This window comes from Macrosteles quadrilineatus, unplaced genomic scaffold (assembly GCF_028750875.1).
Source record: "Macrosteles quadrilineatus isolate MER2022 unplaced genomic scaffold, UCM_ALF_1.0 Scaffold_2__2_contigs__length_208266976, whole genome shotgun sequence".
Taxonomy (NCBI): domain Eukaryota; kingdom Metazoa; phylum Arthropoda; class Insecta; order Hemiptera; family Cicadellidae; genus Macrosteles; species Macrosteles quadrilineatus.
The window spans coordinates 148,837,354-149,125,711 of NW_026542595.1; the positions used below are offsets into that span (position 1 = coordinate 148,837,354).

The window sequence follows — 288,358 nt, forward strand, 5'->3', positions numbered from 1 at the left end:
AGAAATCCTTACTCACGAGCCGTAGGTGAGTGAGGAATGGTTTCTCGAGTGAGGCAATTGTACTTTGAACTCGAGTTGCACATTATACTTTTCCTACAGTTACCATAAAACAAATAAATTGGTGAAGAAACATAACCTATTTTTACACAGAAGTGAACTTTTAATATAAAATTTAATGTGAAGTGACAAATACAACAGTACAACAGCTGACCAGCTGATTTACAGCCAGTGCTGCCAACATATTTTGTGCGCATACGTTACCTGCATGTTACACGCTCACTATTTCGTGCCTTCACGCTGCAAATCTGGAGTGAGACAAAGTAATTAGAGTGAGACAATGTTAACATTGTATCACTGATGAGCGAATTGGCCACTTTGCTTTCTCAAATAAGTGAGAGAACATGGGACGCGTTGCAGAAAGTCAACAGTCCCGGAAGATCAAATAATTTATACCTGTGCCGCTAGGTCAAAAACTACAATGTTTGCAGTGTCTGTAGATCAAAAATCCCAGTAAGTCAATTGCTTTAACATAGACCACGTTTAGTTTCGCTGAGTGAACAGTGCCGGAAGGTCAAAAGTATAATCTGTTAAAAACAACGATAGTCCTCTCGACGCATGACTTCAATAATTTCGTGTTTTGGTGTACTTAAAGTTGTGCTAAAATTTTGAAAATTGGCACAGAGCTTCTTGGTTAGTCCTACTCGATGACTATTTTGTTGGAACTTTAAACTTATTACCGATCAAATTAATAAAAATTGATATGTATGGTGAAATAGTTTTAAATCGTGATTTCTAACATGAAAAAGTTAGCATGCGAGATTTTTTTTTGTTTTTGGGTTAGAGAGGTTTCGTCTGTGGCAAAGTTGTAGCCAAAAGTGTGATGCGTAAAATATATTTTTTTGATTTTTTTACAATCAGTGGTTCAATAGATAACTTGGGTTGAAGAGGACGGCAAATTTAGCATTTCGCAACGCATGGAAAGAACTACATCGTACGATGCGACTGCTGAGTGGACTTTTAATTTACAGTTCTAAGAACAAGAAAAAGATGAATATACAGATCACCAGTACATTCATATTATTTATAAAACATCTTTCTGTATTACCAGCTTACATTTTTCACTTATAAGAATACATCATAAACAGGGTGTTAAAAATAAGCGGGGAGATACTTTACCTAGTAATTCCTTGGGTCAAAATAAACAGAAAATCAAGGATAACATTTTTTCCTAAATCGTTTCGTTAACCAGATATCCACCATTTTGTATTTTTTACATACAAATATTTATCTTTGCACTTTTCCAACCGATGTTTATGAAACTTGGTATGTATGTTAAGGTAGGAGAGACCCATGTTATAAAAAAAGATTCATCTCGATTCACCCTAAAATTTCAAAATTTAACACTTAACTACAATATAATATACTTTACTACATCACAATATTTATGTATCACCATAAATCTTTAACAAAATAAAACGTTAACATTTTTAAAATCCAAAGTAAATCAATATAATCTTTCTTTTTTGAAAAATATATTTGAAAAAAAGGCGATGGTAAAATAACGACAGGCGAGTTTCGATCTGGGTGTTTCAGGTTTGAATCTACGAGGATTTAACATTAATTAGGTAACATTAATGTTTAATCCTCCTAGGTTTGAACTGATTGAGAGGAATACATGAAACCGAAGGGGGGATGTAGCAACAAGTGCACTAGTATTTACTAGTGTCCAATTACAATTTGATGGATTTAACCAAAACCTTTTCTATTTCACTTATTTTCAGCTGTTAAATTTCAAACGATACGTTTTAGCGACATCATTAACGTTATTATCATCATCATCGTTTGAGTTTGGGTTTGCGGCAATGTATTTTTATGAATAAAACCTTTAATTTGATACCAAACTTGACCTCTGCTTCTATTAATTGACTGTATGCACTATTAATTAACAGCTGTGTCTAAGGATTATGTCGGCCTTAGTCACAAACAGGACAACAAGATCGCTCCACTCATCCCACACTCATCTCCATTCATACTTGGCTTAAAATGCATACATTTGTATGGTCGCCATTTCAAAGCAACATGGCTACATTATCAATGACAAACGTGGAAAACCTTATACGAGTGTGAGTAAGTCCGAAAACAGAGTAAGTCCGAAAACAGCTCTAAAAAACAATAAGCAATAAATTGCAAGAACCGTTGCTTATATCATTGGGTATACACGTATGTACTGACGTGTATACTCAATGCTTATATCGAACGAATGTACATCATGAGAATTTCCATTAGTTGTTCCATTTAGTTGTGTGTATAATAGTTTAGTTGACTCTTTTAAAGTCAGCGGAAATTGTGACTGTTATTACCCTTGAAATAATGTTTGTGTAGTACTTTGCAATCCTACCAATGCTTATAGAATCATACGATTACAATTTTCTGGTTAGAATATGTCGCATAGAGTGGTGACTACTGTATCTTTTTGGTTTGCTTGTAAAACAGGATCAACAGAGATTTTCCATCGACTTAAACAATACGATACTCTCAAATGTTCATTGCTATAACAAACTATCACACAGTTTGATGAATATTTGTGTGTAAACCACATACAGTACACCTGTATTCTATCTATTTTTCCAAGACTTTATAGAAAATCACGCATTACGTGATCAGTGAAGAAAGGCTGTATCCCATGTGTTTTATAGGTAAAGAAGTAAAGAAGAACACTGCTTCAGGTCAGAGCATTCAGTTATCATCAGCAATTGTAATTCCCGAATCAGTAACTGAATCAATAGTCAATTATGTTAGGGTTTGTTGATTATTTATAATGCACTTTACATGCTCCATTTGATAGTTTATAATAATTTACTCGGAATCTATAAGACACCTTTGGCTTGTATTAAATATTGGGTTGGGCCGTTTAGTATTTTGAATACAATAGGGGTACTCGTCAAACAGTTAAATATTATTATTTCTATGAAATTAATGGGTAACTTTAAAGATTAGGTGGAATTTATAACAATACTTCACCGTAATCAGCAGCAAACATACATAAGGAATTCCAGTTATTACAACAGACGCTCTGACAGCCCGTCAACATAAGACCTGCAGACGGGTCAACGAATATGCTGAAAAAAATAACGAGATAAGTGAGTGTAAAGTGACTATTTATATCCGGTCGTCATACGCCACGAGACATTCCGTCAGTGAATGGGAGGCCCACACAAGGGTGAAGATCGATAACGCGCTGCATTTGGAATGGAATAATTTGCACAGGTCCTCGAAAAGTACTAAATTCTTGAGTCCCGAAAAAGTCAAGTGCCCAGAATGTCTTATACACATACGGAAATTCAAGTCCTCAAAATATTGCAATAGTGTATTTTCGTATAAATTCTTGAGACCCGAAAAAGTCAAGTCCCCAAAATGTCTTATACACTTACATATATATGAATTTGAACGGATGGTGTTTTTGGCCTCTAGGGACTCAAAACGAAAAAATACATCGGTCCCGGGTCCAGGTGTTGCCATGAGTACTACGGTAATAGCTTATTCCCTATATGCGAAATTCGCTAAAAAAAACCTAATAATTCTATAGAATAACTAGCTGTACCCGCTGGCTTTGCCCCGTTTAACTAATTAATTTTCAAGATGAGCTCGTTCGCATGGTTCAATCACGTCCTGGTTGAAGTTCGTTCGCTACGCTCACTCACCTTTAGGTTGGAGCTCGTTCGCTGAGCTCACTTGCCTTGGGGTTAACTCGCCTCCAGGTTGAAGTTCGTTCGAAACGCTCACTCAGCTTTTGGTTGCAAATTAGCTGTTGTCATAAATTGTTTAATTGACACAGCTGTCAAGATTCATTAATTCCTTTTAAATATGAAAAATCATAAGGTTAACATGGGAAACTCCAGAGCCACTGGGGCGAAGCTCGAATGCCCTATCATAATAAAAATTACTCAGTTTTCCTATTTAATGTCCAAAGAATCGGTGTATCGAATTTCAGCCTCCTAGGTAAATGGGAAGTGGAAGAATTAGTGATGATGAGTGAGAGTGAGTGTGTCAGTGAGGGCTTTGCCTTTTATAAGTATACATAGCACATTCAACCAGCTGTTAGTTAAAACAAATTATATTGGACTAAAACAAATCGATGATTACAAAAAATACTTAAAAAAAATAATTTGAACATCCTACTACTGTATTTTACTATGCATATTTAATTAATCTGCCATCCTCGTACCGAATAATTAAATGTATCAATAGTCAGCATTACACATAGTATAAATAAGCCAACCATAAGTATGTATTTGCATTTTCTTCCAAATGCTGAATTTGTGTCACAAATGCTGAATGTTACAGCTGTTATGTTAAGCAAATTATATTGTACTAAAAGCTAGTTAGAAAACATTGACTTATTGGAGAAAGTTAGCATCGGCTGCTAGACTTTTTAAAAACTAAAACTTAATTTATAAAAAACTGGGACACTAATTTTAAATTATGGCTTTGAAATTCCCTAGTTCTCAAAATTGTCTTTCTTTCAAAACAAAACTAATGAAAATCCATCGTCTGGTTGTTTCAGAATCGTGAAAAAACCCCATTTACGTTTTAATAATATATATGATAGTTTGGACAGGTTTCAACCCTTCCGAGGCGTAATACATTTACACAGTTTATATGTAGACTACATTATAACTCATGAAATAGTTCTACAATTAAATGGATCTCCTTTTACAAACGTATATAATAACCAGAAATTTTCAGATCATCCTTGCGGGTATTTTATGCCACACATTTTGACAAAAGGCTATACCTATTTACAGTGTTGACCAAACAGTTGGCAAGAAGCATTAATAGATAAGCTATGTACCAAATATGATAATTTTAGCTCTATTCTAATTATGACAAAACACGAAGTAACTAAAAGCGAGTTTTGTTGGTGTAGTAAGCGTTGCAGGAGGTCTACTTTACACTGAATCGACGTTAACTTTTATTGCTTTTGATCTTCCGGCACTGTTGACTCAGCGAAACTGAACTTGTATTTTACCGTATTTTGTTATATTAAAACTGCTGTTGCATTAGGTCAAATTCCCAATAAGTCAATTGCTTTAACATAGACCACGTTTTTAGCTCGGACTGTATTATTTGACTTACTGGGACTTTTGATCTACAGACACTGCAAACATTGTAGTTTTTGACCTAGCGGCACAGGTATAAATTATTTGATCTTCCGGGACTGTTGACTTCCAGCAACATTCCCAGAACATGTACATTGTTAGGTAACTGTAGGAAAAAAATCTTTCCAAATAGGTAATGAGTTTCTTCTGATAAAGATTTCTGGAGAGTTATTCTTCCCAAATTTTAAAATAAATTTAAAAAAAAATCATTGAAACCTTTTTCAGTTTGTAAGTTTTTGTAGAATAGTAAAACTAGTTTAACTCCATTAAAAATTGTACAAGAACATTAAACATATTTTATCCTAAAATATATTGTCTATTTTGGGAAAATGAAAGGAATCAATATACACACACATTAAAATTTGAACATTCTATATTTAATTTATAAACACATTCACACATGACATTATAAAGATTGAGGGGGTTTTATATAAATTTAAGATAAAGGTCGGTTTATACATACAGTGTGCTACAACGATGTCTTATCGACTCATTAAAAACATCTCTCAAAAACATTGTAATGGAACATCGAAAACAGTTCGTTGCAAAATGAACGGAACAGTTACCAAGCCAAGCTGCCGTTGCCGTTGCCTCTCCGACTCCCTACGACTACAAGTAAAAACAGTTTATATGAAAATATTTCCCCCTCCGCCTGTGATGCTCCAAGCTACACGACTGCTCTAATAATACAAAAAAGCGTTACAATAAATTTATTTAAAATTATTTTACAAAATTGTATATAACCTCTGACAAACAAAACTCCACCGGACATTTGTTTCTTTCATACAAGACTATCGTAATAATAATATAATAATAAAACCGTCTAAACTATGTAACCTAATCTATACCGGTTCGGTGAGGTTTTGTTTGGAGCTCCACTCCATCGGTTGTGCGGCCGCAGTGTTGGTCTAGGCCTGATATTTGCAGATCTTGGGCAGTGATATTTTTCCCAAGGCACAAACTCCGAAATAATATTAATATAAAACAAACAGTCTTTTTTGTTGTAATGAAATGCTTGAATCACTGCGAAAGTCATCACAAGAGCTTACTCCGCGGCCGATGCCGTTTGTTCTTTGTCATCAGACGTCTCGTTCACCACCTAAACATACATCACAATTATAAACACATAACAAATTTTAAAATACTCTGAGTAAATCGGAGTTATGTCACAAGCATTTTATTAGATTGATGGAGGTATAACCTTTTTTTTATAAATTCTAACTTAGAATTACATCACAATTATAAACACATAACAAATTTTAAAATAGTCTGAGTAAATCGGAGTTATGTCACAAGCATTTTATTAGATTGATGGAGGTATAACCTTTTTTTTATAAATTCTAACTTAGAATTACATCACAATTATAAACACATAACAAATTTTAAAATACTCTGAGTAAATCGGAGTTATGTCACAAGCATTTTATTAGATTGATGGAGGTATAACCTTTTTTTTATAAATTCTAACTTAGAATTGAAATAAATAATAAATGCCTTAATATTATTCTAAAAATTTATCCTATACAGTAGAGTCCTGCGAACTCGGCACCGCCGGCAGTCTGGATAGCTCACCAGACCCTCACCTCAGAACCTGGCTCAGAAAATTAGTGATTTTTTGAGTCCGAGTTAAACATGGACTCAAGCCAGCTTAAGTTAAATTATTCGCTACTGGTAGGGTACTAAGGATTTGTTGTACTACATCTGTTGACTTAATGCAGACTTTTAATATAAATATTAATACAAAAATGCGGTTACAAAGCTTAAAAACTGTATTGTTTTTATTTTTAACCCTAGTTCCCGATAAACCAGCATTTCAAAAACTCGGCATCCTTCCAGACCACATCACGCCAAATTTGCGGGACTCTACTGTAGGCCTACTCTAATTCTTTAAAAAACTTGGATCATCCAAATGACGTCCCCTTTAATAAAATACTTATCTGAGTAACTAGTGTGCAATGGTACTTTGCACTTGCGTTACACATTATATTTTTCCTACAGTTACTATAAAGCGTAAAATTATTAGTCATTCAAACACTAAACTACACGTTTTAGGTTAGGGTTAAATGGGCAAATAAAACAAAACGGGAAACGCTACATCAGCTGATTGTAGACTTAGTGTCTTTAAGTGTTGCCAACCTATTTTAAGGTGTACACATAATATTATTACGTGTCTAAAAAACACACTGTTTTGTGTTGTTTGGTTGGAATACTAGAGTGCGGTAAAAGTAAGTAAATGCAGCAATTAGCTAATTTGTGTTCTATAATCTGTACCAGAAAGCCAGCTTTGTCTGAGAACTGTAGGAAAAGTTATTTGTACTCCCGAGATTGTGTTTGACAATAATAATCACCTGGGTTGAGATAATAGTGTCCGTAACGATGCTCTTGAAGCTATCCGTTACAATATCAACCTTTTCAGAGATCTCCTCAACAAACTGGAAACAAAACAATAAATTATTTAGTATTTATAACAAGCAATTGAGATCGCCTGGAAAAACACACACTTTTGCTTTACTGTATGGTATATGACTATACAACTTTAAACATGCTTTTAAAATCAGAATAGGCAGTAGAAAATACATAATTATTCTTAAAGGTAATAATAAATGTACACAATGCCTGGCATTTTGATTCCTGCATAGAACCTAAGAAGAAATAAAGAATAAAGTTCATAGATCAAATCTTAAATTGACCACCAAACGCCTAACAATGTTACAATCTACTTAATAAAGTTTTAAGAACGGTACATCTTTTGGAACTAATCTAGAGTTATATATTTTTTTTACCTGTTGCAATTTAACATTTATATAAAGGACATGCCATCTGTTACATGAGCTAAGCTCAAATTTGTAATGTTTTTATAGCAAATAAAGAGTTTGAGTTTAATGAGGTAGTTTTCAATAGAGTACTACCCTAACCATCACCCATAGAGTTCCTACATGAGCTAACCCCTCGCGCGCTCCAGCGCAAAAGAAACGAGCGCGCGCAAGGGTTAAGATAGTTAAATTGCGTCACCACGGTTACTAATTTCTATTGAACACCAACTAACCAATCTAAACTGAAAGGACAACCTTTTGAAAACCAATTTTTAGTTCAAACCAACCATATCAGCTAAAAATATTAGGAAGAAAATACAGTTATTTACTATTTTCAATTTGAATAAAAATTGGCTATAGCTAGTCTATATAGATGGAATGGCCTAAGCCTACCTCGTGGCTGTGGTCGCTGATGCCGTTGACCAGCTTCTCCACCTTCTCAGTGACAATTTCAGTGACTGCCGGAACGTCGATCTCTTCGGGCTCTGCCATACTCTCACCTCCACCTCCGATCTGCAACAACCACAATAAGTTACTACCAAGCAATACCTTGTCTGAAATCATTTTGGTAAAGCTATGGCCTACTTCGGTAATGTCCAATACAATTGATTACGGTTTACTCTACATTAGTGTGTAAGTGAAGTACTTTGTTGTATAAACATTCCCAGACGGGTGATGGATATATTCGCTTAGCTTGTAGGACAGGAAGCAGATATGTTAGCCAATTCTGTAGAATGACTAGAGTTTGTACAGTAACCAGCTAGTTTACGGCACTATGGCAATGTATTCACGTTCTCTACAGAATCATTGTTACGTTGTATGTTGCATAAAACCTTTTCCACACTGAACACAGAATTTTTTTCATGTGAAAATAAGATTGCTCAAATTGAACATAAATAAAATCTCGTCCAGTAAATGCTTCTAAACACTTTTCATTCTTGATTAAAAATTATTGTTATATTTTTCCAGACAAGTTGCGGACATATCTGAATTTTCTTTTTTTTCAAAAACAATTAGTGGATATATCTGTACCATTTTTTCCCTAGGCCTTAAGACCCACCCGTCTGGTAAGGATTCAGATATCAAATATTGTATCAGTACAATACAGGTTTGACAGGATGGATATGTTGGCGTACCACATACCTCATTGTCAGTCTCCGTCTCAGTGTCGTCTGCAGGCGGGGCAGGTGCAGGTGCAGGGGTTGTGGTGACGGGGGTAGGTGGTGGAGCCTCTGTAGGTGGAGGACTGGCTGGCAGAGGTGGAGGCAACTCCTCTGTCTTTACCTCAGTCTGCACCTCTACCTCGGGCTCTGAGACTGGGACTGGTGCTGGCACCTCCTCAACCTGTCACAACAAATCTCTTGCTTAAAAACAGCCCAAAGATTGGATCAAGTATATGCTTATGCAAAGAGTTAATACAATATTGGTTCAGCTAGAGTTTAAGATTTTAAGCTTTATTTAATTGGGTGTGGTTGTTTAATAACATTTGTTTTCATGAAGCATTACTTGATTGATGCATGTGAATGTTTGTAAGTTTTTTCTTCTTTTTTTCTGAGAAATGTAGGTATTTGAATTGTTAAATATTTTTATTTTTAATTAAATTAAGTTATCCCAATGTAACATTATTTTTCTTATATTTTTTTAATGTCAGGTTAAGTGTAAGAAAGGGCCATGTGGCCTTAACTTTGACTGAAAAAATAAATTAAATGGTTTTCATTTCATTTCATGTGAAAACCTTTTTTAAAAGAAGGGAACGTTTTGCACAGTTAAAGGGTTTACGGAAACAAGGCCAAATTAAACTGTAGCAGAAAGATGAGATTAAAAAAGTATCCATTTACTAAATACCTTCAACAACAAACTGGTCAAGAAAGTGATGGAAAACTCATCTTAAGAGCTTAAGTATGTGAGACTACTGTATGTTTCATTTTAGTTCTGAACAAAATGCATCCAATTCAAAATGTACCAAGACCAAGTAAGTAAATGACAACTATTTGAATTTAAATTGTAACCTCTTACTAAATCACACACAAAAAAATAAATAGTGTGCATATGAAATGTCTGCTGGAGATTGGGGTAAAGCCTTCCTTGTTCACCCACGTCCAAAGCATTTTGCCAGTATTTGAGCTGCTAGATCCTAAATCATCCAAAATCGTTGACCAATTGTTTATCCTGTACCATTCTTCTTATAACTCCAGACATACACAATTGAGAAATAGTGAAAATGCAAGAACGAAATTTACAGACTTTTTAAAATATGTACTTAAAAATAAAAAAACTTGTCCTTAGAGAAGGAGGTCCTGAAAAACCATTTCTGTGTTCTCCTCCAATTGAGCCCTGACCCTATCGATACAAATCAAAGCTGTTTACAAGAAACACAAACCTCTTCGACAGGGGCAGGTGCGGATTCTACTGTTGGTGGTGCGGGGGTGGCTTCTACCTCTGGTTCAGGTGCAGGGGTAGGAGAAGCTGGGGCAGGGGTAGGAGATGCTGGGGCAGGGGTTGTGACAGGTTCAGGAGCAGGGGTTGGAACTGGGGCAGGAGCAGCGACTTCTTGTGTGCTTGTTTCTTCTTTTTTCTCCTCCTTCTTCTCTTCTGTCTTCTCAGCGGATTCTTCCTTCTGGAAAAAATGCTTTTTTAGCACCAAATCTGAATGGGGCAAAGTTAATTGGTTCCCTACACTTAAATAGGGAAATTAAATTCCTCTGTCCGAAAATGATTTTTTTGTCTTGATCTGGTGAAAGGTTTAAGCATTTGTTGTTCTCCCTGAAGGTGTCCAGAAAGCTTTTTGGGAAAACAACAAGTTACTTTTGCTTTTTGGTGTAGTCACTTGTTAGTAGCTTACATTGTATCCGGTTATGTATCCGCTCTTCTTGACGTACGATGATAAATCATTTACAAAGAAAACACCTCAATATAATATTCTTATTTCTTTGCCAAAAGACTGTTTTCTTATATAGATAAAATATTATATAGTCAGATGTTTTTAAATTGTTTTTGGTTAAAAACAAATAAGAGTTTTAGTTGTTGTTTTAATGGAATAAAGAAGATGGTTTTTGTTAACACTTATTTTGTCATTTTTTTTAATGTTTAATCGTCCGTGATATCAAATCAATTGAATCACGTATATTGACGATATCAATTGGCGACCGTGACATGACTTTTAATTAAGAAATGACAAAATTAGGAGTTGAAGATTTGACAACTGAAATGCTGGAGAAAGGCCTGGAAGAAAGTGAGGAGAAGGAGACAGGAAGCAAAGCCTACGAGCTTCGACCACGGGTAGGACGAAATACCCAGTTGGTAGAACAAATATCACAACCTGACCCGGTGAGTACTCTACTGTCCAAAATTTCAGAGAAACTAGATATCCAATCTGAGAAACTTGACACACAGTCGGCAGATATTACTGAGAAACTTGACACACAGTCGGCAGATATTAATAGTAAAATGTCATCATTTATGGAACAAATTTCTCACAACTATTCAAAATTAGACAAAAGAATTGAATCATTGGAGTCAGATGTTGTCGTGACCATTGATAAAATTACAAAATTAGAAACAAATTTCGATGGTAACTCTGATAAATTAAATGAATTGGAAACTAAAATTGATTACATGGAAACTAAATTTCACAATAAAATTCAAGCTATCGGAACACAGATATCCTCACAGGAAAAGACAATTACTTGGAATAATCCAGAGTACCAACCATCATTCATGCCTGCTGTGGATCCCAAAATTATAAAAGACAGCTTACCGGAATTTCACGGCAGGTTAGAGGAATGTCCCACAGCGTTTTTAGCTACAGTACTAGCGAGTCTTTGTTAAAACGGACGTGTATACCGTCAGAAATATATCTGCAGATTGTGAGCAAACAGTTGAGAGGTTCGGCAGGTACTTGGTGGCAAAACATTAAGGGTCTAAGTCTAGAATGGGACACATTCAAACATGAGTTTATGCAGAGATTTAATTCAGAGGCTGTCAAAGCATTAATCACTAAGAAATTCTTGACGGATGTTCAACCTAGTGGCATGAGAGCTGGGGCATTTGTTATTCAAAAGTTACAGTTGTTTAAGAGAATGAATGATGGTGGGAGTATTGACGAGAGTGTTACTTATATTATGGAACTTTTACATGATAAGATTAGGTCTCTAGTTAAGGTAGCTCAACCAAAATCATTTGACGAACTCAGGAGTATAGTAGCAAAGCTAGACGAAGAGGTAAGCTTTTATCCCTCAAAAACCAGAACTTCGAACCCTGATAACTCCTTTAAATGTTATCAATGTAGGCAAACTGGGCATGCGAAGGCCCGTTGTCCGGAAAACTAGACCAGAACCGTTCTAATAGGGGCGAGAATGGTTCTAGAAGAGTTTCTAAGTCCCAAAACTACCAGTCAGAAAAAACTTATATTGGTCAAATTTCTAGTGAGAGTGTGGGTAATCCCCGTCCGGCAATTTGTATACAGATTGGTGACAAATATTATACTGCAGCCCTTGATACTCAGGCATCACATTCGTTTATTGGCATGACGGTGGCTAAATTGTTAAAACCTGTTTGTCCAGACGGTGTAACTGCTGTCAAAGGTGCAGTACAAGATATAAATTACAAAATCGAAGGATTTACTTTTCTTGAAGCCAAATGTTCTCAAGAATCTATTCACATTCCGGTAAAAGTGATTAAGGATTTAATCCCGGAAATCATACTAGGGCATGATTTCCTTGTTAAATACGGTGTGTTGATAGATTACACAGCAAATGAAATATTTGTTGGCATTAAAAATAGAGTTAGATTGGGATGGTTAGAGGACAAACACTTTGATTTGGGAACAGAATTAGAAAACAACGTTTTGGATGAACTGAAAACGGGAATTTTGGATCTTAATCAAAGAACAGACTTGATTAATTTACTCAGTATCTTTCCAGAGGTAATTACAGACAGAATTGAGTTCACTACTATGGTAAAACATATGATCTCTTGTAAAGATAACACACCTGTCAAACAGAAACCTTACCCTCTTAACCCGGACAAACGGAAGTTTGTCATAGAAAAAGTAAAGGAAATGGAAAATCAAGGACTAATTGAACCGTCATCATCAGGATGGGCTTCACCAATAGTATTACCCAAAAAGAAGAACGGAGACTACAGACTTTGTGTGGATTTACGTCAAGTCAACAATAAAACTATTGCTGATGCTTACCCAATGCCTGATCTACGACATCTGATTAAGCAAGTTAGTGGGGCCAAAGTATTTAGCACTTTAGATTTGAATTCTGGCTATTGGCAAGTAGAAGTAGAAGAATCATCTCGGCCTATGACAGCTTTTTCAACACCAAGGGGACTATATCAATTCCGTGTTATGCCCTTTGGATTGAAAAATGCCCCAGCAACATTCATGCGTCTGATGGACAAGGTTTTGTCAGGTTATGTTGGTGAATTTTGTCAAGTTTATTTGGACGATATACTAGTTTACAGCAAAACATTTTTTGATCATTTGGAACATTTGGCAAGAGTATTAGAAAGATTGAAAATTCATGGACTTACCTGTCAGGTGAAGAAATGTCACTTTACGTCCAACTCAGTAGAATATTTGGGTCATGTGTTAACAGACAAAGGATTAGAGAGGCAAACTGAGAAAAACAAGGCTATTGAAGAGTACGAAAGACCTGGTACGAAGCGTAAAGTTCGACAGTTTTTGGGCCTTTGCGGTTGGTACAGTTGTTTTGTACCTCATTTTGAATCCAAGGTTTCACCTCTAACTGACCTTCTTCATCAAAATAAACCTTTTAAATGGACCGAGACGGAAGAGAAAGCCTTCAGGGAGATAAAGAGATCCATCTGTGACTCTCCGGGATTAGCTTATTTGGACCCCAGTCGGGAAATATGCTTACAGACAGATGCCAGTAATGTAGGTCTTGGGGCTGTTCTCTTTCAAGAGCGGATAGAAGGAGGCAAGGATATCATTGAATATGCAAGCAGGAAACTTTCCCTTTCTGAGAAAAACTATTGTACAGCTGAAAAGGAGGCTCTAGCGGTAGTGTGGGCAGTAGGAAAATTCAGGGGGTATCTCGAGGGAAGAAAATTTAAATTATTCACTGATAATTCATCGCTACAGTGGTTAAACAAAGTATCTGGGACCAAGTCAAAACTGATGCGATGGTCTTTAATGTTGGCTGATTTTGACTTTGAAATAAATCACGTCCCAGGAGAGTTAAATCAAGCCGCTGATAGCTTGTCAAGAAACCTGGTAGACAGTGGTGAGATATCCAAAGAATTCATGGAGAGGGAAGTTCCAGTCCCAATGAAGTTAAGACATATTGAGCCTGTTCTTATGGTGGCACAACGGGAAAATTGTGACATTGACTTGGAACTGGTAAAGAAATGGCAGAATGAAGATGCAGCTTGTAGTAGAATGAAATCCTGGATAACCAAACGTTACACTAATTCTGAAGCTGTCCCATTCCAGTTCAAGACATGCTATAAGAACCTTCGCTTGGAAGACAGTTTACTTATATACAAATCTCATCTATCAGAATCTTCTCCTGTGATTGTAGTTCCGAAGTCTCAGGCTATAAGGATTCTAGAGAAGTACCACGACAGCCCTGAAGCTGGCCATCCAGGACAAGACGAGACCTACACTTCGATTCGGCGTCGTTTCTTCTGGGTAAATATGCATCGGGACATCAAGAACTACGTCCAATCCTGCACTATCTGTGCCTGTACCAAGGCTAACAACCAAAAAGCTAGTACAAGCATGAGAGGACGTCGGCCACACCAGCCGTGGGAGGTTGTTGCTCTAGATCTTATGGGACCATATCCCAGAACATCTCGAGGGAAGACTGGAATTTTGGTGGTGACAGACCTTTTTACCAGGTGGCATTTGCATTCGAAGCATTTGCCGTTCCTGAAGCTACGTCGGGAAGAATTCTACAGATCCTACGAACAGAGGTCTTTAGTCGTTATGGTTATCCACGATGTCTTCTCACAGATAATGGCAGTCCGTTCACGTCAAAACAATGGTTACGGAATCTAAATGAATGGGCTATTGAACACTGGACAACGCCAATCTACCACCCTCAGGCAAATCCTACTGAACGGAGAAATCAGGAGCTTAAGAAGCTGTTTAGGATTCATTTGTTTGACAAAGAACATACCAAATGGGATCAACACTTGCATGAGTCTCTCCTTGCCATCAGACAGCGAGTGAATCGCGTCACAGGCTTCTCCCCAGCAGAACTTTTTCTTGGTCGGGAAATAAAAAGAACTGGGGATTGGAACTTCATGCATGAAAACTCTCCTGAAACTATGAATTTGACTGCATGGCATGAAGAAAACGTGAAACAAATCAAACATAAGAATCGACAAGCTGAAGAGAGTTCGATGAGGGAAGCTGAGAGAAACGATGTACCTGAAGAGCAGGACCTGAAACCGGGTACGTTGGTTCTTCGGCGAAACCATCCCTTGAGTAGTAAGCTTAAAAATGTGCATGCAGGGATGGCACGGAAATGGCTTGGACCTTTTGAAGTGGAACACAAGCTAGGGAAGGGAGTGTACCTCTTGAGGTCTGATCCACCAATTAAGGTACACATGTCGGAGTTGAAATTACTTCCGCAAACTCTCCGTGAAGCAACTCAAGCCGAAGATGATGAACAAGAAGCAGAAGACCATAACAAAGCATCACCTGTGTATAACATATGGTCTAGAAAGAGGAAGATTTAAAATATATTGAGGGTTTTGGGGGGGATGATTGACGTACGATGATAAATCATTTACAAAGAAAACAACTCAATATAATATTCTTATTTCTTTGCCAAAAGACTGTTTTCTTATATAGATAAAATATTATATAGTCAGATGTTTTTAAATTGTTTTTGGTTAAAAACAAATAAGAGTTTTAGTTGTTGTTTTAATGGAATAAAGAAGATGGTTTTTGTTAACACTTATTTTGTCATTTTTTTAAATGTTTAATCGTCCGTGATATCAAATCAATTGAATCACGTATATTGACGATATCATTCTTCAAATCTGTATACCTCTAGCAAAACGGGAGTGCCGATGAAGAACTGTGGGGGTTCATGCATTTGAAGGGACTTGACCTGGTCTCCATAGGCACTCTCGTTTTGCTAACACTGTAGACTAACCTGATCCCAGAAAAAAGTGTGAAACTGGACAACACTTAGGCCTGAATTATCAGCAAGATTGAATTAGTTGTATTATGACTGTAAAAGAATACACTACTAGTTCAGGTAACAGGCTGTTAACCTGGCCATGTATAGCTTAGATACATCAGATAAACAGTACCTTTGTGGTGTACTTTTTCTACATAACAATATCCAAGCTTTCCATATTGGAAAGCTTAGAAACATGACGACTGTTACTTTTTCAACAGACATGGTTTAGCCCCTGAGCTGAATTGATGACTAATATAAATACCTCGTCACAGCTCTGAAGTTTCTGGTTATACAGAAACTTAAGAGCTGTGACGAGGTATTTATATTATATTAATGTTACTTTTTACCTGTTCATCTCATTCTTTTCTTAATGTACTTAGATTGAATCTCTATGAATATAAATAGATGACAATCCTGACCAATAATGATGACTTTTGAGTTCAAATCAACTTTTTTAATGATTTTTTTTACTACTATTTAATTATTTCCACATATTTACCTTGGGCTCGTCATCCTTGATGGGAAGAGCTTCTGTGTTTGCCGCTGCTTCAGCTTCCACAACCTGCAACAAAACAAATTATTGTTGAATTATTTTCTCAAACAATTTTCTTGAACAGTAAAACTATCTTAATTTACAAAGCTTTCTAAAACCAATCTGGTAGTTCAAAAATAAATTAGAACCTCTGTGCATTGACACCAGGGATTTTATTATAAATACTTCGCACAGCTCTCACAAACAATCCATACCCTTATCTAAATTTTATCGATACCAATTTCTACCCTCTTATTACCTTTTAAACACACAAAACAACAAAGTGAACAATCCACCAAACAAGATTCCCCAGTGAAAGACACTCAGTAAATGAGACAAATTGCGACTAAATGGTGACATTTATTTTGATCAGTCGGTGGCCAAGTGGGCAAGAAGCATTCACATTGTCTGCCACAATTGGGCTCCGGATCAAAATAGACCAATTGTACACCATTGATCTCCCTCCGCCTGGTATTGTGACCTCATCAGAACCAGCTCAATAGTTGTGGGATCTCACATTCCTGACCCATCCGCAGCCACTGTTTCCACAATTGACCCACCAATCTCTGCTGATTGAAGGGGTACCGTTGAAATTTTAAATCTTGACCTGGGCATTCGTTTGGAATAATTCAATAACAAAGAACTGTTTCATGTTCAAGGAAATGATTTAGCAATTAACCAAAGTAATATGTACTGTTTGACAAGATTTGTTAATAATTCTCATGGCGTTGGCAGTTAATGAAAAAAGAAACGTTGAAGCAAATACTTTGACAAATCATTTACAAAACAAATAAGTCCTTTACCAATACGAACAAACAGATTCCATGTTGAGACTTTGAAACATAAAACTGGGTGTGAGTTTAGCATCATAGTTCAAAGCAAATTTATTTTACAAATATTTCGTGATCGAGGATATTCGTTGGAGATTACTTCGAGAATTTGTATTTTTTTGAGGAAGCCCCAAACAGAATGCAATTTGATGGTAAAATTTACCAATTTAGGCTATACCGTAGCCAACAATTTGGTATTCAACAAAAATTGCTTTGACAATTTTTCTATTGATGTAAATCTGTTTGAGAAACTCAAATGTAAACTTAACAAAATTAATCTAAACACAAATTGACTAATTTGATTCCTCTTACACAAAAGGGTTCCCATGGCAACACTTCGCCCTATTAAAAATTAATCCTACTTAATTTAACTCCAGTTTTGCATCTGTATAATATTAAGACATTTTATGAAATAACTTTGTTAATTTAAAATTAGTTAGCATTGAAATTTAAAAAAAATAAAGTAAGAATGTATGTAATACCCTTTGAATACATCAAAGGGTTTTCAAATTTAATTAAAACAACCTTAAGCCTAAAGGAACCTTTCTACGGTATATAACTTTAGCATATGGGCCTAGCAAATATAAAGTCCAAGTTATAAATCCACAGAAGAGAATAAAACGTGAAAGGAGGGTCGGCTGTATTTGAGTAATGTCTCCTATATAAAAGACAGATGAGGAATACGCTGGCCCTAACACATGGATACTATACGTTCACCAAAATATCTTTCCAAGTGGTATTTTTGTGGCTCAGTTTGCTTTATGTTGACATCACTATCTTTGTTAATTCTCTCAGGTCAATGTTCTTAGTTTTTGGTAGAGTACAAGTTAAAGTTTTGAGATGAAAACTCACTTTGTTTGTACGTACAATATATCATACAACAGCTTAGTCATTCATGTTTAAGTTGCATTTTGGGTTTCTTAAAGCAATGCCACAATACCAACCCCACAACGGTTCCAAAGAATTTAATGAAAAATTATTAAGAAAGTCACCTCTTTATTATTCATAACAGAAGATCTTTTATTTATATACACTAAGTCGCAGATGCTACACTCGCAAGTATTTATATCCTCGGATTATCCTCAACATAACTGATATTTGTTTCCACGTGGGGATCAGATCAGTTACACTGGATTCGCTCCCACAATCTCTGGGGAAGTTTTTGCATCAATGAGTCATGCATTTTTTACCCAGTAATCTTATACTTTGTCTGCCATCTCTGTTTACTCGACCTTGAGTTGCTTACCCACAGCTCCAAGCTGAACTCCCAGTGCAGCAAACCTAGGTACTCTTATCAGCATTTTGTTTGCTTTTTATAGTATCATTTAATCTTGTATGGAAAAAGCATATGGATCTACTGAATAAATCGTCTAGATAGCTGAGTGACTACAATGTTTTCCTTAAGTTCTGATACTGAATATTGCTCTTTTGAACATAAATAGGGTCAGTTCTAGAACCAGATACTATTTTTCATTTGTTGTTGGGCTATTGATTAGTGATTCTCTCTAAATAAAGGTATAGTATAGAAAAAAGAAAAGGTTTTGCGGGTTTGGATTGTTCTCTGGCAAAACATGTTAAAATGCTAATGGGGTAAAAACATACGAAATAAAAGTATATGGGTTCTGCAGCAATTATTGATTTTACTCATATTATGTATAGTCTAACGTGCTGCATATGGTGTAGAATCGTGCTGCATATGGTGTAGAATCGAAGTACTTGTTAAAAGATAAAAATAAACAATTTAGCGTTAACTAGAAGATATAAAAACAATTATTTTGTACCCACTCGCACAAATTTCTATATCCCTTTTATGGTAACGTTCTTTCTGAACAACATAATTTAATTTATTCCATCCACCTAATTGACCAAACCAAACCAAAAGAAATTGTTCCGTTAACTATTAATAAATAAGAGAAACAATTTTTATGTTGACATGCGTACAGTGGGTAGCTTTAATTTAACCATGTTATTTTTCAATAGTAGACTGGATACATCTGGTCCATATAAATGAGACGTCTTCTTCAGTCTCCAAACATTCCAACAGTGTAGCCCACTGATATCGCCCCAGCCAGGAATGTTCAGTGTCCAGATGACCTTGGGTTATCGTGAGAGGCAGAGAGAGACACCGTGAAGGTCGTCGCGCTCCTCGTCTTACACCCTCTACGAGTGTAAACACAACACCAACACTCGGTCTCAATAACCTACTTCTGGTCTACGTCTTCCGATAAGGAAATATCATAACAGTGAACATACTCTCTCTTGTTTGTTTCAAACATCTTATTCAGAAAGGTTTAAACAGCAGTTACTTCTGGTGTGTTTATTTTCCATCAGCCTGTCTAAATAATCAAGAACCGAGTATAAGTGAATCTATCAATACAAAAATATACAATTTGTATGGCTTTGGTACTCATTGACCTCATAATGAAAAACCACGTTGTTTACTTTGGTCACGTTTGCCAAATATAGTTTTACTTTATGAAACGGGTGATTTAAATAAGAAAAGACTGGGTTAATTGTAAAACTAAGTACGGTTATTTTTCTGGAGTTTCTAATCTACGCAATGTTTTGCAGTCAGAGTAGAAAATAGAACTGTTTCTCTAAAGTCACTTCAAAATAAGGCATGTTTACTTTTTTAGTGAGATAATACGTGTTGTTCTACATAATCAACGTTTAACCAAAACCCTCCGAATCTACTAAAATGACATGCACGTCAAACTAACGCAGAGAAGACTAAATATTCTAGTTATCTATACTATTATAAAGAAGAGGTGGTGTCTGTGTGTGTGTGTGTGTGTTTGTATGAGCTAATCTCAAAAACTACTGAACCTATTGGGCTCAAATTGCACACACATGAAGCTACAGTTCCGAGGATACATATAGAACTATTCCCGCTTCAATATTGTCCTAGGGCTATGCCCCGTGGGCTTTCAAAAATCGGAGGTGAGAGATTTCAAAGTAAATTTTGATTGATGGTATCCATGACAACAAAGAACAAACCTACAAAGTTTAAAAATGTAAACAAGCAGTACTAACTGTCAAATTAATTTTGATTTCACAATTCCATACAGCTGGTTCAAACATTCATTTAAATACTGCATGAATATTAGAACAGATCATATTTAAAATAATGATGTCACTATCCTGAATGTAAACATTATTTAACATTACTTAAATGGAGCTGTCAAACCATACGCTAATGTCACTTTATACTTACTTACATGCCAACCCCGTACGAAGGACGGGTACTCTGCTAGTTTGAAATAAAATTTGCACACTTAAATTAATTCTTATTTACACAATTTGAAAGTCCAACAATATCTGTTATTAGGTGTAAAGCCGGGTAAGTTTACTTGACTATACCCAGCGAGGATATTAAATGATCAATTATTTATTTATCTAATTTCCTTCTCACAGCACTTAAAACCTGTTGGAACTAGAGTGCTATGACACATATTCGACACCTGCACTACCACGATATAGTAAGCAACCCTCTTAGTGACAAAAACTGTACATTCCAACCCTGATTAGCCCAACAGGGTGTGGGACCGACTAAAACCTGGTTATAAAAGGTCCAAGGATTACGTATTATATAAGGATTCCCGAGTTATGTTATGGTTTTGATTTAAACCCCGACAGTTTGTAAACTATGAGTCGTATTATCATAGATCAAGGACTTAGAATTGACTGTGGTCGTAAAAAATAAAGCACAGGCTAATATTATAGCTAAGCGTATGTTAAATGGTTGGATTAATTATTTACAATTTCTGGCGTTTTCATTGTGAAGTTAAACCGACTAGGCAAATATTACAAATAAATGTAAATGTTTACATATGTTTACACTGTTAGACTGTAAAAACATAAAGTGTGTTTTAGCTATTGAAAAAATACGATTTGATACACGTTATGTTAAGTGTTATGATAACAACACCATAAAGTAAGGAAAACTGAGCTGTATAAATGTGATTCGTTGAGCACGCAGGCTGCTGCGGCGGGAGCCTTCTCTATTCAATCCTCAACCTCTCTAATTTGACGTTGTTGTTGTCTTAATCAACCATTTACTGAGCATTGTTGCCGGTACAGTCTGTGCCCAACCCAACTGGTACAATCAGTACACTCGTTACCGTCACAATAGACTTGTGGCTGGTGGGTACACCAACAGCATCGATAATGACAAACACAAGTAATTGAAAAAACTATGTTCTGACAAATTTGGTTGATTAGTATTATACAATAAATCAGCAATATTTTTAATAATTTATTGCAGTTACCTTACGAATTTAAAACTATTTGCAAAATCATTATTTTTCATTTGTTTGTTTCACCGTGCCAATGGCCGTAATGTGCCAAGTATCAAAACAAAAATCGTATTCCGTTAATCTATTTCCATATAATTTAGAAGTACTCATCAAAATGCTAACTAAAGATGTTGCATAAAACCGCCAACACAACAGAACATGTAATATAAACTTCGTAAAGAAACAATATTATTTTTGTGAGACCAAGTTAAACATCTAGGCAAAACATGAAATTAAGAGTCAACTGTAATAAAACTAGTTTACAGCTCTGTTAAAATAATCTGCTATGCATCCACATTAATAGCTCCCAACAAATCGTTATTTGACGAAATAAAAATAACTTTTTACGCACGTCTCTGAATTATTGTGATATTTTTCAATTTCACGTTCATCCAACCCAATCGTTCATTACAACCAACAAATTGTCCAATCGTCGAACAATCCTCATACAAACAATAACATCTTTATCACCATGATACGTGTTTTTTCCACGGATTAAACAGGAAAAACCGAAAAACACTATTAATCAATTATGCACGATCCTTGCAATACTATAAATGCAAATTAAATAGGTTGCATGGTGATAGATTCAGATTAAACAGTCCAATCATAGCGCAGTACTTCATTCAGGGGATATAGGTCCTGCTAGTAACCAATAGGGTAGTAACCTATAGGGAATATATAGGTCCTGCTAAAGACCTCAACAATCGAATCGGAGTGTCCGATCGGAATTGATCACTACTGAAAAATGTTGTACACATCTAGTTGATTTGATTTTAACCCAGACAAAATGAGAATACATCTTCGTAGTGCACCGATAAATGTTTTTAATTTCCCTAAAAAGTCCCGATATCAAAATAGGACTAGCAAGTTTAAAGTACTTCGCATTCGGACGTAAAAAGTGTAAATACATTTTTCGAGTGTCGTCAAACGTTTCTCGTGTACACCCCCTTATCAATATCCTAAAATAAAAAGGACCAGCAACTAAAACTTCCCTCGTACATCTTCAACAGCAACTGCTTATGACTACACAACTGACAGTAGGTCTACCTTAGGGTAAACGTATATACCCTAAAAGTGTTTATACATATTCGGAGCGCAATTACACGTTTATCATTAAACCCACAATATGCAAACATAAGCAGCAATTACAAAGTAGGCTAACTGTCACCGGTTTACCTGAGGGTCCATGTTGTAGGTAAGGAGTGTAGAAGTGTAGAAGGTACGTTGCAGAACGCCGTCACTGACAGACTATCGGCGCTGGCGATATGTTATAGTTTATATATGGGATAAACACAGACCGCGGGGGCTCGGATAACCGGGGTGTCGGATGACACGGAGGCCTGTTTACCTTCTGACTCTGTTTGTCCGGGTGTCGGGTGACCGACGCGTGCAGGAAGTGCATTTGTAGTTGCGCTGGTCAAGAAAACATATGTCATAGTTTTAAGGTTTTTTTTTTTTTGGGGGGGGGGGGGGGGTTTAAAAACTTCGCTGCATCACAAACTGTATGTACAGTAGTGACAACAACTATCATTCGTGAGTCAAAATATATTATTTCGACCTGTCAATCTTCCTACAAAGTTTCGGACGTTGGGCAATTGGAAGTGATGTTTTATATTGTGGGGATGTCAATTGTCGGTTTAAGAAAAAAAAAACGTGTGGAACGCCTAATTCTACGTAGTAAACGAATTTAACATTTCAAAAATATCGTTAAAGAATAACGAGTAAAAAATCCCTACTCTTCATTATGTGATATAACAAGCTCTAACAACTTCATCGCGACAAGAAATTTGCAACTAATCTACACAAAGTGCGAACAGTCCCACAACTCTAGGGATGGCTTATTGTTATGATCTTTGCCAACTAGTGCTTGAGAGAGATTAGTTGCCGTCTAAGTGTAAAGTTAAGTTACTGTCTACCTAGAAGGCACTGGCAAGTTTAATGACAAACTTCCACAACTCTGGAATGGCCACCCAACTAATTTAAACTCCTCTACAATGTCAACTACTAACTATAGGATTGATGCTGATTAAATGCGCACCACCAAATTTGTCGGTGTTAACAACACCACAAACAATTTGACGAAATTATCTACTTCTAGTTTGGAATTTTAAGTTTTGGTGTACACGTAAACAGATGTGGTGTAAATAATATAGGCAATAATGCTATTTTGTGAATAATAAATGTATATTGTGTGGGTTTTGTGCCATGTAAAACATTTTTAATTTGCATAGTGGTATAAAAACTATATTTTGTTTAACTTGTTTTAGCTGTTAGGGCATCGATCAATGCACAACTCAAGAGCCTAACCAGTTACATCTACTAAGAAGTTTAGAAATAAATTCAAACCATTGTTTAAAGATAATGTTTGGTAAAGGTACTATTAGACCAGATGACACCTTGATGATAGGATGATAGTTGTTCTGAAAATCTAGTATCTAAAACGCTTGCAAATGAAGATATTCATTTAGTCATAAAAAGAAAACTGATTGAAACCAAGAAGCATAGAACTACCCTCATCAATCGACCAATAGCCGATCACTCTGGTGTCTGTTGGATTCAATAATCAGCGTGCGAGTGGGTGGGAGGCACACAATGGGCTGTGATGGGGTCGGACTGTCGGATTATGAGGGTTAAGCCCCGACAGTCGGACAATCCTGTTTACAGCCCGATGATAGATGAAGAACCTAAACCCTGCGACCATGGCCATGGCCCGTGATTCCAACTCTCCCGACAGCAATAACCTAGTGACTTGAATGCTCGCTTGTCGTAATCGAGCGTTCAATCGCAATAAACGATTGTGGTAAGTAAAATAAACGTGTACCGGTATCGACGTCTAAAGAGAAAAAAAAATAAATATTTGACACAATTGTTAATGTATTTGTAGTTAGTGAGCGATAAGTTGTAAATAAAAATGTCGATTTCCTGCTTGATGATCCCAATTCCTCAATCAAAATGAAACAACACACATTTTCATCTAAGCCTATATATCTTCTGTTCACCTTTACTATAACCGTACAAAAACCCTGTTCAATAGCAGGAAGAAATAGTTTTACTATCACACAACTGATTTCTAAATCTAATATCCACTTCACACCAGTAACCGCAGATGGACTTAAACTACTCAAACCACACAAACTCCAAGTACCATCAGCCATTACTGGCACAAAAAGTAAACAACTGGAGATTAATTAACCATTGGAGCTGTACGATTCACGGCTCAAGGCTCGACAATCAAAACGTCAGAGCGTATGAGGCGCGGTCCGTGAAGAAGCAGCGAGCAACAATAAGAAACGTCGGGAACCAACATGGCGGCTGGACCATCTGCACCCGGTTGGAGGTCAAAAGATAATCATCTCTTTATCAAACCAAACTGTGGCCACTCGCCGAGTTTTTAACAACACAACCAGACAATCTATACATTTTTTATTGCAAGCAGCCCAAAGGAGTTTGAAGCACCCGATTTAAAGTATATCTAACGTCTTCTACAATCTTGCAATCCAAAAAGTAAGTTTTTCTATTACATTTTTATTCCATACCCACCCATAACATTGACATGTGAATGAATCGTCTAGTTCCATCCATAGTCAAACGATAGGATTGGTTGAACTTCCCTGCATTCATTCGTCGTCTCCCATCCATGGTATAAAGTTATAAAATCAATCTCTCTCCGATCAAAACCACTTTCCAAAGTGACACATTCACGAGTGCTCGGACAATCGGCCCGCATGCCCTTGGTCCAAGCCACAACAGAAGCTCATCTCTGGCGGAAACGTGACAATCGTCCATCCATTGTCCACTTCCGGTCACCACGACTGGTGTCAAGTGCCAAGGGTGTTCCGGAACTTGTCACTCCGGCGACGACGACGTGTCCACGGATATAATTTAATTGTTATTGCGTCACACGTTCCCACCCGACGTGTCTCACATTTCTAAAGTGTTTCATGCTGGAGGCGATGTTTTATGCTGCACGCTGTAAAAATAAAGAGCTTGAATTTATTGGCTCTGATCTGGTGTTTATAAACTATTGGTTTACACACCAAGTTTGATATCATTTAGTACATAGATTGATAGAAAGTTTGCAGCAAGTACAACCATAGATCAAGGGAGTATGTTTAATCTATGGTACAGCCTTAATCACTTTATTTTACAACCTGTTTTTTTTTTTTTTTTGCCACGTCACGAAATATATGATATTTTATAGGATTTGTTTATATAATATTAACCCAGTTGTCTTAGTTTACACTTAAATTATTTTAGGGATGAAAAATATATATTTAGAGTGGTTAGCTAACATATTATTACCATCCCATTACATTATAATACAAGTTTCAATCGAGATTTTTGTTTTCTATCTGTAACTTTTTAACTATTAGAAACCTTTAAACAAAAGTATTATGCCTAGTGGTGCCGGACCGAGACTTTAACACGAAATTCTCGGCGATAACAGGTTCCATAATTCACTAGTATATTCTATAAGCCAAATGTAAACTAATAATAATTAAAACATCACGAAGAGATTTTAATATCAATATTATCAATATACAACCAACGCACATCTACAGCAGGGATCGCAAATAGACCCTGATGCGCCTGTTAATATTCACGATGACACAACATTTTCAGCTATCTCTGGGGCAAATGGAAATAAAGCAAACAATCTCCCTCATTCTCAGTCGAAATGGAGCAATTTGCCCGGGAATGTTGGAGTCAGTTGGTGTGAACTGTGAAGGCGCGAACTACGCTTCACGCGGTACACGGCTGTACTTGTATTGCCTACCCGGCGCCTTATCACTTTGCAAACTGCTGCACTTCGATACAGCACAACGAACAACAGTATTGTGTTTTTATACTTACATAATTGAAACGGTCAACCAAAATAAATCATTGTTAATTGAATGCAAAGAAGCATAGGAAGAAATACTAGATATGTTAAACTCCAAGCGAGAACGAGAAAAATAAAAATTCTCATGTTACTAGTGAATGAAATTAAACGTTTCCTTTTTCATTAAGTTAACGCTAAATTTGTAAATAAAATAAATAGGAAAGATTTTGATGAAGAGGTGAAGTTAGACACTCGTGGTCCATTCTCACTTTCAGATACTCATACCAATTATCATAATCATGGTTTCATTATCATAACCATAAATATCAATCATGATATTTATACATTACGACTTTGTTTAAAAACATCCATGCAGTCACTTTAAATAGTTAAGTTACAGGGGTCCTATGTATAAATATTTTAATTTGAAAATACAATAAATGCTTTAAATAGACATTTTATTAAAAATATACCCTTTAACAGTTACTCCTTCTTTAAGCTAGCTAAATGTAGAATTTCAACGTTACTTTTTACGATAACCAACATTGATCAAAATATTGTTCGTATTTGTAACACTCCAATGAATATATAGGCCCTCATCGTAACTTATACAGGGCAAAAATGCAAACACCATAAAGAAGCTATTCCCAACACGGGCAAACAGGGGGTCACGATAAGAGTTTTCAGGATGTACAGGGTGTCCAGGCGTACGTTTTGTACGGGGGACAAAGTTTTACACTGAACATAAAACGTAAAGCGATGTTTTACCACCCCTCAGGTGCATGCCTTATCTGAGTCCATCGTCTGCGTGTAGTCCTTATGTCTTGCTCGGACTTTATGTGCTCAATATGTCCTCGTGTAGGGGGAGATTAAACTAGGCGATGTTAACGTTTGATTACCTCGCTTATAGTTTGTGGCGAGGTAATGGAAATATACAGACAAGTATGTACATTGTTAATCCTGTCTTTTTGGTGATTGGGAAACCCATACCACCCTCATCAACTTTTTTAACTAGACGTGCACAGATAGCGTTAAGATGGACATTACTTATCTTGATTTGAACGTCTTACTCGTTTAATATACCTTGAGCGTAAACCAGTAAGCTACACAATTGATGGAAAACAGTTTCCAATAAATTTTTAATAGGGCCTACTGGCCTACTCAGCGAGAAAAGTATTGACCTCAAATTAATTTCTCCACCGAAAAAAAATGAGTGACGAATATTGGAAACAAGTACAGATGATAAGCCTACAATAGCAAAAAGAACATAAAATAAAGAAGAGTCCAGCTATAAATAATGTCCGAGCATCACAAAGAAGACTACTCACACTTCCTGAAAATTGTGATAAAAATGTTAACTTATTAGTTGTTTAAACAATAATATTTTTTCATTATAGTGGTAGGAATAAAGTCAACTGCCGCAGCAATATTATTGCGGAGAGGGACCAACATCGGAATTTCAATTACAGACTGGGAATTCATAAGGATCCTTGTCCATCGAAATGAGCAGTCGAAGTTTGGAGCTGGACCCTTGATGGACTAATCCTTTGGTTAGGTAAGTCAAATATCAGAATATGGTCATTGAGTTCAGACTCTCTTAAAAGTCCATTTCGTAATTAACTCGAAACATGTCGATCGAAATCCATAGGGTCGCTATCTAGTACGACTACTAAATAAATCGTTAACACAAATCTTTGAAAAAAAAAACAACTTCACGCCAAGACTTAAAGAAGCGTTCAACAGTTACCGTCAAAACAAAGTTCGCGGTCTTGGATGCAAATGAAACGAGCACAAGTAGCAGAAATAAAAGCCGCCCTTAACGAAGTTGTACAACAAAAAGCACTTAGTCAAGTGGAATTCTTTGAAGGCGCTTCACCGAGACAAAGAGGCAACAATTGGTCGCATCAACACTTTTGTTTCTTATTTCCCTAATGGACCCGCATCTGTTTTATCATCTCTATGATGTTTTTTAATGAATAAATATCATAAAAGTACGCTAAAACAATCAACGAGCCTTGTTAGTTTTCAAGATTAATTGAAACGTATTTACTGGAGTGTTTCGCGGTGTAAGTTTATAAGGCTATTATTTTTACCCTTGTTAAAATCAAAACACAAGGAATCATTTTCTATACTAAACATAAATAACGCAAGTGAGAGCTAAGGACACGTATTGAAATAAGTTTGTAAAAAGATTTAGACTTAAAATCACAATTGTGAATATTATGTTCAGTAAATTTATCTGAGCCCTCGTATTTAAAAGACGACTGCCTCAAATTTAATTCCCTAAAACCTCCAGTTTTAGACAATTTAGTCTTCTTTGGTTGGATAAAAACTATACTCCATCACAATAATACCACTTTTCGTCAATCAATTGTCCGAACCGTACAAACAGACGAAAGTTGCGCTGAAACGCTCAGCGCTACAAAAGGCAATAATTGATCAAATTACCAAGGTCCATTTCACGAAAACCACATCAAACTAGCCGGCCGGCGAGAGACAATGTCTGTAGCCCAGCTAGTACAGAGGTCAATGTTTTCAGCTCAGGATAGATCGATGCGTCCCCCAGACAGTTACCATAGCAACCGTCCTCCCCTCGCGGCTACCCTGTTGCTGCTTCACCCACACACACGCACACAGACAAACACAGACACAACACAGACGCACAATTAATGCCAATAGTCTCAATTCTCCTTAACTAAATACTCGATATTGGAACCAAGTATTGGATTTGTGACAAATTTAGAGACATGACGACGATGGTTTGGTAATTTATGTAGGGTTTATTGCCTTGTGATACTAATACTACTATATTTAATGTGTTTGCAAGATTTTAAATGGTACCTACAATAAAGTGACATTTTGTTAGCATGGTTAGTTTAGGTGATTTATTCGTTTTTACTGAATGTTTCACTAAATAGTAGTGGTAGTAGCCTATGAGGAAATAGTAACTAAAAAAGTCACTCCAAAAAGTCTGGTAATTTTATGACGAGTAAAATTCTAACACAATCTTAATCACTAGCATCAGTAAATGAAAGAATAATGAGTAGACATTCTGTATGGTACCGTCAAAGATAAAGTTATGTCCAAAGAAACAACAGCTTTTACTAACTAAAAAATATATATATACATACTGTGAGAAAAGCTGGTATACAAATGCTGTTGAATGACCGAAGCAAAAATTTTAATAAAGCTTGCCGTTGGATTACAGTCTTGTTCGCAGAATTTAATTTTAAACTGCTCATATGAAATTCCTACCTAGTAAACAAACATTATGAATTCTACGGCACAACATACTGTCGTGAAAGTGAGCTAACATTTAAGCGATCACACATACAATGGTATAAACAGCTCACTTTAAATATGACTAAGAAAGGAATCGCTAAGAGGAAGATCCCACATGGGATTTATATCTGATTCAAAGGGAATCCAATCCAGTTACTGCTCAAACGTGGAGGTATAAAGGATGTGAGTCAACCTCATTTATCTTAAATCAGGGTATACTCATGAGTCATGATAAACTATAGAATTTCATTCGAAATATACGGATAAATAAGATATGATGAGACTTAAAAATAGTGTAATTCAGACAGAGAATTAGAGGATTTTGAAAATGTGATGTAGAGTCCCCCTTACAAACTCAGGTTAATTGATTGTATTAAACAAACTCAATATCATGCAACTCAGTAAAAAACTCTCTTTGATGTAAATTCAATCTGCCTTGTTACAACTTACATATACAAAGTCAATGTAATTATTGTAGTTTTTTATATGGTTGTCATGGAAATTCCACTTTAAAACTTTTCACACCTGTGGGTCATTTTAAGGTTAAGAAATAGAAACGTGCGTTGGCCTGAATAATTACCAACATTTTTGTAAAATGTCATCCCTGTCCAATCTAATAGTTTTTGTTCGCACGAAACATACTCTCAGATACACGGAGGAAACCGCTTCGTTTTTTTATACAATTGTAATTTAATATTTCTGAACGCCCACGACATTTAGTCTAATTACCCCCAGTTGTAACAGTAGCAGCAGCGGTTGGGCCTTGTTAGCGGTTGTAGATGATGTAAATCGAGCTCTCGCAGCCTCTATAATGTTGCTTGTAATCAGCGTAAATGGGCTCTGAAGATAGGACGGTTCTCGTCTTGACAAGCAAATTACACTGAATGTCGCCCCACAGCCCTGTCAACTGTTTGTTGATCAAAACCTCTCTCAGGCAAATAATCACTTGAATATAAGTCACTGAATAGCAAAAAACAACGTTATGGGAGATTCATACACTACATGTCGACTAATCCACAATAGAACAATAACATTGTGTGTATCGTGCGTGTATATAAAAATATATAAGGAAGTAAAGTGAAAAATTAGAACAATTATGTTCGCAAACATGGTTTAATTCATGTTTTTTTTTTCTATGTAACTTAACATTTTGTTCGTAACAATACAATTTTATTTCCCACCAAGACGAACCATAGAACACTATGGTAAAAGGTTACAACCGACACTATAAAAACAGCTGTAATTAATAAACATCTTTAGAAAACACCATGTCTCTCACATTTCGTTTATAAATGTGTGGTAAAAACGCTTTAACTTATAACTTTCGTAATTTTTGTAGTTTTTTTTAGCCAATAACCAACCATCTCTAAGTTTTAAAATCACCGATCGCTTGATTTTATCACACAAATAGCCTCTTTCGGACAGAATTCTCCAACATATATCACTGAATGATATGATTCTCGCCCACACAACGCTTTGGGCTTGTGATTCATCTTCCGCCGGTTTAATCTCAATTTCCGTCCACTCATCGGCCTCAATCTCAGGATCATTGTCCGTTAATCTCAAGAGAATACGTCGAGTTTTAGTGGCAAATCTTGCAATTACAAGATTCTAATTAGGATTGAAACTGTAATATAATCACAGCAGTTAACACTAACCAATGAATTATAAATAAATTATAATATAAGCATTATTTTCACGAACGCCTAGTGGAAAACTTTATCAGGAAGATTAACTGTGGCTGTGAAAAAGAAAGTTAACAAATCGTCAGCAAGCGTGACCGGCTCCAGAGACCTATCAACACAGAGGCTATTTAGATACCGAGGGGCCGATTTAGATAATACGTGTTTTAGCTGGCTAAGAAGCGTTAGACTTATAGAAATTAGAACAACATTTCTTTGGTAACAAAGTATAAATCGTAAGGAATACATACTTTTTACACTGTTTAACCTAAAAATGGATACATGTCAGACAAATCTATCATCTTTCCACAATGATCGACGTTGATGTTTCTGTTGGTTCTGGAGGTCGAAGCTGTACGACGTAACACAGACAACATTGAGACATGCGGTTGTAACACTAGACTACGAGTGTGGAGAATGTGATAGTGTAAAATACGTAGTTGTCGCCGTAGGTGTGGTCTGGTGCTACTGCGCAGCTACTAGTGTTACCAAGCAACATGCGCGTCATATAGGACTACTACGCAGCGCAGTGGACGTAAACTTTGACCATCTGTAGAAGTTGACATCTCATTTCATGATTAAGTTGTAACCAGGTTTGAAATTAAAAATTATATTGTTGAGTTGACCATTGACTCAAGTTTGAGCAAAACTTTGATTCGGGGGACAAAATATTAAGTCGTGGAAAACTAAGGTCTAGTGTAAAAAATGTTTACATAGGTAACGAATAAAAAAACACACGATATTGTCAAAATTATTGAAAAATGGGAAATTGCGTGAAGCGTGAGTCCAAGTTTACTTCAGACTCGGTTTACGGCCTCTAATACATTTTTATATCGCCGTAAGCGAACTTCTAACATAACTGGCTGCCATAACCAACTTTTACGACCTGGGTCGGTAAATTGTGTTTGGTGACTTTCGGACTAGAAACTTTATAAAAAAAAACATTTCTTAAGGGTGAAACTTAAAACAGATTGATTTTAGACTATAAACATTAAACACCTTCCAAAAAAACATTTCTGAAGACACGAGGTTCTGGACGTTTCGTGAGTTTATGATAATCTTCGCTTACAATATACAAGCGATATATACAAATTATCAAAAATTGCTGTGTTCCGAAATATTTTGGAATATTTTGGAAATATTTACCGTTACCTTAACATAATATAACCTCAAAAATACCATTCCACAAATAATGAGGTAAATGTAAAAACTTGTAAAATGTAGATAATGAACCAAACAACGCAGAAGGTAAATTTTTAAGATAGCAGAGGTGGATTAAGGAGTAAGGTTGAAGGTGAGATTACAATGGATAGGCTCAAAGTTGATGTAATTGAGAGGAGTTGCGCCTTCTACTTAGCTTAGACTGTCCGGCGCACACCTGTGTTTTCTCTGTTGCTCTCGGCTCCAGTCTTCATCCATACCTTTTTATAATGTTAATCGCACTTATATATTGAACTAAACAGATTAAAAAGTCGAAAAGTAACTTTTTGACGACAAAAAGAGATACTACACACAGATAATAGTGGGTAAATATTATTTTCTGACATTTAACGATGGATAGTAAAGAGAGGAGGTATTTTAAACTGTAGAACTCGTTGGGTAAAGATTTGCTTGATAAGCCGTCAAAAAAATTGCCGCAACTTTGCGACGGGGAACAAATACGGAGAGTATTAATAAATTTACGTGAAATAATTCGTAAGATGACCCGTAGGCTACGGACAAGTGGGCTGCTGAAATTTTTTCATTAGTTAATTAATGTAAAAAATGAAGAACATAAAATACATTGATGAAGAAAAATACATGTACAAATTTCTATCAATGCGTGTACAAAGCGAGCAGGCTCGTCAAAATCAATACACAGTCCACGTACAGGGTCGGGTGGTGGAAAACTTTATTGAAGAATTTCCATAAAACGGCCTGAGTGAGTAAATGGAGGAAGCGGGAGAAGTGGTACATATTGACATCACCGGGGTAAACGTGTTAAGGCTGCTAATTTGTATACTTTAGGGGTAGAGGAATTTAAATTACCATTCACTCATTATGTAGCACTAATTTATAGGCTGGAGGTAGGGTTGAAAACTGATGGACCTACACTTCATTGTGCGAATAATATGCGGACTTGTGAATCTCGTATTTTTTACAATCGATTTCATTCGTGTGGGTATTGTTTTGTTTTGTTTTTCTATCTCGAGTTTGGAAAACTGGTAGGAAGGTTTTGTAAGATTATGCTCCCAATCACAAAGCCACTTTAAGATAGTGGTAAGTGAGAGAAGGGACAATAAATGTAACACTCCAGGAAAGAAAACAACAAAACAAAGGGCGTTAACAATTTTGTGTTAATGGTGTTAGGTAATTTGTAAAACGAGAAGATTGGGTTTTAAGTTGGTTTAGAATCAATAAACTAAATCTGAACAGATTAATCCATCTGTAACTTTGAGGGTTATTGGCTTATTTTCATCACGAAAAATAAAAATCAGTTTTAACCAAATGGTGTTTCACTTACAGTGGAAAATTAAAACCACTCTTTACACTATGTATAAATACAAATCGAGGTCACTTCAGTCGAGATGTACGATACGAAAGTACCCCTCAATATAAAAAATCTTTCAAAGACATCTTTCTAACATTTTCACCTTAAGCACTTAACATTTAGAACTGTTGTAGGCGAACACAATGCAGAGCTAATCAAACTGCCCCGTCCTGCCGAGGGAGTGGCAGGATGGACTGCAGACGCCAGACGACTCCAGGACTCCTGGTCGTCACGGGAATGAAGAGTTTGAGGAGGAAACGTCACACGGTGGACACAGATAAGTCATTAGCTGTACAACAGTCAACAACGTCTTGGGCGAGTACTTCGTGGAAGCTACAAGGAGTGGCGCATGCGGGATTGTTTCTCCACATAAAGACTCCAGAAAAGACTATAACGATATTGAGAAACATACTTTGTGTATATAATGGACTCGAAACGAAACATTTCTTTTATTAAGTTCTTTCTAAACTCTGATGACGTAGATCTACCGGCGAGTATTAGTACTGAGGTCAAAATTTCCGTAGTAATTGCTTCAACACTCTTTCGTTTCTAATCGATTATCATGATATAGGTACGTAACTAAGACGTATTTTGGCCCAAATATGAATAAATTGTTGCTGAAATGATTTTTAAAATGTTTTACCTACTCAAGATAAAATGTTTCTTTCGACAGGACTGAAATAAAAAGCCCAATGATCAATGACCACTGGGCACAGTTCAGAACCATCAAAACATGGTGTATTCTTATTTACAGGAAATATATGTTAACCACATGCTAAGATTGGCACAATCTGAACTATGCATGTCCTATATATTCTTTAAATAGCTTTAAACACTCTAGTGTGACTTGATAAATCCAGCAAATGTCCGACAGCACCGCCATGATGTTTGTCCCTTTGTCGTAAGGTATGGATGTAATATGGCAAGTGAAGGCGGGAACGGAGCCAAGATTCAACCCAATTTCAGCGTAATTACGCCATTGTGATGTTGGAATAACGCAATTTCAGTTAACCTCCCCACGAGGGTCCCACCGCGTCAAAAAGCTTTGTTTTAATTGCGTGTAATTTTGTTGCCCACGCTGATGACCCTGGCTTGCAAATTCAGAGGCAATGTTATCGTTGCTCGTCTATAAACATTTTTAGATGAATTAAACAGTATATTAACAGTTTTGCTTCGTCTATGTTTTGTAAATATATTATTTAGCCAGTATAAAATCTTTTAAATTCAGCCTAATCACGTTCAATGTCAAGGAAAAGAATGATGTAAAAACTTTCTAAGTACACTTTAAACTGCAGGATATGTTAAGACTATAACTTGATAATTTAGGAATATTTCCAAAAAGTAACTGTTAATAAAACGTGTTAAGTAGGCATAGGTAGGAGTAGTATTTTCAGTGAGTTTTTCTTCAATGTTAAAAGTTAGCTGTTAAAATTGTTATTTTGCTTAAGATTTTGAGTAGTACAGATACTGTAAACTAGTTTCTAACTTCGTGTTGTGAATTTAAGTTCTTGAAACCTGTTGGTGGACAACAACACACCGTCCACACCCAGCTAATATAAATATTTAAAAGATGTGCAATGACCACAGACAGCCTGGTCCAGCTGTTGCTAGACTGTGGCAGTGGGCGGGTCTAGTGTCTAGTGTCTAGTGTCGGCTGCTTGACCTTGGATGACCTCAGTGTTAGGGTGACCGCAGGCTGACCACAACTCGGGCTCATCTGTCACTCCATCACAACAACACGGCGCTAAGGTGTCGTAATAGTGAGATCCGGGGTACTTTAACATCATGAGGTAAAGTATTATTGCTTATTAAGCATTGGTTATGTTTTGTTACAACTGATAATGTCTTCTACAAAGTGGACGAGAAATTACATTACTGTCTAACAGCAGTATGGAAATTGAATTCAGAAAGATCAGCATGTGTTTGAGGTGTATGTGAGATAATGAGAATCATCTCTTATAGAGATGGATTGAGCAATATTTGGGCGAATCTAGTTTGTCTTTACAACAATTATCCAATCTTCCAAATTCAAAACACCCTGGTGCGAAACCATCTCCAAAAACTCCCAAATCTAGAGTTCGCTTTCACGTGCCAAAAGGCTGCTAGGCGGCGCTTCCAGTCATAAAACCGAGGTCGTAAATCGTCAAGTCGCGGCTTCAAGACGTGTTTATAGCGCGGTTGAAAGCCGCGGATGGACAGTATTTAGCACTTAGCGAGGTTTTGGCGGCAAACTGCCGGGGGGCTTCCGGTGCGGCGATGATGGCGGGAGACCTTGACATTCCTCTGGAGCTGAGTCAACGACTGAGAGTCTAGACACGCAGTACAAGCTAATAGGCTAATTATCACTACTGTCACTGTCTACGAGAATTACTGAGCATTCAACATGACCTTCGATGACTCGTGCATCCAGTCGTCACTGTCGTCAGATACATTATGAAAATCAGCCTTTTGCTATCAATGACGCTCAGTGACACAAAACCGCTCAAAACATATCTCTGTGATTGCTAATATTCAGGTCGGCTAGTCTCCTTATATATTATTCTCCGACCACTTTTCACCCTACTAAACTGCTCTCATTCATTGCCTATGAGCCATCGTACGACGAACAACCGTCAAAGTGACGAGAACTTCTCAGTGAGAGTGCTGGCATTCAACATGACCTTCGATGACTCAGGCAGGATATTTAGTGCACACGCTGAAGGATTGAAGGTTGGTTACTCATGCATCCACTAACTCCTTCTTTCACAAATCAGGTTTACCAGAGTTATGGGTAGGGTCAAATGCCAGCCGTTTTATTTGACATAGGTTACCTTACGACTAACAACCCTGGGTGACTAAAGAGTAAACACATCTCTGCAGTGTGTTGGCTCATTGACTTTGAGTCTAAATATAATTCAAACCGTTTACATTCAAACAAAAAACACATAACCAACACAACACATCCACGTGTTTAATCATACACAATAACAAACACCGAGGGCAAAAACCTCAAGTTGGAAAGTAGTAGCAGAGCCGAGAGCCGAATAGAGGAGATAATGATAGACGGTAGACAAGGGGCCAGCGGGGCCGGTGATTTGGGGGGCAGAGACGTGACTGGGCATTTCGGGGCTTGAGCCACGCGCTGGGCAACACAACACGGGCATCAGCATTGTCAGTGGCCTACAATTGTGTGTTCGGGCGCCTTTGTTGGACGTTCCCAGAACACGTGGGAGTGGGAATGCCACCTAGATCGTATCGTACTTTCTACATAGTTCGCGAGTTTACTAAATTTGCGAATTAGTGGGTGTGTTATTTTACAGTTGGCTATGTGACACTGCATTGAGTTCAGTATTGTGACAGATAAATCGTGGCAAGCTCCATTGAATTCGATAACAATCAAATACACATCGATCGGTTATTTCGGAGTGTAGAGGGAAAAAACACCACTGTATGGTCTATTCTAATTCTGAATAATAAACTGATTGCTACTAGCTCTGCATCAGATCCAGTTTCGCCACATGACAGTCTGGCAGATTGTACCAAACTTCAGATTGCACGTCATTGTCATCATTGCATCATTTTTATGCATATATAGATAGAAAGGTTTCTAAAAACAAATAACTACAGCTTACCTCTGCTACTGGTTCCTCTTTGGTCACATTTCCGTTCTTCGCCTCGTCCTTGTTCACGTTCGGTTTGCTCTTGTCTTTCCTCGAGAAGCTGATCGACCTGAAGCTCCACTTCTTCTTTTCCTTCTTCTTTTTCTTCTCTTTGCCTTCCGGCGTCGCTGCTTCGTCTGTGGATTTGTCCTTGTCTTCTGGACTTTCTGGAGCACCGTTTACTAGGCTTTCATCTTTCTTCTCGTCCGTTTCACTCTTTGCCTCCGTTTCTTCTTTTTCCTTCTTCTCCTCTACGACTTCCTCTTTCGCGGCGTCGCCGTTTATTGTTGGTTGTAACTCCTGAAAATAAACAGTCGGGTAAATATATGAATGTTTACGTGTTAAAAGAGGCTAACACCATACTTGTACATGATTTACCAGTAGACGAAAATAATACTTCAGTCATGCATTTGTGAACTGTGACATGAAATAATTACAATCCATACATATTTCTAAAAGTTGTTAGGGAACATCAGATTATTCACAGATAATCAAATACGCTAGTGTAACATATTAATACACTGTATAATTAGGGTATCAGAAGTGCCCCTCCCAACTTATTTACGTACGCAGTACAATATTGTTGGTTGAAAAATAACTCTCAAACAACACGTCATTCATAACCCGGCAATTGCCCTCTCAAAAGCCCAAACAAACTGGCACACAATGAATCTTCTGTTGTTGGACAAGACAAATGCTGAGAGGAGGGCATTCATCGCTGTAACTGGTAACACTGCTGACTGCTGACTAACAAACAACCACCAGTCATCTTCTGCTGATAGCGTCGAATCATTTTCCTTGCATGCCACGAGCCCACAAATAAATAACAAGAGCAATGGATATATCGTGATAGGCAAAGTTTATTATATGTAACTTAGACGATGCACAAATGTTGACAGTAGTTTACCTTCATTTTTACTCAGAAAGACATCGAATCCTATTCTATTGATGGGTTAAAAACCTTCCACTTCTTGCTTGGAATCTGCATTACATAAGACTTCTGAACATGTTATGTAGGTAGGCCTACATTTAACTACGAATGCGATTCCCACGTAAACAAAACTAAACCGCATCTAGCCACACCCAGCGGCCAACTTGACCACACTGCAGTGTAACCGCATTGCGTTGCCACACTGTACACTGTACATGATGCAAACACTGCGGTTAAGAATACCAACCTGTGTACACGGGAGAATTCAACTTATCAAATGTATGCTGGATTTTTATTACACATAAGACCTCTCATCTGCAAGGGAATTTTCATGTGTTGGGTGAAGCTATAACCGTAAACTTCATGGCAAGACATAGCAGTCGGCGACTCAAATAGTACATTGTCTTTTAGCCCCTTCAAAACTATAAGTTTAAATTGTGTTTATATAGTTTATACTTAGTCATTGGTAAAACGCAGTACTGTATTCCATGTATATTGTATGGCAAATAAATTGATTGCAGTCGATTGCTTAAATGGATTTATCTTATTTAACATTTTGCAAGCTTTTAACACATTCACTATCAAGTGTTAGATAACTGTCCAAGCAGAGGAGTGTGACGACTGTAGTGAACCTGTTAAATGGGCTTTTAAAATTTAACCAAAAACAGCAATTTTCTCTTGTTTGTTGGAACAGAACACCTCACTAATAGTACTTACTAGGAAATACAGCACGGATCTAGATCTAAGCGTGTGTTGAGGAAAGAAACGTAGAAAATATGAATTCGTTTAGTATGCAAGTCTGTTGTCCCAGGAGTATTTTTGAGTAATTTAGATCAATTTCCCCGTGTTTAGAGCTACTAGCGTCGTGTTTTGGGAAAACACTTAATATTTCATCCACAAACTGTGTTTACCAATCATATTTACTATCTATTGTGACAACTTCATAGTGAGACAAACAACTCTCTTATTTTGAATAGAAAATAGTAGTATGGATTACAAATAAGTGGTATCATCTTTTGTTTTCTTCTCTACATTACGCACGCGTAGCTCACAACCAGTGGCTGAATGAACAAGCGTTTCCCACCGAATTAGATCTTGACATTGACAGTGCGAGCGTGAGTGTGGAATTCGTCCAGTGAATTGAATTGAATAATTGATAGAGTAAATTAGGTTGGCGCCGAGCCCGGGGGTAATTAATTGTCTGAGTCAGCACAGATGGGAGATGTGCGAGTGAGACAGTAGTATATACTACTACTGCAGTATCATTGCATATGCTACAGGCATGCAACCTGCAACTCTACTTATCAGACATTGTATTCCATGTGAACACGTTTGGTTTGTGAGCTTTATTGTTTTTAACTACACCATTGCCTTTTTAAAAGTTTTTTTGTGAACGGCCCAAACCTTGGTCTTTTCACCACCATTCAACGTCGACTTTTTAGATAGCATATTTTTACTAGACATTCCATTTCCATGTTAGAGTTGTAGCAAGTTTTATGAAAAAATATATACTTGTATTAATTAAACGACTGCTAAATTGCGCTGATTAGTTGCTTTTTCTGTTTTACGCAGACTTTTTACTGGCAAAAACTGAAATTACAGCATTTTTAGAGGCCTCATAAATTATCTAGTAATAAAAGATAAGGATGAAAATATAATTTTAGACAGTATCACACTCTCTGAGCTGTTAATTCAACTACTGTACGTTAATTTTAATCAAATGTTGGCTGCAAGTGGATCATATAAATTGGCTTCTGCATTCAATAGTCAATTATGTAATCATTAATTAATTGACTGTTCATCAATGAATAATTACATCGAGGTCCAGAATCAATTTCTTTGGAATCGAACCAGTCTTTAGATTAGAAGGCGAGCACTTTGACCACTCGCACTTGTACATTACGGTTGAACAAAAAACAAACTCTAGCACAGGTAACTTTTTTTAAATTTATTGTATATGATACTTAAATTCTTTACAATCACAGGAACAATACAAACCGTTAAACGACTGATCGCGATGTTAATTTTTAACGAGTTTATGTTTCATGAAACTCTAGCCATCTTTTGTGAAAATATGTAATTTAAACTTGTTGAGTGTTGTTCGTCAATCTTACTTTAGTCGACTTATACTAAAAACAAAGCAAAATACATTTAGGATGAATTATACAAAATGTACTACACGAAACATGTGTTTGTAAAACATTGTAGGGATATAAATACTGCATGAAATAAAACTCGCGTTGTAATGAAAACAGATTCCGTGTATAACTGAATAACACTGAAGCAGTCTGATGTAGCCTATAAACGAATTGCGCCACTGATTGCTGGGCACGAGTCGCATGCATTATACCGTCTAATATGGAGCACTGATAACTGATATGACTACTTCCGGTCTGATAGCCTAGCTTGATAGCCCGCCTCAGTTGATATTTATGACTATTTAAATTATTGCCGGAGCATCTCCTTAACAGTACAATGCAATCCATTCATCGATCGTCAAAACTGCCATGATCAACTTTACAAGAATCTGTCACATTCAGATTTTCCTTAAATAAATATTTGCGCTTTTCAAAAAACCAAGGCAAATAAAATTAAGTTAACTCTACGATCGGTAACTGTATGGTCTGTGAGCAAGTAGTGATTGTACTGATTTCGCAAATTAGAGCAAATTTCAAGGAGCAACAACCCAGTTAAATTATTTTTACTTGGTGACGTTTCTTATGATACCTTGTTACATTACTCCGGCCCCAAGTAAGTAGAGAGCGAGTGTAGGAGATTGCACTGATTACATGAAGTAAAGTATGACGGTCAATTATCGTACGGTCCGACCGACTGGAACTATCCGAGCAGCTGCAATTACTACTAACAACACGTTTACCGTTAAGTTTAATCGATGTACCGAGGCTATTGTAGAACAAGACCTCATACTAGAGCAGGCCTACGTCTGGTAAGTTGAAAAGGGTTACAATATTTCAGTTATGCTAGTTAAAAACGTAAAATAAAGTTGCAGTGTTAATTGCATTTGACCTGGATGTTACAATGACGAGACATGCATCTCTTATCCTCATTTACAATCTGAACCTTATTGCATCAATAAAAATGACTCTTGCAAATTTCACAACCTTGTAGAGTTTCCTTGTTTCTATAATATAGGTCAATACGAGTATGTTCTAGTTATTTATCGTCGCAAACAAACCTATCAGGTGAGACATGTTATCAAGTAATCTACCACAACAACACTGGTGACTCAGAATGTACACACATGCATACATCTGTGCAATACACATACAGTACTGTATATATCATTTACTTGACTTAAAGTAAAATAATACAAATCAACTGAAGAAAGAGGTTGTTGTTTCTGTCCTTGGACACTGGACAGTGGACAGGGCTACACAAATCATGGGGACACCGAAACTGCCACGACGTTTTACGATCATGCTCCATACTGAAACTGCCACGGCAATTAGTGAGGATTATAAGGGTGTTTTTGAGAGGGCTAGAAACACTGAAACTGCCACGGCGGATTCCCCAGATAGACGGGGAGAAACGGGAGACTCAAAATTCCCATTTCTGTCTTAACCTTTTCTTTCACAATAATACGTTGATTGGAAAAATAAGTGATTGATTTGCCCTTTCGTATTTATATTTTAGGAGTTATTTTATGTTAATTTAAGTTTTTAGTGTTGCGACTGTTAGAGTATTTACTTTATATGTATTTATTCCGTCTCTTGAGAATATATTTGCATAAATGAATAATTATTTACCACTAAGAAACAAGTTTTATGTTTCATTTACCACTTTTATAACACTGCATTTTATATGATCTGTTCGACGCTTTTAATTACACGAGAGGTGATCAAATACTAATATAATACTGTAAAACTGTAATATTCAAAAATAGTTTTATTCGCCCAAGAAAATACTGTACCCAACCATGGTCTGCAGAGGGGCGTTCACGTGGAATCTCAGTGGAATGCCCTCCTATAAGCTTGACTCATGTAATATTTTTCAAATTCCGTATTTCTCAACAGTTTTGTGCCATCCTTCAGAGAGTTAGTAGTAAGGGTGTTGGTGTGTTAGTTATACTTAGTTGATAGTCTTTCGATGGAGGATAAGATATTTGAAACGAAGAGAAAGGGCGCGGCGTTGTTAGTAGACGGCTACCGTTTTGTTATACAAAGTGTGGTGTTAATAAGTGGTTTTGCTAGAGAAAAATCGGGGAGGATGTCGAGCAAAATGCTTCACATATTATATATAACAACGAGTAACAGTAACTGAAACGATATTAACGCGTACCATTCTTCAGTCACTGTAGTGGGTTGAGTTTAGATAGAGACATCTAGTTTTTGTCGATATTTTTTCTTCGATATATATTTCTTCGACTAATGGCCTATTAATATGAGGTGTCACTCGATGGGGCCACCAAAATAACCCATTTTTGGTTTAAGAACAAAATTTGAATACAACAAAAAGTTCACTTGCGTGATATAGAGACGTGTACAGACTTTTGTTTTCTTGGCGTAACCCATTAAAAAGTTAACTGGTGATGTCCATACGTTTGCACAGCCCTGTATATGTGAATAAATGAAATTTATAATTGAGGTATATTACTAAATAAATATGCAAAAACATACACCGAGTCTCATTTCATTCTAATTAAACATGAGAAAATGTGATCATTTACATTATGTACTAGGTAAACTGATTCCCAATTTTCATTTTCTATCAATATCTTAAAGTATTCTTTAGCCTGCTGCTAAAGAATACTTTAAGATATTGATAGAAAATGAAAATTGGGAATCAGTTTACCTAGTACATAATGTAAATGATAAATACTCAGTTTTTGAGAACACGATAAATCACCTTTTTAACATCGCTTTTCCAAAGATGATAATGAATAACAAAAAAGCAAGGGAAAGGAGGAAAATAATTCTTGGACCTGACACTATTGAGTTAGGAAGAACTGTTCGGGAATTACATATAAAAACTAAGGACCTACACTCGAGCCACTTCATGAGACAGTATTACTTAAGAATGAAACAGAAATATAGATACCAAATTCGTCAACTAAAATCGGCCCAGATATTAAAAGACATCAATAACTCTGACAACAAATCCAAAGCAATATGGCAAATAATAAAGAAAAACAAAAATTGTACGGACAGTAGAAATAAACCTATTAAGATTACAAATGATAGTGGTAAAGAAGTAGAAAATCCTACTGATGTTGCTGAGATTTTCAACAAATTTTTTTTGAAAGTTGGCGGCACATCCCAAGGAGTCCACAGTTTAAATGCCAATACTTCAGTAAGAGATTCATTCTTCCTTTATAAAACAAACGAGAACGAGATTTTAAAAATAATTAAAGAAATGAAAAACAAAAAATCTTCTGGAGCTGATGAAATTTCACCTAATGTTATTAAAGAAATTGGTCACTTAATTTCTAAACCCCTAGCAAATATAATCAACAGTTCATTTATAACAGGAATATTCCCTGACTCACTAAAGACCTCCGTTGTGAAACCATTGTTTAAAAAAGGCAAACCAACGATGTGTGATAACTACAGACCCATAACTCTAGTCTCAACCATATCTAAAATATTTGAAAAGGTAGTAATTATAAGATTAACACAATTTTTAGAAAAAAATAATGTCATGTTTAAGAATCAATTTGGATTTGTAAAAGGAAAATCAACAACTAATGCAATGTTTACCCTAATAAATAAAGTAGTACGGGCTCTAGACTCAGGAGAAAAGGCTTTAGGGCTTTTCTTTGATCTGAGCAAGGCCTTTGATACCGTAAACCACGAATTACTTCTCATTAAACTGGATTCAATTGGGGTGAGAGGGCTGGCACAGGATTGGTTCTCCTCATATCTCCACAAGAGGGAGCAGTTTGTTGAGGTCAGAGGAGTTGACAGTTCTGGGTGTGCTCGACCCTTTGTCTCCTCTCGGGACATCGTCACTTGTGGGGTTCCCCAGGGATCTGTCCTTGGTCCTGTGCTGTTCTTGATTTATGTAAATGAACTGCCTTCAAGTGTTGAGGCTGGGGAGGTCTGCCTTTTTGCGGATGATACGTCTGTAGCCCTGTCTAGCTCAACTGCCGAGGAATTGGAAATAAAATCTTTTACTGATGCAAATAATATTAAGCAGTGGTTTGACTCCAGTTTACTGAACCTCAATCCCCAAAAAACTGAATTGCTCCGTTTTTCAATCCAAGGCAATCCTTCTACAAACATCCTTCTAGACGATGTAGAAATTGAGTCTTCGGACAGCGTAAAATTCCTTGGTCTAATATTAGACAAAAACCTCAGATTTCATGACCATGTCAACAATGTATGCATGAGAGTGGGGTCTGGCATTTTCCTTTTAAGGCAACTATCACATTTCTCCGATCAGAATGTCCTTCTGACAGCCTATTATGGTGTCATCTTCCCTCATTTGGTCTACGCAGTACCGACATGGGGATGCGAGAATGATAGAACTAGATTTTTATTTCGACTCCAAAAGAGAGCAATTCGAACTATCTTTAAAATCAGTCCAAGAACTTCTTGTAAAGATTTCTTTTTGTGTTCAAGTATTTTAACTTTTCCTTGCTTGTACATTCTTGAAACACTCTCTTTTTTGAAAAACAACTTCTCTATCTTTGCAACTCCCAGATCTTGCCCATATTCTCTGCGAAACAGCCTCAATCTCCAGATACCTAAGCATTCTACAACTTTTTTCAAGAAACATCAATATTATAACGGAATCCTGCTCTTCAATGCTTTGCCGAAACATCTAAAAATTGAGTCAGACCCTGTCATTTTTAAGAAAAATCTTCGGAAATTACTAATATCTAAATGCTACTACCGTGTCCGTGAGTTTATTGCTGACGGGCAGTCATGGGCATAATGAATGAATAAAAAAATAAAAAATTAAAATTAAAATGTAAACCAAATGTAAATAGCTATGGCATGTAGTATAAGGAATTTTTGATATATTTTATGTATTAACTTAATATAATTGACATAACCAATGCATGTAAACTATGTAAATCTGGTTGAATAAATGACTTATGACTTATGACTTATGACTTATGTGAAACAAATTCGTGTTGATTTCCCACCAGGCGTAACAACCGTGACAATTTTCTGTGATCATAGAAACGACCGAGATTATTACTTAAACGCCTAAAAATGAAGAATCGGCGTAAGATCGTATGTTACGATCGTGGCCAAATCCGTGATAATTTCTAGCGATCATACGTAGAAATAACTGTGATGGTAAACTACGACAGCAATGATGATGACCGGTGATGATTTCACAATTGCGGCAACATTCGTATTCATCTCCAGCGATCATTTTAACACCCGTAACTATTTTTCGAAAAATTAATGATCATCTTGCACTTGCGGCTTAGTGTGTGATGATATATCGATATTGCGCCAATATTCGTGGTCATTTCTACAGTAGTCTCTCGCAATGGCGTTTTTCGATTACGCAAAACGTGTAAGCTCTGTGTTTTCGGGTGGATTTTACGGCAAATATTTGACCATTTTTATTTCCCGGTGTCTTACTACATTCAATACAGACAAAACAATACAGACAATTAAATTCAGTACAACTCATGGACTTTTTCCTGATACTTAAAATTCACGTGCTATTCCCGGTTGCTAGGTTGGCAGAATTAGGTGACCCTGAATTATCACTACAAGTAGCCTAGGCTAATTAGGATTTATTTTTTATCAACCTTATCTAAAATGTATACTTATCAATTTTGAAGTTTTTATCTGGTATTATTAATGTAAACCTGCACATTATTCACCTTATGTATACAAGTATAATTGTATCTGTATATTTCTTGGCCTAGTCTTGTATTTTATTTGTATTTCGTACTAAACAAAATCTGGACAGACTCGAACTCAATTCTGTGTATTCTAGTCATCACAAAGGATCTCATACTTCGACGCCAATTCCTAAGACAATTGGAACGCAGTGCGCGCAGTATTTCCAACTCATTGCTGAAAAGCATGTTTTCATGGTATTCCCAGCTCATTTCTAAATACATTACCTCCACCGCAGCCCGCAGCAAACCTGCACACAAAGTGAATTTCAATTTGTTTGATTGGAGACTTACAAAAAATTGTCCATAAACAAGACATATTTATTCCCCATTTAAATAACATTAGATTTAACAAATACCTAGGGTTTACTGCTACGGCGAGGTTAAAAGTGTTTTTTTTTTGCAAAATATTAATAGTATAGGATGAAATCAATAAATTCGCCAAATATGATCAACATCTTTATCACAATTGTGTTTTATTTATACTTCAGGTCACGTATCCTGCTGTGCTATTATTTGCATTAGATTATGTTTCTTCTTGTGTAATTTTGACGATGCCTACCTACACCTTGGTATATTTATAAACTGAAAACTTCAAATCTAATGATAAAATATGTGTTTATCGTGTTCTTTAACCCCATTAATTCACTATAACGGGTTAAGAGCATTCATATAATACATTTGGGTAGTAAGAAACATTTTACATTCAATTGCAATCTTAATCCTTTAGAACATATTATTTAATTATTTCTGACTTCATCGGTAGTTAAATGGATTTTCTATTGATACTTGATTTAAATAAGTACAAAGTTAGTATGGCGTCTTTTAAGTAGTGACATGAAAAGCATTTAACTAAGTTATGAGCAAAGTAAAGTGTTGTGTTTCAAAATCGTCACTGTGATGAGTGAGGGATATTCTCATTCCCGTTTCTCCCTGCACGTTGCCAAACCAACCTCCCCTTCCTGAGGAATCCGACGTGGCAGTTTCAGTGTTTCTAGCATTCTCAAAAACACCCTTATAATCCTCACTAATTGGCGTGGCAGTTTCGGTATGGATTATGATCATAAAACGTCGTGGCAGTTTCGGTACAGCCCAAATCATCTAACACCATCCTACCCACACCATCCTTCACTCATATTTGGGTTAAAATACGCACCAACTGGGTAGACCTCCTCATCTCAATTATTGATAATGATAAAATTATTCTACTAAAAACAATTAATTGAAAATAATAAAAAAACACGTTGAACACTTGAATCTAAATACCACTGGGATTTGACAATACCTTCATTCTCAATATACAACCCTCTCCATGAACACGAGGATCGTAAAATAGCTTCCTGACTTATTAGGTAAGTTCAATTTTAGGTCACTGGGAGTAATATGAATCAATCGTTGCCAAACCGACGTCAAGCAGACAGCACAAAATCGGCCTTGGAAACATGTTGCTGCCACAAGTGTAGCATGTTACACTGAATCATACGTTCGATAAGGCTTATGTAAACAGACAATACTGTAGAACCCGGACCTGCTGCTGTCATATGGTATTTACATAGAGTAATTTAATAAAAATTAACAAAACATGTATACAGTTTGAACTTCTCTAGTTCATATACAAAATCTCGGGAAGTTTCACTAACTTAATTTAAAAATGTATTAACCTTCCTATCGTCAATGGAAAATATAAATAAATAAATGAAATCACTCTGCATAATGTATAGCTGTAATTATAACAAATGCACACTAACAATCAAGATAAAGAACTTTGAAATAAACAATGTGAAAATAAGTACCTAAATCTTTAGAGATGATGATGATGGCCTGATCTTTAGTTCTATATCATTTTTATAGAAACATCCTGTAAGTCAATAGATTTGAAAAGGAGGCACTATCTATTAGCATTCATTCAACCACGCAATACCAGTGTCATAAGGCTTGAAATTGTTGGTTTAGGCCCTACACGCAGAGGTAAAACATTGCGAAGAATTCGATTTAACAAGCTCATGTATGCATGTGCATGTTGCACAAATGAGGGGAGGTTTTTCAGTGCCCTACTGCCACAAATTCTTTCATTTGAGGCCGGGGAGTATTTTTTTCTAAAAAGAATTTATGGGTCACACGCATTAAGAGTGAATACATGCAAATCATGTGATGGTGACACAATTTCTAAAGGGTGAATGTATTGTTAACATGCGATGACATTATTAGGACACTGAAATGGCCAAATTAATGTATTCGTACAGATTTCTATAAAGGTGTCTACGACGTGTCTATTGTTTGTGTGAAGAGTATAAAACAGTTAACGAAATTTATTTGTGAAAACTACATGTTCCATTGTTAATTGTAGTTAGGAAGCGTCATATACCTAAATCAAACGAGTACAAGAATTAATTCAAATCAGCAATTTGCCGCCTACTAGTGCCAATCTTTTAAAACATTGCATTTTGCATGATCAGAGTGAAACAAGTATACCGAACTGCTTTTATAAAGCGTTCACAAGTTTTTTCACCACCTCGACGATTTAAATTTTCCACAAAAAAAAGTAATTATCATACAACGCCTGGTAAGCGAGTCCACCAACGGTTACCGATGACCTTGAAACCGCAACAACACAATGGTGACCCGGCGTTATCAGCACCAAGGTCACCGGGGTCAACTCGGCGTGGCTTATCAGTGATCAGCGCGACATTGGCCTTATCATTAGAGCGTGCGGCGGCAGCAACCACCGTGCTGATAGCAAGTTACATCATGATGCTGATAGGCACGTCAATGGAATAATAAATCCCCGTCTACGAACATGTAAACTATATTTTTAGCTTTCCCAAATTACGAATAACAGCTAACATTTTAAAGTCTGGTATTAAAAGCCCACAAACATAACTGGATTCCAAAATCAGCCAGAAGAATTGTAATTTCCCATCGACACAACGGAACTACCGCATCAATCACTAAATCAATGACGTTTGAATTGAATTAAAGTCTTATCCGAGGTAGATCTGCGCCTTACACCTCACAACCCCTTGTAAGGGTAGGATGGGTGGGTGCGGGAGGAGGGACCACGCCTTTTAGGCTCTCGTCTGTTATCAGATAAGCAAAGTATCGTGTACAAGCACTTTGCACACTTTCAACCCTCGCCGACACCCAGGGTGACGTGCTCTATCCAACTACAGTACTTGTGTCTAGTGCGTAGTGCGTATCTAAAATGTATTTTATCTAGCCTTTACTTTGCGTAAAAAAATAAATACTGTGTTTCATAAGCTAGATTTGCCTTTCATTAAGGATTAAAAATATTTTTTTAATCACTATACCATTCATTGCTTCTTTTAGCACAATCGTGTAGGTAGGTAATACAAAACAATAGCCTATATTTAAAGGCCAATTACTCAATCAACAGAAAATACGTGGAAATTCCGAAAATACGCAACAAGACGACGTCAAGATAGAAAAACCTAGAATCGTTTTACTGTCCCCCCTCTATGTAAATATCTAAAAAAAAGAATTCCCTAGTTTTGTAGTTTTTAACAGGAATGGTTTAGTATATTGTCACACATAGATCTATAGTATGAAATTTTATAGACGATACAGTACCAACAAAGTCTATAAAAAGGTTAATTTCCTAAGTCAAAGTCCTATTTAACTCACTTTGTAAAATCCAAATAAACTATATAAATTAAAGAATTTTAATAAAAATTCCTTTATTTTCAAATGAGTTAATTTATCTGAGTATTCGCGGTTTATACTAAATTCAAGCATTAATTTCGTTCACTTCATTAGCGTCTAGACGAAATGAAAAGATTTAGAATTCCAGTTGGCAGCTTCAATTCATCACGATCTTTAGTCATTGTGATTCAGAAACGCATTCATTTAATCGATGGAAAGCCGGAGACGGAGATCATAATAGACTTTTGTCGATAATTCACCAACAAGCTAAGTGAAGCGGGATGTTAGCAGGGCTAAACCAATCGAGTCTGTGATAGGGGATGAAAGGATTTGTAATTGGCTTTAAGTTGATACTCTTTGTGAAAAGTCTTTGAAATTAGGTAGGGTAAAATTTTGCTTAGAAGGTAAATAAATAATTAATTCAAATATTGCTAGATTCTCGCTCATCGCTAGTATACAACTTTGAGCTCTTAATGGGAAAATTAACGGTAGTATCGGTAAATAAGAAAGTGTAGCCTACTTATGAGAAAGCGATAACTTGCCGACAAGCCGAATATCCTACATGAGTGAATAATAGAGAATGGTGTACAGTAATTGACTTCAGTTTTGGTTGGTGCGGTGGAAATCTGTCAAAAATATACACAATCAAGTCAAAAATAGTTTTAAAGATAAACGTTTCAGTTTCGTACATTAACAACATAATTTGTCCTCTATCCATGGCTAAGCTACGATAAGCACATGGTAATCAATTATCCGAGTAAACTATGTCATGGGTCTCTAGCTGTAAATATTATCTGGACCAAAGTGTCAACCCACACAAGGGTCTGTTTGTTTGGCTATAATCGTGTTGATATATGATAGTACGTCTTGGAATCGTCAAGTCTGTTTTCCGTTCCTTATCGTCGGAATGGGATATTAATTACAGTTTATGTCATGGCTCAAATATTCCAATTAGAAATACTGGAGAAATCAATATAGCATTGTGAAAACAATAAAATCGTTCTACATAGTTTCTAAGGAATGTGAAGACTAAGACAAATGTATCGACCACTCCATGATACAGCAGTTTTTGTTACATAACCAAACAAGAAAAAAACTTTAAAACCGATACAATTAATAAATATGATTTATTCACAATGAACCTACACAATATGATTCCGCTACAACATAAACAAAATGTTGTCCTTTTTCAAGAGCACTTTGAGTACCATTATGAAATAGTATCTCTTAATCGTATTAGTACAGGTACTGTAGATTCAAAAGGGACTTTTACAATTATTCAAATTGTATCCTCAAAAATATCATGACACTGTAGAATTCTTAGCTTAAATACATTCATAGAAAGATCTGCAAAAAGTTTTTGACACTGCAACATCCACAAACAACATTTCTCACATCAAAATGTTTTCCCTTATAGGGGATTATCGAAAACCCATTATCCTTAACCATATTTCTTGTGAAGATCAATGATGTGATTTTAGGGCTAAGCCTCATATATACTATACAATAAATAAAACTTTGAACTTTTAACAAGAATGTGAATCTTTAAGCATTATTAGTACAATCTTTTAACAATACAATAGACTCGTATAATGGGAGGTTTGATGGCAAATTCATTCAGTTCAGTATAAAGTGTAGGTATGCGTAGTATATGTTCGAGAGAGCCATAGGAGCTGCAACAGTGGCAATACGATATCTGACTTCTGAGAGAGATGGAGAGCGGTTCCTGGCTGAGGTGGTCGACCGGCTCTCTACGAGTCAACCCACTTTGGGGCTGAATTGATTGGACTAAATTTATATGAATACACGTCACTAAAACATCATGGTGCGTAATTTAATGGGAATGGTAAAATATCCAGGACCATTTTATCACTAGCTTAATAATCAAGAAATGCTGGGTCCAAATTACCAAAAAAGCAACTAATTTTTAACATTATCGTACTCGGTTCCTACTGATTAGGAGGCGAACATTTACACTTCGCTATCCAGCTAAAATCAACTGACTAGAAAAATCTTTATCTAGCGATTCATCCATCATAAGATAGTTACGCATTGACACATCTATTGACACAATTTTGAATTTCCACTATAGCCCAGGCAAATTAGACATATGCTCCCCAAAAAATCGTCTAAAGCTGGAAAGTGTTTTAACACCTTTTGGGGGTCCCAAATAAGACTCCTGTGAGTTTGCGACGGATTCTGACGTCTGCTTAAGTTTTGGGAGTCGAAAAACTATGAAAATTTTGCACTTTTTTCAGTTTTTCGCTTATAACTCCTAAATAACGAATCCTAAGGAAAATGTTGTTCAAAGATGTCTTTTAGTGCATTAAATTCCGCGTCGATTGATGTTAAATACGTCAAAATCGGCCGAGCCGTTTAGCCGCTGTAGCTTTTCAAAGTTGGGATATTTTCATCAACATGGCCAAAAGGTTGATTATTTGACCAGTTTTCGACTTACAACTCCTAAACGACGCATGCTATACAAAAATGCGCCTGTAGTTAGTTTGGACAAAAGAAAATTCGGCGTAGAATTATGATTATGAATGACTAGATAGTGGTTTATTTCATGGTTATCATCCAGAGGTTTATCCAAGAATGTGTGAAAGGAAGGGTAGCAAGACCCCCTATGCAATTTTAAATCTAATATTGTTGAGGGGGTTACAAAAATTCTAGGATTCGTCCTAAGCTCCCATTTATACGATCCCATCTCTGGACACTCCGGAATGATGTTAAGCGATTCTAATATATAATAAGATATTACAACGAGAAAGATTTTATTAAATATAGCAAAAATTTTATTTTTTAGCTTAATAAACGAAAGATGATAACAGGACGGATGTACATAGTTTTACTATGTATTTAGCCTATTTAAAAAAACAATTGGGATTTTTCGTAGATTTTACCATATAACTTTTCTACTTCTCACCATTGGAATTTTAAGAATAAGGATTCATTCTTTGCTCTTATTGGTCTAGCCACAAATGGTGACATTCAGTACCATCTTTTTCGTCAGATATCGAATTGAGATAATCGTGTCCCTTGCAAGTCTTTCAGACAGTGGTGCATTATATCCCTGCATTTCATATGGAGCGAGAAAATGTAAACCTTTTTAACATGTACACGATGGTCGAGATAGGTAGACGGAGTTGAAAAGTTCTTGTCGAACCGGTGGATTAGCCGTAGTGATGGGAGTTAACCCATTGACGTTAATTTTCCATACCTATCTCTCTGAATTAAGTACAATTTTAAATGAGCTCTAAAGGATTGGTGGATGAGCAGCCCCTTTTGTTAGAATAAAAGTCAAAATTAGTTGAAAGTGTCCTCTAGAAGAGACCAACCCTCACTTGATTTGGATATGTTCTGTTCCCAACCATGTATAGGGCCAACCTGCTTCTGCAACTTCGCCAAGCGTTGTAACCCGTCAGAACACAGTGAGATCCACATTGATTGGAGTAAACAGCATGAGTAGTTTTAGGCTACATGAATAGTTAGATTTTCGACTCTTCTACATCACGCTTTCTTCATCAAACTGCGCTAGTAGGTACGAACCGATTTTTAATCCAAAGTATGATTCAAATTGAGGCTTGGATTAATGTGGAATATCACGTGTTGACTGAGGGGGCAGATTCTTCTTTAACCTTTGCTGTTGCCATCACAGCTCGCGATTAATGTCACCACTTCTGCACAGTTTATGGTCATTATAGTCTTGCCTATTTACGATTTTCTTGCAAGCTGTGCCTTTCCATTATGCTTTATACATATCTCGCGTTGATGCTATTATATGGGATAACTGCTGAGCTGATTGACATGAGCGAACTATTTTCAGTAAATGGGTCGTGACACTGGAACCATTTGATGAATTTCTTTTTGATCCCACCGTATCAGTGGAGTTTATATTGTCAACTTGCTGATAATATGTTGAAGAGGTGATCCCACAATATACCTTAACTTGATGGGTAGCATTCACTGCGATGGGCCTGCCAGCGAACCATCGGGCTAGGTCCACATCATTGATTCCCCTATCTCGGAAAAAGCTCTCCACAGTAAGATGTTGTCCTCATGAGCACTTACTTGTTCATAGACCATGCTGTACGATCCATGACGTCACACTAGTGGATAGATTCACTGCCATATCCCCTATGTTTTTGGTAATTAGGCTGGTTGTTTGCCAGATTTCAATGGTAAGATTTTAAACTTGACAAGCATCTGATCTAGTGTTAACAATCAATAGCGGTTAAATGGTGAAGCCGATCTTAATGAATTGGAAAACATTCTACGCAGACGTTTATGCTCTTTAAGCTAACTACAGGAACATTTTTTTCTATAGCATGCGTTAGAAGATGTAAGCCAAAAACTGAAAGATGAATACAGGGATAGATCGTATATAATGGGTGGTTGGGATGAATCCTAGAATTTTCGGAAACTCAGACAACAATATTAGACTTAAAATTACATAGGGGGTCTTACTCTCATCACACCTTATTAGATAAACCTCTAGATGACCATCATGGAATAAACCACTATAATAACATAACACAATAATTCATAATCCATTCAAGGACAGGATCTATGTTGTTACCAATTTTATTAAAATTTCCCAACTTTAACTTTAATACTTTTTTTCAATGAAATGGCGTCCATACAAAGTACGTAACAATCAATTGCCGTTATTGATTAATAAAAAAAAAAACATTATACGCAGAATTTTGTGTTTTCCAAACTAACTACAGGTGCATTTTTGTATAGCATGCGTCGTTTAGGAGTTTGGGAGTTTTAAGCCGAAAACTGGTCAAATAATCAACCTTTTGGCCATGTTGATGAAAATATTCCAACTTTGAAAAGCTACAGCGGCTAAACGGCTCGGCCGATTTTGACGTATTTAACATCAATCGACGCGGAATTCAATGCACTAAAAGACACCTTTGAACAACATTTTCCTTAGGATTCGTTATTTAGGAGTTATAAGCGAAAAACTGAAAAACGTGCAAAATTTTCATAGTTTTTCGACTCCCAAAACTTAAGCAGACGTCAGAATCCGTCGCAAACTCACAGGAGTCTTATTTGGGACCCCCGAAAGGTATTAAAACACTTTCCAGCTTTAGACGATTTTTTGGGGAGCACACCCTATATTTGATCTAATTTGCCTGGACTACTAGTTGGATAAGAGTATTAAACTTGCTACTCACCACTTTAGTTGTAAACATTTACTATTTAGCTGTGTAAATTCGATTACCCAACATCACTACTACCATAGCAGTCTCCTACTACTGAACGACAACTGACTGATGAAGTTTTGTTAAAACCCCAATTTTATACCCAAGTGTTATAAATATTCAAACAATTAATAAAAAAAAATGATAACAATATAACAAAATACACAGTGCAAATTAAACAGCTCCAAATTGATTATCACAGAAACCTGGTTGAGGATGTATAGGAAGAGATTTTACCCTGATAAAATACACAGTTTTCTAGTCTACGCAGATTTCTCTGACAGCTACATACTTACAACGGTTTGTGCCTGCAAAACTTTTCAAATATTCATTGTATTTTACAGACCGGAAGTCGGTAATGTCACCGGAAGTATTTACAAGTTGCAAGTAGTGGGTGGTGCAGCGCATTTGTTTACTGAGCGGAACTCGACCAAACTTTTTATTGCCCAACTTGAATCATAACTGCTGTACAAATGGGGGCAGAAGTTCCCCTTTTCGCCCACCGCTCCTCAAACATGGTGTTATTAGACGCAATTCACGCTGGGATCTTGGCACGAGTGAACTACATTTACTGACTAGTTCCTTTGATTGTCAAGTGTATTCACGTGTTAGTTTCTGCTTTTTAATAAACAATTAATTCAAGGTTTTACGACCAAGGCACCGCCAAGCTTCGACAGTACTAAAAACACATTTAAAAATAAAAAAAACAATAGGTCTACTTGAAAATATAAGAGATATTATTATCTTTGAAGTATTCAGTTCTTAACACCGAGCGTGGTTTGTGTAGTTTGAAATGAAGGAACTAGAATACCAAATTAATACTCGTGTATAATATACATTAGCTGCATACATAATCACAAATGTTCTAGAAACTCATGTTAAGTGCAACACGAATACAGTCAAATAAATTGATTCTGCTCGTAACTATTTTACAGATCTTTACGATAACACGTATAAAATCAAACTAGTACTAAAATGTGCTCGAAACCTTCAAAGTTAGCTGTTGACATTTAAATTGATTTATGCTTATTGCAGTCAATCGAAGGATATTTTAAAAACATAAAATAAGGATACATATAGTATACCGTAAGATAAATGGGACTTGAATTACGAAAGTATGCCGGCTCTACCTTAATAACTTGTAGTAGGAGCAAACATGTGCAACCCAAACTTACGTAAGAACATAGTTATGCTAGATCAAACAAAAACTTTGTTGTATTTATAAGTTTACTACAAAAATACATAATAATTTTGTTTCTTAAAATGTGAAGTGCAGAAGCAATTTCAAGTTAAAGCACAAATTAAACTCTTAACGAACAAAATTCTTGGTGCGGAACCAAATATTCCCGGCTGATAAATCATAAACTTAAACGTGAAAAGCCAAGTAAAGCCGACTCCAAAGTAACTTCCCCCTTCCCACAAGGGAGGCGAGGATTACCTGGGAATTTACACGTCAAGTTTGTATTTTTACAATCAGCGGACACGAAGGTACAGTTAAGACAGTAACTGGCGCCTGGTATAGTGGATGCGGCCAATTTACATGCTAAACAAATATACTATAGCTTCATCATTATATTTATTTTTATAACTGGAATAGAACCACAAAGAATATTCATGGGATGAATCACTTGATGTATGATAATAATGGTGAGTTGTATCAACAACCAGAATCATTATTTCTGGTTAGTTTCACTCATTGAGTTTGATAAACAATATCTCTGGTAACTTAAAATCGGATTATTCAAACAGCACAAAATAAAGATTACTCTCAAATATCACGGACATGAAAATCCCGGTTTCTATTTTTTGTTCTACAGTTTTATGTACTTTTAAACCTCATTTTGAAAAATCGCCAAAAGTGTTAAGTCTTTCACAAAAAAATACAAACTCAAGGTAGTAGTATTTTTACCAGTTGACTGTATATCCGGATTTACAGTCAACGTTGGTACAATATCCAAGGTAGTACAGGGATGATGTTATGAAACTGTAACGATTATGATAATATAGTTTATCTCTAGTTGTGTGTAGATTTGAAAACAACCCCATATCACCACCTTTCTCCCACCTAGCGAAGGCTCGATTACACAGGGTAATTTGACAAACTACTAGCCGGTTTTTGATTGATCTAGATAGTAAATTATGATGAAATCAAATAAAGTTGTAACGAAAGTGATACTATAGTTTATCACCAGTTTTGACAACAACCCCTTATCACCACCTCTCTCACACGTGGAGAGGGCTCGATTACACAGGGTAAGTTCGACTTTTGAGTATACTATTCAAGTGTTGTAACAGTTGTAGATTAGCCTTGACGACGAAAGCAGAAGAAGAGCAAGCTGATAAGTTTTATATGGGTACGTCCACAATGCACGCTGGTATAAGCAGGAAGTCAGATTCAGATTTTCGGCGCCGAGTGTCTGACTCCGATGGGGTGGCCATAATGCAAGCAGGTTGTAAGCCGTACCTGTCTGTGTTGAGACCTATTTAAGGGATACTTACATATTTTCCCGCAACTTCTTACAGACGACAACAGGCTTTTTTAATGTTCAGAATGAGCTTGAACACCTTTTATTGAATCCTCTTCAATTGAGCACAAGCTCGGAAAAAACGGGGGAAAATATCACAAAACTTGAATTAGCGTGTCCCACTAAGCTAAATAAATTTATTTCCGTGAGTTAAATTGTTTATTTTGTAAAAATGTAATATTATAAACAATTTAATTAAATCAGCAGATAAATTTAAGGTAAAATGTTACTATATATATATTTTTTAAATTATGCACTTTGATGCGCTTATTAATTAATTATTAATTTGCTGGAACGTGTTGAACTTTTGATGGCAATTGGTCGATATCCATGGTTAATGTAATGAACTATTTATACACTCAATAAAAAAACTAAAATTAACAGTCCGATATAGGCAGGTTGTCTGAAACCAGAATGAACAATTCATTCCGGTAAAAATCTGAGTCAGACTACCTGCGCGCAGAAAATCGGCGCGCAGGTGCACTATGGACGCTTACGTTTACTAGCATGGGATGATAAGCGCGCCGAGTCTGACTCTATCGGCGCCGACAGTCTGACTCAGAAAACCAGCGTGCATTGTGGACGTACCCATGGCTAGTTGGCCAGTTGCTTACCTCTGTGACAGGCGAGGACGGCTCTTTCTCCGCGTGCGGCGCGGTGCCGTTCTGTGTAGCTTTGACCACATCACCTTCCTCTAGCCTCTCCAGCTTGCCGTCCTCCACTCCGCCCTCCACCTCACCCTTCTTGGTGGCCGCCGAGATGTCCACCGACCTCTTACTCTGTCTGGCGCCCATCACTTCACTGTCACTGTCCTGTAACAACAAATACCACAGTCAAAACACCGGAGCTACTTTGTGTGCGGTGCTCGGCATTGTGCCGAAAAAATGTGTAGGGTCAGGCACTGCTTAGAAAACAGAAACATATAAAATATATTTCGGAGCTGTGCCGTTCGGAGTTATGCCTTGGTTCCGCTGTGTCGACGTTTAAAGGTACGGCCACATCTGACAAACTGGTGTAGGTTAAAACTGCACATCTGGGGTTAACCACGGATATTGGAACAGAAAACAGCATGGATCATAAACATAACTAGATTGTATCACTGGCTCTAATGTAAATATGTTTTGTGTCATTATTTAAATACAGTTGTTGTTAAAAAGCGATCAAACCAAAGATTAGGGTTATTTGTACAAGATTCGGGCCGGCGGTGACGTCATTTGTTTATGTGTATGCAAACCGTTTTCTGTTCCAATATTCGAGGTCGAACCCCAGCTGTGTGTTTTTCACCTACACCTACAGGACCAAGGTATTTCTTTTACTTTTGAGTACCCATATGTCATATTTTAAAATTGAAGCATATATACACTAACCCCGCGCCAAATTATTTTTACGTCTAAACAGTGCAATGCAGATTAAAGGTCTTAAGTGAGACAACCCCAATGTATCATATTTTTGGTATATTTGATTGCATTTCCAAACTATTCAGATCGCCCACCTTTCATGGCAGCCCTATTATGCAGCGCTGATTGTATGTATTCAGCAGCGTGTTTGTCAATCACCAGGGCATATAGGGATCTCCCGCTTACACGATTTGGAACATTTCAAGTGGGAAGGGTTGAAACCCTTGTTTACATTGCTCCGTCTCATTTCGTCCCGTACCTACCCTAGCCCAGCGCGGTTGTTGTGCAAGGTTTCTATTAATACTTATGATTGAGGTTATGATTTGTTTCGACCGTATAACTCGATATGTATTGAGTCATTTTAAAATAAAAACTAATGTATGTATTGTTTTTTAACTATTAGATTAATTGGTTAAAGTTTTATTGGCATATTTTACACAAAGAAATGCACTGACTTTAGTAAGCTGCGTTGACGTGTGGTATATTTATTCCTACCTCTGAACAGCATTCGCCGAGCAATATGACACTCGGGTGAACATTATAATGGTTGTATAAGTTAGTCGAATACTTTCCCAGATACGGTACAAGGAATCTACAGTATAGCTGAAATAGCAAAAAATTAAGTACTGTATAATGAACGATACTTTGGTAATAATTGGGTGTTTCTCGGAGTTGATGAATTATTTGAGCATTGCCTACTTGAAATCTTGCATTAAAATCTCTATGCTGATCTACCAGCATTGATTATATGCACACGACTACGTTATGCTACTAAGTCAGATAACCGCTAAGAAACACCGCCACGACATTTTTGGCGGGTAATAGTCTGCCCCTGACTCGGGTTTATCGGCGCACTGAACCAAAACAAACAAATTCCTCGGCTATAATTAAATAACCGATAAGTTAGAAAAGCGTGTCACAAACAATGGTTCAAGGAAGAGTGATTACAGGTCACTGAATCACTTCTTAGATAACACTACTGTGTAAATAATACTGAGTAAATACTACATCTGGTCTTACAATGTTTTCCACGACTGATAGCGCAGTTTAGAAGATATTTTAGAAAATTATATAATCATTTCTATTGCAATTATTGTTTCGCTTTAGTATGCACCATATAGAGGGTTTACACAAAGAGTCTGTATGAAAAATTTCACAGGGTTAAATTATTTTTTTGAACTTTAAAACGCTCATTTGAATTCAGAGCATACTGAATAATCTAGAATATTATACTATCTGCCGAGTTATTTTCTGTTTTCCCATCTTGCACGCCATAGAACCATTGATCACATAAATTGACAGCCCCCATAATTTTCTTATGTGTAGTTTTGCAATTGCATATATTACTTTAGGCCTACCCTTTAAACCATGAAACTGCAGTCGACGAATTAACTCGGTGCTGTATTACTAATGACAACTAGTCACTACGATTCTACTACAACATTACACTTGTGTTGTTCAACCTACACTTGCACTTCCTAGAATGCACACTACTACAAAAACCATCACTGATACCGATGTGCTGACTATGCTGACGAGTAATACTACTCAGCATTGTATGATTCGTCCGCCTCGTCAGTGACTTCTGACGTCATATGACTCATAAGTACTTGAACCTAAATATATGCACTGGAAATATCTGACGGTTATGATTCTAGCTAGAAGCACAGAAAACGTACTAGAAGGTTCCATTTAGTGCTTTACACACGTCTGCATTTCTTACAGTACTTGGAAATTTAACACTATTGTAAAATCTCACAATAATTGAAGAAGGGACAGCCATATCCCCTGAAAAAGATGCACTTGGGACTAGCACCCAGCTAATTAACTTCACTGATCAATAGTTTTCCCCATACCAGCCACCATACATAATTTGACTACCAAAAATTGCTTGAACTTCAGTAAAGATAAAACCGTAGATTTAACTTACTGACTTATAAGATTTAAACCTCCGTATAAATTCTTAATGTTGGGATTTTCAATGAGCAGTTTTCTAATGAAAAGTGCCATACATTACAAAACCGACGTGTAAACCTTGCAGTGGCATATTTTCCAAGCGCACGCCGTGCCTGGGACTTGTTGTTGAACAAGCCAAAAAATGAAACAATACTTAAGATACAATCCTTAGAATATTTCCAACAGGTTTCTCCTCAGAACGCCATGAAAATCCTAAATTCTAAAATAATACAATAAACACTCACACAACTCACTAGTATACTGTCCAACTGTCGCTAGCACTACTTCTCTACTGTCCAACTGAGCGTCGTACACTGGACACTGGTCAGATGTCTCATCATGATGATTCACAGAGATAACATTCCGTCCACTGATAACGCGGGTTGTTTCCATACTAAATTACCCCCAACCATCACCATCTCAACATTCCAACCAAGGGCGAACAAGGTTAATGTTAACATTTGCAATTTTTAATTCCCTTTTCTCGCACATCTCTTTTATTTACTGTTTACATTATTGCTATCTTACGATTCTATAATTAATAGACTTCGTATGAGTGACACAGCATCGTAAATTGTCACGTCGTAGCTAGCTATTCAATGAGTTCAATTATTTATAGAACTAAAAATAATAATTTGTAGGAACATTGCAAATAAGCATAATTACAAATTCATTCTTGGGTCTTGAATGGGGATTTGAATTTGGTACAGTACTTTCTTATTGAAGATAGACGATTTGAGCTATTGACTAAGATTAATGAATATGTAGCCTTAATCAAGCAAACTACAACAATTAATGTATTCTCCCTAAGGTTAACGTGGATGCAATGTCCGTCGTTTAGCAATTACAATCTCGGAACCAGTAATATCTTCTTTGTAAGATTCGATTGTTAAAAAAATTGCCTGGATTGTTTTCAATTGAAGCGTGATAATAGGAAATGAACCATTACAACCTCAACCTTTAAAACCACTTTTCCACGGTCATGTGAGTAAACACGTTTATCATACATTTCTTCTAAATCTGTCATTACATTATTTCATTAATTGATTTAACCTGTTTGTTTAAATTATAATGGATTACTATTACTTACAATCGGTGCAATAAACAACGATGTAACACAGCACGGTGGTAACAACCACTAACTAGCCAGCCACTCATTAATTTGCATAATTGCCTTGAGAATAATAATAGTGATGTCAGAACCGTCTTGATGTGAAACTTCACGCCGACGCCCTCTACAAAACACTATCATTCCGGCAGCTAAAAACACACAGGGAGCGGGGACCGAGCTCATTTACTAAGGAGGCATTTAGTCAGAAACACGTAGAGTTTGAATGGAAGAAATTAAAATAATACGAGTTCCTGGGGGTCAAAAATGTCTGTCACAAACACTTCTGTTGATCTACGTTTCTAAAGTGGACTCTCACAACCATCAGTATCAAAGACGACGAGTGACATAAATACAAGGGTAGCTCTAGGCGATCATCATTGCTTTGTAGATATCAAGTCAATCTCTTGGACTGACTGATAAACTAATAGAACACCTGTTGCTCGACATTACTACACTCTCAAATACCAATACTATGAGTGGCACAAGCATTGCTTTGGCAAGATCAATTCCTTGGCGTGACTGATCAACAAATACAACACCTGTTGATCGACGTTACTACAAAGCTCTTTTCTAAATACCAACTGATGACTGACAGGAATAACAAGAGGATTGGCGTGCAGCGGCTAGTTTTGTCTGAGGAATAACAATACACCATACTCATCAAAACGTTTACTAGTACATTTGACTAAAATTCCTGAAACTATTGTTATGTACAAGTATAACACTCATGGCAATTTCATTGTCACATAGAATAAGGAAATTATGAAAATAATTACGTCTATGATATGTATCATCACTGACTCTCCGACTTCTCAAAACTCACAAATCTAATCTAATCTTGCAAAATATTTGCCGAGCTATAAAATCGACTCAAAAACATTTGCTTTCTCTGAGCAATCAATTAGCACCAAGTTTGACCCACTTTGGCTGTACTGCGATCTTGTAAACAGGTTATAGGGTCAACAGAGTACAGCGGACCCCATACAACCTTATCATGTGGAAACATTGATAGCTGATAACAAAGTCCCAAGAAATAGCTGTGACTTAGTTTCGATTTTTTTCCCCAAAGTAAAATGAGGAAACAAGTTCGCTTTTGCTTGAAATCGAAAACACGATTATAGTGATTTTACTACATGATTCATAAGCCAATGTTTGGAGATATTTCGTACAGGAGTCATTTTGAATAGTCTTTTCGGAAATGTCATAAGTTAAAAAATTAATTTTGTAATCTATAAGCTACTTCTTGATGAGACATCGTAGAGTTATTTGATGTTTTCCTCAGAATCAAGTTCGTTAGAAGTGTGGACGCTACTGTTCTTATCAAGCCCATCATTTCGTAGAATACCGGATGCTGAGTCATCGATGACTTATCAACGCAGCAACTGTTGGATACAAGATGTAAACATGAGACATCACACTGTAGTTAATTATTACTTTATGTCGTCATCATAAAAACGTTTGCCGTGACCTACAGATGTGGCTTTTTAGAACAAGGAGGCTATTCAGGGATCAGTCAAACTTTTACCATAAGGAGTTTCTGTATGAGAATTCCTCTAAAACTACCTTACATATTTTTCAATTCAGTGTTGTTGGATAGAGTAGACACTAATGAGCCAAAATTTCCACAAGGTTGACCTGAGATCAGACCTAAAAACTTCTGAAAATATTACATACCTCTACAGTATAATGTTAACATTGAAACTGTAAATGTTGAATATTTTGTAATTTTAAAGAGCTGATTACAGAATGCATATCTTATCGAACAAAATTTAACAATGAGTATACGATTTTTGTGTTTATTTATGATAATAATATTCATAATATCAGTGCTACAATTGGCTTATTTTTAATCAAAAAGTAATTAGTATTGAAAATAGGATCCACATTTTATATTTTCGAAAAGTAGATTCAAACTCAATTTACACCAGGATTGATAAAACAACTCAAGCAGCGGCAACGCATGCATAATCCCCAATGTGTGTTGGTTGCTCATGACCTTGGGACATGACCTTTAAATACTTAATGGTTCACCAATTAATTAAACCCAATTAGACTCATTAGTGCGATACGAGCAGTAACACGGCAGCGCTATACAGAGCTATAATGTATGTATGATGTAACTACTCTTTGCAGAGATGCAATATTGTATTTTTTGTTTAACGTGGAATTGGTCAGATGTAATAGAGTGCCCATATTAGCTGGAAAAATTTTAATATTCACAATCTTTACACCTTTAGATACGTTAAATTTGTTTTACTACGCCACTTAACCTGTATAAACTGGTTTTAAACAGCTGAACCAAACCATGCCATCGTCAAAAATAGTGACGAAATTTTAGAGATGGTAAATCACAAATAATCATACTATTCATTTCCACGCCTCATAAAAACAACACATCAACTGATTAAAAACGCTGTATCGAACCATGCCAATGTCCAAAACGAATGGATCGTGTCACGTACTTGTGATTGCAAGTTATCATACTTTAATGCCATCCTCTCAGTTTACGGTGCAAAATGTATGACAGATTTGCCAACAGCTTCGCCAGCTGCACACCATGGCACAATGCGCTCTATGCTCTATAGTCTGTGCAATGTGAGATGCGAAGGTGACCGGACGTACAGTGTGACAGTAGGATGCATCCAGCTGCGACTGCAGGGTCAACATAGCGACCTCGGGCTGAGGCCATGTCAAGTCACTGGTCACATCCACCACACATAGTAGCATTGGTTGTTGTTCTAGCATTACATTTGTTAAACTATGTGTGTATGTTAAACTAAGCTTATCTAGTTAAAAAGGATCAAAAGTATTTTGTGCAATCGACTTTTAGATGCTAATAATGGATTAATATTTAACTGTTTTTGTTTTACTTCCTTGCGTTGTTTACAAACATACTGTCCGATACTTAGTGGGGACATTTTTTCTTCAAAAAGACATGCGGAACAGAAAGTCTGCACGAAATAGTCGAAGTGGTAAATAGTCCAGGACCTGGCTAGGGTTCTGTGTGCATGTCGTGTATAGAGAATTTTGCTTTTGCATTTCAATATAGGTGTCTTAGGAAGTGTTTTCCACTCGGGTGTCAAGTTCGCACCTGGTACGTTTTCGAGCTATGACGTCATCAAAATGGCGGCCATTGATTTTTTTAAATCGTATATTTCGCAAACTATTTGTCGGATCGGAATGAACTTTTTTTTGTTTGAAAGATAATTTTAAATGCTACCTGTTTTAAATTTAACACATTTGTTGTATGTTTAATACATTCTTCGTAATTTTGCAAAAACCTGTATTTTTAAATATTTTTGTGTTATTTTTGTTTGTAACGTTTTATTGATACAATTTATCAAAAACCACCAATGAAAAAAGTTGTAGAACGTTTAAAAATCTTTACAAAAATACCAAATTCGATATGTTTTACTCAAAAGATTACGTCAAGAAACTAGATAAATCTCATAAAAACACCAATTTTGGCGCAAAAACGCCTATTAGTCCGGCATCTAGGGCAGTTCGCAAGTCTTATAAAGACAGTTTTACCATTCAATGTTGATGTATGTGTCTAAATAAGTGTTTTCAACTCGGGTGTCACGTCTGCACCCACTCCAGTTTCCGGTTATGACGTCATTAAAATGGCGGAAAGGGCTATATTAAAAATAACTATATTTTACATACCATGTATCGGATCGGAATGAACATTTTTTTGTTTAAAAGATAAGTTTACATGCTATATTTCTTACATTTACACTTTTGTTGTATGTTTAGTACATTTTTCGTAATTTTGCAAAAACCTATACTTTTAAACATTTTTGTGTTATTTTTGTCGATAACGTTTTATTGATACAACATATCAGAAATAACTTAAAAACAAAGTTGTAGCACGTTAAAAGGGCTTTACAAAAATACCAAATTCGATGTGCTTTACTCAAAGGATCACGTCAAGAAACTAGAAAAATCGTACAAGACAACCTAATTCGGCGCAAAAACGCATATAAATCCGACATCGATGGCTGTGTTTGAGTCATATATAGACAGTTTTACCATTCAATGTTGATGTATGTGTCTAAAGAAGTGTTTTTAACTCGGGTGTCACGTCTGGACCCACTGCGGTTTCCGGTTATGATGTCTTTAAAATTGCTACATGTTACGATTTCACCAACTATTTTACTTAAAATAAGACCATTACCTTATTTTATGCAAATAAAAGCACAACAAATCAATGTAATTAGTCCATAAGAATGTTTCCACTATATAAATACCCCCGGTGCAGCAATCCTGTCGACTAAGCGAATTTCCATTTGCCTGGATTGATTTTCAATTAATCTATTAAATTAACATTGTTTAAGAATACCTAGGTTTGCTGCTTAAGGGAAACTAATAAAGTGGATTTTTTATTAACATATTAATAGCTTAGTACTGGATAAATAAATCTGCTAAGTTTGATCAAAATATATCCATAAACAAGCCAACTACTACAGTTACAATATTGCCCATAAGAATAACATTGGAGTTTTAAATGAAAAATGTTTTTATTTTCTCAGTAACCAATAACCGTTCAAAAACACTTTTACCGTTCAAAAAACATAGGTACTCTTAAACAATGTTAATTTAAAATAGATTAATTGAAAATCAATCCGGGCACTTAAAAACACTTCTTTAGACACATACATCAACATTGAATGGTAAAACTGTCTATATATGACTCGTACACAGCCATCGATGTCGGATTTATATGCGTTTTTGCGCCGAATTAGGTTGTTTTGTACGACTTTCTAGTTTCTTGTCGTGATCCTTTGAGTAAAGCATATCGAATTTGGTATTTTTGTAAAGCCCTTTTAACGTGCTACAACTTTGTCTTTAAGTTATTTCTGATATATTGTATCAATAAAACGTTATCGACAAAAATAACACAAAAATGTTTACAAATATAGGTTTTTGCAAAATTACGAAAAATGTACTAAACATACAACAAAAGTGTAAACGTAAGAAAGATAGCATGTAAACTTATCTTTCAGACAAAAAAATGTTCATTCCGATCCGATACATGGTATGTAAAATATAGTTATTTTTAATATAGCCCTTTCCGCCATATTAATGACGTCATAACCGGAAACTGGAGTGGGTGCAGACGTGACACCCGAGTTGAAAACACTTATTTAGACACATACATAAACATTGAATGGTAAAACTGTCTTTATAAGACTTGCGAACTGCCCTAGATGCCGGACTAATAGGCGTTTTTGCGCCAAAATTGGTGTTTTTATGAGATTTATCTAGTTTCTTGACGTAATCTTTTGAGTAAAACATATCGAATTTGGTATTTTTGTAAAGATTTTTAAACGTTCTACAACTTTTTTCATTGGTGGTTTTTGATAAATTGTATCAATAAAACGTTACAAACAAAAATAACACAAAAATATTTAAAAATACAGGTTTTTGCAAAATTACGAAGAATGTATTAAACATACAACAAATGTGTAAATTTAAAACAGGTAGCATTTAAAATTATCTTTCAAACAAAAAAAAGTTCATTCCGATCCGACAAATAGTTTGCGAAATATACGATTTAAAAAAATCAATGGCCGCCATTTTGATGACGTCATAGCTCGAAAACGTACCAGGTGCGAACTTGACACCCGAGTGGAAAACACTTCCTAAGACACCTATATTGAAATGCAAAAGCAAAATTCTCTATACACGACATGCACACAGAACCCTAGCCAGGTCCTGGACTAAAAGGTCGATAGTTAATTTCAGAACCCAGAATGAAACGTAAGCTCGACCTCTATGGACTTTCTGGAAAAGCGAACAAATCATTCCGAAATCTTTTCGGGGTAAAGTCTCATATCGATTACTACTAAAGTAAACGAAAGTTATCGATAGTCAGATTACACAAATATAGAATGATGATCAAATATGTATTTTTTTATTTTTAAGCCCTTGACACTACAGGCACTTTATCAACCACATGACACTTTAATCATTGTTTCGATTTATCAGTAACATATACACATACAGTTACAGGTGTGTGTATGCGATTTCTTGTTACAGTATTTTAAATTCAGTATACGATTTTTTTTTACGAGGCCAAACGTATTGGAGAGGCTCTGTGAACCTTGATGTAGCGAAACGTTAATGTACCTGCAATGTAACGATCGTTATTGTTACCAAAATATTATGACAAATTCTTGGTTTGGTCCCTCGAGGTTACACATTTAACAACTGTATCGCTGGGTAGTTCAGTGGTTAAAGTGTTTACCTGGTAATCAAAAGGTCACCGGCTCGATCCTCAAAAAGTGTGAAGATATTTTATGGTACGAAACTGGACCAGATGTTCTTGATCATTTGGATTTTAATATGGAAACATCTTATCATAAGCAGTAACAAAAATGCATCACACTCCATTCTACACTCATATTTGGGATAAATGCGCAAGTGGCGTCCCCATCTCAAATGATAAATGAAGAAGAAAAATAAATAAATAATTCCCTACAATTCCTGTAACGACCATGACAGTCGGCAGCCCAGATGGACCACATCACGTAGTCACAGAGAAGTCCCGTTGTACTGGGGTTGAACGCACCGAGGCGTTGTGCTGCGTCACCGACACTGCGTGTGTGTGTTGTGTGCGTTTGCATCTCTCATTGTCTCGGTCACGCTGCTGACGCCATCAACAGCTGACCACTAAGACGGTTTACAACGCACTGTTGACGTGGTCTGTCAATATATCGTAAGATAGGGTATCGTGGCCATAATTTACAGTGGTGTTTGTACAATAAACCACCACTCTGTAAATCTTTAAGATATCCAACAATGCAATGTTAGGTTTATGACGGGTTTATAAACAATAACATTGATCTTGATGGGCTAATTGACCACAATTAAAAGGTTATTGTGGCCAAGGTAGGTTAAGTATTGACATTTGGTACAAGTACAAATCTCGTTCCCAAGTTAAAGCCGTAGCAGTTTGAGAATGAAAATAGAGATTGTTGATTTGAGCTATTGCTCGAATTTCCCCTGGAGGCTATCTATCTTCAAGCATTATAGCCTATATTATCTGTACAAAGGAGCGTGATGATTCTAAGAAGTGTCAAGGGTAGATAAGTTTAACTACAGCTTAACTTATGACAAATCAACTTTCTTAGTGCCAAAAACTAAAGGAGGAAGTCGAGTTTTGACAGCAACTAGCTATTTGAGTGTCTCATCCAAGTAGGCTATGTTCTATTATGAAAACAGTTTTTAACAAGAATATGTTGTATCATGTACGTATTCCTACTTGGACTTTGAGCACCTGGAAAACCTAAGACATTAAATCTGCATAGTATAGCTTCATTACATGTATTAAATCCCAGATACTTCGTGCCTGTCTAGACTAGACACCAGACAAACCCCTGACCCGCAGACATACAGGGGAGCATCAGCGTCAGCAGGGAGAGAGTCACCGGGGCGTGTAGAGCACAGCTGTTATGCGGGTGGTTTAAAATTGAACATCCGACTGCAAAACTATAACTTTACTAGTTAATACACTTCGGCTTTTTAGACTCATAGCAAATATCTTTATCCCATGCACATACGTTTTTTGTGTTTAATTGATGGAAAAATGCAAGTTTGCGAATAATTGATCGAATACGCTTAAACGTGCGTTCAGAAGTGAGTTGTATCAATAATGAAAGGTAAAATGGTACCAAAGTTTTATTTAATTCGATACAACGCTATCTTGGCTCACGCCCAACTTTAAGACATATGGAACAGTCTAAACAGTGTATAACTAAAATTGAATATAAACATATATACTAAATATATATATATATATATATATATATATATATATTAAATATAAACTGTTAGTAGTTCATTAAAGGCTGAAATATACAGGAAATAATGTACGAGGATATATTGAAAAAAATATCATTCATGAGCACAGCAAAAAAGCTTTATTTTTAACAGTAATACTTTGTCCACAATAAGTAACGTTGAACATAAAAAATATAAGTTGTAAAGAAGACCGTTGAAGATTTAACTTCAAATAAACTTGGATGGTTTTTTATTCTAGTAAATTTTGTTGTTAGACAATGTACTAACCATGGCGTTTCACGCGACAAGTTGAGTATGCAATCCCACGCTAACAACACTGGTTCCTCCTGAAATACTCAGGATTCATTTTTGTCTACAAATGAAAACATAAATCTCGCCGCACCGCCAAAGGTTGTAGGTTCTAGGAAGTCCTTTGTAGGGACGAGTCGTAAATAACAGGGTTAGTTTGCAGCTATTTCGACGTTTGTCGCCTTCTTTGGTACAATATCCGCCGCAGGAGTCGCGGCTCACGACGAAATCCTCCCGGAGAATCATTAGCGGGTTGGTAGACATTTACAACAGATGGAACACTTTTCTCCCTTTTAAAGGACTCTTTTCTGCCTTTAAAAAAACTTCACATTTTACTACCTAGCAAGAAAAAATACACGAGTCAAATCAAGTCAACTCAGATCAAAAAACTTGTGTTACGATGTTAAAATTTACGAGAGTTTTGTTAACAATCAACTATGGGGCAAGTTTGTTTACAATTAAAAAAGAAAAAATCTAATTAAAATCCCTACATGAATGTTTAGTAAATAATGTAAATAAACTGAAATACTGCGTTAGTAGATGACTTAACTGTAGCAATTATAAAAGGCTTAGTTAGGCATAGGTTTTGACCATTGACATTGCTTCAAGCTTAACGTATCACAAGGTTAAAGCACTTTTGTAAAGACAAAATAAAACAACTGCAGCATTTCTGTAGTATGTTCAATACTTCGTTACGTATCGCCAATTCGTGTATGCGTAAGCTCCAACATATGGTAAAGTAATGAAGGTAAAAAATTACGTAAAGCGATGAGTGAAACTGAATAAAAAAATATAGAAATAGATTTCACCAACATTGTAACCCCATAGCCTGCCTTACCTAACCTAAGGCCAGGGACACACTTACCGGCGAAACCGCCGAGCGCCGGAGGTTGAGGGTCAGAACACACTTGTTCCGGCGAAAACTATTTTGCCGGAGCCGGCGACAATAAATAGAGTCCAATAAACTCTGAATCAGTTTTGTCTTAGACTAGTACAGTTCTAGGACAGTTAAGACTTAGAAATGGTGCTGTCGAGACCTCATAAGTTGGCCTTGCTGTGTTTGATCCACCACAGAAGGAAGAGAAAACACCCCCGAACTGTTTGGGTGCATCCTATTCTAGAGAACAGACAGCTACATGGAGCTTTTTACTCTATTTTTACAGTTGAGAAATGAAGAAAATTAGTTTTTTTAATTATTTTTGAATGTCTGTCCCCTTATTCGACGAGCTACTATCGAAGATTACAGTGCAAATACAAGGACAAAACATATACATGAGACGCTGGAAAGGCTGGATTCAGTGCGGCACAAATTGGTCGCCAGCTGCTGCTGTCCCTTGTTTTCTTTTTACAAAGTTCTGGTTTCTAATGAACCAAACTAATAAGTAAATCCATATCAACATCTACCATGATGATATACAGATAAACAGTCTAAAATGATAAACAGACTAAATATAAAAACTAAATTAACTAAATAGCAAAACAAAACTAAATACACCACTTGGACACTGCATAAAAATCATAAACAATCACCACCCTCAAGGGTTGAACCACGACTGAGGAGTGGGGGCAGTCGCAGTCCGGCTGTTTCGCCGGTAAGTGTGTTCATCTCCATAAGGCACAATGCCCCGCTACCCACTGCTCCGGCGAAACCGCCGATCCCGCGGTCCGGCGAGGTAGAGAATATCCGGCGGTTTCGCCGGAGCATTTTCCCGCCGGATCGGCAGATTCGCCGAACCGGAGAAGTGTGGCCTGCCCCATGCCTTCCTGTGTATCTCAACTTGCTCCGGCGCCGCCGGATCCGGCGTCCGGCGGTTTCGCCGGTAAGTGTGTCCCTGGCCTAAACAGACATTTTATTCAATATTTACCAAGATTAAACTCAGATTTGTATATTACCAAAAGTTGTAAAACACACTGGATTCGTCACGGAGTGAGATAATTTGCTCACAAATACTACGGAATTGCAATTTAAGCTCAAAGTAACAGTAGGAATCCAACTGTTTTTCACGAGTCATGTCTTGTAGCGGTTTTGCAAGGGAGGAATGCAGGAACTTGTTATTTGATCCTGAACCCGACACCAACACCGAAACAACATCAAAGTGAAGGGTGGGGGAGGAGGGGGGGGGTGTAAACAGATCACGTGTTAGATGAGATCACCGTGTCTGATGTGGGGTAACTTTTTACTCTTCCTGGATCTGTAACAGGAACAAGCCAAAAACAGACAGACGGCTCCGCATGATACAACATCGGACTGCTCTGCTGTTTGCAGCATCAATGGAAATTGTAATCGACGCTAGTGGTCATAGTATGTATATCAATATTTCATAAGGCCTGTAACGCTTTTCAATACGAGCAATAGTACTTTTTCGGGAAATGAGCAAGGGGTATATTGATAAAGGGATTTTTTATCATAGTGAAATATTAGATGTACCACTACGATAGGAGCAAATAAATGTGAATCATGATTTGACGATATATTATTCGTCAGAAGTATTGTTTCGTCTTTTAAGTGAACGAAGGAAGTTAACTAAGAGAAAAATGTCCTTGGTTTTTCACCCTATGAAATATAAATTCTTTTGCCCAGAAACTCGACACATTACAAACTGCTGTTTTTCTGCAGTATGAAAAATATTATCCCAAAGTACTCAAAAAAAGTATTCTATGTTTTTGTCTCTTCTACATGTATTTTGATAAAACACCACTGTGGTGTTATCTTAAACTAAACAGAGAGTTTATCGACCTGCGTTTGAACCTGAAGAAGCCCCGAAGAACAATATCGAAACGTCGCGACCTACAGTTGGCTATCCGCGGGCTTCATTACCGCTACTTTATACTTCCGGTGACGCTCCAGTCGCTTCCGGCCGGCCAAGTTATGGCGGAAACGTCCGAGGCGTACGCCCTAGAAACAGCGCGAGCGGAGCGGGTGGTCGCGAATTGCATCGCCGCAAAACCAACACCTGGGATGGACAACAGTTCTGGTTCTGGCGTCATAAATGTTTTACGACCAGGGTCAACGGCATTGTGGAGGCTGTTCGAATCTGTGGAGGTAATAATATCTGTAGCAATCGGCGCATATCGTATCGACTTCAAACTCATCACCAAATCGTCTGAATACTCTCTTGTAGCCTATAAAGCAAATATTGCATCTATGCTGTGATAAATAGCCTATACTGTATTTTATTTTTCGAACAGGTAGCCTCCGGATTACCAAGATACAATAAAGTGGTTTGAGTATTATCAATATTATCAACATTACAGGTATTTAAACCGCATTAAATATACTTCTTTTAATTGCAGGTACTGTATGTATGACCTTGGCTGGTACGATAGAATTGAGAATACAAATTATACTGTGAACTCATTGTTCAGCGAAAGACTGTTGAACTAGTCAAATATCTACTACAACACTTGAATCAATAGGCATAGTAAACAAATTGATAGTTTAGAAACGTTGTGATATGATAGACGAAAGATAAATACGTTATTACCAAAAGCACATGTGATTGGAAACTAAGCATTTATAAAAAACGCATGCGTGTACACTGTGGTTTACTTCTTGGATGCATTTTAAGAACCTCCTTAAAATAGAGTAGACGCAGAAGCCGAAATTTGTCGTATGTTAAACATGTTTAAATTACAAGCTAATTGATAAAGACTTAACTTTAAATTTTTCAATGGCATTAATGAAAACATCATTATCATTACTAATGAAACAGCTGGCAAGACGCCCAGGATCAAGGCGTGATTTTTCCATGCTAATGCAAAAGAAATCCAAATTAGCAATTCTGATTACTTCTTGCTTCTCCATCAGGCCCCCTCGTTGAAATCACTGAATTGCTTGTTTCAAACAAACCCTTTCACTGATTGCATTTTGTTTTTACCTGACTTTATTCGAAGTTTGTAGACTCCTGTCTATGAAGAATACATTTTGGCGATATTTTTTATTGTTAATTATTGGATTTGATGGATTTAGTAATTAACTAAATAAAATGAGATTACAAACTCAGGCAATAAGTAAATTATTTTTAATTTTCGACATTCCAGTTTCATTACTAAATGGAGAAAAAGGATTGTGGTTTTTTATTTTTCAAACGAAAAAGTAGGGGTTTTTAAGGGATTTTTATTGTTTAATCTAAAACTTTAGAACTAACTGTTGACCACATTATAATGTTAAACCGTTGTCGGTTTTGGCTGGCTTTGGCACAGAATTCCACACACACTATCAATTTCAACGGTACTTCAAGAACATAATCGACAATAAGAAATCCAACCAGTGTTCGCAGATTAACAAAATACACAAAGATACTCAATACTACAATGATACTATAAACCCTTTATTGTGTTTGGAATCCCACTATTTTCATAACATTAGTAAACCACACGAAGAATAGGTCTGACAACGTAGAACGCCTGGGATCAAAGACATAATATAGTCATAAGTCGCACGTGGCAGCCATATATAACATGTCATAAGATAAGGATCAGTACAAATCCCACCAAATGCAAGATATCGCCATCCCTTCGCGGGGTGAATCCTTTTACTGTGCACAACACTAACAATATCTATTCGATTTCCACGCCGCTCTCCATAGACTTCCAAGAGCTTGTGAACCAATTGACTTTTCTCAAAACAAATCCGTGAATCGCCTAAACACCGTAATTCAAGACTAAAACGATTAAAACTACTGTAGTGGTGAACTAACGGAAAATGGCGTAATTGACAAACCAAACGAACACATTCCACGTATAGTGATAAAATCATAAAACGCAACATTGGCTCACACATGTTACATCAAACGTCGTTGTTCTGCTGACCTCGTACTACGTGACTGAAGACTTCCATATGGTGAATCATATACAGAGCGACGTTAACGTCAGTGCTGCTGACTATTCAGCTTGGTCAGTAACTTGTAGAATGTGGACAGGATGTGTGGTTGATAACATACATACATTCCTCAAACTGACTACTGTGGTACTGTACAATCTACACCTACACGTGGTAGGCCTACTCTAGACTCTAGAGGACCTTAACGATGACTCGTATAGAAGAAGCTAGTCCTGTATGTGTCATCGTTTCGAGTATACGCACAAATTACTGAAACGACTATGCCAAAATTGAACACAAAAGATCGAACACGAATTAAACCTGAACACTGGTCCGTTCTTAAACATATTTGCGTGTTACGATTCGTAGACATCTAGAGTTTCCAAGAGGAACTTCTGGAAGTAAACACTGATTGGTCTCCATCACAACAACAAGATAAGCCGTATTGTTTACTTTTGCACTGTAATATTTACTTTGTTTGAATCTTGACCAAATTCATTAGTTTCACTCTTTTATCTTTTGTTTCTACATTAATCAGTGAGTGAATGATTGTGTTTTCACGTTAAATTAAAAATGTCATGCAATACAATACGGCACCCTTCGATAAATTAGGGTAAAAAGATATACCTTATTTTGAGTTATTTCAACGTCTTACAATAGAATCAAATTTAGCAGTGTACTAATGTTCACGTAAAGTATCTTATTTTGCCACTTATTATATGAACTGACAACTTCGGTGTGGGAGTTCCATCACGCGTGCAGCGGACGCAGTCATAAATCGTTCACGTAATATTGGTCCTCCGGGCCGGATCCACGGTGACCGGAACTATGACCAGCGTTTATCTCAAGATCGACCGGAACCGCACTGTTTGACTTTGGTATTGCAGGTGAACGTTGTGAATGGCGCGATTGTACAATGAATGACACACACGCCACATGCGGAGGAAGCGGATGCGCTGCTGCTCCAAATATGGAAACTGGTTGTTAAACAATTGACGGGGTTTATGTGGTGGTTATGGACGAAAAACTCCGGAACATTACACGTGTTATGTGACTTTGATTAAACAAGTGGCGAGTGATAGGGGTCGGTTGTACGTGGGATCTTGAGGCGAGAATACACAGGGCGAGTTTACAAGCCTTAAAGTACGAAAAAATAAATTAAGCCAGTGTTGATCGATTCACCGACATCAAGACTTAATCCTACTTTACGGTTGAGCACAAGTAACTAAGTATACTTGATTAGTATTACTATTTAGTTCCATCAAAATCCAGCGTGTGAAGTCGCCACCAGAGTAGACTTGTTTTTAATTGCAGTTGCAAGACAGATAGCGGTAAATATATAAACTTCAAAAACACTCCACACAGTAAAATATCAAAAGTAATTTCCAACTAAATAGAAATAGACATTTTCCGGGAAGAAAAAAAAAACATAACTACATTTACACTGACGATGCTCCGTTCTCCAACGTACTGAGGGAAATTTCACCTGATCCCCAACAAACATAGATTCTACGAGGGAAAGTTCCAATAAGTTTCGTCCAACATGGCCACTGACAGGTGCAGTGTACAGTGTACTACGATACTGCATCTGCAGTTGCACACTGCAGTATCAACCACGCACGTATTGATCGTTTACGTCAGTCCCTGACACGCACAACACGGCCGACACGCCCCCTCCCTCTCTCCCTCACACCCCTGTGGTGCCGTGTGGTTCGTGTCTCGCAGTCGCAGTCGGGATCCGGTTAATTTACTCCGCTTCGTACACAGTCTAATTATAATCGGCACTTCCAGGAACAGTCTTCTAGACATTCGAAGGGAGACGGGCATTCGGTATCAGGGTTGAAATTGACCTGAGTTTTCCTTACCTGCTTTGCCGAATCTGGACAGTAAGTCCCAGGCTAATAGTAGGACTGATTGTCCAGCGTTATCTGGGCTGGTTGTCAAACTCTTGAAAAACAGGTAAAACTTCGTAGAGCGTTAAATAACTTAGTTGCGTTGTAATTTCGCTTGATTTGTTATTTTAAGATGGATAAGGCAAAAGTGTACGAGACGTAATGAGACCATCTCTAAATCACAAAAAATTCTTAAAATATGTTTTAAATCTAAGTTGAGGTTGTGATATCAACGTAAAGCATGCTGATTTTTGGTACTGGCCTCACAACCCGGTTTCAACTGTAGGACAATCTGTCCCCAGTATTAGTGTCTGATTGTCCTAGAACCACGTCCGAGTTTTCTACCCTCTGATGTGTGAACACCCAGGTGGTGCCTGTCCTCGGTCACCTGATTGACATGCGGACATCGTGACACCGTGGCAATGGCCGATGGTTACATAAACTGACACTGGCCACCCGCCATCTATATAGCCACGCGTCCTCCCATCCATGCTGAAGTATAATAAAACATCATTTATTGTGTGGTAGTAAACCCTAACTACATAGCTTACACATTGACTGCATTAGTATCAACTGTAAATAATCAATTTCTTCACATAGATTCAAGTGCAATAGATTTGCCCATCTGTGACACGGATGTTCTACAAAACGGAGAGAATAATTATAAGTGTTCTATGATAACAAACAAGAGTCTGGTTATGATTTTACTTACAAAATCAAACCGTCATGAAATAAAAGCGTACAAGTGTGCACGATTCAAGAGAACAATGTACAGCTCGATTAGTCGAGCTTAAGACTAGACATTCCAAACCCTGTGAAAATAAGAAACATGTTAAGCAAAGCATTTCAGTTTTACCTTAATTAACTTTGCTCCTACCCTAGACAAGCCATTGATGTACTTAATGCATACTGTAACATATATTTAGCCAAAAGCCATAACCCTATTTGCTGATCTCCTGATTCCAAGCCAGATTAATGTGATGGTATTCCCATTGCGGATCACAATATGTTTGACATAACAAACCGGTGGGCTTCCCTCGTACTAGAAACCAAGTCGTCGTAGTTTGTACCAACATAACTAAGAGGCGACAATTTAAGGTAACATTCCAAACACCAAAGGAAGAGAGTAAGGTTTGATGAATCCACAACTGAACTTAGTTATATTTCAGTATACAGTACAGTGTAGCCTAACAATGCTGAAGGGTCTGAAGGCTTCACGATTGAAAGACAGAAAAGACGAATTGGTCTCAACTCACGACGATGTACCGTTACAGATTGCCTAACGTCACTAGACAATGCATTCTAGCGGCTAGCGGTGCATAGACAGTGAGTGAAGCGCATTATGCAAATGTCTGCTATAGACACTAGACACTATAGCGACGCGCTTGCGAGCCAGTTGGTGCTCAAAACTAAAAAAATTAAAAATCTACCGACTTATTATTTTAAATAAGTTCAACACTAGATTGAAAGTAATATCGCTCCTACTCCATTTCATCTAATAACAGCTATTGTCTTCCTTAAATATGTTCTTTTTTAAGAGAAGGTATTAGTCAAAATGCTGAAAGAAATTAATCTTTACTTGAAGAATAGTTTAACTTACTCTTGTTTTACTCACAGACACGTTCAACAAACTTCTTCTATCTCACCTGGAACAAATTAACACAGGTTAGTATAAATGGCAGATTTTAAAATTTAAAATGTATATACAGTGCCAATACCGATAGTAATGTAATCACAGTTTTTCTCCAAGTACTTCGTAATATCCACTCACAAATCTTTTAAAAGATAACCTCCAAAGAGGAGAAATTCTCACGTAGCTATTCTTAACTCTTAATAAGACACGTACAACTAATCGACTTGTACGCCAACCATTACGAAACACTCAAAAGCAAAGTAAAACACACATTTCACATCTTACAACACTTAGCACATATTTCCTCAGCTGATTGAGATGCTACGAAGGTGTAGCCGAAACAACAGACCCATTGAGCTTGTCGGCAAAGTGGCCACACAGGTATTTAGCTCAAGGTGTAGGTTTGATTCGTGCGACAAGTGCGTACACGTACAGGGTGCGCTTGTTGCCAAACAGACTTAAAATAACATTGGCACGTACGCACACACACACATGTTGTAAAGGTCTGTTTACCACCACGACCATCTTGTGGTGTATTAATTAACGGTGTGTGTTCAGTTAAGTACGAAGGTAAACTACCAAGTTATAAGAACTACACTATAGAAATCAGTGTAAAGTATCATGTAGGATAAGCCAACGTCAGGAGTCTAATATTAGATTGCAATGTAAAGGGGACGCTTTAACTTCATTCTTACTGTTTGGATAAATCGAAAATGGTACTCGTAACGTACCACATAAGTACATACCACACGTTAACCTTGTTACTGATACAATCAGTTGGTTCATCATCAAAGAAAATTTTACAAGTTAAATGGTCAAGTACAACTGCTTCCTGTTCCAATCTATCTAAAAAACTACTAAAAGTTTCAACACCAAACCGACAACAATTTATGTGTCAGCAGAATATAATTTGACTGATAATTCGTAAACCATCATATTGAACCATCATTGAAGCCAAACATCATGTTTTTTTCCCGATGATACGTCGGTAAAAAAAATGTAATGGATAATTCTTTATTGACAATTATATACAATCAACCTTGACACGGTTAAGCACACCATGTACCGGAAACGATGAGCGTCTACATCGTACACATTCATCTTGGAAATCCTTAAGAGACTTTGGTATACGAGTTTTTCTTTTAAATATTTTTTTCTGTATTTTAACTTGTTTTATTGATTGTGACCCCAATATTTATTGAAACCCTGAATACTATAATGACTAGAATGTAATGTATAGGTTCTAAATTACACAAAAACCTTCTACCTTAAAATTTATTAAGGAGTTTTATTTGTAACCAGATAGAGTACACTCCATTGCAATTTCTGTATATTTACACCTATCATTCGGGGTTGGAGTTGGATACATCTAAACCTAAGAAACCAATGTTGAAGGCCTCTTGAGGTAAGGTATTTTTTTCTCTGAGAGGGAGGAGCGAGCTGGTCTAGAGGTAGAGCATGGGACTTAGGTCCTTGAGGTCCCGGGTTCAAATCCCACCAATCATCAATACCTTTTAAATTAAGTGATGAAACACCTTACTTAGACTGAAGTAATGTTAAAATAATCCCGGGCTATATCCTACCATCCTAGGATAAAAAAGAAAGTTTGTCTTCTACTTTATTAGCAACCTTTGCACGATTCCCCTAATCCAACAGCGAATGTATAACGAATCACGAGTTATAAATCCATTATAAACTTAGCCAAAAAGTAAAATTTCTTTGCTGTCTTTTACTTTCTTTAAATTGCAAAAAAAAAAAAAAACATATTATACTGACTGTTGATATATGTATATAGTGAAGTCCATGTTTAGAGGTATTACTCTTTGGTCTTTGTGTATTCTCTTTTAAGTGTATTTGATTTCCGATTCAGAATAAAAGATGTCGGCTCATTAACTGCAGCCTAAATGTATTTCTGTCGATGTTAATTACAATTTATAATAAATAGTATTGGAACTTCAATTGTGTTTTTATTTAAAACATGAAACATGGTGTCTTATAAGTGGGATACAAATAAATTCAAGTGCGTGAGTAATAAATTAACATAAAAATGTGTTATAACAATGAGTGAGTCGGAAGATGAAAACGTGCTTCAACAAAGTGAACAAAGGACTGTGTCTATAAAAACTGAAAATTTCACAATGGTTCCATGCAATCTTCAGAATTTTAATTTCGAGGGCAATTTATCCGAAAATTGGAAGCACTGGTATCAGAAATTTGAGATTTATCTCTTGGCTTCTAACCTAAATTCTGAAAATGACGCTAGGAAGGTTGCTCTACTACTACATAATTTGGGTGACAAATGCATAGACATTTTCAATTCGTTCAACCTCTCATCCGAAGATGCAAAAAAGTATGACGTGGTGGTAAGTAAATTTGAAAACCATTTCTCGCCTAAGAAAAACCTCACGGTTCTGAGACATAAATTTCTAAATAGGAAACAGCTGCCATCTGAATCCATCGATAGTTTCTATACAGACTTAGTTAACTTGAGCCTCGCTTGTGAATTTGACTCTGTCCGCGAAAGTCTTGTTTGCGATGTCTTAATATCAGGGCTTAACTCTCAAAACCAGAATGTCAGGGAACGATTATTGAGAGAGCCGGAGATTAACTTGGAGAAGACTTTAGCAATCTGTAAAGCTGCTGAACTGTCTAAACAACACATCAGAGAACTTGAAGCAGAACATAATGTCCATACAGTAAACGTCCATAAGCAACGAGAGAGGGGTTACCAACAACCACAAACGTTCAGACAGAAACAGGTTCATCAGGACCAACGGAACAAATTTCATCCACCGTCACAGCAGAAATCAACTGGGACAGGTAGGCCTAACAAAAGTACAAGTGCTAAGAAGTTTATTTCAAACTGCCGTAATTGTGGGAAAAATCACGGTATTAACAAGTGCTCTGCGTATGGCTTAGTGTGCTATAAGTGCGGTAAAAACAACCACTTTGCCAGTGTATGCAAATCAGCCAAAAAGGTTTGTGAAGTAGGCCTAAGTTTAGATTCTAATTCGAGAGATGTAAGGCAAGGTAGGCAAGACAGTTCTTCTAAAAGTACTTGTGCACAAGAATATTTTTCAATTGATACGGTATCGCTCACGTCTGAATCTATATCTAATTACGTGATTGACAAAAACTTTTTATTCAGTAATATATGTTCAGTTAATGATTCTGTTCCTAAAAATTACATGTGTAAATCCAGGGCTAATGAATGGCTAGAGAATTTGAACATAAGGGAACACACAATATCATTTAAAATAGATACAGGTGCTCAGACAAATATCATCCCAATTGATTTGTTTAATAGGCTAGGCCTATCAAAGGCATTAATACGCACCTCAAATATAAATCTTAGTACACTAACTGGTGAAAAAATACCGGTACTAGGTATTGTAGATTTAGATTGCTCTTTCAACAGGAAAATGTTCTGTATTACTTTTGTAATAGTTGATGTGAAATGTTCGCCAATTTTAGGCTTAAATTCTTGTCGCGTGTTAGGTCTTATAGCAGCCTACAATGGTCAGGTATTGTCTGATGTTAAGAACCAAAGTGTAAATAATATTGCTCTAGGTCAAAATATGCATAGGCCTAATGAAAGTGTACATTCTGTTAGTAGCATTTTGAATGAATACAGCTCACTTTTTGATGGTAGTATTGGTAACATTCCTACAACAGTTCATTTATCATTAAGTGAAGATGCTAAGCCTATTATTGAACCATGTCGTAGAGTACCATTCGCTTTGTTAAATCCTTTGAAAAATGAACTTGAATTAATGGAAGCTAATGGAATTATTGTAAAAGAAAATGAACCTACAGAATGGGTTCACAGTTTAGTTTTGATAAACAAAAAAAATTCTGGACTAAAGGTAGTATTAGATCCAAGAAACCTGAATAAGTATATACAAAGAACACACTGTCAAATGCCAACTATAGATGAAGTGTCATCAAAGTTTAATAATTGTAAGATATTTTCAACTCTTGATGCAAGCAGTGCATTTTGGATGCTTAAGTTGGATAATATTAGTAGCAAGTTGTGTACGTTTAATACACCTTTTGGTAGATATAGATACCTTCGTTTGCCATATGGTATCTCAAGTGCACCGGATATATTTCATTCTACTGTATCTCAAATATTTGAAGGTATTGATGGTGTAGTCACCTACATAGATGACATTTGCATAGGTGCTCCTGATAAACAAACACATGATTTAAGATTAAAGGAAGTATTAAAAAGAGCTAAGGATTTTAATATTAAGTTTAACTCTAGGAAATGTAAATTTGCTGAGAGTGAAGTTTTGTTTTTGGGTCATCGGTTTACTGAGTATGGTTTGACTCCGGATCCTTCTAAGCTTAAAGCTGTACAGGAGATGCCAATACCTAAAGATCGTAAAGACTTGGAAAGATTTTTAGGAGTTACCAATTACTTATCAAAGTTTATTCCAAATTATTCGACTGTAACATCTCCTTTGCGAGTTCTTTCACATAAAGATGTTTTATTTCAATGGAATGCCGAACAACAAAATGCATTTTTGACTTTAAAGTCTTTGTTAGTATCTCCTCCTGTTTTATCATATTATGACCCAAGTAAGCCAATAACATTGTCTGTAGATTGTTCCTCAACTGGTTTAGGTGCTGTATTGTTATGTGGTGATAATCCAATTGCGTATGCGTCTAGAGCGCTCACTAAGACTCAGTCAAATTATTGTCAGATAGAACGAGAAATGCTAGCCATAGTTTTTGGTTGCACTAGATTTCACCAATTTATTTTCTCTAGGAAAGTAACTGTTGAAACTGATCACAAACCCTTAGAATGTTTGTTTAGGAAGCCCATTACTGCTGCTCCTTTAAGATTACAGCGAATGATGCTAAAAGTTCAACGCTATGACTTAATTGTTGTATACAAGCCAGGTAAATTGATGTATATAGCTGATACACTGTCACGTGCAGCACTTCCAGTAGAAGGTAAAGAAGATATTGATGTTTTAGATGAGGACATCATTTGTGAGGTAAATATGTTAAAATCTTATCTTCCCGTGTCTGAAAGTAAACTAAACCTGCTAAGAGAAAAAACCAGTTCAGATGAATGTCTAGGTATTTTAAAGATGTATATATCTAAAGGTTGGCCTCAAAAGCCTGAAGTCAGTAATATGGTTTTACCATTTTGGAGTATTAAACATGATCTTCATGTTGTAGATGATCTTGTTTTCAAAAATCAATCTATTGTTGTACCTAGTTCACTTCATAAAATGATGCTTGAAAGTTTGCATTGTGGCCATGTAGGAAAACAAACATGTGAGATTAGGGCACGCAATTTATTGTATTGGCCCACCTTACATAAAGACATTGAAAGTTTTGTAAATAAATGTAGTGTTTGTGCTAAGTTTAAGCCTATGAATGCAAAAGAACCGTTGTTGTTTCATGATGTACCAGATTTGCCTTGGCATAAAGTGTCAGGTGACATTTTTGAGTTTGATAACCAATATTTTCTTGTACTAATGGACTATTATTCTAAATATATTGAGTTAGTATCTTTGTCAGACATTACTTCAAAAACTGTAATCGAGAAATGCAAATCAATATTTGCTCGCCATGGAATTCCTGTTACTTTAGTAGTTGATTCAGGAAGTCAATTCACTTCTAACGCTTTTCACGAGTTTTCTGTGTTGTACGATTTTAAGCTAGTGGTAGTTAGTCCAAAACACTCTCAATCTAATGGTCAAGCTGAGTCAGGTGTCAAAATAGCGAAAAACTTACTGAAGAAAACAAAAGAATCTAAGTCTGATGTGTATCTTGCATTGTTAAGTTATCGTAACACTAGTAAACAATATCAACCTTCACCAGCAGAGTTAATGTTTAGTAGAAAACTCAATGGCCTATTGCCACTGTCTAAAAGTAGTTTGCAGCCTAAAGTAACAAAACCTAACAAAATTTTGTCAGACAAGAGAAAAGATTGTATTAAAAAGTACTATGATAGAAATAGCAAAGAGTTACCCTCTTTAAATGTAGGAGACAAAGTGTATTTTAAGAAAACTGTTGATTCACCTTGGACATCAGGAAAAGTAGTAGAAAAAAATAGAATCCCCAGATCCTATGTTTTGTCTGATGAGAAAGATAAAATGTTTGTAAGAAATAGGAAGATGATTAGGCCAGATTTGTCTAATGATACAGGTAATGAAACCATAATGCCTGAAACAAGTCCTAAGTCAGATTCACAAATCAGTTTGTCAGGTACTAATGGTAATAGCATTATTTCTCCGCAAAGTAGTCCAGTGTTGTTTCAAAGACCAGTAGGCCTAACTCCTAGAATTTCATCAGAAGAACAAATTGTTAAAAGTTTCGATGGTTGTGTAAGCCGAAATGGTAGATTGATAAGAAATCCAAAGCGGTTGTCTTATGATTAGGTTTTGGTGTATATTTTGTTAGACTTGAAAGGAAAATGTAAAAGTTGTATTTTGGAAAGTTAAAATTTTCAATTTTGTAAAAGAGAGGGGATGTTGATATATGTATATAGTGAAGTCCATGTTTAGAGGTATTACTCTTTGGTCTTTGTGTATTCTCTTTTAAGTGTATTTGATTTCCGATTCAGAATAAAAGATGTCGGCTCATTAACTGCAGCCTAAATGTATTTCTGTCGATGTTAATTACAATTTATAATAAATAGTATTGGAACTTCAATTGTGTTTTTATTTAAAACATGAAACACTGACTACATTGTATTTATTTTTGTTAATTGCAGGTTTCAAGTTTCACATATTTTTCTTCCAGTATTATCCGTTTACTTAGAGTTGCAGGTTTTTTCCCCTTCGAAGATTCTCTTTTCAGTCACTCTTTCAGGGTTTAACAGTTAGCTCTTATATGATGTTTCCTTGCTTGCTCCTTGAGAGGTGTAGGTATTCCTTAATAAAATTCTTGTTTCATTTACTAGTTGAAGTTTATAAAGATAGCCTTTAAATGAGTATTCTTTGCTGTGTCTTCAGGAGTACAAATTTTCCTTACGAGTATCCTTTTTGTCACTCTTTGAGATTGAAAACTTTAAGTTGTTTATCGAAGTAGATTCTTCTTTGCCTTTTAAAGCTATTCAAGCTGTGGTATTCTTGTTCTGTACGCAAGTTTGAAAAAACACTTACCCAAGAGTTGACGGTGTCTTTTCCAACGAATCAAAAACAGGTAGTTTAAGGCAGGGTAAAAGTGATGCACAACTTCAAGGGAAAGGCGGCTACGTCCATAACTAGAGAACCATAATAGTGAAAAAACGCAAAAGCTCTAAATAACATGTACGTTAGGTTCATGATTAATACAAATTGAAGTACAATTTTAATCACCATGGTTATTTATATTATTGTTGTATGAGTTACAGATAATATAATATGACTACAAAAGTAAAATACTGATCTTTCTTTCTTGAAATGTGATGAGGAAAATAGTTATTATTATTCATTATTAGGATAATAAAGCAGGGAAAAATTACGTTCGAATTAAACACTGAAACTAAATGTTTAATATTGATGATGATTACATAGTAGAACTAATTTCCCACCAACAACAGATACATTGTTTAGAGCTTCATAAAAGAGTTAAAATCCACAAGACATATCAACAGCAGGTCTTACTGAAGTTTGAATACGTAATTGAAAAATATCGTGTTGGAGAAAGAAAATCCTAGAAATTACTTTTGGTTCTTACTGACATAAACTGTGAAAGAATTAAGTAACATTATTCGTGCAGCAATTATTAATTTTTGTTCCACAAAATCTTGCAAAGATATGTTACAACTCACACATTGTGCAGGTAAGTTAAACTCAGTGCTGAGGAACCGTAAGTTAAATAATTCATGCAATGCGGGTAAACATCCCTTAATGTTACAGATTAAGCGTTGTTTGTAAACAACTACTGAACTTGTAAACTACGAATTTCTATGTTGATACAGAAGGAACAGAAACCGTTAAATCAAATCGAAACAGATGTGATTAACACCGTTGTGGACAAAACAAAGATCATTCTCGAATATGAACATCTTTGACATCCAACGAGCTTATGTCCTCCCACTATCCTACCAGAGACAACGAAGCTCGGAGCCAACGGGGCAATTAGCCGGCACCGGCACCAGGTATGCGACTTGTTCTCGATAAATAAAACTGCATCCGGAGCGAAAAACCGCATAACTCTGTGAGCGTGCGTTGGCGTTACGGCCTCAGATCAAGTGATACAGCGGGATGCGGGCTGTGTACATACTGATCGTAGCCGAGGCTTGGCGTTTGTATACGACAGCGACACTTCCTCCATTGGAACAACTTAAGATTTTAATCGTCGGGATTGAATTTACTGTTTTGTAGATTTTCCAACACTGTGAATCAGCTGAGGGAGTTTAAAATACAGTACATGTCAACTGTCCTTTATATGGAGGAAGCTAGTTAAAATTTAGCCTACTATGAAATAAAAGACAGTTATTTCACAAACGAAAGCCTACAAGGTCGCGGCATTTTAATATAAACAACACCATTGGCGAATGGCCGGATCGAAAACTTCAAAAACCAGTCCCTCGCTCTATACTTGACCAAAGTGCTAATACGTGTCTTATTAGTATTGCAACGAAAAAGAAAAGCGCAAGAGAACCCCCTAAAAACGACATTAGAGCTCTAAAACGTAACCAAACAAGAACGACAAGTAACAAGCAACAGATTGTTTAGTAGGAAGATAAGTTTACCTATAGCATCCAGGGTGAAAGGTAAAGAGTATAGTTATCGAATTATAATTTTTAGGTCCAATGTAACGACAATGATAAATACGGAAAATGTTATTACATTCAAAAGAACTGTACTGTACTTAGTCTCCGTTTCCTTTCCAAACATGCATTATTTTATTTCGTGTTATTTATGGGATGTCAGAGAAATTCGGCTCAATCACTGAACAATGCATCAGAACAATATTATTGTTGCAAAAAGATCAAGGTTACAAAAATATATCAAGGATATACTGTACTAAACCTATTATTTGAGAGTATGAACGCAGTCATAGGGAAGCTGTCCAAAATATTAAAATGTACCCCAATAGTTCATTTAGACAAAGCTTCAATCAGTGGGAGTAGTTGTAAGATTGCAACTAGTTTGTTTAACTCAACACCAGAATTTCGGACAACCGATTCGTCAAGTGCAGTTGAATTCCTAGAATCATCGAACGGAAATAGCGAAACTGGTTCGGGTTGAAAGGACGGAAAGGTACACCCTCGCCATTGAAGATGCCTGCTGAGCCACCGCGCCACCGTTCCACAGCCCGGGGCCATGGACTGCGTTATCCACTGGTCTACTTAGTTCTGCGCTAATTGCCTACGAGACATTTCTATGGCAAACAATACAGAGGTGAAACCAACTTTTCGCCTAACTCATTCCCAACTTCACGCCCACGACTGTCACGAACTTCGCTGAGTAAGCATTAGTACACCCTCGTACACCTAAATAATTATCTAATGTCAAATACCATGATGAGTATCAAAAGCTACAAAAATTGTATGATGCATGGATACGAAATAATAAATCAGAAAAAAAACATTTTGAAGTATTTCAAAGGTATATACAGGTATAATAATTTTATCGCTATCAGTTTTTTATAGGTAGCTTTTTTAAGCTTGATAGATATTAAAATTGTTTAACGGTTTTGTTCGAAAAAATTAATTAACAGATTGACAACATTTAAACACAAGGCAATATTCTGAAGTTGTCTACAAGTTATGGTTTAAACATTTTGATTAAAATATTTAAATCGTATGTGTTACAGACCGTATTACACGTGAGGTTGAATTAATGTGAGTTAATACCCAGTAAATAATTAATTGAAATAAATTCAAATGTTAAATATTAATTAACATGCAATAATACCTTCTTATAAATTAACATAACACCTGATTTATTATTCAAATTATCAGAGAACCCCTAATTCTAAAACCATACAAAATCACGTAAAAACAATACCTTTCAATATTTACAAACCTTATAAAATCCAACAGGAATATTTCACAATGCACACCACAAACGCGATCACGATTCACAATTTCAAACTGACCGCTCGGCTCACACTACAGTGCAACAATCAACTACCGACTGGCTAGTTTCCGGTCTAGCGAGTGTTCGTTATCAGTGGCGAAGACGACCGAACACATCCGAAGTTAACCGAACACTAACAGCTCGGTAAATGTTAGTTCTGGCTCTTATCACCGTGTACATGTAGAGATATCTGGATGTCCACTGGAATGACAGCAGCGTATCTAAATAAATCTGTCAATCTGAGATATATTTGTCCCCGAGGTAGGTTACAAAAACTAGGGGCTATTTAAAGTGCTTTGTTGTGTGGGGCGATACGACTTATCGCGTTTTTTTAATACTAATAATACTGTAAAGCGATTTTTTTTATACCAGTACAGTTTTAATCCTTATTCTAAATCTTTAGATCCTTTGATAAACAAAAACAATTGCTTTTTAACAACACAAAATTGAAACCCAGTTTGGAAAAGTTTGTTTTATAATCTTTTTGTTCCTTATAATTCCTCACATTTGACACAAAAAAAACCTCAATTGTTGGCTTCAGTGGTGATACGACTATAGTCTTCAGCTTGCTAAATATATTAATGAGTGTCGATAACAGAGTGGTTCTTATATGTTCCTGATGTTTGATTCACACCACAGAATAAAAAGTAAATATTATTTTGTCTACTCTTTATTCTGTGTTCACAAAAAAATACACGGAGTCAAAGACAAGTCGAGAAGAATGTTTGTAACTAGTTTTTCTAAGGTAAATTCCTAGAGATTGATTCATTTAATTCACACAAAACGATTTCAAGTACCTAGAATAGAAAAAATGCTTAGACGAGTGTGGTGATTAATGTTATACAATGTCGAGGCTAGGCTGTAATAATATGGCGAAGATATATATTTTACAATGCACAATCTTAGCATACAATAATTCACTAAGTTAATTCAGGGGTATCCAGCGTCTCAAAAATCAAATTAGAGGACAATTCAAGATGTTCCAGGACAAAACTTAACGCTTAAAAACAAGCACAACTTACTTATTAATGCCATCTGTCACGGGTTTTTATTTTAAAAGTCAATATTGAGGCTGTAAATTAAAGTCTGTGTTTTGTAAGATTAAAAGGATTATTTAAACACCTATCTGTGATATTTATGCTTCGACGGAGCATAAGAGTTAAGACGTGAAAGATGATTTTAAGGTGAATTAGAACAATGAGTCAAACTCCTAACTATTGTAAAGATTATACTAGGAGATGCTAATGCCAAAGTTTGTAGAGAATATGGAAGGACTAAATGAGCGTGTTCTGACTTTTTGTACGACTGTTCTTGACAAGCTATAGAACCTAATAATCGTAGCTGCTAAACTCCACAACCCTTGTGAACAGTGGAAAAAGGCAAAACGATGTTCTGCAAGGTTAAAGTTTTATCAGATGTCAACAGTTGACTCATACAACAGGTATTTCAGATTACATATGGTAGCTAACTGGCACCATGAGCTCGATATGGAATTAAAATACTAATCAGTATATCAGCAGTGACATGACGTGTCCAATGTGATGAGTTGTAGTGTAACACAAACAGTAGTTATCGCTGAGTCTAGTAGTCTGACAATGACTCATCTACTTAAGTCACGTGGAACATGAGTAATCTATCATCCGCTGACACTGTCAAACCTCACTACTCACAACTCGCTACGGAGAACAATTGCACTTGTTAGCAACCACTACGTCTACAAATTAGCAGATCCTGCTTTTGTATACAGTCGGGTTAAAGAAAGAACAATAACTTCAGCAACACGTGTTGAAATTTCATGTAAAGAAATGATAGAGGCATGGCAACACAGATAAATTGAATGGAAACTAAATCATGTTCAGTCTGTTCTTAGTTCTTTATTTTTTCCAATCCTCTACCGATGCCCCTAATGTTATAAGAAAAAAATTATCTAGATTGGAAATGAACAATTTTGCGTACCGTATAAAAGTGTGGAAATGTGATCATTTCGATGCAATGGTAGGAAACTTTATTTGTGATCCTTATTCGCAATAATGTCACTCGTTACTTTTCACAGGGTTCAAGTTCTAATAGGATTATCACACGAGTGATTAATGTTGAATAAATTAAGAAAATAAGCATAATAATATTGCACGATATTATCATTATGAATATGCTCATTTATTTAAACTAGTGAACCTGTGCGGCTCAATGCCCCGCAAAAAACATATGAATTTAGAAAACAAATTCATCGCGTTAAATATATTGACTCGAAGTCGAAAATTAAATACAGTAATAATAGAAGGGAAGCAGTCCAGTCATTTTTAGCTGTATTCTTGTGCTGCAAATGCCAAAGATAACCGAAATTAGCATCTTTCCATTTTAAAAGGTAAGTTTGTTTCAGACGGGCAAATTTTTATCCTCGAAATCAAAATATGTCCCCACTCACTTGTTCCAGTTAGGACTTTACATTCTACTTTACATTGTTGTTAACCGTTCTGATCACATGAAGCCTTGTGAGGCCCTTTTTGATGTATTAATATCAATAAAACCACTGCCCCCTTTTATTAGTATAATCTGTGTCTTGGCAATCCACTGACCTCTATATTTAAAAACTCAGTTGGAATTTCTAGATGGGTGTCTCCGCCTTCGTCTGTTTTCGAGGACTCACTCTTCTTCCCCTTGGCATACTGACAATTAATTACCTAACTTGTCAAGTTCATGTAGTAATTCATTAATACTGTTAGTTTATATAGAAAATTAGATAGAAGTTACTTGGCTTGGTGCTTTCAAAACTGCTACAGTAACTCAAAATACACCCAAGTAAAAAAGAATCAAGTTATTGGTTAAAAAAAACTATGTTTGTGTAAAAACATTATTTACATGAAGTAGATGATTTATTTGATTTCACGATCAGCTGTTTCGTTTCTAATGAATTAGTAATGTCAAAGATTTGTGATTTTAAATACATCAATTATTATAATAAGGTTTTCTAAATCATGGTAACTTATTCTCAACTAAATTTTACTATTCCCAGCATTAAAATAAAGTAGTGAGATCCATTATGAGTAAACTTTAAGGTACACAATCCTTGATTGAAATGTAGTATACATTAACAGTCATAATACACAGCAATTATTATGTAGTAAACTTTGACTATTTTCAAGTAACAAACATATGTTTGTGTAAATAAAAATTATCTCCCATGTTATCCTTATGGAGAAATACGAAACTTTAAAGGGCCCCAGGGCCTCACTCTCTAATTATTTCCCTAAAAAGAAAGTTTCCTGCACAACTTCACGTTACGCTCTTTCCAATGACACCAAAAACTTGTCAATCGGTTCAATAGTTTCGGAGGAGTAATTGTCACAAAAAACCTGCTTGCGTATTAAATAAGTATAGATACTCGTACTTAAAACAATAAGTAAACTTACCTAGTGTTATGTACCTAGTATTAAATATAGTTTACTCCAAAACATTAGTCTCTATTGTCTTTGGGTTTGAAGTGTTAGAGTGTTATTTGTTGTTCGTGTCCGTTGTAGCTGTAAACAGTAACATCGCGCCAAGTGAGGGTGACGACTGTTTACAGTGTGGAGTAAACGCATTCCTCTAAGGTAAACTCAGGAAGTTCATGGAGCATTGTCTCTTCAACATGCGCTCAATTGAATACCAGCAACAAGTTAAGCGTTGGGTCTTATCCATGTCTATTAAACAAACAGGCTTCAGCACTTTTCAATTGTTTCTATAACCACAAACTTTTCATTTTCGTTCATTAATAATGAAGGAGTTAATGACTCTGAATAAATTTGCATACATAGAAAATATCCTCTTTTACCGAAGATACATGTACGGCCAATCAAACCGTTATCTATCTATATATTAATAGGCAAGCATGTTTCTTTAAAACCTTTTTTCTCAGCTCGTGTGCATCGTAGGGAAAATCTACGCATACCGTTAGAAAGCAATTTTCCTGTAGGTGTGCAGAATCCCTTTATAAATTTAAATAGGCTCAAAGATAAGCACAAAAAAATAAGTTTAAAAGTTGTAAAAAATTAACATGGATCTTATGCGTTGCTATGCTGGTTACGAAATAACAACGAAATATAAACAGAAAATCAAAACAAATGGAGGAAACTCCAATCACATGTTTTATTTACAGTGTGGGGTGAAAATAGTTAAGTGAGTACATTACATATTTTTGGTCGAGTTTCGACCACTGGACGACCTCTCGTATGATTTAATATGCGATCAATCGATACTGGTGTGCTGTGTTACTTGCAGCAGATTACGACCCACAACGTCAAGAATGTACTCGTATATAACAACAACCCTGACTGTCAGGTCAAGGCAAAGTGGTGAGCATACTGTTCCTGTTTCGTATAATATCTATACATGGGTAGCTGAGTGGTTATAGTGCTCGCCAAATAAACATAATGTCAATCCTGAGAAAACTGTGTGGCTTTGTGGTCGTTCGAAACTGGGCCCGGCTGCCCTTCATCATTCTGACTATAAAACAGCTGGTATTACAAAGCTACACACATAACCTCGCACTATTCTACACTCACCTTGGATTCGTATTCAGCTTAAAATACGCACCCATGTGTGCGTCACTATATCATATCTCTTCACTAAATGTTCAATTTTCTCAGCAAATAACTCAAGATTGAAAAGTCGTGGACGGCCTACAGTGCTGATTGCTGACGCCGCTGGACTCTCAGCCTAGGTGGACAGCAAATATTTGCAAGAAGACTGACTTGCCAATTTGATCTCTAACCAGCCAAATTACGCCGTATATGGAATTGAAATTCGTACAGCGGCAGCGATGGAGCCGCTGTATCTTCCAGACTTCGGCGTCTTCGGTCATCGACCAGTCACCGGTCGCTCTGAGACCAATCGCTATTATCTCACATAACGGCCTCCCCCCTCCACACCCCTCACCGTGTCATGTTGGTTTACCGAGTGCACGTGACACGAGTCACGCGCGTGTCGGTCAAGCAATGACTTGTACAAGGAAGAAACCTAAAATGATTGCTTACAAAAATAATTTGAACTGACTGATTATATACTCAAAGAGTAGAGAGACCTAACCCAAAAATCATTTTCCTACAAACGAATGTCTTTCAGTAGCAACTCATCAACAAATATGTACAAACCCTTACGCAAGAAATAATTTACTCAGTCAACCTAGTAGAAAATATAATGCAACTTAACTCAATAGTACTAAAACTTTTTTTATTATTTGACCGTGTATTTTCGTCATGAATAAACGACAATACGTAAGCCCGTGTGATGCAGAGTCGACGATGTTCAATGTTGTGATCAACAGCTGTTTGATCATCACCAACACACGTCATGTGGGCCGCACATGTCGTAGAGCTGGCAACAGCGCACAGCACATTGTGTGTTTAACAACTACTGTCTATTCGCTATTGATACTGGTAACTTCAATTGTTAACATAAACTTTTAATCTCAGTCAGTGTCTGTTGTTTGTAAGTATCCAGCCATAGACTGTAGACCGGTAGATAGACACTGCGCGGCGCCTAGTGACCGCCGTGTCCAAGTGACATTTTGTGTGCTCACTGAGGCGTCACTCTGTGGCTTCTAGGTATACACTCCGTGACCACATCTAGAGCAGGCAAGTATTGTAGTAGGTATTAACAACGTTGGGTTTTCTCATAAAAAAGGCACGACGATAATATTTGCCAATCCTCTCTCATCGTCGTATCCTAACTCAGGACTATCGACGTCATGCACCATTCAACCAAAAACTTGTGTAAGATAGATACAAATTAAGGAAGTCTTGCTAAGATTATAACATACCCATGTAGCGATACTTTAACATAATCTGGTCAATTTTCAGTTGATTCAGCCATGTCGAAACGATGGTAAGCCCACTACAACCGACACGGCACAAAACACTAACTACATCAATGAAAAACATGTTTTCAGGTGATAATCTTATTACACGAAGAATCGCTGTTTGCTCACTAGTTACAACTAAATGATACAGTACTGTACTAACATTTACCTCACACATCTACGCCAGATTAACACCGCTGGCCAGTGAGTGGTCCATCTCATCATTATAATGTGGCCGTGGGCTGGCGGCGATCATCATCACAGACAAAGCCTGTACCGTTACTGGTGACTGTGTGACCAGAGCTAGGGTCAGTGGGTCACTCATTGTCACTACCTCCCTCAACTTCAACTATCGCCATGGGCGGTGACCACCTACACTTAGTGGGTCCTAGGTCTGTGACGCACAAGTCTTTCCAGAATCGCCTTTTTAGCTAGACTTGGTTAATACTGAACATTCACAAAGGCGGGTAGATACCTCCGCCATCCGACAGAATATAGAGTTATAAATTCCATGCCCATATTAAAGTTGTAGCCAGTTATGCTATTGTAGAGATAAATCCAGCCAAATTAATTGATCTGCTGTCAGAGTTCGACGCTTTATGATTTCTGACGAATACCAAACCTCTTCAACCAATGCAAACTGAAAGAACAACCAACAACTAATGCTGCAACATATATATTTTTTTTAATTGCTATAGTTTGTCCGTATGGAAAAGAATGTCTACTTCAGTATCCAATAGTCAATGTATCTCACAAAAAGGGTGAGTCATAAGATATTTCTTAGGCACATCTGTTACTGTACACCAAAGCCTTGCTTGTTCTGCTGACCTGGTACTACGTGACTGCTGGAATCTTGTAGCGTAAGTGGTGACTGTACAGCTTGGTCAGTAACTCAGTACAGGATGTGTGATTGATAAGTGACAACATACAGACGTTCCTCAAAGTGACTAGCATATTTCCTGTTACTAAACTAAGGGTAAAAATAGCATTTTTCGACTCTAGTGCACTCTGAACACAATGTTCATACAAGATTTTGTAAGGAGTGGTGCACTCGTTTAGTGGCAATTCGCTTTATTTCTTCTTTTTCCTCACGGTCTGAAACGCTTACATTCATTTTATGCAGTGTCACTAACGCATCGATACGCTGCATGTTTGATAACCTCAGTGTTTTGTTCACGTGCTTTACGGAACACTATGCGGAGCACAGGCAGTGCATTCGGACAACCTGAATGCTTTAGCAAATGCGCATGTTAGTACAGTAGGCCTACCGTTCGTTCTTCGTGACGTTCCAGTCCAGAGAGCTGAAACCCTACTGGACTGAGTCTGTTTTAGGGCTTAGTCCTCTCCAGCCAGGGAAAGGATAGCAGCAGTAGGAGAGACGTGTAAATAACGAGAAAGTGTGCAATAACGAAGCACTATTCTGCCACTACTGCCGGTTGTGGTTGGGTTGAGTGGTATTTGTTTTATTGAGGATAGTTTTACGGTTGGATTGTGGTTTTCGGAAAGGGAGGTTTGGTTTTGGTTGGGTCGGGTGTTGCGGGTTTACCTATTACCATGAGTTGTGGGGGGAAAGGGTTCCGTAGCTTTTCGACGAGGCATATGTAGATGTATCAAGTGCGTACATACTAGCAAGGGTATGACAATAGAATAACTCAATTAACTTCAGCCACTGAAGCTTAAACAAACATTGTATTAAACAGATACCACATATTATACGATAAAAGTCTCCCTCTTTATTCCGTAGTTCAGACGTCCAAGCGTCAGAGACGAGACACGGGCTGCGGTGCGTGTAAACGACAACGGAGATACGCAACAATTACACGCAATACGCGATACGTCAATCAATTCCTGCTGAGATGCTCGTGTTAAAGGAACTATTCTTTTAGCTAGTGGTTCTAATGCCCAAATTCATCGTTTCTAATATTGATCCATTAGAACAGGTATGCCTACTCGTGAATACTGTTTAACTGTTAAAAAAGATATAACTACGGTTCCAATTTTAACACATCTTGCTGTACATGTACGCTAAATTAACACAAACTTATATATGCTACAAAGAGGCCTATAGGTGTAATTAAATCCAAATGTACACAATAAAAAAAAATATCGAATTTGGTACTTACAAACTACGCAACACACACAAATATGAGTTTGAATCGTACCTGAAACAAATTAAAACACCATTAGAGCAAATTCAACTGATAGCCGATACCATAACACGTAACGACATGGTTGTACAATTAATTAGATAGCCCACAATAAATTATAATAGGCTAAATTATTTTAAGTACTTATGTTAATACTATTGTGTATAATCTATACTATTACATAAAAATGAGACGTCTTTGGAACTTTCATAAATTATTTGACGCTTTTCACAACGATGAGGACCAATTTATCGATGTTTGGGAACGACTGGCGCTTGTTTCTAGGTTCTAAAGGTGAGCATTTGGAAAGTGAACATGTTTTTGTCAACACAGCAAATCAAAAGCTCTTTAAAATTTAACTTCATAATTATTATATTCATTATGCAATTCATAAAACACAAACCGATAAGATAATTATGAAATAAAGTTAGCACTTTTATTCTCTATTAAAACTACCGATTACGAAATCCTCTATATGTTTGAAATAATAAATGATGATACATTGCCCAATAAGTACGTTTCTACAGTAAATGCAAAGGATGATCGTTTTCGGCTTTGTGGCTAAATTATGGATCGAAGCGGGCTATGAGTTTCCCTTTCTCTTAACGTACTAAGTTGTTACTGTATAATTATATGAAACACTATTGTATATGCTGACATTAGACTAGACACACATTGCTGTAGCCATTGCGAGATCACACAGTTTTGCCTCGCTCGGTCACGCCGCTAGCTGGCCATTACGCCCCCTTTTATTTATGTTCGGACAGTTCAAACCTCGAATCGTGGAATCGTTGGCGATTAATAAAATTACACTGCAAAATCCCACGTATTCAGTTGTTGATACGCGGTTCTAGCATGAAGCAATTTTCAGCTTGGCAAACATTATTGTATGATGAAAACCAATATAATGGTCTCCAGTATTGTTGTTATTAAGTTTTAAAACATACTTTTCCTGAGAGCGAACTACTATGTTTTAGTCAACATTTGTTCAATATCAATCAATCAATTACACATCAATTATTTAAGATGGGGACGCCACTATGTGCGTATTTTAACCCAAATATGAGTGGCGCGATCTTGTCTTGTTAGTTACTAAGGCGCTAATGCCGACATATTCCTTAGACACAGCTGTTAATTAATAGCCCATACAGCTAATGGCAACTAACGGGCCTACAGTTTATAGTGGAATCTGAACCACACTTTTGCCTTGGTATTAACGAGTTGGTCTAATTATCAGGATGGTATTGCGGATTGTTATCAGGGAAACTAGTATTTTCCCATTAGGTCATGTAAAAAAGTGTCCCACTTTGTTTGTTAGTTCGAATAAAATAAGTCTACAAAAAATTCACATTCATAAAATTCTATAACACAAAGCGTTAACTACAAGTCCATGTTTTATGACATATTAGCACCGCATTATTGCCTATTCCTAAACGTCTTGTTTTTGCCTAATAACAAAGGCACCTTTCCTAACAAAAGGGGCACACGAGGTGTGTTTTTTTTTAGCTACACACGGCACGAGTAGTGTTACAGTTCCACCAAAGGAAACACCCAATATAATTTCAACTAGCCAACTAAACACGGAACGACTAGTGTTGTAACCAAAGGCCTCCAGAGGTGCATTAGTTGCATACAGCTGCAGCGCGCCGCCGCGGGAACTGCACTTTCACTTTTAGTGCTCTTTGTCTCTTGGATAAACAAGCAGATCAGTAACGGTATTGAGTCATGAGGCCAACTAATGAGAAGGCAGCTCACACTGAACAGCCAAGCAGGCAAAAAGTCTAAACGTTTATTGTTTACTGTTCTTAAGATACTTCCTGGTCAATACGAGAACAGTTTGAGTGACCTGGCTTGTTTTAAGTCTTTCTGTGTACACAAATCAACGATTTTTTTTGCAACAAAAAAAACTAACAAGCCTACTTTAAAGGATGTTATTTCCAAAGCGATGTCTGCAAAGTTTCCTTAATAAAAAACGTGTTTGTCATAGGATTGTCCCTTAAAATAAAACGGATCACTACACGGTATCACCCCTATAAAAAACCACCACGAGTTGACTTGACTTGCAACTAAGGCTACAGGATGATTTAAAAAGCTATATTTAGCAAAATTCAACTTGGGTACGGTAAAGTAAAAGTTGAAAAGTGTATTTTAAAAGTCCCTGAACATTAGCATTTAGACCAAAGAAAATTAGGGAAAACTTCCAAACCAAATGGCAAATTAATGTAAAGTCAAACAACTACAAGAATTATCTGGACAACTATTAAAATACCTGGAGTACTAAACTCATGATCCCGGATTTGGTTGGACTAAAATAGTTGAGAACCTAAATGTTCATCTTCAAGTTAAATACAAGGTAATAAACAATTTTAGTTCGAATTAAATATCGTCCTCCAGGTTTCAAACAAAACTGGACGCCCAACTAAATCCGGAGACACCCAACAGTACACATTTAAACTTTTGATTCCTTATCAAAAGTACCAGACAAGGAAATCAAACCTCTCTAACCCACGAAGTATCAGTGAAAATCACTAAAATGCACAACTCACAAACATTTCCATTAAGTTTACTTATTAGGTTTCGCATTCGTGGATGTACGTGTAAAACGAACCCTGGACAAAAACTAAACATAATTTTCACGCTGTAAGCCTCCTGACAATGGTTTTTACCTCCCACAACATTCATGGTCTGGTGCGTCTGCCAGTCGTGTTGTTACTTCACCGCTCAAGATTTTAGATTGACTCATTCTGTTGGTAGTTGGAAATTGGAAGGATAAAATAGCTACAGATATTATTTTAGTACTTTAATTGCAGATGGGATATAAACACTCAAAATGTATTGATGTAAATTTCAAACAAAAATTGCACACAATACTGTACGGAGTTTAGAATATCGACGTAACATTTAAGTTACTACGTATTGCGAAAATCCGTATTACGGCTGAAAAATCAATAACTAACAGAAAAGCAGATACAAAGATATTCTACATATTTAAACTGAATCCAAATCTGACGCTTTGGTCGCTAAGTAAGACTAGAGACAATGGATTTACAATTTATAGGAAGGCTGGTTTAAGAGACTTCAACGGCCGGACAGTACTGAAGTGGCGTGGTTGCATTCTTCGTGAACGTATGCTCACTCAAGTATGCATATCCATAAAAGATATTTTTGTAGATTGTACAGAATAGCGTTTCAGTTATAATAACATAATTTTTTAATCAGGGATATTTATATGATATTCATATTATCCGTATCATATAAATGTCTCGTTGATATAATAAATTAATCAGTATTATCTATTAGCAATTTATAGTTAGAGTTTTTTGACTGCGAGGTTGTGAATGACGTTAAAGGAATCTAATCTTAATTTAAGTGTTCCTCCTTGTTTACATTATGTAATTTGTCTGTTCTAAACATATTAGTATGTTTCTACCATTCTGTGGTTCGGTAATGCCTGATTCGTATACACATATTGATTAATCATCTCATTCATTATGAGATCATTAATGATCAATGATTAATGATGATTCGTTGATTATTCATCTAGATTAATTCCCATCTGAAAACTGAGTTAGGATTCAAATTAAGTAACGTGGTAAATTTTCGTTGTTATCTGTTGTAGAAAATACCTACGACCAATATTTGACCAACGTTATAATAATCGTTGTTACAATGGTGTCATACCACTCGTAGGACAGAGCTGAAAATTGAAATAGCCAATAATTTTAAGTCTCAAAAAGATTTAATTTGGTCAGTTCCACCATCACACACCCTCATCTTAAAATCGGCTAAACCACCTGCCTGAACACTACCACATTCTCTATGAAGACATTCGGTTACGTTTAACGGTTCTACGCTTGGACGCTTCGTAGCCAAATTTTCCCTTCCCCTCCTAGGGAGAGTATAACTAGTCAGCATCAAAATACCTAGCATCAAACTGCCCAGCCACCAGAACAGATGTGCGCCAAGTAGCTGAGAGCATCGCGCGTGAAACTGCATTCTCGTCCGTGTTCGTGAGTCAGCCTTATCATCAGATCTGGTCTTGTCGGATTAACGCAAGGGTTGGGCGATTTACACGTCCTTTTTAAATTGCAGAATTTGTGCTAAACACGCAGGAAAAACTGCGTTAAGTTATATTATTTCAGATAGTTTTATAAGTAAGCGTAATTCCCAAAGGTAAGGGTTGTTCTGAAGTACAGCACATCAAATTGTCAACGCTTTGCAGACAGGTACTTAAATATTATAGAAAACTGTGTATATGGTACTATATATAAGTAGACACTATTCATGTGCCGAAATTAAAAAGTGCAGATTGAATTAGGCACCGACGGGGGCGCTGCTGATGCTAATCACCGATTTATGTTGAACGCTAACGATTTTTGCGTACATCTGGTCTATATACTGTAGATGGGATTCAACTTCAGTATCCTACAACCAAGTCAGTAGTTTAACAAAGTAGATGTGGTATCACTATTAGCTCGAAAAAGAGTAAAACTACATATTATGATTTGGAGCATACTACAACCATATTTTGTCAAACAATAAAATGGATCTCTATCTCTAAATGCAAAATTATTATTAGTGGTTTTAAATATATAATATATAATAGTTAGTAGAATCTTCTTAAAACTCAAAACCAAGTGAAATCCAACTGCGTGAGAGTATAAATACAAACTCCGTCGCACGAGTCTACTCCTTAACAAGACGGACAGTTCATTTCAATTTCGCGCGGTTATTAACACTGCTATTTTTATCCACAGACCAGCTGGAGGCTGCGGATATGGCGGGAAGCTCAAGGTCACGTGTGCAGCTGTTCCCGCCACGCCGCCAATCATGCCTCCTAGATCGCAGCGATGATAGCGCCCTTGGCAAGCCGATATCATCGGCGCGGCGAGGCCTTTGATTGGCTAAGTTGCTAGGGTGGAACAACAAGGCTCCTACTGAACTAGTTAAGGGTACATTAATAAACCATTAGTGTTTGGATACCTATTGGGGAAATTTCTGCAAACCAACAAACCTCACCAAATTAATTTCAATCTCTCCTAGAACAAACCTACCTCTACCTCACTCTAATAACAATGTTATGGGAGAGGGAACAATCAGCTACCTACTTTACATTCAAACTGGTTAAATTGTTTATCCCTAATTAGCAGAGTATCTTCCTATGTGTTTATCTACACCACTGAAACGCTTTACGTTTCGTGTAAAGGAACTATCAAAACCTCTTTAACCATATAACTCCGGTCTTTTTTACATATAACACCATTGACAGAGAGCCTACGGCATCATGCTTTGAATCGAACCAGATTTAAACACATTCAAATTTGAAGGCGTGCACTTTAAACTCTCGACTTGACACACAATTGAGATGCTGCTGTATTGATTGAAGACACTATCCAGACAATTTAGATGCCATAATGGTATAGGTATACATTATTGTTTAGTGTTAAAAATCTCTGCCTACCCTTCCACTTTTTGAAGCGACAGTGTGTTTTGTGTGTACCTTAAGATTTCCGTTCGATAACCTGCAACTCCGATGATTTTACATAATTTGTATTAAAAACTACCCATTTCATTGAATATCTCTCTTTGTTATCTTCCCGGAAACTGGAATTTTAGATCGTCTTTCAAAAAGCAGCACTTTGACTTTGTTTACACTTTAGATCATCTGCAACACTATTATATTGAGGTCCTCCCAGTCTATCGGCGGGAGTTTCAGTATCGAGGGGGGAGGGTCCGGTGGGCAACGACAGTGGACGACCTTGGACCATGAACTGGCCGTGCATCTGCTCACTGGCACTGCTCTACCTACAGCCGAGGCATCGCCACCCGCCATCACCTACAACGACACTGTACACTACGCAGCAAACATTTAACTACAGTATATCACACCTCATCTCATAATAATAAACGGAACTTATGCCTGAATGGTTTAGTAGCGCTCACCAGGCAGGTTGTAAAAATGTTGGCGGTTCGATCCTGATAAACGTCAATAACTTTGAGACGGCTCTGACCTTGATCAGCCCAACAGGCCAGAGAGTGTTTTTGTATAAATGGACTTTTTGCCAAAGAAACAACTGGCCTTGGTATCAAAAAGCTACACGCTGTATCTTAATTTAACACTTCCATTCTCCCATAGTTTGGATAAAAATACGCCCAGTTAAGTCCCCGTGGCAATGATCCCTTTATTAAGATAATCTCTGAATGTCTTTGACTTTAGAAGCCCAACGGTTAAATTGCGTAGAATAAATAACTAGGGCTAGTTAAAATCCCTTTTATTCGCTCCCTGCTATGCCCAAAGTTCAGGAAGAAATCTCAAGCGTTCCATTTGATCCGATAAATAGCAAGAAATTCTGCAGTAAAATAGACAGTATCAGGCTTGACACAAAAACGAATACAACAATAGTTTATTGCGGTTCAATCACGCAACAATTCAATTATGAACAAAAAGACTAGATTTCTACAAAACTTTGTGTAGATGAATGCATTGTTACCTTGCCACACTGGGACATGTTCAAAGTTCCCACAGTGTGTGACGTCATGGCACACAAAAGGAATCAAATTCATCAGAAACCATTGCAAGGCAAAAGCCTCAATTAGGAGATACCGCACACAGCGACTAGCGATAGTTTGTGTTTCTATTTGAGGCAGAGTACAAGTACGTCCTCACTTCAGGACGAATGACAAACAGGCAAGCATCCTTGCCCTAGTGCAGCAGAGGCCGATAAGGAGTTGCAAGGCTCGGACCAGAACAACATTCTACACTGTGATCCTTGCCTTGGCACTGCTTACAGAACTGGACAACTAGGAATGGTAAACAACGCATTTTGAGAGTCTACAAACCTTACCACAGACGCAACAGATATCTAAAAAAAATCTATATAGGCTAGGTTCCGTTTCTTTATATATCGCTATCGAAAGGACACGGGTTTTAAATGACTACTTTTCGGCTTAAAGTTGAACACAGTAATAGTAAAACTCAATATTGGACACCTAAAATGACTCACTTTATGAAATGTTGTAATTTTACAAACTCTGGGTGAGGGTGAGGGTGAGGGTGAGGTACCACTACCATTCACATAACCCCGCAAAGCACTGAATAGTGGAATGCAACTCATCTTACGAGCACGGACATAAAATATTAAGGAATTTGCTTGATCTTCATTGAATCCATGTTGGCTTGATTCTCCGAAACTATTGTCGGCGCCATGTGGAAGGTAGCAACACCGGATGCAAGCCCAGCTACAAACACGTAGGCCTACAGCACTGTTGGTCATAAAACTTGTACACGTTCTACACGGGAGTCGCACGTTTATAATGTCGTGCATTGACTCTTTGAATATATATCGTTATGGTGGTTATGTCAAACTAACAAGTATACAATACAAAATATTCTTAACACGTCAATTTTAATACGAACTAAAGGTCAATTGTGTTTATTGATTTTTAAACATTAGTAATAGATTTATTTGCAAACAACCCCAATGCTGCTTCAGTAACATAAAATTCAATTTACATAGGCTAACAAATTTGAACTAGCCTAGATTTAATGTAATTTTCAGTTACAATTTCTGGAAACCGTCAAACCTCGACATACAGCGAGGAGATTTGGTAAAGATGTTATGAAAATTATGTCTCAAAAGCCACAACCGCTTTATGCCACACACAGAAACACGATGGATTATTAACGGAATAGTGTCACAATACAAGAAAAATATATCAATATACGAAACATTATACTTCTACAATAAATACTTGTCACAAAAGGTTCCGATTGGTAAACTTGCTTGGGACAATATCGCGTATGATTTCTACCAAATACTAAGTATCTGCCACAAAAAATAAAATATTTACACAAAACTATTTCGAACTTAGTTTCTCATAATTCAACAGGTAACCCACACAGTAGCCGCTCATCACAAAAGTTGAGAGAGTAAAAATGACTCGTCACCCAATAAGATATTCAGCCTGACAAGAACACATGTAGACAAGGGCTATAAAACAGAGTGGAGGGCAGTGGGCAGACAATAGCCCATATCTGCCCACGACTCCGGCAGGAAGCGAGCATCGTGCAGACATGTCAATGTGTGATGCATGTACGAGTACCGGCCACTTTCTCTGTGTCAACATTGTAACTGTCAGAAACTCCATCCACATCTACATACAAGGGATGAACAAATAACAATGAACATGTTGAGATCCATGAGAGTTGGTAAATACACCCAGTCCTCCCCAGAATCGAAGAGGGAAAATCACGTCAAAAATCCAAATCGTACACCGCACAGCAGGTTAATGATTATTTATCGCCACCCCATTCTATCAAATCCCGGAACGTAAGGAACACCCATGTCCCACCCTTGCTCGGCAGCCACTCCCAGACTATTTATGGGACAAGTATTTGTAAACGGAGGGAATTTTTGCGGCGGGGGTGTGGAGGGAGGATAGGGACATCTGTCCACCGAACGACTCCATCCTGCAAACGTCGAGTGATCTGCCCCCAGGAGCAAGGCTGTCCTGAAAACATCGACTCAAGGTCGCCTGGCCTCGACTACTCCGCCAGCTGCAACGCATTAGGAAAGATAGTAAAGGGTAAACTAGAAAACTGGGGTATGCTGGTAGATATCCAGGTACCTTCACCAAGTGAATTATAGTCTTGGAAATAGTTGTCTTCTTCGGCCAAATTAATCTAATTACAAAACAACACAAATTAACGTAAATTTAGCTGAGCGTAGTTAAACCCGAACGTGAACGGAAAAATGTGCTAAATAAATGGAGTCGTGTGACTTTGGAGTCGTGTAACTTTGTAGTCACCACTTTGTTTAGCCAAGGACTATCGATTTAAAACTCAATGAGGTCAGATAAACCCAGGTACGAACCAAAAGGGGCACGAACAACCAAGGAGCTACTGATTTGTTTAGAATCGAACCTGTAACGTTTTGGTTACCAGACAAACACTGCAACCTCCCCAATCCAGATTCATCATTCATCAACATTGGTAAAACTAAAAGTCGCTAAGTGCAACAGAGTTTGGCAAGTACATATGAGATAAATCCAAAAGCAAGGGGCTAAGCTTAAAACTATTGTCACAATCAAAAATTATTTTGAAGAAGCCAAGAGAACCACGTGGTTCTTGGGGTATCCGAAATCGATCAACATCCTGAGAATTGTTATCAGCATTTTATACGGGTCAGTTACGGCACGATACTGGAATTCACCCTTGCAATGTTAGTAGGTTTTGTGAACTGCAGTAGATGGTGTGAACTGAACTGACAGTCGTGGTGACCCTCTGTCGCCCGCTGTGACGGACCAGACACAATACAATGCCACCCCCTACATTCTCCCACACCACCACTGTCACATCAACTGTTGGAGGCTGAAGATAACGTAATTAAAATGATCGATGAAACAAAACTAACTCAAAATAATGAAAACGTTTCCCTATTTAATACAACCGGCATCAGTTTTCCTCAAAGTCCGTAGTTGTGTGAACAACAAGAACTGTATCAACTGGGGACGATTAAAAGAAAATTGTTTTAAGAAATTCCCCATTATCGATTTAACAGAGCGAAATCTCCACAGAGCCTCTCCCGGTCCAATACAAACAGCAATCAGTTTCCCTCGCGCCGAGGAGGTGCTTCATCAGTATGCAGAGTGGACGTTTTGTTTTATCACTTCACTACAGAATGAGACCAGTCGTCGCGTCGTCACCTGTCTCTCCGTGGCCACAATTCCGACCAAAACTACATTCAGAGTACTATTCAGTTGCAAACGCATGCATACTTTGCTAGTGATGAATTGTGAGTGTAGAGAATCGTTGAGAATTGTGTGTGTAGAGATGTGTGCTATTTTGCTAATTTTATAGCTTATCAATTTAGGGATTTTCCCCCTAGGACGCTAGGTACAATCCCGGGAATGTCACATTAATTCAGGCTAGACCAAGGGGTTGCAGCAATATCACTTGGATAAAATCTATTGGTTATTTGGTGGGATTTGAATCCGGGCCCTCAGGGACCGAAGTCCCGCGGGCACTATAACCACTAGACCAGCTCGCTCCTCTAATCAATTTCACTAGGAATGAGTAGGTTACGTTCAATTGAAAGTCAAATGATTGCTGGCTACTGCCATTGTTATATTATTTACGACATTATAAACATACCGGACCGTCCGGACCAGTAAATAATATGATCAGTGTACAGCTCTAGAGGTTGCAGAAAAGTTTGTACGCGTGTCAGACAAGAAACATTTCCGACGATGCCGGCGGCGAAAGAAATTATCTGTTTGTAAAGTGAAATTATTGTACATTTGTAGAGCGAGGGGGAGACTAGGGAATCGATCGTGGCGAGACAGTTGTTGGGGGAGAGAATGAGTCACGGGGACTTCCGGTGCGTGGACATGCGATGACTCGGACCCTGGGCTGGGGGCGGTAAGTCAAAACTGGGAAACTAGCTAGGAGGATGAGGATATAGAGTATGACGAGAATAGATGGGAACTAAGGAGGTAACTATTACTGGGAGGAAATAGTATGATGAGTAGGCTAGATGAGATCTAAAGAGGTTGGGAGGAAAGAGTAACTATGAGATGCGAACTGAAGAGGTAACAATAATTACTGGTAGGATACCTATTATAGAATGACGAGTAGATGAGAACTAAAGAGGTAGGCTAACTATTACTGGGAGGAAAATAAATGACTGGAAGGATATAGTATAATAAATAGATAAATATATGAGAACTAAGAAGGTAACAATTACTGGGAGGATAGAGTATGATACATAGATGAGAACTATATAAGGAGGTAAAATATTACTGGGAGGATAGAGGAAAGAGTGTGATGAGTAGATGATAACTGAGGAGGACCCTATTACTGGGAGGAAAGAGTATGATGAGTAGATGAGATCTAAAGAGGTAACTATTACATAGGCCTACTAGGATGAAAGAGTGTGCTAGATAGATGAGAACTGAGGAGGAACAATTACTGGAAGGATAGAATATGACGAGTAGATGAGAACTAAGGAGGTAACTATAACTGAGAGGGAAGATTATATTAAATAGATGAGAACTAAAGAGTAATTAATGGGGAGATATAGAATGACGAGTAGATGTGAACTAAATTACTGGGAGGAAAAGTGATGAATATATGAGAAATAAGGAGGTACCAGTATTAGGTTATTGAGTTATTTAAGGCATAACTGGGAGTAAATAGCGAATAAATTAGTACTAAGAAGGTACCTTAACTATTAATGGAATGATTTAAGTTATTGAGTTATTTAAGGCATATTTAGGTTTTATGGGCCCCAAATGAGAAATATTGAGTTACCTAACTGGTAGGCTATTCAAACAGTTGATTATAAAGAGTACATGTGAGAACTTGGATGTAACAATGACTGGGAGGGTAGAGTAATCAATGATTTGCAGATGACACATATTGAGACTTTATGGGCTTCCAATGGAAAAAAATTGAGTTTATCAGCACTCAAACCATGTACGTATCACGATTATGTTACAAGTTATATAGACATATTATTGAGATTTGACGAGCCTCCAATGAGAAATATTGACTCAACAGGCTCTCAAACCACAAACTGTAGTATTGAGGTGTATGTTACTGAAGACCGTTTGATTAGGAATTCAAAACTGTTACAAGTGAACTGGTGAGAGTAGGCCTACCTATCATTATTAAACAGATAAGTGATTCTGAATCTTTATAAGGGCAATACAGCATTTAATGGCGGAGTTGAACAAGTATACCCAAGTCCTTTGAAATGGTGCCTACCGGTTGGTCAAACTAAATTTCAGTGACTTTTCAATTACTTTTTGACGGGGGGGGGCAGACGATGTTAAAAATCACGATGGATAAGATACACTTTTCAGTCATTTGGGACATGAGATAGTCAGGCATACAATCATTTGTGGTGAAATAATTTGAGCTGGTTGCCTGCTCCCAAAATATATGTTTGTACACTCAAGGTACAAAACAAAAGACAAGATCGGGGAACTATATTTTCGTTAAGCCCAATTTTTTCTGTGACTTTGGGGATCTTGAAATGAAAATCCGTTTCTTTTCAGTGACTTCAGTGACCCCCTAGTAAAATCAGTGACTTTTCTGTGACTGTTTCATTTCAAAGAGCTTCTAAGTTTAATTATTTAAATTCTTTGCACAGCACACACTTAGCCAAATATCAAACATTACCCTTCAGGCCTCTACAGTGCCAGATCATGCATCACGGACGTGAAGGCTTTGTACAGACAGTAACAATACGAGGCCATGTTGACGACCTTGTGGCTACACAGCAGCTGTGCTTGTCTTTGTCATGTGCCAATCTCCAGGTCATCCGGTGATAAAGCTATGGCAATAGAGCTTGGTTCTTTCGGCAAAGTTAAGGTCTTTTAGAAATGGATATGAGTGCTTTAGACAGTACCTATTTTAAACAAATAGATTTGAATAAATGTGTAGGCCTACACTGCACTATCTATTTTACAATCACAGATCTATGTGGCTCCAAAAACTTATGTCTATGAGTTCAAGATAAGTTGAGTAGGTAGCTTGGGTCCAATTTTGATGAAATTTTGCATGAATGTTTTGTATAAGTTAGGTTAATAGCATTGTTGTACAATTTGACTCTTGCAAGATGAAGGGGTGTTACAAAAATGATAGTAGGCCCTAAAAGCCTGATACGGTATGTAGGCCTACTTAAGTTCCTTTGTCTTGCAAGCCACAAATTAAACGTTCCGGTAATGGGTAATGAAGAGATTCCCAAAAACTGTAGGCCACCGGTAGCCTACATATAAAATTCCCAAGTTAAAATAGGCCTACCTACTTAAGTTTTGGAGAAAAAGAAAACAGCTGTAGGTAACTTAACTTAGTTTGCATCTTCATGGATAGTCCTATAACTGATAGGAACACAAGTTACCAATAGTTTATAGTTACACACAAGTTGCCAATCTGTATCTATAAAAGAGGAACTATGTATGTGTGTGTATATATATATATATATACTAGCTGACCCGGCGAACTTCGTATCGCCTAAGTTATAGGTTTCCCCTAAGACAGACCGATGGAAAGAAAGTACCGTTATGTTTAATTTTCAAGATGATCTCGTTCGCATCGCTCAATCACGTCCTGGTTGAAGTTCGTTCGCTACGCTCACTCACCTTTGGGTTGGAGCTCGTTCGCTACGCTCACTCACCTTTAGGTTGGAGCTCGTTCGCTGCGCTCACTTGCCTTCAGGTTAGCTCGTTCGCTACGCTAACTCGCCTCCAGGTTGAAGTTCGTTCGCTACGCTCACTCACCTTTGGGTTGGAGCTCGTTCGCTGCGCTCACTTGCCTTCAGGTTAGCTCGTTCGCTACGCTAACTCGCCTCCAGGTTGAAGTTCGTTCGCTACGCTCACTCACCTTTTGGTTGCAAATTAGCTGTTGTCATAAATGTAAAAGAAATAATAGTGCTGCACCCTGTTGGTAATCCTTGTAACTTTAATGCTATTGAACATCATAGAACAGAACCAACTTGTTTAATTGAAACAGCTGTTAAGATTCATTAATTCCATTTCTCATAAGGTTAACATGGGAAACTCCAGAGCCACTGGGGCGGAGCCCTTTTAAGAATTTCGAAACGGGAAATAGTTTACGTCCGATTCGCATACCTACAGAATTTACACACCAAATTTCATAACGATCGGTGAAGTCGTTCCGGAGGAGTTTGCAGACAAACACTGTGACACGAGAATTTTATATATTAGATATATGTATGTATATACGTTATGGACTCCAAAACCGCTCGACAGATTGTAATGAAACTTTCAGGCATTATTAAGCATCTTTCAAGGATGGTTCGAGTGAAGTTTGGTGCAGATCTGTCAAAAGGGCTCTGCCCCAGAGGGTTTTAAGTGGGCCAATGTCAGACTTTTTGATCTACAATGTTTACAAATAAATATAATTTAAAAGCAGATGTTTACTTTCACCAACTGTTTTGTAGGTTTGAATAATTACAACATTCTGTATTAGCATTAGTCATGATTTGAAATAGTGCCACAGTGTTTCTACAGAGTGCAGCACAGAAAACTATTTTACTTTTGAATAAGTCCAAATGTATTAAACCCCAATCGCAGCACACCTGTGCACTTAACAACATTTAAATTCTCCAATGTTAAATATTAAAACATAAAAACCTTTTTTCAAAGTATTATAAACAATAAAAGGGATGACTTTTAAGATTTAAGACAACAGTTAATTTGCAACCAAAAGGTGAGTGAGCGTAGCGAACGAACATCAACCTGGAGGCGAGTTAGCGTAGCGAACGAGCTAACCTGAAAACAAGTGAGCGCAGCGAACTAGCTCCAACCTAAAGGTGAGTGAAGGTAGCGAACGAACTTCAACCGGGACGTGATTGAGCCATGCAAATACTTAAGTATGAAGTTAAACGGGGCAAAGCCCGTGGGTACAGCTGGTAGTCTATAAAGATAAAAATGTTTATCCTTTTTCTGATAAGTGTCAATGATATTACAGGTAATGTTGATGCAGGGATTGTCAGCTATGCTGACGATACCTCGCTGGTACTTACGGAACAAAATTTGTCACAGCTGGAAACTGCCATGGGGCAATCATTGGATCAGGCTGCTGACTGGTTTAGGGCTAATTTCTTTCTTTTAAATGAAGACAAAACTGAGACAGTAATTTTTTCATTGAGAAATAACGAGGTAAATAGTGTTAAGGTCCTAGGTGTGTTGGATAGTTGGCTAACTTGGGCTAGTCATATAGATCTAGTTTGTTGATGGTTTGTTGTAGGCTGTCTAGAATCCTATATCTCAAATTATTAACCAGTGTTTGATACATGGAATTTTTCCGGATAAACTAAAACTTTCCCAAATCTCACCAATATTTAAAAAGGGCCTAAAATCGGATATTAACAATAATTGTAATAATAATAATAATAAATAATAATAACAATAATTATTAGGCCTACCGTCCAATTTCTGTATTGAGTAATTTTTCTAAAATATTTGAGAAGGTCATGAATTTGAGATTGGTTCTAGTTATTTATTTTGAAAGCAATCATCTATTTTATAACAAACAATTTGGATTCAGGAAAAATTTAAGCACAGGTTCTGCACTAACACAGTTTATAAAAGAGGTTACCCAGGCTTTGAACGGATCTCAGGCTACAGCTGGTGTTTTCTGTGACCTGTCCAAAGCTTTTGACTGTGTTGATCACTCAGTCCTTCAGCTCAAGCTGAGTGATTATGGTATTAGGGGAAGTTGTCACTCTCTATTGAGTTCTTACCTTTCTAATAGAAAACAAAGAACTGTAATAACACTGGATAAGATCAAGTACTATTCGCCATGGGAAAACCTATCGGCAGGTGTGCCCCAAGGTTCAATCTTAGGTCCTCTATTCTTTCTAATTTACATTAATGACCTCCCTAAAGCTATTGATCAGGAACTAATTCTTTTTGCAGATGATACAACAGCCTTGATAAAAAATAATAGTACTTCTGAAATGCTATCTTCTCTTGAAAATGTGGTTCATGACATGGAGGGTTGGTTCTTGAACAATGGATTAAAACTTAATCTTGAAAAAACGCAAACAATAAAATTTTCCGTCAGAAACAATGGTAATAAAATTGAATCCCTTAAATTGGCAACTTCTCATAAATTTCTAGGTGTTTACATAGATGAATCACTTAAATGTGATGTACATCTGAATCAATTAAAAAGTAAACTTAGATCCATGTCAATTGTATTTCTGCACTTAAGGGACTGTGTTCCTAAAGAAACTCTGAAAATGGTTTATCATGCTTATGTAGAATCGGTATTGAGGTATGGTATAATCTTATGGGGTCAGGCTACCGGAGTCAAATCAATATTCAGGCTACAAAAACGCATTATCCGTATTATGACCGGCTCTCATACACGTAGTTCATCATGCAAAAACCTTTTTCGAAATTTAAAAATCCACACCCTAACAGGACTGTACATTTTGGAATCACTATACTACATTCATTCAGCTAAAAACGACCTCCCAGAATCAATTCAAATCAACCATAGATTAATACTCAAAATTAAAACATTTTTAGATTTCCAAGGCACCATTTGACCCTTTATGAAAAAAGTCCACTATATATGCTGGGCTGAGGCTGTACAATGTGCTGCCTGCAAACTATAAATTGTTAAATGGAAATAATTTTAAAGATAAAATAGGTGAAATCTTAATTGACAGAGCCTTTTATTTAATTGCAGATTTTCACAATGTCCCTTTAGTTTAGAATAGTTTTATCATTCAATTTTGTTAATTTATATTATCATCTTGATTACTATTTTATTTGTTATATCCTGATAATTTTAACTCTGACAATGCACCTATTCTGTATGTAACACATGTAAAGAATGTTATGTGCAAATAAAATATGTCTATGTCTATACTTGCTGAGAAACCTGAAAATGTGTGTGCCTAAAGATTATGTCAAAACTGCTTACAAATCCCTTTTTGAAAAGTGTAATTTTAGGCCTATATGGTTTGAGGCTATGGGGCAGTGCACCAGATGTAAAATGTGTATTGCTAAGTACTGCAAAAGAAAGCAGTACGTCTGCTGGCTGATGCAACGTCCACAGATCATTGTAAGCCCATTTTTGTATCTGAGGGCTTGATGACATGTTTTAGCTTATATGTAGGCCTATTTGTGTGCCTATTAAATTTAAGAAGTAAGATAGACAATGAGAGAGGATTTTCATGAGCATGATACTAGATCTAAGAACCTTTTTGATGTGCCATTTGTTAGATTAAGAAAAAATCAAGTTCAACACAGCTTATTAAGTTTAAGATTTTTTAACAGACTCCCATGTGAAGCCCGAATCAGAATTTTTCAAAATTCAAAACCAACCTCAGAAACCTTTTATTGGCCAACCCACTGTATTCCTGGAATGATTTTTTTAATATACACCAGCAGCATCCATAAGTACCTATTTTTAAGTTTTTTTACCTATTTTTAACTTTTGACTCTTGATATGTGATATTTATTAGACCTTGCATCCTTTAGTTTTTTAGTTGTGAGCATAAAGTTATTATTTATTATTATAGCCTATATCTATTTAGGCCTATTTATTGTAGAAATTTTGAGAGTTTTGTAAAAGCATGTTGATTGATATTGAATTTGCCTTGTGAATGCCTTGTGATCATTATGCCTTGTCTAACTGACGATTCCAAATGCATGTAATTTTTCAAAAGGAAAATAAATATTCTTATTCTTATATTTGGATCGAATTTGATGAATTCATTTAAGCTATGTCATTTCATCCAATAATTTATGAAATTATTAACATTTAATTAAAAGCACTTTTAAGTTAGCGCCCTGTAACTTGGCAGCAAACCTAAGTAGCCTACGCATTAAAGAATAATAGTTAACTTAATTTAAGTTTAAATGAGGATAAATACTTATTGACTTGTTACCTTGGAGTTTAATGGGGAACTAAGAATTGGAAGTGTAAACTTACACTCCTGCTTTTTAAGGTACCGTACCAGTAAGTTTGTTCAAAATGTACAATGGCAGGTTTGTTTACAAGCTAGAGATATACAGTAGACTCCCTCTTAACTTATCCGGACACCTTTTAACCGGACATCGGTTTGACCGGACTACACTCGGTAGAAGTGAAATCTCTTTATCCGGATAATTTTTATCAGCACATCAGTTTAACCGGACTAGATTGGCAGGAAGTGGGCGGTGGGCCTACTGAAACGACTGTTCTCCTAAGAAAGATTTGAGACCAGTGATTACGTGTCTAAATACGAAGCTCTCCTAATTTTAAGTCAAATACTGTATAGAGTTTGCATTTAAACGGTCCGTTTTAACGAGATTTTGGGGACGTTGGTTTAACCGGAAAAACTGTTAGGGTATCCGGACTGGCCTCGGTCTCGAGGAGTCCGGATAAGAGGGAGTCTACTGTATGTTAAATACCCAAGAAAAATACTGTACAGAGATACATTAGGTACACTTTTTAAGTACCGGTAACCTGCCTGGCTAGTGGCCAGAGCAAATTCTATTTGTCATCCCCTTCCACTCTCCTTTACCCCCTTGCCTTAATATCTTAATCTTAAGTTACACCCTCGCGCTGTAAAGACCCTGTACCTACGTTACAACCATTGATTTATATGTTAGACCTAACTTAGTCTAGACTGTAAAGCTTAAATAGCCTAGGCCTAATTTACTTTGCGATGATTACAACTGCTGTACAAAAATGCTATGCGACCATCCCTGGTCGGACTCTTCTTCGCTTGGCACAAGTACTATTTAGGCCCCACCATAAAAACAAGAGCTAAAAGCACACCGTTTTCCCATAAGCTTATATCCTCTGCATCTTACTTCTCTGTAGTATTTTTATTAAACTGAAGTTACACATATACTATTTTATTTAAGTTAGCTTAAGATTATTCCAGCAACACACTAACTTACAAACAAGTTTTAATTAAACTTAAGTTGGTATAAAATCACGTTAATCAGCATTGAAGTAAGCAGGCTATAAATAACTTAGGTACCTATAGAATATTTTTAGGGTACTTTGATATTATGAGGAGGCCACTCTATTTACACTCTGCGGCGGTCAAGTTTATGTTAGGGTTGGGTAAGCAAGGCTAACTTATAATTTTTAAATAACAGTTTTAAATATATGTTTTACTAAAGAAAGTTTTTATTTATAAAAGTTTGACGCTGTCTATCTGGCCCTGGCTGTTCAAAGACGAAGAGGAGGTAATAGGTAATAGGTTATCATTTAACTTACCGGTAAAAAATGTTTGTAGGACTTTCTTCGTTTCATTACGAATCGAATGATACCAGACGAGTCACACTTTCTATTTATGATAACCCAACCTAAAATAACCGCCGCAGCATGCTGTATAAGGTCGCTCTTCATATAATACCAAAGTAAGTTAAGATAGGGTAAGTACCTAACTTGCAATTTTTAGAAACTCAACAGGAAGTTACCGTTGTAACTAAATGCAATATATGGTACAAATATACAAATCCCAACTCAGAACTCACCAAAAACATACTTCCTGAAGTGTGAAACTGTGCTGACAAAAAGTTTAAGGAGGAAAGTTAGTACCATAACTTAAGTTAAAGGTACCTAATTATTCCGTATAGGTGCCTCCATACGAATTTTTAATTTTGATATCTTACTTTATAGTTTTTTACCTCCTGAATCCAAATATACCATTATTTTAGCCTACCTAACTAATAAATCGTGGTTCGAAAATCTTCTCCTACGATTTAGGCTACAATAATCAGGCCTGAGCTTAGGACAAGGTAAAGAAAACTGCCATTCTTGGCAAGATTTGAACCATAGATAGAAAAAGATGAATGAAAAAGTATTCAAAATACATCTAGGCTGTTTTATTGAGAAACTAAAATATTCCCCGTATATGTGTAATATATTTTTTGCAAGCAAAATTAAATAGATATACAAGTAACAACACGTTGTGCAGAAAACGCGGGCACAAATAACGGATTATTTTCAAAGACAGTAAAACAGGAACTTAGAATATCATCACAAAGAACGAGGAAAACCACACTAAGTACTTACAAGATACATAAAATATTTTCGTGTTAAATTAACGTACCTTTTTAATTTAGAATATCCTGAATCAGGCAACGAATTACGAAAACACGGCACACCACAAACACAAAACAACACTCAAAGTACTATGCCGGCCCGGCTTTCCGTTGTATGAAGTTGTTGTAATGTTCAACCCCACCCAATAACGTCACGTGACTGTTTCAACCAATCAAACAAACTATTCAGTTGTATACCCAGATGCTTCTCGCAGAACTGCCAACCACAAACAATAACTGTTAGAAGCATCGGTGCTGTACGTAATAAAATACCGATAGTGTCATATACATTAAAAACCGTTGGTATCACACGGATGAAGATGAATAACGTTTACTCAATATTCAGCGCAGTTGGAAATACCTGATCCTTGAACGATCTAAGTCATTGCTTTTAGTCAATTGGAGAAACAGTAAAGCGAAAACAGAAATATATGACCACATAATAAAAAAAGATCAGACACATTCTCATATTTTTTTCATTAAGAGGCATTTTACCATCATGTTTCCGAAAGATGTACCCGAGATTAAAAACAAAATTGATTTAAATATAGGCCTGGCCGTGATATAGCCAATTCGGTTACCACAGCATCCACCATCATAATATGTCGTCCTGTAATCCAGCTACTAAGAGGTCACGAATTGTGGATATTTATAGGCATGCACTGTGGATGCCATACTCCCCAGTGTGGATTAACGGGTCCGCACGGGTGAGTACTACGACTATCCGCAGTACTGTCCTAATACCCAGACAGCACACTTTCTCCTCGGGACATCCCACGGATATTGCGACAGGATATGCAAGATATCCCATAGTAGTCCTATGGTCAACCTGGGATATCCCCAGGATATCCACAGGAATGCGTAATGTCCCCACCCATCGGGGATGTCCTACGGATAAGCTCGCAGCATATCCGTGGGACATCCGAGGTCATCCTCAGGACATTCTCAGGACACATAAGACTACTATGGGATGTCCCTGGGATAAAGTGTGGTCTGGGCCTGAACATAAAAAACACAAAATAATATAGATTTAGTATGAAAAGCATAATTATCAGTTGAGTAAATTGATTAAATAGTCAATAGACACAAATTTTGAAGAAAAAAACGAGAAAAAAGTGTTTGACTCAGACGGGTCTTGAACCTGGTACCTTCGCCTAATGAGCCTCATACCTTACCTCCTGAGCTATCTGCGCTTGGTGATTACGGGTGTTTTCAAGTGGTCAAAGAGTAGCCGACAGCTGCAATGGTCGCAATACAGTACTTAAAAGATTTTTGATACTACAGTATAATATGATTCTGTTAATCTGTTTAGGCCTCAAGTAGTCGAATTGTTTTTCTGGTAGTTGGAGAAGATACTGGTATTTGAATATAGATAATTTAATTACCATTAGATTAGCACTGTTATAATTGATTGTTATATGATTAAAATTAGTTTTAGATTATTTTATTAATTTAAAGTTAGAATTAAATACACGTTTCACACAACTATAGAACTCTAGTTTTCCTGAACTCAGTGGTAGTAATGTGTCAGTAAAGTAAAGTCAGCCCTTGCTAGCCACACAGTATTAACAATAAGACATATTTTCAATTTGGGAAAACTTAAACTTTTAAAACAAATTATAAAACCTCAACATCTTAATGCGTGGGAATCTTATTTTATAGAAAAAAACAGACCAAAATTATTTGTTAATGACCCAATTATAAACTCGGAATTACTGAAAATAATTATATCAAGAACAACACTGTAATATATCCAAAATTCAAAAGATTATTTTTTCTCCTGATGATGGGAACCTAGTTTCTGAAAGCGCTAGTGAATAAAACAAGTTATTATACATTGGCCTTGTTGAACATTTAAATTTAGGTATAGATTTCACCATAGTTTTATTTCTTCAGTTTGTTACCGGGACCCATTACAGGATATCCAGTGGATTTTGTACATGTCCCGGGAAGTCATGGGACATCCTGGGATATCCTATGGCGTTCGTACATATATCCCGGGACTTTACAGGATATCCTGTGGTTAACTTAAAAATCCCGGGACATTACGGTATATTGTAGGATATCCTGCTCGGATTTCGTACTCGTCCCGGGATTTTGCGGCATATCCTGAGGCTAGCGTACATATCCCGAGACATTCTCAGGACACATGGGACTACTATGGGATGTCCCTGGGATAAAGTGTGCTGTCTGGGATCATGTTAAAGGTCTAGTCAAGTGGAGTTCATTGCCGGAAACCGTGTCAAAAAAGGTTCATCCGGTACCAAATGGCGGCAGTTCAAAGTTCTTGCGGAATATACCTGCAGAGGCCTTAGTATTGATCCTACTAATAGTCAACATTAGCAGGGAAATCTTAAACCCAGTTAAATTTGTTTTAGGATTGAATACTAGTAGTCTATGAGCTAGTTGACTTTAAAATACAGTTTTAAGCTCTCAAGCTAATGTTTAATACGAGTATTTGCCTATACTAAGGCCTGTGCAGGTATATTTCACAAGAACTTTGGACAGCTGCCATTTTGTAACGGATGAACTTTTTTGGACGCGGTTTCCGGCAATGAACTCCACTTGACTAACCCTTTAAAATGATGTGCATATCAACCTATGCTTACTTTAAAGATTATGTACCTACTCCTCGTGGGTTGTCCCCTGGTAGAGGTAAAAAATGACAATGCTTGGAAAAAGTAGTTTTCATACATGTAAGTTGATGTGAAAGGTTTGAATTTTCTAACGGATTTAGTTAAAAAGATATTAAACCGTTTCCAGACTTTTTTGTCACCCTGTATATAGTTCATTACCTTTAAAGTTTTTAACAATATGATATTATCGAAAATTTGAATTTCTCCTTCATCTTTGGAGTATCATATTTTTTTTAAGTTATCTTTGTTTACAGTGGGGTGAAGAATTGAACGAGGAGATCACAGCAGATATTAATGTATGGTAAGTACAGCCTCTGAATCTTTCTTTTAGAGTACAGTAGGTGTTATTTGTTACAATTAAGGCAAGTAAGAGATATTGTTTATTACCACAGTAGTAGAATTGGAGACTAAATCTTTTCTACAAGAAGATGAAATGCATAGGCCTAAAAGCAATCCTGACTTATGGGTACATTCCTAAATCCTGGTGTCTCAGCATGGTGGTCTTCATTCTCTATAGGAATGCTTGGAAAAAGTAGTTTTCATACATGTAAGTTGATGTGAAAGGTTTGAATTTTCTAACGGATTTAGTTAAAAAGATATTAAACCGTTTCCAGACTTTTTTGTCACCCTGTATATAGTTCATTACCTATAAAGTTTTTAACAATATGATATTATCGAAAATTTGAATTTCTCCTTCATCTTTGGAGTATCATATTTTTTTAAGTTATCTTTGTTTACAGTGGGGTGAAGAATTGAACGAGTAGATCACAGCAGATATTAATGTATGGTAAGTACAGCCTCTGAATCTTTCTTTTAGAGTACAGTAGATGTTATTTGTTACAATTAAGGCAAGTAAGAGATATTGTTTATTACCACAGTAGTAGAATTGGAGACTAAATCTTTTCTACAAGAAGATGAAATGCATAGGCCTAAAAGCAATCCTGACTTATGGGTACATTCCTAAATCCTGGTGTCTCAGCATGGGGGTCTTCATTCTCTAGAGGAATGCTTGGAAAAAGTAGTTTTCATACATGTAAGTTGATGTGAAAGGTTTGAATTTTCTAACGGATTTAGTTAAAAAGATATTAAACCGTTTCCAGACTTTTTTGTCACCCTGTATATAGTTCATTACCTATAAAGTTTTTAACAATATGATATTATCGAAAATTTGAATTTCTCCTTCATCTTTGGAGTATCATATTTTTTTTAAGATATCTTTGTTTACAGTGGGGTGAAGAATTGAACGAGGAGATCACAGCAGATATTAATGTATGGTAAGTACAGCCTCTGAACCTTTCTTTTAGAGTACAGATGTTATTTGTTACAATTAAGGCAAGTAAGAGATATTGTTTATTACCACAGTAGTAGAATTGGAGACTAAATCTTTTCTACAAGAAGATGAAATGCATAGGCCTAAAAGCAATCCTGACTTATGGGTACATTCCTAAATCCTGGTGTCTCAGCATGGTGGTCTTCATTCTCTAGAGAAAAAGCAGATTTCTCTGAGGCCAAATCGTTCTTCCCCATCAGTCTTTCCTCACTACTCCTCAGAGGCACATAAGAAGGGTGTACAGTTCTTCTAAACACACCCATTCATCGCAACCATCACACATAAGCCAGGCAAGTCCTGTGAAACTGCTCTGCATGGGCTGGGCAGCAGAATTGAGAACAGTCTGGCTGCTAAGAAAACAGCCCTATGCACCTTCGTGGATTTTAAAGGAGCTTTTGATAACGTATCGTAAAGAGCCATGGTGCGGGGACTGTTTGTAAGCATGAATTCGAGCAATCTTTGTGCAGATGTACAGAGTGCTCAGCTCAACTCCACCATGGCTGACTTTTGAGAGAAAAAATGTGATCCCATCCCCACAAAAAGCTCTCCACAGGACAGTGTACTCTCACCCTTAAAGATGTTAAAAAGATATTTTAAAAATGAAATATTAGTTAAACGAATTGCGGAGTTCTGAACTTTTTGCAATTCTCTTCCCTTGAGATACTGTTGCCGTATGCAGGAATATAGTAATGGAGCACTGACAACACTAGTGAGTGACTGTACCAGCTTGGCTGTCTCTGGCAGGATGATTTGTACCGTGCTACAGACCACGTAGCCTTCCCAAAGCCACCTGGGAAACATAAGTGGTAGTCCGAGAATGCAAGGGCGGTCCTAGACATATTTTTCGGGGGAGGTCACGGGGGGGGGAGGGGGCCTAACATTCCATACTCCATACCCCCCAGCAAAGAAGGGGGGTCCAGGAAAGTCCTTTTGGTTGCAATGCAAGCTGTTGTCATAAATGTAAAAAAAGTATATTGCTGCACCCTTTTGGTAAACCTATTAACTCTTTAATGCTATTGAACATCACAGAATCAACTTGTTTAGTTGAACCAGCTGTTAAGAATCTTTAATTCCATTTAAATATGAGTTAACATAGGACATAGTTAACATAAGGTTAACATGGGAAACTCCAGAGCCACTGGGGCGGAGCTCGAAACCCCGATCAGAATAAAAACTACTTAGTTTTCCTATTTATTGCCCAATGAATCGGTGTACCGAATTTCAGCCTCCTAGGTAAATGGGAAGTGGGAGAATTAGTGATGTGAATGAGTCAGTGAGTGAGTCAGTGAGGGCTTCGCCTTTTATAAGTATAGATTAAAGTAGTAAATAAAGCACAGCTGAACACCCTGAAATAATTAATATAATATTTTTCGTAGAAAGTTACATGTCCGAAACATGTAACTTCTACGAAAAATATAATAACTATTTTAGGGTGCTCAGTTGTGCTTTATTTACTATCATTTGCCATAATAAGTATATTTATTATTTGTATTGATATTATTTTTGTTGTGTGTGTTTTTATAGTTTTTTATAAACTGTGAAATTGTGTTTGCAATCTGGGTGACGTCGACGTAAGCATATGACAGGAATAGCACACATGTTTTTCCTTCCACCATGGGATCATTGATTGATTACATTTAATAATCAATGCTAAGCCTTGAGGATTAAAGTTAAGGCTGTAAGCCTGTTTCACACCAAAGGTGAAGAGTAGAAGAAAGCTATCAGCCATGTGTGCTTGTGCTAGTCACTTGCTAGAGTGCTTGTCAGCTGATATTCTATTTACTTTGTTTGGGCAGTTTGCCGACTTTGGCTTCTGCTATCTGCTTGCCGCTACATATAATCGGTTATTATGTCGTTAATTCATCACTTCAAGATCAAGAACTGTCGTTTTAGTTTTGGTGGAATGTAATGTCTCTCCCTGACTGTCACCACTAATTTCGTTTAAATTGCGTAAAAGTTTAGTGGTCTATTGGTGATTCGTTTTTGGATAGCCTAGTGACGAAGTTAGTTAGGCCTATGATTGAATCGTCAATTCAGGCTTATTAATGTGTGTGCTTTCTTAGAGTGCTGGTACATATTTACTATTTTAGTTGGGGCCTAATTTCTATTATCTGAGGGCTTAATTACATACTAGCGAATTTTTGAAAGTGTCTTTTCATAGAGGCTAAGCTCTTAGACATCCGCATAGGCAGTCACTTAAATATCCGCTTTGATCTACTTTAAAATATAATTTATTTCACATAATGAACACTATCTCAAGTAGCATTAACTACTTAAAAGATCCTCAATTGGTTGCTAACTTCCAAAAGTATTTTGGTGTGTTAAGTTTGTCCCAAGCTAACGAACAAAAGGTAGCGAGACTTGAACTTAGATCTGGAAATAAGTTAAACAGTTTGAATAGAACTTTGGACCATGCTAACCTAAAACTAAGACATTCTAAAACAAAGGGTGATACCAATGTAAATAGCCTAGCACTTGAAAACCATGATAGTCCAGAAGAATACAGTGAAAACGGAGTGCTGCCCGGTAATACAAGCACGACACTATTTTCAGAAGATACATTGTCATCTGAATCGGATGTAGAGCAACCATCATATGTCATAACGAACAAATTTTGGTACTATTTCTTCTTATTTGGAACATACCTCGGTGATGAAGTTTTCTATGCCTCTTTCATACCATTTTGGTTTTGGAACATAGATGGTGCTGTTGGAAGAAGAATCGTAATGGTCTGGACAATCATTATGTACCTCGGTAAGTTTAGCTTGAAATTATTTAAGTTAGGCCTATCCTAAATCTTTTACAAAACATTGATATCAGACTACTAACTTAAGTTACATAATTTAAATACATAGCCTATATGTTAAAACTTACCAAGAAGGGTTAAGTTTACCCTAACTTAGGACCCCCACTTCACATTAAACATTCAAAAAAATGTTTTAAAACTATTCTTCAAGATTACACTCCAACTTTCTTAAATTACATTTTTGGGGGCTGTCGGCTGCACTTTACTTTAGGTCCTACACTCATTCGAATGAAAATATCGATCGACATATCGATTAATCGATTGTTTCATTCGATATATCGTTTGGTTAGGTAAGGTTAACCTAACCTAACTAACGAAACGATATATCGAATGAAACAATCGAATAATCAATATTTTCATTCGAATGAATGTAGGACCTAAAGTAAAGTGTAGCCGGGCTGTCATTAAATTAATTGCCTAGGCTAAATACAAATTGTGAGGATAATGCTATTGAAAGTACAACATCTAGGCCTAGTCCAAAATACTATTGTTTGAGAGACTTTTAATTAAACTTATAAGCAAAAAAAAAATACTACGAATTAGTGAATTAGTTTATGACATTTGTGTTTTGGCTATGTTTAAATAAGAAATTAAGAATCTCGGTGGCGATCCTTCCATCAATATCTAAAATATTCGAAAAAGTAGCATATAAACAGTTATAGAGTCATTTCTAGAAACAAACGATATTTTAAAGCCTGAACAACATGGCTTTCGAACAGGAAAGTCTGTATTAACAGCAGCGACTGATTTGATTGATTCAGTAGATAATCACGAAAAAGCGATTGGAATTTTTATAGATTTGAGTAAAGCGTTTGACTCTGTTTCCCACCCAATTTTATTAGACAAGCTGCATAGAATAGGTATTAAAGATAGAGCTTTTGATTGGATAAAATCATATTTCACCAATAGGAAACAGTTTGTCCAAATCGTAAACCTTTCTAATAACTTCAAACATTATTACAACTCTCAACTTTTAGAAATTAAAAATGGCATACCACAGGGATCAATAGGCCTACTCTCAACTTTGTTTTTCAACTGTTATTTGGCAGATAGGCTATACCAACACCGACTGGCACAAGTAAATTAGTTCTATATGCTGATGATGCCACTTTAAAAATATCAGATACAACTTTTAGTAAGACAGAACTATCAGTTAAGAATAATATGACCACTTTGTCTAGTTACTTCACTCAGAATAATTTAGCAATAAATAAAGAAAAAACAACTTTAATCAATTTTAAAACCCCACAGGCTGCAAAATATCCATCTGATAGTCTAAATATCGGAACAAATCAAGTAATTAGTAAAACAAACAAAACAAAATTTTTAGGTCTAACAATAGATCAAAATCTAAACTGGAACTCCCATGTACAAGAATTAATTGCTAAAATATCTTCAGGTGTCTTTGCCCTTAGCAGATTGCAGTATTTCTGTGAAACTGAAACCTTAAAACTAGTTTATTTTTCATATATACATTCAATAATATCTTATGGCATCTCCTTATATGGTTGTACAAGCTTAAATAATATGTATACAATTCTTAAATAAAAAAAAAAAAGCGGTGAGGCGTATATTGAAACTTTCACAAAAAACACATGTAAAAGAATATTTTATTTCACTTAAAATAATGACAGTCTATGGGATGTATATATATCAAACTATCATCCACTTCAAGGAAAGGGAACATACTCTAAACTAAAACCATTAGGAAGTAATCATGATTATAATACTAGAAATAGGAACAATATTGCAAAGCCATACATAATTTGGAACTATTTAAAAAGAAACCTACTTATGCTGGAGCGTTATTTTTTTCCAAATTACCATTAACCTTAAGACAAGAGCCGAATCAAAGAATATTAAAAAGGAAGCTTAAAGATTTTATAACGACTAAAGCATTGTATAATATACAATAATTTCTTGACCCAGAGTTTAATTCAAAACCTTCCGGGACTTGAAGGGCTTTTGGATGTTTGGAATATTTTACTGGCTTTCTTATTTTTTATGATTGTTATTTGTTTTGTTGATTTAAATAGCCTTCTTTTTAGTAAAAAAAAATGGTAGAAATAAGTTAGAAAACAGTTTTAAGTTATAATAAAGAAAGAATCACCTTTCGACACTGTTCAATGTACTGTAAATATGTACTTAAAGAATAAAGATTGTTTGAAATGAAATGAAATGAAACTCAAACAACCGAAGCTTAGGCCTTCAGAACTCCATATGTGGATTTAATGCTGGCAACTACTGAATGTGCCAAGGGCTTTTTCCACACATATCCATTTCTGTAACTTATATTTAATTATGAGGAGGTTAAACTCTCACAAAATGCGTTTTATTATCCAATTTAGTTACATTAAGCCTTCTCGTTGATTGTAACTCAAGTTTTACAAAGCTAGGGGTATAAAAGTAGCCTACATTTCATAGGCTATGTTTACAGTTTGTCTAATAAATCAGGCGTTTCTCACAAATCCATCCTAACTGTAGGCCTATTCTATAATCGCGGCACTAATTTTGTCAGTAATCATCTTAACGTGTTCAAAAGCGTTGGCCTACCCTATGCATATTGTAGCAATATTATAAATTATTGGTCTCAAAAACTTAGCCTTTGAAAAGATATTTTCCTTGATTGCAATGTTAGCTCTTATTCATGCTCAAGAAAGTCCTAATAAAGAATTGAAATCTACACATTAGAATTGGGGGAAAAGTTGCCTAACAATTAGTGTTCAAAATTCCTAGTTTTAGCTAGGAATGTTAAACTGTGAATATTCTAATGTACAGCCATGTCCCTTGCTACCAGCTCGGCACTATCATGGTGATCACTCACTAGGCCATTCAGAAGTTAATGAAAAATAACAAATCCCGGTAAGGAAACACTTTTTGGTGTCGCCCGACCCACTAAAATCTCCCCCGCGACCCACCAGTGGGTTGGAACGTGACCCACAGTTTGGGAAATTGCTGCATTAAAGGCTATCTTAAATTTAGTGTTTCATGCCTGCAGACAGAAGAACTGATCATTTTTCTCAATCCTAAATGCATTCAACGTTACAGGGCAAGGTATCAAAGATATAGTTTGCTGGCCTCGACCAGTAAGTCCACCAGTGTTTCGTCTGCAGAAGAAATGGTCTTTAGAGCATGGAATGCCGTCCACCCACGCGATGGTGGGCATCGCCATCCCCTTCTCAGTCATCATCTACACCATGAATAGGTATCAGGTAAATTTGTGTCTAAATGTTTCTGCCTACTTTAGTTTGATAAAACTATTTGACTAAATCATGGTTCTACTTGCTTTACACTGTGTACTAACAGGCTGAACTACGCCTCCATAGGGTTTTGATCTGATGTAAGGCTGGTTTTATGCACAGTTATTTTTCGTACTCTGGACTACCTATCTAGAAATTTATGTTAATTCACTTCACTCAAATATTTTAAAATTAACTTATAGGATATGTTGATACCCATTAACTATAACCCTCCGAGTGTTAAGCGTCGCGTAATCGTCGCACAACACACCCGCCGTGGTGTTATGCGTCGCTTTTGCGACACACAAACATCGTTTACGGCGAAGGCTCTGGGACTGACTGAATCAGATTGAACTGGATCGAGATTGGTATTGTTGTTTTCAGCAGATTCTAAGCTTTCCCCTGATGTCTGTTTCTAGACGCTTTTCATTTTAGTTCCGAAAATATTGTAGCAGACAGATGACGTGCGTATTTGTAAACAACTTGGTTAACCTTGCACCGATGACTGATGTGTTTTATTACGTTTATCATTGTTTTAGTGTTAAAAATAAAAAGTTGTGATATACGTTGTGCATTATAAGAAGATTTAAGGGATTTAGAAGGGCTAATTGATGATCCTGAAGAAGTAGGTAGTGATATTGATGTAAGTTACCTGCCAGATTCCTAGCTATGGTTAGGCTATGCATTCTCAGCTAACGCTAAATGTACAAAATCTGTTTTTCACCCATAACTTATTTATTTGTGAACCTACTTCCTTATATTATTATATTTTTGGAATTCTCATAAAATTTTTAACAAAGTGGCTATTTTAAAATATTTGTAGACCTAAAATTAATAAAAATTTATTGAGCGCAAACATAAAATTTTTTCATTCATTTTATAGTTTTTGTGAAATCTTAACCCCACAAAAATTGTAGGAATTTTTTTTGTAATGTTTTATATACTATTACATTGAAGCCCATAATATTGCAAACAAAATGATATATAAAACAGTACATACTTTAAAATGTTTTTAAGTTTCTAAAAGATACATTTTAATAAAACCCTGCGATTGCGCAATAAATGGGCCGACATGAATACCATTACTATGGACACTTGGAGGGTTAAGCCTATATAAGACATTATAGTCAATTTCTTGTGTGCTATCCTCTACCACAAACAGTTTTTTTTTTTTTTTTTTTTTTTTTTTTTTTTTTTTTTTAGAAAAAAGGATTGTTAGGGAGCAACAGTAGAACCAACCGAAAGTTGTGGTTTCCCCTCACCTAAATCCTTTATTGATTACATCGGCTTAGTGAATTAGAATTTATATTCAGCTAATGGATACTAGTTCTATATTATTTTTCTGCTGTAAAGAAAATAGCACTGGATAATCAACTCAACGATTTTTTGTCTCAAAAGTTTGATCTTATCAACTGTAAATTATAGAAAAGTTTTCTGTTTTTTTGACATATGGTAAAACATTTCCCAATATCCATAATCTATATCCACATCCAGTTGAAGGAGATATTCATGGGACTAGGATCTTGAAAATAAAAAGTCACTATCCCAACAATTGCTATCAGAAAGCCACCGATCACCTGTCTAAAGTTGTCATCTTTTTCTCGAACGTTGGCGAAACTGATCGCAAAGCAATAAAGTCCAGCCCAAGCACACCACTTATGCTTCACAGCGTAACCAAACGAGCAAAACAACACACCTATGATGATGTACAAATCTGAAATCTGTATTTCATTTCTTGGAGTCTTCTTTTCCATTGGCTCCTTGTATTTTTGAATTCTTTCTGGTCTTCTTGGGTCTGTGTTAATGCCTGGAATAGTCATTACTGTGAATTGTGAGTTTTTATCTTGAGTATTACTAAAAACAAGCTGAATAAGTGTTGCTTTGATTCTTTGAAATGTTTACACAATATAAGGCTTGTTAATAAAACCAATAATATGTAATCAGCTGTTAAATATTAGGGAAAGTAAATGTGAAAAAATGGTTTAAAAAAATAATGTTTATAAATGTAGTACTTTACTACTTCAATACTATATTTTTTGTGTTCTACATAATTATTGTGAGGTAGACTTTTGTATCTGTTGGCACAAACAACTGAATGGAAATATTGATATATATATATATATATATATTGTATGATATATTATATTGATATATATAACATATATTGATATATATATATATGTTTCATTCAATATATTGTTTGGTTAGTTTAGGTTAATCGATGATTTTGTTTTTATTTGGTTGTTTGTGCCAACAGATACGGAAGTTTATCGTGGTATCAGTATACTTTTTATATGGGCTCTGTTTTGCACTTTTTTTTTATTAAAATACAATTTAACAGCTATTATGATTGACTGAAATACAATCAATTTGTCAAAACTAATAGAGAATGCTAATTATCTTCAAGTGAATGTAAAAATATGTCTTGTACAATTTGGGCTTAGTTGTGTTGACCATCCTGGTTATAATTATTGATGCAGGTAGGTACAGATCATATAAATGTGTTTAACATCTCTCCAACTTTCTCTTTTAAACAGATAAGATGTAATAAAATAAGTTACATAAAAACTTTAAAAGTCAGCACATGGAAGGTTAAAGGTATAATTATTGTAATAGGATCAGTTGAGTAGGATTTTTTTCTTTTTAGCGAATTTCCAAGAGTAACATACTAACCTCACTTTATTCAAATTAAAATTCAAATAATCTTTATTTGTAAGTAGCATATAACATTCATAAATAGTGTCAAAATACAGGTATGAAAAAGTATAATCAAAGGTTTCTTAAAATTATCAATGCATAAATTAACATTATTTCCTACAACTCATCTAAGGAAGCTTTGTTGATACATTCATATTTATAGTTTATTTATTTAAGAGGGAGGTTTAGGAATTCATCCAGCGAGTAAATTACCTCGTTAATTAAATAAGCTTTCAGCTGTCTTTTAAATGTAATTGGATTTTTTTTCTTTATTAATATTTTCTGGGATTAATTTTAAAGATTGTTCACCAACATATGTTGGTTTTTTTTCATAGAGCTTCAGTCTGTGCAAGGCCACACTAAAAAACAGGCCGTAATGCTTGTGAAGCATGACGTCACGATTGAAGACGGCAATGACGTAATGTTTAATATTTTTGTGACAAAGGGTATTTATTTATTTATTTTCCAAGGGAAGATTAAAACAAGCAGCTGATCACAAACGACAAACTGCGTCATTGCCGTCTTCTATCGTGACGTCATGCTTCACAAGCATTACGGTCTGTTTTTTTAGTGTGGCCTTGGTCTGTGCTGATTTTGCCTTATAGAGTTCTTTTTTCTAGTGTTATAATGATGTGTGGGTTCGTGAGGGACATCATCAGGAATTTTGTTCTTTGCACACAAAATGACGTCAAGAACATATTGGCCATAAACCGTCAGTATTTTTAACTGTTTGAAATGTTCTCTGGCCGAATTATCTTGATTCAAGTTCAGCATTACTCTTATAGACCTCTTTTGGAGTCTTAACATACCATCCAAATTTGCTTTTTTTGTTGCTCCAAATAAACAAATACGAAAAGAAATATGAGAATGTATGTAAGCAAAATAAATATTTTTCAAAGTTGTTAAATTACAACAATAAAAAGACATTTTTGAAAGCTGAAAAAATGCATGAATTTTTTCATGCAAATGAATTTTTGAAAAGACATTAAATATATTGTGTTTAAAGTGAGGTAAAAAAAAAAATGTTTAGTCAGCAGATTTGCTGCGGCGGGAGTTTATATAGGTACAGTAGACTCTTGATAATTCGAAATTGGTGGGCCAAGCATATAAATTTGAATTATCAAGAGTTTTGAATTATCAAGAGTTCGATTTATCGGGAGAAAAATAAACCATTCGAATTACAGAGAGTTCATTTGTTTAATACATACAAAGCTACAGCACGTTACAATTAAACATCATACTGTACCGTATTTTAGTACACTTTTAAACAATCAACTGCTTATTTTTTAGTTACTGTAGTTGCAAATAAATCTGTTATTTAGCGCTATATATTTCGCCAATAGCTGAACTATCAGCTGTCGACAACTACGTTTGTGCTCAAGGAGATGTCGTGCAATCTGGAGACTTAGAAAAACAAGTCAGCGAACTAACTCAGACTACTGTTCTAACTAAACAAACATCAAAACGCCCAACACTAGCCTACCATGGGAACAGGATGTACAGTACTTGATGTACTGTACTGTATAGTTTCCTGTTATATAAGGAAGATATCACTTCGAATTATAGAGTGTTTTGCCGACTAAACTTCGAATGACTGCGTGACTTTGATTTATAGAGTGTGTTTTTCGACGAAACTTCGAATTACTGCATGATTTCGAATTATAGAGTGTTAACCGACGAAACTTCGAATTACTGAGTTACTTCGAATTATAGAGTGTTTTTCCGACGAAACTTCGAATTGCTGCGTGTTACAAATTGCCCATCCCCTCTATTTGGACTTTGAAATACCGAGTGTATCAAAATGCATGGTAAAAATTTGAAATATTGAGAGATTCTCTAGGGACTGAGCCTTCATTTTGAATTATCGAAAGTTTTGAATTATCAAGTGTTTGAATTACCAAGAGTGGACTGTATACATACATATATATCAAAATCTGAAGAACCTGAGCTCCAATAATTTTTTTTATTTAAATAAACATCAAAAAGAGATTCTGTACTATATTCCCCTTTAACAGCACTTTTTATAACACTGAAGCTTCCCTTGTGTTTAGTATTGTAGTGCTTCTGTATTATTTATAAATACAAGTTTGTTGCTTAGGCCTACACAAAAATGGTATCTCTATTAAAGAGTTTTTCACAATGCAAAAGCAACACTATATATTTTTATTCTACATCACATAATGGTTCTATTGGCCTTCTCTACATTTAACAGTAAATACTTTAGTAACAGGATCTATTGTCCATCTGCCGTAACAGGAAGTTCAGATCAGTTTTTGTCATCTCGTTCATCAGTCAGTCAGTGGCACTGTCATGTAAATGATGACCTAGCGAGCAGTCAAGATAACACTACCATTATAACTTCCACATGAATTCCAAATGGACCAGAATTGCCATAAAAAAAACTAATACTATACCTATTTTTCAGTTTGCTTATGTCATGGAAATAATTCTTAAAACAACATTGGATTTATTTTTAGGAAAAGTTTATTTCTTTGCGTAGATATTGTAAAAGGAAGGCTTATTTTATTGCCTTAGCCCCCTCATTTATGGATTATCTCTTTGAAAATGTCTGTAAATTCAATATCCAGACAAAATTTAAAAGCAATATGTGGACAAAAAGAATAACCAATATTCAGACAAAATGCAGGTAACTTAATCTTTAAACATATTTTATTGAATTATTAATTTCTGTATGGTTGGATGTTTTGCTCAAAGATATCAATTCATGTTTATTTTCGTTTCATTGTCAGTCCTACTTGAGTTAATTGCAATCTTATCCTGGAAGCAGCTGGAAACTGGCCAATGATAGGTACCACGGTTTGAACAATACTAATAGTATTAATGTCACACCTACCTAGCCTACCGGGGCTAATAACTTTTTTTAGTTGGTTTGTAAACCATTGGGCAATGAAATAAATAAATGTCAGATTGTGTGCTCTTAAGCATTTACCAGTTTCAAATTTTTGAAACTCTTCCACTACCAGGTCACAGTAGACTATAAATATTGAGGAGTGTGACGTCTGTTAGTGAACCTGTCAACACTATGATAATAACTATATCTATTCCAAATTGTGCATGAGTATGTGTTATACCTACCAGTGGTGTAATAAAATGTCTGTATAATAACTCTTTATTGGATATGTTGTAGGTGTCTGATTTATTTTTGGACTTTTTAACACGTTTGCTCCGGCCCACCAATGGCAGGCGTAGCCACGGTGTGGCGCAGAGTCAAGCGAACCTGTTTAGCTTTAAAATATTTTGGTCTGACGAATAGCAAATGATACGCGGTGAAGTCTGCGTTACGACGAGAGTCAACTTAGTTTGCTGAAACACTCACAGATAACAGCACTCTCTGGAACTATCCAGTCCCATTATATTGCCCGTTTGAGGGAGAAAGGCGTAACAAGTTGATTTTTAAGCTTGACAGAAGGGGATTTTACAAGGAAATACTCTACCAACCTACACAACAATAAAGCAGCACCCATTCCAAGCTAAACGCAGACATAAAAATACAGTACCTGTTCTTTCCGGTGTGCTGTTGCGGAGAAATTAAATGGAATGTAGGCGATACCGGCACTCACCGGCGAGCGTTCAAAGTGGCAGGAAGGAACTAGAGCACTCACCGGTGAGTGGCTCGCAGCGAACAAGTTAAGCTACTTTCAGGCTAGAGGCTAATAACTGTTGCTATTTATAAAGGTGGATGGGTAATAAATTATCCCTAGATAATTACAAATCTGTTTTTGTTGAGACATTGATTTTACCAAGTGTAAATATTTACATGTATCTACTATTATAATTCAATTTTAGTCAAGAAAGAGTATTTTGAGTATGTTATGATTCAAAAATGACATTACTCACTGTAATGAAAATCGTGATCATTATATAACTTAAAGTTCAAAGGTTTTTTGACAAACTACCAGGTTTGTTTTGGAAATTCGGATCTATTTATACAGTACCAAATTTCAACATAAGTAAACAGTTTTTAGATAGACTTGAAATTCTCTTTTTGATAATACAGAAAAAATTAAAAAAAATACTGTTTTTGTAACTGGAGATTTTAACATAGACATTTTAACGAATGACACATTCACAAGTAGATTTAAAGAAATTGTCGAATGTAATGGTTTTTGTTTTCAATTTGAGGAGCCAACTAGAATAACAAATACTTCATTTACTTGTTTGGATAATTTTATCACACCCAAAACGTTTAGTTGCCATTACAGGTTAAACAATGAGTTAGGTCTTTCTGATCACAATGCTATATTTATAAACCTCCCTAAGCTAGCCAAGTGTAAAACCATCAACAATACTTCTAGTTCATTTAAGAAAAGAATCATCTCTGATAGAAATACAGATAAATTTTGCAAATATCTACAGAGCACTAATAATAATTTTGTATTTAACCCCGCTTTAAACCCCAATGAAAATTACAATAGTTTTTTGAGAAATTTTTTATTATCTTTCAATCATATATTTCCTGTTAAATCACTAAAAAAGAATGCTAAAACTAATAAATCTACTCTGAATTGGGTGACCCAAGGTATAAGAATTTCCAGTAAGAGAAAACGAGAATTGCACTTGGAAGCCAAGTTTAGTAGAAACCAAGAGTTTTTATCCTATGTAAAGCAATACAAAAAAATATTTAATAAAGTTGTAAAAAATTCAAAAATTCTCTCAAATAATAACCTAATTATAAAATCTGAAAACAAGTCTAAGGCAGCTTGGCAAATTGTTAACAATGAACTGGGATTAAACCGTACTCAAAGATACAAAATTATTTTAAAAGATGATACAAACCAAACCACTGTTGATAATCCTGATGATGTAGCTAAGCTTTTTAACAGTTTTTTCTGTAATACAGTTATTAATCTGAATGTAAAAAAGGCTTCTGTCAATGGTGTTCATTCGTCTGTAAAATCATACTGCAGTGATGGTGGGGTTACATTGTGCAATCTTAGCCCCACTAATAAAGATGAAATAAAAAAGATCATCCTTTCTCTAAAGAACAAAATTTCAGTAGGCTGGGACGAAATCCCAATTAAATTGATCAAATCTGCTGCTGACATTATCTCCGAACCCTTATCTCTTATTATAAATCAGTGTTTAGAGAATGGTATTTTTCCGGATCAACTCAAGTACTCCCAAATTTCTCCCGTTTTTAAGAAAGGTTCAAAATCAGATATTAATAACTACCGTCCAGTATCAGTATTAAGTAATTTTTCTAAAATATTTGAAAAAGTAATAAGCTATAGACTAGTTAATTATTTTGAAAGTAATAATTTATTTTACAATAAACAATTTGGTTTCCGAAAAAACTTAAGCACAGTTTCTGCTCTTACTCAGTTTGTTAATGAGATTGCAGAGGTCTTGGACAGGTCTCAGGCCACAGCAGGTGTTTTCTGTGACCTGTCTAAGGCTTTTGATTGTGTGGATCACTCACTCCTGTTGCTAAAACTTATTGATTATGGGATTGGGGGAAGTTGCTTTTCTTTAATACAATCTTACATTTCTGAAAGAAAACAAAGAACTTTAATTTTATAAGATAACAACAAACATTATTCACCATGGGAAATTATATCCACAGGTGTTCCCCAAGGCTCAGTATTGGGCCCATTTTTTTTTCTTATTTACATTAATGATCTTCCAAAAGCTATTAATAAAGAACTAATTCTTTTTGCCGATGACACTACTGCTTTGATCAAAAATAATAATACAGCTGAAATGTTTTCTTCTCTGCAAAGTGTGGTAAAGGACATGGAGCAATGGTTTTTAGAAAATGGGTTAAAACTTAATGTTGAAAAAACAAATATTATTAAATTTTCTACTAGACCCAAAAATATGGAAAACTGTTCCTTTAATTTAGTTGAAGCTCATAAATTCTTAGGGGTTTACGTAGATGACGCAGTTAAATGGGATTCACATTTGAATTATTTACGTAACAAAATTAGGTCAATATCATCTTTATTCATACATTTAAGGGACTGTGTTTCTATTGAGACACTTAAAGTAGTTTACCTACGACCGTTTTTTAAAGTAGCCATTTCAGTCCAGTTCTTAGAATTGAAAAGTTTCACTTTACAGCTGTTTACTTTCATATCCGCATAGTTTCATTTCATATCCGCATAGTTTTCTGATATCCACACAGGTAACGGACCAATGAGGTTCAAGTATTGAGAGAAAAGAATTAAAATTGTAATGCTTGGAACGTCAACTAATCAGCTGATCAGTTGACCAATTTAATTGTTGATCCGACTTGTTCATGTTGATACTCGCGTATTCTTAATTAAGTTGGTGGAAGTCCAAAAATAAATTAAGTATTTGCCGAATTGTACCTGATACAATATTATTTATGGTAAGAATGCTGCTAGCAATGTAATATTTAACGAAGTTTAACAAACACGTAATTACATGAAATCAGCTGATTATACAACAAGTCGTTGCATCACGTTCAGTGGCAATGACAATACACAAAAACATAACCTCTCTAAAAAGTTATCAGTAGTTATTGTTAGTAATTAAATCCAGATTGATAGTAATTAAAAAACGGTCGTAGGTAAAGTAGTGTACGCAACTCGCGTTAATAGTCTTTACGACACTCGTAGAAGTTTTTAAGGCACTCGCCAAGGCTCGTGCCTTAAATTTTCTACTCGTGTCGTAAAGACTCACTTAACGCAATCGTTGCGTAAACTACTATTATCATGCTTATGTGGAGTCAGTGTTAAGATATGGCATAATTTTATGGGGTCAAGCTACTGGTATTAAAACTTTATTCAGGTTTCAAAAACGTATTATTCGTATTATTACCAACTCTCATCCACGCAGTTCTTGTAAGAAACATTTTCAAAATTTAAGAATTCATACATTAACGGGGTTGTATATTCTAAAAATTTTAAATTACATACATTCAGTTAAAAATGAGCTACCAGAAACAATACATTTTAATCACAGGTATGAAACCCGAAATGAAAATATATTTAGACTCCCCAGACACCGTTTGACCCTATATGAAAAATCTCCATTGTACGCTGGGCTGAGATTGTACAATGTGCTTCCGCCATGCTATAAGTCATTAAGCAAAACCAAATTTAAAGATACAATAGATAATTTTCTTATTGACAAGGCTTTTTACTTAATTGAAGATCTTTACAGAACTACAATTTAGATTTTTTTTTTTAAGTGTTTAATTTTAAGTTAAAAGTTTTAATGTTAAATATTTTATGTATGGATTTAATTTTGACAATGCACCTATTCTAAATGTTATGACATGTATGGAATGTTTTGTGCAAATAAAGTCTATGTCTATGTCTATGTCTATGGTTCAGTGTATCAAATGCCCTAATGTAAGTTTAAGTTTTTGAAAATACTTATAGTTAAAAACTAAAAACAAATCTCCTTTTTAACTTTTAATTTAATCTTATACATGTTTTGTGTCTCTAGGCTTTCAATCTAATTTTAACTGTGCATTTTGCTGGATATGAGCAAAATTATGCATCATTTTACTGATTAAAAATGTAAAATTTTCTAATTTGACTTATTACCTTGTGTAATCCATTATATTGTGTTTCAGTACCCTGTAGCTTTGGGAGTTGCCATGGCTGTGTGTTGGTGTGCTGTCATATCTCTGAGTAGGATATACCTGGGCATGCATTCCGTACTTGTAAGTATTACCACTGGTAGGAAACGGCACTCAAGGAAAATTAATCTACCATATTTTAGTCATTTACTTCCATGAACATGATCCATAAGAAAGTCTATGAGGGCTTAATGATAGCACATATGGTGCATAAATGTATTTGACTGGGACGGGTGGTGTCGTCCTGTAATCCAACTACTAGGAGGTCACGAATTGTGGATATTTATAGGCATGCACTATGGATGCGATACTCCCTAGTGTGGATTAACGTCCGCACGAGTGAGTACTACGAGTATCCGCAGTACTATCCTGATAATTAGACCAATTCGTATATACCAAAGGCAAAAATGTGGTTCGGATTCCACTACAACCTGTAGGTCCCTTAGTTGCCATTAGCTGTTTGGGCTATTAATTAACAGCTGTGTCTAAGGAATATGTCGGCCTTAGTCACTAACTTAAGTTGATAAGGTGCTGATTTGATTTTGTTTTTGAGGAAGTCATTTGTACAATGACTTTTTTTAACGTCTAATCATTTAGTATATGCTAGGGTAGTGGAACGCAGGCATACAAAGTAGATGGCAGGCAAACCCATACACTACAGTCCACACCACTATTGCCGATCTCAAACCATCAGTCTTTGGTTCCAATCCAGGCTCTTTCTACTCTATCTAGGTTTGTCAATGTTAAAAAGTTTCAATGTGCTACACCCAGAACTAACAATTTCGTTATCAATTCAATAAGATTATCTTCTTTTGCTGTATACTGCTGGCTTATTCTTTTCCCATCAACAAAATTATGCCATATTTTACATTTTGAAACACTAACCAACCAAGATTGCTAGTAAATAAGTTTTCCCAGGGCAGGGCAGTCCATTATCCTGATTTGGTAGTCACAGAAGGGTCCCTTCCCTGCAAATGATGTCTATACAAAACACAAAAAGCAAATTTTTGGGCTCAAAACTTGCAATATAGCCCTTCTTATTTGTATTTACAATAAATATATATACATACTAGCTGACCCAGCGAACTTCGTATCGCCTAAGTTATAGGTTTCCCCTAAGACAGACCGATGGAAAGAAAGTACCGTTACGTTTAATTTTCAAGATGATTTCGTTCGCATCGCTCAATCACGTCCTGGTTGAAGTTCGTTCGCTACGCTCACTCACCTTTGGGTTGGAGCTCGTTCGCTACGCTCACTCACCTTTAGGTTGGAGCTCGTTCGCTGCGCTCGCTTGCCTTCAGGTTAGCTCGTTCGCTACGCTAACTCGCCTCCAGGTTGAAGTTCGTTCGCTACGCTCACTCACCTTTTGGTTGCAAATTAGCTGTTGTCATAAATGTAAAAGAAATAATAGTGCTGCACCCTGTTGGTAATCCTTGTAACTTTAATGCTATTGAACATCATAGAACAGAACCAACTTGTTTAATTGAAACAGCTGTTAAGATTCATTAATTCCATTTCTCATAAGGTTAACATGGGAAACTCCAGAGCCACTGGGGCGGAGCCCTTTTAAGAATTTCGAAACGGGAAATAGTTTACGTCCGATTCGCATACCTACAGAATTTACACACCAAATTTCATAACGATCGGTGAAGTCGTTCCGGAGGAGTTTGCAGACAAACACTGTGACACGAGAATTTTATATATTAGATATATATATATATAGTATAATATATAAGTTTTTAGACCAATATTAATTTGTTTTTAATCAAAAGAACACACAAAATTGAACTAGAGTAAAAGTGAAAGGAACACATTTTCAACAGTACAAAACTTAAATATTAAGCTATCTGTCAACATTATTGATAAAAGCCATAAGTTCTATAGTCACTCACTGTTTACTTACAAAAGGTCCAAGCCGCTAAGGTCATCTTTTGACAACTTTCAAAATGGTGATGATTCCAGCAGAACTTATTTATGGGGGTTCTTGTTAAGTAGTCTTTAGCCTAGTTAGGTACTATTTTTATTCCCAGTTTTTGACCCTAGGGAAGTTCATGTCTCTCTGCCCCTCCTCTGTGGTAGCTTATGTTATGGCCTACTAACAATGATTGTTTATGCAGGATGTGGTGGTTGGCCTGGTGCTAGCCATAGCACTGATGGTGCCTGTGGTGCCAATTGTTGATACAGTAGATTTTATCCTCATCACCAACAGATGGTCTCCTGTTGCTCTCATTTTGGCCTCAATACCGATGATTGCCTTTTATCCCACAACAACTCACTGGACACCAACAAGGTAGGTTTAGATTTAGTAGCCTATTCAATTCAATTTAATTCAAAGATATTTTATTCACAGATATACAACTGATACATATATATATATATATACTAGCTGACCCGGCGAACTTCGTATCGCCTAAGTTATAGGTTTCCCCTAAGACAGACCGATGGAAAGAAAGTACCGTTACGTTTAATTTTCAAGATGATCTCGTTCGCATCGCTCAATCACGTCCTGGTTGAAGTTCGTTCGCTACGCTCACTCACCTTTGGGTTGGAGCTCGTTCGCTACGCTCACTCACCTTTAGGTTGGAGCTCGTTCGCTGCGCTCACTTGCCTTCAGGTTAGCTCGTTCGCTACGCTCACTCGCCTCCAGGTTGAAGTTCGTTCGCTACGCTCACTCACCATTTGGTTGCAAATTAGCTGTTGTCATAAATGTAAAAGAAATAATAGTGCTGCACCCTGTTGGTAATCCTTGTAACTTTAATGCTATTGAACATCATAGAACAGAACCAACTTGTTTAATTGAAACAGCTGTTAAGATTCATTAATTCCATTTCTCATAAGGTTAACATGGGAAACTCCAGAGCCACTGGGGCGGAGCCCTTTTAAGAATTTCGAAACGGGAAATAGTTTACGTCCGATTCGCATACCTACAGAATTTACACACCAAATTTCATAACGATCGGTGAAGTCGTTCCGGAGGAGTTTGCAGACAAACACTGTGACACGAGAATTTTATATATTAGAGATAGATATATATATATATTATATATATAACCAATATTTATGTAAATAACCTTAAGCACTGAAAAATTCCTAAAAACTGTATAGGTAGCGCTTGTTTATAGCGGAATACCCAATGGCCGCTGATGAAGCCAACCACCTTCCACAGGGTCTCCCTATTCAGCCCAAGGGCATCTGCCGCTATCGCACCGGTAGGTGTCTGCAGCATTCTCTTTGACTGTATGTTGCCTTCTGTTCTTTCCCAGCTCCTTTGATGTTCTATGCCCATCCACTGGCCCATCCGTACTGTGTTGTAAGCAATACCACACGTCGGCTCTGGACCCATAAGCCTTTGTTTTCCCACTTGTCAGCTCCCTCATCGCCAGCAATACATTTGTGTCTTGGAACCCAGCTAAGGATAAGCTTGTTGTTCTCTCCCAGGACTTTCATGGCCTGATGACAGTCCCATACTGCCTTAGAGGTAAAGTCAAAACTGTCAAGTGCCATTAGTGCTGCTTTGCTGCCCGAGTTCATGTATATCAGACCACGCTCCAAACACACTCTTGCATACTGGGACAGGGCAAAAACTTCTGCCTGGAATACAGACGCCAGATTCCCCAGGCTTACGCAAAACTGCGCCTTGGGTCTGACTCCATATTATATATTCCTGTCCCATAAGTGTGGTCTGAGAGCGTTGCGTTACATATGCCAAATGGCTGTTCCAGTTGAGCCTGTCGTCCAGCCTTATTCCTGTTGAAATTAAAGATGAAAGAATAATTGGGTTTAGACATTTTTGTTATGTTTTTATCTACAAACTCATATTATACAAAACTGCATAATTAATAATAACACAGCTGAGAGAAAGAAAGAAAAAACATAGGCCTAGAGGAAAATTCTTTAAATGATAGATAAGTTAATCACATATCTTAACACTTTCCCCCATTTAAAGAATTTTTAAAGTCACTAGTTAAGTCCCATAGCTTGCCACAAAGTCTTAAGTCTTGGCTTGTGAAGAGGTTTGGTCATACAATCTGCCAGTTGGAACTCAGCTGGTACATGGTTAACCTTGACTTGTCCTTCCGCTACAAGCTCCCTGATGAAGAAATGTCTAATTTTGATATGCTTTGTTCTTCTGTGGTTTTCTGGGTTTTCAGCTAACCGAGTAGTTGCTTCGTTGTCGATGTTGAGAACTGGCACACTCTTCAGTGAAGTTATCTCTTCCAAAAGTCTTTTCAGCCAAACGATTTCACGACAGGCTTCACTGGCCGCAACAATTTCGGCTTCAGTGCTTGAGATTGCCACACTCGATTGTTTCTGACTTAGCCAGGCGATTACTCCTCCTCCAAAACTGCAGACTACTCCTGTTGTAGAATGTCCGGTCGATGAGTCTCCAGCATGGTCAGCATCGCTGAAGCACTCTAAAACATGGTTGTTTTCTTTGGACTGGTATTCTATTCCGTAGTCGATCGTTCCTTTCAGGTATCGCAGTATCCTCTTCACCCTTATGAAGTGTTCGTGAGACGGGTTTTCAAGAGTACGCGATGCTTTACTCACAGCATAGGCTATGTCTGGCCTAGTTGCTGTCATCAGGTACATCAGAGCACCTACAGCTTCTCTGTATGAAAACTTGTCTCTTGAGCTCTCTGCTTTCCCTGCTGGTTGCGTTTCGTTCTCTTTCACGATCGGTGTTGGAGCTGGTTTACAGTCACTCATCTGAAAACGTTCAAGAATTTTCTTTGTATACGCTCTCTGCGATATTCTAACATTTCCGTTACTTTTCTGTTCTATTTCTAGGCCTAAATAGAAAGATGCTGGTTTGGACGTGATTTTGAACTCCTTCGTCAGATGATCCATGAAGTTCTGAAGCATTCCTGTGTTGTTTGTTGCTATAAGCCCGTCATCTACGTACAGCGCTACAATCAGTTTACTTTTTCCATCTTCTTTCATGAACAGACACGGATCAGCATCACTTTTCTTGAATCCTTGAAGTTCCATGAATTTGTTGAATCTGGTACTCCAACAGCGAGGTGCCTGTTTCAAACCGTAGAGACTCTTGTTCAGCCTACACACAATCTGTACCATCCTTGTATCCTTCAGGCTACGTCATGTAAATAACTTCATCGACTTGGCCGTATAAGAATGCGGTTGATACATCGAATTGTGTCAAAATCAAATGTTCCACTGCTGCTACACTCAGTAGGGATCTGATTGTGCTGAGTCTTGCTACTGGGCTGAAAGTCTGGTTGAAGTCCACTCCTTTCTTCTGCGAGAAACCTCTAACCACCAACCTTGCTTTAAACCTGTCAACTGAGCCGTCAGGATTAGTTTTTACTAGGGATGGACGAGATTGGATTTTTAGTTCGAGACGAGACGAGATTTTTTATTTCTCATAAAATTTCGAGACGAGATCGAGACGGGATTTCCCTTCTCATACACAACGGGAAATGCACGTTCGGAATTTTTACCTGATTTTGTAACATTGTTAGATGACTGTTTAAATACAAAAATAATGATAATAGGCAAGGATATTTACTATCTTTTATTAAAAAACATCAGCATAACATTTTTTTATTAATCACACCTAAATTATTAAAAATGCCTACGATTAGGAAACATAGTGATATCAGTTTGGATAGAGTTCAACTTATCCTAAAATAAAATAAATAATAAAATAAAATATTAATTTTTATAAAATAGTTACTTGTTTTGACTTTTTTATAGTAATAAAACATTCCTCACACTGCTAATACTTAACAAAACTTCTCAAATGTTATTAAAATAATTAAAGTAATATTTACATTTTTGAAGAATTAATTAAATAAGAACGCCTTTGCAAAGGAAACGCAACTACAACACGCTCCTGTATTGCGGGTATTGCATTGACTTTCTGCAGGCGTTTTGTTTTTGTTTTTTATTCTCGTCTTGATACAAATCTCGGCCAAAAAGAAATCTTGTCTCGTGTAACGAGATTTAAAATTTCCCGAAAATTTCCCGAAATTTCGAGACTTGACCATCCCTAGTTTTTACTTTGTATAACCACTTGCATGTTATACATTTCTTTCCTGCAGGAAGTTTCTCCAGGGTCCAAGTTTGGTTTTCCTTGTGCGACTTCATTTCACTTTCCATAGCTTCTTTCCAGTAGGAAGCTTTTTCACTTTGTATTGCCTCCTTGTATGACTCAGGCTCATTCAGTTCTTGAACATTAGTAACTGCAGTCATGATGTAGTCGTTGAACCTCTTCGGAACATTGATTTCTGATCTGTTTCGTAGATCATAACTGTTCGATCTCTCAGGTAGGTCAGCTTCCTCCTCGTCTTCATTTTCTTCCAGTTCTTGCCCCACGTTATCTTCAACGTCGTATTCTAAGCCTCGGCAGTCGTTTTCTTGACTTATTTCACTTGGCAAAGGGATTCGGTATTCTTTTCTCTAATAAGGGCTCTTCGATGAAAATGACATCTCTCGATCTCACCAGTGTTAGTTTCATTGACCCAGATACGATAGCCACATTCATCGTACCCAACAAGTATTCCTTTCTGTGCTTTCTTCTGCATCTTTTTCCTCTTTTGTTTTGGGACATGCGGATAACAGACACTTCCGATTATCCTTAGATGCTTGATACTAGGTCTTTTTCCAAGCCATAGTTCGTATGGGGTTTTGTCAGCTTCTGAAGAAGGGCCGGTGCGATTGAGGATGTAAGCAGCACAGTTGATCAGTTCTGCCCATAAGCCTTGTGGAAGGGACTCATGGCTGTGCATCATAGCACGAGCTGTTTCCACGATTGTTCGATTTTCCCTCTCACTGCAACCGTTCTGCTCCGGTGTGTAGGGCATCGTCAGGGTGTGCTTGATTCCTCTGTTCTGCAACATACTCTTAACTACGCCGTTATCAAACTCTCCGCCATTGTCACTCAACATTTCTTTAACTACATGTCCAGTAGTTTTAGCTGCTGCCAGAAATAGTTTAAGTTTTTCAGAAACTTCCGATTTCTCCTTCATGAAGTGAACATGTCGATACCTAGAATAGTCATCTTTAAACAAAACATAGTACTTGTAGCCTGACATTGAAGACTGGAAAGGTCCACACACGTCCGTATGAATTCGTTCCCCAGGTGTTGTGGCTCGTTCTCTAGTGCCAAATTTTAACCTGTGACTTTCCATAGACACAGCCTTCACATAACTCTTTATCCCCAGTTAGTTTTATTCCCAGCTCTCTCTCAATGGTCGCTTTCACATGTTTCGTGTTTTGATGCCCCATCCGCTCATGATACACCTGTAGAAGATTGTCATTATTGATTAGTAAGTTTACTTCGATAGGTTCGCTTGGTTTTACATTTTGGACCTTCAGCTTATACAGACCTCCTTTTCTGCATTGGTAACCCACCAAGACAACTTCTCCATTCACCTCAAGTTGACATGTTTCCGTTGTTGACGTGAACCGACTTTGTAAATGCAAGTCCTGAGACGCAAGTACTGAAAATAAATTCCTTTTTATTCCCGGTACATACCACACGTTCTCTAGTGTGACTCTCTTAGGCTTCCCATTTACCTCCACATCAAGTTCAATGGTTCCTTTTCCCAGCGCGTTGATGGACTCTCCATTGGCTGCCACCACTGACTCCTGGTTGACGAACGGCTGAAACTTCTAAGTCTTCTCTATGCGATGATTAGTGGCACCGTTGTCTACATACCAACAGTCACTGTTGTTTTCAGTCATCATTACATCAACTGACAAAGTCATATTTGAACTAGGTTTACTATCCTCTGTTACTTTGGAAGTGGGTGGTTTAGGCGGCCTCCCATCTGCTTTCCATTTTGTACACTGCCTAACTTTGTGTCCTATCTTTTGACAATAATGACATGTGACTTTCTTATTAGTTCCCTTAGTTTCTAAACTAGCTTTGTTTTTGGTTCTAGATTCCGATTTTACCCATAACGCTTCTTGACCCTGAGAGTTACGCCCTAATGCTTTTTCGTAAGCACACAGTTGAGTGGTTAGGTTTTCAATAGTCCTTTCAGACTTTTGCCATCATCATCCAACTAGACTTGAATGCAAAATAGTCCTCAGGAAGCATTCCCAAGATTTTACAGATCAAAAACAAATTTGTTCAGTATGATAATATTTTTGTTGGGCATCACTCACCTTATTGAAGTCACGAGAACGACTTCACCTTGTCACACCTTGTCACCTTGTCATGTCACAATCATACAGAGTTCATTGCACATAAAAATATACAAAAATAAAAATAAAAATAAATCCAAATTTAAAATATTAGACAAAAGTTCTCAACACCGACGTTTCGCCGCACCAAAATCAACGTGCGGCGTTTTCAAGGTTATTCCTCTTCTCACGCAATCGTTGTGAGCGCCTAACCACGACTGACGACCCCGGTGGTGGAGGAGGGGGAGGGGGGACTCTGTTATCAAGAACAGCTGATGGCATTATCTTCTTTTGTTTAGATTTTTCTATGCATCCTTTAATTTCTTTCTCTATTAGTGTATTGTAAACCGGGCTGATATCAATGGATGCGTTGGCTAATGAATCTTGATCTGAAGTAATAAACAAAGCCTCAATAATATTCCTTTTCTTCCAATTAGGCTCCTTGTATAATATACAGCTTTCCTCCCACTTTATACAATGCCCGGTGTCATGAACGTGTTCAGATATTTTTGAACCATAGGTTACACGTGTATCAACTTTTTTCATGTGTTCATGAACCCGTATGAGAGCTGGTCTTGAAGTTTGACCTACATAGCTACGTTTACACGAGCATGGGACCTTGTACACCACGTTTTTATTGTCATTACCACAGTTAGGAGGTTTCACTTTAGATACCTGTCTTCTTATCGTGTTTTTTGAGGCAAAGACCGTCCTAATACCTTGCTTAGCATTCACGCGCCGTATTTTCTCCGAAAGGTTTTTAATATACGGAATGCATACTGTGGCCAGAGGTTTGTTATCTTTAGGTGGTAAACTTGTATCAGAGCTGGATATTTTTCTTAAGGCTTTATTTATGAATCTTTTAGGGTACCCACTGTTAAGTAAGCGGGTTTTTATAGTTACTACCTCATGCTGAAAAGTCTGTTCATCACTACAGATTAGTTTTGCCTTTTTAATAAGCCCAATTATTAAACCTAATTTTACGTGGTTCGGATGGTATGAATCAAAATGCAAATATTGTCCTGTTGCCGTAGGCTTCTTGTACATACTGGTATGCCAAGTGTCCGAGGACCTATCAACCATTACATCTAAGAACGGAAGTTTACAATCATTTTCAAATTCAATAGTGAATTTAATAGTATCACAAATGCTGTTTATATGCTCCTTGAACCTATTAAGCTCTGAAATGCCACTTTCCCACAAGCAAAAAACATCGTCCACGTAACGCAACCATAACTTAGGCTTAACCTCAGCTGTTGTAATAGCTTTATGTTCAAAGTCATCCATGAAGATGTTACTTAAAATGGGACTTAGTACACCTCCCATTGCCATGCCAGCCGTTTGGGAGTAAAAAGTATCTTCAAACTGGAAGTAATTGTTATTTACACAGACCGTGAGCAGTTCCATGATTGAGTCGATTGGTAGTTTAGTTCTCTCAGGAAGAGTGTCATCAATCATCAATTTTTGTTTAACAATCTCCAAACATGGGACAATAGGTACATTGGGAAATAGATTAGTCACATCAAAGCTGACCATTATCGTCTTGTCATTAAGAGTATAATCCCTTATCTTTTGTACAAAATCTTCCGAATTTCTTAAATGGGACGTTGAGTGGCCAAATAAAGGGGACAAAATAGGTAATAACCATTTGGACAACTCATAGGTAGGAGCTCCAATGGCACTCACAATTGGTCTTAACGGTATGTTTTCTTTGTGCAACTTAGGTAGTCCATCTAGATGGGGAGCTTTACAGTATTGTGGACTGAGTCGGAAAAATGTACTGTCAGCAATGTATTGTTTATTATTCTTTAATGCTGCCTTAATTTTATTCTGTACACTGTTTGTCGGATTTCGATTAAGAAGTTTGTATTGTCCCCCAACAATTATTTCATTGATTTTATTACTGTAGTCAATTTTGTCCAAGACCACAACAGCTGAATAAAATTGAATAAAAAATTGAATAAAATTAAGGCAGCATTAAAGAATAATAAACAATACATTGCTGACAGTACATTTTTCCGACTCAGTCCACAATACTGTAAAGCTCCCCATCTATATGGACTACCTAAGTGCGGCGAAACGTCGGTGTTGAGAACTTTTGTCTAATATTTTAAATTTGGATTTATTTTTATTTTTATTTTTGTATATTTTTATGTGCAATGAACTGTGTATGATTGTGACATGACAAGGACTACGTTCTCGTGACTTCAATAAGAATCAAGAATCAAGAATCAAGAATCAAGAATTTTTATTCATCGTTAAATGCTATGTACAGCACATGCAATGGATGAACGTCATAATAGTAGCCTAAAGTTTACAGGCAATAAGGCTAAATAAATATAGACAATAAAATATAAACAAGTGCAGAGTACATGCAAAAAGTATCACAGTCATCTTAAAAATAAAATACTGAAGTTTATAAAAAACATGTATGCAAAGACTAGAGCAAACATGAAAACAGGTGCAATGTGTATACAATAAATGCAGTGTGTTTAAAATAAGTTAGAAAAAAAAACATAGCAGGGGCAAGAAAAGAGTATAAAATTTAAAGACAATACTAACAAACAGACAGATAAATAACTTATAAAACAACTCAGCCCTTGGCTATATCACAGACAGACAGAATTTAAAACTGAATATCAACAGGCAATACAAAGAATTCATCGAGCTTGTAAAATGGCCTTGCAACCAACCAATTGTAAACAGACAACTTAAACTTAGTGAAAGATACATTATGTGCAGAAACAGGCAACTTATTAAATAGATTAATGTACATAGTGCGATGCTGGGATTGTGATTTACTCAAACGAACATAAGGCTGATTGAGTGAGGACATGCTTCTAGTGCAATAACCATGCACACTACTTCTGAGTGGATACTCATGCAGATGTTGCTTAACATGCAACAGGCAAACATAAATATACTGGTTAATCACTGTCAAAATTCCTTCGCTGACAAAGAGTGGTTTACAGTGTGCTTTAAAAGCTGAGTGTGTGATTATACGCATCGCCTTTTTTTGTAAGCGCAAGACTTTATCAATACTGTGGCCATTCCCCCACAGACGAATGCCATAAGAAATTATTCCATTAAACAAAGCATAATACACATTTTTCAGGTACACTTTAGGGATCAGCTTCTTTAAATGCCACAAAAGAGAAATCACTCTAGATAGTCTGGTACAAACATTCTGTATGTGAGAATCCCATGTAAGTTTGGTGTCAACAGTAATACCTAAGAGCTTAACGACAGAATCTACAACTACATCAGATTGAACATCAAACTGGCACAAGGAAAAACATATTTGTTGAGTTTTATTGGTATTCAAAAGGAGGCCATTTGCTTCAAACCAGATTGTGCCATCTGCCATCACATCAGACATAATGTTACAGAGCTCAGCAATATTGTTACCTGAACAGAAAAAGGTAGTGTCATCAGCAAATATGACTTTGTTACAACTAATATTTACAGGAAGGTCATTAATTAAAACAAGGAACAGAAAAGGGCCCAGAACCGATCCCTGGGGTACACCACTTTTGACTACCGTTACCTCTGAGAGACTGTTTTTAAAACAAACTTGTTGCCTGCGGTTTGCCAGATAATTTCTAAAAAAACTTAGCTCCACACCACTTACACCATAATACAGTAATTTATTGAGAAGGATCTCATGAGACACACAGTCGAACGCCTTAGTCAGATCACATAAGGTGGTCAGGGTACTAAGGTGGTTTTCAAAGCCATCAATCACAGCTGAAACAAGGCGGTCGACTGCATCCTCACAAGATAAACCTTCCCGAAAGCCGAATTGAAATTTTGAAAAAAAGTGAATTCACTTCAAAATATTCACTCACCTGGTGCTTCACAGCCTTTTCAATAATTTTGGAAAAGGTCGGTACAACGGAGATCGGTCTGTAGCTTGCAGCACAATCTTTAACACCTCTCTTATATACAGGCACCACTTTGGAGAGCTTTAACACATCCGGAAACTGCCCTGTACGCAGGCATTCGTTGACACAGTGGGTTAGGGGGAGAACAATCACAGGTAACATACTCTTGATAAAATTTCCACTGATACCATAGATATCTCTGCTATGGCCACTTTTCAAATTTTTAACAATATTTTCTATGTAATCACAGGACACAGGTTTGAAATTGAAGATGGGGTTTGGGTGTTGGTGATTTCCCAGCAAATCAGACGCTCTTTCTGGAGATAGGTTGACTTGTTTACTGACATCTTCCACAGATGAGATGAAATACGAGTTGAAGTCTTTGGGTGTGAGGTTGCAGTCATCATTACGAGTAGGCCTGTTCCTGGAGTTGTTTACAATCTCCCAAGCTGTTTTACATTTGTTGTCTGATTGGGAAATTTTAGTCACATTGTGGTCCAGTTTAGCTTGTACAAGAGCTTTCTTATATCTTCGTTTGGCAGCCAAATACCGGAATCTAATAATATCCACAGAAAGATTATATTTTTTAGCCCAGAGAAGGAAGTCATACAGTTGCGATAACTCCTTTCTCATTTTTTGATGTTCTTGCTTAAACCAGGTAGGCCCAAGATTAAGAGATTTCTTCGCATTATACTTCATAATTCTAACAGGGTAAAAAGTGTCAAAGCTCTGAAAGAAATGCATGAAAAAATGTTCAGGAAAATTATCACAGGAGTTGCTATTGATAGTGAGCCAATCAGTGTTAAGCATGTAGGACATAAAGTTTTCATTGTTTTTTTGGCTAAAACAACGAGTAATCTTAGAAGTCGTTTCTTGATGTTTGTTGCTACAGTCAGTGGGCGTTAGCTTAATTTCCAGAGCCTGATGGTCAGATAAAGGCACTGAAGTAACGTTAACATCTAGAAGTTGTCTTGGGTAGTTGGTAATAACATTGTCGAGACAGGCGGGTCCTCTTGTAGGCTTCTCATTTGCACAATAGCAGTCAACAGAGCGGAGAGCATCCAGAAATTGGAGAGGTAATGGCTCTCTAAGGCGAATATCGATATTAATGTCGCCACACAATACCACAGGCACATTCATTTTAGACAAAAATAAAATCAACAGTTCTACATTCTCCAGGAAAATCGCCGCATCCCCATCTGGAACTCGATAGACTGACAAAATGAAAATAAGGTGAGTGATGCCCAACAAAAATATTATCATACTGAAGTATTGACCTCACCTAATATACCATGTCGTTTAAGAACAAATTTGTTGTCCCCTTCTTTAGATATTTCAAGTTTCAAACTATTCCATAAGTTCTTAAGCTTAGATAGGTTACCAGAAATATCAATGCTAGGATCCCGATTGAAACTAAAAAATTCTTGACATATTTCGTAGGCTTTGTCCTCAGACACCCCATCAAACAACCTATGCAGCTCTAGCCACACCTCTCTTGCATTTGTAAAACGCATTACCCTTTATAGGGTTACATCTGACAGATTGGTGGTAATAATTATCATAGCTGTACTGTCAGCCTTCCTGAACTTATCTAAATCTGCCTCATACTTAGCTACATCTGCTGTTGACGGATCTTCTTTCTGTGTAGGTGTGTGTAGATTTCCCTCTATGACATCCATTACTCCAGACTGACTCCTCAGCAGAATACTAATCTTGAACTTCCAGGTAGCCCAATTATCTTTCCCATTTAGAAGTCCAATTTGCACTTTTGTAAACTCCATATTATTATTTATTCTTTTCCAGTAAATATAATATATTACAAAAAAAATAAGTACTTCACTTCACTATCAACAGTTTGTTATATTAACGAAACCAAAGCTCTGCTACCATGTTGAAATTAAAGATGAGGAAAGAATAATTGGGTTTAGACATTTTTGTTATGTTTTTATCTACAAACTCATATTATACAAAACTGCATAATTAATAATAACACAGCTGAGAGAAAGAAAGAAAAAATACCCCCGCCGCAGCAAACCTGCAGACTAAGCGAATTTCCATTTGCCTGATTGGATTTACACTAAAATGTCTACTTAAAAATTTAACATTTATTAAAATAGAATTAGTTTAACAGGTACTTAGGTTTGCTGCATCAGGGAGGGTAAAACTGCTTTTTTTTGTAAAATGTTAATAGTTAGTAAGAAATAAAAACATTTTCCAAATTTGATCAAAATATGTTCATAAACAAGCAAACTACAACAGTTTACTTGTTCTCCATAAGAATAACATGGGAATTAAAAATTTACATTTTTTTTGAATTTTCTCCGTAACCATTAGGCGCATAGTAACACTTCAATATACTAAATTATTTGTTTTTTTAAGCTCTACAAAATGGTTTGGAAAGATTTTGCAAAATTTTATGTTTTTTGGGTCAAAAATGGGAAAAACCTATTTTTACCCCATAAAACCCCCGTTCCCATAGCCCGATCATGCTGGTTCGCGAACTCGTTCAAGTTTATCCCGCCTTACACCTTCAAACCAAATTTTATCAAAATCGGACAAAAATTACTCAAGTTATCGTGCGGATGGACACATATATATATATATATATATATATATATCTATATATAGATATATAAAAATTTGAACGAATGGTGTTTTTGGCTTCTGGGGACATCAAAATGAAAAAGTAAATCGGTCCCGGGCCTAGGTCTTACCATGAGACCTACGGTAATAGCTACTTCCCTATAGGGAAATTCGCTAACAAAGAGGAAAATTCTTTAAATGATAGATAAGTTAATCACATATTATCTTAACAATTCCTAGGTACATGAACTCCCTCTTAACCTGGATCTGATTACCGAAGAGAAGAGAGTTGGTACTCTAGTGATATCAACATTTCTCTTCCTTGTAAATAGTACCATTACGGTCTTCATTGGATTGACCCTCAGACCTTCCTGGTTACACCACCTTTCCACTATGGACAATGCCCTCTGCATGAATTCCAGGCAAGTGTTCATAAATTTTCCTCTTATTAGAACAACAATGTTGTCAGCATATCCTTGAGCGTACATGCCCTGTGCATTGAGCTAGGACAGGAGATCATCGACCACCAGGTTCCATAGATTCGGTGACAAGACGCCACCCTGTGGACACCTCTTTGGGCCTTGACCTCTCTCACTGTCCCACACAGAGAAGCTTGCGCTCTCCTTCATTTGAGCATGTTGCCTACCACCTCACAACAGTGCTTCCCAAATTTCTTGATACCAGCTTTGATACAAAAGCTCCTTCTATATCAATAAATCCAGCCACCGCTATTTCCTTGTTCGAGATAGCATTTTCAATCTTCCAAATCAGCGCATGCAGGGCTGTTTTGTATGAATTTCCCTTCTGATAGGCGTGTTGGTTCGGGTGCAAAGAACGGCTTACAAGGACCATATGCTTTATTCTTCTATCCACTAATTTCTCCATGGTCTTCAGGAGAAACAATGTAAGGCTGACAGGTCTAAAAGCCTTAGGCACAGCATATGTGTCCCTTCCAGGCTTTGGTATGAATACCACCCTTGAGGTCCTCTATACTGTTTGTATTACTCCACTGGCTAAGCTGGTCCTGAAAAGACACACCAAGGAGTATCAACTGGTCCCCACCCTCCTGCAAGAACACAGGATGGATGCCATAGGTACCAGGAGCTTTAAAATGGTTGTAATGCCCTAAGAGCCCATTTTACACCCGTAAAGGTGATCACAGCCCAAGCGCAAGCCCAATCTTCCCTTGTCGTCCGTACCCTAGTCTCTCTTGCCATCTCATCTTCGACTGTGTTCTATGGTTGCTAGGATCCTGGGAAGTGAGCGCTCAAAAGACTCTACAGCACTTCTTCTGGGCCATCCGTATATGTACCATCCTCCTTAAGCATTGTTCCTAAAGGATTGGCCTGGCCTCGAGCTAAGACTCAATGAAGCTTTTCACATTCAGAAACACTTTCCATGTTCTGACAGAATTCTCTCCATGACTCTTTCTTAGCTCTTCTAATTGTCCTATTATAAACAGTGAGCATCTTCGAGTAGTTGTTCCAGCTTCCTGTACGCTTTGCTACATTATACAGTCTGCGAACCTTCCTCCTCAGGGCCTCTAACCCACTATTCTAATCCACCAGCAGGCTTGCCTGCGCATGTTCTTTACAGTCTCCGGGCAGGTTTCTTGGTCTGAGCTTAATATGGCAGAATTCAAAGAATTCGCCATACTCCCCACCCCATGCCCTTCTGTGTCTTTTATTAGGCTTAGTCTTTCCCCTAGCACCTCTCGATACTGGTTCTAGTCTGTCCTTTTCACGTTCCTATAGGTCTCTTTTGTACAGATCGAGGCTATAGTAAATTCAATGTGACCCTGATCCGACGCTGAGTGGTCATAAGACACCCCCCATTTTATAACCTTTGTCGCCGCAAAGTTATGTCCAAAACCTCTTCCCTTAGTCCCCTCTTCTCCTCTCTCTCCTCTGTTTACTAAAGGTTGGTTTGGATCTTTTGTTCAATATAACTAAATTAGATTCAGCTATAAAACTTAACAAGCCTTCGCCTCTCTCATTGACGACACTGTTACCCCAGGCCACGTGATGGGCATTGGAGTCTCAGCCCAACAACAGGGGTTTCCTTTCTCTGGCTCCGTATTCTACAACCATCCTCATTTCTCTGGTGTTAGGCTGGTGACACACTATCCGTTTTAGCAGGATGTGGTTTAGCGGGATGCATTTTTACCACATTGACATTGCCCTGTCATACTTGTCCTATTCTACCGCAACATATTTTGAGTGAAGAGCGCGGCATCACATGCAGTGCACTGTTGATAGCGACAACATTACGATGTTGTCTAAAGTGAAATTTGTCTGTGCTCTTGAAGCAAGTGGTTTGTTGTGAAAACCTTTACGTAGGCGTTATTGGGTAAATGATAGAGATGAACAGTTTAAGAGTTTTTATCAAAGTATATGGCAATATCCTCGCACTTTTTTTAATTATCATAGAATGTCCATCACATCTTTTGATGAGCTGCTGCGCATTTTGAGGCCACATTTAACGAAGATCAGTACACAATTCAGGAATTTAATCAGTGCTGAGGAAAGAGTAACGATAACTCTAGCATCTTTCATCTTAAATTCAATCTCCAACCAGTCGTCATCTCTTCTCCAACTAAATTTCAACATTTCTCATGTTCAGTCCTATCAGAGAAGTCTTGAAGGTGTTTATCCCACAGTGCAGGTAGATCATGGACTATTCGATAAACTTGTCTGTGTCGAACATGCTAAACGCGCACGGCAAAACAGGACAGTGTGACAGCTCTCATTTAACTGCATGTATTTATCTTTTCATCCCGTCGTCCGGTCGTCCCGCCACGCCGCAACACCTTACAGTGGATCCCGTCGACGCGCCGCAACCGCATCAATGTGAAAGCTCCCATTAAAACCCATGAGCTTGAATCATCCCGCCAAACGGGTCCCCTTTAACCAGACTGGCGAAACCAGATAGTGTGTCACCGGCCATACATGACGGGCCTGGGAGTCATACTGCAGGTATACTGAAGCCAGTAGGATTCTGACGTCATTGACACCCATCTGCCCGTATACCTCGGTCACGGCACAATCCTTAGAACAGAGATTAGTGACTTTCAGTGTCTTAATATTTCTGCTGACAAAAATGCAAGCTCTAGGTTTGTCACCATCACTGTCAGTATCATATATCAACTCACCTTTTGCGTTGCCCATCCCCTTGATTCTGCATCCTGCGGTCCATGGCTCCTGGATCAGAGCCACGCCTATGCGGTCAGCGAGGATCTTCTGGCAAAGCGTAGCCAAAGCCGCCCTGCTGTGCTGGAGATTGATCTGGACCACCGCAACCATCCTCTACTTGTGGGGATCCTTGCTCCCATGCAGCCTGAATGTAACCCTCTTGCAGCCCAGGAATAGGCGCATCGCAAGAGACTTCATCTTCTGCAGGGAGTTTTCGTCAATTATCATGACCAGGAATTGTCCGCCAGGGTTTGAGTATCCCCTAAAAAACCGCCCAGTGGTCTGTATTCCCACCTCCCCTTCACCCTTAGCCCCCTGTATAGCGCTTTGGTCACGAGAAATCTTTTTAATTTGCTTTCAAAGCATCTAAAACTTGTTTCAGATTTTATTATTTCAGGAAGGTAGTAATAATATTTCCCACCTATTCTCATGAATTTATTGTTTAGTTTCATATTGTTTTCCAGACATCAGTTTGTTTGCTAATGTAACCCTTTGAACTCTATTGATTTTTTTTAATTTAGTGATTTAACTACCAATACGCTTATTTTTACAAGGTCTTCCCTCAGCTATAAACATTTCTAGCTGGATAATTGCGTGGTTATATAATGCTTGCATACAAAACAAGGATGCCAGGTTATTAAGCTAAGTTGTTTTACGATGGTTTGAAAATAGACCCAGCTGTTTGTGATCATTTTGCTATTGGCTCGATAATCAGCTGATCTTAAACAGTAACAGAGCTCTCATCATATCCACTCAACACTCATCATTAACTCATCTTTGTCTCAAAATATACGGTGAGCCAGGGTCTTATAAATCTAATCTAATTTGTAAACTTCCAAAGTTCCAAGGTGGAGCTAATTTGTCTCCTTGGTATCTAAAAGCCAGACTACAATGTTTACATTTGACATTTTGATTTCCTGTACATTTCAATGTTTGTGTAATCAATGTGTGTCTCACTCAACTGATATGTTTACAGAGGGGACACCACCACCATCCTAGGCTTCTGTGCAGGACTGTACATTGGTGCCTGGACCAATTACCACCGAGGGGTAATGAAAGAACCACCACTACCTCCTCCTTACACCGTCATCTGGCCTTCGTGGCCCATGTTTGGTAAGTTAACAAATGAAATTCAAGCATTTCTTTACATTTACCGTTCTGACAATGAATATCTATAAAGCTGTGGTTTCCTAGACGCGTAATAGATGCGCTGCGTGTGCGCATCTAAGACGCAGCACACTCGTCTTATGGAGTTTTGTGTAAGCGGTTTCTAAGGCAGCGTATCTAATTCGCGCGCATCAATAGCTGCGTATTTGACCGACTGCTTTCAGTTTCAGAGCAGTCTGAGTTACGCTGCGTTTTAGACGTGTCTTGTGCAATGTATTCGGAAGTAAATGTTGTCTAGAAGGCAAAATTCTCCAACAACGAAAAATTAATTGAATTTGTCTCTTGTAATTACATATTATGGAACTACGTTGTTCATACAATTACAATTTTTATAGTATTACATTTCATATCATTCATTATGTAGTGTTAATTTCCCTATAATGTGTAATATTAATATTTAATTCCCTTATTAAATGTTCCCTACAATTAATTATTGTCCTCACATAATTTCTCCTTGTTGTAATTTGTAAATAAACCTAATTTTGACAAATATTCTTTTCAAGTTAGCACAACACCAACTCCCAAATATAAGATGTATAATTATAATTATAATTATAAATATAACTATTTTAAGAACCCCTGAACATCTTAGTAATAAGCCTATATTACTTACTAGCAGAGTACCCGTCCTTCTTACGGGGTTGGCGTATAAGTATAAAATGCTTTTTGAAGTTATACTCGTAAAAGGTATTTTCGTCAATTCGGTAAATCCCGAATAGGTAAATATAATAACAGTAAAAGCAAAGGGGGAGAGGTTGGAGATCGCAGTGTGCGAAAATGCTCAAAAAATAAATATTTATTAAATGATGACAAAATATTGTGTATTTTATTTTGTGCCGTTTAAGAAAATATACAGACTGTCCCAAAAGTCCCGGACCGGTTTAATATTTTCTAAACGACAACAGATAAATCAATAAGATTTGGTACATCAATACCACACCTAAAAATCTACTTTTTTAAGGAAATATCAATTTTCTGTCACATCATGGGAATGTCCCGCAAGGAGTCAGAAGGAAATCTTAAATATAAGCATAGCTTGACATGTACATCAAATTAAAGGTATTTACTAGCAGAATATAATGCCGCAAATTTGAACTCAAACGGACAACCAAGTCAAGAATGACAGTGGTTCAAAGATTCATTTTATTTGTATTTGGGGGCACAGCCCTAGGAATCGGAAAAAAATTTTTAACGTAAGCATAGGTCGATATGGACATCAAATTAAAGGTCTTCACTAGTAGATTACAATGCCGTAAATTCAAGCTCAAAAGAACGCCTGAGTAAAAAATGGCAGTCGTTCAAAGATTCAAAATGGCAGGTTCAAGAAATCTTTAAACGGCTGCCATTTTTTACTCAGGCGTTCTTTTGAGCTTGAATTTACGGCATTGTAATCTACTAGTAAAGGTCTTTAATTTGATGTGCATGTCAACCTATGCTCCTATCTAAGATTTCCTTCTGACTCCTTGCGGGACGTCCCCATGATATGACAGAAAACTGATAGTCCTTTAAAAAAGTAGATTTTTAAGTGTGGTGTTGATGTGCAAAATCTTATTGATTTATCTGTTGTCGTTTAGAAAATATTAAACCGGTCCGGGACTTTTGGGACAGTCTGTATAACACTTTATACTTTGGATATTTCTTATATAAGAAGGAATCTTTAATCCTCCATTAAGATAAATTAAGGAAACTACCCATTTCCCCAGGTTTTCCTGATTTACTAAGCTTGTAATAGTCTAATCTTAAATCAAACTGCATATTTGCATTTAGGAAAAAAAAAACTGAACAATTTGAGTACCCATAGTCTAATATTGTAAATAAAAATAATTTTCCCTGATTTTTGAAAGAGGGCCCTTCTGGATTCTACTGAGCCTGACCCTTCAAGGGTTCAAATGTGAATATCCGAAAGTTAGTTTTTATAAGTTTAGGTACCATTCTAAAGAAAACTACTTATCTCATCAAGCCCAAATTTGACACAATACTTCCTGTTACCATGGTGAATAGTTTCATGCATTTTTAGAATGTTACCATTAAAATTTTACTTCAAAAATAAATTATTATAAAAAAAACATAGTTAAATATTAGTAATTTTTATTTAATTTTATATTTTAAAAACTAGACCTAATTTCTTGTTTATATAGCATGAAATCATAGAAAACAATCTAAGGAATGAATATAACAAAAATTTAAGTCAATATCTCTAACGGTTTAAAAATGAATGTACCTATCTAATCACATGTTTTCCCATAAGAATAACATGGGAGTGGTATTCGCGCACTGCTCCCCTTAATACTACGGTTAAAACATCCGTGAGGGCCACGTACACGTTCCTAATCATGTACTTTTACTTACGCTTCTTCGTAACTTTTAATACCAAATTATACATTTCATTGTCTAAATCATCGTATAACATCATAGTAGCTACTAGTAATCTCTCCCGTGAATCTGACAAAATGAATACAAGCTATTTCAATCAGTTTATTATTTGTTGTTTGCAAACAACCCATCCCTGCATGCACAACTTATGGAATTTATTAATCACAGCGCTTATCATAACATTTGTTTGGATGTAGAAATATTCTAACACCAAGATAGAGCGGCATTAGCACTGTCCATTGCCACAAAACTACTAGTGCTTAATAGATGGACTTCTAACTAATGTTTGCAAACATTTTCATGCACAGCTGAGCTTTTATTCTCATGATATTATCGATGTCACAAGAAGTGTCTGTAAAGATTTCACGATAGAAAGTTTTCCTATGTAGCCACATCGGAAGACAATAAAGTCCCCATAACCACATGAGATGTTCAATGGTATATCCTTTAAAAAATCTTGGCTGGATGTAAAATCTCAGGCTTGAACACTATTACTTCAAATATAATAAAGAAACCAATCAATAAAAAAGTCCTCTATTCATATTGTGGATGTAATGTTACTACAGGTACAGGAGTGCTGCGTACTGTTATCGGTCTCTGCAGTATTGTCGCTACTATCGCTGTCTGCAAGTCTGCGCAGCACGCTGTCATGCGCTGCATACTGCAGGACAGTTCCTCTCCGTCGTCCAACACTAAGAACTCTGCAGCAAGAAGTATCGTAGAACTGACCTGCAAGTTTGTGTCTTACAGCCTAATTGGCTTTAACATCTTATACCTCATGCCCAATGTTTTCAAAATGCTCAGCATCGAGCGACCCACGTTTTACACTGAAATATGAGAATTTTCAAGTTGTAATTTGTTGATTAAGGTGTTTTAAACAAATTTTATTAGTGTCCTTATGCATTTCCCTTTTGAAAAATGTATCTTGATTTGTTACCGTTTTGTTTATGTTACAGTCCAACCTCGGTATAACGAATCTGAAGTGTTGAAACTGAATATTCGTTATATCAAGGATTTCGTTAAAACGAGGTTTTGTTATATTGAGGACGAGGTTAGGTTTGCAAGAATTTTGCTAATTCGAGGTTCAGAACCAGCATCGGTCAATATAGGTCAGGATTTCACCTCATTAAAAGACAATTAAAGTAGCATAGGCTACAAAACATTACAGTACAGTGTTTACATTGTAAAGTAGAATTTCAATTATCCGGGGTAATAAAGGGGAGGGATCTTTGCACAATATTGCACAATCATAACATTTCTAGTCATTGACCTTAGTACAGGTTACTGTAAGTTTAAAATCACAGCTTTCTCTAACCCACCTAAAACCTAGCCAAACACTGTATTGTATAGCAATAAACGACATAAAGAACAAAACAGAACAGTAGAGAGTTTTGTAAGCTACTGCTCGTGATAGACCGGCAGGCTACAGTACTGCTTTATCACAACAGAGGAATGTCAATAATAATCATCAACTATAGCATTAGCATTGGTGTTGCTGTAAGTTGAAACAAATTGTATTGAAAACAATAAAAATAAGCGTTGACGTGACCTTAACATTTCATTTGATGAAGAAACTGATTTTTCGAAAACAATAATAGGGTGGGGTTCGTTATATCAAGGGAAAGACACAGACAATTTGTTAAGTAGTGGTTAAATTTGCTATGTAGAGGTTCTGACAATGATAAATTTGTTATATTGAGGTGTTTCATTTTAGCCGGGATCATGAAAAATTCGTTAATCAAGGTTGTTGATATGGTATGTTTGTTATGTAGAGGTAAAATATACATTGTGTCTTATGGAGGTATCTAGGGGATTTGAAAAAATTTGTTATACTGAGGTTCGTTATATCAAGGTTAGACTGTACTTGATTTATTATATTAGTTATATATGTATAGATAATTTAGCTGAGACCATGATAAGTATTGTTTACCAGAGATTCTAAAGTATGATTATTTACTAAGTGAATTATGGAGCCATAATAATCCAGTCCAGTAGAGAGCATGATTTTATATGTAGCAAAGAAACTATTGTTTTAGTTTGCTATGTAATTTGTTTAATTAATTGCTGAAAATCTTTGTTTGCATTTATATAAACATTCCAGATTTTACGGTTTAACCTACTGAAATAGATGACTCCCATTGCTCATAAAATTTGTTGCATTACTAAAACGCAATTAAAGGGGAAATTCGCTAAAATTTTGTATTGTTAAAGTGCAATGAAATAAATAGTATATTTGATCACTGGTGCCTAAAGTGACTCTTTTCACACACAACACATTTTCTGTTGTGTGATGAACTATATTTTTTTTCATATTGCACCATTCGAACAAACTGAAACTATGTTACAAAACTAAAATAGTTTTCATTTAAAGACAACCTCCTAAAACTACTTTTAACTTGTTTTCGAATAAATTTGCTGATGGAAACAAGCAGCTGTCTAGTAAGTGATTCAATCGTTTCATCTATTACGATTGTGTTAGTGTACATTATACTATCGATTTGTCGAAGTATTTGCAATGAGGCAATAATTAACTACAATCGATACACAATTTCGATACATGCAATTATTTTCAATCAAAATTTAACATGAGTTGTTAACAGCTGATTTTTACTCCCTAGGCGCTAAAAACGCTTTTTACTCCTAGAGAGTAAAAATGCTACTTTAGACCTGGAACGCATGCATTAAAAATGGTTGTATTGCTGCAGTAGGAAATATATTGAACAACCATGAACAAAACATTTGATTTATAAACCTGGTTCTAGGATGAATTTGATTCTTTTCTTAAGAACGTACAAGGCCCAAACATGTAATTTGGATTATTTCATGGCCATTTTTAATTTTTTTTAAATACTACACATTTTTTTTCAAATTTACAAAACAAGATTTATTAATAAGCAGTACCTTGGTTCTTAAAGTTTGTATCTATTGTTTTGTAGCATTAGTTTTACAAAGCACAATGAAATTAAAGACATTTCTGAACAAAGGTTTAAATACCTAGTTGTTGGATGAATTGGCTTATTTTTAAGAGAATGTTTAGGGTAAATTTTTTACTATTGTTTAGTTCATTGTAAGTTTTTTTTTCATTGCGCTATAAAATGACAACCTTTGAGCTACACATATTTTTTTTTAAATTTAGTGAACAATATTTATTAATAAAAATTGTTTGAAAAAAGATTTGTTGTTGTAATAAAATTTTTGTTGTTGTTGTTCCCTAAATTGTTACCTATAAGTAAAATACCTTGTACCAAACATAAAATTCCAGTTTTGCCTGTTATTCAATCTTCAATTATATTTAGACAGCATTTGCTTAGCTTGTAAAATAGGTAAAATCATAACATTCCTCAGCTCAAAATACATAGACTTTCAATTCCACTGTAAAAATATACATGAATATATCGCACTCTAGTATTGACACGTAAATTTTAATAAAGTTATGAACTTTTTATCTACTAGGTTTATACTAGTATGTTATCATATTAGAATTGAATGTCGGTGTTCTTTTAGTAGAGCCAAGTTTAGTAATAGTAACAACGCTTTTTTAATTCTATGTCTTAGGTTTGCTTTCTAACAATGTATTATTTTTACGGTAAGATTGTTCTAGATTCATCAATTATTTTAAGCTTTAAAGAGTTTCTACGATAATATTGTCATTATATTCTAAATCTAACAAATTTGTACTTATCGATAATATTAGTTTTAAAGATACAGTAGAACTCCAGTTATGTGTATCAATTGGAATCGAAAACTGCTTGGATGATCCTAAATTAATTGAAAAAACTATATTCTTTTGAGTGATTTTCCCATATTGGGAATAAGTAAGGTAATAAGGTCTCACGGTAAGACCTAGACCCACCCATGACTGATTTACATTATAATTTTGAGGTCCCCAATTAATAAATATAAATTTATTGATATCATACTAAGCTAAAAGCACACTGTAGTACCTCCTCTGTAACAGCAAACCTAAGTACTCGTAAAACCTAATGTTATATAAACGGGGTAAAATGTGCCAATTTTAATGTCGTTTGGCTGCGACCGTATCCGATCGGCTATGTTTGTCAACACTAATCAGGAATGATTGGTTCTTTCCCGCCTAAAGTTTAGACCTCAGTAGGGTAGTGCCGCATGGTAAGGGGCATAGGTGCTATGATTTGTTAGGTCGGTTGAGGTTACCCGACACTTTTTGTGTTGTAGCAACCATGTGTTATCTAATAATAATTTATAAATAATTTTACATTATTATATAGTTTTTATTTATTATATACTATACAACTTTTATATGAAAAGTTTATCAAGCAATGGTTCCGTGGTAAAGGCCATTGTGCCCAACGCTGCCATATTCGACAGATACAAAAATAGCAAATCATTTTTTTTTTCGGTAAACTTTTTCCAAACTCAATTTTACTATAGCAATCCTATTTTCCTTTAAAAATCTTGTATTTTATGTGAAAAGATTAAGCACCTAGGTGACCATACTGTCAGAGGTTGGCCGCAGCGAACGTGTTAGTAATAATCTTGTCTGGTAAATTGAAATTCGCTTAGTATGCTGGTTTGCAGGTGTATTATTTGAACTTGTGTATCTTTTAGTTTTACATGTACTCTTTTACTTAAATGAAATATAACACTTTTACATGTTATAATTTAGTGCAAGTATGTATTGATGCAGTATAAGTAAGTTTTTAATTTCTTCCTATTGTGGGAGTTCTACAATATCTTTACCAATAAATTATTTTTGTATTTTTTTACATTGTATTTAAATGCAAAGTTTGATACATACAATGCTACGATGCTATTGCTAATTAGTTGATGTTTATGTTAAGATAAAATTTTTATAAAACTAAATACAATGAAAGAAGAAAATAAAATCTGAATCTGATTTAGAGCTGTAATGTTATCTCCCTCTGCATTATTCCTACTTCCTTGGGCCTATTGTTTCTTTAAATTAACAAAAATATGATAGATGTTTGTCAATTATTTATCACCAAAATCAAGCAAAACTGTTGGAGCAGTCTATCGTTTAGAGTCTTGTGTGGAATTGACCTTAGAATAGTATATTTCGTAACAAGAGTAGAAAGTGAGTCATTACATATTTGAGACCATGTTTGAAGTGCGAGATTTAGCGAGAGCACTTTTAATGCTCGAAAATATGTGTAGACCCACTTTCACTCGTGTTTTGAACGTTACTTATCACTACACTACAAACAAAAATAATTTTCTTCATTACAAAACTCATAGAATTATTTAGGTTATGCCTTCAATTTAAAGTTTACTTAAGTTGAAGATTGAAACAGTTGATAAAATAATAACAAATATTTGTTCGTTTACGTCAACAAAAAAAAAAAAAAAACTAGTCTAGACCTGCCCTCCGTGCGTATTGTGTTTCCCGGTACCGACGTTTTTGTAATGTTTATTTATTGTTCGTGTTTTCGTTTGTGTGTTAATTGTGTGACATTGATGGTTTTTAACTTCAACGACTTCCTCTGGAACAAAATTTGATGTCCTTGACAGCCTGATGAAGTTCCCATCACGAAACTGTAGTAGCCTGCATATTTTGACTACAAAGGATCACTTGACAGTATAAGGTACCTATTTAAACCATTATTTACCAAAAAAAATAGTAAACATTAATTTCGCATAGTAAACATTCTTTTGCCGTAGTAAACAATGTAATGATAGATTTTTGCAAGTGATAAACATGCAACAAAAACGTGACATTTTGCAGTGGTGTAGCAAAAACTTTGTTACTTACTAGTTTCCAGCTGATTAGATAGTCAGTCCCTAGAGTACGACCTTTATAAATCAAAGTTTTCATGATACGCCTCAATAACTGTTTTATTCTTGTTAAGACCTGAAAATCCATCCTCTTTGTTAGTTTGGCTAGTTCTGTTATCTTAGCCTCTTGGTAATTGTTATTTTATTGCGCATCAGTCAGGCATGAATGTAAAATGTTGACATACAAAAAAGAAATAGTGATTTGGCATAGTTGATGACTTCTCGACATCTCGAAGAAAAAATTTGAAATTGTTTGGGAATGTGGAATTCTATGATTTTTGGAAAACTGGGAAAATTTAAAGTATGAAGCCCTGCACACACCAGAGCGATACTGGAGCGGGCGCGATACTTTTTCTTTGAAATTATCTTGCGATAACAGTGGTCCGTGCAATACCATGGCGGCTTATGGAGCCGCACACACCAAAGCGAACCGCGATACGTGATACCGAGACGAATGCGATAACGTAGCGATAGTATTGTGTATTGGCAGTAAATTGGTTATCTTGCTTCTACAGTTTACTCTTCAGTAAGAAGAAACAGCTTGAGCTCAACCTGTAAAAGTTTAGCTATGAAGGTTGTGGTGTAACAACATGTCAGAATTCAACACCCTATTATCTAGAATCTTTGGCAATTACACCTTAACTCCAACCTGTAACCTATGTTTCTAAAATAAAACTTGACAACTCTAATTTCTACCCTTACCCTTTCAGATTCAAGATATAGAGGTCTTACTGTACTTGTATCTGTTGCCTGTACTGCATTTTAACTCCATCAGTGAGTTATGGTTATTAGGCCACAAAATTGATGCAGCAATGTTTGGTTCAGATCCCAGTGTGATTTTTATTTTTATAATCATATTTATAATGGAATAATATTTATTTGCACTGCTCTAGCTAACCCATTGCTTTGTATAGTGAGTGTTACATACTGCATGTTTTTATTCCCATTCCAACACTGGGTGGAGAATGCAAGTTTATATGTTGAAAAATGGAAAATTCTTATCATTAGATTTACATATCAGTTATAACCAAATATTAAAAAACTTTAAATATGATGTAATGATTCAAATACATCTTATCGATTAAAAATAGACCTTTTCTCTGATCAAAAGCTTAAATTAGATATAAACTATGATATTACATCTATTTTATGCATTTCATCTTGTCATAAAAACATTTAGACTGGATTTTTTCACTGCAGTGTAATAGACAAAATGTGTCAAGAAAAACCTTATTATAATAAAGAATATCTACTGTTTTCTAAAGGAAAAGGACAGAAGGTGTACTTACCGTACTTTAATTTCTTCTTTGGTCTCCTCGTTCCATCAAGCAACCCACCAGAAACAGACATACTATACATTAGTATCAGATAATTTATAACAAAATATATTTATCAGTACAAATTTTTAACTATTTTTTTTAGTACTGGAAAGGTGTGTTATGCTTGGCAATGGGTGAGAGTTTGATATTTTTAAACAAAGGTTAAAAGATTTAAGCTTTACGGTATGTCTAACTTATCTACTACACTACACAATATATCTAATATAAATTCACTAATAGATGAACCGTTTTTGTAGTTCCAAGATTTCAGGTTCTTCTTTATCCTTGGTTGTTCTATCTAGACTGTCTTCATTTTAAATCCAGATTTTTCCATTTTAATAGCCAGCCAGTTGTTAATCTTGCCTTTGCTCTGTATTTCTACTTCAGAGGAGTCCACTTCTGGGATTACTTCTTGATGAATTGTCTTCCTTACTATCTCTTGATCCTCTTTGGTATCCTTTTCAAATGGTTGAGGAAAATCCACGTATTCGTGTCACAAAAATAGGAACAGATAAGATTTTCAGTTCCATTTCATTCTTGCTTTTTTCCTTCTAAGCCGATGGGGGAACCCATGTATGCTTATCACAACTTAAAGTCGGAATCAAAGGACCCTAAAAGAGAAATTGCCTGACGTCTTAAGTACCTACTCTAAAAATTAGGAGCCTAACATTCCTATTGTGTCAGGGAGTTTTGAAATTGTATTTTTGGTGTTTTTATAAAAGCACTCTGTTATAGGGAACTAAAAGTATAAGTGATATGCAAATAATGTGGGCTGAATCCAAGACAGGCTACACACACACCACTGTATAAATGTTAATAATTTAATCATGAATTTTAAATGTAAAAGTTTTGTTTTACTAAAAAAACTATTATAAAAAATAAATTGATTACAAACTTCTGGAAACTGTTAGGTTTAATGTTTTATGATTTAGTATTTCAGAACGCACAATTGTTTATACAGCCTAATGTAAAAAATAACTTTGCTATTTTATTTGTAGTTTTATTTTTTATTTTGTCTTTTCAAGTAAAATAGTTTTTATGGATTTTTTCATTGAAAATGTATGGAGGGCCTAAACTGGTTATAATTTGAAATTTTACTATTTTTTTTTGTACTCTAAAAGAAAGGGACAGAGGGCGTACTTACCATTGTTTAATTTCTGCTGTGATCTCCTCATTCAATCGCGCACCCCACCGGAAACAAACATACCATACATTAGTATCAGTTATAACCAAAGATTAAAAAACTTTGTCTCTGAGAACAGGACGCTCACCCAGACCTTCAAGCGTAGCAAACGAACCTTAATCAGGAAGTGATTGAGCCATGCGAACGAGCTCATCTTGAAAATGAACGAGCATGAAGTTAAACAGGGCAAAGACCGCGGGTACAGCTAGTTTGATATATCAGCAGCCCTATTACGTGAACACCTATAAATTAAAACTTACATGGCAATACAATCAGGTGAATTTTTTGTTTGCAATCTGGGCGACTGCATGACGGAACTAGCCACGGCCGCCTTAAAGGCTTTAATGCTCTTACATACCAAAAAGCACTTAAACACTCTCATTCTTCACAGGCATGTACACAACCATGGGACACGTATGTCATAACAAAATCTGTAGACCCTACACAAGACTGACCAAGGTTCTCACATCATTTGAAGCTTCAGGTACTACCTTTTCAATTGCTTGCCTTTTTTAGCTCAGCATGTTAGCCTAGATAGTTTTAAGCATGCGATGTATGTCATCATTTTCAACAAACAGTTTTTGTTGCGTCCTATTATTCAAGTTCGGTTGCTGAAGTAGACCTATCAGTTGAGTGTGAATGGACCAGCTATTTGAATGAGCCACTAATAAGAGTGTGCTGCAGTCATTTTCCTATATTTTTATATCAGTTATAGTTGATGTGATTTAAGAGATGCTATATTTTTCAATGAATTGTGGTTTCAGTTTGCAATTCGTTTAGTTTGGCGTATTCTACAGAAACCAGTAGCTTACATCAGCATACTCTGCCGTGTGGTCAGTGTGCAACTAGGTAGGTTACTAGGTTATTTAGGTAGGTTACTAGGTTAACTAGGAAGGTCTTCATCTAAAACTGGCTACTACAATTTTAACAAGTAAATGGAATTTCTTATACTATCCATAGTCCAAGGTTGCGCTAAGCTATTATTCATTATATAACAAAGTATTTATCAAAATAAGTTGGAAAAATCTAATAAAATAAGGTTGTGTTTATGTAAAAAAAATACTGAAAATAGTAGTACAAAGGCAAAAGCAAAAAACTGCTGCTTGCTTAACTAAAATAATAATAAACTGGTATTTTAAAAAGGGAAAGTAAATGGCAACTGATGGCCTTAGAATGAGAATTGAATAATACAAAGTTACTGATGAACTTAGTTTAGAAGTTTAGTGGACTGTAGTTGAGTTGAGAGTGACCGGTTGACCGGTAGAAAGAAGGGGGGAGGGAGAGAGAGAGATAGAAGATATGACGGTCTGTCTAGTCTATGGAAATGAAACAATTGGATTGGGACTGACTGTTTAAGGGGAGCTGAATAGCCCTATTAGGGCCATGTTAATTTTTAAATATTTATGACCCTTTATCTCTGAAACTACTTATGATAAATGACTGAAATTTTTATATGTTTTTTATTAACATTATTAGAGTATACTGAACTAAGATTGAACCTTAAACCCTAAAAATAAAATAATTATAATATTTTCTTAATATATTAAAAATTATCCACGTTTTTACTTATGTATTTTTTTATAACACAAAAATTAACAGTCAAATTGCTTTAGTTCTAGTTCAACAAATGCCTTACTAGTTGCTTTACCTTGGTTAAAAATTTCAGATCACTGGCATTAGCCGTTCCTGAGAAAATGGGTCTTTTGTATTAAAAAGTTAGATTTCCGGAAAAACAAAAAAAACCGTTGATTGGGTGATGTAACAGGTAAAACAATGTTTTGTTTATACAACAAACAGAACATATTATGTAACCATGGTAACCATACAGTAATGATATTTGGTCAGCTGTCATTAGATACCAATATTTGGGTAACCATAGCGACTTGAATATAGTAGATGATTATTACAAGTAGCACTATTACAAAAACTAAGAGTGGCCAATGTTTTGCCCTGCAGCACAAAACACAAAATTTAAAAAATATATTTTCAACATTTCTAGGCAGTGTTATGCCATATATTATATATCAACGTGTTCAGAATGAACTAAAGAATATAAAAACACCAAAATAAAAATTTTGAATTTTTTGAAAAATTTTAGTGTTCAGATCCCCAATATGGAACTGAAATATTCTTCTAAGGCCAAATGGGAACAAACAATATAATAGAAATCCTTGACAGCTACACATTTTGCATCAGGGGCTCTCGTATTTTGAATACCGGTATATCAATATTGTTTTTTAATCTTTCGGGATTGAGGGAGGCGTTGATGCAAAGATAACAGAAAGAGTTTGCTTTTTTGAACCCATCAGTGTATTTTTGCTGTTTTGATTTTATTTATGAACGTTTCCTTATTTATGTGCAACCATACAATATGCAAAATTTTAAGACACACCATAAAAATGGTTTGAGCATTTATACTCAATCATTTGATACAATTATTTTCATTGCTAAGGGTTAGTTAAACGTTTTGTATAGTAAATCTTTTCAAGATCCACAAACAAGATGGAAGATGAAAATCCAGGATGCTTTATAAAGGAAACTCTCCAGAGAGATCGGATTTGCCCATGATCGATAAGGGATCGTCTTTGATAGTAAAAAAAGACCAACTGGAGCAATATGGAAGAAAATCCTTAGGGAGAGTAGCGAGATCCCCAGATTTAGAGTTGTTATGCTTGACAAAGTATTTGATATAAAATGCTCGATCATAATACTTTAGAATTAGTAATGACACAGTAACAAAAAAAATATATTATTAAATAACACAAAGAAAATGTGAATATAGTATTTGTTTCCTTTCATAACTATTAAATGGTTCAAACTATGACTTATAAGTAGTTTAACATTTTAATATTGCAATGTGGTAGGTAAGTTTAATGATATCGAACCGAATTACCTTAAAATAAATTATACTCTTAGTTTGACCACTGGTGCTTGTATCCTAAAAGTTTCAACTTAAAAAGGTCAACTATACAAATTCAAATGTTAGTAATGTGCTATTAAACAAATGAAGTTAGTATAAAAAAAAAAAAAAAAAAAACTAATGAAGTTCACCCATCAATGTTTTTGTTCAATTACTGATTTAGTGAAATATTTTAGAATGGTTGAGCAACTTTTTGACTGTCAATGACGAAAAATTACTGTTATAACATAAATATGCATTAAGTAGACTTATAACAAGCATTTAAAGTTTCAAAATTAGACGGAAAATGAATATTGCGCAAAAATAGAACTGTAAGATGCTTTCAGTTTCGCTTAATAAGCACTACCCTTGGTATTTATTAATTGTACATTAAATGAACAGAGGTATGAATTTACCCATTAGATTGGAAAAACAAAACATAAAAATTTACTAGTGAAGTTTATTTAGATACACTAACTTTCTAGATTTTAATAAATTCAACGTACAGTTCAGTTTGAGTATGCGACGGCAAACAACAATACTTTGATTGGTTTTGACTGTGTGACGCTTTCAATGAGGATGGTTGATATTGAAATTGATTCAATAGAAATTGATATTGCTGAACACCTCCCTTGAACACTCGCTTTGTGTATTTATTATTGGAACATTATTTTCATACTTATTAATGTAGTATTTTGATAACACATTTTGTATTGTAATAAATTAATCAAAATGCCTTCTAAGCACCTTTACAACCTTTACAATGAAAAATAATACCTAGTTACAACTAACAGTGTCCAATTCATTCTACATCATAATATGTATTATAATTTAAACAGTGTGCAAAGCATCAACTGGTGTTTTATCAAACAAGTCGAAAAAGCTTTGAATTCAATATTTCACTCCTTTTTATTTCACTGTATAACAAGTCTATCGATATTACCTTGAACAGTGTGTTTGTATACTTTGACAACTTATGTTAATAGTCATTCTTCAATTAAAAGATAAATCTATAAAATATACCTCTTTCTATACATATACATTATTTTGCTAATACAATATTTTACGATCTGAATAATACTGTATTAACAATTTGATTTGTCTCACAAGTTTTTAGTCTCGGACAGTAACGATCTGATAAAAAAAATAGTTGTAGTTCTATATTTTTGGTTTCAGGTTGTAGATTTAGTCATCATATCCACCATTCATAGTTCCAGTCATCATAGTTACCAGTGCTGGCAAAAAAAAAAATATATTTTTTAAATTTCTAATAATTATTATAATTATATTTTACCAATTAGGTCTATTATATTATATTTATAGATATAACAACTTTATTGTTTCTTAAAATAAATCTATGTATATTAAATACTTCTTTTTATTATCCATCCATTTCCAATAGGACAATTAATAATGAAATAAAAACTATAGGGGTAACGGTGATGATGTTAAAAGGATAAAGTTCTATAAAAATTAACTTATTAATTTATCATTTTGTTAATAATGTAGTAGGATTACGCTAACGAAACTTTACCTTCAAATTACTCTGCTAAAGCATGCTGAAATAAAACATGAGGTGCAAATTCTCATGACGAAACAAAAGCTTTGCCCGTTCTAGTCATTTTGTATGCATTGGACTTTCTAACCTCATAGCACTACTTAACTAAATGTCTTGGTATCATTTTGACATTATGTGAACTATAGTTATGTAATACAATTTTGTAAAGGTATTTTCAATTTGGAAATGAAACACTTAACCTTTGCCTTTATGCCGTCACAAGTTTTTAAACAAAAATCCATAGCATTCCCCCTAAAACAGTAACTGTAGAATAAATGATTTACGAAACTTAAATTATATTTTGCATGAAACATATTTATAATAACCATTTCAATCCAAAGATAAATAGGTTTTTCATTTGCATCAATTATTGTATTATGATTATACTTGTAAGTTTTACTAGTATAGCTTAGAGATATTAATATAGACAACATGGTACCCGAAAAATTAAATATATAAAGTGAAGTGTAGGCCTTATTGCTTCTAACGTAACATTTCACAAGACATATAACAATAACAGTTAAGAATAATGTATCTGTAAGTAATCTTCCTATCTTATATTTATCTACAGTTAGATACGTATCGCAGATAATACCCACATGTCTACCTGAATTCCAACATTTTACTGCACATGACATCTTCTATCAGTTAAGGTTTACTTTTAACCTCAACATCATATTATTAAGTAACGTTTGTATAATTTTTTTCCTAGCACATTCCATATCTAAAAAATGAATTGATTGAAATCCACAAATTACAAGTTATTCTTTTACTACCAACGCAGTTTTAACAGTGATAAACCCCATTCATCTAGGCCTACAAAATGACTAAGCCATTAAATATCTTGTGTCAGTAAAAAGTATACCATAGCCAAGTATAAGTGTTTTATCATTTCATTTTCATACAGATATTGTTACAACGTTTATTAAAGTAATACATCCAATTACATTTACGTCGATGAGATTTGTAAAAAATATTCTTAGAATAACTTGAGCATACATAAAAGGGAAATGAATTCACTGCTAGACGTAAAAACAAGACTGGCTCGTCTTCAAGTCTCAAGTCTTCGAATTATGCTTGACTTTTTATGTCTTTTTGTCTTGTTGAGATCTTGACTCAATTGCTGGATCTATAGTTCCACTTTCATTTAACAAAATCCTTTCAGAAAATGATGGTATTTTCATCAGTTTGTGGCTTATTTTTGCTAGGATATGGCAATATTATTTGTTTACAAAAACTAATCCTTACTCTAATGACCTATATGCTATTCTAAACACATATCTCAGTATTGGGAGTTTGTTTACGAAAGTAAAGAAAACTACCAACGTTAGTCTATGTGCATTCGAAAGGTTTAACTGTTAATGATTTGGTATATGAAAGAAACAGCGCTCCAAGTACTCTCTTCAACTGATAAGAAACTCTTTACTTTGGACGAGAGCCAGTGTCGCTCCATAATCGAGGGAGATATTTCCTTTGCTGAATTTGTAGTTGTGATATGAAACTATATTTATTTTTATTGGACAATATGCTAGTATATATCAAAATACCCTCTCCACAGCAAACCTACAGACTAGGAAAATCTTTATTTGCCCGATTAGAGCTTGTCTCAAATATTTCCTTAACATGTCAAATTAATTCCCCATCTAAATAACAATAGATTTAATGAGTACTTAAGATTGCTGCAACAGGGGAAGGGAAAAAGTATTTTTTTGTCAAATGGTTGTAGTACAAGATGATATATATATATATATATATATATATAAATTTGTAAAATTTGATTATAATACATCCATAAACAACAACAGTTTCCTTAAAAAACAACATTATCATTTTAAACGTACAGTCTTTGGATTTTTCGCCGGAATCTTCACTCGCACAGCAATGCTTCATTGTTTATTTTTTACCACACGATGGCTGTAAACTTAATTGGACATTTTTATGAAGGATAAAAGTATTTAATAAACCTAATTAAACAAATTTTAAATCCCCATAACACCCTATCGTCATAACTCCTAATGGTTGGCGGATTCGTTCACGTTTATGCCACCCTACAAGTTTATGCCGAATTTCTTCATAATTAGACGAAAATTACTCAAGCTATCATGTTTACGGGTAATGTACATGAATGATAACGTTTGTTTTTACCTTTGGGAGATTATCAAAACGGAAAATACTTTAATACTTTTCATTGAAAAGTAATAGGAAAAGATAATAGGTCCCGAGTTTAGGTATTACCATTAGACCTACGATAATAACTACTTCCCTATAGGGAAATTCAATAAGAATTATTCCAGTTGACTATTACTATATAACCGTTAGGTTTTGTCTCTTAAAATTTTAATAAATAATGTGGAATAAATAATGCATAATAACTTTTTGTAATTAATTAATAAGTATTAATGTGAGTGCAAGAGTACACAGCACTAATAATACCTAATTCGTTAAAAATAAATATATCTTTAAAAACTAGTTTAACACTACAAATTTTGTAAATAACTCAGTAAACTCGACCTTGATATGGCTATGCGTAGTAAATTGTTTAATACTGTAAACTCACCTCACAATATTCATTCTAGGCTAGGATTATTCTAAACATGTTTAAAGTTAATAACAAAAGATATACGAATTACAAAAGGTATTTTATTGAAACAAATGAACAAACATGCAACGAAATTTAAAAGGCTGTTACGTTATAATGAAAGGACTGACAATAAAGTGTGGGCTGACATTAAAATAAAATAGAAGATAATTTTAAATAAAGGTTCAAATTTACAATTGGGTCTAGTATAAATTTATATGTGCTATATATCAGGGTAGGGTGTCGTGCTCGCTTGAATGCTAAGAATTAATAAATTAAATAGTGTCTAAATAATTAATGTGTTAAACTTACAAAATCCCAACAATCGAAATTAAATTTTGAAGTTGCCCAAGAGGTCCAATGTGCACTGAATTTAAAAGAGTTTAAAAGAAAAGTTTATAATTAATTTTGAAAAATAATGTTGGAGTTAGTCCTCTTGAGGTTGACTGTAGTATAACTTGAATATAAACTGGTTTTTTCTTGATGATATTAATTAATTTAATTTAGATTAAATCCGGACTCTTTTTTTAACAGTTTCAACTTTCAACTATGGCTTTCCCTTCTCTACCAATCTCAATGCTGTGTTCACATAGGTCTATTGTTGAACACATGGGTCACTGCTTCACTGCTTCTTGAATTTTGATTCCTTGAGGAAAAATTTTGAAATTATATTATAAGAAATTTTTATGTATTGCAATTCTCTTACATAATTTAATAAATAACTAAGTTGTGGGCTTTATAAAAAAATATATAGGCTATGGAATGAACATTATTAATGATTAATTGAACAGATTAAGGAAATTGTATAAATTAGGGAAATGCATACTAGGCCAGCCTTTCTGAGGAGTGATTAATAACAAAGATGTATGAACAAAAGTTTACATTTTAAGAAACATAATACTTAATTACGAATGAATGAAATGAAATATTACAATACATCAGTATTTCCTATTCAATGCCCAGTTGTGATGCTTTGATGTGTAATTCTTTTGTAATACCAATACAATGTCATCCCCTGTGCAACGCATCCTTTGTATACTGTTTGCATAAAACGACGAAAAAAACCCTCGATAAAAATATCTTTACTTTTCTCCCGCTATGAAATCCACGTATTTACCAACTTTGTATACATTAACATAATACTATTTAAGATAATATAAAATGAAGGGCTCATACAATTTTTTTTAGTAAACGATAACTAAAATGTAAATTATTGTATTTTTCGCTCTCTGAAATCAGCACTATCTATATCTATAATACGTGACCGTACTCCTCCCTCATTTGTGGACCAATTTCAATGTTTTAGGTGTCACAATTTTCGTCTTAATTGTTAGTTTTCCAATAAGATTTAAGAATTTAAAAATGCTTACCTGTAAAGGGTTAAGCCATTCTCAAAATTCGATTTCCCCCCACAAGAACTACATAGAAGATATTAAAAAAAGAAAAAACAGCTTAAAAAAGAAACTCTAAAATAATGCTTTTTTTTGGCTGTAAGCAAATGTATGGCAATTGAAGCAAAAAAATTTGTATAGTATAGTAAGTATATAATATCAAGTATAATAGTTATTGAGTAAGTGAAAAATCTTTATAGCTATTTAAAAATAAAAATGACTGAAAATTGTAATTATTCTGGTGACAATGATTATATGCAGGATACGTTATCAATGTCGAATATACACATATGGACAACTTATGCGGCTATGGCAAGTCGGGAATCATTAATAGAAAACACTAAAAAATAAGTCCAACTTAAAAAAATATTTATATATTTTTACAAGAAATGTTTATTATACAAAACTGAGAAACTTTAAAAATTTCTCAAATTAGAGCAACAGGTACACTAGTTAATTTACATTATACATTGATTCAATATCAGAATCAATCATTCTTATTCAATAAGTCAACCATTAGAAACAAACCAGGATTTTTTCTTTGATTGCATGTCATGGAATTATAAGAAGGGTTAGTGATACAAAGTTGAAAAATAACGTTCTAAATTGCAAAATTGTGAGATTTGTAAATCTCCTCTTTTGAAGTTAGTTTTGAGATGTTCTTATATTCACATTCAATGATTGAATACAAGTCCCTGTCTTATCATTATTGTGCGAAATTCTAAAATAAATCTATCTTAAAAATGTTCTAAGTTTACACAGATAGTATTGAGAATTTTATAATAGATGTAGGCCTAATTAGTAAACAAGTAAACAATATAAAAGAATTTGTCAGAGCTTAATAAAAATAAATTTGTCAATTGCAAGTAGCCTCAATTAACTCATATTTATGTTTCTTTTTGTTTGATACTAGGAATGGAGACGATATTTTAAAAGCAAAAGACAAAAGAGGGAATCGGTTCAGACAAACGATCGAATACAAAAACCATTCAGGATATTTATAGACCGTGAAACTGTTGTAGAACGTATGGGAGCAGATTGTGCTTCTATTGGCTGTTTTGTATCAATGTTGACTATATGTGTCACTACAATGTGTATATTTTAACTTATGTCACGAAGTCTCAGTGCGTTACGTGATTCTAAAAACATTGTATAACCCCAACCATAAAACCACAAAAATCCTAGCGGTGTCAGATCAGTCTTTGACGGATGAATTTCATGAACATATGTTACATAGGATTCAGAGCTACATATAACAGTTTTTTTTCTATGCTTGAAAACAATTTGGCTTCTTGGAATATTCTATATACATGTTAATTTCAGAAGCTCTAATATTTTGTGATGATTAACAAATTGAGATTCTCACCTAATAAGCTTAGCTTCAGACCTAAGTTTCATAGAGACTAAAGCTCGTAGAGCTTTATAATTGACCTGCCATGATAATTCGTGGCATCAAAGTTAATGCGTTTGATATATTCAAGACCCAAAAGGTAATGTATGTTATTCATCGCGAATACTGAAGTGTAATCATTAACCTTTTACTTTGAAACAATATTATTTATTACATTATTATGTATTACCTATAGATTAGATGAACTTACGCAAGCAATTAGACTTATGCAAACTAGAATGTAAAAAAGACATAATATATTTACTTTGAGCAATTAGCTGAATCTAGTCTTAGAGGATAGTTTATTAAAACCTAAAACATTTCTTGCTATGTATTTATAAAATCCTATTAGTGTAGCTAGCAGACACTGAATACCTTAAAGAAGATTGCGCATTTTAAGGATATAAACTTAAAACAATGGAATACTTCGCAAGAAAGATAAGACAGAAAACCGGTAGGCGGAAAAAGTTACACAGCGGGACAACGTTGGAGTAAATAAAAGAGGAAAACACCAGATATGCTACATTTAGTTACACGAGAACTAGGACCCAAAGAATTGGTAACAAATTAAAAAAAAATTTAGATTATTTAAAATATTTAGTAGGTACTCAGAACTTATTCAGTTAAATACTGCATCCACAAATATAATATAAGTTTTAAAAATCGACTCTTCGGGTATCCACAAAATAAATTCCACCTTTTGTAATAAACTTTTACATTGAACAACTGCTGTAAACTCTAAACATACATCTGCATGGAGAAACAATCCGGAAAGATCAAATGACGAACAATACTTGTTAGAAAATTGCCACTCATTAAGGAAAATAGAGGACTAGCTATGTATTTTAAAGAGAGGATATGTGGTGAATGCATGGAAATATTATTAACGTACAAGAAACATAAAAAATAGACATAATCTTATTATTGAAAAAGTAAATTTTGACCATAGTTGTAGGCCTACTCATCGAAACCTCTTAACCGGATCATCCAATAGCCAAAAATATAATTAGGGACGTCATGGGGATTCTTGTCATCTGTCCATCGGGTCTGATGATGATTGGAGTGGCCATCGGGTCTGATGATGATTGGAGTGTCCAATCAAAATCGATCTTCATTATCTTTCATATCTATTTACTGTCTTGTTCAACCAGTTTTAGTGTAAATATATTATGTTTAAAGTGTTTTTGGGTGTAGTTTTATTTACTGTCTGTAACATAATAACACGTAAAATTCCAGTTAAGAATTGATCTAATCATGAAATAAATGCTAACACATTCAAAGTAATATAGCCATAAACTGATTGACTATGAACAAGTTAAAACGTAGACTGAAAGGAAAAGTTAGAGTTAGGTTCAAAGTTTACCACTGCAAAGCAAAGGCTCTTCTTATACGAATACGGCAAATCAGCAAAGAGAAAGTTTTGAACAGTGCTTGTGAAGTGTAAATGCCTTTAAGTCGAAACGGCTTTAAGTTTGTAGCATTCACTTAAATTATGTTAGATGCTGTACAAAAACAAGTTAATTTGAACATATTATCAAGGAAACCCTAAATATTTTGTTAAGAAAATACAAACAAGAATATTATTTACCTGTTAGCAACTCAATGGTAATTATAAATTTCCTCGGCCAATAAAACCATTGACCTACAGCAAATAGAGCATACAAATTCACATATTATTTACCGTAGGTCTCATGGTAAGACTTAGGCCCGGGACCGATTTACTTTTTCATTTTAATGTCCCCAGAGGCCAAAAACACCATTCGTTCAAATTTTTATATATGTATATATATATATATATATATATATAGGTATATATACATATATATATATAGATTTATATATATATATATATATATGTGTCCGTGAACACGATAACTTGAGTAATTTTTATCCGATTTTGATTAAATTTGGTTTGAAGGTGTAAGGCGGGATAAACTTGAATGAGTTCGCGATCCAGCATGATCGGACCATGGGAACAGGGTTTTATGGGGGGTTTTATGGGGTACAAATTGGGTTTTCTCACTTTTTACCCTCAAAACATAAAATTTCCCAATTTTTCTCTAAACCTTCTTAAAGAGCTTAAAAAAACAAACAATTCAGTATATCAAAGTGTTTTTGTACGGTTATTGGTTACGGATAAAACTAAAAAAATTTTAAATTTAAAATTCCCATGTTATTCTTATGGAGAATATTGTAAAATGTTGTAGTTTGCTTGTTTATGGATATATTTTGATCAAACTTGGCAAATTTATTTATTTTATAGTAAGCTATCAATATTTTACTAAAAACACTTAATTTTACATTAAGCTTGAGCTTTGCTTAGGGGTTACGAAATAACTACGCGAATACAAACGAATACTCGTAGCATATGTTTAAAAACAAGCAAATATATGAACTAAATACAGTAAAAAAAAACGATTCGTGAGAAGGCCGTTGATAAAAAATACGCGACGTGTTACGGGGCATTTGGAAACTACCACAGGTCAAATAACTTTGGTACAATATTTTACTGATTTTCTTAATGTAATATAGAACTCAAACAAATAATTGAAATAAACAGTTTTACTTAACTGAGGTACATTTAAATTTAAATTGTTATCTAAAGCTGTGAGTGGGGTATTGTTGTTTTACCCCTTGACTGAAAATAGAGACTGGATTTTAATACAATTTGCATTGGAAGTGTTGAATGCGCTGATATCGACTCATTTTATTAACATAACAAATATTATTGATCTCATTTGAATGGGAATTTAAACAAATGATTTGACTCTTCTGTTTTCAATAATTGTCTAATCAATAATCAAAATAACCAAGAGTCAATATACTGTATAATAAGTGCTTGGGAAATGAATTTATTTGAGTTTACGGAAATCAACGGTTCTACTATCCTTTAGTTAAGTATAGACTTTGCAATTAACTTATTTCCAGTCAGAGGCACTTCGCCAGGCTTTGTACAATTGTGACTGGACTGACAAACCTCACAGTTTGAGGCGAGGACTGCTCATCATGCAGATCATGGCGTCCAAACCTCTCAAACTGACTACAGGAGGCATCTACACATTGAGCATGGAGACGTTTGCGAGTGTAAGCTTAAACAGCTGTTCATCGGAAACTAATTAGTCTAATAATAGTTATTTTGGTAAAGAGCTGACCTGAGGATTTGGTGGTTTGGTACCCCATGAGGTTTCGATTTCAGACCACGATTTCCATTGAGTCATGCTATCAAATAATAGCCCAATCCAACAACAGGTCAGCATTGTATAGTAACTAAACCAGAGTTAAAACCACATCTTTACAAGTAAGCAAAATAAAACCTGTCCGTTACCTTCAAAGATACCAATGTGAAATAATGAAGGGATATTTAAGATTTACGGGTAAAATAAAATACGTTTTCCAAAACTTTTAGGTTACGGGAATTTTTAAAAATTATTATGGTAAATGGTGAGTTTTATTTTGTGTCCCACATTATTTAAACAAATAACAGAAAGATTAAGGAACGCGGCAGCGTTCCGCCCCGCCAAGTCCCCCAGCGGTACACAGCTGCTGCAGTGTATATATACTTGACGTGACAAAGTGGCTTTTTCACTCGTCTATAGCTCTGAAGAAACAAAAGCTATTAAAATAATTGTTCATCTATTGGATAGGGGCACTCATCCTCAACAAAATAAAAAAAAGAATTTAAAAAACTGTTGTGTTTGAGCCAAGAAAAACTAGTTTGAAAATTCACAAATTTTCCGTGTTCTCCTTCTCCTCCTTCTCCTTCTCCTTGAATGTTGACGGACCTACAGCCCAAACCACTGGCTCAATTTTAATGTTCTTTATGTTGTTTGAAAGCCCTTAACGTGTAGATGTGCCTTTTGAGGGTCTCAAGTCGGTGAGTTGAACCATAAACCCTTGGCAAGCCCTCAAAGTACGATTTTGGCCCATTTAAATAACATGGGATTAAAATCAAAACAAAAGAAGGACCAGCTGCGATTAAATCTCAATTAATTTAAATGTTAGAGAAATTCATAGGAACAGCTGAAAAATTATTTTAAAACTTTCATAAAGTATTTTTTCAGGTATACCGAATGATTTGAACTACTTACTATATAAAATTACTTAGAGCAGTGATATTCCCCGATACTTTCCATTGAAAAATGCAGTGTACCGATGGTACACTGGTACAGCAGTTCGTCATTTTTAACAGTTTAATACTACTTATCAAAACATATGAAACCTAGTAACTTGAAACTTAGTACTAGTACTAAGGTTTGTTTTATGTTTTGATACACTAAAACAAATAAAAGAATCGGGAAAGTCACTTTACGTATGTTAAACCAGCAATTAAAATGTAAATATAGGATTAATTAGTTTTTCAATATTCGTATTTCCAACAAACCTAAACTGTTTGATTACATTTTTACTTCTATAATAAGGGCTCAATTTACACTAGTCTTTAGATATACGGGTTTAATTATCAGAACACTTATGTAACACCAACGCATTTTATGTTGTTCAAGATGAACATTGCTGAATTTACAGCCCCAGACACAGAACCTATATTAATGGATGATGACTAGATTATACAGTTTCAAAGTGTGTGTTTAGTTTAAAATAAACATATTCTTGACAAAATCATAAATAGAAACAACCACCCTGTTGACTATACGTTTAACACATGTTTTCAAAAACTTCCAACGTAGCAATTTTTGTTAAATAGTAATTTTGGTAGGTGTGTCAAAAAGTTTTTAATTGGTTTATAGCAGATAAGACCAAAAAATGTAGAATTTAGTTCTACACAAACAATATTATTGAAATGAAATGAGATGTAGTTGTGCCGTGGTCTATATATTTCACCCAAACTATTCATAACCATTTTTAATTACCAGCTGTAAATAAAAAAAATTTGATGTCTTGTTTATTTTTACAAAAAGAGCAGCATTGTTTATGTTTAGTGAAGAGATCTAGTTCAAGAACATTGAGATGATTGAGAACATTTCTTAGGATCATTTGGTAAGATACCACGTCCATGTTTTAATTGCATTTACTTTCTTTCTAATCTAACATCAGTATGCCTTCTAAAGAAAGACTGGCAAGAAAAAGAAAACAAGAATGGTATTTAGAAAACGCCCCTGCTATAAAAAAAAGAAGAACAGAAGAAGCTAGCATACAATCCACTAATAAGAGTTCTACTTCTAAAGCTTGGTACCTTGAACATGTTAAAGGAGAAAAATCCAAAGCCAGAAAACGTTATCTAGCTAATATTGAAACTGAGAGGTTAAGAAAAAGTGTGCAGTACAGTGCTAATCCTGAACCTCACAGAGCTAGGTTGCGGCAGCAATATTCTGCTAATCCTGAGCCACACAAGGCTAGGAAGCGTCAGCAGTATTCTACTGATCCTGAGCCACACAAGACTAGAGTGCGTCAGCAGTATTCTACTGATCCTGAGCCACACAAGGCTAGGAAGCGTCAGCAGTATTCTACTGATCCTGAGCCACACAAGACTAGGAAGCGTCAGCAGTATTCTACTGATCCTGAGCCACACAAGGCTAGAGTGCGTCAGAAATACTCTACTGATCCAGAATATTATAAAGCTAAACAACGTTTAAACTACGGTGCAAAACAAGAAATGAAACAATCTAATCGCAGGAGACGTTACAAAGTACTTTGTGCAAAACACCCTGGCCACTTTCGCTTGCGATATAAACTTAAGGTTTTTCACGAAAGGGTGCGAAAGTGTGCAGCCTATCAAAGCAGACGCTTTTTTTTTAGAAATAGATCTGATGGGAAAAGAAAATCATTACAAAATGCAAAAAGGAAAATTAAAAAAACTGTTGCAGCTTCACATATTTTCTTGGGGAAAATAAATTGTGAGAAAATAGCCAGACTTATAGCAAAGAAAATACTTGAGCAAGGTTATACCAAAAGGTTGCTAAGGGCTAAAGAGCTCTTGAAATGGGTGTTGCATGCTTATAAAAATTACAAAAACAATTTCCTTAAGCTATTTGTTAGCCTGCAAAATCGTGCTAAAGAGTCTCTTGCTAAGCTATCTGCAACAAGCACGTTTGAAGACAATGTTGAGGCGTTGTGTGGGCACAGTCTTCATGTTTCCACGTCGGAGCCTTATTTGTGGGAGTTTACGTATAGAGTGTTTCCTGGTAAACAAATAACTGTTGGTAATGAGCCCAGCACAGCTCATAGTTCTCCAAAGAAACAGTGGAAATGCAACTCAGATATGTGCTTCATTGAGCCTGACCACTTAGAGCAACTTAAATCTCTTTACAATGAAATAGTTGCCAGCTCTCTCACTAAAGGTTCTAAGCTTATTGTCAGCATGGGAGAGCACTCATGTCAAAGTGGTGTATCATCTCGTGTAGGTGTTCATCCTCACTCTTTGGACTGTTACTCAGGAGCATGTGTTTCGAAACTTCCTTTTCTGAGAACAATCTATCCTCACTTTCCTGCAATTCGTAGTCTTGTCTCCAAAATTTACCGACTGTTGAAAATAACTAAGAAGATTATGCTAATTAAAAATGGTATTCTTAACGTGCAGGTGAACGTGTTGTTTTCGATAGAAAGGGAATTTAAAGAGCAAACAAAAGCCTTTCTTACAGATGACACAAGTGAAAGCAAGGTCCCTGAATCTGAGTCTCAGTTGTTCGAAAAATATCAAAAAGCATTTGAGGCATTGGAGAAGCGTTCTTCTGAAACCCCAGTGTTTCCCTGTGTCTCATGCGATAAGTTGTTTAGTAAGCAGCAAGTAAGCCTTTTGAAAAACCTAAAAAATCAAATTGTAGGACACATATGGAAAAGAATAAAAGACATAAAGAAAGAAGAGTGCAAAACAGGATGGATTTGTCGGGGCTGCCTCGAAAAACTAAGGAAAGGTCAGATGCCTCCTACTTGCATTCTTAACGATCTCTATGTTTGTGCGCAGCCGAAAGAGCTAACTTGCCTTAACAGTTATGAAAAAGTTTTAATTCAGAGAGCCAAAGCATTTCAGGTTGTTACAAAAATGAACACAGTTGGGAAAAGAACAAGTCGAGCTCAGCAACAAATTTCTAAAGTCGTTGGAAGAAGTTTTCATTTGCCACTACCCCTTCAAGAAACCCTGCAAAAATTGCCCAAACCAAGTGACCCTCTGAATCCAAACCACGAGCTGTACGTTTTGGTCAGAGGGGTACCGACCAAAGCAAAGAAAGTTTGGCAAATGTTGGTTAGTGTGGATAAGGTACACGCAGCCTTAATTTTCTTAAAGAAAAACAACGCTCATTATGGTAGCATCGTACTACCTACAGATCCAGAAGGACTCTTCAACCTTAATGATGACACAAATTTGTTTCAATCTACCCATCAAAACGAACTGCCACCTCAGGAAATACTACATAGACGTGCTATATTAACTCAGGTAACTCACGAGGAATGGGATTCAGAAGAGTCTCACTATACAATCCACGCTCTTCATGAGTCAAAATCTTATAGTGATGACACCGAGCTCTATAAGATGCTGAAAGTGAATGAACCTCCGATTAGTCATGAAAACAAAGAGATTGACGTGCTTTGTTTCCCTGATTTGTATCCCGAAGGTAAATTTGGCCAGTTTCATTCCAGAGAAACTAAACTCTCTTCTGCTGAATTTATCAAATGTCGGTTGCTTTCAAAGCATTCTCAGTTCAGACTGAATCAGCAGTACCTTTTTTATTTGCTGCACGATGCAAACCTTCGGCAGTTAAGACAAGGAGTATTCCACAAGCTCAACGTCACTGGATTCAGTGGCTCTCTTAGTGCTAGAGACTGTTTGAACAACCTTGCATCGGGAGAATTAGAGGGGAACCTGACATCAGTATTCTCCAAACTCAGGAACACTAGCCAGTACTGGATACAGCCTAGAAATGATGTCAATTGCATGGCTCAGCATTATGGACCAGCTACATGGTTTTTAACCATAAGCCCAAGCGATTGGAACTGGGATGACATGGCATTGTTCATTAGGGAAGTTAACCGGAGTGTTCCAGGCGCAGAAAAAAAACAAACTAGTGAACTTGTGGCTATGGATCCTATCAGTGCGTCACGGTTTATCCATATAAAGTTCAAGGCAATGTTGGATTTTATTGTCTCTGATGCTGCTCCTTTAGGAAAAGTAAGTCACTACTTCTACAGGCGAGAATACCAAAGCAGAGGTCTCCAACATTTCCATCTTCTTCTGTGGGTAGAAAATGCTCCTGTAATGGGGACGTCCAGCAACGCAGAAGTAGCCGACTTTATCCTTAAGTACATTACTTGCAAGGTTCCAAATGCATCCGTTTCACCTACTCTCAACAACAGAGTTACAAGTTACCAAATGCATCACCACAACTCGTACTGTATGCGGACAAAGAAAACCAAAACCGGGTTTCGTAAGGCTTGTCGTTTCGGGTTCCCCCGGCCAATCACAGGGAATCTTGTTCTGCGTGACGTTGTCGAGTCTGTAGCTGGCAGAAAAGCTCTCAAGTCTAAGTCACGTCTTTATGACCTACCCAGAACACCAAGCGAGAGCTTTGTCAATGACTACAACCCGGCCGTGTTGCTAGCTTGGAATGGAAACGTGGACATCCAGTATGTAGGCGAAAGCACTTCTATCCTACATTGGTATGTCACAAAGTACACTACCAAAAGTGAACAAAGTCATGCTGGCCAAGTTTTTACAGAGATTAATTCTACAAAATCATTAGCTAGTAGACTGTTTAACGTTGGCCTTAGAGCTTTAAACAACCGTGAGTGTGGTTCTTTAGAAGCTAGTGACACACTGTTGGGCATTCCATTGTACGGCACGGACCCGGAGACAACAATAAGATGGTTGGATGTAGGCATGACCAGACGCAAAAGACTACAAAAAATCGACAAGATACGAAGTATGGACCCAAGTTCAACGAACATATTCTACGAGTCGTGGGTTGATGACCACTACCCAACTAGACCAGACGAACTAGAAGATATGAACTTATACGACTTTGTGAGATGGTACGATATAGCTGCTCAACCACCTAAAGGCGACCGTGAAGTGCATAAGTTTAATTCAGGCAAATTCCTCACTAAAAGAGTCAGACCATGCTTACTGAATCACTATAAGTACAGCCCCACTCAGGATCCTGAAAAATACTACCATGCATTACTTCTTATGTTTCTTTGTTGGAGATCTACTGATGAGCTGAAAGAGTCTCATGAAACATACACAGATGCTTTTATGGCCAAGCGGACACTTCTCACTCAAGCCTTCAACTATGACAAACGTTTAAAAGACATTATTGCGGCATCGGAGAATGCAAGAGACAAAATTCAAAACCGAGTTGAAGAGATCAATGCAGAAGAAGGAGAGGTTGCTGATCCATCCAATATAGCCTTTCAGCCCTTTAATGAACCTGTCCCCGCATCCCAGCCTGTCAGGGACAGCAATTGGTCGCCGAATGACGAGCCGTTTGAGAAAAAATACCAAAAACTCAATGACGACCAAAAGAGAGTGTTTGATTATGTCAAACGAGTTGTTGCAAACTCTGATGGGACAGATAAATTTCTCAGACATTTTGTAAGTGGTGTGGGAGGTTCTGGTAAGAGTTTTCTCATAAAAACTATCAGCTCTTGGACTAAAAAATGTCTTCAAGCTTCTACATCAATATCAGCTCCCACAGGACTAAGTGCTTACAACATCAATGGTTCTACGATCTACAAAGTGTTTCAGCTGCCAGTTGAGCATGGAAAAACTCCAAAGTACAAAGCTCTTACTGATGATGTTTTAAAAATGTTGAGATCCAACCTGAAAGATGTGGTGCTCTTCATAATAGACGAAGTGTCCATGGTCTCCAATCTAACATTGATGTACATAAATCTCAGATTGTGTGAAATATTCAACACCTCAGACCAAAGTAACGGCTGGTTTGGTAAAAAACATATACTGCTCTTTGGAGACCTTTTACAACTTCCACCAGTACACGAAGACTCCCCATTCATTGAACTTGACAGTAGCAAACTTAGTTCTTTTGTTGGCTCTCTGTCTTGTGTTAACATCTGGTCTGAACAGTTCTCTTATGATGAACTTACTACAAACATGCGACAAGCTCAAGATTCTAAGTTTGCTGATGTGTTAAGCAAAGTCAGAGTAGGCAATATGACCGTTGAGGACATCCGTCTAATTGAAAGCAAGAAAATACATCTTAATGGAAAAACTGCTTGTGAAAACCTTTCTCTATTAGGAGATTACTTGTCTGCTTTACCCAACAATTCTGTGTGTCTTTGTTCAACTGGTTACCAATGCTCCATAATAAATGATGAAATGGTCAATAGAATAAGTGGTCCTGTCGTTAACTTGGTTGCAAAAGACTCAGTTGACTGTCTACCTCGTCAACAAAACAAAGTTAAAAAGATACTGTCCTCTTACAACTCTGACTGCAGCAGAACGGCTGGTATGGAGAAAATTATTCCTATTAAGGTTGGTGCTAAAGTTATGTTGCTTAGAAACATTGACGTCACTGTGGGGCTAGTTAACTCCGCCATTGGAACAGTAACGGGGTTGAGGTTTAATACAGACAATTCTGATGACGTAGACTCAGTGACAATTAACTTTGATTGTGGCATTACCCATCACCTACAGCGAGTAAACGTCAAGTTTCAAGTTATGGATAACGCATTTGTGTATCGAGAGCAATTCCCGATATCGATGTCCTACGCGGTTACAATTCACAAATGCCAGGGCCTCAGCTTAAATAGCGTAATAATTGATATTGGGGAGTCCATATTTACATGTGGCCAATCATATGTTGCCTTGTCACGAGTGACTTCATTAGAAGGGCTTCATCTTATTAACTTTAACCCAAGAGATGTGAAGCCTCAGAAATCCGCCATTCTCGAATACAACAGACTAAGGCAGAAGTACAGGTCTGACCTTCCACTTTACAACACAAGTTGTGACTCCTCTTCGGCTCCTTATGTGAGAGACAGGAAGTGGTGCCAGACCAAAAATGTCGAAAAAGTGCAGGATGAGAGTACAAAACCGGTACCCTCTGCAAAGACTACCGGAAGATCGAGAGTTCAGTCAACTTTAGCATTAAGAGGGTTTGAGAACAATGATCGTGTGTCTTGTTATGCGAATGTTGCAGTTCAGATACTGTATTCTGTTCCGTACATCAGAGAGATAATAAAGAACTCTGAACTAATTTGTCCTGAGTTAAAACAACATCTTCATGATTACGAAGTTTCTCCCTCGGAGGTTGTTTTAGATACAGTGGTTATAAGAAATCTCCCTAACAACAATACATATACCCTGACAGAGCAGCAAGACTGTGCTTTGTTCTTGCTGGACTTATTGGAGACAAACAAGGGCATTATAGAAGCCATCTCATACAGCACGGTGAAAACCACAAAATGCCAGCACTGTCATTACACATTCACAGGGCAAGAAGAGACAGACAATATAATCAGAATCCCCGTGGTGGCTGGTAAGGTAACGCTAAAAAATCTTTTAAGCCTTACGATAAACAACTGGGAGCCCTTGTTAGATTATGTGTGCAGTAATGATGAATGCGGCCAACGAGGATCGAGCCTGGGCAAGGTACACGTTACAAAGTCAAACCGCTGTGTTATCTTACAATTTTTAATCTTTGACAACAACCTACAAAAGATAACCGCAACAAACATAGTAGGAGTCCCAAGTGCTCAAGTGACTATAGGTAATAAAACATATAGACCTACAGCAGCAATTTTTCATCACGGAGATGCAATATCACGAGGGCATTACACTTGTACCATAAAGACATCTTCAGGTTGGACAACAGCCAATGATGAACAAATATCAAATCAAAGATGGCCCATTGGTTCAAAGAATTTGTACATGCTGTTATTAACAGAACAGTAGAAGCAGCAGTTATTACTTTGTTACAACAGTAAAAGATATCGAACATATTCTACGAGTCGTGGGTTGATGACCACTACCTAACTAGACCAGACGAACTAGAAGATATGAACTTATACGACTTTGTGAGATGGTACGATATAGCTGCTCAACCACCTAAAGGCGACCGTGAAGTGCATAAGTTGAATTCAGGCAAATTCCTCACTAAAAGAGTCAGACCATGCTTACTGAATCACTATAAGTACAGCCCCACTCAGGATCCTGAAAAATACTACCATGCATTACTTCTTATGTTTCTTTGTTGGAGATCTACTGATGAGCTGAAAGAGTCTCATGAAACATACACAGATGCTTTTATGGCCAAGCGGACACTTCTCACTCAAGCCTTCAACTATGACAAACGTTTAAAAGACATTATTGCGGCATCGGAGAATGCAAGAGACAAAATTCAAAACCGAGTTGAAGAGATCAATGCAGAAGAAGGAGAGGTTGCTGATCCATCCAATATAGCCTTTCAGCCCTTTAATGAACCTGTCCCCGCATCCCAGCCTGTCAGGGACAGCAATTGGTCGCCGAATGACGAGCCGTTTGAGAAAAAATACCAAAAACTCAATGACGACCAAAAGAGAGTGTTTGATTATGTCAAACGAGTTGTTGCAAACTCTGATGGGACAGATAAATTTCTCAGACATTTTGTAAGTGGTGTGGGAGGTACTGGTAAGAGTTTTCTCATAAAAACTATCAGCTCTTGGACTAAAAAATGTCTTCAAGCCTCTACATCAATATCAGCTCCCACAGGACTAAGTGCTTACAACATCAATGGTTCTACGATCTACAAAGTGTTTCAGCTGCCAGTTGAGCATGGAAAAACTCCAAAGTACAAAGCTCTTACTGATGATGTTTTAAAAATGTTGAGATCCAACCTGAAAGATGTGGTGCTCTTCATAATAGACGAAGTGTCCATGGTCTCCAATCTAACATTGATGTACATAAATCTCAGATTGTGTGAAATATTCAACACCTCAGACCAAAGTAACGGCTGGTTTGGTAAAAAACATATACTGCTCTTTGGAGACCTTTTACAACTTCCACCAGTACACGAAGACTCCCCATTCATTGAACTTGACAGTAGCAAACTTAGTTCTTTTGTTGGCTCTCTGTCTTGTGTTAACATCTGGTCTGAACAGTTCTCTTATGATGAACTTACTACAAACATGCGACAAGCTCAAGATTCTAAGTTTGCTGATGTGTTAAGCAAAGTCAGAGTAGGCAATATGACCGTTGAGGACATCCGTCTAATTGAAAGCAAGAAAATACATCTTAATGGAAAAACTGCTTGTGAAAACCTTTCTCTATTAGGAGATTACTTGTCTGCTTTACCCAACAATTCTGTGTGTCTTTGTTCAACTGGTTACCAATGCTCCATAATAAATGATGAAATGGTCAATAGAATAAGTGGTCCTGTCGTTAACTTGGTTGCAAAAGACTCAGTTGACTGTCTACCTCGTCAACAAAACAAAGTTAAAAAGATACTGTCCTCTTACAACTCTGACTGCAGCAGAACGGCTGGTATGGAGAAAATTATTCCTATTAAGGTTGGTGCTAAAGTTATGTTGCTTAGAAACATTGACGTCACTGTGGGGCTAGTTAACTCCGCCATTGGAACAGTAACGGGGTTGAGGTTTAATACAGACAATTCTGATGACGTAGACTCAGTGACAATTAACTTTGATTGTGGCATTACCCATCACCTACAGCGAGTAAACGTCAAGTTTCAAGTTATGGATAACGCATTTGTGTATCGAGAGCAATTCCCGATATCGATGTCCTACGCGGTTACAATTCACAAATGCCAGGGCCTCAGCTTAAATAGCGTAATAATTGATATTGGGGAGTCCATATTTACATGTGGCCAATCATATGTTGCCTTGTCACGAGTGACTTCATTAGAAGGGCTTCATCTTATTAACTCTAACCCAAGAGATGTGAAGCCTCAGAAATCCGCCATTCTCGAATACAACAGACTAAGGCAGAAGTACAGGTCTGACCTTCCACTTTACAACACAAGTTGTGACTCCTCTTCGGCTCCTTATGTGAGAGACAGGAAGTGGTGCCAGACCAAAAATGTCAAAAAAGTGCAGGATGAGAGTACAAAACCGGTACCCTCTGCAAAGACTACCGGAAGATCGAGAGTTCAGTCAACTTTAGCATTAAAATTTATTTTTTTTTTTCAGAGAAAAGAGTATTTTTATTTGAACGGTTAATTTTCTACAAAAATAAATAAAATCTAACAAAAAACCACTAAGTGGTAACACTTTCCCCGCCAAGTCAGCAATCCAAAAAAGATAATAAATCATTACTTTTTCCGCCAAGAAAAACAATGTAATGTATGTAAGTTTGGCAACTTGGCGGCAGACTTTTGCTTGGTTTTTTTTCATTTAAGTTACGTTCGTGGATAATTTCACAAATCAACTTCTCTAATTAATTAGTCCAACTAAGTATAATAATTTCGAGGTAATCAGTAAATATAAAACCATCACTATTATGATTTTATGAAATGTGGCACAAATAAGGTCAAGTTTTGTAAAATAAGCTCTCACCTAGCAATGTACTAATGGGAGAGATACTTGCTCAATGAAACTAGTTTTATGGTATTTTTAAAGTGATCGAGCAAAAGTCTGCCGGCAAGTTGCCAAACTTACATACATTACATTGTTTTTCTTGGCGGAAAAAGTAATGATTTATTATCTTTTTTGGATTGCTGACTTGGCGGGGAAAGTGTTACCACTTAGTGGTTTTTTGTTAGATTTGTTAAACATGAAATAACTTGTATATGTATCGTATGATGTAAATTTATTTTTAAACCCAAATCTTATATTTTATTTGAACTGTTTATTTCAGGTTTTGAGCGCCACTTACTCATACAGCAGGATTACTCATTCCTTCAAATCTGAATAAGTTAGCCAATAAGAGCCTATTGTTGTTATTTAATGGTATTCACAGCTTTTTAGACGTTTTCTTTGTCACAAACTACATTAGATTACATAATTATTTAAAATATAAATGTATTGACTTCAATGTGTTATTTTATCAATAGAGTTTTTTTGTGTTGTTGAGATGTTAACTGTTAAATGTTAACTGTAAATTTGACATTGAAGTAAACTCAATTTCATGAATTCACGAAATTAAAAATGAATGTATGCTGTAATGTAGAAGGAAACTTTAGTTAAGCGGTGTCATGTTATAAGTTTCATGGTGCTTTGAACATAACCGTCCTATGCGGCAAACATTTTGTCTATGTACCTCGTTCGTGATGTAAATTAAAATAAACGGTATTAGAAAACTGACACCTACGTCCTCTCCTTATTGACCCAAAACATTTGCCTCCCCCCCTATTATATGTGCGAACTTTGGGAATATCATGGGATAATCACAAACATTGCATTAACTTTTTAATCCTAGCACTCTTTGTAATAAATAAGTGGGGGTTGTACCATCTTGTTTGGAGTTGAAAGGACTACAAGGTATCCTCAAATTGATAGTGTACTATATTTCATTTTATTTTCAATGATAGATTAAAAATACTAAGCTGCTGTATAATGAATATCAGGTGGTAGCATGTTGTACGTGATTTCGTGCCACTGGCACCCATTTTGGATTTTCTTTTGGGTTGGTATATATGAAAATGGGAAAAGGTAAATCCCAACTATATGCGCATTCTCCAAATCACATTGCTACAATGTAATACATGTGTTAAGTTTACGAACAAAAAATTTATTTTACTTGAAGTTGAACAAGGGGTTAAAGTGAATTTGTTAGAAGAGCTGTTGGCAAAACTAATTTAGGTAAAAATATGTCTTGATCAGGACACAGTTACCATAGCAATCGTTCAAACCAACTAAGAAGAAAGTAATAATTAATTTACAAATAAACACAACTTTTAAAATACCTCGTTTTTAAACGAACTAAAAGTAGAAAATAATTTATAAATATGTGGAGAGAATAAATTCTTGTAAGATTTAAAACGAAAAACGTGGACGCATGCAACTGATTTACAATTATTATCTTCACTAATTGAACTAATATTATCTATTGCATGCGCCCACGTTTTTCGTGTTAAATCTCTGAAGTATTTATACTCTCCACATATTTATAAATTATTTTCTACATTTTAGTTCGTTTAAAAACGTGGTATTTTAAAAATTTGTTTTTATTGATACATTAATTTCAACTTTTTAGTCTTTAACGTGTAAATATATTAAATCTATTTGATATAGCCTGTTAATACATAACCAAACCATGTTCAACTGTAATCAGATGTTGTAGCTACTATTCATAATCCTAAAACTTTTGAATCTCTCAGGAGCAGAACTTGTACCCTTTAACTTCTGTTCTTTGAACAAACTGTCAAATTGAAGTATTTACAGCTTACTTCAATAATTGATATATCAACTGTACTTTCTTCCACAATATTGACATTGAAAAATTGGAAGCCCATGGGACGTACCCCAAGGGATATATGAAATTAAAATTATATAATATTGTATTGTCATCCATTTGTGAGCTATGTTTAAAGTTTCAAGTCTCTAGCTCATCTGGAAGTTAGTTTAAAATCGATTGCAAAATTTGTACCGAACAGACAAGAAAGCGAGCTAATAAAAATGTTTTAAAATACAAATTAACTATTATGCAGAAATTTAATAAAAAAAGTATACAAAACTAGAATTTTATTTATGCAGTATTTTTTCAGTTACCTTACTAATTGAATAATAATTATTTAAATCCTGATATAATATCTAGCTAAGTAGTTCTAAAAATCTAAAGTATCATTGTCAACAGGTTCGATAAAAAATTAATCTTTAGTTGGAATTTTGAGTTTCAATAATAAGCTATACAACTTATAAGGATCCTAAAATACGATTAATATATATTTCTGTTAATATAATAGTAGGAGATGAGTTTAAAAAAGGTGAATGCTTTAAATATTGTATTAACAATAAGATGTTAAGGTAATTTTGATTTGTATGGAAGATAATATTTTAATAAACGAAATAAGCTAGGTTTGAAAAGCTTTGATGAAGACCGAATTTCATCGGAACGTTTGCTAAATAAAGTACATGAATTATTAATCAACTTTGTAATTCACTTGGTGATCGAATTCAATTTAGTATATTACTATGAGGAATAATTTCATAATGATATCCAACTGTCCTTTCAACTAATTATCTTAGTTAACTATCATGAAACATAACCAAGACTATGATTTTAAATTATGCTCAAACTTAACTAAACTTTGTCGTAAGGCACCACCCCACCTTAGTTGATATTATTATGTCTTACTTATATTATCAATGTTAATCTTTTAAATTCTCATTTAGTATGTCATAATTTGAATGGTGTGATATTTATTTGAATTTCAGGATAAACTTCATTAAGTATACTTAATACAGTTATTTAACTGTAATATAAGGGATCTATAATATGAGTAAACATAACAGATCAATCAACATTAGCATGTGAAATCAAATTGGGTTTTTTTCTTACCGTACCACTGAAAAAGATTAGCTTTCAATAACGATGCTACAAAATAAATTATAACTTTTTACTTAAGGATAAAAGTGTTAATCAAATCACTAAACTGGACTGGCTAGAGGTATGATATATATGCTTTATTACAATACTATCGAATCAAGATGGATTCAATTTGTGTTTGGAAGTCTTCAACCTATTTTGGTACTTACGTATTATACGGAGGCCACTTATTTTACAGCGCGCTGCGGTGGTTAGGTTAGGTTGGTCTATTATAAATATGTTTGTAGGACTTTCCTACTTTCGTTATGAATCGAACCAGACAAGTCATAAAAGCTTCATGATGACCAAACCTAACCACCGCAGCGCGTTGTGTAAGGGTGGCCTCCGTATAATACGTAAGTACCCCTATTTTTTATCTCAAGCCCGTCCTTTATATATACAGGGTGGCTGGTCATCAGTGTTACAAAATGTTTTTGGCGTAAGTACAAAGTAAATGCAGTGTAATGATGCATATAAAAGGTTCCAAGTCCAAAAATTAGCTTCCCAAAGAATTATTTTATGTTTTTCAAAAATAACTATGTTTTCAAACTTATTACAGCTATTTCTCAATTACCGGTAAATGGATTTGAGTAGACAATGTCATTTTCGTGTTCTACATTAAATTTTGAATAAGAATAATAGAAAATGACGGAGGATCAGTTGTAAAAACCCCATTGTAAATAGATTCAAAGATAAAAATTAAGATGTTTCATAAAAATTTAAAAAACATTGGTCTATTGTATTTGTTCACACCCTGTATACAAGAAAGTGGCCGATTATGTTAAAAACTGCAACATTTTATAAGCTTTCGAACCATATGCTACACTATTGAGGTTTAGATATTCTGTTGTTTGTTTTAGTGGTTTGAATACCAGAAAAAAGGGAACCTTTTGACTGTTTTTACTGTTCAAGCTGAAACAAAAATACAACTTTTGCTTAATACATGCCGGATTTCTATGTTTTAAATCTTAAAGACACCCTGTTTTCTGGTATTCAAACCACTAAAACAAACAACAGAATATCTAAACCTCAATAGTGTAGCATATGGTTAGAAAGCTTATAAAATGGCGCAGTTTTTAACATAGTTGGCCACTTTCTTGTATACAGGGTGTGAACAAATACAATAGACCAATGTTTTTTAAATCTTTATGAAACATCTAAATTTTTATCTTTGAATCTATTTACAATGGGGTTTTTACAACTGATCCTCCGTCATTTTCTATTATTCTTATTCAAAATTTAATGTAGAACACGGAAATGACATTGTCTACTCAAATCCATTTACCGGTATTTGAGAAATAGCTGTATTAAGTTTGAAAACATAGTTATTTTTGAAAAACATAAAATAATTCTTTGGGAAGCTAATTTTTGGACTTGGAACCTTTTATATGCATCATTACACTGCATTTACTTTGTACTTACGCCAAAATAATTTTGTAACACTGATGACCAGCTACCCTGTATATATATATATATATAATACATTCAGGCTGCACAATTAACAGCAATAAGGGCGTTTTGTTAATACATATTTCTGATCAAAAGTATAAATACACTGTTAGGTATCTTAAAAGTACTATAAACATATTAAAGGTAACAGATTGAAAGGACTTATCAGCTCCAAAGGGATCCAGTAAGAACAATGTCCGCATTGATCACTAAAAGGTTCCAAGAAAGATTTAACCAACCTGTTAACACTTTAAGCACAAATGCAGTTCACTTATAACAATGTAATCCGTTAAGTTTGATATTGTGGCTTACAATTTATCAGATATCCTTTTCAGCTATAGACTACTAAAGCGTGTAATACTTTTTTTGTTTAATGGTACATTACATTGAAAGCCTTTGTGGCTTGGATAGCGTGCATTTAAATGGATCCATTTAATACCAATGTTTATTATTCACACTCCGTGTCAGTATTTAATACTTACATTCAAGGTTGCAAAGTTTACGTAAGGCGATTCACGGTTTTGGAAATAGTTTTTACAGCACTAAATTCCTCAGGTGGGTCACGGATAATATTGAATAAAATCCAAAACTTACATTAGTAATAATTACCTCAATACTGACATCTTCATTATATTAAAATGTGTTTTGGTATTATCTAGTGACACACAGCAGTAAAAACAAACATTCAAGCTAGAAAGTCTTTAACTAAGTAAGAAACTCAAACATACAAGTTACTTGCACTGAGACAATCTCGACATGCTTAGCGGCTTACATGTTCGTGAGATATGTATAGAGAGGGCTTTTGGGACATCACACTTATTTTTTAAATACCAGTATATATTTTAAGTTACATTACCCATACACAGTATTGTAGCTACAATTATGTAGAATAGAGTTTAAAAAGTAATGACATTATTAACTGAATATAATAAAACCTTGGTTTTGTGACCAATGATTACGTCCAATGTGTAATAAATTTATCACGTAAATACTGTACCTATAGAAAAAAAGTGTTTCGCATAAATATTTTTTGGGGTGACAAGGAAGTTTAACGTCAAAGTCATGGATTAATGTCAAGATGTTGTTAACGATAAGCTGTTTCCAGGAAATCGTTCGTTATTGAGACCGTCCATCATTTTTCAAAATACAAAACATTCTCTTACTTGCTGCAAGTTCTAAGGATCTAAAGTAATTGACATTAGCATTCTTCTATAAGTTAATTAATGCAATTTCTACGACAAAAATACCAGGATTTACTGAGATCTTCAACAATCTTAGTTGTAATATACTTAATTAATTTAGAGTTTTGTAAGATAGTATTATAATATACATATTGTATAGTTGGAATACATTAAACAAGTGTTAAGATAATTTATCTAGGCCCTACATTAATTCCTAAAAAAATTGGATGGATTTAAAACAGAGTGTCCATATATGAAAATTTCTGAGGAACGCTGACAAGAATTTATAATGGCTAAAAAACGTATTTGAACGAAGCACTTTGTTATTTATTAAAAGTTCATTTCAAAATTTTCCCTGTATCGTTAAAATTTTAGTATATGTACTGCCGAAGTGAGTAAAAAACTTAATTCCAAACGCTACAATAATTGTCGTCGATACCCAAAGGAAAGAAATCATGTTTTGTAAAAATAAAGAACAGCAGTATTTTTTAAAGTATGATTTGGAAAATATGTCAAAACATTTATTTAATTTATATCTTGTGCTTTTCTATTTCAATTTTAAGGCATTAAAAGTTAATTGTCTTAAATTGATCACACATGCTCGGCAGAAAATCGCATAAAATAAAAAAATCTATGTATTATTCTAGATATAAAATACATTTTAAAAACCTTTCAGAAGTGGATTGAAACAGTTGAAACACAAATAAAAGTTTACTCTAAAGAAACTTTTTCTGACAAGCGAAAGATATTTTAGACAGACATGTCAATGGGAAATATCACAACTTTCTTAATATACTTAAGGCTGGAAAAATGAGGAAGGGGTTCGGTTCAAAACATTGGACTAGCGTATTTTATATATAGATTGGCAAACGATAAAATGTAGAATGTCCCTTTAAAGATTAAGGTATTTGTCTCGGGTTAAGTTTGAAGCACTAGAAAAAAGTAACGATAATTAATCTAAATATATGTAGTAAGAAGTCATTTTAGCGAATAGGGAATAAGCTATTACCGTAGTACTCATGGCAAGACCTGGACCCGGGACCGATTTACTTTGTCGTTTTGAGGTCCCTAGAGACCAAAAATACCGTCCGTTCAAATTCATATATATATATATATATTTTTTTTTTATATATGAGTCCGTTAGCACGATAACTCGAGCAAAAATCATCCGATTTTGATGAAATTTGGTACAAACGTTTAACCTACGTTTATTCGAATGAGTTCGCGAACCAGCATGATCAGACTATGGGAACAGGGGTTAATGGGAAGTTTTATGGGGTAAACATTGGTTTTTCCCATTTTTGACTCTTTAAACTTAAAATTTAGCAATTTCTTTCCCAACCATTTTGTAGAGCTTAAAAAAACAAATAATTTAGTATATTGAAGCGTTATTATTAGCCTAATGGTTGCGGAGAAAATTCCAAAAATCTTTAAATTTATAATTCCCATGTTATTTTTATGAAGAATAAGTAAACTGTTGTAGCTTGCTTGTTTATGAACATATTTTGATCACATTTGGAAAATGCATTCATTTCATACTAAACTATTACATGTTAAAAAAATACCTTTTTACCCTCCCTGTTGCAGCAAACCTAAGTACTCGTTAAAATAATGTTATTTAAATAGGGAATAAATGTGATATTTTTAAGGAGACATTTTAGTGTAAATCCAGTCAGGCAAATGGTAATTCGCTTAGTCTGCAGGTTTGCTGCGGCGGGGGTATTATAAATTGAATTTTCTTTAAATAAACTCAATCTTTTAAATAAAAACATGATAGTTGTCAGTTTGCCTATGGAGTTTAAACATGTTTATACAAATTATTGCTTGAAATATTTTAAATTTATTTGAACTATGGTGCTACAACAATTTTACACCATGTTGTAATATAACTAAAATCTAATGGGTTGCGTACTCGTTAATACTCTGTTACAATATTTTTTGCTTATCTGTTTGTTTGAAAAATCTATATATTTAATAAGCTACATGTTTTTTCTTGTGGCAACTAATTTGAGAGAACGGCTGGGTGTAGAAGTTTGGTAGAGGTGTCTTAAAAAGTCTTGGTCTGTAGATGAGCCATCAAAAGAGAAACAAGATAAATTGCCTTCGGGCTCTTCCCCAGTGGCCTTTAAAATTCCATTCCCACGTTATTCTTAGACTGGAAAAAGGGGGTTTTGTATCAGCTAATTTGAGAGAACGGTTGGGCATAGAATCTTGGTACGGGTGCCTAAAGAAAGGTCTTGGTCTGTAGATGAGTCATCAAAAGAGAAACGAGTTAAATGCTTTTGGGGTTTCTGCCCCAGTGGCCTTTAAAGTCTCCCCACCACAGTTGTTTACATTATGACCATGGATAATTATACACTACTTTTTAATCATACATGTGTTGATTTTAAAATTGTATTTCTAAGGGGACGTGTTGCAATAATTTACTGTAACTGTCAAAAAATGCAACCAAGTAATATTATGCTATGAAATAATTGAATGTGAACAAATCTTCATATCAAAGGTAACAGTAAAATACTCCTTATCGTGTTAACTTAATACATTGGCGTTTATTACTTTTTTTAACAACTTTAATACATCATCTATGATATTATACTGATCTTACGGTGTGTGGTTTTTTTCTATGGGGCTATGTAAAAGACAAAGTTTATGTACCGCCAATGCCTCAAACGCTTCAAGGACTCCGTGGACGAATTCGCAATGCCGTAGAATCAATCAAAATTGCGGTGCTAGCAGGTGTATGGGGCAATTTACAGCACTGATTGGGAACTTGCTCCACGGCTAATAGACTAATTGAGCACTTGTAAATAATTTACATCTATGAATAATTTAAGAGTTTCCCTTTCTGTCGATATATTTTATATCCGTATTTGTTTAACATCAACGTCAATAAAATGTTTTAAAATCTGATGATACTTTTATAAATGCCCTGCATTTTGCTGGAGATTTTCACACAGGGGATTATATTAATACATTCCATAATATATGCTTATAAGAGCTACAACTCTTACAGAGCATTTGAAAATGGTTTGACTAGCAAAAAGGTTGTGTTAGGTTTACCAGGACAAAATTATTAAAAAAATTATCAGTATAATTGGTTAAAATGTATCAGGCGGAAGACTCAACATATGAGGAGAAACATACAGAGTACATTCGAGCCTCAAAATACCAATAATGTCAGCCAGATACATGTAACACTTTTCAAATTCAATAACATGAAAAAGTCCAGGCAATCTAAAAAAAAAAAAAAAAAAAAAAAACAGCTTTGAAATTGTAGATTTAGGCATTAATAATGATCCTAATATTGATTATAATAACTATACCGTAATAGTTAAACTAAATTTGGAAAAAAGATGTATAGATGGTTCGTTAAACATGCACTAAACGTATAGCACTGAAGTTAAACCAAAATATAACATATTTTTAAATATTGATATATGTCCCGGAACGAATTTGTAGGAGTGATAAATGTCTTACAGAAACCAAATCGATTAATATGACGTTATCCAGAAGAAATGAATTATTTAAGAGTCAAGAGGGTTTGGCAAAACCGAAAGGAAACTAACCGAAAGTTAATTCAGTAAGCTTATATTTGTGTTTGAATGGTTCAATAACTGTACAGCCCCTAACGATATCCTTTGAAACGTAGCCAAGACAATATCGTAGCAACGGCCCTAGTGTTAAGCCTGTTAACCTAGTTAAAAAGTTATTCAGTTAGACTTGAACCACGAGAATGCATGAAAAATATACGAATACAAAGAACACAAAGTTCAAAGCGCAACGATCAAGTATAATTAATATTGCTGGTACAACAAAGTAACTACTGTTACTAAAAGTTGTAAAGTTGGGGAGTTAAGCATATTTTCTGTGCGCATTATAATTGACATTTACCAATAGTGAACGATCTGGCGATTTTCCAGTCATACAATACAGTGTTGAGTTGAGTTTTGTTGTGTGGAGTACAGTGTTGTATTCGTCACTAGCTTCGCATTTGCAGTAAATATTTGTTAGGGAAAGTTTACTTTCAACTAATATCTACAGTTTAATAGCGCATCTTTTTCTACGTTGCTGTAATGGACCCTGCCAAGTCAGTAAGACTCTTTTTGCAAATACTGAAAATATCCAGGATCATGGTATTTGGCACGAAGGGTTTTGCGATCTTTATTTCTCTCCTAAGATCTTTAACATGTGCATTTTTCCTCTTTACTACAATTACCTGCCTTGAAGAAGTTGCAATAAAAAACTTCGACTTAATTTCTATGACACACGATGCTTTGGTATTTCTTCTTCACATTTTGGCAGAAATGTGCTACGTGTCTGGCAAAGAACATGCAAAGGCAATCATGGATATTTTAATGGATCAGCCAAAAACCTATCCTGTTAATTCAGTCCATTCTAAAATAATTCAAGAGTACTTAAAGCGTCTTCAATTCTTCTGCAAACTGATGTGGTTGGATTTCTTTGTCATCGTGCTTTGGTCTACTTTATCCTATAGTAGGCCTACACCAGCCCAATCAAGCAATAAATGTGTACAATTGTCCTTTGGTCACATTTGGTACTCAACAAATCTAGGCTGGTTTATCATGTTAAATATTGCCTGCGTCCTTTCCATAACATTCACAATGTTCCAATGGTACTTAACCATGTTCCTCATGGTCAGTAAAATAAAATGTCAAATCCGACTGCTTTGTACTGATTTGCAAGGTGTTGATGAAAAAGTAAAAAGTTTAGATACTCTTTCCAGGGCTGATGATACCAAGAAAAACGTCAAGGCAAGAGGAAAGCTTTTAAAATCTCAATCACAATTAAGTAAAGTAAAAGACAACGAAGAATTTCATGAACAAAATTCTAGTGAATTTCGAACATACTTAAAAATAATTGAAGGAGAAAAACAGGTTAACGCTTTTTTAAAGGACGTCGTGGAACAACACGTCGACATAATTAAGTAAGTGTAAACTAATTTATTGATCGAGGAAACCCAAGTATTTTTAACGTGTGAAAAGGCTTACACCTGTATGGCTTTAAGAAAAAGTTAGCTGCATCAAAGTAATTTCTAATTTCGAAGATCTACCTACATTTGGGTTATGTTGTCAGCGCTAAAACATTATAAATGTTAGGGTTTAAATACCTCTTACACATGTTTTTGAAGCTTTTTCCTATAAAATACCATAATCTTTCAAATTAGATAAATACATTATAAGATAATTGAGTCTTTTTCTTCTTACTTTGGTCTGCGTCTAACCTTAGTAGATCAAGTACGTAACTGATATTCTTTGGTTTAATAAACACGTATTTCATAACTTAACTTACTAAAGGGTAAATGGGTGCTGAAAACAGATTTTCTTGTTTAAAATACGATTATCTTGCATTCATTTTTAACTCATAGTAGAAGTACTATTCAATTTAAATTGACATAAAGTAAGCTAAGCGTGTACTCATACAAACTTACGAGAAGAAAGGATTACAAATTGTATTTCGTTAGAATGCCTTAACTACATGCCTTCTGCCTTAACAACATATTAATATAAGTCACAATGTTAAATACTTATATCTCAATGAATACTTTGTAATTTTTGCTTTAACAGAAACTCTCAACTAACAGAGAAGACATATCGTTACTCCATTTTGTTCTTCACTCAGATTGTGGTGATACTTATGGCTTTGGCTATCCCGCAGTTGCGAATTGTAAGTTAGCTAAATTATCTGCACTTTAAGACAAACTTAATAGAAATATAGTCATAAAATATTAATTTGTTATCTGATATAAAATTCAGATTTTTTATGTAGGCCTACTGTTAGATAAAACTATTCAATCATATTTACTGCTGTATTTACTGCATACTGTACTATCTACTGCCGAAGTTTAATTAAAAGATTACTTTTATAAAATGTTTCTTGCGTTTTTATAGGGTGAAAAAAGTCTGGAAACGGCCTAATATCTTTTTAACTAAATCCGATACAAAATTCAAACCTTTTATATCAACTTATATATGAAAACTACTTTTTGCAAGCATTACCATTTTTCGACCTCCACCAGGGAATGACCCATGATGAGTAGGTACATAATCTTTAATGTAAGCATAGGTTGATATGCACATCATTTTAAAGGGCTTTTTAAAGTGGAATTCATTGTCGGAAACTGCGTCACAAAAGGTTCACCCGTTACAAAATGGTGGCAGTTCAAAGTTCTTGCGGAAAATACCTGCACAGGCCTTAGTATTGGCAAATATTCATAGTCAACATTAGTTAGAGAGCTAAAACCCGGTTAAATCTGTTTTGAATATTGAATAATATTAGTCTATGAGCTAGTTGACTTTAAATTGCAATTTCAGCTCTTTAGCTTAAGTTTAATAATAGTATTTACCAATACCTTTGACTATTAATAGTCAATGCCAATACTAAGGCCTGTGCAGGTATATGCCACAAGAACTTTGGACATGGTTTTCATACATATAAGTTGATGTGAAAGGTTTGAACTTATAAGGGATTTAGTTAAAAAGATATTAAGCTGTTTCCAGACTTTTTTGTCACTCTGTATATAATACATTATGGAGATTTTGGTAATCTACCACAGGCATCAAGTTTAACAATAAAAGGTTCATTGAGTACTTAAGTAAAAAAATATATATAATTCAAAAATAATTTGCATAGTTTTTTCTCTAGGTCAATGATAAATTATATATCAATAACACTTATGTGGTTGGTTAAAACATTTAAACTAATGTTTCTTTTTATTTATTTCTAGAACGCAGATATTCTTAGTCCGGCAGCATTTAAACTAGTATTTGTAGTCATGTGCGAAAGCTTGGGAAATATTGGATTGTTTAACTATTCTGGCCAGGTTCTTCTGGATGAGGTATTGATATCAAATTATTGTAGCTATAAATATTGGGCTGTTTAACTATTCTGGTCAAGTTCTTCTGGATGAGGTATTGATATCAAATTATTGTAACTATAAATATTGGGCTGTTTAACTATTCTGGTCAAGTTCTTCTGGATGAGGTATTGATATCAAATTATTGTAACTATAAATATTGGGCTGGTTAACTATTCTGGTCAAGTTCTTCTGGATGAGGTATTGATATCAAATTATTGTAGCTATAAATATTGGGCTCTTTAACTATTCTGGTCAAGTTCTTCTGGATGAGGCATTGATATCAAATTATTGTAACTATAAATATTGGGCTGTTTAACTATTCTGGTCAAGTTCTTCTGGATGAGGTATTGATATCAAATTATTGTAACTATAAATATTGGGCTGTTTAACTATTCTGGCCAGGTTCTTCTGGATGAGGCATTGATATCAAATTATTGTAACTATAAATATTGGGCTGTTTCAACTATTCTGGTCAAGTTCTTCTGGATGAGGTATTGATATCAAATTATTGTAGCTATAAATATTGGGCTGTTTCAACTATTCTGGTCAAGTTCCTCTGGATGAGGTATTGATATCAAATTATTGTAACTATAAATATTGGGCTGTTTCAACTATTCTGGTCAAGTTCTTCTGGATGAGGTATTGATATCAAATTATTGTAGCTATAAATATTGGGCTGTTTAACTATTCTGGTCAAGTTCTTCTGGATGAGGTATTTATATCAAATTATTGTAACTATAAATATTTAGCTGTATAACTATTCTGGCCAGGTTCTTCTGAATGATTTATTAATATAAAATTAATGCAACTATAAATACTCAACACGCTGGGCAAATCTGTGCGTCCATACCTTTAATATAAGACCAACATTATGAACATCGGTTGGGTAAAAGAGCTGTTTCGAGTCGAAAAAAAAATATTTTTTATATACATGACTAATAATTAAATGGTAATAACCATTTTTTATTAGTCAAAGCTTAACAAATAACATAGGTTCCCTACTTTACTGATTTTCATTATGTATTCTAAATTAGAACTCAACCACTATGCTTTTGTTGAGATTTTATTATAGCATGACTTTTACTATTGCTTATTTCCAGTCAGAGGCACTTCGCCAGGCTTTGTACAATTGTGACTGGACTGACAAACCTCACAGTTTGAGGCGAGGACTGCTCATCATGCAGATCATGGCGTCCAAACCTCTCAAACTGACTACAGGAGGCATCTACACATTGAGCATGGAGACGTTTGCGAGTGTAAGATTTTGTGTAATCATTAGTCAAACCAATAACAGACAAATTTATTAATCATGACATAACATGTAGTTTATCAAATGTGGTTAATTTAATGTTACACCCAAATCCAATAATTTATTTGAACTCTATATTGCAGGTATTGAGTGCCACCTACTCCTACAGCAGGATTACTCATTCCTTCAAATATGAATAAGTCAACGATTGAAAGTCTACGGTTGTGTTTTAATGATATTCACTGCTTTTTAGACATTTTCCTGGTCACAAACTACATTAGATTTCTTAATCTTCAAAATATAAATGTATTAAATTGAATGTGTTATTTTCTCATCAGTGGTTTTATTTAAAAATATTGTTGAGATGTTTACTGTTATAGTCTTATGACTACTCATATGAGTGTGTTATCCATGTTTGTTCGCTTTTAATTATAATTTGACATTTAAGTAAATTCCATTTAATGATTTCACTAAATTAACATTTAATGTTTGTTGAAATGAAGAGGGAAACTTTAGTTAAGCTGTGTCATGTTAGTCAAGTTTCATGGAACTTTGAACATAACCGTCCTATGCGGCAAAGTTGTACCTGTAGGTAATTGTTACAGACATGATGTCTATGCACCTCTTTCGTAATGTAAATTAAAATAAACGGTATTAGCAAACTGACACATACTTCCTCTCATTATATTGTCATTTACCCGTATAATGTGCAAACTGTGGGAGTAACTTTGGGACTATCATGGGATAATCACAACATTGCATTAACTTTTTAATCCTAGCACCCATTGTAAAAGATCCTAGGGGTTGTACCATCTTGTTTAGAGTTAAAAGGACTATAAGATATCCTCAAATTGATAGAAAACTATATTTCATTTGATTTTTACTTACAGATTAAAATACTAAGAATATCAGATCGTAGCATTTTGTACGGTATTTTGTGCCACTGGCACCCATTTTGGATTTTTTGGGATGGTATATGTCAAAATGGGAAAAGGTAAAGCCCATGTGTTAAGTTTACGAACAAACAATTTATTTTACTAGAAGTTGAACAAGGGCTTAAAGTGAATTTGTAAGTAGAGCTGAGGGCAACAACTAATTTAGGTAGAAATTGTCTGGACCAGGACACAATTACCAAACCGATTTTTCAAACTAACTAATAAGGAAGTAATAAAATACAGTTAACTATAATATTAAACATAAATTGAAAACTTAATAAAAATAAGTATAAAAAACTATTAGGATTTTTTCAATTACCTTACCAACCTGAATTAAAATGATTAAAATCCTGATACCTAGCTCAGTGGTTCTAAAGTGTTAAAGATGTAATTTATTCATATTATAATGTCCATAATAGTTATGTTAGAAAAGAACATATGATGTTTCCTTGGCAACAGAGTTTAGTTGTTTGTTATATTTTGATGAAGTAAGATGTATACACAAATCTAAGTTTTTCATTCTATCAGTTTTACTATTAAATTAACTTAATTTTTGATCCACAAGACGACTTGTTATTTTAGACGATATTTCCAACATGGTAGCAGAACAGAGTGGTTAAATTAATTGAGAAGAAGTTAATAGAATAGTGAATGATGAGTAATGAAAAACAGATTGAAAAATTAAGAGGGACTGAGAATTTCACAACATGGAAAATAGTCATGAAGGTAATCTTAGAATGTGAAGGAGTTTATGGAATTGTTAGTGGAGAATTCGGAAAACCAACAGCAGGTACACCAAATTATGACGAAAAATTGGTAAATTGGTCAAAAAATGATGCAAAAGCCAGAAAATATATTGTTTTATCCCTTGAGACGAATCCTCTACTTAGAGTAAGCAATTGCTCTACAGGAAAAGAGATGTGGGAGAAACTTGTCCACATTTATGATGTCAAGTCAACTAAAAATATTGACATATTGAGAAATAAGTTCCATAACATTTCTTGGGAACCTACCCTTGGAATGAATGGTCATCTGGAAAAGTTTGACGAAATCCAAAACCAATTAACAATATACGGTAAGCCTATTAATGAAGACGATTTGTGTGCTCGACTCCTTCAAACTCTACCAAAGGAATATGATCACATATATGTGACTTGGCACGACTCACCAAGGGAGGTGAAGACATGGGACATTCTACAGAAGAAATGTCTCAACTTTGAATTACGTCTAAAGGACAGAGACGAGATGGATGTAGCAGTAGCCATGGTTTCCAAAATAAAAGTAAGTTCTAAACAGCCAAAATATATGGGAGCCAAAAATGCCAAAAAGGGAGACTTGCAAAAATTAGGAGCGATAAAATGTTTTTCATGTGGCAAAAATGGTCATCTATCTAAAAACTGTCGAACAGGTGTAATTTGTTTTAAGTGTCACACAAAAGGACATAAATCAAATGAATGTACCCGTGAGATACAAAATGCTGCAATGATGACTCGATCAAATCTAGAGGTAGGCCTAATTGATAAGTCATTTTTCAGTGAATGTGATAACTGGCTTGTTGACAGTGGTGCTTCTCACCATGTGACAAACCGAAGGGACTGGTTCGCCACTTACAAACCATTTGATACTCCTAAAAAGATGGACAGTGCTCGCCAAGGTGTTCATATTCAGGCCTTGGGGTCAGGAAAAATAGACGTTATGGTTTTTGATGGTAAACAGTGGACTTACAGGTATTTCGATGATGTTTGGTACTGTCCTGATGTTGCTTGTAACTTATTCTCTGTGAGGAAAGCAGGTGAAAAAGGCATTCACCAGACTGTGAAAAACAATGGTAAGTCATGGGTGTTTTCTCAAAATGGAACAATCATTGCTTTCGCTATATTTAATACAGCTAATCAATTGTATAATATGGTTGTTAAGGTCATTCCACCAAAAGAATCATGTTTTATTTTGAAGAAAATAAACAATAACGATGATAAACACTACTTTAACATTGAAGAGAGTAGCAATGATATCGAGCATGATCCCCTTGACAGTAGGCAATCAATTCTAAATGATGAGACCAGAAATCAGCTTGTTGACAGTAATCAGGACAATATATTCCATGAAGAAGAGCAAGATATTGTGTATCCAGGAACCAATGATACTGATGAGCAAGACATTTTGTGTCCTAATGATGATAACCCTATTCCAGGTAATATATTACAAGAGGAGACTTATAACCTGAGAAAACGTGATGGAATAAAAATACCTATGAGATATAGAGATGATTCTGTCATGTGTGTCAGTGACAGAGATAAAAATGAGCTTTTAGCTTCTGCAATACTTACAAACGAAGTACCGGAAAATTATGATGAAGCAATTAGATCTGAGCATGCCATCGATTGGAAATCTGCTATGGATGAAGAAATAAATTCATTAATAAAAAATAAAACTTATGATTTGGTTGATCAACCAAAAGGAAGAAAAGTCATCGATAATCGCTGGGTATTTGCACTGAAAACAAATGCTGAGAACGAGATCATTCGTTACAAGGCGCGTTTGGTCGCAAAAGGATTTACTCAGCGTCCTGGTATTGATTATGGTGACACTTTCAGCCCTGTAGCTCGGTTTAAGACGATGCGAACTATGTTAGGCTATTCAGTTCAGTACAATCTTGCTATCAAACAGTTTGATGTTAAAACAGCATTTTTGAATGGCAATCTTGATGAGACTATTTGGAAGAGTAAGCTTCAACGGTGTGTTTCCCAATCTTCAATGGAAGCAGAATATGTTGCCGCTAGCGAGACCTGTAAATCCCTTCGTCTTGTGAAAGAGATTGGCGCAATTGAAGAAAAGTCTATTCCTATACTACATGTGGACAATCAAAGTGTGATTAAACTTATGAACAATCCAATGTTCCACGATCGCTCTAAACATATTGAGACGAGATACCATTATGTTCGACAGTTGGTCTCTGGGAAACAGATCACTGTCAGATACATTCCAACAGAAGAACAAACCGCTGATATTTTAACAAAGGGCTTATCATCATTGAAACATGTTAAAATGAAAACTTTCATTGGGATGGTGACCTCTTAACTAAAACTTATTTTTCTAAAATGTATTATGGACATTACGGGGGTGTGTTAAAGATGTAATTTATTCATATTATAATGTCCATAATAGTTATGTTAGAAAAGAACATATGATGTTTCCTTGGCAACAGAGTTTAGTTGTTTGTTATATTTTGATGAAGTAAGATGTATACACAAATCTAAGTTTTTCATTCTATCAGTTTTACTATTAAATTAACTTAATTTTTGATCCACAAGACGACTTGTTATTTTAGACGATATTTCCAACATAAAGTAATTTCAAGCTTGTTAAAATGTTTTGATTAAAAAATTCATCTTTTTATGTAAGTAAAAAATTTTGTTATGGCAAACTTTACCAATTCTAAGAACTGAGTTGAAACAACTACTTTAAAAAACCGTCGTAGGTAAAAGGTTTTTTAAGAGTTTTTAAGTGCTCAAACAAGGAGGTTTCATGTTCTTCCACATCAGTTAACAAATAAAACGCCTACAACAGTTGAGAGAATACAGTGATTAGTCAAGATTTTAAGTATAACAGGGGTCAAGTTAACATGGTTCTTTACATCCGTACTAAACCATCCTTGTAGTTTAATCATTAGAAAAACACGGCTTGTTAAGATGTTAGAGAGACAATGACTACTTGTTATCAAGTGACCAAGCGCCTAGCCAGTCATTAATACTGAGATACAATGCTATAAATTTAACTATTTAACAATCAACTCTTGAAAAACAAACAAAAAACATTTATTTCAAGAGCAAACTTAAGAGTGATGGTGCCTAATGTCCCATGCAAGTGAATTCTCTTGGACAATTCCTGGTTTTCCATGTTCAAAATTCCGATTTACACCTCAAAGCTAGTTGAAGTTCTGTTTTTTCAGTTGTGGAAAGTGATTCCTTGCGCCTTTTATGTTGCAGATTCTACACCACTTCTGCTTGCTTTGTTTCCCATTTGCTGTTTATTCTGTGATCTTGGAGAGCGGGTTGGACTTTTGTTTCAGTGGTCTTTATGGTTCTCGCAAAGCTGGAAGTAGTCAACGATGGCTAGGTGGAAGTCATATAATTATAGCGCCATTCTTTTTGTCGGCTGCAATTGAACATCATTGAACAAATCGTAGTAGTTAGGCAAAAGCTTTGTCAGTTTATGTTTTCCTCCTCCATGGATTTCGTTCACATGAGTGAACATTGTCATATTCATAACACCCACGCATACTTCGTTGCATCCTTTGTTGTTTGAGCTTCCATTTTTGGCTATATTTTGGGAATTCCAAACTCAACCTCCATTCCGTTTTCTTGGTCAGTATCACCAATTTTTGTTCTGCATGTCTTTTTTATTATCAGTTTCCGTTTTCCTTTTTCTGCAACACGTTCCTTAAACTTCTACCAGAAGCCACCTCTGGCAAATGTTGAAGATCGGGTAGGAAGCCTTTGGAACACTATTGGCTGACGTACCAGAGGCAGCGGTGTCGGAACATCCCTAGGTCTAGATGGAAATGGTGGAATCGGCACTCTGAATACTTCACCCAATAACGTACCTAAGAGCATCATACCTAAATCTAACAACATTGCAAAAAACAAAAACAAAATTACAAAATGTGAAGAATCAGAAGAAAATAAATTGGTTTGATTTTAAGTTTTTTTTAAATCTTATTTGCTCGAAAGCAGGCTTATATTATATGCAGTCTCGTTTTGCACAAATTTATTTGACGATTCTGTGGTTTTGGGTAAGTTTTTGTTATAGTATTGGCATGGTATTGTTGAGGGTTTTGTTTGATCTTAAGTTGTTGGCCCCAGGTAAGAAAACGAGTTGTGTCCATGGATACCAGTTTAAATGTAGGCCCCCCTTAGTAACAATTCGATTGGAACAAAAATGTGAATAACATTAAAACATGATTAAACCTCAACCAAATCATATCAAACAAAATTGTGCACGGGCTTGTTTCTTAACCAGTCGTGTTTTACCATTGAGCTCCAATCTGGCTACAAGTGTGTCCCGGTCTTAAAACGGCTAAGATTTTTTTTTTTTTTTTTAGGGAGAGGTGGGAAAATGCATTTATGCACACAGGTTGCTAGCCTGTAGTGTGGGACTCCAACGGGCTTAAGGCCCAGAGACTACCCACTAAAAACCTCCTCTACTCTTCGGACACTAGCCTGGGAACACTTGTCGCACTTCATCAGAACTAGGCCGAGTTTGCCTACGCCCGAGGGGCTTACGCCGTGTCTAGCCGTTTATTTCTTATCAAATCTAGACTATGTTCCGATCTAGATCATTCTTTTTAGCTTGAAGGACATTCCGGACAAAGTGCGACCAGCAGTTCCAGTTGTCCTCACCCTTCAGCAAGGTCTCACAGATCGATTCAATCGACAGCACCCCAAGATGTTGAATGGCCTCCTGGCGAAGCATATCCCATTGTGGACAGTGGAAAAAAGTGTGTTCCGCGTCGTCGGGAATGCATGGGCAGTAAATGCAGTCAGGTGAATTCGTTTTGGCCATCAAGTGCAGGTACGACTGAAAATAGCCGTGACCTGACAAGAACTGCGTGAGGTAATAGTCAACCTCACCGTGCCGCCGTTCTACCCACGGTTGGACCTGCCTGATGAGTCTGGCAGTCCAACGTCCTCGAGTCTCCCTTTCCCAGCTTTCTTGCCACATCTGAAAAGTGCGGGAGCGCTCTTCTGTTCTTGCAGCGTCCTTTCCGATGTAGCCTTGTCTCTGGTAGATTGCCTTCCTCTCCGCTGCCAAGAGTTTGACTGGGATAACTCCAGCGATCACCAAAACGGCCGGTTCGGACACCGTACGGTACGCGGAAGCGACCCTGAGTGCCGCCTGACGCTGCACTCGTGCGAGCCTCAACCTATACGCCTCCTTGTTAAGCGCGTCTGCCCACACCTCAGAGCCGTAGAGAAGCACGGACTGGACTGCAGACATCAGTAGTCTTCTACGGCTGGACCGGGGACCACCGACATTGGCCATAAGCCTACTAAGAGCAGCAACACTCCTAGCAGCCTTGTCCGCCGTACGGAAGATCTGGTCCCTCCAGCTCAGCTTGTTGTCCACCATGACACCAAGGTACTTGGCGGTTCGCGTGGTTTGGACAACTACGTTCCCAACTCGTAGCGGAACGATGGTTTCAATCCGTTTTTTCGTGAGGATGACGATCTCTGTCTTGCTCAGAGCGAGTGTCAGACCATGATCAGTCATCCAGGCGTTTACAACGCGCATGACTTGGTTCAGTTTCAGTTGGGCTAGCTCAACGTTGCGTGCAGCAATGAGGGCTGCGACGTCATCGGCGTACCCAACTAAAACGGTCTCCTCTGGCATCTCAGATCTCAGAAGGCTGTCGTAGGCAGCGTTCCACAAATCTGGGCCGAGTATCGAACCTTGCGCGGCACCGGAAGTAACATCCATCGTCCGCGAACCATCTTTAGTTTCGTAATTAAGAGTTCTGCAGCGCAGGTAGTCCTCGATCAGCCTCAACAGATATGCTGGTACGCGGAAGCTATTCCTCAACGCGCTCAACATATCGACCCATCTCGCCGAGTTAAAAGCATTCTTGACATCTAGCGTAACAAGAAGCACGATACGGCGAGAGTAATGATTGAAGCTCTCGGCACGCTCTACCGCTCTGTGTACCTCGGATATCGCGTCGATTGTTGACCGACCCTTTCTGAAGCCGTACTGACGAGGAGACAAATCTCCGGCAGCTTCCACGGCAGACGTCAGGCGGCAGCGGATCAGTTTCTCGAAGAGTTTTCCGGCCACATCCAACATACAGAGGGGTCTGTAAGACGACGGCATATTCGGGTCACCTTTCCCCTTGCTGATTAGCACAAGCCTAGCCCTTTTCCAAGGAGTTGGGAAAACCCCTTCGCACAGGCATGTGTTGTACATTCTCAGCAGTAAGAGGGGGTTAACTGAGAATACCTTCTTGAGAGCCTCACTGGGAATACCATCAGGACCAGGTGCCTTTCTATTTTTCAGGGAGAGGACAGATGATTCCAGCTCTTTAATGCTAAAGAGTGGAATGTCCCCTACCTCGCCATAGTCGAAAAAAGGCCGCCGAGGATGAGACGGGAAGAGGGCGGTGACGATCCTGTCCATGGTGGTGCCCTCCATGACGGAAGGTGGTGATCGGGCGCCGAGTTTCTGGGTTACAATCTTGTAGCCCAGTCCCCAAGGATCAGAGTCAACATCCTCCTGAAGCCTCCTCCAACAGCTAACCTTGCTCCTGATGATAGCCCGACGAAGAGCTTTCTTCGCAGCCCTATAAGCCGCTGACTTAGCCTCGAAATCCGGGAATCTTCTGGCCCTCATAGCGGCACGTCTGGCTTTCAGACAAGCTTTCCGAAGGTTCGAGATCTCTAAAGTCCACCAGTACACAGCTTGCTTATCGCGACGGCGTCCCCTGCGTGGCATGGCCTGGTCACAAGCCGAGACAATCAGTTCCATCGTGGACGTTACCAATGCCTCGGCGTCAACAGGTGCAGCAGAATTCACCAGCGCTCCCCGTGAGATTACGTCAGTGAACTTCTCAACATCCAGCTTGTCCGTATTCCATCGGCGTGGTCCAGATCGTGATACAGGCGCCTGATTATGATGTTCATCCAGTATATCAAAAACGATGTACTGATGATCACTTGCCGTGAGGTCTTCGATGACTCTCCAGTTGGAGATCCGTGCTAGTAGTGATTCCGACGAGAAGGAGATATCGGGGATCGTACCTCTCATGCCGGGGCGCCGGAAAGTAGGCGTGTCGCCCTCGTTTAAGACGACAAGTCCGGCCCTGGCGGCAAAGTCCAGGATGTATTTCCCCGGGAGTTTGTAGAGGTCATACCCCACTCCACAGCCCTCGCATTAAAATCACCAGCAACAACGACATGCCCAACGGTACCCCGTACACTGTCTTCTAAGCGGTCAATCTTCAGACGGAATTCCCGAATTGGCTCGTTGGGGGTAAGGTAGACACTAAAAAACGTGACGTCCCTACACCTGACCCAAACGAAGCCTCGGCCGCGTCCGTGATCTCGCACTGGTGCTTCCGTGCTGTTTCGAACCCAACAAGCGGCAGTACCAAGAGAATCTGGGAACCAGAAGTGTGGGTCCCTGTCACGGTACTGCTCGCTGATCAGAAGGGTGTCCGCACCGATCTCTTGGGCCAGCTGATCTAAGAGGGAGTCAGCCGTTCTGGACCTCTCAAGGTTACCCTGGAGAATCCTCACTTCCTAGACCTAGCCTTCTCAAGGTCGAGTGCAGCCTTGAAAACACTGCATCGCCCAGCCCCTGGAATGTGACCTAATGAGGCGTCCTTTTGGCCTTTCTCTGCGCAGAGAAAACAACGCTCTGCTGCGGTACAGTTCTTCCTGTTGTGGCCCGAGCCGCCACACCTGAAACAATTCTTGGATAGGTCGGGTCCTTTACAGTTTCGGGAAGAGTGACCAAACCCGAGGCAGCGAAAGCATCGCGGTACAACCACCCTCCGTCTGAGCCTGCAATTGACCCATCCAATTCTCAGGTGTGTGAGATTAAGCAGCTTGCTGGCATCTTGGTTTCGCATTTCAGCGATAGCTATGCGTTGCTCGCTGCGGTTGGGCCGCGTAAGCCATACTTTAAGGGAGTCGGCATTTTGGATATCAGGGATGGCCTTGTTGATAGCCTCCCTGACTTCAGCCTCAGTCGAAAGACCGTCAAGGTCCCGGATCTCCACCGAGGTCCTAGGCTCGAGTTCCCGAACAGTACCGTGGTCCCCCAGAGCCTCTCTGACATTTGCAGCAAAAGCCACTCGGTCACCAGATTTCCCCAGCTCGAGGAGAACTTTCCCATTCTGGGTACACCTGATTGACTTAACAATCGTATCCGTCTCCTCTGGCTTGGCCTTAGACTTTAGTCGACCCAAGACTTCAGCAAAAGAGCGCCCCCCTAAGGGGTTGATCAGGATTGCCTCAGCCCTGGGCTTTCTCGGCCTGGGTTTCTTTGAAACAGGGGGGGCCTTTCCACGAACCTCCCTCGCCGGAGCAGGATCAGCAATCTTTCGATCTCTTGCTGCAGGTTCTTTGTTAGAGACAGCCTCCATTCGTCTCAATTTCCTCTTTTCTTTGCGGGAAAGCCTCTTCTCCCAGTTACCCACATTTGATGGTGCCACAGCAGAGTTCATAGAGCTGCTTCCGTCAACCGTTGGGAGAGAGGCAAGCTCCCTGGTCTGCTGAGGGCGCTTCTTTAGAGCTGGAGTGTGCTCAGTAGGGGGTGTCATCTGGGTGGCCCTGTCCTCGACCTTCTGCTCAACATCTGACAGAAGCTGATTGGCCAATTCAGGAAGATCGGGGCTCTCCGCTGGTGAGCTCCTTGCCCGTTTCCTTTGATTCCCGCCCTTGTCGTTCAGTTTAGGGGCTAAAACTTGGTTCACAAGCTCCCGTTCATTAACTAAAGCCTGTCTCATCAAGCCTTTAATTTCGAGAACTCGGGCAACCCGATCCTTCACCTTTGGGAGACCGTCCTTGATTGACCGGTTTACGTTGGTCCGGAGCTTCAAGGTTCCCTCCATATTATTGATGAGGTCCATCATCTCTACCAGGAGGTCAGACTCCTCCTCATCAGCATCGTCGTATTGTTGACGGTAACGCTGAAGTTCAGGATCCGACCTCTGGGGGCTGATTTTCGGCGCTGTACTTTCCAGGAGGGTTCCCGTCAACGCCGGTTCAACGTCTACTTTTCCTTCTCCACTTGTCAAAGGAGATCTTAGTGGGGGGAACTCATTTGAGCCCTTAAAGGTTGCAGGCGGTGGAGTTGCCTTAACGTTGTTCGCTGGTGGCGACCTCTTGACCTTGGAGCTACGCCCAAAAGGGCTCCACTCCTTTTCCGACTTCGATTTTTGCTCATTTGAGCTGCTGTTAAATAATGTGTTGGGTGGGGGGTTTTGACAAGCCATACATGTGTTTACCAGCGCATCGTGCGGCAAGAGACGGCCCGGATTTAGTCAGGAGCGGGTATACCCTCGGGGACAATCCCCTACCCCAGTTCCCCGGGGCCCGACCTCCGTTTGCCCAGCACCGGATACCTGACGTGCCGGGGGTCGCCTGTTGCAATGCAGAGCCCGACCTCTGCATCCATGCCGCACTTCCTGACCAAGGACCGAAGTGGCTGGCTCCTCACGACACACTGGGAATGCCCATCGGCAGTGCAGAGCACACATCAGCCCCTGCAACACAACAGAGGCACTCCCAGGGACTCCCAGTGAGGACGTCAGTCACCCTTTTAGTCGCCTCTTACGACAAGCCCGGGAGGGCTGCGATCCTATTCTAACCCCGAAACCGCAGGGGGCAAAACGGCTAAGATTAGTCAGTAACAAAGCTACACAGATAATCTCACTCCATTGTTTACTCCTGGCTTTTATTTAAGTAAGGATTATGTCAATGAGGATGACGTGTAGGATGATTTTTCCGTTAATTTATGTCTTTTCATGGGAAATTCCCTATGAAAAATCTTAATTTCAACAAGTTAAGAAAGGAAAAGCTTGTTGTAGCTTAATGTATCTAATTTATGATTTATGATGAGGACATATTTAAAAGTAAATTTAACAATCTCTTTTGAGTACTAATCCAATTTTAGGTTTGTTTTTAAATTAAACAAAAAAACAACGCAACGTATGATTTTTAACGTAAAGCTATGTAATCTGTTTTAATAATCTTTCGTCTTGGTTTGATTTTAGTTACCAAGCTCGAAGGCTTCTATACTAACTTACAAAAAGTGTTATAAATACATTTAGCGTAACAATTATTTATTGATATATGCTAATTTTTAAATAGTTTTATTCTACCCTGTACTATCCATTATTGTTTTTATATATAAATCAAAATAACATAGCTAATGCCTTTTATTTGGGAAATGTTTTAAATTGAACACCTATTAACACTGTTTGAATAGAGCCGGTACTATGTAATGTATATCAAAGGTAGAACCATCATTATACTGTCCTTTGATCAAATAAAATAATCAATTAACTCTGTATATGACATACAGTCAAAATAGACTAGTAGTCAGATAAGCAATATTACCACAACTTATAATATTATTTTAAAGCCGTTTTTTATGGTTAATAAACGGACATACATCTATATGAACATGTGATTTAATTTGTAAGAAATTTTAACTATTTTAAAAAGTAAACCACAAGAAACAAAACTATATTCAAGACCTCATTTCCCATGGGTAACATTCTCTCAAGTTCTTTTAGGCAGAGAAGATGTTTTATTTACTGAATCAAATTTACTATTGTGTAAGTTGGTAGTGATTTAATTATAAAAACAAGTAACACAAGTTAATCAACGTTTTTAAAAAGAAGTAACTAGTTTTCTTAAATGTGTTTCAGCATAGCGTAAAAGACATGAATCTTCGCTTAGCAAGGAAGCTATGCATCTTCTTGCCACCAATTAATCTTGAGCGGTTATTCATGGAGAGGAGCTTCTCCTTATTTTATAGTCATGAGCAAACCTTATCTTTTGAAACCTTGCTTCAAAGATTGTTGTTTAAACGGCCGCACCATCCTTCTGGCTCCTATTTTAAAAACACTTTCTAAACTAAGCCTGTTTGTATGAATCTTAGAGTGGTGGAGATAAAAGAAATCAATTCAACACAAGAGTATATTTAAATTATGCAATACAGGCATGTTAAAATTGAATATGCACACTATGTAATATGATCAAAGTTAAGTTAGGTTTAACAAGTACAACTGTATAAATTCTTATAACTCTTGTACTTAGCTATACTATGGGTAAGAATCGATGGATGTTTCCTTTCTCTAGGTTTAATTAAAATAATTTCCTTTAAACATGAGTTTTCTGCTTTAATTTTCATAGTTTTATCTAGCAATGGCTTAACAACAAATAAGCTACAATAAGCAGTTTAACAAGTAATGAGTACCAAATGTTATGATGACAAACTGTACAGCCAATAACTTGCTACTCTAGGACGGTCGTGGCTGCCGCCAACTACAGCGACCACTGATCTGTTAAAATTTTCATTCATAATATAATGTCATTTATCACACTAATCTTTGTTAGGTTAAAGGCCCTGGGTATTGTTACCAACTGTGAGGTTTCTGTGCCATATCACTGATATTGAAAATTACGACAATATTCATCAATTAAAGTGTGTTGCTAGAATAGTGGTTAGCGTCTCGGACTTCGGTGCGTAAGGGACTTGTTAGATTCTCGGCACACCCACAACACAATTTTGGACTGGTTTCCCTTAAAAGCGTTTATTACTTCCTCCTCTGAAATACTTCAGTAAAAAATGCTACCGACGTAGATAGCAAGAAAAAAAGAATAGAATACATTAATTCTTATATGTGTACGAGATAGTCTTTTGTCATTAAAAAAAGATCGATGTTACTACAAAAGTAAAAAGTTAATAAAGCTAATAAATCCTTATAATAATAGTTGAATACAAGTGTGTGAAATAAGAACTAGGGAGATTGGGGGTGTGAAAGAATATATGAGGATATAGGTTAAAACTTGATTACGCCAATAGTTTACCTGTAGATACATATGCCGAGAGAGGTCGAAGAGGATTTGTCTTGTCCCATTTCTTATGCACCAGATCATCCCAAGGGTACGAATACAATGTACGGTAATCCTTTGTTTTCGAAACGTAATGTTGTGTTATATCCATTCGATACATTACAATTTTTAGTTTTGACTTGAAGGGTGTTACATAAATTTTAAATTGGTTTAAATGCACTCTTTACTCAGGACATTTTGTATATGTATCGAAATTCTTCGTTTAATGTTTGAATGTATAATATTTTTCTCAGTTATTTTTGTGGGGTGGTATCTGAAATAGATGGATCTTCAAAACGAACCAAACGTTGTCTGCCTTTACTGAATAATGTATGTCCCTGAATATTGTTTTTAGATTATAATGAAACAATTTTATCGTGTAAGTATTCAAATAAAAGATTTCCCTTAGTTTTCAATAAATAAACAAACAAAAATACCTTAGTAACTGTCATATATTCTCTTTCTCATCAAATAATTTGACCGTATGTGTGTTATAATTTCAATAAAAATTCAAAATTAAATTGAAATGAATAAGTGATGATATATGACACGTAATGTCAGTGCACCTTATTGCTCTTATTTATGATCAGTCTATATACAGGGTGTTGAAAATGTCTGGAACCAACATTATATCTGGTGAGTGGTTAAAGAAAAACAACTGATATTTTGTGTACGGATATACTATGGTTTTACCTATCTTTTGGTGCCTTATGAAAGTTTTTACCACTCATAGGGAACGTCCTGTGGAGGATGCAGTAAAAAGTTTTAATGAAAGCCTATGGTAAATGATACATCATTTTAAAGGCCATTTTTTTCTGAGTAAGGAGCCACAAGTTTCATCTCAAAAGGACCACCCTAGCAAAAATGGCGACTGTTTGAAATTTCAAAAAACACATATAGGGAACGTACATAAAAATTAATAAATGTTCGGTTTTTTCTCCTGTTCAACATCGTTATTTGACTAGAAGTAACATTAACTTCGGCTTTTCCTTTCCCAGACTTTCCCATTCTACCCTTAAAACTATACCTTTTTACGTTTGTCATACATTGTATCGAAACTTGCCTTCACATATACGAGAGGCGGAGAGTGACAGCGTCGCTGTGTTTAAGCGTAGAGTCATGAGCTGGCTATTAAATCTCGGCAGGGAGCAATCAGAAGGATTACTCAAATCGTTGTACTCATAATTTTTTGTAGCTTCATTCATCACCAAAATCACTTTTTTCTTCGTTGCTATATACCACTTACAATCACTAAAATTGAATTTTGGATGTTTCGATGCAGTTAGGTTTTTTTCTTTTCATCTTGTTATTATATATATTTTTTTTATTTACTATCATCATTAATTGTCTAAGTACTCCTGAATATTTATGTACCTGTGTATAGCTGTATTAGCAACTCATTCCCAAACACAGACGGATAGTCTACTTGGGAATTATTTTTCCTGTACATACACAATTTTAACAATATGTAACATTATTCAGGAATAAAGAGATTTTGATTTGATTTGATTTGTACTGTGGAGGATGCAGTAAAAAGTTTTAATGGAAGCCTATGGTAAATGATACATAATTTTAAAGGCCATTTTTTTCTGAGTAAGGAGCCACAAGTTTCATCTCAAAAGGACCACCCTGGCGAAAATGGTGACTGTTTGAAATTTAAAAATTCCGTTCCATATACGTGGTTTTTTAAATTTCAAACAGTCGCCATTTTTGCTAGGGTGGTCCTTTTGAGATGAAACTTGAGGCTCCTTACTCAGAAAAAAATGGCCTTTAAAATGATGTATAATTTACCATAGGCTTCCATTAAAACTTTTTACTTCATCCTCCACAGGACGTTCCCTATAAGTGCTAAAAATTTTCATAAGGCACCAAAAGATAGGTAAAACCATAGTATATCCGTACACAAAATATCAGTTGTTTTTCTTTAACCACTTACCAGATATAATGTTGGTTCCAGACATTTTCAACACCCTGTATATTAAATCCTGTAAATATGTTTATAATTTGAGTTGTGTTAGCTAAAAATTTACAACACTACTCGTAATTAATATTAATAAAGCCTTTGGTACTGGTAATACCCTAGTGATTTAATGATTCATTTATTTTAACACGAAGCTTCGAATATTTTTCATTATAAAAAATATTCGTGTAAAGCATAACCACGTCGTTTGAGGATGAACAATTAATATCATAACTAATATGACGCTCACTTAATAGTATATTTATCAAGTTAATTGAATTTGTTTTTATAAATAAAGAATTCCACTTTCGAAAATGGCAATTTTTGACTTGCAAGAAGGTACATTCGCTTATTGGGTCTGATGATGGTTGGAGTGTCCAATCAAAATCAAACACCGTCTTGTGAGTCAACAGTGTAAATGTAAATATAATATGTTTCAAAAGTTATCATACGTAATTGAATTTTCTTTATACATTGTCTTTTATATTTATTTTATTTCTTTAAATATGATTTCTTTATACATTGTCTTTATACAGTTAGTTCTGCTTTATACAATAGTTCTCAGTACTAGTTATGCTACTATAATTACAACTATATAATTTAACTAGTTTCTTACCAGTTTATTTTGTATTCGTGTTTGATAAAAGTATATAAAATTGAATTGCCAATTATGATCGGCTATGTCAATAGTCACTGAAGTAGACCTAAAATGGGGCAGTTAACTTCATGTTGTTTCTTGTCTCAGGATTACTGTTTTTAGATTATAAAAGGTATAATGTTACCTGGATCTGCCAAAGTAATCCAAAGGCTGTCTGTCGAGACTACGCGTTTCGAAGCATTAATAGCTTCATCATCAGGTCTTCAAGAACACTTATCACTCATCAGAGGTCGTCAAATAAATATAATTTTTACAAACATACACGAAAGATAGTAGGCCTACGAACCGCGTGCGCGCACTTAGACAGGTTTGTCATGACTCCTGATGATGACCTGATGATGAAGCTATTAATGCTTCGAAACGCGTAGTCTCGACAGACAGCCTTTGGATTACTTTGGCAGATCCAGGTGCTTTTATACCTTTTATAATCTAAAATGGAGGTTTACTAAGACCTTTAAAATTTACAAAATTGTTTTTTGAATGTTTGAATGGGTTTATTTAGAAGCTTTTAGGTTGTTAGGTTTTTGTAAATAAAATCTTTATTTGCCTCAAATAAATCCATGTATATTTTTTTAATACTACTTACAATGCTGATCAAGAAGTTAATTACATTAAATTAACAAAAGTCCACTTGCTTAAAAATTGTGCTGTAAAAGATAATCGAAAAAAACTGCGTTTTAAAGACAATTAGCCGTAACCACCGATAACACAACTTTCACAAACACAAACGTCACGTTAAAAGGTTAAATGTTACAAAAAGCAACGTACCCTTTTTCCTCAAAGTCTGTTTTTTAAGCATTTCAAAATAGCTTTTTATCGTAATCATCAAAACGTCACGTATCTAAAATAGAAACAGATTTGCTAATGATAATTTCAATAGTACATTGATAATAAATTTAACTACAAGGATATATCAGACTTAACAGTAACTATTGTTTAGCACCTTACAGTACATCATGCTCAGGAAGCCACTTCCGTTTAAGATAACCTTCCTTGTACTTCCCGTCACGTGACATCTGACGTCATAAACAACTGTTATCTTGTGTATGTAGTTTAGTGTATCACTGTTTTATGCACATCCCTACCTAAACAAACGCAATCTTTAACATAAACAGCTACTTTACAAAACAATCACTAATTTAAACACAATTTTATGTTTCTAGTTCAGTATTATTTGTGCTCGTTTGGATTGAATGGTTGTTTGTATTTAAATGCTTTAATCACGTTAAAAACTACAATAATGAGAACTACAATAAAAAAAGTGGATAAAAAAGCTCCTTACTCCCCCGGACGTTTTTCTCGGTATAAAAAACATCCCCGTATGGCGTATGGACTCAAAAACGCCCAAAGTGGCTCCGTTTTCCTATATTGCCACTACTTACCATTAGCGAAACTGTTGTGAAATAGTAATAGTTAGTTAGAAATAGGAATAGTTAGTTTACGTTTTAAGTCATCTGTCATAGCTACAGTTAACCTCCTCCACTCCAGTACTATCCACCTTAGAATGATAGTTGTGAAGCAAAAATTCACTGCTTGCGTGGAAGACTCATTCCATCTACCTTCGATCGGGAAGCTAGCTGGTCTAACGGTAGAGCGTGGGTCTTCAAGGTCCCGGGTTCAAATCCCACCGTTCACAAATAAGTGAAAAATTCCGCAACCCTCTGGGCCTGACCACAAGGAATATGTCAAACGTTTAGGACTAAAGCGTCCTACAATGAATGGGTGAGACATACACAAACCTTTCCCCGATTAAGAGTCAGGTACTAAGAATATGTATGACTGAGAAAAACTCCCAAGAGGAAGTCTAAATAATACTTCGTAAAATATCCTAATTATCATTACAGTGAGCGTCTGCTGTCTCCAAACATGTTTAAACGTGCGAGCAACGACGGAAACGAAAAATGAATATGGATGAGATTCAGCAAACAAATCGGATTAAATTCCAGCTGGAAATTTCCCGTTTGATCAAATTTCTTTTGGAAACACGTGTAAATTAAATCTCCATTCCGACAAATTAATTAACATAGTGGACTCTCATGCTCGTATATTGCAGTATTTTATGTACATAAAATAAATTAGTTTGTTTACCAATTAAATAATTGCATTTAAATCACGTGGATTGTGGTGTAAATGTAAATTTCACAATTATGTTATGAAGACGAAATGATAAAACTGACTGAATAAAAGTGTAAAAGGAATTCCCTCCTGATCATTTGTTTACCACAAAATTCAAACCACCTACACTAAGCTTTTAATTTTAACCTAAAATTACTCTTTGTTAAAAAGAGGGTATTTATAGCTTCTTGGCACTTAAAAAATAAAAATATAGAATTGAAAATCTTCTCACTAACAAACTTTGAAATTGTATGTATAAGTAATGATAAACTTTTGCTACACAAACAGTTAAATCATTGATTATATAAATTGAAGGAAGACTAAATTAAAATACTAATATCAATGGAAGTTAATCTATATGCTATCCATAAAGATAGACCTACTTTGAAAAATATAATTAAATTAAATCATCCATTCAAGAAGTTATCCTCGTCTAAAAAAATCCATCGGACATTTTTAATTAAATAAAAAAGCGTTCTAAAAATCTTTGAATGTTTGTTTGATATTGATATTTTGTGACGGCTTTGCAACATAAGATACTCTTGAATCTTTTTGTACGAATGTAACAGATCCGTCACTTTGTGACGGCGAACTTCAGTAACAAGCAAAGTTTAGCTCGTTTAGCAACTGCTTACTTATATTGTCAACGTTTGACATTCGATAGTAGTGAAACGTCGGGTCTTGACTACCATAAGTGCTGTGTAAAAGGAAATTGAAAATTAAAGGGATCTAAACGTTTTTTCTGTTAGTTTAATACTTTAATACTTTATTCTGAAATGGTGACTATACGAATTTAGGTATTTTAAGCCAAGTATGAATGTAGATGAGAATAAGATGAGTGGCGCGATCATGTAGTCTTGTTAGTGACTAAGGCCGACATGTGCAATGTTAATGCATGTTTAATGTTTAAGTCATAGTTCTTTTAGCAGATTGAAATGAATAATTTATACATGATTTTAAACACAAACTATTATTGTCAAGATATTAAGTGATAACGGACGTGCCTACTGCATTGTCTACCAGCAGTGTTGTTTAAAAGTTTGCCCAATTAGTCTATTATTACCTAAACGGATACCTTAGATGCATCATGCACGGGTTTGACCAAATGTTCAATGTTTACATTTTTTGTTTTAAATTTTATGATCTTCATGTGAAGATAATAAAAAAGACCTTGTTCCGCCTGATGATTGAATCCATTTCAGAGCCAAACCAAGTTACTTCTGCAGTTCAATGGATTGCCTGATAGCATGTGTTTTTGCTGCGTACTTACTTGTTTTCGTACTATACGATTGCCTAAGATTTTCATAACCAGCTAAAGAAATTGCAAATTTGAAGCTTGAAATTTATAACCAACTTTAATTGAACAGCAATAAAAGTGACTTTTATTTATAGAACCCTTACTTATTAAAGTTAAATATAACTGTCACAAACGATTTAATAAAAATGTTATATATTATACACTAACAAGTTTAATGCTTTTAACGTATACTATACGTATATGGCTTTACGTATATGGTTTACTTGGTCTTAACGTTTTTAATGGATTCATTACCTTGTATATTTGCAAAGTGTAATTTAATCAACAAATGTGTTCGTCGTTTGTGATTCCTCCTTGGTGAGATAGGTTTAATGTGCTGTAAGGTCTGGATAATTGGCAATTCTCTCTGAGACCACAAGTAAGATCAAACTGTTGAGGGTTCTGTGACTCTAACGAGTAACCTTTACTAAAGCTTTGTCAAATGCACGTCTAAACTATTATGTTTAGATGTCAATTCCTATTTATTGAATGAGTATTTATGTTTAAAGAGCGTATTGCATTCGCGTATAATCACAATAAATAAAAGAATCGCCGATTCATATGCGTGAACTATACACTTAAATCATACATACTAATATCGTGAGAATCGCATACTTTACGTGGGTATGATTAATATTAGATTCGAGTAAAATTACAATATAGTATCCTCACTGTAGATATCTTAGCAACCTCAAAGCCTTACTAAACACTTAAGACATAATGCGAATAGGTTATTTAATTTGTAACATAATAGCTTCAGTACAAAGCTTGAATAAAAAAAGTATAACCCAAAAAAGGCCGCTAATGAAAATTGAAATTCGCTTGCTTTAAATCCACTACTATTCCTCATACATAATGTTATATATTTTGCTTCTGTCCTTCTTGTATTAATTTATATGTTATTTATTTATTTACATTGTTCATATAATAATATTTACTTTTAAGTTATGATTAAATAGTAATGCAAGTTACAAGTGCTTGTATTTATTACATATTATTCCTCCCAACAAGCCGTGTTTGTCTTTGCGTAGAATCTACTTTCATCACGCTCCCCATAAATAGAAGAATTTTGTATGGAAACCCGATTTTGTTTCAGTTTTTTACAATAACTGTTTAATTTTACTGTACTTTAAAATAGTTTAATTAAACGAAGAGAGTACCATATCTAATTTACACGTAATTTTAATCATGATAACAAAATTTCCTTCCTCAGAAATAATATGCAGTATCACACCCATGTTTGTCAGATCCATTCGAAAAATTAAAAGACGTTCTGAAGAATTTAAATGGCTTAACGTGTTTCACACTAAGTCAGTTGTCTCCAATCAGCTTTGTTTGCTAATGGTAAAGGGCTAATTTCATTCCGTTGTCGCAATATACAATACAAACATATATTGATTTGAGAGGCGGGAAAAATGCATTCACGCACATAGGTGGTCAGCCTGTGGTGTAAGACTACCGATTTCATCTGACAAAATACCTTCTACTACAGACTACAGGACCAATTAATTGGCCTATTGTCTGTGATTCTACTCTGTTGGACACAAACCTGAGATTATTTGTCATATCACTTCAGCTTACATCAATCAATATTAAATGTGTATTTATTTTATACTGTTTTATACTTGTGTGGTTTAAAGTCTTCGCTTTGCTTCAAAACACGGAAGTAATAGCTTGTCACTTAGTTATGAATAACACGAGATGTTGTACAACTAAATATTATTCCTGTAAAAAGCTATAACTTTTATAATAGATATAAAAACATACGGAAAGTAAATAAAATAAACGTTTTATAACACTTAAAACATATATTTACGCTTATACTGTTACTCAGAAGACGGGAAATGTACAAACAAAGATGGTAAGTGGCGATCGATTTTGATTGGACACTCCATCATCATTAGACACAATAGGCGAAAGTCAAATTAGTCAAAATAGTAAATTTTCACAGTTTTCATTTTAAACTGATTTTACTCGATACCCATTTGAGATAGAAAATAATTTTAAACACAAAATGTGTAGATTATTTAATTCCACACTGACGATTTTCCATCAGATTCAAGATGCAAGCATTGGTTCAGCTTATATAAAATATAGGCCAAAATATTACGGCTTACATTGTCAAATTTCACCGGAATTAGCTTCCTTTCTAAATCCCCGTTAAATTTTTAAATTTGTAAAACCTTGTATTGTTCAACATCTACACCATACAGGGAATCCATTTGCAAAATTTTATAGCTCTAGGTCATAGTTATAAGTATGGAGATACCACTTTACAAAAAAATATTTTCGTGTACGATTTGGACTGTTATTAAGGTAGTAAAATTAGTTCATAATAAAAAATATCGTGTTGTTGGACATTTTAAAGTTATAATTATTTATTTACAAATTTTACTTTAGAAAAAACCAATATAAATGTAAATGAGGCTAAATAGGAGACATATTGTCCGATATACAAAATTTTAATTACTTTTACGTGTACTGTCTAAGCTTAATTATTTACTTACATGGTTAACTCTGACATTAAGTCAAGGAATGGTCTGTTTCAGTATACATGACTTGAATCACAGTAAGGTACGTGACATTCACACCAGACTATACGTGACTTCCATACCCACACAGGTTTGTATTTAAACTGATTGCAAATTTAGATGTAATACCACGAAACCAATTAATGTAATAATTACATAAAATTATGAAGTTTCTAATACCAGCTGTGCCAACATACAGTAATTAATTTCCAACTATTTCTAATAAATAACAAAATATAGGTCACAATGGGAAGTCTAATATTCATGAAATAGTCTCATTTACTTATTTATATCTAAAACATTTTGTTGGAATATAGAAGGTATACAATTTATCATATCTAGTTTTAGAATTTCGGGACCTTCAATGAAATGGCTTTGTGTTTATTCTAATTACCAAGGTGAAGCAGGGCAATGTTTGAGTTATCTCTTCAAATATGACAGTTATTAACACATCCCGCACACAAGCTTATCCCTTCTATCCAATTGATGTTTGTGCATTTCATTAACTTATTTTCCCTCTGATATACTTTGTGAAACTTTGCTCTAATATTATTGTGACAAATAAGAATAAAATTGACTTTCATTGTTCTTTTTTTAAATTTATTTTCAAACTTCCCTCGCACGAAATGTTTGTGTTGTAGAAGAAATGGCCGCCATCTCACAGACGGACAACGGTTTATTCTGTTTCCTTTCACGTCGGAAGTTCCATTTCAGACTTTCCACACAGAAACACTTAATTGAATAACATCCGTCTACGTCTATGGGGTTGTTTTTTCTTTTTTTTTCTGTTGTACGTCTTTGTTATTTATTTTACTTATGGTACAGATGTGTTTTTATATTCTATCCATCACAGAAGGGCTTCAATAGGGACTTAAATTGTTAATTATGTTTATGTTTGATTATATTAAGTAATCCCATTGTATTACTATTTCTATATTCTTATGAATGTCAGGTTGAATGTAAGAAAGGGCTATGTGGTCCTAACTTTGCGTGAAAATAAAAAAAGATTTTTCATTTTCATTTTGATTTTATTTCATTTCAATGCCATTTTACTTCCTATTTTATAAATACAGTATCTTTAAACACAACTCACACTGTTTTCTTGTTTATTCAGTTTTACAGACGTTTCTACACAATTTATAGCAATTACTTCGTGTTATGTTAAAGCACAAAATAGTTTCATTTATGCCAGTCAACACATTTTGGATCCATTACATGAAAACAAATCATGGAAGTATCATGAAAACTACCGTATTATAAATTTCAATATCATAAAAGTATTTAAACTATGATCCTTGTGGTCTGTTGATTCCAATTGCAAATTTTGGTTCTTTATTTGTTCAGTTTTAATGTTACGTATAACCATTGACTATTGCATAGCCTAATGTCATATTTTCTTCTTTCCACTGTACAAATAATGTCAAGCCTGGAAGAAGTCTGTATTATGATTTACGAAATCTATAGGGTAGATTTGAAAATACTAAAAAAAATTAAAATAGTTAAGTTATAAAAACATTGACAATTCTTCACATCATAAAGTACTGCAGTAATATTGGATGATTTTAAGCTGTGTTATCTTTGGGTACACTATAAAATTTTCACAAGCAAGCTTTGTGTCTTGCCAAAGTGTAATTATTCTTTGGCTGTTATTCATGAAGACGGAAATTATCCTTATTTTACAGTCATGAGAAACCTTTTGTAAAGCTTACTTCAGGATTTATTTACTGTACTCTTCATTCTTATACCAAACTACTATCTACTGATTCATTCAGAACGAAATTTTTTAATCAACTGCAAAATACATCTGATAACTCAACGTTATTTTTAATATACCAATCTAGCTAATTTTGTACATAAATAGATGTATACACAAACTTTTCGTACCTTGTAGTATTATTGATAGTATGCTAGGAAATTAAGAGCTTGTCTTTGGTATACAAACATGCAGATTACAAAAGGAGAGGAATCTTTTGGAGTTGTTATATATATAAAGGTAGCTTTATGCTAAAATATATTTTTAAACGAATTTTATGTAATTTTCTATTGATTGATGAGTTTTTACACATAAAGGGTTCATTGCATGAGATACCCTCATAAAAAGCATATGTTTAAACTGTTTACATCATAAACATGAATTGTTTATACTGTAGAACCTCAGCTTATCTTGGTTGTATTCATTCACAGAGTAGAACACTAATCAGGTTTGCAGAAATTTGTCAATATCTGTTCATTGCATTGTGTTGAGTAAAGTTATTTAGTAACCACATCTTCTTGTTCACGTACATCTTGTTGTTGTTGTTGTTGTTGATCACAAAGTTCTTGTAACACATCCAAACAGTTTATACGAATTTGTTCCAACTAAAAAGACCCAATGTTAATTTTGGTATTTAAATTTGATTTGTCTTGTTGGCTCAGCCTCAATATCCATAACATAATCGCTGATTTTCTATTTACATTTTCATTTATTCATAACAACACTCTCTAACTAACAATAAGGACAAAAATAACGTTCAGTTGGTAATCTAATTAGAAATAAGAAAATTATATCTCAACCTTTTCACAGATTCTAATCTTCCTAGTTTTTTATGGACAGAAAATATATAAAGCACAAGTAGAAACTAAAATAAAGGTTTACAAACAACCTCGAGCTTGAAATAAGAAGTTAAATACATTTAATACGCTTTTTAAGTCAAACATAACACATTAAAAGAGGATATAATGAGTCAGCAATCTTTGACTGCCCCGGGCTCAGACTTGGTTGGCGTCTATGTTTGTTTGCTTTCATGCTTTGAAATCTCTGCATCAATGAATTTTAATATAAGGCGGAGTGTTCCTAAAAGGTTAAATATGCAAAATATACAATATTTAGGTATTATTTTTTTTCTTTCGTCTCGCAACTGTTTTTTGTTTTAAAGTTCAATAAAAACTGTTTTTGATCTATTAACTTTTGAGTTTATATTAATCTTGTGTTAATTTTTATGTTTATCTACGTTATTGTATTTTCCGAGGTTTTTGCGTGATACGTTGGTCAATCTCCGGTAATTGTAATGTAACTTAACTTTTCACTGAATAACATCGTTACATGATAGTCAAATCAAAAATAGCATTTTGTCAATTATTTGTCTAGTTTGGAATCATCAAATGAGCGTCCATAAGTCTATAGGTAGGCACTCAAACACCTAGGTTACTTAAAAATTACTGACTTTTTTCTAAACTTTCCATTCCATTAACCATTCCATTTTGAATGTCTGGAGGACCTTTTACATTTTTAGAGCCTTCAATTGTTGTAATACATAATTATTATTTATACCTAATTATACAGTAACAAGTCACTTCCCTTACAAACATTCAATCAAGTGCTTTGTTGCAAACAATATTTTTTGTTTTTCCGTTTGGTGCATAAACAAATAGATTGTTTGGTTTTTCAACGTGAGAGCAGGTATCATTAAAATTTACATTTGAGAAAAATGGATTTGTTAAGTATAATTCACAAACTTGCAGAGATTGCACTTAAGATTTGTGTTTAGTTATTACAAATGCGAGACGCACAGGAAACTGTACTCTTATGGATTCTAGGGATCGTTGGAATATGTGGCAAGATAACTGCTTCTTCCCTAAATTTTCCGTTTAAATTGGCGCTTATATTACTAAAATTGGTCATACGTTTTTCAATACTAGATCGTGTGCCATTACACAATCGTGGAGGGTTGATATTAGGTCTTAGATTAAAGATATGCACACACAGATTTGCAATCAAGCATCGATATTCATTTATTTTATGTATATTTCGAGTCATGCACAAAATCAGATTCCTCCTTTTACATTTCTTATGGGAGTTAAATTAGATTTTTTCGAGTTCGTTTAGCTCTTCTGTCTGACGATTTTCACAATTTTGATAGTTAAAATGATTTTGTTTGAAACCTTAACTGTAACCGTAGGAAATAAACGGCTTTCACCTAGTCTTACTTAAACTAACCCATTATTTAAATTTTAAACTAATAATTCATTTCTAGTGGAAACGGTTTAAATAATTTTTATTATTTCATTGCTTACATTGTATTAATTTTTTTTAAGTTAATTCAACAGATATAATACAAAATGAACAACAAATTAACTATTTTAAATCCTTGTACTTTTCTATTTGAATTAGCACCATATATTTGAACAACATCATCCAATGTGATAACATATGTGGCCTTAGGTAGGCTAAAGGTGATACATAACGGTTTATCCACGGTTATGTCCCATTCACATTTCTGCCCTCAAGTGTAATGCCAAGAGTAATGGACAGGAAGACATTTATGGTGCCATAGAATGCCCACATTTTGGACCTTTCAAAGATAACATTGTGTTTATAGCATAATAAATATAACACCTAGTATGACCTTGGTATATGACAACGATAGATGAGTCACAAGAAAAGATTATGAGCACAATTACTGTAAAAAATCGTGACAAATGTTAATGGATACTTTATTTAAGTTTACGTTGTGTAAATAATCATTAATTAGTGTAACAATTTTTTTTATTTGAAGAAGATTTTACTTATGTATTTGCTAATTGAAATCTAATTTTAAACAAAAGAAATAAAAAAATAAAACTGTACTGTGCATGGTATTTTTTTACATTATATAAAATTATAGTAATAACATAGGTGTAATTTTAAGAACTAAACATTATAAATTGAAATCATACAATGCCCTTTATTCAAAGGAAACACAATGTCTAGTATTTTTGAAAATCTCTAATAAGTCAAAGAAATAATTACAGAGTAATAGAAAAGACAACTTATTTTTGGCAGGAAGAAATGACAGTGAAACTTTAATTGCCGTGATTGTTTCTTAGCGAATGCCTTCTAGACTTAATTATTGTGCAGGCCTACAGCCTTAATTTTACCTTTCCAGTAATAATTAACACAAGCTGCTGTGTTCATTAAATAAGCAGAAGTCAATGTCACTAAGTAGATATTATGGGTATTAGATGTGATCGAAAAATAGTACACTTCATCAAGGGCACTACCAAGTGGTTAGGCCCCAAGACTGTTGTTAAAATCTCTACGTTAGTCAAATGTGAAGAGTCTACTACAAAAATTAAGGTTCACTGAAACAAATTATGGTTGTAAATTTTAATTTTTTTTTATTGAGATTAGCAATATTTGCCTCTTGGTTTGTAGAAATCCATGTGAATTGTGCAAACAACGCTACAAAACGGTGGTACTCTGCTAATTGAGTAAAGAAATAACCCAGTACTCTGTAAAAATAGTGATGTTAATATTCTATACTGTGGGATTGCTAGTTGTCTGTTTTGGAAGTAAACGAATTACTCATATTCTGGCCAGTTTTAGTTGGGTAAAGCCCGACAGTAGTTGAATTACTGATTTGTTAATCTTTTTAGTTTATTTTGTAAATTTATTTATATTGGAGGATCCGGATGCAGTGGCAGTAGCATGGGTATGAATCAAAACGCGAAGGAAAAGACCTAAATTTTGACGAATGACTGATGTTATGAAACTATTGCGTTTGCCATGAGGCACTAAAATGTTGCATAGATGTGACAAGAAACATATATTTTGTGGTGTCATAGTTTCAATTTCATAAGTTAACCCAAAAACCGTCCAAAAGGATTGAAAAAGATAAAAATTACATTACTAGGACAGTTATTTTTTAGTTATTACTGTAAGCCATCTTAATTTTGGAACTCAAGAGGAACTACATAAACAATTGGTATTTATCTTCCCAAATTACATGCGTTGATTTTAATGTATTCAAAATAAAAAAATTACTATGCATGATAGTTTTTTTAAACTAGTAATTTAAAAACTTAATGTTTTTACTAGCGATTTGAAAATCTACCTATTTCAAGTAAATGGAAAACCAATCAAAGATCAAAGTATATTACTTTTCCATCCTGGTAAAATACATCAGAGTTTTCAATATTTTCAATATTTATCAGTAGAACTAAAGGAGAACACTTTTGTTTATTTTGCATCAACTCTTACTTACTATTCATCAAGATTACACATCAACATTACATTACATTAAGCAACAACGAAATTTCATACACTTTTAATGCTAACCGAAACGAAAGTAGCGTGTTTTTTTTATACATAAAATGAATGTGAAAAATATAGATCGATTAAAATACATGTCATATATTGTACATTTATAGATGTGCAATATATAAATAAATAATGTAATTAATCAATTTTAAATCACTAACTTAGTGACCTAAAAGTGGTAGGACTACCTGAAATGAACTTGGAATTAATATGATCAAATGAAAATGTTGGGACGGGAACGACACCGATAACTATGAAATAATATATACAGTGAACATCAATTGTATACATTTGTAATTTGTTTAAACAGCATGACAAAGTGATAAATATTAATTAGCAGTTTTGCAAACAGAAACTTGGATATTCAATTGAATTAGTCTACATAATAACAATAAAGTATATTAGAAGTATTATTAGTACCGTCCTTAGCTTGAATACATTTAAATAGATTATTGATGAGAGCTGCGCTTTACTAATAAATGAAAATATGACAAATATGACACCACCACCACGAAGACCATTATGGCAAGAGAGTTTGTTGATGAGACCTAAATAAACTTTAATAATACACAATAGTCCAAAAACTCAAATCAGTATTAAATGAGACCTATTTAACATTAATTTAAAAACTATTTTAAATCTATTTTGTTAATATTTGTTAAATATATTAAATATATTTTGTTAATATTTGTTAACAAACTCTGAATAAAGCATGCATGGCGGAATTTCCCCGCGGCTTGTATTGCATAGAACGGCGTTTTTCAGTGTAATTATTCGTATGAATGTTAAACATTGGTTTATTATTATTATTATTTTAACTATATTTCCAGCTTTAACAAACACACTTAAAGCAACGCAAATAATAATTTACTTTACTGAACTTGTGATAATTTTGCAGATTATTAATTTACTCACTGATAAGATACATTTTTAATTAGAACATTCTAAACTACTAGATAGTGTTAGCTTATAATACACTATAAATATGTAATATATTATTAGATCAAATCCCTAATTTATTCGAAAGTGTAGTAACTTCCCAGAAAAGAACAACCACCGAGCAACGCTTGGTTCCCTGGTACTGCAATATAATATAGATTTCTTTATAAGATAAGATATTAAATGGTGATCATAAAATAAAAATATCAAAAATAGTATTAAAAAGCATTTAAAATGAGTTTTTATTACATTTGTATACCTTAACTTACATGTATTAAACTAGAAACATAATTTTACAGTTAATTACTATTGAAATAGTTTCTGAAGCTGTCTATATATATTATTGTTAAGAAAAAGCTACAATATACCACATATATTATAATTTTTTATTACAAAACTATGATTACAAAGTTATTTTTGTAGTATTTTTTCTGTCAGTTTACTGATAAATTATCAGCTACTCCTCCTCTATAAAACATTTGAATTGTCCTCATCCATCAAGTTCCCTGTGGTTCTGACATATTTTCATTTTTATAAAAACTAAAAGTTTAAATGTTTTGCAAAAGGTTTTTGTTAATTTATGCACTCATGTTGAAGTATTATATTCTATTGTGTGTCGTTTCAAAGTAAAATGAATGAAATTAATGAATTAAATAAATTAAATGATGAATAAATTATGAATTAAATTACAGTAAATTCTTACTATTAAAGGAATGCTTTCTATAAAATACAACTTCTTTGTCTTTATTATACCCATTGAAAGTTTTCTTACATAATAAAAAGTAAAAAAAAAAAAAAAATAATCACTAGAAACTAAAAGTGGAGCTGTGTGTTAAAATATTTTATAATAAATAACACTCGTAGTCTGCTTTCAGTACATTTAACAAAATGCGTAATATATGAGTGGATTTTATGCTAATCAAATAAATCAATAATAAATCATGTTATCTTTTAATTTTAGCACCTATGTTTAATGTTTAACAGATAAACTCTGACCAGGCTTTTTAATATTACTACAATTTTTTTGGTAAAAAAAATTTATTAAAAGTACTTATTAAACTAATACTTTATTAGCATTAATACATTTGATTGCTTATCGATTTTAAGGATAAGTTATTGATTGTAAGGATGAATCAATACATTTAAGATTTTGAGTTGTAAACATACTATTACCAAAGCTCTTAAAGTAAATATTTTAATGACTAATTAAAATAATATTGTTAGTTTTAAAATATAAAAAAGAAGCAGTCCCAGCTTACGACATCACCTCTTGACTGTATAAATTGTAAACTTCATCCGATGACTTTACCAAGTAATATAGCAGTTAACATTAATACTATTTCAATAAAAAATATCATGTAGGTATCATGTAGGTCTATTTGGTTAATATCCATGATGAATTTTACATTTTACTGCAACAAGTACTTATTTGATGTACGTTGGATATTTAAATTGTTAAAACAATATTTGAAAACATTTTTTCACTAATCCCACTGAATACAGTTTAAAGATATTTACTTGTATTTATTTTAATAAACATCCTTTATTTTCTACCACTGTTTCTACCTACACTTAATTAAGTAACTATTTAAGTATTTAGTTGCCTTAAATAACTTTTAACTGGCAGCAAATATTAGTTTAAAACAAATTACCAACACAAAATGGTTTTGCATCATAAAAACCTAACAGACAAAAACACAAAGTTGTTTTAACGCCTTCTTTTAAATTGCAAATATTTGACGATAACAATGGAGTTCTTTCAGTGTAAAAAGCTTTTTAATTCTAAGAATGACTTGTGAAAGCTTGTCTCATTAGTGCCTCCCCAGAGTATTTAATTATTTAGAGTATTTTTGGTTAAAATAAGCCATTGAAGCACGAAACAACAGAACACGGAAATGATAAACGCTTTCCCTATAACAATAACCTAATTAGAATGTAACTATAACAAAGATTTTGATCAAGCTAAGTTAATTGAGAGTCCAAAACATTATTTAAAGAATTAGTACGTATATTACGTGAATAAATGTATATTTTATAATTGGAAAACTTGGACAATAAACAATTCAAATACATAATAGAAATTTTATATTGTTTTATGATTAAAGAATATATTGAATTTTAGTTGAGAACTTTAAGCCAGTTGATATCTATGACTGTAGTTTCTAATTAAGATATAATATATCTTGATTTTAAAATGCTTACAGTTGTCTATGTTTTAAATAGTAATTGACTTAAACCATTGATTTACAAATATATTTAAAAGTGGAAAAATGAAGACATTTAAAATTTTTTCAACAACTATATGCCTAAAGATTTTAAAAAATAAAAATAAGTTTTGCTATGGGCTATAGGTTAACCCTAATTTAGGTCCTTACAATTTCTTAATACCCACTCCGTAGCAAACCTGCAGACTAAGCGAATTTCATATGCCTGGCTGGAATTCCACTAAATTATTCCCTTAAAATAGTCAGATTTATTTCTTATTTAAATATGATTAGTTTTAATGAATACTTAGGTTTGCTGCTACAAGGAAGAAAATAGGGGGGGGGTTATTGAAATATTGATAGCTTTGTATGAAATAAAAACATTTCAAAATTTTATTAAATTACGTCCATAGCAAGATAAAACAGTTGTTTTAATCTCCATAAGAAAAACATGTTAATTTTAAATATATACTTTTTTTTCGTAACCGTTAGGCATACAACAATTCTTCAATATACTAAATTATTTGTTTTTTGAGCTCTACATACTGATTTGCAAAGTTTTATGTTATCAGGGTGAAAAATGGGAAAAAACCTTTTTTTACCCTATAAAACCCCTAATTAAATGTAGGTCTACACATTTATACAACATTTATTCAAAATCGAATCATTTTTGCTTGAGTTATCTTGCTAACGGAAAAATATATACATATATATATGAATTTGAACGGATGGTGTTTTTGGCCTCTGGGAACCTAAAAACGAAAAAGTAAATTGGTCCTGGGTCCATGTCTTACGATGAGACCTAGGGTAATAGCTTTTCCCCATATGGGAAATTCGGTAAAAATATAGAAATAAGAAAATGTGAAGAAACGTCAGTTTATTGGGTCACGTAGTGCTTTATAAAGACGTGAGGTAGAAGAGAGCTATGCAGGTCACGTAAACGTGATCTCATCATACGTCAATGATGACGATCAAACGACGAAATTGATTGTTGATGCTGACGTGCTGTATCACTATCATTTGACGTCCCTTAATAAAGCAAGTGTATGGGCATCAAACCATGCATTCTTAACCACCTAAAATAATAAATAAAAATAACCCCGCCGCAGCAAACCTGCTGACTAAGCAAATTTCTTATTACCCGGCTGGATTTATACTAAAATATTCCCTTAAAACTGTCGGTATTTCTTTTCTATTAAGGCCTAAATAACATTGATTTGTAATGATTAGGCCAACTTAGGTTTGCTGCTTCATGGATGGTATTGAGGGGGTTTTTTTTAATTGAAATTTTGATAGCTTAGTTGGAAATAAACTAAATTCTCAAATTTGATTAAACTATATCCATAAACAAGCAAACTACAACAGTTTATTTATTCTCCTTGAGAATAATATGGGAATTTTAAATTTACAACTGTTTCAATTATCTCCGTTACCATTACAACAACGCTTCAATATAACATACAAAATTATTTATTTTCTTATGCTCTTCAAAATGGTTTGGAAAGAAGTTATGAAATTTTGTGATTTTAGGGGCAAAAATGGAAAAAAATCTATTTTTACGCCATAAAACCCCCCATAAACCCCTGTTACCATCCGATCATGCTGGTTCGCAAAACACAAGCTTTTTCGAATAAACTATACGTGAGTACCAAATTTTATAAAAATCGGATTATTTTTGCTCGACTTATCCCGCTAACGGACCATGAATCAGAGCGGAAGGTTTTTTGGCCTCTGAGGACCTCAAAACGAAAAGGTAAATCGCCCCGGGTCTATGTCCTACCAAGAGACCTACTGTAATAGCCTATTCCCTATATGGGAAATTCGCTAAAACTTTGTAAATCTAACTGGTTTTCTGAAAAATTATCGTGAGTGAACAAATTACAAGGTTTCGACCCGGTCCAACGATAGCCTAAAATGTTGCACTGTTAGAGTTTTACAGTTTGTTGATTTTGCTGGCAAACCAATTGCATATTTACAATCTGCTTTGTTTACGGTCGGATGAAATTAATCCTTCTTCGGGTTATAAAATAATGTCTACCAGTAAAAGTTTCTATGCAAAATATTTAATATTTGGTTTTGAGTAATGAGTATCATAAACAAATACAGTATATTTTCCTTATAGCAAACTATTGTCATTTCGATAAAATATTCTTACGAGTTAAGGGTAAAAACATAGAATATTACTGTAGAGCGTGAAAATAATTAGGATTAAATTATAATTAATTGATGAACTAAAACTACTTTATTTATACAAATGGTACTGTCTACTAGTTTCTTAAAATGTTAGCTTAACTATTACTAGAGTAACAGTGGTCAAAAACTCGACCAAAAATATATAATGTACAAACTTCTCTGTTTTCAACCCACATGGTAGATAAAACACGTGATTTTAATATTTTTCATTTGTTTTGATTTTCTCATTATATTTCGTTGTTATTTCGTCACCAGCATGAAAACCCATAAGGCCCATGTCAATTTGCTAAAATTGTAAATTATTTTTTTTTTTGCTTATTTTTAAGTCCATTTAAATTTATAAAAGGGTTCTGCACATCTGCAGGAAAATATATTTTTAACAGTACGCGTAGATTTTCTCTGTGATTTAAACGAGCTTAGAGAAAAAGGTTTAAAGAAACATGCTTGTCTATTAATATATAGACTAGCAAAAAATCTGAACTAGCGGATGCTCTGTTTGGTTCTCCACCCATCCATAATTTCCAAATTAACCCCTTTCAAGGTGTGTCATGTATGTTTTTAATTTATTACACAACGAAAACTGTCAACCCTATAGTTACTGGGTGATGGATGTGTAAGTGCTTGTACACTCAAAATTAACAATGGTGTTATACGAATTTATAAAATATATTCTACCTTAGTATTATTGTTTGTATTAACTTTTAAAACTGAGTTAATAGAGTTTACCTTGAATAGGATATCATTTAATAATTATTTTGCTGTAAGTGCATGTAAAAAAGTGAACAATATAAAATATAAAAATATTATCAAAATTGTAAAGGTTGTTATACATTTTCGATAAAACTATCTCCTCTATCTAAGTTCTCCCAATATACATATTTTATTTGGGGGGAGTAATGTTTTCGTCCAAACCTTCCAGTTTGCGTTTTGGGACCCAAAAAGTGGTTTTTGAAGTGATGTTCTGTTATGGTCCGTTTAACTCTTAAATACGGTACAACCAACAAATCGGTGGCATAGCCATTATACGGGGTTTTGACAAGCCAATGGGATGTGTCAGTTTGCTGGTACTGTTTATTTTTAACCAACTCCCTGGCTGTAAATTTATCAGTGTATACAGTATGTTAACACTTTTTAAAGCTTAAAATTCACATACCAATGTCCTATTTATACTATTCTAAAGGTAAAGTTCTTAAGATGTCATTGTCAAGCCTTAGACGTGTTGAAAGCTAAGAGTGTCGAAACCGGTTGCCATTCAGACGGTCAAGGATTACGTTGGTAAACAAAGGACTACATTGAAAAACAAAGGGTTACGTTGCATATTTAACGTCTAGAATAGTAATTGTTAAGTAATCTGGAAGGCAACACCCCAAAAACTATTTATATTTTCCCAAAATATTAATGCGAATACGGATTTTGTTGTTAGCAGCAATTAGAAAAAGAGTGCAAAAATATAAAAAAGTCTGTTATATACAAGTATGTTGAAAGCAGAGTTTAAAGCTTGATATAGATGTTTGTGAGCTTTGCAACTAGGGAAAACAAAGGATTACCTTAAATTGTGTTCCGACCCTCGGGATGATCCTGTGCATAAGAAATGGGCATACAAAAATCCTTTTGTTCTCCTAGGTGATTTAGTTTACATGAAACGAGTGTTTGCTGATTAAAACAGGGATATCCGTTTTTTTTAATCCTTTATACTTCCTAGAGTATAAATAAGTGTGGTATACGAGTTATTACTAAGACTATATCATAATAAAATGTATTGCGAAACAAATATAATAATTTGCGAAGCTGCAGCCTCTGCACCGAAAACAGACAAAACATAACAATAATGTCTTAAGTCGGTTCTTTTCCGTAAACTCACTACCACTACTTTTTTATTGCAATTCCATTTTTTTTTTACAGTTAACTATGAATATATAAATTTTATAATGATAGTATTCTTAACTAACCTAACCAACCAAACTTGCTGATTATGAAGAAATTCTGGCAGTGAATTAACGGAAAATGACCTTCAAATCTAATAATGCTTTTTTGCAAAGCTGTTAATTAAATGACATTATACCCGAGGAACATAAAAGATATACTTTCAAATAACTTAGGAACAGAAAATAATTCAAAATAAATGATAAAATCTAAATAGGACTACATTATCATAGTAAATAGGACTACAGATTCTTCTAAATATTCAGTTACAAGAGGTTTCACACTTCTTTTTAATAATTACCTATTTTGATTGTTTAGAATCCAGCTTAAACAGTTTGTATTATGACTGATTACGGAACTGAGTACTGAACTAAATACAGTAATCATGCAGTGTACTCTGGTTGTCTTGATTATGTCCAACTTTGAAATGTTGAGCATTTAAGTTATATTATCTTCAGAGAGGCACGGCATTCTCTAAACTTCGATTATTAGTTTCAGAGCAAGAAATAGACAGAACATTTTAATACATGCATTATTTTACCAAACTTATTTTTTGATCGGTTACACTTTTCCCTATAAAATATCATATATATCGAATACATGGAATCTATACAACATTCAATTGAATATTCATCGAAAATGCTCTAGTTCATAAATACTTATAAAGAAAATAAATTATAGTTCTGATATATTGCAATTCGAACAAAGTTAAACACTATAACAGCATTGAGGAGATAACTTGGGTAGCAGGTTGTTATGGTTGCCATTTGACCTGCCAAACATAGTTGTGATAAGTAACATTGTAACTGTATGAATATGCATGAGAGAGATCAAGGGTTGTTGGAGTTGGTAGCAATCCTTAAACTCTACCTACCTCTTAGTTACAGGTTGAACGATGGAGATCCATGCAGTGGTCCGAAAGGCAGTGCTCCGAAAGGCACTGGTTCGAAAATCATTTTCGGACTACTGCCTTTCTGAGTACTGCCTTTCGGAGCAGTGCCTGACCATGCTAAATCTGTCTGACCAGTGCCTCATCTTTGTATTATTTTCGAACCACTGCCTCTCGGACCACTGTCTTTCGGAGCAGTGCCTGAGCGTGCAGATTGTTTCGAACCAGTGCCTTAGCAATGCATTCTTTTCTGACCACTGCCTTTCGGAGTAACGCCTGGGCTCCAACATTGGTTGAGGGAGGAGCAAGAACCGAAGGCGGAGACCCGTTGTAGGGGAAGGAGGGGTGTGTCAGTGGTGGGCGGAGTCAGAATGCCACGGTCATTGACGAGACCTTCTCTGGAGGAATAACCCAGCACCACCACGCCATCCCGAGCGCTTCCGAACCATAACGAATATAGCCGAGGTCCGAATATAACGCCTTGTGTCGTCTGCCTGGAACACAGAGCAAAGAACCGGAACAGCGAAATCGGGACAGCGGAATTGAAATCGGAACGAAACATCGGAGCGATTTCTTCCAATCCAGAGCCTCCTTTGAACACTGATAGAACTAGATTAATCGTTTAATGATGTTATGTAATTAATTATAAACTATTTGCAGACCAATTATTAAAAGTTAAAGAATCCTATGTAAGCCAAACTAATCCTTTAATCTTCTTCAGTATATATTTATCCTTTTAAAAAATCTCCTGGTAGGCCTAGTGTTTTCTGGAAAAATAAATAGTGAATTTCAATCTACCTATATTTAGGCAACAGTTTTACAGTAATTTTGAAAAAAAAAAACGTTATAGTTAAATGCAGAAAGCTATGTGGAAATAAATGATATTTTACATGTTCAGACACAATAATAACAAGTAAGTCGATTTTTCGTAAACATACCCCTTATTTTAATTAGGTACTGTTAGTTTTCCTATCCATATAGTATTATCTAAATTTAATTATGCCAGTTGTATAGCTCATTCCGTCTGATGTAAACATTGCTATTATTTTTTTAGCATCTTCTTAATTGAAATCAATGTGGCCTATCCAAAAACACCAACTTACCTAAGATTAGCAATATCCTATTATTAGAATGCTACGGTAATAACTTATTCTCTTTTGGGAAACTTGCTAAAATTATATCCAAGTGTTGGTATTGATTACTATTTATTAGATCTCGTTCGTTTGTTTTTTAAGATAACAATACATTATAGTTTAATGCTCCTGCTTGAAAAGAAAACTTACAGTTACGTTACCTATAGGAAGGAACTTAGCATTTCATTTATTCCCGTAGGAATTAGATTATACAACACAGTATGAATAATATTGATGATGAATAAGTCTTTTTATTTCGGTTGGTCGCCTACGTTTAATTCCTTTAAAGACTAATAAGTAATAACTGGAAACATAAGATAGCAAATGAGAGACACCATAGCATAATACCTAACCAAATGCCAAAATAAATATTTAAGTTAATTAAGTTTAATTCATTATAGGCTACTTTGAATCCTCAAATGAAACTTAATTGGATGCTAGTTTCAATGAGTAAAGCGATTGCTACTGCTACAAGAAAATGAAGTAAACACATCTAAATACATTTTAAAATGTAGGTAGGCCTATTCAATCAAAATTCAACTCCCTTAACATATGTAAAACATAAATAGTTGTTAGGACAAAAAAAAGTCCTCAAACAATAACAAAATTCGAATGTTAAAGTAAACGCGTAAAGTAAATTAATAAAGTGAATTATAATTAGAAAACTGAGAAGATAGAACAAAATTTGACACTCTCTCTCTTCTAATAGTAAGGGGCTGTCGTCAAGATGCTACCCCGGCAACACGCCACCATCTAGAAAGTCGAAGTGTTGGGTTGACTCGTCTGGCCATTTAAGTGTCATAGCAACAGTATAGTAATTAATTATAATGTATAGTACATTGTCGTTCTGTCCGCCAGTAATTTTAATACGGGAATATGTTTGATATCTTCATAAACCCCTTTGTACTGCCGTTGATTATGGACGCTAACTGACAACAAGTGCATGTAATACACCATATATAAAAAGGGAACGTGATCCACATGATATTATTTCTTTGTACAGAACAGTTACTAAGTTGTTTTTTTTTTTTTTTTTTTACTACTACCCTCTGTAGTGTTTCCAACTTAGGTTGGGCGTTTATGTATTGTTAGTTGTAATGTGTTTTTTTTTTCACCTGAAGACGGGATCAGATTCCAGATCCCGAAACGTTGTGTATTGTTTTTTACATTCGTGATGGAAAATGTCCGCAATAAACCTTTGAACAACATTAACTCACCATCACCAACAATGAACTTCAAACAAAGAAAATGGATTTTATTTACGTTGTAATGCCACGACCCTCTTGGAAGTGTTGGGTGGACTTGTAGGTAAGCATTTAAGTGCCACACCGACAGTATTGTCATTAATCATAATCTATTGTACATTTTCGTACTGTCCACCAGTATTTTTAATACGGGATACGAGGTAATGGGAACACCATTACCGGAAAGATACGGAATCCATCCATCGGCCTCGGTGGTGTATTGGATAGCATGTCGGGCTGTAAAATCTGCAGGTACCGGGTTCGAATACTGCTGGCAGCACCAACTTTTTTATCAAAAGTAGTTTTCATATCAGCAAGTTTGGTTGGTTTGGTTAAGTTATGACGGTTTAATTTCATAATTAAAAAATTGTAAGATTAATTTTATAATTTTCCTTAATTTTATAATTAACTAATAGTAAAGTAAAAATTACGCGCTGTGTTCTCTACTACAACACTGTTCACGGAGGAATTTTGAACTAAACTATGACGCCATCGTTGCCTCACTTATACTTCCCGTAAGTCAGACCCCTACATTTAACACTTGACTTATGATCCTGCACAGATGTAGCATAGCATTGACTTTGGAATGGATTAAAATGCTTGCCCACTCAATATTGCAAGCAGATAATTGCATTTGCATTTACGATACCCAACCGGGGACAGTTCTCTTAATCATTTCTTTTAATAATTATCTACAGCCGAATCAAAAGCATAAATCTACTAAGGGACATGCAGGTGAAATGTGTGCCGGTGCGGCACCGTAGCGAACGCAATTGGCATTCAAATATTTCAATCTGATGAATAATAAAAGAGCAGCGGTGATTGTACTACGTTACCCCGAGATTGGACGTAGTTCCCTGAAACACCCAAAGGTAGCAGCACTGCCTGGATCAGTAGTAAGTGGCTTGAAGAGAGCCACTTACTACTATGCTACTTTGCCACTTAACCAGAGAGCACAGTGTGCTCTCTGCACTTAACTAATAAGTTGGTTCTATGACATGCAATAGCATTAAAAAGTTATAAGGTTTACCAACAGGGTGCAGCACTATAATCTTTTGGGAGTATCGATCGAGCATCCCCGGGCGGGGACATTACGCATTCCTGCGGATATCCTGGGATATCCCAGGTTGACCATAGGACTACTATGGGATATCTTGCATATCCTGTCACAATATCCGTGGGATGTCCTGAGGAGAAAGTGTGCTGTATGGGTGTGACATCAGTCTCTTTCTTGGGGGAACACCGTTACCGCAACGATATGGAGCTTGGCTATGAGCTTCGGTGGCGTAGTGGGTACCGTAACTGGCTGATAATATTATAGTTGCCGGTTCGAATCACACTATAGTCTATAAACTTTTTATCGAAGATTCAGCTTAGAATCTTAACTGTACATCTTTTGTTGGAATTTAAGGTATTTATAATTTTATTTTATGAACAGAATGATTTTTCTATTAGTAAACCTTCATTAGATTTTTCCTTTATCAGCAAGTTTGGTTAGGTTATAAGACAGTTTAATTTATAATAATTTATAATGATTTTATTTTAGAACAGAACTGTTTTTTTTCGATTAGTAAACCTTCTACCGATTTTATGTTGTGGGATTTTTATTCGGAGATTAAACATGTTGTTATGTGTTAACATATTATTTTTGTGATGGTTCTACAGGGCAAACCCTTAGAACTAAAGATACAGACGTCAATAAAAAGATCAAGAAAACAAAATTCAGGAAACTTTCAGAAACATCCAGTTGTGTCACCTTTTTCTGTTTAGATTGTAATAATAAATCATAGGTCGTGTATTCAGCAAAATTAACATAAAATGCATTAGTATGCTACTAATTGCAAATATATTATATACTTGCAGAGTACCCGTCCTTCGTACGGGGTCGGCATATAAATATAAAATGCTTATTGCATTTATACTCAAGCTTTTCGTTCACGGTTTTTTGTTGCTACTTGGTAAAAATTTGCTGTTTTCATAAAAAAATTAAAAATAATAATAGTGCTGCACCCTGTTGGTAAATCTTATACATTTTAATGCTTTTGCATATCATAGAACCAACTTTTTTAGTTGAAACAGCTGAATAAAATCTGTAATTCCCTTTAAATATGAATACTCATAAGGTTAACATGGGGAACTACAGAGCCAATATGGGGCGGAGCCCGAAAGGATTTTTGAGATAAGAATATGCCTATATGTTAATCGGGAATGTGAGCTATTATCATGCCATATTTCAGCCCAATCAATCCAGTGGTTAATGCTTGATTGAACTTCAAACAAATAAACAAACAAACACACAAACTTTCACATTTTTATAATATTAGTAAGATTTTTTACAACAATATAAATTTAAGAGATATATAATCACTTACTATAGCAAATTTATGATTGGATATTTATGCATGGGCATTTCATGATATTTATTTGGCAACATATCTTAAGTTCTATAGAGGTTGCATAACAAATTTGCATTACTCTGCAAATTAATTTGCATTAGAATAATTCCTTCACTAAAAACATTTGCGATTGAAAATATATCCTGGGGAGTATCCCCGATGTCAACTGCCCCTGGTCCTGGTCCTGGTGGTAGCGTAGAATGATTGAGTGAAGTGAGAATGAGAAGTGACTAACCGACACTGTCGTCGCCGCGCCAAAAAGTAGGGGCATGTCAAGAGGTAGGGGGGACGGGAGGCTGCTCCCACTCCACACCTGTATAGCTCCGCCCATTCGCTGCGAGGGGGAACCACGTTTCGAAGCAGTGCCTGACCACGCACATTCTTTCGGACCAGTGCCTGACCCTTGCATTCTTTTCTGACTAGTGACTTTCGGTGTTATAACTTTCGGAGCAGTGCCTGGATGCACATATTGTTTCGGACCAGTGCCTGGATGCACAAAATGTTTCTGACTAGTGACTTTCGGAGTTGTGACTTTCGAACCAGTGCCTTTCGAACTTATGCCGTTCGAAGCAGTGCCTGACCATGTAATTTCTTTCGGACCAGTGCCTTTCGGAGCACTGACTTTCGGACCACTGCCGCGCTCCCGAACGATGTATAGTGTATAGGCATACTATATCATACGCTATACATAATTCAACCTGAAAACTCTCGCGATGTTATTTTAGTGATATTGATTAAGATAAACAATAAATTCATTAACAAGAACTGAAAATGATACATCTTAATTTTTACATGTATAGGAAATCCAATTTCGGAGTCGTTATTGTTTATTTGATAAAAGGTTGTATTAAATAAACAATTACGACTCCGAAATAGATTTTCACAAACGTATTCGTGTTAAATTCATATATATCATTTTCTGTTCGTGACAAAGTATTTTTATTTATTGTAATCGATTTATTTAACATAACACTGATATTTTACTGATACTGTATTTATTAAATAGGTAGGATATTTTTTATCAGAAAGTATGTAAACCATAAATATTATTAAAAAGTGACGAAATTTGATGTCATTAAAATAGTTAACTTGTATTTTTGACCGTAAAGGCCAACATGGAATGTTTATCAAATGAAGCCTTCGTTTTCAAGTATTCTGTTTCTAAGTATACGACTATGAGAAATACCTGAATGAAAAAATATAGTAGCAAATATTATAATAGGAAACACATTCCCAACACAATGTGCATAATCCATGCCATGTTTGTAACAGTAAACTATATCTAATAAAAAAAAATATCAACAACATCTCTAACGATTGTAATTCAGTTTTAATTGTGTCTTGGGAAATAAATACTTAGGTTTTGATCTCGTGCCTAAATTTAAATAAATTGTATTATTAGTGGTTTATAATACTGCTCTTTGGTTTTATGATTGAGTTTAGGGGAACTGTAATGGACTGTTTTGGAGGATAGTTAGAATATATTTTAAGACTTAGCACTGCCATTGATTAATTTAGGATAAATTATTTTCAACAACGATTTTAAGGATTAACAAATAACTCGTTGTAAAGATACATTTAACAGCAACAAATTAACCAGTATCGAGATAAACAAGTGGACCGAAAGAGTGAAAAAGCAAATCAAATATTTATAGTGGGTGAATAAAACACGTCACGATGGATTATGGTAATTGCTTAACTACAATGACTTACAGAAACCAATTTATTCCTATGTAAATAATCAATTCAGCGTGGATTGGTGGATTGCAAAACCATTGGCTGTGGCTGTAACAGTTCACACTGTGAAACAAATTAGTCGAACACCACGTCATCAGCTGATTGCTCTGTGTGTGTTAATAGGTAGGCAAAGCGACAACGTAGCCATTGATGGACCAGGCTTTTAGATACATGACATAGTGACACATCAATTCAAACACGTTTAATTTATATAATAACTTCATTTGAAAGTAATTACATAATATAACTGGTACTAAAATTAAATTTTTAGAATATATTAAAATGTATTGCCTCCACCAAATTTGTAAAAATAGCTATCTTTATTTTACTATCGACATCGAGATGGTAATTGTACTACTTTGTAAAATACAAAGTGAACAAATTTAAACAGGCTAGAGCATAAAATAATTGAAAAGTCAATAAGCCCCTACTTGTCTACATGAGCTTTAAAGTTTCTAAAAATGTGTTTTATCAATTAAATACCCTTCATATTAATATTTTGTTTTTGAATCACCAAATGTGGTATTTTATCAGGTCATTAATCGTAAGACGAAAGACCCTTAGAAATACGATCAACCATTTCGTCCATTGCCAACACTGATACTTCACTCAAAATATTCTGAATAAAAGCCAGGAACTAAAAAAAAAAATTAAAACTGGTTCCAATGCAGCAGATTGATTTTAAATTAATATAAAATACATAAATAACTTCAGAACACCGCTGTGGGAATACTACAGTAATTATGGAAAAACGTTTTGCCTTTACAGTCTTTTGACAATAAAGTCGGCAGTGAAAATGTTGACAGAAAACCTTTGAGTAATACGTCTTGGAAATAAACTACCATTTCCTTTACTGACTAAATGGCAATTGTTGCAAAATGCATTTTGGAAAGTCTTTATTTTTTGGATAATTTATTTAATCCGTAGAGATTAAAATGGATCCTTCTATATCGTTGGAAAATGTAATGTAAACATTATTTTCCTTGATTTCCTTGCTAGAACGTTCTTGTTATGTTACGCAGACTATATGAATAATTTGGTCACAGGATAAGGAAAAAATAAGTTAATTACAACTGAAAATTGTATTTGCTATACAAAAATTCTAGAACTGGCACTTGCTTTTAAGGTAAGAGTTTGAGGTGTTTAAAATATTTTGTGATTGAATTCAATATCATCTATGCATAATCTTAGATTGAACTAATTTTTTGTATTTTATGTCTTGTATTGTTCGAAATGCATCCCTTCTATGCATATTAAAAACTACCTTTAGTCTCCAACACTCGAAACTTTTCTACCTTGTGCGGCCTATTTATTATATTTGTGGGTCATATACGCTAATCTAATGGTGTTTTAACGGTCCAAACCCTGGTATTGTTACTATCCAACGTCGATCTTTTAAATTTTGAGAAAACATTGGAGTTGAAAGGTAACTTGATCTAGAAAATTATTTATTATAATAATCTTTTAAGGAAATGCGAGGCGAAATTATAAACTGAATCGAAATATATCATTTATCGGCTATTTTTTTTTTAGCTGAAAACTGCTTTCAAAAGACTTAAAAGTAAGTTATTTTATCTTTTTAATATCCAAAGATAGCTTTCAGTTTATGAAATCAGCTATTCCTCAAATACGGCTAAAAATTACATCTCAATAAGTTGATTACGGAACATGTCACACACTCATCTTCAGTCATACTTTTCTTAAAGACTCTACCTTCTTATGGCCACCGTTTTAATTAAATACATGTATTCATAATTATTTTAATTAAAAACTATAAAAGTTATACATTATAATTAGCAAACCAAAAATAGGTAAATATTAAAAAGCTCAAACCAAACAAATACAATTTCGCTCAGTAACCGAATACACTTAGCGAAACTTTATGGCTGATAATAAATTCAAAGTAGTTTACTGAGGCAAGAAAGAAAATGCTTAAGATATATTGCTGATAGCCTTTGTGAACAAATTGTCTTCCTTTAACCGCTCGTTTCGTATTCATTGCTCGTTTTAAAGGTGAAAGGCCATCCATCTTAATATTTTCTCGCTTACGAAAAGTTGAGACATTCACAAAGGGTTCTTACTTTATTCCTACATCACTGTAAATGTTTAAATGACATTAATTCCTTCGTAGTAACTTGTTACTCAAGCTATTTACAATAAAATACAATGTTTTGAGAATATAGTATGACATCAAACAAACCAAATAAAGAAGAAATTTAACTACAATACACATTTTATAATAATGATTTGAAGAAATTTACCAGTAAAATGTTGCACACTTTAAAATACGTATATATATTTCACGATTGAAGAAACTCTCAATGTTAAAGGACTTTGAATTGTAACACGAAAAATATTGTAAATTAAAATGACATTATGTTTTGAATATTTATTCATTTATCATTTTAGATTATAAGAAGATACTTTTACTAGACTATTTAAGCACACAAATTTGTAAGTAGTTGACACACAGTGTACTCGGCCTAATATTTACTTTTCGACTACGATGTCCTTGAGGACAAATAAATCTGTTCAAAAATTGTTTATGGTTTTTTGTGAACACGACAATAGTTTTAATCACATTTCGATTAAATTTGACATGAATATATAGTACTGGATATATTTTATACGTTTTTTTACCCAGCAAGAAGGGATAAACAAAAGGGGTATCTTAAACATTCCACGAATTAAATTTGTAAAGTTTTACACTTAAAATGAAATTTACAACTTTTATTCTTCCTATTAGCTTAAATAATAGGAGAGCTTAAAAAAATATTTCGAATGTATGTCTAGGTATGAAATAAAAACCCTGAGTAAAAAACTTATGTTTTCTTACGGCGAATAAGTAAACTACTACAGTTAGTTCATTTCTTGTATATTTCTTATATAAAAATTTCCAGTCATACCAAATTGTTACGTTTAATTTAAAACGCTTAACTACTTCACTTTGGGGGCATACCTCGTTATCCATGTTATACAGAGTGTCCCGGAACTCTCTACCAATATTTTAGGGCATTGCTCCTGGGTAAGAAACATACTTAAATATAATATTTAAATTGTCCGGAAGTCATTAGTTACTCACACAGCCGCCATTTTGTTTTTTTCAGTTATTAGTTTTTTTCTAAAGAATGGTTAAACATACGAAATGGAAACTTTGCACAAACATTTATGACAACTAAACAAAGCTACCAAAAGATTATGAAGATTTTTCAAATTCATAAAACAAAATGACGGCTATTTAAAATTTTGTTTCTTAAATAACTAGAAAACCTCTGATTTTACAAACATTTTAAATAGCCGCCATTTTGTTTTATGAATTTGAAAAATCTTCATAATTTTTTGGTAGCTTTGTCTAGTTGACATGTTTGTGCAAAGTTTCCATTGCGTATCTTTAACCATTTTGTAGAAAACAATTAATAACTGAAAAAAAAAACAAAATGGCAGCTGTGGGAGTAACTAAGGACTTCAGGACAATTTAAATATGATATTTATGTATGTTTATTAACCAGGTGCAATGCCCTAAAATATTGGTAGAGATTTCCGGGACACCCTGTATTATGTTATGTATTCGTCAAAACCTAATGGTAGTTAAATAGGTAATACATCTGACAACCTTAAATAACAATTTTAGTTAGCTTCTAATCAAACAAAAGGGAACATACTTGAGGAGAAAATTTCTCTAACAAAGGTGTTTTTGGAAAGTTAGGATGCTTAAATGTGACGATTGAGGTGTCTTTGTAAAGCTTCGAAAAAAGTGCATTGTTACCTACCTACAATCCTTATCCAACGCCTCGTTTATATGTGTTAGTATGAATAAAAAGGAAACAATAAAATATAGAGTATACAAATTCACTTGAGTAAAAAAAGTTGTAAAATCGTATTTGTGTAATACTTGATTCGTTGATTGAAAACGTTTGCAATACTTACGAAAGGTTTAAGTGGTTATGTGCTTCCTGATTTGAACAAACCTAATTGAATCTGGCCTGAAAACGGAGGGTATAGCTCGGCCGCTTAGAAAACGACCTGCGCGCTAATGCTAAACCAATGCTGGAGGAGGTCGTTTTCTAAGCGGCCGAACTATAGTAAGTTTTACCTGACAATTTTTATATACAGTTGCAGAAAACTAAATGTTTACCTTTTATAACTTGATAATTTATATTTTATCCAGAATTAATAGTTAAAAGTAATTTTATGGACACAGCCAGAACAACTGTTTACTGAACTTATAGTAGACTCCAGGTTGAAATAAAATACTCTCCACTTTTAATTTTAATAACATAAAATGTCTTCCTTATAACACTTCTTACCGTTGGAACTGTATTTGATCTTAATAAAAAGGACTTGCCGTGCTGAGTTATTACAGATGAGTATTGTAATAAATTACAAAAGGACTTATAATTACATTTTACCTTACAATTATTTCCATTTAATTTAAATTTAATGTTACCTAAGAGTCTAATTACTATTTGAATGCAGGTTTATAATTAATGGAATTCAAAATAGATATATTAATTATAATGTGTCTTCCTAATTAAATGTTAAATAGATAACGTAACGCAGCTAGAAACCCTAGTGATATTTAGGGAGTAATTACAAATCAGCGCAGTTATGGTAGTCACGTATAGTCTGGTGTGAATGTCACGTACCTTACTGTGATTCGAGTCATGTATACTGAAACAGACTACCCGTTAGCTGAATGTCAGATTTAATGTATTTTTCCTGTATCACTATAAAATAAATATGCCGGTCTTAAGACATTAAATATTCTTTCAACCGCAAACATTACATTCATGACTCAGTTTCTGGTAGGTCCAAAACTTATACTTACCTATTATAATAACTAGAAATTCAATTTTATTTGCCGAGGAACAAAAACTGACACAAAGAGTAACTTTACAGTTGGACCCAGATTGTTTTTAAATTTCTTAAGTAAAGCAGCCAAACAAGGGTGGAAGGATGGATGAATATGTATGAGTGCTAAAGGGGAATCTGCTGAAAGGCTAAATTAAACTTTAATGTCCGATTCTACGCATTTAACTTTGTAGCCTAGTAGATAATGTAGATTACCTTATTATAATTATACCAGTAAAAAGAAAATAGTTACAATATCGGAAAATATTTTTTTTACTTCATTATTAAAAACCTAATTTTAATACTTAACCATTGTACTTCTTAATAATTAAGTGTAATAGTCTAAAACCACACATTCTACCTAACGCTAACCCTTAATAATTAAGTTGCATGATCAGCATTTACCTTATTACCTTATCTCTTTCTTTTTGTTCTTTGGTTTTGTTCTTTTTCTTTACTAGTGTAGAACCTTACGTTTTCCTGTTTAAAAATGAATCCATAGGAGTCGAAGTCGGCAGTAATTATAGTTTAATTGGTAAATTGGTGATTTATAGCTGACATATTATGTTCCAGCCTATTATTAACAACATATTACATTTATACTATCTAAAGTTATATATTTTCAAACTGTAATACTGAAGCTATAGGTTGGTATCTTCTACTAAATAAATCTAGAGGTGTCCACTCCACCTATGGTGAGGGGCACATATCCCCTTCCCCATTTCAAAATTGCCCTTTATTCACCCCCTCTCCATAACTTATCCATTCACCCCATTCCACACAAAACGAAAAGTTTCAAAGTTTTACTAAATTAGAAAGACAAATAAAAGTACCTGGGTGCCATTGCGTAATTTGTATTAGGGGAATTAGTTTCTAAAACAAAATTAATAACATTAACATTCCCCCTGAAGACATCATCGTTGTATCCCGCTATAGCGGAGTATCACGATAGTTGTGACGAACAATTGTTGGTTATGGATAGCTAAATCATCTTGCAAATGTTAATAGAATGTATTGATTTAACAATATACTGTTAAAATATACTGTTAAAAGCTACACGTTTTGGGTAGCAAGCTGGTGTAGTGGTTAAAGCGAGGGACTTTGGTCCCTGAGGTTCCGGGTTTAAATCCCACCAAATCACCAATGGATTTTATCTAAGTGATATTGCCGAAACCCCTAGATTTAACTTGAAATAATGTGAAAATTAATAAAGGGTTCGTGTCTAGAGTCCTAGGACAAAGAAGCTTTACTTGATAAAATAACAATGTAAACATAAAAACATCCTACACCATAATATCACAGTGGTGCCAGTGCACCATTGTCCCCCTTTCTCTAGGTATCCCTGAATAAAAGTTTTCATTCATATTACAGAAAGTGTATTTAAATGTAAATTATGAACACGTCATGGTATACAATTTTATGGACCCCATTAGTAGGATTCGTCTTTACACTAACAATTTATATAACTTAAGTTGTAGGTAATAAATCCACATTGTTAAGTGTTGATAGAAATTGTCACCGATTCCAATTACAGAACAGAAGTTGGCCCTAAAGTTCAAGATGTCACAATACACGAGTATAGTCCGCTCTTCCAACGCAGTTTGTTGATATTTGTTTTACCCTCATCCCGAATGATATTGGATTCATCTGTTCTTATCTTACTGAAACATAAAGCAACTAATCATCTGCTATGAGCCAAATATCTACACAATTATCGTAATATAACTGTATTTGTGTGAATAATAATTTTCAAATTATTTCTTTAACAATAATTACTTTGAAAATTCATGCTTAGATTGCTTAGATGTTTTGATGTTTGTAAGTTAAACTCGACAAATCTGTAATCTTCTTTCTCATCCTGTGTTCCTTAATTCTTGATACCGTTTCTGCATCTGTTGAGCTTGTATAAACAGGTCACTACAGCCTGATCACTGACTTTAGCACAGAACACATACTACTAAACCTAACATGGTAATAGTAGTATGTTTTCTGTGCTTGTAGCCAGAAAGCACAGAATTGCTTGTAGCCTTTAGGCTTAGTCTCTTTCTATGGAGTACGTTTGAGCTAAAGATCTGCCTGAAGGCAAAATAACATCCCCTTCCTGCAGTCATGATTTCCTTAATTTATTTAGTAACGCGTTTGGTTGTAGTTAGTATTAAACAAAAAGATTGAAGATCTTCATATTGTTTAATTGCATTATCAGTGACCGTAAGATGTAGCATTCTTCCAGCCCTTGCTTTTTCAGTGTCAACCCCAGTGTTTTATCCCAGTTCACCTTCATACTTACTGTTTAGGCTTCCTTCTTGATTTTACAACACTTTCTTTCGAGTCTCTCTCGTTTCTTGCTATCACACCCATATCATTAAAATAGGCTTCTGCGTAAAGCCCAAGAAAAGTACAACTTTTACCATATTATTTCTATTCAGTATATCAAATGTCAGCTTAAATATAAAACAAAGTTGTATAATCCATAGCCCTTTTCAAAGCGTCATAGAAATGATGTAAATTGTGAATAGTTTAGCTCTAAATTTTCACTGACATTCTCCTCTTAATTCTATATAAGTCTATTGCAGCGTAAAATGAAAAATATAATTTCTATACCAAAGGCCTTATAGTAGCCATCCGGATATAAATGGTTTGTTTATCCAAGCCATACCTTTTTAAAATTGACTTTTCATAGTCATTTTCATCATCCCTGGACTGCGACTTAACAGGATTAGAGGAATAATAAAAAAAAATGTAATCTGTACGCAAATATTTAAATAAGTTTTAAATTTAAGTAAATAACCTATTTATGCTTCTTTGTTTAAGTTTATGTTTTTATGAAGCTATTTTAAATATGCATATGTATTATGGGGTCTCTAAAATGTTAGGTCTACTGTATGCATTTCGTAATAATAACCTATGAGACGTGATAAATAATCTTAACTTGGTTTATATTTTATTGGGGATTGTGAGGATAGTTATTTAAAACTAAATTGTACTTTGTTGAATGCATTTAGAACCAATGTTGGTTTGGACGTGTTCCTAGCCAAGTAGGTAGGGTCTGTAACTGAATGGATAGCGGTGTCCCATTTTCTTGCATTATTTTGGATGGTGGAAAAGCTTTAACTTAAATATGTTTATTGTTCCGTTATGTAAAACCGCTGGACAAATACAGTAAAACAGTCAGCAATTAGAATACAGGTTATCTTAAGTTGATTGATTGTGCAAATTTATCCTAATCCTTTTGCAAGGAGCAAAACATCGTAAAAATTATCCCCGTTAAGCACTTGAATATTCATGGAAGTCCTGATTGAGCGTTTAATGGGTTTAATTCCTGCAAACTTTGAGTTGTCAGCACCTTATTGTTTTTTCATTATCTTAAGAGGTTTTAACATGAAATATAAGCTATATTGAATAAATTTAAGCAATTATTTGTATCCAGGAGAAAAATTAATAAACATTTATGTTGCTATACTATTTTGTGATTCAACAATTTCAGTAACTATTCAGTGAATACAGCTGCTTTAGTGCAATCAATGCAATTACTCATCATTATTATGTGTTTCTGTATAAATACAGTAACAGCACACATTATCTTTCATCCTTGTGGTATTTTCATTATTTCCTGGAAGTAATTGGCTTCACTCGCTAAAAAATAGAAAATAGTGATTGGTCAGTTATTAAACATTTGAACATGCGTTGAAGTAAAGAAACCTCGATTGGAGTATCAACGTTTAAAACAACCTAAGATAGGTTCTAATAATATATAAACTTATATAACACATGATATACAATTACAATTGAATGGAATACTAAACTTTGGTATAGTAAGCATCATAATGATTTGAGGGAAGCTAATACCAGATCATGTCACATCTCAAACTGAAAGCACAGAGCTTCATTCAATCCACTACCATTGTGGTCCTCTCATATGACAGAGCTGGTAATTATAGCTGTAGAAACGTGTTCACAACAGTCCTCGAATGTCACTAACTGAAGTAATTAATTCAGGAACAATATTATTCCATGTACGCACCTACACGTATAATTCATATCAACTAAGTATATTCCACATCGCAAAATCATTAACCAATTTTGGTCCTGTAATGTGAATTTTGATACAAAACACTATTCCAACCTCGGATGTTAAATACTTTTATAATTTGTTTAAAGGAATATAAGTATAAAAAATAAACGAAGTGAATAACAAAATACATTTTTACATACTTTTATTCAGATACGTTAGCTGAAAACAATTGTGAAATACAAGCTGAGATATCGATTTAATTAGTTCTCAAACCTTACACCTGTTGGGCGATTCATATTGTTCATGCTAAAGCATTTATTTATATGAACGGTTTCGGAAACCAAATTAATTTGTACGATTTTTACGTGCCAGATATCATAATAATATAAACAGTGTTTTATCAAGGGCTCAATGGCCTGTTGTATATTGTAGATTGTTCATTATAAAAATAGTAATAAATATATATAGTTGAATATTGTAGATTGCATTTGAGATACAAATTCAAACATATCATTACATCATATTAGTATATAATTTAAATTTAATTATTTTTATTAGATACCAAAATCTAGTGGTAAGACAAACCAATTTTCATTACACTAGAAAATTTTTAAAACATATTAAAATTAGTAAAAAGTCTACACGAATTTAATATTAGCATTATAGGTTGTACTCCATGTAGCTTGTAAACGATTCCATCCTGTTTTACCTCTTATCTAAAAGGATAACCGAACTTTTTGGAAAGTTTTACATATTAAAATGCTAAATTCGCCGAAAATGTCATTAATTCGTTTTGTATCACTTAAACCAGCGATAACCTCAATATAACCAAATTAATATCAATGAATTGCAATATTTCAGAAAACTGTCATTAATAAAAATGAATGAATTCTTATCTGGAAAATCATCTTAATGACTGAAATACAACGTCTACGTATTTGACCTCAATGAAGATTAAATCTGATCAAGGTGCTTGCTGAAAAGAATTTAGCCCTCAATTGTGTACATTGTTGGTGGTTCTTTGTTGGTAGGTCATTTTTGACTCGATAGCACGTCTAGGCTGTCCTTTCTTGTAATGGGAATTTATAGAGGAATTGCATTTTGTTCTGTTAATATTTATATTGACAGAAAAAATTAACCTTAATTTGAACCTTGATTGAACCAGAATTGAATTGAAATGAACCTTTAAAGCTGCACATAAAAAACATCTTCAGTTTTACTTAAGCACTATTGTGCGAAATGAATTTTTCTCTGTAATGCTGAGACTAAATCGTAACAAAATCACCATCTAAAATATAGCCGTTCAATTTAAATCTTTTTTGAAATAGAAAAACTGATATTGCTTAACTATAGCAGGCTATGATTGTTTATCATTATTTATTTGAATAATATTTCCTTATTTAATTTCTTAGTCAATATTAATGCATTTGAGCAAACCTTTATTTTCGTATTGATAGTAAAACTAAAATGCTCGTTTTAGCAGTTTAAACTCACAATTTTATTGTTTTAAAGGTAAAAATAAAACTAATTGTTTGGAGTTTTTTTTTACACTGACATTAACTAATCGGTGTATGGTTTTAAAACAGTTTTCCATAACTGATACAGTTTAATGTAATGTCTAAAGAGTACCACTTTGTGTGCAAATGCTTAGTTGTGCACGGATTGCGCTCTCGATTTATTTATTTCACTACCAACGGACAAAAAACCAATTTTCAATTTCCAATTTGATGTATATTCTACCGCATATCTTTTCCCAGATCTTGGAAGGGTGTCCTTGATCAATAATGTATATTTTGGGGCAAAGGTCCAAGATGTGAGCTAAAGCTAGAACGAAATATGGGTTCTTTGAAGTATCGCCTTATTCGAAATCAGAGGATGAACTTAAAAAACACAACATGTTATTTAACCTTTGGGATTGGAGAAGTGCTTGATTGAGGTTCCGTAATCCACTGCAACAAACAGCCATCCAGGTGATAGAAGCTAATGTCTCACAGATATGTTTTATAGATATTATTATTATTATAGTATAAAGGTGGAAACCCGAACTCTTAAGTCAAAGCGGACCCACTTAGTTAGGCTTTCTACCCTTATAATTGTCTTTATAGTTTAAAGTAGACACTACTTCTGCTTGGCTTTATATGTAAAGGTTGGTATCCGGCCTATAGCATAAATCAGTAAATGGCAGCAGTGAGATCTGTAAAAGTCTTAATTTTGCGTTTGTTTCAATGTAAATTATGCTTCAACTTTATATAGAAATGGAAAGTCTGGATATATCCATTGAAAAGTGCAAACTTTTTGAACAATGGCGCGTGCCGATGGTAAATTATGTTTCCATAGAAACTATTTATTTAATTCATCCACTAACACAGTAAGTAAGATAAAATTTGTCCTCCTGTAAAAATTATTTTGAAGAAGAATACGGATTCAAGAAAGTTAAGTATATTTGCTCCACTCCAAAGAGTGTAGTTCTAAAGTAGATCAGTTCTAAAGATTTGCAGAAAAATAATTGGCAGAATTCTTCAGTTGAACTGGCAATTAGATCAGTGAGCCATACTCCTAGCTCTGAATTATAATAGAAGATGCTATTGCCTAAGTTAGTAGAGAATATATGGAAAGACTAATTGTGAAAAAAGTGTGCATAGTAACAGTAACGACAATGGCCCCTTAGCCTGGCAACCAGATATTAAATCACCTTACTCCAAATTAATAAAAGGTTGACTCTCTAAAATTAGGTCATTTTAAAGTTTCTCGTAAGTTATTCCAAAGATTGAAAAACTTTAATCTATGGTTATGACAAGAAACCCCGCTAATACAGTTGTAACCGGATATAAACATAACTAGAATATTTTACAATAATCCTCCATTTTGGGTAGAGCCAACCAATTGGGTTTCAGCTTAATTATTTTACTAACTAAAACCATTAATTTTATTTCCAAATGTTTTACATTAATGACTTTCCACTTACTCCTCGGACGCTGTCCCCATTATGAGACAAAAAAGCTACAGTTTCTTGAAAAAGTAGATTTTTATGAGTATCACAGATTTTTACTAATACAGTATTTATAAAAGGTTTATTTCACCTTTAAATAAAACGTACGTCTTTGTTTACAAATCCAACCATTGCAGGAGGTCCTTGTTGATAATTAAGTGACATAAAACTGCTATTTCACTATTAAAATCTCCTGGAACATTTGAAGGAGTTAAAAAAAACATACGACAAAGAGAAGGAGCTCTTTAGTGAAGATTATGTCCCCTTTAAATCTTCATTAGAGTTAAAAACAAGTAATTAAATTGCCTTAATAATCTCTTTTTAAATTTAGATTAGCTCAATCGAACCGTGCACTATTAATGCCTTACTTAAAAGGGTCACTAATCTTATAAACTATTTACCTGTTTATACTTCTAAAAGTGCAAACTCAATGTTGATTCTTTGTTTTTACTTGTTATTACAATTTGCCTTTTAGTTTAATGTTAACTGCATGGTTTTCCTTTTCATTAGAATTAAATTTTTTTAACGTTGGGATTTGGCTTGTATTATTAAAATATTAGTGAATTACTTCATGATAAATTATAGATTATATTATTATTCATAATAAGATATCTGTGACTAGTATATCTTTTAGGTTTATGGTCAACGGATTCCAAGGGCCCCTTCATCCGAAACTTTTCAGATTTCAATTGGCAAGTCCGGTCGCTTCATTAATTAGGAAAAACATTTGGTCATGTTTATACATATATAAAAACACTTTAATATTCTATTAATAGTTCATTTTGAATGTTTTCTATAAATTAAATCTATGAATAAATTAATAAATTAAATTCTTTTAGGAGTACTGAATATCCTGATTGACAAAAATTCAAAGAACTTAAAAATGTATTTAATACATAATATCAAATTTGATTTTAAACAGGCGTAACTGCCTTGAACATAATATAATAATACATAATCTTCTAATGTCTAAAGTAATTGAATTAAATGGAACATGATCGATTGCTCTGATTATATCTTGAGATTAATGTGCTGCCAATACGGTTTAGCTCAATCTATTTATTCAATTATCGTATGTCTTGTATTATTTATGTCTTGTTACTCCTAGGTATAAGTAGTTTTTTTCTTTCTTAGATTTTGCATGTATCCCTATTGTATTGTTCATCAGTTTCGCATTGTTACTTAGTTTTAGCATTTAGTCATGATGAGTATCTCACTATTATTGTAATTCTTATTGTAAATTGGTGAAACCCGTTGGCAATAAATAAATAAATAAATCGTAAGTTCATTCCAGTAGTAATCTTGCCAGCCACTATTACCATTGACTATAGCTTTTACAGAGCAAGGCAAAGTGCCACTTTAAGCCTAACCTGTCATGTTATCATTTCTAACACATTTGTAAATGAACTTTGTACCGAATTTCAATAGTATACAAAGTTCTGAGGTTCGCTTATTACACAGCATGTCTACAGCTACTCTTTATTCTAAGTCTGTACAAAAAATACACACATAACTAAAAGAGTAACTAAAATAGCAGTAACACCGGATTATATAACTCATCCGCAATTGATAAAATGGATAATGAAAATGCGGATTTAGTTTACTAAGATTCACTGATAAATTCTATTTAAATGTCATGTATGGCTCACACAATTCATTTTATGCTTTTCAGTTTGGTTATTATGCATTAATGAGAATATTGCTCATTATAACCAGTCATAAAATATATTTGTCACAAAAAATATAGCAATCAATATAGAATAATATATTCCATTGTATTTGTTATTGAATTTACGTATTAAACAAGTAGTTATCATTGTAGTAATAATAAACAGAAACATATTATAATATATGTTTTATTTTCATGAAATGAATAAAAACTATACAGTATTGTAGTCTTTCATAGGGGACAAAGTAGGTAAATGCATTATAGGCAAGGGATTACAGGTATATCAGATGATTGCAGTTATAAATAAAAATAACAATGGTTTTGCTAAACAAATATTTTATTGATCTATAAAGAATGTGGGTTACGACTCCGGCTTATACATAAAATACCTTTTTAAACTAAATAATACATGATAATGAAATGAAAATCAATGAATGCAGTGAATGTTATTTGATTGTCATCCAAACTTTATTTCCACCAAACTTTATAGAACATTTGTATGAGTCAAACCATATCTATTTATCAAACACAATATGAAATACAGAATAAATTATTTCATATCTCTGGTACAGTTATCTAGGAGGCCAAGTCAATGAAATGTCAATAAAACAACTCATCTAGAAATTAATTAATTTAAATATATACCGAGTAAGAATAAATAAACTATGAGGGTTTTAACTCTGATTCCTAAGTAGAATATAGGGTAGTTTTACTTTATACGTCAACAACATAGATAATTAACTTGTTTACAATACAGCGATGTGTTAATTAAGATGCGCAGTGACCGTACAGACTGTTACGTCACGATCTTCCTGATTTATTACGTAAACACTGTCTTTCATGAGGGCGAGCAAAGTCATTGAAAATTATCATTTTGTGTTTAAAATATTTTTATTTTACCCAAACATTATTCTCAACCAACATTATTATTAAATTATAGTGTAAAAGCACACAGTTCAAATGATACAATGAATTGTAAAATCGACCTATGGAAGAGTTTCGCATCTACTACAACTTAATGTTGTTAAAAAGTGTAAATATAAAATAGCAACATACATGAATGCAAATACTTTGAGCGGAAAGCAGTTGAATGTTAAATTCAGCCAAGCTTAGGCATAATAGCAAATTATTGTTCAGGCTGCTTTATTTTATTCTCACATCGTAGGAAAAATCTTTACTTAAAGACTTGTTTAAACAGCATCGCAAAAGCATTCATTTGCGTATGCTTACTCAATAAAATGACAAAATAAGGATAGAAATAAAAAAAAAACAACTGCTTCTATTTTGCCAACTAACTTTAAAATATCCATTAGTTGTTTTATTTAATAATTGAGAAAGAGTACTAAACTATTACGTAATTTATACTTTTTTAAACCCCGAAAATATATTTTTGAGATTATTTTATCCTGTAAAGTATTTTTGAACTATTACCGGTAAAAAAATTAGCATATTAAAAGTATGCTTTGGTGTTAAAGTTTGTCACCTTAATTTTTTTTCTTTTATTTTTAAAAAGTGTACGCATGACTTCTATGTAAAACTATAAATATAAACTTATTTGCTGCGATTAAATATGAGGATTAGAAAATAAACGCTGCTCCATAACTTTCAACAAGTTTCATTAAATTTAGAGTGCCCTGACTGCTCCTTATACAATTTGTTTACGCCTATATGGAAATTATAGTCGCTATTTATGAAATCTGAAATTATCATTTGCATAATATAATTCAAAGAACATTATACAGAATGATTTGTCAAATTATTTACATATATTTAAACTCTATAAATAAAAACTTTCTTTATAGTTTTCAACATTCACGTTCTAACACATGTCTACAAAATGAAGTCAACACAGCAGTATCTATTTCTTCTGATTAGATGGTTAAAGTTTTATAAAATAAATACATAACGCCTTTATTAGCCAGCGTACATCAGATCATAGATCTGTTCATTAGTAAATAAGACTACAGAAAAAATCTTTAACATCCTTAACTTGAAATTTGTTGTTTCACCTCTGCTGGTGAAGCATTTTTAACCAAGGGTTCTCCATCTCAGTTCTGACCTGCGGTGACTACAGCAGGCCTTCCTAGCGAGTACTGTGCTCATAAACCTCTGATCTTCGGATCAGTTTTTATTCAGATATCGGGGCTAGTTTGTAAACAGGGTCTTATGAACATTGATTAAAGTTTGAAGATCAAATATTTGCTTAATGTGTATATGGACTTTCATATACAAAGTTTGCTTTGCGAATTTGCTTTCGATCTAAATTTAATGATGTGGTCAAATTTCTTAAAATTATATTCAAACCTTATTCTGAGGTCTTGTCAGTATTTTGATTCTGTCTTTTTTCAAACAACCTGAAAAAGTAGGGTGGCATTAATGAATATATGAATAAATCACAGCTTGTACTATTTGAAGTTTAGCTGAGGACGGCAGTACATACCTCAACCTGTGTAACCGTCAACCGTCTCAGCTTGCCAACAACAACACGACAGATACGCCGTCTAATAATCTTCCAAAGAACATACTAATCGTTAACACAAGTTCCTTATTGTGTTGTCCTTGTATATATTGTATTTTATTGTAGCCAATGATTACTGTTGTTGGTTAAGTTTAAAAAGTAAAATTGAATACCAGTGCCTGTTGTTGTAGTAGGCAGTCAAAACGATCATTGTAGCAGAAAAGTCAATGGTGTGAAAACCACTGTAGGCTGTAAATATCTATGTATTCCAAACTCGAGCTTTACGATATTTATTGAGGTTGGGCAAACTGGCCCAACAGCTATAAAACCCATCCTCTAACCCCTATCATCATCGTTATATTGTGTGGAAAATAACAACACCGTTATAGTGCCATAGACTAATGTACAATTCCTAACGTGTCGTAAGAGGCTTATTATTTAAGAAGATAAATTATTTTGAAAGGTTGTATTGGTTTATTGAAAGGCTTTCTTATAACGATGGATTTAAATTATTAAGCAATATTTTAATTGACGTATTTCGATAGAAAGAGACACAAAGTGTTTTCCACAGAATATGTATACATATATAAAGCACCATTTGACACAAACCATCAAAAGCCAGTCTATATACATTTGAAAAAATACTCAAAGAGGTCCTGTTTGCTAATTTGTTGTGTTGAAGAAGCAAGTCTTTTAGGTTTCTTTTCTTTATAATGACGAATGACATTTGACGTATCACACTAGGCTGTTACTTTACAAACATTCTTAGCTAAAGTGCTTACTTTAATTTTTTATCCCAGTTACACTATAGCTATAAGCTATAAGAATAAATATCCTAAATTGTTTAGTCATTATGGTTTAGTTTTCTTAGAAGCAAAAGAACTTGTAAGTATTTAAAATAAAATGTTACCTATGTTTCATACATCTTTTATCTGATTTAAAATACCTCATAAATATGAGAAAAGGTAGTGAGCATGTAATCTGTCTTTACAACTAACTATACGCAGTTTTATACTTGCCATCATGAACGTATAACAGGGCAGAAATGCCAAATTTTGGTTGTATAACTAACCATTATAAAGGCTTTATTATAGATAACAGACCAACACTAAGTCCAGTTAATTGGCAATTTCCTCTTGGGTCACGAGGAAGATCAAAGTAGAGAAGATTTCTCTGGCTTCCCAACAATCCAGGCTAGTCGCTTAAAAATGAGTATTTGATTGAGTTGTTCTAAGCATTGACCAAATGATTATTTCATTTTGAATCGATTTATCTTTTAGTTATGATTGGTGGGTGCACAACTTATTAAGTTAGTAAAATAAATATTGTAAATATATTTTAAAGACTCATTTTCCCCCAAAGTTTCCATTTAGAACTGAGGTAAGAGAACTTTTTTATGATGCATGAAGAAAGCATTCGACTAAAAACAGTAGTGAGTACCAACAAAAAGTAAGTACGTTTTACTTTATACTGTTTTAATGATTATCAGCCAAGTAAATTAGTTTTGATAGAAAAAGATACAAGTCCTTTATATAATTTAATTGTGATGCAATTTTCTAATAGTTTAGTAATATAATATCTGCCGACATAATTGTTGGTTCAGCTGTGATTATTCTATTTATTTTAACTTTTGTTTATCTAAAATTACCTCTAGAAGTAATTATTTTATAAAACTGAAAACCCACTTCAAACATACCTCTTTAATTTGTTGATGTTGCCAAAAGAAAAGTCAAATTGAAAGCTTTTAAGAATAAGCCCTCGAGAAACGAGGGCTTGAAGCATATTGCGTCGCTTTCTCAACTCCTTTGTCTTTGCCTTTCTGTCGTAGTTTTATCGTAACGTTATTTTTATGGTTTCATTTATGATTTTAATGTGGTCGTATCTTAAAATATATTAAGTTTTTTGATGTGTAGCACACTAATTTTTATTATAAGTGCTAAAAACAAATACTGTAGTAACTAAAAATTTCTGAAAAACTTTTCAATCTAATAATAATCGATGATATATAATATTAGGTAAATTTTTTATGTTGAAAATATTTTACTCAAGAGTAAAATTGACTTTATTCATTGTAAAAACTACATTGCTCCTTATACTCGTACATAATTGTGAACACCCCTTGTGTAACTTATGTATTATTCCTTTACTAGTCCGTTTTTATTATGTATGCAGTCTTTTTACATCGCTATAATATAAAATAAACAAGAAAATGTCATAAGCCTAAAAGTCTTAAAACCAAAGGAATAATTTAAAATTTCTTTAGATATCAGTAACACTTAGAACATGGAATCTAACATAGAATGTTTTGCAGTGTACTTGGTAAATTTTTGGAGCTATGTTTAAACATTTATAATAATGATAATATTTGGGAAATATCAATACAGAGATGTGAATAATAGTTATTTATTGAAATAGTAAAATTAAAATTTAAATACAAGTTAAAAGGCCTTTTATTTTCCAAATGTTCCTAAAAAACTCACAAAATAAATCACACACTAGCATACAACTCGTAGACGTGTTATCGTGCAAACGTGGTTATGAGTACTAGCACTGAGTATACGTTGGTTCTAGGTTAGCTTTGTAAAGGATGTGGTAGTAGGAGTAACGCGGGAGTACGGAAAGGGCTCGAACATTACATCTATAGGTAGCCACTTTCGGCGCGAAAATGTTAGCATTGCCAACTGAGCAAAGTAAAATAATTTAAATACAATATCGTTTATATGATGGACCGGTCTGGCACCAGTAAGTAAGTAAGTAAGTATGAAGTACCATTTATTTTAAGCAAAATATTGCTGATAAATTTTACTGCCGACCCAATAGGTCCAAAATTTCACCCTCTCCTAATTTTATTATTTAAAATCACTACAACTTATCCATACAAGTGTAAAAAAAAAAAAAAAAAACAGGACATAGCTCAAAGAAAAAGTACCATGAGGTTTTGAAATACAGCAATCACGCTAGAAACGGGTGTGGCAGTTAAAGTGTAATTCAAACTATCTGGACGAGAAATGGGAGTTTTTCTAATTGAATAACAATAATTTTACCTTAAATGTATATTGAGAATACTAACGTTAAAAGATTTTATTACCAACAGCTTGCACTATAGGTTCAACTCAGCGTAAGTGAATTGTTTTCTATGAAAAGTATAATATGGGCTTATTTATTTGAGAAATATTAAGTAGAGTACTTAATGCTAAGTAAAAGATGTTGAGGATAGGATCTTTTTAAATTGCTCATGAACCTCTGGATATTTCCCATGAATAAGGAATGCGGATTATATAGAAAAGACAAAAGTTTCTCTGGTGGGAATACATCTTGTTGCTTATATTTGGGTGTTTTTGTTCTAGAAACAGAGAAGAAAAAATCAACATTTTGTTTATTTTCTTTATACATCAACTGGACCTCGCCGACAAGTATTTTAAACTTGGCGTGGCCAAGCTGTTGTAATTTATTTAATAAATATATTTGGAGGTGGTTTTCTTTAAACTCAAATACCTGAAACCTAGTTATCATCGTAGTTATATTAACAAAGGGTTCTCATTGCTTAGTTTATGCATTATTCCAATATTTTTCAAATGTAAAAAGGAATAAATTGTACAGTTAAAAATATTCAAATAGCGTTATCTGGAATTATTTGAATCAATTTGGAATTAAGGTTAAAAAGTACTAGGCCTATACTAAAGTGCAATTTTGATTTGGTATTAAGTAATGCAATATAAATATTACATTAAATAAATATTATATCAAATTAAATTAATACAATAATCATAAATTAATTTATTTTGTGATAAATTACCAATCAAATTTCATTATTATTACACAGTATATCTTTGATTCAAAGCTTGAATGAACTTGCGTAAGTCAATAGAATTTAACGAAGCAACAACTAAGTTGTTACTAACTTACTCCTAGACTTCGGATGACTTCTGGAACTTTGGTTAATACACACATACGCTATACACTTTACATTCTTCCTAACAACTGTGAGGTTATTTTCTATAATTGTAACTATATAAAACAAAGGATATTATCGATCATGGTGATACCGAGTAAACATTCTTCATATCTGTATTTATATAGCTTTTGTATACATTAATTTGCTTAAAAGGGTTTGCGACCAAATTAAATTTGTATATTGGCGCATGTTTAAAGCTCAATGAATTATTTTTTAACTAATAATATTTTATTGTAAAGTGTTAGGGGAGTGGATATGTAAACAAGTAATATTCTTTCAATCTTTAACTCTCCATGTAAGAGTCTTTAACTGGTATCAGGGTTGATCAGGGGTGATTGTTAAACATTTACTTTTTAGGTTAAAATACTGCAAATTCAATAAAATGCAATATTAATATGTATACAGAACGATACAATTAGTTTTTAAGGGTTGTACACGATCATATTAGAACTTATAAATGTTTGAATTAACATAAACAACATATTTACTCTTTTACTTTTTACTTATTTTTACTGAAATAGCTACACGTTATAGGAGATATTATTTTTGACAGTACTAATTTGGTCAATTTATATTTTGTAATAGAAATATTATTTGCGCATACTGTTTTGCCGCATTATAGATGCGAAAACTATTAATCAAACATTTAGTCTATTACCTTACAAAGCATTTAGTTATTAAAACATACTGTATTACAATCAAGAACAAAGAAAAAAACATACACTAACATGTAGAAGAATGTTATTTAATTAAGATTCTCTGGGTGGAAATTCTGAAATGGAACTTCCGGCGTTTTTGAAAGGAAATAAAATAAACCGTCGTCCGACTGTGAGATCGCTGCCATTTCCTGTACGGCTTTGATAAACTTTTCGCGGAACTAGAGTTTGTTTTGTTTGCAAAAAAGAATGACTAAAAGCTACTGTATAAAAACCCTGTACCCTTAGGCAATTCAAAGTAAAAGATTGTGATAAAGACTTAAGTTCAGTTACATTAATGACATACAATTAATATTAATATGTGATTTGTTTTTGTTTTTGAGAAATTTAATGACCATAGACAATAAATTTTAATATTCACAAAGTATAAACTTTGTTTACACCAAAAATGTAATTTTATAAGAATGTGAAAATCCCGAATACTATTTGAGCGGCTTTTGTTTATTAGAAAAAGTATTTAAAGTTTCAGTTTGTGTTTATGCAGATAAAAATATTTATATATTTTTATGTAATATTTGTAATGTTAAAATGATCAAAACGATTTGCTAAATCATCATTTCCATGCAATTCTCCTGACCCGTTGCATTATACTTTGATCTGTTGGGATTGTGGCGGTCTCATGATTAGCAGCTTATACTGTGTTTTTTATTTACTACAGATTTGCAATATCTACCTATTAATGCGGCCTACACTAGATGCTATTGGTTCTGCTGAAATGACATAGGTTATATTTTAACAATTCTAGAGAAAATTATATATAATCTTTCATAATTGTGTGTTGTGTATAATGGACTTACAAGCATAATTCTAATATTGCTAAGTATTTTTTCTATACATATTTAAGCAACGGAACATGATAAAGTCTTTTTGTTTACATACTTACTAACAGGAAAGACTCACATTACTAATTTAAGCAAAAAAAAAAAAAAAAGCTCGTTTTATTTAGAATATAAATAGGGAATATTATGAGATAAATCGCTATTATGTGTTATCGCTATATATCTAGACTTTTCAATATGCTTATTTACATATAACCAGCCCTAAAGCAAGATTTCAGCATATGAACCAGATTTGGATATTTAATTTTACGGTGGATAAGTTGATTATGCAACATTATGGATTATTAAATGTTTAGACTCGAATTAAGATTTTGACTCTTATATAGATAACTTCCCGTCACAGAAACATCCAGTTCATTTACGATTCCTTACAACTAATTAAGTTTAATTGAGTTGATGAAATGGGACTTTTAGTATTACAAAAAAACAGCGGGAACTAAATTTCCTTGACAAATTGTGACCATCAGGACGCATTTGTCCGTGGAAATTTATTGTCCCAACTCTCTACCTTTGTTAACTGACGTTTGAATCGACTAACGCTATCTATAATCTTAAAGTTTTTGTGTAAGTTACTATTTTACCAAATGTATTATTTAACTTGTTTCTCAACATATTTTATTACACTCATAGTCCTGGTATAACGAGAGAAAAAATCTACAAGTGTATTGCTACATTAAATATTTTACATGTAGCTAAACAATAATTTTCTTTTTGAAATACTCGTACCAACCTCATATTTTTTTACTTTTTTAAAGGGTTGTCCAAATATTTTTAAGATTTACAAATCGTTTGTTTATTTAATTGTCGAAATATATTGCAACATGAGCCTCAAAAACCACAATTGTGGAGAAACACTTTTCTTATAACAGATCAGGCAAATTAATGCACTATAACACTAAATTCACTTAATGGTTATCCATCTATTCCGTAATTCAAGGTTTTCAATTATACATCCACTTAAAAATTATATCTAGAAAAGAATATTAGTATATATTCTTTTTTGGATTAATTTCATAATCAATCGAAAAAATAGATCAACAACAATCATGATGATTCATGTAGTCTATTCATACTTGAGACTTATAAACTAGCAACAAATATCATCTTACTTAATTATAAATTTATCCTTCACTCGTATTTTTTTTAATACACACATAGGTGGTGTCCCCATTTCAACTACTAAAGATAATTAATTTAATCCAAGGGAGCCATCAACATTCCTTTTCTTTTGTTCACTGATGATATACGTCTTTTTGTGTAAGTTGCTTCCCCCATGACTTTGAGTCCTTAAGGGGGCCGTATATGTTATATTGTGCTTATTTCGTGTACCATGATGATTCCAATCATGGCATCATCATAAAACTAAAAAAGTATCATCGTTTAGAGAACCGCCAAAGTGGCTTATGTGTAATAAACGAAATGCCGACATATTTTATAATATATAGTTTTGGTTTCAAATTGCCTATGATAGTTATTAAAATACTTCAATTTATTAATATCGGCATATTCATATAATGTACTTGTTTCTTTTTGAACACATATTAATTACTACGTAGTTAATAAATTATATTCGTACCACATGCTCCCTGAGGACATTCAGTGTTGTAGAGGTAATTACACAGCTTGTTTAGCCATACTTGTTTTTATTTTTTATATATTTTTTTATATAGAGTAAACCTCAACTTTGCATTAATACGAAACAGTGTTAGTTAATGATAAATTAGCATCTTTATCAACTACAATATACGCTTTGTATACAAAAGAAAAACAATCAATATACATTTTGGAATTTGCGTTTATTGTGTTATGTAGTATTTTTGTAAATTTGTCACGTATTCCAGAAGTATGTAGGTCACGTAACCCTCAAGTCATCAAGATAGCTCAGTCGCTTGACGAAATTGATCTTATAATGTACTGCACTTTCTTTTAGATGTTTTAGTGTTGGTAAATTCGTTGAACCATTATGGTCTTACAGAAAAAATCATTGTTTGAGGATATTTTTTCTTGTAATATAGTAAAAAAGGCATACTCTTTATACCTTGGCCATAGGAGTAGACTACTTTCCTATCAGCTTGATACATAATAGATATGAAAACGTTCCAGTTAGGTCAGAGTCGCAGGTTAGGCCTGCTAAGCACTGTTGCGATAAGTAACTTAGCTGTAAGTAATTGTATGAATATGTATGAGATATATCAAAGGTTGTTGGCAGCAAGCCACGAACTTCACCTATGTAGTATTGAGAGTCATAAGCTGTACATTGTGTAGGGATTGTTGCAAACGAGCATATGCATTATTATTACAGTTTATAAATCAATTAATAAACTGGCAGAATGAATATATTGAATAAATAAATGTAATGGATTTTAAATTATCTACAGTAATCAGATTGAATGTATAGAGTATTCAAATGTTTCTACCAAGGCCATATACAACGATTCTATTTACTATTTGCATTTAATGTATGTGAATGAAGGCTTAGATGGATTTATAGTCCTTAGATTAATTTGCTGTTTTCAACATCTCCTTTTATCATTTAAATTTAAGTTAGGTTTTAGGATTTTTAATATACTTATATAAATTGTGTGGGTATGTCTGTACATACTGTATTAAGGTATATCTAATCAGTAAAATAAACTATCACTGAATTAAGGGAAATTAGATTATAACAGTTTTCTCCAATATACTGAAAGATGTGTGAACGACGGTAAATATATATATTTGATATAAAGCATACAATTGAATGGGGTCAGCATACATTTTGTATATATACACACAAATGAAGATATAGACAAGATATTTACACTTAAATACGGCTAAGAGTTGCCGGGCTATAAAATTAATGGGGATAATTGTTATAAACAAACTATAAACAAAATATGATCCATACTATTTAAATTACTCTAACGAAGAAAAGAGAGTAATTTCTTTAAGTTCAATTACCATCCCTGTGGTCCATATTAAAGAGGGATAAAGCAGAGTGAATTCGGATGAACTTTGACCTCAAACATGATGTTTCTCATGTTTACCAAATGAAGGGAATGCGATAAAGGTTTATCACAAAGGATATGATTGACTTGTTTTAAACTTTGTTGGTTCGTTTATGCTCTGCTGAAATGCAAAGTTTTGGTGGTTCGAGGTAATGATTTTCTGGTGGAAAAGAAAAGACGAAAATTTGTAAGAAAAATGGGTTTTTATTTTAATAATAGTAATTGTATGTAGACCAAATGGTGCCAACCGATTCCATTATTACGCAATTTTGGATTATTAAACCTTTAGAAAGTACTTTAGTTTTATTTTGATTTAGATTTGTTGGATAGAGTATGTAACTATAATAGGTTTTACATTAAAATGTTAAACAAGGTATTTTTTAGCTGCAACTAAAATCAATATATGTTTTATATACTTGAATATAGAAATTGTAGCGAAACTAAAATATAACAAAGACTTTCCCTTAAAAATATTAAGGCAAAAAGTTGTCATTTACCATACCAAGAACCCTTAACTACTGTGGTTATGACATTCCTGGCACGGCAAAATCAGGTGGACTCAGATTTGTACAATATTATGTTGTTTTTATTGATTATGAGACACTGTACATTTTTAGAGTCATTCTAATTTAGATTATCAATCACATTTTACAAAAATCTTAAAGTATGTGTCTTTTAGTAAGCTAAAAAACCACTCTTCATTTATCATTTTAGTAATATTATACGTTACAGTAGTTTATTATCTAAGCGTATCAGGACCTCTTTGATCATCAAACTACTTTGAGAACTGCAATTAACAACAACGATTACCAACGCACCGATCTTTGCAACGTAATGCTTTAAAAATATATGTTGTCTAATTGACTTTAATATAATGAGGCCATTCATTTCCATGAATAGGCGTACCAAGATCAATCGCCTACTGATATTCGAATACCTTTGCAAATTATTCTTTACTTAGACTTTGCAAAGCCAAATTCAATTTTTTTAACGTAGTTTCCTTCTGAAATTCAAAAGATAAGCTAAATAGGACTATAGTATGGTAGTGTAGTTATAGGACAGTTTTTAAATGAAATCTGTGATTGGATAAAAGCAATGAAATTAAATTTTGAAAGTGAGATTAAAAAACAAAACTATAGTAAAAGAAACAAAGCAGTTGTACAAAAGTGTTAATCTTTGTAGTTACGGTAGCAGTTTGAACTATTTGATTATTTATAGTCAATTGTGAATAGTACACTATGATTTTGAGTATTCTAATATTAATAAACTAGAATGATACTATTTTATTTGAGTGTGGCTTAGTCTTATATGTTGTTTACCGTCAAGCATATGTATAATTTCGCAGGTACATATATAAAATGCTCATTCAACAAGTAAGTAGGCTTGCACACTTAAAACAAATGTTTTCATTAAAACAGATTTTTAATAAGCGGTAATATTGACCTTAAAATATTTTTTTCCACAGCAAAATGAGAAACATTAAATTTACTGAGAGGCCAACAAAAGATAATTGTCATCCCCTGGCATGGTTTACTTGCCTTTTGCTTGTAAGAATAATTGCGAATAGTTGATTAATTTTCCTTAACGTTTCATTCATAAGTGGGTTTGTAGGGTTCAGTGAAAATTGTAAAACGAATTTTGATTTGGGTTTAGGTAATATACTTTTGGGTAACTAAAATATGACTTTGGCATATACCTAAAAGACAAACTATGACCAATAAAAATTTATCATTTTTTCCCAATAAGAACAAATATTTTATCTAGATAAGAATATTAATTTGATGTCCCTTGTTGAAGTCTGAGAATTAAATATAATGTTTTCCTTGAGCTTGTTCATAAAACAAAAGGAAATAAAATAACATAACATTTTAATTAGGCCGGTAATCTTTTTTAAGGGACTCATGTGTCATGATGATAGGATATATTTGTAGTTGGGATGTTTGTCTAAAGATTAATTGACTTATTCAAAGTTTAGGTTCTTTGATAATTTATGGCATTGGTGGTTCAAGCTTTGACACAAATGGCGCAGCGCCACCTCCATTAAAATAGCTTTAGTTTTCTGTTGAGTTTCAGATTATATTAGCCCCGTTGTAGAAAAAAACTGAGTTGAAAAATACTTTGCTTGATTTTTATGTTTGTTAAAACCTTTTGACTAGAGGTAAAAAAGGGATTTAAAATTTCAACATAACCATTTTTAATGCGTACGTGTGTTGTATATAGTGTATTATTTTGCATAGCATCTTTTTTTAGATGGAAAACAATTGGACATACCCACGCTGTAGTAAACCTAAGCAAATTTCCATTTTTCTGATTGGAGCTTTCCATGAATATTTACTTTTAAGTCAGATCAATTTCTTACTTAAATAACATTGGGTTCAACGAGTACTTAGGTTTAATGATACAGAGGGGTGGGGAGTAATTAACTATGTTTTTTTAGTAAAATGTCAATAGCTTAGTATAAAACAAATAAATTTACCAAATTTAATAAACAATACTGGTAAAACGGTCTGATGATTTTTACAGTTACAATAATCTGATTTCAATTACTGGTGGTAGTTGTTTGAAAACAAACTATCCAAGAATAAGATTGTTTTCAGAGCAACATTAATTTGCAGCTTAAATCCTAGCCTTAGACTCGAAAGGCTTTGATTTTATACTGTTAATCCAATCATTTTTTAATGCCGGGATTATTTCAATACACGTAAGTTGGATGTTTGAGAGTCTTACTGGGGTAATTACTTCCGAACTATAAGTATTCATACAGTTGTATGATTTAAAATAGAGGCAAACCTTGAAACCAACCTGATACTTGTATATACAAACCAACCTGTATATACAAATAATGTAACCTTAATTAATTTTCCCATTTCTACTGTAAATTTGACGTTATTATTTAAAACCCACGAATTTATTACTGTTAAAAGTGGATTTTTATTTATTTTTTCTCTAGTGTCTTTACATAAAACTTTTAAAATATTTAAGATACATTTTTTACATTAAAATAACAAGCATGCAACTGTGAAAATAGTGTGAACTTATGTTTGACATGTCTAAGTATTGACATATTTTTGCCAGAGCTCCTTAAGAAGTATTACCACTTAAATAATTTAATCTATATAACTAATTAACTTTTATACTATCTTCCTCTAAATATCAACATCTCCATAAGAAATTAAGTAAAGATTAACTAGAGTTAAAAGCTGAGCACTATGTGTAAGAAAACATATTTATAATTACACTTTAAATGTTTTCCCTTGCATTTTTAATAATGATATTTTTTGACTCATGGCTTGTGGCTGTTTCGTCAGCACCTTCATAAACATATATTTTTTAGTGTTTAACTCTGCTTAAAGTATTTTTACAAAAAAATATTGTAAAAGTAAATCATAATTATATTCATAATAATAATTATATAATCATAATATATTTGAATAAGCAGTATACATGTGACCTATAACTTTGTAGAAGTTCCATGCTTTTTTATAATTGCAAATAATTAAAATTGTGTATAACGTATCCAAATTTGAAGTCCGCTGCCACACCATGTTTTTGGAGCTTATATGCAAAATTAATGCAACGACATAAATTATTGACTTCAAATAAAAGTTTATAATCATGCACGAGGCATGCCATGAATGAGGTATGAGGTATTTTTTTTTACAAAACTGTATAATCCACATCGCAAATTATTAAACACATTTTAATCATTTCGCTAATAGATAAATTTAAGAAGAGTTAACCATAGAAAGTTACCATAGAAAACATTTCAACTAACTTTACTTCTGTTAGCCACTAAAGCGTACAGCAAACTTATAACTCAATTGCTAGGAACAGCTTAAACATAATTGGCTGCCTAGTTACTTGTGGTAAATTTATGTTGCTGTGACATGTTTTCATACTATAAATATTCTCCTTCTTAATGAGCTCTTAATTTTTATAGGTTTCATGCATTATACCTTTTCTGTTCTTCTATAATGCTACACTAAGATACATTATAGGATACATCATTAATGTAAATATAAGATTAAAAAGAGCTCCAAAATTTCGTAGTATACTGTTTTTATACCTAATGACACATTTTTACATAAACTAGTTTGCAAAACAGATTTTTTACTATGCATTTTAAAACTCAATAAACCAAATGATATTCAAATTGGATTACTACAGTAGTTTTACAGATAATTCCTACCAAATCATAATCATTGCGGTTTTTGTAAACCCCCATTTGATTATTTCCAGATGCATTTAATTATTTACTTACATTTTTACTAAACAAATTTACAAAATGGTAAACCATTAAAAATCATGTATTTAATAAAGTAAAATATATGTTCCTTTAATCCTTTATTTTGGGGTCAACATCCATAAAATATAATAAAACAGGTAATACATGAAGAAACATATGATTATGAATAGTCTTTGTTTTTCTAAAATTTCTACATTTCATATTGCCTCGTAAATTTAATTAAAACGTCAAATTGTTAAGTATCTCATTTATAATTTACTCAAGTGCAGAGATAAGCAGCTTTGAGTAATCAGTGCTAAGCTTTAACAAAATTCTCTGAAAACACCTTCGTCAGCTTGGAAACATCCCTGTGGAAAATTAAGACTGAGCTATAAGTATGAAAGCAGGGATTAATTCTGTAACTATTTCGTAATTAAATACTAATCAAAATGTAAGGAGCAAACTTATTCAAACACTAAAAATATACATATGTTAATTTTGCTGGATGAAATCAATCAATTAATTAGAATATAAACAATTGGTAATTGTAAGCTGTAAATAATTGAACATTCGGATATACGTCTAGTCTTCTAAAGCAGTTTGCTGATACAGTATTTGTTTTGATATTGGGCTCACACAGTGTTTACCTCATTGAACTAGAAAACAATACACAGTTCGATGATTCATTTCTGAACCAAAGTAAGAAATACAATATATATTCAGAATTCAATTTTATCGTCCATTTATCCATTTATAGTCCATGAAAGACTCTCTGCCTAAATCATCGACTCCTAAAACTTAAATGATCGAAATTTTATTTCATGCTTTAGTTAACTATAGCAGAAGAAAATGTTATTCAACATTCATAAGAATGATAATTTAATAATTGAATTATTTCATAATAATAAATACAAATAATGAAATTGGTCTTCTTACCAAAATGGCAAATTTAAAAATTGAATTGGCATTTATAATTAATTTTGTTACTAAACAAATCATAGGCACTCATCCTCCAAACATATGCACGACATTGAAGTTCATTTTCAATCTAGTATTACTATCTGTTACAACTAATAAATATAGGCAGTCACTTATGAGTAAGTCAAGTTTTTTATCAATTATTAAACAATACATAAAACAGTCTGTTAACATTGAATCTCTCAATTACATGTTCGATATCCAAATTATAGTAGGCCAAATTATAACTTATGATGGCAAAGTAAAACCAGTAATTCTATAAACTTTTTTTATTTAAAACTTGGGGTGAAATTAGAGGAGAACGATGGAGAAGTTTAGATTTAGTAAATGAGCAGTTTAAGCATTTGTTATTATAGTTCAATATACAGTAACATTATAATATTAAAATTATATGTATAACATTAACATTACATATATATCAATTGTAAAAATATTTTTTGCGAGAAATTAGGTGTAATATTGAACGGATTTATCCTCAACTTATCTACGAATATTTGAAAGATTTAGACAAATTATACTGGACAGCTTTAAAGTATTCATTTACATCAAACCTTAGACACGAAAAATGGTACTTGCTATGGTAACGTCCTATAACAATCATAAATCTGGAGTTCAAGCTTTATTCCCTAAGGAGTTTACCTTATGCTGCTCTCGGTAGTCTTTTTACTATCAAAGACGGTCCCTTTATCAATCCTGGACAAATCCGATCTCTCTAGAGGGTTTACATTGAAGCAGCCTATCTTGGATTTTACAACATCAGTCTTTAAAATGGGTTTTGGTAAAATACTTGCCATATAAATATATAAATATACAAAGTTTTCAAATGTATCTTTTGTTATTGTAGTTAATAATGTATTATTACCTATAAAGCCTGAAATATTTTTATATAATACTATTAAAATATTTATGATAGCAATAATGATTGGGTTTGTGATTTTCATGCATGTGATATTTTCTATAATGTAAACCCACAAACCATGTGATACATCTTATACAATTGTAAGGATACAAATCATTTTACCTTTAAGGTTTATTTCACCTTTAAATAAAACGTACGTCTTTGTTTACAAATCCAACCATTGCAGGAGGTCGTTGTTGATAATTAAGTGACATAAAACTGCTATTTCACTATTAAAATCTCCTTGAACCTTTGAAGGAGTTAAAAAAAATACGACAAAGAGAAGGAGCTCTTTAGTGAAGATTATGTCTCCTTTAAATGTTCATTAGAGTTAAAAACAAGTAATTAAATTGCCTTAATAATCTTATTTTAAATTTAGATTAGCTCAATCGAACAGTGCACTATTAATGCCTTACTTAAAAGGGTCACTAATCTTATAAACTATTTACCTGTTTATACTTCTAAAAGTGCAAACTCAATGTTGATTCTTTGTTTTTACTTGTTATTACAATTTGCCTTTTAGTTTAATGTTAACTGCATGGTTTTCCTTTTAATTAGAATAAAAATTTTTTAACGTGGGGATTTGGCTTGTATTATTAAAATATTAGTGAATTACTTCATGATAAATTATAGATTATATTATTATTCATAATAAGATATCTGTGACTAGTATATCTTTTAGGTTTATGGTCAACGGATTCCAAAGGCCCCTTCATCCGAAGCTGTTCAGATTTCAATTGGCAAGTCCGGTCGCTTCATTGAATAGGAAAAACATTTGGTCATGTTTATACATATATAAAAACACTTTAATATTCTATTAATAGTTCATTTTGACTGTTTTCTATAAATTAAATCTATGGATAAATTAATAAATTAAATACTTTTAGGAGTACTGAATATCCTGATTGACAAAAATTCAAAGAACTTAAAAATGTATTTAATACATAATATCAAATTTGATTTTAAACAGGCGCAACTGCCTTGAAAATAATATAATAATACACAATCTCCTAATGTTCAAAGTAACTGAATTAAATGGAACATGATCGATTGCTCTGATTATATCTTGAGATTAATGTGCTGAAAATACGGTTTAGCTCAATCTATTTATTCAATTATCGTATGTCTTGTATTATTTATGTCTTGTTACTCCTAGGTATAAGTAGTTTTTTTCTGTCTTAGATTTTGCATGTATCCCTATTGTATTGTTCATCAGTTTCGCATCGTTACTTAGTTTTAGCATTTAGTCATGATGAGTATCTCACTATTATTGTAATTCTTATTGTAAATTGGTGAAATCCGTTGGCAATAAATAAATAAATAAATAAATCGTAAGTTCATTCCAGTAGTAATCTTGCCAGCCACTATTACCATTGACTATAGCTATTACAAAGCAAGGCAAAGTGACACTTTAAGCCTAACCTGTCATGTTATCATTTCTAACACATTTGTAAATGAACTTTGTACCGAATTTCAATAGTATACAAAGTTCTGAGGTTCGCTTATTACACAGCATGTCTACAGCTACTCTTTATTCTAAGTCTGTACAAAAAATACACACATAACTAAAAGAGTAACTAAAATAGCAGTAACACCGGATTATATAACTCATCCGCAATTGATAAAATGGATAATGAAAATGCGGATTTAGTTTAATAAGATTCACTCATAAATTCTAATTAAATGTCATGTATGGCTTACACAATCCATTTTATGCTTTTCAGTTTGGTTATTATGCATTAATGAGAATATTGCTCATTATAACCAGTCATAAAATATATTTGTCACAAAAAATATAGCAATCAATATAGAATAATATATTCCATTGTATTTGTTATTGAATTTGCGTACTAAACAAGTAGTTATCATTGTAGTAATAATAAACAGAAACATATTATAATATATGTTTTATTTTCATGAAATGAATTAAAACTATACAGTACTGCACTCTTTCATAGGGCACAAAGTAGGTAAATGCATTATAGGCAAGGGATTACAGGTATATCAGATGATTGCAGTTATAAATAAAAATAACAATGGTTTTGCTAAACAAATATTTTATTGATCTATAAAGAATGTGGGTTACGACTCCGGCTTATACATAAAATACCTTTTTAAACTAAATAATACATGATAATGAAATGAAAATCAATGAATGCAGTGAATGTTATTTGATTGTCATCCAAACTTTATTTCCACCAAACTTTATAGAACATTTGTATGAGTCAAACCATATCTATTTATCTAACACAATATGAAATACAGAATAAATTATTTCATATCTCTGGTACAGTTATCTGGGAGGCCAAGTCAATGAAATGTCAATAAAAACGACTCATCTAGAAATTAATTAATTTAAATATTTACCGAGTAAGAATAAATAAACTATGTAGGGTTTTGACTCTGATTCCTAAGTAGAATATAGGGTAGTTTTACTTTATACGTCAACAACATAGATAATTAACTTGTTTACAATACAGCGATGTGTTAATTAAGATGCGCAGTGACCGTACTGACTGTTACGTCACGATCTTCCTGATTTATTACGTAAACACTGTTATGTAAACACATGAGGGCGAGCAAAGTCATTGAAAATTATCATTTTGTGTTTAAAATATTTTTATTTTACCCAAACATTATTCTCAACCAACATTATTATTAAATTATAGTGTAAAAGCACACAGTTCAAATGATACAATGAATTGTAAAATCGACCTATGGATGAGTTTCGCATCTACTACAACTTAATGTTGTTAAAAAGTGTAAATATAAAATAGCAACATATATGAATGCAAATACATTCAGCGGAAAGCAGTTTAATGTTAAATCCAGCCAAGCTTAAGCATAAGAGTAAATTGTTCAGACAGTTTTATTTTATCCTTACATTGTAGAACAAATTTTTACTTAACTAATTGTTTGAACAGCATCGCAAAAACATTCATTCGAAAAAGCTTACTCAATGGAATGCCAAAATAAGGATAGAAAAAAAAATCTGCTTCTTTTTTGTCAACTAACCTTAAAATATTTATTAGTTGTTTTATTTGATAATTGAGAATGAGTACTAAACTATTACTTAATTAATACTTCTTTAAGCTTCTAAAATATATTTTTGAGATTATTTTATCCTGTGAAGTATTTGTGAATTATTACCGGTAAAAAATTTGCATATTAAATCATGCTTTTGTGTTAAAATTTATCACCATAACATTTTTTACTTTTTTTTTAAATTTGTCCGTATGACTTCTGTGTATAACTATAAATATAAACTTATTTGCTGCGATTATGTATAAGATTAAGAAAATAAACGCTACTCCGTAACTTTCAACAAGTTTAATTAAATGCAGAGTGTCCTGTTTGCTCCTTATAAAAATTGTTTACACCTATATGGAACTTACAGTCGCTATTTATGAAATCTGAAATTATCATTTGCATAATATAATTCAAAGAACATTATACATAATGATTTGTCAAAATATTTAAACTCTAGAAATACAATTTTCTTCATAGTTTTCAATATTCACGTTCAAACACATGTCTAAAATATGAATTCAACACAGGAGTATGTATTTCTTATGATTACATGGTTAAAGTGTTATAAAAATAAATACATAACTTCTTTATTAGCCAGCGTACCGGTACATAAGATCATAGATCTGTTCCGACTACAGAAAAATATCTTTAACATCCTTAACTTGAACTTTTTTGTTTCACCTCTGCTGGCGAAGCATTTTTAACCAAGGGTTCCCCATCTCAGTTCTAACCCGCGGTAACTGCAGCAGGCCTTCCTAGCGAGTACTGCGCTTATAAACCTCAGATCTTCGGATATATTTTTTATTCAGATATCGAGGCCGGTTTGTCAACAGCTGGGTCTTATGAACTTTGATTAAAGTTTGAAGATTAAAGATTTGCAATGCCTAAATACATTTAATATACAAAGTTTGCTTTGCGAATTTGCTTTCGATCTAAATTCAATGATGTGGTCAAATTTCTTAAAATTATATAGTTACCTTATTTTATTATTCTGAAGCCTTGCTAGTATTTTGATTCTGACCTTTTTCAAACAACCAGAAAAGGTAGGGTGGCATTAATGAATATATGAATAAATCACAACAAAGTTTAGCTGAGGACGGCAGCACAGATCTCAGCCTGTGTAACCGTCTCAGCTTGCCAACAGCAACATGACAGATTCGCTATCTAATAATCTTCCAAAGAACATATTCATTGATAAAACAAGTTCCTTATTGTGTTGTCCTAGTATATATTGTGTTTTATAGTAGCCAATAGTTACTTTTATTGGTTAAGTTTACAAAGTAAAATTTAATACCAGTGACTGTTGTCGTAGTAGGCAGTCAAAGCGACTATTGTAGCAGAAAAGTCAATGGTGTGAAAACCACTGTAGGCTGTAAATATCTATGTATTCCAAACTCGAGCTTTACGATATTTATTGAGTTTGGGCAAACTGGCCCAACAGCTATAAAACCCCGCCTCTAACCCCTATCATCATCGTTATATTGTGTGGAAAATAACAACACCGTTATAGTGCCATAGACTAATGTACAATTCCTTTTTTTATCCCAGTTACACTATAGCTATAAACTATAAGAATACATAGTTTAAATTTTTTAGTCCTTATGGTTCGATTTTCTTAAGAGTAAAGGAAGTTTTAAGTATTCAAAATAAAATGATACCTATGTTTTATACATCTTTTATCTGATTTAAAATACCTCATAAACATGAGAAAAGGTAGTGAGCATGTAATCTGTCTTTACAAATTGTTAACTAGGCCTAACTATACGCAGTTTTATACTTGCCATCATGAAAGTATAACAGAGCAGAAATGCCAAATTTTGGTTGTATAACTAACCACTATAAAGGCTTTACTATAGATAACAGACCAACACTAAGTCCAGTTACTTGGCAATTTCCTCTTGGGTCACGAGGAAGATCAAAGTAGAGAAGATTTCTCTGGCTTCCCAACAATCCAGGCTAGTCGCTTAAAAATGAGTATTTGATTGAGTTGTTCTAAGCATTGACCAAATGATTATTTCATTTTGATTCGATTTATCTTTTAGTTATGATTGGTGGGTGCACAACTTATTAAGTTAGTAAAATAAATATTGTAAATATATTTTTAAGTCTCATTTTCCCCCAAAGTTTCCATTTAGAACTAAGGTAAGAGAACTTTTTTATGATGCATGAAGAAAGCATTCGACTAAAAACAGTAGTGAGTACCAAAAAAAGTAAGTACGTTTTACTTTATACTGTTTTAATGATTATCAGCCAAGTAAATTAGTTTTGATAGAAAAATATACAAGTCCTTTATACAGGGTTAGTAAAAGGTGTGGAGACCCCCTGTTATTTTTTTAACGGCCCATACTAGAAAAACTAAACTCGGCACACCTTTATGGCATGTTATGAAGTACTTTTTGGGCATAACCGTCACTTGGTGTACATCCCCAAAATGGGGGATTTTGGGGGAAACTCAAAAATTTCAAATACAAAGCCCTATTGAGTGACCCCTCATTTTGAAGGTCCTGGTAAAAAAAAACCAAAAACGCAAACTAGAGGTATTTATCTGAATCCAGTAAAAAATGGCAGCCAATTGAAATTCTCAGAAATTGAATTTAACTTGCAGCTTTCCAAGTCTGGAGACCCCCTGTATATTTTGTAGCAGCTCACACTAGGAAAACTGAACTCTACACACCTTTTTGGCATGTTATGAAGTACTTTTTAAGCATAATAGCCACTTGCTTACCAAACTGGCTTATCTTTGCGTTGTTAGTTTTCTTTTATTTATGGCCTTCAAAATGAGGGGTCACTCGATGGGGCTTATCATTAAAAATTTTTGAGTTTCCCCCAAAATCCCCCATTTTGGGTTTGGGAACTTATGAGAATTTCAATTGGCTGCCATTTTGTACTGAGCTAAGATAGAGACCTCTAGTTTGCGTTGTTGGTTTTCCTTTACCAGGACCTTCAAAATAAGGGGTCGCTCGATGGGTCTTTGTATTTGAAATCTTTTAGTTTACCCCAAAATTTCCCATTTTGGGGATGAACACCAAGTGGCGGTTGTGCCCAAAAAGTACTTAATAACATGCCATAATGGTGTGCCGAGTTTAGTTTTTCTAGTATGGGCCGTTAAAAAAATAACAGGGGGTCTCCACACTTTTTACTAACCCTGTATAATTTAATTGTGATGCAATTTTCTAATAGTTTAGTAATATAATATCTGCCGACATAATTGTTGGTTCAGCTGTGATTATTTTATTTATTTTAACTTTTTTTTATCTAAAATTACCTCTAGAAGTAATTATTTTATAAAACTGAAAACCCTCTTCAAACATACCTCTTTAATTTGTTGATGTTGCCAAAAGAAAAGTCAAATTGAAAGCTTTTAAGAATAAGCCCTCGAGAAACGAGGGCTTGAAGCATATTGCGTCGCTTTCTCAACTCCTTTGTCTTTGCCTTTCTGTCGTAGTTTTATCGTAACGTTATTTTTATGGTTTCATTTATGATTTTAATGTGGTCGTATCTTAAAATATATTAAGTTTTTTGATGTGTAGCACACTAATTTTTATTATAAGTGCTAAAAACAAATACTGTAGTAACTAAACATTTCTGAAAAACTTTTCAATCTAATAATAATCGATGATATATAATATTAGGTAAATTTTTTATGTTTAAAAATATTTTACTCAAGTGTGAAATTGGCTTTATTAATTGTAAAAACTGAATTGCTCATTATACTCGTACATAATTGTGAACACCCCTTGTGTAACTTATGTATTATTCCTTTACTAGTCCGTTTTTATTATGTATGCAGTCTTTTTTACATCGCTATAATATAAAATAAACAAGAAAATGTCATAAGCCTAAAAGTCTTAAAACCAAAGGAATAATTTAAAATTTCTTTAGATATCAGTAACACCTAGAACATGGAATCTAACATAGAATGTTTTGCAGTGTACTTGGTGAATTTTTGGAGCTATGTTTAAACATTTATAATAATGATAATATTTGGGAAATATCAATACAGAGATGTGAATAATAGTTATTTATTGAAATAGTAAAATTAAAATTTAAATACAAGTTAAAAGGCCTTTTATTTTCCAAATGTTCCTAAAAAACTCACAAAATAAATCACACACTAGCATAAAACTCGTAGACGTGTTATCGTGCAAACGTGGTTATGAGTACTAGCACTGAGTATACGTTGGTACTAGGTTAGCTTTGAAAAGGATGTGGTAGTAGGAGTAACGCGGGAGTACGGAAAGGGCTCGAACATTACATCTATAGGTAGCCACTTTCGGCGCGAAAATGTTAGCATTGCCAACTGAGCAAAGTAAAATAATTGAAATACAATATCGTTTATATGATGGACCGGTCTGGTTGGCACCATTTATTTTAAGCAAAATATTGCTGATAAATTTTACTGCCGACCCAATAGGTCCAAAATTTCACCCTCTCCTAATTTTATTATTTAAAATCACTACAACTTATCCATACAAGTGTAAAAAAAAACAGGACATAGCTCAAAGAAAAAGTACCATGAGGTTTTGAAATACAGCAACCACGCTAGAAACGGGCGTGGCAGTTAAAGTGTTGATTCAAATTATCTGGACGAAAAATGGGGGTTTTCCTAATTGAATAACAATAATCTTACATTAAATGTATGTTTAGAATACTAAAGTACCAATAGCTTGCACTATAGGTTGAACTCAGCGTAAGTGAATTGTTTTCTATGAAAAGTATAATATGGATTTATTTATTTGAGAAAACGTAAGTAGAATTCTTTGTTTGAAGTTCATTGTTGGTGATGGTGAGTTAATGTTGTTCAAAGGTTTATTGCGGACATTTTCCATCACGAAAGTAAAAAAACAATACACAACGTTTCGGGATCTGGAATCTGATCCCGTCTTCAGGTGAAAAAACTTAACTAACACATTACAACTAACAATACACAAACGCCCAACCTAAGTTGGAATACACTACCGAGGGTAGTAGTCAAAAAATATGCACTGTATAGCAGTCAAGTCATGATACAACATGCAATTAATAACAAATCACAAAACACTATAATCTATAAAAGGTTTACGTACAAAAAACTCACACAATGGAACACTAACAACACCGTACGCTATGACTCCACCAATGAAACTGAACCAACATGGCTGACCAATCGGAAACACGGAGACAACAGAAATGGCTTCCGGTCCCTTGAAAAGTAAAACCAACAGAATGGCGGAGCGATGTACGATGCCGCAAGATGGGTGTTAATTATGTTTATTCCTATCACGAGTTTTACTACGAGTTAACATAACGTGCGAATTTTGAGGAGAACTCGTTATTTCCCTATTTATTGAACAATTAAGTTCCCTATCCTTTAGTTCCTTGTTCAAAATGGGTAGCCAAAGTGGCCTTATTTCAACCGATGACTGACTGATTGGTTGGTCTGCTAATTTAATGTATGAGGCTTCAATGAGTTTACGTTTGAAAAAATGAGGTTCCTTATGGACAATTTTTGCCTCTTCATCGTTTGAGATATTTCATATTTGAGAGCTTAGTACTTTATGGCCTCGATTTTGAATTTAAAACACTGATCTCGCCTCGTCAACATGGATTCCGCACTGGGAGATCTACTACAAGCAATTTGGTCGTTTTCCAAAACTATATTACTTCGGCCTTCTCAAGAGGCAACCAAGTCGACTGCATCTATCTGGACTTCGCTAAGGCGTTCGACAGGGTTAGTCACAAGCTTCTCCTCGCCAAACTTGAAGGCCTAGGCTTTGTTGGACCTCTGCTTCAGTTTATCAGATCCTACCTTCAGGGACGCTCTTTAAAAGTTAGATGTGGGACTGCTTACTCTTACCCCATCCACGTACCATCTGGAGTGCCACAAGGATCTCACCTCGGACCCTTTCTATTCAACTTATTTATAAATGACATTGGCGACACCTTGGATTCTGAGTTCCTTCTGTTCGCGGATGATGCAAAACTTTTCTTAGAGATCTCCAGTGCTCAAGACTTCACTCGTCTTCAGTCATCAATAAATGCAGTGATGAATTGGTGCATTGACAATTCAATGAGTCTGAACACCTCTAAATGTGTCGTTATGTCCTTTTCTCGCAGTCAGAACACTCATGAGCATGGCTATTTTCTTGGGGACGACCCTCTGCGTAGAGTTTGGAGGTATAAAGATCTTGGCATAATAACTACTCCAACACTTCATCCAGGAGAGCATATCCAACAAATTTGCCACAAATCAAGTTCCACTCTGGGCTTTCTCTTCCGCTTCACTCGAGGACTCTCCATTAATGCCTTGGTGTTGCTTTTTCGTGCACTGGTTCGTCCCACCCTCGAATACAACTCTCCTGTCTGGGCTCCATATCAGACTGGACTCATATCTTCGCTGGAGAGAGTTCAAGTTCGTTTCATTAGGGTCCTTGGCTGCAGAATGGGATATCGCTACCTTGATGCTCCCGTGAATCTCATCAGATCTCAGTTTAATCTATGCTGCTTGGAAGATCGGAGGAAAATTTCGGACGCTCTGTTTCTCATGAAGATTGTAAGTGGAAATATCGACTGCCCTGAGCTTTTGGGAGGAATACCATTCCACGTTCCTGTCCGCACAAGATCCAAGGATACGTTTGAGCGGAGGCACTACAATACTGTATATTTACAGCGAAGCACTATCCCTCGCCTTTTGCGGGTCGGCAACGAGGTCGGCGCAGTGTTGGATTTTCACCGTTCCAGCGTGGCTGCTTTCCGCTCCAATCTGTGTCGCCTCTTCTCTGTAAATAATTTGTAGTTAATGCTTACATCATGTTAACGGCACTGTGTTCAACCTTCGATCAGCTATTTATTTTTGTCACTTTAGTATTTATATCTGTTTTTGTCATGTAAGTCTTGCTTAGAGGATTCCAAACCGTGTATTTATTGTTTCGTTAAGTCTTGTTTTGTTATTGTTTTAAAAAGTTTATCATGGTTTCCATCTTCATTGTTATGTTTTTCTTGTTCTTGTTATTGTAATTTATTCAGAATAGCCTTTATTTGTTGTTAAATTTGAGTTTGATAGCTACTACTTACTGTACCTCTTGTAAAAATGGTGTTACCGTGGAAATAAATGAATTGAATTGAATTGAATCGTATGAATTTTGAAGAGGCAAAAATTGTCCATAAGGAACCTCATTTTTTCAAACGTAAACTCATTGAAGCCTCATACATTAAATTAGCAGACCAACCAATCAGTCAGTCATCGGTTGAAATAAGGCCACTTTGGCTACCCATTTTGAACAAGGAACTAAAGGATAGGGAACTTAATTGTTCAATAAATAGGGAAATAACGAGTTCTCCTCAAAATTCGCACGTTATGTTAACTCGTAGTAAAACTCGTGATAGGAATAAACATAATTAACAGCCATCAACACCCATTAACCTTCCTTCTTCTTCTCTCTGCGCGGTAAAGTCGTGATTTCGACAAGTGCGATGAAAGTGAGGAATTTCTAATGAACTATTAACCTATCGCCCCTATTACTCGTCGTAAATAGTATGTGAGTTAACGGGGTTTTGTAATAACAAACTAATTCACTAAATGTAATATATTTTTAAAGATC

At 34.9% G+C, this 288,358-nt stretch overlaps 3 protein-coding genes across 4 annotated transcripts; 1 reads left to right on the plus strand and 2 right to left on the minus strand.

The window, feature by feature from the left end:
• Window positions 1-5,514: 5,514 nt before the first annotated feature.
• LOC128985449 (uncharacterized) lies at window positions 5,515-116,572 on the minus strand. Of its 2 annotated transcripts, none has more exons than XM_054404935.1 (9): window positions 116,435-116,572; window positions 58,526-58,723; window positions 37,728-38,054; window positions 16,640-16,702; window positions 10,353-10,589; window positions 9,116-9,316; window positions 8,366-8,485; window positions 7,508-7,591; window positions 5,515-6,258 (listed from the first exon to the last, which is right to left on the minus strand). In XM_054404935.1, the coding sequence occupies exons 2-9, from the start codon at window positions 58,703-58,705 to the stop codon at window positions 6,205-6,207; spliced, it is 1,266 nt and encodes a 421-aa protein (XP_054260910.1). In that variant the 5' UTR covers window positions 58,706-58,723; window positions 116,435-116,572; the 3' UTR covers window positions 5,515-6,204. The 2 variants fall into 2 exon arrangements, with proteins under 2 accessions (XP_054260910.1, XP_054260911.1); XM_054404936.1 differs by lacking the exon at window positions 116,435-116,572 and adding an exon at window positions 88,800-88,933.
• A 5,615-nt stretch (window positions 116,573-122,187) lies between these two features.
• On the plus strand, window positions 122,188-160,299 carry LOC128985578 (sphingosine-1-phosphate phosphatase 1-like). Its single transcript, XM_054405192.1, has 6 exons — window positions 122,188-123,146; window positions 126,247-126,410; window positions 136,702-136,791; window positions 138,825-138,997; window positions 155,496-155,632; window positions 158,626-160,299. Exons 1-6 carry the CDS (start codon window positions 122,636-122,638, stop codon window positions 158,895-158,897), a joined length of 1,347 nt encoding a protein of 448 aa, XP_054261167.1. The 5' UTR covers window positions 122,188-122,635; the 3' UTR covers window positions 158,898-160,299.
• Window positions 160,300-213,106: 52,807 nt separating this feature from the next.
• LOC128985020 (uncharacterized) lies at window positions 213,107-215,265 on the minus strand. The gene is made up of 2 exons (XM_054404394.1): window positions 213,563-215,265; window positions 213,107-213,527 (listed from the first exon to the last, which is right to left on the minus strand). Exons 1-2 carry the CDS (start codon window positions 215,263-215,265, stop codon window positions 213,107-213,109), a joined length of 2,124 nt encoding a protein of 707 aa, XP_054260369.1.
• Between the last annotated feature and the right edge of the window lie 73,093 nt (window positions 215,266-288,358).

Coding starts and splice junctions, on each gene's coding strand:
- LOC128985449 (XM_054404935.1), bottom strand. CDS start 58,705: ATGGGCGCCAGACAGAGTAAGAGGTCGGTGGACATCTCGGCGGCCACC. Junction 16,703..37,727: donor AAGAGGAACCAGTAGCAGAG/GTAAGCTGTAGT, acceptor GTTTTGTTGCAG/GTTGTGGAAGCTGAAGCAGC. Junction 8,486..9,115: donor AGACGGAGACTGACAATGAG/GTATGTGGTACG, acceptor TGGTTGTTGCAG/ATCGGAGGTGGAGGTGAGAG.
- LOC128985578 (XM_054405192.1), top strand. CDS start 122,636: ATGAACACTATCTCAAGTAGCATTAACTACTTAAAAGATCCTCAATTG. Junction 126,411..136,701: donor ACACCATGAATAGGTATCAG/GTAAATTTGTGT, acceptor ATTGTGTTTCAG/TACCCTGTAGCTTTGGGAGT. Junction 136,792..138,824: donor TGGGCATGCATTCCGTACTT/GTAAGTATTACC, acceptor TTGTTTATGCAG/GATGTGGTGGTTGGCCTGGT.
- LOC128985020 (XM_054404394.1), bottom strand. CDS start 215,265: ATGGCTTGTCAAAACCCCCCACCCAACACATTATTTAACAGCAGCTCA. Junction 213,528..213,562: donor GAGAAGGCTAGGTCTAGGAA/GTGAGGATTCTC, acceptor TGAGAGGTCCAG/AACGGCTGACTCCCTCTTAG.